Here is a 288,358-nt window from a genome sequence, read left to right as displayed (position 1 = left end):
TATACAAAATTTTGCAATTAAGCAAACCTTTACGACCAAAATTGAGCTAACTTCTCTCTTAAGACTCACTATCTGAAACTTGAATGATATCAATCTCCGACTTTGACGAACTAGCCTGGTGAGTGCTTGCCGCCAGGTCGCGTGGATTAATACTTTCAACCCCCTCATATACCCTTGGTAGCATGCTCAGTTGTGCTTCAATTGACATTAGGTGCTCTTCCAAATTGGTCACCAAACGTAGTAGTTGGTCCATTTTAGAATGTAAGTTCTCCCTGCGTCGCAAATGGCTGCTACCTGCACCAGACATGGCTCTTGTCCTTCCTCATTGCACTCATATTTTCAAATCTCAGATAGTCAAGCGAATAATTACATTTACTCTAATGGTATTAGTTTATCCTTTAATTAACTCTTGTCACCTCTGCATTAACGTCCACCTTTAACCCATCACATCGCAGATATCTTCCCCATGTCTTATCAGTACGGAGGGGTCTAGTTGAGCGATCATCGTCGCCGTTTAGCCCTAACTCCATAGCCTAATGGATAAGGCAATGGGACCACGTCCTTGGCTTGCCACGAGGGAAATCTATCCCCAAATGGAGCCAATGTTGGGGAAAATCCCCCCCCTCCTAAAAATTTTACAAGTAATATGATTTGATAACCTTTATAAATTTAGGTAATGATCTCCTTAACGATCGAGCAGGATAGAGGAGCGGATATGTTGTTGGTCGTAGATTGACAGTCCATCGTCACACTCGCATTTTCAAATTGCATGGTGAATAACGTATTTTAAATTCCTAACGTATTTAAACCCCTTGCACTTTTCCGACCTAATCACCCTTGGAACTAATTTGACTAAGCTCTAAAGACGAGGTCACATTGAAAGCTCGCATGCAATAAGTGCCTTCCTTTTTCCAAATGTATCTAGACCGACAGATACCCTGCAAACTAACGGTTGTCAAGCCTTATTGAAAATAAAGTTTTCCACCCACTAGCACACCTCTGTAGACCCGATGACACGATCGTCATTGATTATGATTAAATCAACGGTTGGTGCATTTCTACTCGCATATTAGTTAACACTTTTATTTCACGCGATGAGCGGGTCTCACCCGCCGTGGTTGGTGGCCCGACCTATGGAAATATTCTACATGTCCGCTACATTAATGCACATCTTAAGCCAGTATTAAGTCTAAACATCACCATATTTTCCCATTCCTCTCATTGTTTTCGCTCTTTGGGTGTTATCTGCTCGAATTCGACCATGGTTTTGTCGAAACTGTAAGGCTACCACACCCACTCTAAATTCAAATTTATTCACCTGTAAATGGTTATTTCTCCTCCCCTCTTTGACTACAATAGTAATATTGTTCAATTGAGCTGTTATGGCCAAGATGGTGGGGAAAGAACCCCTAGTGAAGGAGTTGGCGATAGTGCAAGACACCAAGGTGTGTCTCACCGATATTCTTACCTCAAAGAGGACCCTCTCCTCACCAACAGCTACTTCAGCTAACGAGAAATACTTGCTAAAGACTGGAGTCCTGCATGCAGTACTCCTGTTAGTTCATTTAAACCCAGTGGGGGTGATTTTAGGGGCGAATGTTCACCCTTTGGCGAAATTAAGGGGTTTTAAATTTTTAGTGGGCGATTATTTTGTATCATAGTACACTTTTACAAATCACCTCAAATAGCCCACCTTCTTTTAAGGGAGAGGGTAAAAAAGGTAAATTTAGCCCTTGAAATTAGGAGTTACAACCTTCCATTCGCCCATTTTCAAGAATAGGTTTTATTTAAGTGAATCCATTCGCCCATTTTCAAGAATAGGTTCTATTTAAGTGAATCCTATGGGCCAAAGGCCCAAATACCATATTTATAAAAGAGGTATGGTAAATTAATAAAAATATAAATAAATGAGAAGTATGGTAAATAAAAAAAAAAAAAAAAATTATATTTACTCTATAAGTCACCTTATATACATGCAAGGGTGTAAACAAATAAAAATATAAGTAAAGTGGAGGTATGGTAAATAAATAAAATGTTTTTTTATACTTACTCAAAAGGTATGGTAAATAAATAAAAATATAAATAAACTAGACGCATGGTAAATAAATAAAACCTCTTTTTATATTTAGTCCATAACCCTCGTTCTATTTATGAAGGCTCAAGAAAGAGGTTTTATTTAAGTGAATCCTATGGGCCAAATACCATATTTGTAAAAGAGGTATGGTAAGGTATGGTAAACAAATAAAACAATTTTTTATATTTACTCCATAAGTCACCTTATATTTACGAACACTCAAAAAATGCATTATATTTAGGTGAAACCTATGGGCAAAATACTATGGGACAAATACCATGGACTAGATTGTTATTAATACCATGCAAAAAGACATTATTAACCCTAATATTAGTATTAATAAAAATAAAAATGGCACATGGTATTGACCCATGGTATTCACCAAAATGGCACATGGTATTGACCCATGGTATTCACCTGGAATGTAGCCTATTTAAATGGGGGAATTAAACCAGCATAGATCCATCTTTACCCTGGATCTACTAACCCCCGAAAAGTATCAAATATCGTTAATTTTGATTTCAAAAGATATTTTAAAGAAATGCAATGATTTTATTTGTGTATTCAATAAACACAAGATTTTATAATTGAGTAAAATATTCGCCATGCCTGGTGAGAGATTCGCCAAAAAATTATATATACATATCATATTATTGATAAAATCGCCTTCCATTTTTCCTATATACCATGGAGATTCGCCCATTTATTATACATGTAAATTTAGGGGGGCTTCTTAAAATTTTCCCTGCAACCCAGATTCTATATTATTATTAGCCGAAATTTGGGAACTAGAACAATAGGCGATATAATTTAAGCATATTCATTCTATGTTTTTAAAGGTCGATGAAAATATGATTGTGAAAATGCTTAGCATCCAAACTCGGGGAATAGACATATCGAACAGGCGTTTAAAAAATCAATTCATTACGTGGGCTAAGGAGGAGAAGCTCGAATTCCTCAGAACCCTTTTTGAAAACCCTTACCCCGAGCTAAAACTGGATTTCCCCATCCAAACTACTTTACTTAAACCCTTTTACCAAACTTTAACATCTCTCTTCTCTGTCCTTTTCGGTCTTGTGGATGATTCTAAGGTGGATGAATCTCTCTTCCTAGCAATTCGTATCATCACACTTAAGCCTGACCAGCAAACCATTAATTTTCCTAAGTATCTAGCTCTCAACCTCATTGTGGATTTATCTACCATCCTTCCATTCCGCTCTTGTCGGCATTTCTCCTATCTTGTCCATTTGATTTTATATAATTATCTTACATTCTTCCTTGCTTGTAGACTTCTATTAAATACCACAGATGACGAAGGCAACGGAAATGAAGTTTTCCATTGGTCTGATGTCATATACCCCCAGCGTGTACCTTTGGCTTATTCTCAATACATTGATTATTTCGTTTATCCTTTAAGGGTTAAAATTACTGAATCCAAAGTGAGTCGAATCTTAGATGAGCAGGTTAAAGTGTTAAGACTAACCGAAAAAGAGAGTATTGGCAGTTGGTTCTTATTCTCGAATTATACTGTGATAAGGTTGTATGCATTTGATAATCAACCAAATCGACTTCCCTATGTAACGTATTTATTATTTTCTTATGAGGTATTAAGACAAAAAAATTGTGTTAAATGAGTTTCATTTCATGTCTAAAAAGAAAGGTGCATTGTTCAGTTACCCCTATGTTATATCTCATGTAGTTACTAGAAATAAAAAAGCAATTGATACCTTGGAAAAAGAAATGTCCTCTGATGGTTTTACGCAGGATGACTGTTGGCGATATGACCCGCTCGGCATTATTTTCCAGCTTAAGAAACAAGTGATACTATTAGCTTATGTGCATGAAAGCAGACCTGAATTGGAGAAGGTGGCCAATTTTCCCATACTATCGGAAGAAGACTCGCAATCACTACCATCCGCTATGATGATTGACACATTTATACCAACTAATTTCGGCCATTCATTGGTTCAGGAACTAGCACCAGAAGAAGAAACTTCGGTTTCATGTGCTACTTTCCCCCTGAGCAAGAAAATGGTCGATGAATTAACTCATTTCAAGCTTGTTCGGCGTGTAAGACCAAAAGAGGTCGATGTGGAAACAGACGATTTTGATCGGCAGATTGAGCAAGTAGACACCGAAATTAGACAAATCTTGAGGGAGATACAACCGAAATATTATGGAGCTCAAGCCTTGGATATCCAACATGCAATTACCAAGTTGAAGAAAGGAACAACGTCTGGCAAGGAACTGACTACTGTTCACGAACAGTCCCCATCAATGGACACCTCAACGCTTCAGGAGATAATACCTATGAGTGGGCCCCACTGCATATCAATGATTGACTTCGAGATGAACACCTTGAATCTTACGGTGTTACAACCTGAGATAGGAGACAACCAACAAGTGGTTGGATCTAGAACATATTCTCTGGCCATTAACTTGGGCAAAGTGTCGGACATGGATGTGATTAATCTACACAAACAAGCGGGTGAGATAGTGGCTCACAGACTCCTTGACTCTACACCAGGGAACAGGAAGATGCAAGCTATGTTGGAAGAGGTTTTTGAATAGTTGAATACAACCCATGTGGCCCTGCGTACCAAAGCAAATTGAATCAAGGAACTGGAAGTGATTGTCATTCAACAATCTGGGCATCCTAAAGACATTGCCCCCTTGAAAAAATTACTTGAAGAAAAGGATAAATAAATACGAACTCTGTAGGGATTCTTGATGATCCCGTACCACTATCCCCATGTCCTAATACAAGCATTCAAAACAAAAGAAGTAGTCGATCATTTCCATCAAGAAATGGAAACTTCCATACAGCTTAAGGAAAAAGAACGTAAAAAGGTTGTCGAACAGTTACAGGCGATCAGAGCAGAATTAAAGGAGAAAGAGGAATGTCACTTGAAGCTCCTTGAGGAATATAAATCCGCAATCAATAAAGCTTTGGACTCTACCCAGAGGATCCTAAATTATTACACATCAACTTCACTCAGCTAGAACAGGAGTTACAAATAGCCAAAGAGGAAATCGCCAGAGCTGAGAACAGGACAGAGGTAGTCGTAGGGTGGAAAAACCAGGATATCGAGCAAATCTTGGCTACCCTTAGAGACAGAATCAATGAGATAAAGAATCTCAAGTTGCTCATGTTACAGTCACCAAGAAGAAAGCATTAATAGAAGCAAAGGAAGAAATATGGAGATAGGTATGGCAGGAAATAACTGCAATCGATGCATATGTGAAATCCTTGCCCAATGTGAAAAGGGACTTATACATAATGCCATCCTAGAAGAAAGGTCTATAGCTGAGGTGCTAGAGAAAAGAATGGAGGATCTTGATGGTATTATTGATTTGGCCAACACCTTGGAAGAAGAATCCTTCTCAAAATTCAAACTGCCACCCAGGGACGATTGTATCATCTCTTTATATATGATGAAAGAGAAACAAGTCACCATGCAAGCCATGCGAGATAAATTTAATAATGTGATTAAGAAGATAAACAATTTCAGGAGAGAATGGAATTATTTGGGAAGATTTGGAGTGCCCTCGTTCTAGAATGAAGAGAATTGGGTTATCTCCTGGCAAAAGTTCTCTGATAAATTAAAGACACCAGAAAAATATCTAGGTTGTTAGCCATGTTACGAGAGGAGTCAGTTTCCTCTACTGTTGTTGTCAATGCACTCTGTAGGGATTTTACTACTCTAGTCGGGGTGAGCAGAATCAAGCAGAGCCTCCCTGCCACTAAATACCAAATCAGATATTGACTGGTGGTGGGGATTACGAAATTCAAGAGTGTGCCTTGGATGTCAGTTGCTAATTGGGACAAATTGGTTAAAGTGAGAAATCGTCTCAAACACAATGTGACAGTGCAGCATCTTGCCTCATCATCTTAGGTAGCCAAGTCAGTCCCACCTATGAAATCAATTACTAATCAATCAAAAGATTGGAACAAGATACCTCTCATTACTACCCTTGCACCGACTAGAAAAATGCATGAAGCACACGCACTATCTTCTTCGGGGCCTACCAAAAATTCCAAGTCATCCAAGCCGCGAAGGCGGCATCATATCTAAATTATTTCGTTATCGTGTCCTATTTTATTTTAATTATTGTATTTCTATGTTTATGGTTGAAAACAGTTATCATGACATTCACTATTTAAGAACCCTGTTTCCCATTGTGGGGTTGTTGACAGTGTGAAAGAGACTTGACAGATATTGAAAATTGCTTGTACATGATACACAGCTTTCATTATTAATTCTGAAGATTGTTCCTAGCGATTTTTATTTTTAGTCAATGTTTCATGTGTTAATCTGAGTTGCAATTATTGCCAATTAAATATGGGGCTTGACACCGTTTATGCCTTACTTCTTTAGCTTTGTGTGTTACGGTACAAATAGTATCAACACAATTGCTAAATGAATTGTTCTCGGTTATTCGTGATTGAATGTTAGTCTTTCATCATATAATTCATGTTTCACAATGATTGCAACTTTGGATGTTTTGTTGTTATGTTGATACCTTTCCATCTTTCTTATAGTGTATGATTCCCTCTAAAATATCTTCGTTCCATTCTTGTTTAAGTATCAGTCCCGATATATAATATTAACTGCTATTTATCATAGAATAGAACGAGCATGCATGTACCTGCTACACATGCTTCAGTATAACAGGAGTGCAGCCTTGTATTAAAACCATGATTTTTATTTTTCTCCAACTTTATAGTTACACTCTTTTAATCCCATCTTTTTATTATCGTCATATTTCATTATCATTATCTTTCTCATTGGGAATCTTCCTTCAGAATTATATATCGTTAAATGATTTCTTTTCACCTATGAATGCCACTATCACCTACTACAACTTAAACACTCATATCTGATCCTATACTTGTTTGCATATTGAAAAATCAACAAATATATTACAGGGTTACCCCCTGTTGTGTGTTGAGGATCAAAAGTTACACCCAGAGCAGGAGGACCTTATAGTCCTCAATGAATGTGTGCTCAATTGTTTTTATGTGGGAACAATCTGTGCACCAACAAGTAGGAATGACCCCTCAAGAAATTAAAATTGCACAACAAAAGTACAACAATCGATATAGTAGAAAATTTAATTCAACATATATACAAGAGATAATAAATGGAACATATCTCTATTAGTCGTTAATCACTATGTTAGGTCACAAACCTACTGTAGCAAGAGCGAGGACACTAGTAACTTATTTTTGAAGGACAAAAGGATTGGCTAGTAGCCCAAAGAAGGCCACAATTATTGACAGTGGAGAGAAGGTAAAAATGGGAAACCACAAGGTCTGCAATATCCATCTATTCCTCTGAATTTCTGAAGCAACTCTCACATCTTTGGTATGTACTTTATAGTCATTGTTAATCAGCATTTTTATTAAGAATTTTGTGGGAGGATTGTTCTAATTTTGCAAGGAATTCAAGACCTATTTATTAGCATCTACCATGGCTCTAGAAATTATCCAAATCCTCTGTCTGTGATCTGAAATTTTAAGCATAAGTGTTACTTTAAAACCCTAGATAGAGTATCAAAACTGTCTCCACACATGTGCACATATTATATCCTAGATTGAAATCATTGAAAGGATACTTTGAGCATAAGATCTTCGTCAAAGGTACTAAAGTTCTGAATCATAGTCTTATTATCAAGCAAAATTCATACCTCACATATGTGCAAGATATAAAGGAAATTTTGAGCATCAAGATTCTCTCTATACCTATGCTTGACTAATGAGCCACATAAAAAGAGCTCTCTATCGAAATTTTGTGTATAGTCATATTTCAAGGTATATAGTCTCCTTGAAGGAAGGAGTCAAGATCTCCTATTGGCTTGGTCACAAGCATAATACCCTATTCATCAGTTTTGTACATTCAAAATTCAAGAAGAGACCTATATCAAATCTAGGACTTCAAGAAAGTGTATTCACCTAGCATCAGTCTCCATTGTTCATAATAGTATTCGCTAACCTGTGGAAGTGATATAAATTTTTGTGGTATGAGATCCTACGATTTGCGCATCTTATAGTGATAACTTGTCGAAATATTTTTCCATTGATGGAAATAGGGTGATGGAAACAAAGTGTTCATTATAGTCAATAGGTGGCATAGAAGTCAAAGAAGGTCTCAGGGAGAAGACTTGAGGAGCAGCATGGAAGTAGAAAGGTGCAGAGGATTTGTATCCAATTTTGGAGTAGCAGATCATCTAAGGATCATATGGAAACCACTTAGATGGATATAACTTTGAAATAGCTTTCTAGTGGTATGCGGAAGTATGAAAATTGCCTCTTGGATCGTGAGATAGAGCCAGTCAAAGTTCTATGACCCCAAGGCGTTCATAGCAGAGTTAAAGGTGGTTGGATGAGTATTTGGAATGTAGCCAAAGTTGGTTTAAGGGTCAAACCCAATGGGAATTCTGGCAGAGCCTCTACGTGAAGCTCTTGGTAGATGTGGTAGAGACGTTCGCAATAGAAAGCATTTTCATTGGAGTAGTTGGCAATGCGTTGGTCGCAAGTGGAACCCACTCGATGGTGGTACCCGACAGGAGCACCATGTGTTGGCATTATGATGCATGTGTTGTACTTGATGGCAAACAACTCATAGAAGATCAACTCACTTATATATATCTAGATGAATCTACGGAAGAGATATCAGATGACAAGTCCAAAGGGGGAGATTGTTGGCATTATGAGACAAGTGTTGTCCTTGATGGCAAATCACACAAATGATAAATTATAGTGCAGCAAATTTATTTGATAAATTATAGTGCAACAAATTTTCCTTCATGTAGAGAAAAGTTCACGCACTTTTATGCAGAGAAAAGTTTATTCCATGTAGAGAAAAGTTCACGCACTTTTATGCAGAGAAAAGTTTATTCCATGTAGACAAAATTTCACGCACTTTTATGCAGAGAAAAGTTTATTCCATGTAGAGAAAAGTTCACGCACTTTTATGCAGAGAAAAGTTTATTTCATGTAGAGAAAAGTTCACGCACTTTTATGTAGAGAAGAGTTTATTTCATGTAGAGAAATGTTCACGCACTTTTATGCAGAGAAAAGTTTATTTCATGTAGAGAAAAGTTTACGCACTTTCATGCAAGAGAAAAGTTCACACACTTTCATGGTTGGTTCATGGTATTAGTCCGACAGTTTTTGATCCTATGGTTTTGGCCCGTGGTATTGCATCCAAAAGTGTTGATCTCACGCACTTTCATGGTTGGTTCATGGTATTAGTCCGACAGTTTTTTATCCTATGGTTTTGGTCCGTGGTATTGCATCCAAAAGTGTTGATCTCACGCACTTTCATGGTTGGTTCATGGTATTAGTCCAACAGTTTTTTGATCCTATGGTTTTGGACCGTGGTATTGAGAAAGGACTAAGGCTATAAAAGAGGAAGGAGATCATTTGGCAAAGCATCATCTGAATTATTGAATATCTGATAAAGTGCTAGATCTGGAATACTGTGATTGGGTTATGGTGCAGATTTGGATCTGAGCTAAAGGGGGATCTCACTGGTTGATGGAGAACAAGATCTAAGGATAGATCGGGATCAAATGGTTTGAAATGAACTATCTCTATATATTTGATTGTGCTTATTCTAGATCTATATACTGACGCTTGTAATGATCTGAACTGGGTATAACTTAAGTTTGAAATCGTTGCAAGTCATGTTTGAATATTTATAGATCTGTACGCGGGTTGGCTTTGGTGTAAGCGCGTATGTATGCAGGTTTGGTTCATTGTAGTAGTGTATACAATTTGAGCTATGATATTTGAAGTCACAGGTGGTTCTGGTTGTTGATGGGTTCTGATGACAGTTTAAAGGTGTCAGTATTCTGCATATCCTGTTTGGTTGATTGTGTTTAGCTTCAGTATTGATGGATGAGAACTAATATTGGATCAAGATCATAATGACTCATATTTATGTGATCTGATGGACTAGATCTGGGTGCTAACACATATATTATCCTTGTATATGTATTGATCTGGTGTTTGGGTGATTCAAAAGATTGATTGATTATGTGCTTCAATGATATTAATGGGTCTAGTATGAAAATTGGATGAAACGTGGCCTTTCAGATTATGTGTTGTGCTTCAGGAGTATCTAGTCTGAAAATGTATGAAACGTGGTACCTGGAGGAGAGAAGATTGTAGGCCGGCGCCTACGTACTAGTATCTTAGCTAGTACAAGAGCTAAGGGGGTGGTAGCTCCCTTCCAGTAGCAGTTGAAAACTTTGGAGCATTGTAGCAGGTAGCAGCCTACGTACTAGTAAATGGATAGGCTAGTACAAGAACTATGGGGGTTGTAGCTCCCTTCCAGGAGAGACTGGGGAACGAGAGAGGGTTGTAGCTCTCTGCAGGTATAAGCCTGCGTACTGGTATAAGACTGCACCAGTACATAAATATTGTAAAAGGATTTTCTTATTAAGAAGAAGATTGAGATGACTTGCAGCAGGTGGTTTTCTCCCACATTGGGTTTCCACCTTATATCATGGTGTTCATGTGTGTGGCTTATGTGTGATGATCTGTTCTATTTTACTGCACCTGTTTACTGTTAATATGGTTGATAATGTTCTAATGCACTCATTAAGGATCAACTAACTGAATCATAAGAAGTTGTGGAAGTAGCATATATGAATCTGAATATGGAAATGAAAAAGTTTTATTGATGTGATAATACTGATTCACCCCCCCCCTCTCAGTATTATTTCCAACACCATGGAGGTTTCAAATGTGGCACAAGTGAAAAGCGTCGGGATGCATTGAGTCGATGGATCCCACCTAGCAGTGGTATCCTAGATGTTTAAAAAGTTGCAGTGCAATAGAGACTTGGCTCAGCAAAAGAGCACAAGAAAGCGTCAGGCCATGTGGCAGCCTTAAGCACCGTAGACATAGCTCTTGGTGATCATGGGGATTCATTTTACCACACTACTGATCACATAGATCAATGGTGGAGAATCACTTCGAGACCTCTCCTCTAAAAACCACAAACAACATAGGAGTGGTGTCGATATCGATTTCTTAGACCCGGTGGTTTTCTAATTTAAGAAAGAAAAAGGTTGCAAAATAGGGCTCAAAGAACCTTTCTTTCTCCTCCCTGACAGGGATACGTGGCAACAAGGGATTGGCCCAGATGGCAGCAAATGGTTATGTCAACATGTCTAATCAGTGATGGACACGCAATAGGTATATTTGGCATTTTTGGGAACCCTAATGGCCCATTTCTGCGTCACATGTGTGACCAATCACAAGTCGACATGTGGCGTGGGTGATGTCATCTTGCTAGACATATCTCGGAAGGTTCACTATGTTGCATAGAGCAAGTTTTCTAGATAGAAAGCATCGGACATGTCGGCGATAACAGTACACAATGGCAACTAATCGAAGAAGCATCAGGTAGTCCCCACGGGACACGTCAACCTGGGGGTATGACCTTGGCGGGTGACTAAAGGGGAACATAAATGAAAGTGTCATGATGTTGGGGGCTACGGGCTAAGCATTTGCACTGGGTCCTATGCCACAGGAAGTTTTGAGGCTCTTAGATCATCTAAGTGTCAGCTCCTTGATCACTTTAGGTAGAAGCGTGACCAACGACACAAAGCCATTTATATAAGGAATTGGCCTGCGTAGCGCTCAAAATGGCTTAGCGCCTAAAGTATTAAGACGTGGTTGTGGAGGCCAGTTCTATGGAAGAAAAAACAAGTAAGGGAGATGAGACCAAAGGGGCTTAAAGGAAAAAAGGCGGAACTATCAATTTGGTAGAAGATTTAGCAGATTAAGCCAAAGTTAAATGTAGATAACAATAGCGAAGCTCTGTTAAAACTTGTTAAAAAGGAAAAATTGATAAAATATGCAGAAAAGCTTAGTTTAACTTGCAGAGAATAGTTGTTGAGTGTTGGCATTATGACTAATGTGTTGTACTTGATGGAAACCTACTTAATAAAGATGTACTTAATGACAACATTAATGAATTGTGGGATTAATGCAAATTGGTACATATGCTACAAATGCTATGAACAGAGAATTGGCAATTCAGAGACAGATGTTAAAGGTGAAGTTTGAGAAAGTATACACAGATCCTATGAAGAAGGGTCGCATACATATGTAGGTCCTGTAAAGTGAAATTTGTGTACAGAATCTGACCCATGATAATATGGATACGAGGGGTCTTTACCATGGTATTAGCCCATAGTAATTGGAGCGACAACGGTTATTTGATCCCATCAAAGAATTCTAACGACATTGCCAAGGGAATTACCTAATTAATTGGTTGAGGCTAAAATTATATAAGGACATGGAGTTTAAGGTGTTAGTTGTGCAAGAAAATGAACTATCTATGTGTGATTGTCTTTGGAATAGGTGTGCGCTAGTGAGCAAGGAGATGGTTCATATATTATAGATCTAAAAGTGTTGTGAAGACTAATGAAAGTACTTGCTTGATCTATTTATGCTTATAATGTTAATGGTTTGATCTAAATATAATGAAGCATGTCGAGATATGGGTTTCACAGATATTGTGAATCGCAACAAAAGTTTGATTTAGTAACTTAAGATTTGTACGTTGTCTTGCTCCTAGTTTGTCATGTACATACGTGAATCTAATTCAGTAAAGTAGTGTATGATTTCTACAATATTGTACTCAATATGTTGAAATATATACACAAGTGTTATGCATGGTAGACCCGTACATACATTGATTTTCTTTATGAAAGTCGCATATATATACTAGGGTTTGGAGTGTTGGTTGATGATGATAGTTAATGTATCCTGTTCTATTTGTTGTTGTTTGTCAATGATGTCTTAGTCTGTATCTAATAGTGTTGAATGGGTTGATTGGATTGTGGCTTATTAAATTGATCAATGATGATGTTCTGTTATGATTGGGATTTTCAGTGAGACAACATTGATGTATTTGTTGTGATTTAGTTTTTTAGTGATTCGGTGACTAACGCAGTAATTCATTTTGACAGTGTTTTCAGTAGTCAGTGATTTGAAATTTGTATGCAAGATTTATGAAGAATAAGCGTGTATATACGATGGCTCTATTAAGAACAGTCATGTACGTATTCTGAGGTTTATATGTTCTGGTTGGGTTCTACATTCAATGGTTTATGCTTCATAAATTCATTGATTTACAGTACTTCAATGACTTAGATTCAGTTTTTCAGTTTGTCATGTTTAGGTTTATTATTGGTATGCGTCCAGTTTGAAAATGTGATGAAAGGTGGCCTACAGATTTTTTGATGATTGTTTGATAGGTGGATCTAGTTTGAAACATTATGAAAAGTGATCCACGAGGAGCTGAGGGTTGCAACCTTCAGAAAGGGGGTAGTAGCTCCCTTCCAATAGGAGTTGGTAAACAAATTTAGGGGGTTGTGGCTCCCTTCTAGTTGGTGCTAGAGAACGAGTGGAGGTTGTAGCCTCCCGAAGGTGGGTTCTTGCATACTGGTAAGAGTTTGCATCAGTACAAAAACGTAATGAATGAATTCTTTATTTAATAAGAAAGAAGACAAAGACATTGATAACAGTGGTTTTCTCCCATATTAGATTTCCACCTAAAATCTTGGTGTTCTAGGTGTGTTTCTTATATGTTGTGATTTTTGTTGTTCTTTACTGCATATTTGAAAGTTACTTATTTACTGATGCAATGGTTAAAGACAATTATCTAATGGAACACATGAAAAAATCGTAAATTGGATATACGTTGTTTTCCTTCTCTGAAGTTGCGTACATATCTAGGTTTCTTTAAGAACAGTGGCATACATAATTCTGTATATAAAATTGAAATTTAAAGTGAATTAAAATATTGATTCACCCACCCCTCTAGTATTTTTCCCAACAATTGGTATCAAAGCAGGTCCCTCAGAAGAAGCTTGATCGCTTAAACGGAGATCTATCAATATGTGCAGCCAAGAGGGAGTATCTTCTATCATGTCAACTTCGTATTTTGGAAAATCATAATGAAAGCATATTTACATGCAGTAGGAGCATATGTATGGGAAGTTGTTGAAGGTGGATATCAATGCCCGACCTCCATTCCCACAGATGATGCAGGGAAGAAAAAGTGTGAGATCAATGCAAAGGATGTAAATGTTATTTTGGGAAGTTTGGTTGAATCTGAGTTTGTGAAAGTCATGCAGCTGAACACCACAAAGGCAATATGGGACAAGCTTGTCCAAAGCTATGGAGGTGATACAAAAGTAAAAAGTGTTAAACTTCAAACGTTTAGAATTCAGTATGAGACTCTTAGAATGCATGATTATGAAAGTATTGTAAGATTTTTCCTTAGAGTAGATGAAGTTGTTAATTCTTGAAAAATCTTGGTGACGAAATAAAGGATGTTATCGTTGTTGAAAATATTTTGAGATCACTAACTCCAAAGTTCAATTCTAAAGTTTTTGCCATTGAATAACTGTAGGATTTAAAGAATATCACTATTAAATAGCTCCATGCGATCTTAACAACTCATGAGATGCGAAAAGGGGGTCCATTAGATATCAAAGACGCAACATTTAAGGCCACAAACAAAGGAAAAGAAAAAGAAGAGCCTAACGAAACATGTTATGTGTCAGACGAAGAAGAAGCGAATTTTGTGAAGAAACTCCAAGTAGGAACTGGCAAGTTCAAAGGTAAACTTCCTTTTAAATGTTTTTCCTCTAGAAGAGTAGTTCATTATGCTGCTAAATGTCCTTATAAATAAAATCATGAGAAAGGGGAGAATGTTCCAAAGAGGAATTTTAAAAGAAATTTGATAGCAAGAAAAGTTTATATACTCATGAAGATAGTGAATATTCTTCCAATAATGAGGATGATGAATCAGATCAGGATTATCCTTTACTTATGACATTTGAAGAACAATGTGTAGATGAATTTGATGATGTATTTATGGACACTCTAGAATAAAGTGATAGACACAGGTTTATAAACAAGAATCAAGAAAAGGAAATCAATATGTATAAGGTAAACATTTGTATTGAAGAAATAACTTAGCTAAAAATTTGTCTATAAGAAACTAAATTAGTTGAAGAATCTTTGAAGCAAAAAGTTCTAGAAAAAGAAAGGCGCCGTGAAAACTTAAAACTTGAAATTGTGGGTCTAAGATAGGAAGTTGATAAAATAAAGGCCCTAAATATTCTATTTTCTAAAGGATCTCAGACTTTAGAAGAAATTATTAGAGTGCAAGGCTCTCCTCTAATCAAGACAGGTCTTGGATAAAATCCAAATGGTGAAACATCAAAACCTACGAAATCTTCTGAATCAAGTATAGGAAGCTACGTCAATGCAGTAAAAGGAAGTAACCATCAAAATTATAGATCTCAACAGAAGAATGAAGGGTCAAATATTTCCCATGAAAAACAACCTTATCATGAATAAAAGGAAAGTTATTCAATAAGGTATTATACTCCAGGTATTCTTACTTCAATGGTCAATGCTTCACTTGTCACAACTTTGGTCACAAAGCAGTGCATTGTGTTGCTTATAAAACATTTATGTCTAGAGAAGCAAGAAAACAACATAATGCAATTAGGACAAAGAAATATTCTTGTAATGTTTTCCCACCTCTTTAGAATGAAATTGAATGTTCTACTAGCAATAAATTTGGTCATGAAGAAACTAAATGCAGAAGCAAGATGAATTCATCTTATCAAAATGAGCATACAACAAAACCACCCAAGGTATGGAAAAACAAAATTACTACCTCTGAAAATTGTGGTCTAGCATTGTAAGCGAGAGATCAAGAGAATCTATGGTACATTGACAACGGATGTTAAAAGCATGTGAAAGGTGACAGAGATAAGTTTGTTTGTTTTATTGAAATTAAGAAAGAAAAGAATGTGACTTTTGGTAATAACTCACCTGCTGCTATCAAAGGGAAAGGATCTTTAATTTTAAAGAAAAAGTTCAAGGCTGGAAATGTATTATTTGTTGATGGGTTAAGACATAACTTGATAAATGTTAGTCAAATGTGTGATCAAGGGCATGAAGTTATTTTTAGATCAAAGAATTTCATGGTAAGAAGTATGGATATAGGAAACATCATAATAAAGGGAACGAGAACTTGAGGCAATGTCTATGTCTTAGAAGGTGGCAAAGAACATTGTTTTTTGAACAATATGAAGAAAGTTGGATTTGGCACAAAATTTTTGGGCACTTCAACTTCTCTCAATTATACAAATCAAGCAGGATGGGAGAAATTCGTGACTTTCCCAACATCTCTCCACGTGAAAATAACATTTGCAAATCATGTCCATTTGGTAAGCAATCCAGAGTTCAATTTAAATATAAATAAGGTACTTCAAGTAAACCCCTTGAACTTGTTCAAACTGATTTATGTGGTCCTATGAGGAAGAAGTCTCCTCGTGGTGAAAAACGCTTTATATTATTCATTGATGACTTTACAATGATGTGTTAGATTGGTTTACTAAAGTACAAAGATGAGGAATTTGACAAGTTTAAAGTATTAAAGACTCTATTAGAAAATGAATTGGATCTAAAAATCAAATGCTTAGATATGATAGAGGAGGAGATTTTATATCAGAAGAGTTTTTCAATTTTTGTGAACAGCATGGCATCAGAAGACAGTTGTCCATAGTTAAAACTCATTAACAGAATGGAGTGATAGGAATAATGAACATGATAGATCAACAAATGGCATGTGCCATGCTTTATGAGTCAAGAACACCTCACACCTTCTCGGGAGAAGTAATACATACAGCCATAGATATACTTAACAAAGCTCATGTTCAAGTAAATAGTGATAAAACTCCTTATTAACTTTGGTTTGGTAAGCTTGCAACTGTCAAACACTTTGGAATTTTTGGAAGCAAATGTTTCATAAAGAAAAATGATGATAAGATTGGAAATTTTGAATCTAGAGTTGATGAAGGAATCCTCCTTGGATACTATTCTAGAAGCAAATGATATAAATGTTATAATAAAAGGCTTCAAAAGATTGTTTAATGCATAGATCTTGTGATTAATGAAGCATCCACAGGTACCAAAAGGGAAGCACAAGGAAATGATGAACCTCTCCCTACTACAATCCAGGAAGTTGTAGGAGAAGAAAGAGAAGCATCAGAAGAAGGAAATGGAAATACAGATATGTCAGACAAGACACCATCGAGGTATGTTCAGAAAGATCATCCTGAATCTCAAATTCTATGTAATAAGGAATCAGGAATACAAACTAGAATAACTTTTGTTGGGACTTCTAGTCACTTAGCCTTACTATCCATAATCAAACCTCAAAATGTGAATCAAGCAAGAAAATATGAATGTTGGGTTAAGGCAATGCATGAAGAACTTGATCAAATAGAAAAGAATCATACGTGAGAACTAGTACCAAGGCCTCATGATAAAAATATAATTGGAACGAAGTGGGTGTTCAAGAACAAGCTAAATGAAAATGGAGAAGTAATTTCAAACAAAGAAATACTTGTATGCAAAGGATATGCTCAACAATAAGGGATAGACTTTGAAGAAACATTTTCTCATGTAGCAAAACTCGAAGCCATCAAAATGTTTCTTGCATTTTCCAGCTTTCATGACTTTAAGGTATATCAAATGGATGTTCAATCTACATTTTTAAATGGGGATATAGAAGAAAAAGTTTATATTGAATGACCTAAAGGATTCATTCTTGGAAATGATAAAAATATTGTTTGCAAACTTAAGAAGGCATTTTATGGGTTAAAACAAGCTTCTCGTGCATGGTACTATCATCTTGACAGGTATATTCAGCAACAAGACTTCAAAAAGGGATCTAAGGATAGCAATTTATATATCAAATTTGATTAGGACAAACTTTTGATAGTAGTGGTTTATGTAGATGACATCATATTTGGGAGCAATGTAGAATCTATGAGTCAAGGATTTTCTTCAGTTATATAGCAAGAATTTGAAATCTCTCCCCACTTGGTGAACTAACATACTTTCTTAGTATTCAAGTTCAGCAAACTAAAGATGGTATCTTTCTTTCTCAAACCAAGTGTCTGAAATAGATTATGAAGAAATATGGAATGGAAGACTGCAAGCTTGTATGCACACCAGTGGTAACAAGATGCAATCTTAGTCAAAATGAGTATTCTCCTTCAGTTAATCAACTAGAATACAAATATATGATTAGTAGCTTGATCTATATTCCAAGTACTAGACCAACCATTATGCATGCAGTTGGCATAGTTAGACGATTTCAAAAAAATACTAAGGAAACTCATCTCCAAGCAGTCAAAAGGATATTCAACTATCTACAAGGCACTCAAAATTTTAGTCTATGGTATCCCAAAAACACAGACTTTACGCTTCATGCTTACACAGATCCAAACTGGGCAGGTAATGTTGATGAGCGCAAAAGTACTAGTGGAGGATCATTCTATTTGGCACCTCTCTTAGTTTCTTAGTTTAGTAAGAAACAAAGTTCTATCACTTTATCTACTGCTGAAGAAGAATATGTTGTTGTTGCATCTTGTTGTACTCAACTTCTATGGATGACCCAAACATTGCAATACATTCAAGTTCTTGTCCTCATCCTGTGCTTATTCTCTGTGACAACACTAGTGCCATAAGTATCTCTAAGAATCTTGTCATGCACTCAAAAACCAAGCACTTTCCAATCAAATACCATTTTCTAAGAGAGTAGGTGCTTGAACAAAAGGTCAAGCTAGAATATGTTCCTTCAAAGGAAAAAGTAGCATACTTATTTACCAAGCCACTTCCACATGATTCCTTTGAATATCTTAGATAAAAATTAGGAATGATTCCTGCCTCTTCACTCTGCTAATTGTTCTAATAGACCTATCATGTTTAGGGGGAGTTGTGGCTAAAAACTCCTATAGTTTACTTTCTGTACGCGGATGGTATGAAAGACATTAGCATATATATGTGGTTTTTGAGTTATGCAGTCACGTATACCTCTTTGTAATAGAAAAGGAGTGGCACGTATTCAGGGGGGAGATTCCTATATGCTTTCATCGTTTCATTATTAGTATTATGGATCTGACATTGGTTTGCTGCAGTTTATTGGTGATGTTCTTATGTTGCTTAGGAATGATGATTGGTTCATGACATTATTGCAAAATGTTATTGTTGTTATGGAATGATTCTTCAATGCATTTGATGGTTGATCTGATGGATATACAGTGATCATAATTGATGGTGAAAAGTTGGCACAGGTCCAAGGGGAGCATCTGTTATGCTTCTAATAGCTCATTGTTGGAATTATGGTTTCTTGAGCATTTATTGTTGCATGATGGTTTTTGATGAGTACCTATCATTGCTAATGTATGGTTGTTATTGTTGTTACTGCTGAAGATACACATGTTGTTGTCATTTTGTCATTAGTTATCAATGATGCACAGATTCCATATGATGAAGTTATGGATGATGTATATACGTTGCTTGAATTTCACTTGGTCAAGTTTTCAATGATTCCTATATGGTGCATACTAGTTCCTGATGACCATCATGGTCTTGCTACCTCACTATTGAGGTCCTTGGTTTTGGTTATAAATGTCTCTTGATGTCAAGGTCATGAAAGGACCCATGTTGTAAATCACTGTAAAACTCAATCTTGTATGGGATATTGGGATCAAGTCATGTTATGTATGTAATCCCATTATTTTGGGACATTAAGGAAAATATTGGATCAAATATGTAAACCCAATATGTTGGGTAATCATAGAGTCAATGGTGATAGGAAAGGTCATATTTGATTGAGTCATAAAGTCTTGTGCTCTATTGAATATCTACAAAATATTCAGCATATGCTCAGGGGGATCATGGTTAGTATGCAGATTCCATGATTCCTATTCAACAGATCATACCTACAACGATCAACACTACAAGGGAAGTACTTCATTCAACCTGGTTCAGCCCTTTTCCCTTTATGTCAAAGGGGGAGAGAAGCTTGGTGTTTGGAAAGAGGTGTTTGGAGAGAAGTCTTGATGTTTGCAGGTATTTACAAGTGGTGAAAAAACACCAAATTGGTTTCCATCAAGTCCAAAGGGGGATATTGTTGGCATTATGACTAATGTGTTGTTCTTGATGGAAACCTACTTAAAAAAAGTTTTACTTAGTGACAACATTGATGAGCTGTGGAATTAATGCTGATTAGTACATATGTTACAAATGTTATGAATAGAGAATTGACAATTCAAAGATAGATGGATATTAAAGGTGAAGTTTGAGAAAGCCTATGTGGATCCTATGAAGAAGGGTCGCGTACATACGCAAGTCCTATAAGTGAAAGTCGTGTACAAAATCTGAACCATGGTAATCTTGATACCAGGCGTATTTACCATGGTATTGGCCCATAGTAATTTGAGCAGCAATGGTTATTTGATCCAGTCAATTACCAAGGGATTTACCTAAAGTATTGGGCAAGTTTAAAACTATATAAGGAGATGGAGATCAAGGTGTTATTTGTACAAGAAAATGATCTATCTATGTGTGATTTGATTTGGAACAGGACCCAGGTGTGCACCAAGTAGCAAGGAGATGGTTCAAATGATGAGTCATGTTTAAGACTCGAAACGTAGATATAAAAATGATTATTGTGGATATTTCTCTGAATCCTCACCCAGTGAAACCATACCACATAAAGTGTAATTTGTTTCCTCTCTAATTTTTCCAATAACCCATATGCACAAAAACTGGGTCACATGGAGCGCATAAGACTCGGGGTTGGGGCCAACTGTCTGCCCCCGTCAGCTTTGGCTCCTTTTTCGTTGAAGGGTGGTCACATGTTGTCACAGTGGCTAGGGGTCGGGGCCAATTTCCCGCCCCCGCCAGCTAGGCCTCCACCTATGGTTGCGTGGCATTGATGAGACTAGGGGTTGAGGCTTATCCGCAGGTGCCCTCTGCTTAGACCTCCTCCGCATGGGAATATGGAGGTCAATGGAACCATGGGTCAGGGCTTACAACACCTCCCTCTCCACCAAGCATCATAGGTTGTGGGCATATGGTTGTAATGTGACCTGGGGGTCAAGGGTCCCTCCTCCCAATGCCAAAATTATATGATTTAAATATAACCTAGTCGCGTTGTATATTAAGAACCAATGTGATGGCCCAATGGTAAAGCATGGAGTTATGTTGTGGCAGGTCAACGGGTCAAACCCCTCTGAGGCCTTCGGGCTTATCTACAAAAAATTTGACCAATCATAGAGGGCCATGTGGCACCCTTCGATAAGGCCACGTGGCAGCCTATAATTGGTCCATATCACAACTGCACAAACCAATCTAAACACGCCAAATTCACCTTGTACGATGATGATACATGTTATCACAGGATTGGTCCGTCTGACACTATACCATGCACAGTTAGTTGATGACATCAGTTGTATGGACTGCCCAATCAACCCTGCTGTTGAATTTTTGGTAATTGGTCAAAAACTTCAGAACGTCATAAATTCTTCATACAATGTTGGATTGAGATGATCCAAGCGTCGTTGGAATCAGGATGACGAACACTAAGACTTTATGCTAGTTTGAAGAGATTTTGATCATTTTCAATTTTTAGCCTAGTTGTTTTATCTCCGGATCATACCTCCCCACTAGGAACTTTTAGACCTCCAAAATTTTATCTTATATCAGTAAATAAGTAAGGAAAAATCTCATTAACTTTCCCGACCTCAATCCTTTATGTTCTGTTTGACTTTGTGCCTTAGAGCTCCAATCGAGGTACTCCACCTTGCCTCTGCATGAAGTTCTTATCTTCGTGTCAAGAATTAAGCCACAATTCTCCTAAACATACAGTAACAAAAACTTCGATGGATGGAATTTAAACATTCTCTCCAAAACCACCTTTATTTGCCTTAAATAAACTTCACCTTGAAGTCCTTCTTTATTGAACCCAAACTTAATTTTCCACCTGGAAATCATAAGAAACTCAATGCTTTTCATGCACTAATTTATACTTTGCTTTGTTTTCCTTAAGTTTTACTTGTACTCTTAGATGCACTGGATGTATTTGTTCAATGACATGCTTAGATTTGTCCACATAATCATGGACATCTTCTACACAATCTTTATCAAAGATTAAATTCACAAACAAGCTTCATTTTGAAACACTTGTATAAGTGAGTGCTTGACACAACTGTAGACATACTGGATGAAATACAAATTCTCATCCCAAAATTCCCCAAACAATTGGACGTAAACTGTACAAAATAGTCTACCCATCCTTTTCTTATCCCAGGATTATGGGTTCTCTTTCTGCACCTGCTTTGCTTCAAGGTTGCTTTAGGAACTACATCAGTTTCCATGTTTCCACCTGTCGCTCTCCTGACAAAGGATCGCATGATCTCTTTGTCCTTCTTGAGATGAATTTCCAGATGGAGTTTCCAACACGTTTCAATATGGTGCCCATTCATGCTACAATGGGTACAAAAATGTTTTTGCTTGCCCATAAACAAGGAAGTATTCATAACAAGGAGAAATTCCTCATGCTTTGTCCCAAGGATTTGATCCATTCTTCTGACCATCGCATTACGTTGCTCATAATCAGCCACACAATGGTCAGCTGCATCACAAAATGTGCAAGGAAACGTTTCCCAAAAATAATCAAAATCACCAACATTTTTAAAATCCCCATGACACTTATACATGTCCTTTGGGTTGTGACTTTGATGATGAGTGGACTTTGCATGTCCCTTGTAATATTCATATCTCTCTAGAGACAATTTTCCATCATCACTACCATCATGGTTTGACATATCATCACTTGATGATTTCTTTGCCTCAAGAATTTCAAAGAACTTTCCAATTTCTCCATGACCATAATCGAATCCTTCATATCATGGTATTTTTTTCGCCTCGATAGGATTAGTGATACCTGGGCCATTAATTCCAAGGCCTCTTCCATCATAACCCATTCAAGTTAAAATATTGATACCAATACCTTTGGTATGCTTTTCAAAGGCTGCAAAATATGTGTTATCAACATTAGCTAAAGGAGTAGAACTATAAATGCTAATTACCTCCTTTGACTTGTCACCCATATTTTATGTTTTAGATGTTTATGACAAAGTGGATGATGAATCAAGCCAACCACTTTTACCAACTAGAACATAAGGAGAATCTTTTAGATGCTTACAAAACTCCTAAGCATCATTCTCAACATAGGGCCCATATCCTGTGTACAGACCATGTCCACAAATTGGCTTCATCTTGGAGGTGTTCTTTGCTACTTCTAGGATGGAACTCTCACCATTTTGTGCCTCCACTACGCGGTTACAACTGTAGGTGAATTTTCCTTTTCTCCTCCTCTGCAATTTCAAGCAATCTCCTCAGCTCAACATTCTCCATTCGAAGAGACAAATTAATCTCCTCCAACTCTTGGAGTCTTTCATGCTTCAATTTCTTGCCCATACTTGCAACTTGGTCAGAACCTGTTCTGTTACCACCTAATCTAGAAATGGAGGGAACACTCCTTCTATAAAAAACTAACCATCCTCTGGCACTTTCCAAGTTAACAAAATGGGTCTTTAAAGGTAAACAAGTTTCACAACCTCTTCAAAATGTGAGTTAAGTTTTCCACATGAACTTTAAAGAGAAACAAATTCACATGCATCTCAAAATGATAAACATGAAGAGAAGAAACCAGCATTTGATGATGGAGTTCACCCCTCCTGGGCTACATCTTTGGGCCTGCTCCAATAGCTAGACTGATATATTGATTTCAACAGTAAATGAGTACATACAACTTGTTGACAGTAGAGTGGCTTATTTCTCCTACAAAGAATTATCACTCATAAAAATGACTCCTACAGCAAGTCATGAAAATTTCAAAATAAAAAGGACTCTCACACAATTTGCCTTTGTACTCCATCAGAAACCAAAAGCATAAACGTGCAAATCCTCCACAATGAATAGTTTAAAAGGGATTATATCCTTACTACATTGAGAAAATACTTAAAAGAGATTCTCTTCAGAAGTAACAGATATTGTAGAGGAAATTGGAAGGCTGGAAAACCTCTAACTAGGCTCTCTCCATGCTCAAATATGCCTCCAAACTGCTTCAAAACTGACTCTAAAATTCCATCATAAAGTTCTCAAATTAGAAAATGGAGGCTTCCATTGAGTCCAAGACACATAAAAACCCCCATCTAGGCTCTTCTTAAGCTCAAAAAGGTTAAATTGAGCAAGTTACGCTTCTCCAAGCCAAGCTCTACTATTTGTCCTACAAATTGGCAAAACCTGCTAACTGCACGACAAATTTTCCCTTTTCTTAGTATTCCAAGCAACAACTTTTCTCAAGACAGACAAGATTCCCATCGCAAAAACTGCAATTTTTGCCTCTTTAATTTTTCCAGTAACCCCTATGCGCAAAAATTGGGTCAGGTGGAGTGCATAACGCCAAGGGTTGGGGCCAATTGTCTGCCCCCGCTGGCTTTGGCTCCTTTTTTGTCGGAGGGTGGTCACATGTTGTTGATGTGGTCGGGGGTCAGGGCTAACTTCCCACCCCAGCTGGCTAGGCCTCCACCTGTGGTCGCTTGGCATTGATGAGACTAGGGGTGGGGGCTTATCCACTTCTACCCTCTACCTAGACCTCCTCTACATGGGCATATGGTGATCAATGGAACCACGGGTCAGAGCTTACAACCCCACTCTCTCTGCCAAGTGTCATAGGTTGTGGGCATACGGTTGTAATGTGACCTGGGGGTTAGGGCTAGCCACCCGGCCCCTCCTCCCAACGCCAAAATTATAAGAATTTAAATATAACCCAGTCATGTTGTATATTAAGAACCAACGTGATGTCCCTGTGGTAAAGTGCATAGTTTGGTTGTGACATGTCGAGGGGTCAAACCCTACCAAGGCCTATGGGCCTATTTACAAACAAAAATGACCAACCATAGAGGGCCACGTGGCGCCCTTTGATAGGGCCACGTGGTGACCTCTGATTGGGCCACATCACAACTACACGAACCAATCTAAACACGCCAAATGCATCTTGTATGACGATGCCACATGTCAGTGTGGGATTGGTCCATCTGACATCGTACCAGGCACAATTAGCTGATGACATTAGTTGTACGAACTTCCCAGTCAACCCTGCTATTGACTTTTTAGTTGTTGGTAAAAAACTCCAGAATGTCATAACTTCATACGACGTCGGATTTAAGAAATTCAAGCATTGTTAGAATCAAAACAATGAACATGATAACTTGACACTAGTTTCGAGAGATTTTGGGCACTTTCATTTTTCAACCTATTTTTTTCTCTAGATCAATAAAAAAAAAAATCATTTGAGCTAAATGGTATGCTACATTAGCACATCTAAATGTGCTTTCAATGGGATCATACAGTATGCTTCTAGGTATGGATTGGTTCTATCTTCATAAGGCCAAGGTATTTTTTTGCAAGAAGGCTATTGAGTGCTTAGATGATGATGGAGAGAGGAGAATCTTGCAGAGAAAGAAGAAGCCTACATTAGTGAGAATGGTTACAGTTATGCAAGAAAATCGCAGTTGCGGGAAAGGGTGTGTATTATTTGCAATGCATGTTTCCAATGACAAAGGTAAGGATGTTGAGGATGCAGAAGCCTTGAAGAGGCATCCGGTTTTGCAACAGTTTCAGGATGTATTTCTAAAAAATATTTCAGAGTTATTGCCTCATAGAGAAGTGGATTTCTCTACTAAGTTGGTACCATGTGCAACACCAGCATCAAAGGCACCTTACAGGATGAACACTCTAGAGCTGGTGGAATTGAAGTTCTAGTTGAAGGAAATGCTTGAAAAGGGATATATAAGGCCAAGTGTATCGCCTTGGGGTGCACCAATATTATTTGTAAAGACGAATGATGGTACTCTCAAGTTATGCATTGATTATAGGAAGCTAAACAATGTGACCATCAATAACATGTATCCATTGCAAAGGATCGATGACTTGTTTGATCAGATGAAGGGAGAAGCAATGTTCTCAAATATTGGCTTGAGATCAAGATATCATCAAGTACGCATCAAAGAAGATGACATCTACAAGGATGCATTTTTTACCGGGTATGGGCATTATGAGTTTGTTGTGGTTCCTTTTGGTTTTACTACTTCTCCAACTACTTTTATGTGCTTGATGAATAGTGTGTTGTGTCCTTATTTGGACAAGTTTGTGATAGTGTTCATTGATGATATATTGATATATTCTAAGAATGAGGAAGAGCATGCAGAACACCTAGCAGCAGTGTTAAGACTGCTGAGGGAGAATTAGTTGTATGCCAAGCTTAGTAAATGCAGTTTATTTCAGATAGAACTTCATTACTTGGGACATGTTTGTAACAACCCCGGGTTAAAAGTTCATGTAATAAAGTTAATAAAGGAAAAATAATACCAAGGTCATGGGACACTTATTCCAAGATGAATGTTGGGAAAAATATCATAGTCGGCATCATTTGTTGTGTTTATGGCTAAGGGAAAATTGGCAAAGGCTTTGAAACGGAAAAGAGGCATTAATTGGCAATTTTTATGAAAATAAAGGAAATTAGGAGAAAAGGGAGGTGAAAGGTCACAAGTTACATGTGAGGAAGAAATTGAAGGAAAATAATGGAAAAAATAAGAAAATAGAGGTGTCAATAATATAAAAACATCATACCATCAGTTGGTAGGATTTTGTCAACTCAGTTTTTGAGTTAGCCTCAGATAAGAGAAGAGCACCAAGAGGACAAGGAAAGCAAGCAAGCAAGCAAAGGAAAGACAAGGAAGGACAAGGAAAGAAAGGATCAAGCAAGGAAAGGATGGATCAGGCAACTTCAACAGGGATACTTGTAGGTAACAGATTACATGTATGGTCTTAGTTGGTTTTGGCATGCATGTTTGTATTTTGGTTTCTTTGTTGTCAGAAGCTTGGGTTTTGTTGGGTTTTGATAGTGTTTCAGCCTTGCCTTGTCATTTTCGAATAGCGTGATGGAATTCTTTCTCTGTTGGACTATGGATCGCCATAAGGTTTTGGATCCAAGTGAGGTGGTCTCAGGAAAATCCTAAAGATTGGGAGTGGAGATGGTTTTCTTCGAGGAGCCCTCAACAAGTGGGTGGAGACAGGAAAATTCCTCAAGTGATGGTGAAGGAATTATGAGGCATCCAAGCTCGGTTTGGTTTTGTGATCTCAGGACCGGTTTAGGTGAGATCACAGTATGGTGAGGGTGGAGGTTTTTTAACCTCTAGATTCCCTTGGTTGGTTATGAATGGTTTTATCCCATAAGATCCCACGTTCATACTTGGAATATGGCACGGGGTTGATTGGATGAAAGAAATATTTGGTTCAACCCAATATATGGTCGGGTGGTACATGGAAGTCCCTGACTTGGTTGGATTTTGCATATGGTTAATAAGAGCTAAGTTCCTCTTGTTTTGATGAGTAAATGTACTTGTTATTATGTGGCTTAAATGGTTGTTCTATCATTGTTATTTATATGGTTATATGTTGGTTATAAGCATGGTTAATTGATAGATCTAAGTATGGCTCTTATCACATTTCACTCAATGAATGTCTGGTTAATGAATGTATGACCTAACTAGTGTTATGATAGCTATTGTGAGAAGGCATAAACCCTTCTTGTTAAATCTCAGATAAGTTTTCAGATCCTTATGTTCAGATATGCATTAATGACATGTAGGTTACATGTTCATCATGTGTTTGAAGGAATGTCAGTCCCAGTTGGGAGGGTTTAGGTCAAGTCTTGGTTCAAGTTTTGGTTTATAAGCTTTGTTTCTATGTCATTTATCATTTTTGGAAGTTTCATTGAGTTCTGGGAGAAGGCCTGAGTCCTGGCCCTAAAAAAGTAGCTCAAAATTTGGGGTTGTCAGCATAGAGATAACTGGAAAAGTTCATAGTCACATGGAGGGAGGCTTATCAGTGCGACTGGAGGGCTACAATCACTTGCATACCTTGGAAAGGGAACGTTGAGACTCTAGGTCGGTGTAAAAGAGAGTTATCTCAAGGGTTGGACACCTAGAGGGGTTGGGTTGCTCCTGGAGGTCCTGTAGCACCTAAGGGAAGTCAGTAAAGTCTTAAGTCTTATCATAATTACCCTAAGCTCATATTTACCCTAGGCAAATTGATGAAAGTGGGTAAATGTGGGAGGAGGTTGTTACAGGGTGGTATCAGAGCAGGTTATGCTCTCTTTGGGTAAATCTTGATGGTGTCATGGTTATGGTTGTCATGCATGGGGTAATGATGTACAATTGGTATGGTCGTGCATGATGTTATTATATTGACATTATTATAATTAAACATGTATCATGATAATGTGGACTGATCTTGCAAATGAGATAAGCCTCCCCCTAATATCACTAAGGTATGGTTTTGATTTTGGTATCTATTTGGTTTATCTGACATGGCCTACTTGCAGGAAGAAGAAAATAAAAGATGATGAGCAAAATGGTAGACTACAGTTCCCGTGACTCTCCATACAGATTAGTTGGGCAGCAAGGAGGAGATCATTCTCCTAGTATAGAGGATACATTGAGGATTTTGAGGGCAAAGATCAAAAGTTACAAAGCGGACAATGACAGGTAGGTTGAGTTTCAATAAAGACTTGCAAGGGCTCAGGAGAAGCAGGTAGAGGGCAATGCAGTGATTCTTCAAAGCTTGTCAGAGTTGCAAAGACAGGGAAATTTGCGGATCATTCTAGAGCAGGAAGATAAATCTAATGGATCCTATGGTAGCAAGTCTTGGTCCAGATAAAGGTTGGATAAAGGGGATACATTTAGAGGGGGAAGATCACTTGATACACCTGACAGGAGGACTGGTATGTATGGTCATCATTATAGTTCCTCATATGAGATACATCATCACAGTCATCACCGTCATCATCCTTATAGGAGCGGTGAGCACTTCCCTGAGGAGTTCAAGAAGTCAAGCCACCTGAAGAAGTCAGAAGATGCAAAGACATGGTTGCTTTGGATGAAGATATTCTCCAGATTGCATAGCTATTCAGAGAACATAAAATCCAAGATAGCCACCTTCAGTCTCAAAGGGAAAGCAGATATTTGGTGGGAAGATGTGAATAATTTCAAGGGTATTCAAGGGAAGAGCTAATTTGGGATGAGTTTGAGGGACTCTTCAAGAAGAAGTACTTTTCTGAGAGGTACTATGATGACAGAGCTAAGGAATTTTATGAGTTGTAGATGGGTTCTATGAGAGATGATGAGTACACTAGCAAGTTCCTGGAGCTGTTGAGGTATGTGCCTGACCTCAAGGATGAGAAGGCTAAGATTTAGAGATTCATCCATGGGTTTCCAATAGCATATAGAGACCAGATTGAGCTTGATGAGCCCAGATCATTGGAGGAAGTCATCAGGAAGCTAAAGCATTGTTATGAGTAGTCAAAGTGCAAAGTTGAGCCTAAGCGTGACTGGAAGGGTAATGGGAAAATTAAAGGGAAGTGGCCACCGAAGCGGGGAAAACCTCAGGATTAAGGTGAGAAAGGAAATGTTGTTCCTTACAAGAAGTTCAATGCAGCTGAGAAGGGACATGGTTCACAGCCTGGAGAGCAGTAGAACACAGGTGATGGTAAGGGATCGTTGCAATGTTGATATGTGGCAAAGATCATCGCAAGAACGATTGTCCATTGTGCCAAGGTGGTATTTCTCGGATCTATGGTGCTCAGGAGGCACAAACAGTTGGGGATGTTGACCATAGCGCTCCTCGGATTTATGCAGTGGTGGAAAACAAGCAGGAAAATCACCAGGCATCCATTATTGAGATGGAAGGTAAGATCTATGGTCGAGTTGTTTCTATTTTGATTGATCCTAGATATAATTATAGTTATGTTAATCCTGGCCTGGTGGATAAGTGTGGCTTGAGAAAAGAAGTGCATGCAGAGTCTTCGTTGGTGCAATTGGCTATAGGTGTTCAGAAGAGAGTTCATCACTGGGTAAGAGCTTATGCATTCAAGCTTAATGGTGTGCCTATAGTAGCACATCTAAATGTACTCCCACTAGGATTATATAGTATTCTTTTGGGTATGGATTGGTTGTACCTTCACAGGACCAAAGTAGATTGTTATGACAAGGCTATTGAGTGCCTAGATGATAATGGGGAAAATAGAATTCTGCAAGGAAAGAAGAAGCCTACATCAGTGAAGATTTTCACCGCTATGTAGGCTAAGTGCAGTTACAGGAAAGGATGTGTGATGTTTGCAGTCCATATCTCTAGTGATAAGGGTATGGATGCTGAGGATGCATAAATATTCAAGAGGTACCATGTATTACAACAATTTCAGGATGTGTTTCCAAAGGAGATTCTAGAGTTGCCTCCCCACAAGGAAGAGGACTTTTCTATTGAGTTGGTACCAAGGGCAGCACCAGCATCAAAGGCAAATTACAGGTTGAGCACTCTAGAGTTAGTAGAGTTAAAGTTGCAGTGAAGGAAATTCTTGATAAGGGATACATTAGGCCAAATGTATCACCTTGGGATGCACCAGTATTGTTCGTGAAGAAGAAGGATGGTACTCTCAGGTTGTGCATTGATTATAGGCAGTTGAACAATGTGACAACTAAGAACAGGTACCCATTATTGAGGATTGATGACTTGTTTGATCACTTGAAGGGAGAAACAATGTTCTCGAAGATTGATCTAAGATCAGATCAAAGAAGAGGGCATCTACAAGACTGTATTCAGGACCAGTTATGGGCATTATGAGTTTGTTGTAGTTCCATTTGGTTTGAGTAATAATCCAGCTACATTTATGTGCTTGATTAATAGTGTGTTGCATCCTTATCTAGACAAGTGTGTTATTGTATTCATTGATGACATCTTAATATATTATAAGAATGAGGAAGAGCATGTCAGGCATCTAGCAGCAATGTTGAGATTGCTAAGAGAGAATCAGTTGTATGCCAAGCTTAGCAAGTGCAGATTATTTCAAACAGAGCTGCATTACTTGGGACATGTTGTTTCCAAGGAAGGCATAGCAGTAGATCCAAAAAAGATAAGAGTTATCATGGAATGAGCAACTCCTATAAATGTGGATGAGGTAAGATCATTCATGGGGTTAGTAGGTTATTATAGGAGGTTCATCAAGAACTTCTCTCGGATTTCCTATCCCATTACATATTTGCAAAGAAAAGGGAATAAATTTGAATGGACAGAGGAAAGTGCGGCCAGTTTTAAGCAATTGAAGAATTTGTTGACAAATGCTTTAGTTATTAAGATTGTAAATCCATATAAAGAGTTAGTGATGTGTACAAATGTCTACAAGCGAAGACTTGGTGGGGTCTTGATGCAAGAGGGATAGGTGGAATTCTATGAGTTCAGGAAACTGAATGAGCATGAAAAGAACTATGTGATTTACGATCCTGAGTTGGAAGCTACTATCCATGCATTGAAGATGTGGAGACATTATCTTCTTGGTAGGAGGTTCGTATTAATGAGCGACCATAATGGATTGAGGTACCTATTTGACCAACCGAATATGAATGCCAGGCAAGCTAGATGGTTGGCCACCCTCAATGAGTTTGACTTTGAGATCAGTTACATCAAGGGTAAGGAGAACATGGTTGTAGATGCTCTCAGTAGGAGAGTGCAGATGAACCGTGTTGCAATAGTGAGCTCATATTGGATAGATTTACATGATCAAATACTACAGGCCGGAAAATAGCATGACAGGTACAAGGATCTTAGGAACATGTTATAGTGGTAGGGTACGGGTAATCAGGATGTGGACTATCATCTCACGGCATATGGTTTGGTAGATTCAGGGACAAGATTTATGTGTCGGATGACAGTGGGCTCAAGAAGCTTATCTTGAGGGAGTTTCATGTCAAGCCTTATTCAGGACACCCAGTATACCAAAAGACGTTGACAGAAGTGAAGTATACTATTAGACGAATCTGAAGAAGGAAGTGGCAGAGTTCATGGCTAGATGTTTGGGCTCTCAGTAGGTGAAAGAAGAGTGTAAGCATCCAGGTGGGTTGCTTCATCCAATTCTAATTCCAGAATGGAAATGGGAGGTCATTTCCATGGACTTCATCACAGGTCTTCCGAGGACATTGAGGCAACATGATTTTATCATGGTTGTGGTCAAAAGTTTGAGAAAGGTAGCTCAATTCATTCAGTGAAGAACACGTATTCATCTAGTTAGGTGGCACAAGTTTTCATCAAGCTGATGGTGAGAACGCATGGTGTTCCAAAGAAGATTGTGTCAAATAGGGATGTTAAGTTCACTTCCAAGTTTTGGAAGGAGTTGTTTGTAGGTTTGGGGACAAAGTTGGCCTTCAGTACAACTTATGATATGCAAAAATATGGAAAGATAAAGAGGGTCAATAAGATTCTGGAGAATATGTTGAGGATGTGTGTGATGCATCAGAAAAGCAAATGGGAGGAGTACCTTCCATTGGTTGAGTTTTCTTACAAAAACAGTTTTCAGGAGTCACTAAGGATGAGTCTGTTTGAGGCACTATATGGGTGGAGTTGTAATGCTTCCATCAGTTGGAGTGATCCAGTGAAAACGATATTGATAGGATCAGACATGTTGTCAGACATAGAACATGAAATGTAAGTTATAAAGAAGAATCTAAATGAAGCGTAGGACTGAAAAAAGAGTTATGCAAACGAGCACAAGGTAGTTAACAAGTTTCAAGTTGGGGAGCATGTGTATTTACGCATCAAGCCCAAGAAGAGCTCCTTAAGGATTGGATCATTGGCCAAGTTGGCACCACGGTATTGCGGGCCTTTCGATATCCTTGAGAGGATTAGACCAGTGACTTACAGACTTGCACTGCCTCCGACAGTGAAAGTCCATGATTTTTTCCATGTTCATTGCTTAAAAAATATGTAAAGGATGTTGATAATGTTATTGATTAGTTTGTATTGTAGGTGGAACCAGAAGTAGAATTCCAACCGGAACCTCAGTGCATATTGCAGCGGAAACAACTCATGCTCCGGAATAGAGCAAATTAAAGAGCACTAAAAACACTTTGGGCCAATGAAGCTACATGGGAGATGGATAATTAGATACGGGCTATGTATCCTTCATTTTTTGTCAATTGAGGCAAAGCAATTTTGGTATATGTATGTATTCATATATGGTTGTTATTTAAGTATCGCAATGAGTTATCTTATAAAGCTCCAATAAGCGGTATGGTTGTCATGTTTGTCATGATGGTTTTGCTTTTGAGCAGGTTGTTCATTGTAAATGTTGCAACAAGCTAAGTTATAAATCTCCATGGGAAGTATGTTATGCTTTTCAGAAGTTTTGCTAGTTGTAGCTGTCATAGAACACCGAGGACAGTGTTCCCCTAAGGGGGAGGGGTCTGTAACAGCCCCGAGTTAAAAGCTCATGTAATAAAGTTAGTAAAGTCAAAATAATACCAAGTTCATGGGGCACTTATTCCAAGTTGAATATTGGGAAAAATATCCATGTGGGCATCACTTGTTGTTGATCCAGATTTAAACAGGAACGCAATAAAATACAGAGATAACCATAAAGACAGATATGCAGCGGAAATAATACCTCAATTCATTACTGTAAAATACTGAAATATGCTTACAAACAGGAATGGAAATAAACCAGCTAGGGCGATGGTAGCTTATCTCTGAGAAGAGATGTGGTGGCTACATGCCTCTGAACTGTCTTACAATGAGGCTCGAAGGCCTATTTATTGTTGAGAAACAATGGAAAACCCTTCACATTCGAAAACCTAACCCTAGAAGATGAAATGCCAAATTGTGGGCCCCGTTTTTGGGTAAGTTGGTACATCAACTTCCCGGGGTCGCGAATTGGTCGTACTATCTCCGTTTGACGTGCATGATAGCCCATTGGAAAGATCTCTCCGAGGACTATGACGAAAAAGACGATTTTTATTAGAAAAATCGCTGGCGGTGGATTTCCCAAAAAACGTCGTTTAGGGCCTAAAAAGTTTAGGACCCAAAAAACTGCTAAAAATAGTAAATTGTGCTATAATTAAGGAAACTGAACAAAAACTGTAAGAAGCACTAGAGGGGATCCAAGTGGAATTAGCGGGTGGCCACCAATATCCACCTGGATCATTCCTCCCCCCTTAGGAAGCAATGGTCCCCATTGCGTTGAGTTCCTCCATGAGATGAGGGAACTTCTGCTGCACTTGGTCCCTAGTAAGCCACTTGCCCTGGTGAAGGAGTTGTCCTGCTTTGACAACTCGATACAGTTGGATATTCTGCTGGCGAGTGTGCTTGATCTATGTGTCCATGATCCGATCAGTTGCAGCTTGTTCCATGCAAGCTGGATTTAACTCTGTGGGTGTGAGTTGTTCTGCAATGTCGGACGTGTCTAGTAATGGTGGAAAGTATGGCCGAAGGCGATCGACATTGAACACCGGGTGCAGGCCAAGGAATGGGGGAATGCTGAGCTCAAATGCATTGTCTCCCACAGCATTGGTAATGGTGTAAGGGCCATATCGGAGTGGTCTGAGTTTCCGATAGGCTCCGGTAAGGCGTTCCTTTTGCAAATGCAACCAGACTTTGTCGCCCACTTGAAACTTGTGTAGCACCCGATGTTGATCATGTCGCTGCTTGTACTTGGAATTTGATTTCTCCAGAATGTCATGTACCTGCTGGCGAATATGTTGGATGTGCTCAATGAAGTTGTTTGCCTTATCTGTTTCAGACCAAACATGAGCAAAATCTGCGTGAGTAGCTGCAAATGGCATGGCCACATCGATGGGACATAGTGGCTGGAATCCCAATCCCACCTGAAAAGGGCTGTGGCCAGTCGAGCTGTGGAGAGCTCGGTTGTAGCTGTGCTGAACATAGGGGAGGCTCTCGTCCCATGTGCGTGGATGCTTTGAGTTGTACATGCGTAGAATGTGTACGATCATCCTGTTGACGACCTCAGTCTGGCCATCAGTTTGAGGATGGAAGGCTGTGGACTTAGTGAGTTTGGTGTCCAGCATCGACCAAAGGCTAGACCAAAATGTACTGAGGAACCTGCTGTCCCGATCCGAAATGATAGACTGTGGGATCCCAAAGTGTACCCATACTCATTCAAAGAAGAGTTTAGCAGTGGCTTCTGTTGTGATATTCTTCTTGCAGGCCGCCATAATGGCCATCTTCGAGAACCTGTCGACGACCACAAAAACACAGTCATTTCCATGCCTAGTGGAAGGGAGGCCTGACATGTAATCCATGGAGATGGATTCCCAAGGTCGACTAGGGGTAGGCAGCGGGGTATAGAGGCCTTGCTTCTTGATGGTCGGTTTGGCAATGGCGCAAGCAGTGCATGATCTGATGTACTTCCCGACATCCTGTCGAAGATTTGGCCAATAGAAATATTTCTGCAGTACTGCCACCATTTTTTCAACCCCAAAATGCCCAACGGCTCGACTGTAGTGTGCTTCCCAGATCATCTTGGCACGCTCGCTTGAAGGAACACAAAGGTGACCCAGGTGGCATAACAGGTCGTCCTGGAGGTGAAAATCTGGAACATGTTGACCCTCCAAGAGTGTCTGGTATTTGTGGCCGAATTCCGAGTCGCTTTTGTAGAGCAGTGGCCAATCAGAAGTCTCGTGCCCACAAGAGTTGAGCACGGTGGTTAATGCCATGATCAGTGGTCGACTGAGGCAATCTGCGACATTATTGGTGCTGCTCTTCTTATACTTGATATTCAAATGGAACTGTTGCAGGTATGTGGACCACTTCTGATGGCGATCATTCTGCAATTTCCCTTGGGTCTGTATGAACTGCAAGGGGCGGTGGTCTGTGTGGATGACTGTTTCCTTCCCCAAGATGTAATGCTTCCATTGTCGACAAGCCTGCACAATGGAATACATCTCTTTGTCATAAGTGGGATACTTCTGAATTGTGTCTGAAAGTGTCTCACTGTGATATGCCACTGGATGCCCGTGTTGAGTAAGGACTGCCCCAATAGCATAGTCAGAGGCATCTGTCTCGACCTCAAATGGTTGTTGCAAGTCTGGTAATGAAAGAACTGGTGCTGTGCAGAGTCGATCTTTCAACTCTGTGAATGCCTTCTGTTGAGATTTGGACCAAAAAAAATTTGCTTTCGCTCCTCCCTTGGTGACCTGACTCAAGGGCCAAGTGATATGAGAAAATCCCAACACGAACCTGCGGTAGAAGTTGGCAAGGCCTAGAAAGCTGCGAAGCTCTGTCAGAGTGGTTGGAGATGGCCAATCCTGAATGACTTGGATCTTGGCTGGATCCACATGCACCCCCCGTTCATCAATAATGTATCCCAGATACTGAACCTGGGTCATGCCAAAAGTGCATTTCTCCAAATTGGCACATAACTTGTGTTGTCGCAGTGTTTGGAGAACCTGTCGGATGTGGTGGAGGTGCTCTTCCCAAGTCTTGCTAAAGATCAAGATGTCATCCAAGTATACCACTACAAATGAGTTGGTGAATGGCCGCAATATGTCGTCCATTAGCCTCATGAAGGTTGCAGGAGCATTCGTCAATCTGAAAGGCATAACCAACCATTCGAAAAGGCCCTCCTTGGCTTTGAAGGCAGTCTTCCACACATCGGAGGGTTCGATTGGCACCTGGTGATATCCTGACTTCAAATCAATCTTGATGAAATATTTTGCCCCCTTTAGTTGGTCTAGGAGGTCATCAATCCGTGGGATTGGGTACCTATTACGGACAGTGATTTTGTTCAGCGCCCGATAGTCAATACAGAGTCTCCAAGTCCCATCCTTCTTTTGTACCAGCACGATCGGGCTCCCACAGGGCGATGAACTCGGACGGATGTGACCTTTTTGCAGCAGCTCCTGAATCTGCCTCTTGATTTCATCGTTCTCCAGAACAGAGCGCCGATAGATTGGTCCATTGGGCAGCGGTGAACCTGGGGTTAGATCAATGGAGTGCTTGACCTAACAGTGAAGAGGAACCCCTGCGGGGGAGGTGAAGATGTCCTCAAACTCCTCCACGACCTTTTCCATCTGTAGTTGTCATGCGGAGGGGCCCTGTCTGGAGGTCATGGCCACCGTCTTCTTCTTTTCTTAAGGGCGTATCATCAGGAAAACAAACTTCCCGGTTTTGGAAATGAGCTTACTGCATTGTTTTGCAGTAACCAAAGAGATGGCGGTAGGCGGTGCTACCTCTGGGATCTTGTACAACTTATTTCCCAAAGTAACAATAACAGCACGGGGCCTTGACTCATACATAGCATGTCGCTTCCACAAGTATGGTTGTCCTAATAACACATCACAAACTTCAAGGGGTGCAATGTCACACAATACCTCATCCGTGAAGGGCTTGATGTTGTATGGAAGGCGACACTGTTGGCTCACGCGAAGATCCCGTCCTTGGTGCAGCCACCCAATGGTGTATGGTTGTGGATGTGCTGTGGTCGATAAGCCCAGCCGTTTCACAACCTCTGCCGAAATGAGGTTCTTTTGGCTCCCGCTGTCGACAATGAACTGTAGCGGGGAGCCCTTTACCCACATCTGGGAGTGGAAGAGACGCTCCTCCTCCTCTGGATCCTCAGGTTCCTCCTTCTGGATCTTCGTGGTGGAAACAGTGGCGTTGGGCTCCGCATCGATAATCTGCTTCCCTTTGTCATTCCCCTTATCGAGTTCTGACTCAGAGTCAGAACACGCATCTGATTCTGAAACCTTTAGCTCGGCCACCAGTGACTGCTTGGCCCGACACTCACTTGTGTTGTGAGTGGAGCTCTTATGGAACTCACACCACTTTCCGGTGTCCTTTTTCGGCTTCGCGGCGCTGTTATTTGCTTGCAGCTTTGGCGGGTTGTCTTGGGCCGCCCCGCCTTGGCTTTGTCCTTTGTTCTGCAGTTTGGGGGCACCTTTCCCTTGTTTCAGATTCGCAAACCCAAAGTCTCGCTTCTTCTGTTTAAACTTTTGCTCGACCTTGACGGCATATCGGTATGCCATGCCGAGCGAGGAGATGTTCAGGAATTCTATTTCTTCTTGGATGTACTTGTGCAGGCAGCCACGGTATTTTAGTACCAAATGCTGCTCTGTATCCTTGATACCCAACTTTGTGCGAAGGGTATGGAAAATATTGGTAAACTCTGGTACGTCTTGGTCCCTTCCCTGCCGTAGCGTGGTCCACTTTATGTATTGATCCTCATAGCTTCCGACAGGGTAGTACTGCTCCTTGATGGCATCTCGGAATGAATCCCAAGTCGGTGTGACTGAAAATAGTGAGCCTGTACTTTCATCTTTCTCCTCGCAGTAGGTTTCCCACCAATCCTTGACGTGGGGGGCTGCTTTGAGAAGAGCGAAAATAATCTTTTCCCGACTGGAAAAATCATGAACAGAAAAATAACCCTCTAGCACATTTAACCATTTATCGATGGCATCTGCGTCTATCTGACCCTCGAATATGGGGATTTCAAAATTAACTTGTACCTTAAATGGTGTGGTGTTTCCAGAGTTGCTGTTGGAAACCGATGCGTCGCCCCTGGGTAGCCGCTGAAGGATTTGGGCAAAGTTGTCCATCATCGCGTTCCTTTGTCGCTCGAGGGCTTCTTCGAGCAAGATTTTGATAGGATCTCCTGCCCCCTCGTCTTTTTTTTCATCCGCCATGGGAGGCCGTCGAGATTTGCGAGGCTGGTCTTGCAAAGGTTCGACTAGTTCAAGCCCTAACTCCTTATATCCTGACCTCATTGGGGATATGCAAAGAAAAACAGAGAAGAAAAGCAGACCGCTCTGATACCACTGATCTGGATTTAAACAGGAACGCAATAAAATACAGAGATAACCATAAAGACAGATATGCAGCGGAAATAATACCTCAATTCATTACTGTAAAATACTGAAATATGCTTACAAACAGGAATGCAAATAAACCAGTTAGGGCGATGGTAGCTTATCTCTGAGAAGAGATGTGGTGGCTACATGCCTCTGAACTGTCTTACAATGAGGCTCGAAGGCCTATTTATTGTTGAGAAACAATGGAAAACCCTTCACATTCGAAAACCTAACCCTAGAAGATGAAACGCCAAATTGTGGGCCCCGTTTTTGGGTAAGTTGGTACATCAACTTCCCGGGGTCGCGAATTGGTCGTACTATCTCCGTTTGACGTGCATGATAGCCCGTTGGAAAGATCTCTCCGAGGACTACGACGGAAAAGACGATTTTTATTAGAAAAATCGTTGGCGGTGGATTTCCCAAAAAACGTCGTTTAGGGCCTCAAAACGACTCCGGAAGTTTAGGACTCGAAAAACTGCTAAAAATAGTAAATTGTGCTATAATTAAGGAAACTGAAAAAAAACTGTAAGAAGCACTAGAGGGGATCCAAGTGGAATTAGCGGGTGGCCACCAATATCTGCATGGATCAGTTGTGTTTATGTCTAAGGGGAAATTGGCAAAGGCAATGGAAAAGGCTTTGAAAAGGAAAAGAGGCATTAATTGGCATTTTTTAATGGAAATAAAGGAAATTAGGAGAAAAGGGAGGTGAAAGGTCATTGGTTGCATGTGAGGAGTAAATTGAAGGAAAATAATGGAAAAATGAAGAAAATAGAGGCATCAATAATAAAAAGACATCAGAGCATTAGTTCGTAGCCTTTTGTCAGTTCATTTTTGGAGTTAGTCTTAGATAGGAGAATAGCACCAAGAGGAGAAGAAAAGCGAGAAAGCAAACCAAAGACAAGGAAGGACAAGGAAAGCAAGATCAAGCAAGGAAAGGTTGGATCAGATAGCTTCAGTAGGAATACTTGCAGGTAACAGATAGTGTGTATGTTTTCCTAGCTGGTTTTGGCATGCATGGCATATTCATGTGTGTATTTTGGTTTATTTGTCGTCAATGACATGAGCTTTTTCAGGTTTTGACAGTGTTTCAGCCTTGCCTTGCCATTTCCAGATAGTCGTGGTGTGATGGGATTCTTTCTCGGTTGAGCTATGGATTGTCGGAAGGTTTTGGAGCCACTTGAGGTAGTCTCAGGAAAATCCCAAGGGTTGGGGGCGGAGATTGTTTTCTATGGGAATCCCTCAATAGGTGGTTGGAGATAAGAAAATTCCTCAAGGGATGGTGAAGGAATTATGAGGCATCCAAACTCGGTTTGGTTTTTGTTATCTCGGGATCGGTTTAGATGAGATCATGGTATGGTGAGGGTGGAGGTGGTTTGACCCTATGGATTCCCTTGGTTGGTTATGGATGGTTTTATCCCATGATATCCCACATTCATGTTTGGAATATGGCACAGGGGTGATTGGCTGAAAGAAAGATTTGGTTCAGCCCAATCTACGGTTGGGTGGTATGTGGAAGTCCCTGACTTGGTTAGCTTTCACTTATGGTTAGTAAGAGCTAAGCTCCTCTTGTTTTGATAAGTAAATATACTTGTTATTATGTGGCTTAAATGGTTGTTCTATCATTTTTATTTATCTAGTTATATGTCAGTTATAAGCATGGTTAATTGACATATCTAAGTATGGCTCTTATCACATTTCACTCAATGAATGTATGGTTAATGAATGTATGACCTAACTGGCATTATGACATCTATTGTGAGACGACATAAACCCATCTTGTTAAATATCAAATAAGTTTTTAAATACTTTTGTTTAGATATGCATTCATGACATGTAGGTTGCATGTTCGCCATGTGTTTGACGGAATGTCAGTCCCGGTTGGGAGGGGTCAGGTCAAGTCTTGGTTAAAGTTTTGGTTTATAAGCTTTGTTTCTATGTCATTTATATTTTTTGGAAGTTTCATTGAGTTCTGGGTAGAGGCTGGAGTCATGGCCCTAAAAAAGTGGCTCATAAATCAAGGTATCTAGCATAGAATTGACTTGAAAAGTCCATAGTCACATGAAGGCAGGCTTATCAGTGCAACTAGAAGGCTACAGTTGCTTGCATGCCTTGGAAAGGGAGTGGTTGAGGCTCTAGGTCAGTGAAAAAGAGAGTTATCTCAGGGGTTGGACACCTGGAGGGGTTGGGTTGCTCCTGGAGGTCCTATAGCACCTAAGGGAAGTCAATAAGTTATTAATTTGTCGACTCCATTTCCTTAAGGTCATATAGGAGGTTGAGTCTTATCATAGTGACCCTCGGCTCATGTTTACCCTAGGAAAACTGTTGAAAGTGGTTAAATGTGGGAGGAAGTGGTTCATTAGGGGAATTTTGAGGTCTAAAATGGGCCTCCTAAGGAAATTATAAAATAATAGTGGAAATAATAAAATAAGATTAGATTACGTCATCAAATTTTAGAGGGAAAAAAGAAAAAACTACTTTTTCAACTTATCTCCCTGTGGGCTTACTCAAATTTTTAGCGGGAATACTCATTGGATGTAGAATTTGGTTCCTCATCCAAGCACTACCCATGTTGCATACTCTTGATGGACCCTGCTACATGAAAAATGAGAAAAACATGAAAATCATTATTGCAATCACGGTTTTTCATGCATTTCTCATTTTTCGTGTAGTAGGGTCCATCAAAAGTATGAAACATGGGTACTCCTTGGATGAGGAATTAAATTTTGCATCCAACGAGTACTCCCGCTCGAAATTTGAGTAAAACCTTAGGGAGATAAGTTGAAAAAATAGTTTTATTATTTTACTATTTTTTAATCTTTTTACTTTTTTACCCCAAAAATGGTGAATCATCCCCCATGGTTGACATAATCATCTTCAATCCTATTGGTTCTTATAAAGTTTATTTTGGTTGTACAGTTTTCTTAGGAGGCCCATTTTAGACCTCAAAAGTTCCCTAATGACAATATTGTCTCCAAGGAAGGCATAGTAGTGGACCCAGAAAAGATCAGAGCTATCATGGAATGGGAAGGTCGTAGGAATGTGGATGAGGAGAGATCATTCATGGGATTAGCAGGTTACTATAAAAGGTTCATCGGGAACTTTTCACGGATTGTCTGTTCTATTACATCATTGTAGAGGAAAGGAAAGAAATTTGAATGGACAGAGGAATGTGCAACTAGTTTTAAGCAGTTAAAACAATTGTTTACAAATGCTACAGTTCTAAAGATTACAGATCCTGATAAAGAGTTTGTGGTGTGTACCAATGCTTGTAAGAGAGGACTTGGTGGAGTTTTGATGTAGTAGGGACAAGTGGTTTTCTATGAGTCAAGGAAATTGAATGAGCACGAGTAGAATTATGTGAATCATGATATTGAATTGCCATTGATCCTTCATTCATTGAAGATGTGGAGGCACTATCTTCTTGGCAGGAGATTTAGTCTGATGAGTGATCATAGTGGGTTGAGATACTTGTTTAACCAACCTAATCTGAATGTCAGGCAACCTAGATGGTTGGTTATGCTTGGTGATTTTGACTTCAATATTAGGTACATTAAGGGAAAGGAGAACAGGCTTGTGGATGCTCTTAGCAGAAGAGTGCATGTAAATCACATAGTATCTATGAGTTCATATGGGACATAGTTACAAGATTGGATCTTATAGGCAGGATAGTAGGATGAAAAGTACCAACGGCTTAAGCACAAGTTATAGCAGCAGGGTACAGGTGATCAGGAGGTGGATTATCATCTCACGAAAGATGGTATCATAATATTTAGGGACAAGATATATGTGTCGGAAAACAGTGAACTCAAGAAGCTTATCTTGAGGGAATTACATGTTAAGCCATATTCAGGTCATCTGAAATATCAAAAGACTCTAACAAATGTGAAGAAGTTATACTATTAGCCAAATTTGAAGAAAGGGGTAGCTGAGTTCATCGCAAGGTGTTTGGATTGTCAATAGGTAAAGGTAGACTGAAAACATCTAGGTGGTTTATTGCAGCTGATTTTGATTCCAGAGTGGAAATGGGAGGTCATTTCCATGGACTTCATTACAGGTTTGCTGAGGAAATCTAGACAACATGATTCCATTATGGTTGTGGTTGACGGGTTTACCAAAGTATCTCACTTCATTATTGTTAAGTCTACGAATTCAGCTAGTGACATAGCTCAAGTCTTCATCAAGGAGATTGTGAGGTTACATGGTATTCCTAGGAAGGTTATGTTAGGTAGAGATGCCAAGTTCACTTCCATGTTTTGGAAATAATAGTTTGCAGTTTTGGGGACAGAGTTGGCTTTTAGTACATCCTATCATCCGCAAGCAGATGGACAAATAGAGAGGGTCAACATGATACTTGAGTATATGTTGAGGTTGTATGCCATGCATCAGTAAAGGAGGTGGGAGGAGTATCTTCCACTGGTAGAGTTTGCTTACAAAAAGAGGTATCATGAGTCATTGAGGATGAGTTTATTTGAGGCACTTTATGGGTGGAGTTGTAATACTCCCATCAGTTGGAGTGATCCAGTGAAGAGGGTATTGATTGGACTAAATAGGAAGAATAGGAAGAATAGTTATGTAGATCAACACAAGGTATTTAAGGAGTTTCAAGTTGGGGAACATGTGTACTTATGCATCAAGCCCAAGAAGAGCTCCTTGAGGATTGGGTCATGTGCAAAGTTGGCACCTCGGTATTGTGGGCCTTTCGAGATCATTGAGAGGGTTGGACCATTGGCATACCGACTTGCACTGCCTTTGATAATGAAAGTGCATGATGTTTTTCATGTGTCATTTCTTAAGAAGTATGTGAAATATGTTGATCATGTGATTAAATGGTTTGTATTTTAGGTGGAGCGAGAAGGAGAATTCCATCCAGAACCTCAGTGCATATTGTAGTGGAAACAACTCATGCTCTAGAACCGAGCAATAGGAAGAATAGTTATGTAGACCAACACAGGGTATTTAAGGAGTTTCAAGTTGGGGAACATGTGTACTTCTGCATCAAGCCCAAGAAGAGCTCCTTGAGGATTGGGTCATGTGCAAAGTTGGCACCTCGGTATTGTGGGCCTTTCGAGATCATTGAGAGGGTTGGACCATTGACATACCGACTTGCACTGCCTCTGATAATGAAAGTGCATGATGTTTTTCATGTGTCATTTCTTAAGAAGTATGTGAAATATTTTGATCATGTGATTAAATGGTTTGTATTTTAGGTGGAGCAAGAAGGAGAATTCCATCCAGAACCTCAGTGCATATTGCAGTGGAAACAACTCATGCTCTAGAACTGAGCAATCAACCAAGTTAAAGTGCAGTGGAAGCAATTTGGGCATGCTGAAGATACATGGGATATGGTTGATCAGATGCAGGATATGTATCCTTCATTGTTTTTCGGTTGAGACAAAGGAGTTATAGTATATGCATATATGTATATAGATGTAAATACTGCAATGGGTTGTGTTATAAAGCTCCAATAAGCGGTATGATTGTCATGTTTTTCATATCGGTTTTGCTTTTTAGCAAGTTGTTCATCATAAATATTGCATCAAGCTAAGCTATAAAGCTCCATGGGCAGTCTGTTTTGGTTTTTAGTTGTCTTTTTGGTTATAGGTGTCATAGAACACCAAGGATGGTGTTCCCCCAAGGGGAGGGGTTTGTAATAGCCCTGGGTTAAAATTTCATGTAATAAGGTTAATAAAGGCAAAATAAGACCACGGTCATGGGACACAAATTCCAAGTTGAATGTTTGGAAAAGAATCTTAATGGGCATTGCTCGTTGTTTATTATGGCTAAAGGAAATTGAAAAAGGCATTAAAAAGGCAAAGAGGCATTAATTGGCATTTATTTATGAAAATAAAGGAAAATAAGAGAAAAGGAAGGTGAAGGGTCACATATTTGCATGAGGAAATTGAAGGAAAAATAGAGAAAATTGAAGAAAATATAAGCCTCAATGATAAAAAGGCTTCTGAGGAACATTTCACAACTTTTGTTGGTTTAGCTTTTTATCAGTTCAGTTTTGGAGATCTCTCTATTCTCTCATACTATTGCACGCTTAGAGCATTCTTGGAGCACTTTAGCATTGGAGAAAGCTAAGCAAGGAAAGACAAGGAAGTTAAAGGAAGGACAAGGGAAGCAAAAGACAAGCAAGGAAGGTTGGATCAAGCAGCTTCAACAGGAGGATTTGCAGGTAACAAGTTGCATGTGTGATTTCCTATTTAGTTAGTGAATGCATGGTACATGCATTTGTGTATTTGGTTATTTTGTTGTCATTGGCATGGATTTTGTCAGGTATGACAATGGTTTCATCCTTGCCTTTGAATTTCTTGGATAGCCATGGTGTGATGGGATTATTTTCTCGATTGAGCTTTGGATTTCCATAAGGTTTTGGAACTGAGTGAGGTGGTCTCAAGAAAATTCCCAAGGGTTAGGGGTGAAGGCAATTTAATCTCCTGGACGCCCTCAGTGGGTGGGTGGAGACAGCCAAATTTTGAGGCATCCAAGCTTGTTTGGGCTTAGTAAGCCCTTGACCGGTTTTGGTGGGATTGTGGTAGCCTGAGGGTGGAGGTGGTTTAATCTTCAGGAAGCCTTGGTTGTTTATTTGCTTGTTTTGACATTGTGATCTCTTGACTAGTTTTGACAAGATCAAGATAGCCTGAGTGTGGAGGTGGTTTAATCTCCAGGAAGCCCTGGTTGTTTGTGTGCTTTTTTGGCTTTGTGATCTCTTGATCGGTTTTAGCAAGATCGCGGTGGCCTGAGGGTGGAGGTGTTTTAATTCTGGGAAGCCATGGTTGTTTAAGTATTGAGATCTCACATTCATTATTAGAATATGGCATGGGGGTGATTGACTAAAAGAAAGATTTGGTTCAACTTAGGGGTGATTTTAGGGGCGAATGTTCGCCCTTTGGCGAAATTAAGGGGTTTTAAATTTTTAGTGGGCGATTATTTTGTATCATAGTACACTTTTACAAATCACCTCAAATAGCCCACCTTCTTTTAAGGGAGAGGGTAAAAAAGGTAAATTTAGCCCTTGAAATTAGGAGTTACAACCTTCCATTCGCCCATTTTCAAGAATAGGTTTTATTTAAGTGAATCCATTCGCCCATTTTCAAGAATAGGTTCTATTTAAGTGAATCCTATGGGCCAAAGGCCCAAATACCATATTTATAAAAGAGGTATGGTAAATTAATAAAAATATAAATAAATGAGAAGTATGGTAAATAAAAAATAAAAAAAAAAAAAAAAATTATATTTACTCTATAAGTCACCTTATATACATGCAAGGGTGTAAACAAATAAAAATATAAGTAAAGTGGAGGTATGGTAAATAAATAAAATGTTTTTTTATACTTACTCAAAAGGTATGGTAAATAAATAAAAATATAAATAAACTAGACGCATGGTAAATAAATAAAACCTCTTTTTATATTTAGTCCATAACCCTCGTTCTATTTATGAAGGCTCAAGAAAGAGGTTTTATTTAAGTGAATCCTATGGGCCAAATACCATATTTGTAAAATAGGTATGGTAAGGTATGGTAAACAAATAAAACAATTTTTTATATTTACTCCATAGGACCATAAGTCACCTTATATTTACGAACACTCAAAAAATGCATTATATTTAGGTGAAACCTATGGGCAAAATACTATGGGACAAATACCATGGACTAGATTGTTATTAATACCATGCAAAAAGACATTATTAACCCTAATATTAGTATTAATAAAAATAAAAATGGCACATGGTATTGACCCATGGTATTCACCAAAATGGCACATGGTATTGACCCATGGTATTCACCTGGAATGTAGCCTATTTAAATGGGGGAATTAAACCAGCATAGATCCATCTTTACTATGGATCTACTAACCCCCGAAAGGTATCAAATATCGTTAATTTTGATTTCAAAAGATATTTTAAAGAAATGCAATGATTTTATTTGTGTATTCAATAAACACAAGATTTTATAATTGAGTAAAATATTCGCCATGCCTGGTGAGAGATTCGCCAAAAAATTATATATACATATCATATTATTGATAAAATCGCCCTCCATTTTTCCTATATACCATGGAGATTCGCCCATTTATTATACATGTAAATTTAGGGGGGCTTCTTAAAATTTTCCCTGGAGCCTATGGCCAGGTGGTACATGGAAGTCCTTGACTTGGTTGGCTTTTGCATCAGTTAATAAGAGTTATTTTCCTAGGGTAATCTATGAGCACTTGTACTTGTTATTATGGTGGTTTGATGGTTGTTTTGTCATGGTTAATATTCTAGTTATTTATTGGTTATAAGACTAGATCTGTTATGTGCTCTAGCTATGGCTTGTTCATGAATTGATAAGTATTTGATGATTGATGAATGCATGGGCTAACAAGTGTTATTGCAATGATTATGAGATGGAATTAGACCTTCTTGATTATTCTTAGGTAATTTTCAGACTCATATGTTCAGATATGCATTCACGATGTGTAGAATACATGTTTACCATGTGTTTGACGAAATGAATGTCATGGTTAGGCCTGGATAGTTCAATTTCTTATTCAAGTTACTTATGAATGGATTTTTCCTGATGTTATTAATCATTCTGGTAAGTCTCATTGAGTTATCTGTAGTGGTTTGGAGGCTAGCCTGAAATGGTGGATCAAAATTTGGGACCGCACACTTTGAATTGGAAATTTTGGGCTATAACCGCACACGTATAGGCTTGTGCATTTGATTGTGGGACCAAGTCACTGAAAAATCAATTCATCTCAAGGTTTGGGCACCTGGAGGTGTTGTTTAGCTCTTGGGTGTCTTGTAGCTCATGAGGAAGGTCAGCAAAGTTTCAGTTTGTCAACTCCACTTCCTTAACTGGACTTAGGAGGTTAGGTCATGTCATAGTAGCGCTTCACTTCACATTTCCTGAGAGGGCTTGTAAAAGCAGGTAAATTTGGGATGGTGTGTTATAGATTGTTATTAGAGCATGGTTCAAATACTTGGACTGGATGGGCTAGATGCATGTCGTTATGCATGCATTGTCATGGTTTTGGTTATCATGCATGAGGTCATTGTATGTAATCAGTGTTATCATGCATGATGTTGGTATATTTATATGATTATATGTATATATGTATCGTGATAATTTAGACTAATGTTGTAGATGAGATAGCCTCCCTGAAATTCACTAATGTATGTTGATTATGTTTATATTTGGTTATCTGACATTGTATGTTTGCAAGAGATAGAAGATCAGAGATGACTAGAAGAATGGTGGATTACAGTTCACAAAGACTCTCCTTATATATCAAGTGAGAAACTAAGAGATGAGTACTCTCCTAACATAATAGATATCTTGAGAAGTATAAAGGCAGAAATCAGAAGTTGCAAGGCAAATAATGACAGGATCATTCGGTCACGAGAAAGACTTGCCGAGGCTCAGGAAAAGCAAGCACAAGTTAATGTAGTTAACCTTCGAAGCTTATCAGATTTGCAGAGATAGGGATAGCCACATATCAGTTATGAGCAGGAGGAAAGGACTAATAGGGGATATGGTAGCAAGTCTCATGGAGGGCACAGGTTTGACAGGGATGACACAGTTAGAGATGGTAGGTTATTTGATACACCTGATAAGGAAGGCGGTGGCTAAGGGTTTTATTCTTGTTTTGGTTCAGACAGGTATCATGGTCACCATCACTATCATCCTTATAGGAGGAGTGAGAGGGGATTTTTCTTAATGAGTTTAAGAAATCCAAGCCACCTACATTCGATAGAGAGTTTAAGAAACTGGAGGATGCAAAGGCATGGTTTCTTAGACTGAAGAAATTCTTTGAGCTACATGAATATACAGAGAACATGAAGGCCATAATAGCTACTTTCAGTCTCGAAGGGAAAGTAAACATTTGGTGGGAAGATGTGAAGTGTGTCAGAGACATCAAGAAACTCTTCCAAAAGAAGTACTTGTCTAAGAGGTAATATCACGGAAAGGCCAAGGAGGTTTATGAGCTTAAGATGGGATTTATGATAGATGAGGAGTACATGACTAAGTTCCTGGAGTTGTTGAGGCATGTGCCTTATCCTAAGGATGGAAATACACAAGTTCAAAATTTCAAAGATTTTGTTGTCGCTCCTATAGACAACCCACCGAGTTGAGGTGAAGGGTCAGTGCCTAGGACATCTTAGAGTCTCTTGTAGATAATTCGTTATTTCTCAAGAGTTAAAAATATAAAAGGATTTGTATTTGGTTCAATAATCATACTCAGATACCAAAAACATTATACACGGTGACAACATATTGTTCCAAAGAAGTAAAGTTCAGCCATGGTGGCCTACACACAAAGAATGAAGCTACTTTAGATGTTGTAGCATATGTGAGGGAAGATATAAAGGAGGAAAGTTGGTGTAGAGGGCTAGAAATATAATCTTGTGCACTAAACTTCATGAAAATAATGTGTAGAGAAGGGAATTGAAGTTAGAGACTGTGGAGTGCATTTTAAGGCTTTCAATCTTACATTTGCATGTACCATCTAACATTACATGACGTAGATAAATATGACATACGAGATTGAGTTCCAACAGCTACAATTACATGATTTCTAAGAGGAAAGAAACACATATGGAAATGATACACATAGATAAGAACACATACTTCACATATTAATGCTCAGAATCACCAAAAACTTATTCATTAGTCTTTCATAACAACATACATGTCCCTAAATAGATTATTTCTAGCACATGAATTAAATAAGATAAGTAATAGTATAACTGAATATTTATCTAATAATTCAACTTAATTAATATAAGGAAAATAATTTCTTTAAATTGTGGTTTATTATTAAAATAATTAAACAAGTTTAATGATTAAATAAAAAATTTAACAATTAAATAAACAATTAAATTAAAATATTAAAGATTTATTCTTACTATATAACACTTAAATTAATTTATTTTAAATATATATACATATGTATTAAAATAAATATACCTTTTATGTAAATTTACTTTTAATTTAATAATAACCTCAACTTAATTTATAATATGGTTTTGCCCCCTTTTCCCTGTGTCCGGTCCAACTAGCTGTTTCCTAGTCTAATATAGCCGTTAGTTAGTCAATTTAGCCATTGCCTGGTCAAAAATTATAGCCGTTGGAAGTTCTGCTCTGACTATTTAACATGCAATCTGGATCTGATTCTTCAACTTGTCCTGATGATGAACCACACTGGTTGGTTTGAAACGTGTCGACAAACATACTATCATGTGATTTAAGTCGAAGAATTCTCTTAATCTAAAAATACATGTCATTAAGCCTCAAAACTTGCAAACTTGTAGAATATTGCAACCTCTAGAATAGAAAATCGAACACCTACAAATGAGTTCCTCTACCCTCTTATAGGGAGATTCCTAACAAAAAATAGATACAAAAATACCTCCCAGTGTGATAGTTGGCTAAATTAATCAGTTGTTCCAGCATGTTGAATGCGTAATTGCTCTAATAATTACATAACAACTTGATTCTTTCTTGAAAACAAAATATATACAAACTTGTTGAAATGGTAGAGACATGATATGATTTTGGATCAAGAAGGATCTTCAATGTTGGCTCGCTTAATCCTTAGAGGTGGTCCTGGGCTCTACCACCTAGATTCGTGGTGGGTTGATTAGTTGGTCACACCTTTGCCATAAAACTTGGTCTACTATGGGAGTGTGAACAAGGGTACATGTAGGTCATCCTTGGTTTGTGAGCTTTGTGTAGTTCGGCTTGTCAATGAAAAAGGTCTTCACTAGCGATGGTAGCTAGAAGTCCCTTTGCAAATAGTTTACTAGGTCCTTCCCTCGAGAGTGACATTTTTCTGATGTGATGATTCCACCTTTCTCTTGACCTTAACTAATAATTGTTCATACTACTCCTAGGGTAGTATTTTTCCTTGGAAATCCCAACAACTGGGTAAGCTTGCTCTGGTCCTATGGTCAAAATTAGAATTGAAGGTTATAATTATCCTTGTCATCTCACTCACGCATCCTTCAGCCTTATCCCTCGCTTCTTTCTTTTGAATCACTTTGGCAATTTCCATGATTACCCTAGTCTTGTCAATGATGTTTATCACCCTTAATTCATCAACTGATTTTTCATTAAGGAGTTTGATAAATCTCTCAGCAATGCTAGCCTTCTTAGCATTCTCCTCTTTGGCTAATGGGACAGAGAACTCGATGGTTTTTATTGTAGCCTTTTGCTCTACAACCAATTTCCAAAGTTTCTTCATTTATGAGATGATGTCCTCCCATATTATGTGTCTAGCTTCAACAGGGGCCATATTGTTTTTCAATTTGTTCTTTAGTGCTTTTATGTCATCCTACACTGCATGATACTTGTTGTTGATTTGATCTACACTTACCTGGGTGGATTGGAGCTATTTCTCCTTATCTTCCAGCGTGTGTTTAGTGGTGTCCAAGTTGATTGAACCCTTTTTAGCTCACTCTTTGATAGTTGCAGTTTTGTGAGAGCCCTAGTTAACTGCTCAGTGGGATTTTATGGGTTGTCTGACACAACCACGGAACATATATGGGATTATGTCTATTGTTTCACCTCTGTCACCTACATTTTGAGGGCTACTGCCTCATCATTCCTCTCAATTAGCTCCCTTGCTAGAATTTTCTTCTCGTTTTCAACCTGAGTCAACTCCTTGGTCTACACATGCTCCACAACAGGCATTTTAAGTTGTTGCCTTAGTTATTTTATTTCTAATTGTGAGCCCTTAATAATGGCCTCCATAATGGCCTTATTATTGGGATCCACCACTAATTTTATGATCAATTCTTTGTAGCCTTGATTTTGGAGATGGAGGGCTCTTGAGTTTGGTTGTTCTTGTTTTACCTTAGTGGTTGCTTTCTCTAGCAGTTTCTCGACTTTACTGATGGTAAAGGCTCCCTTGCTTAACTCGCTATATATCATCTCCCCTACCTACCTGTGTAAATTAATTTTGTCCTGCAAAGGGACATTGGTCATGTCTAGAGACAAATTCATTGTTTTGAACTATTGTCCAAAGGGGAGGGACTACATTGAGTGATGATATAGGGAGAGCTTCATTTGGCTTCTTTCCAGGTCGATAGTGGCCAAGAGCCTGGTATGATATAGGACTGAGTGTGATGTCAGCTATGATGAGATGTCGTCCCTAAATTTCTTGTTTCTTTCCTCTGTTAGCTTCCCTTCCTCCCATTTAGGGCCTATTGTTGATTCACTTCCAACCGAACCCAGGATTGCCACCTCAATTGAACTGGAGGTATTAACGTGTTGGGGGTCCTCTAATTATACTTGGAAGTTGGGGTGATCCAGCCTCTTTTTAGTAAATCTTACCTCAATTTCCTCTATAGTTTGCTCCTGGACCTTCACTTTCTTAGTTGAGGATGCATCCTCCATCTCAATGTCCCCTGCCTCATCAATTCTCCTTTTCTGAGACTTATCTTTTTTGCTTGGTGTCTCAATATCCATCTCTTTGTTAGCAGGCCACGAATCAAGATAAGCCTTCCATTCTAATTCCGTCTATTTTCATGTTCATAAGTAGAAGCATTGATGTCTTTCCTCCTACTAGAAATAACACCATGAGGATCATACTGCCATACTTCTCCTAACTCCATGTTCAACTCCTTTAACATGAGTTCCACTTGCTGGAAAGCCTGTCTAGAGTTTACAACAAAGGGGCCCATCATCATGGGAAGCTTAAACATGAAGCCCTTTTTGGATGGGAGAAAATGGATATGGTTTGTGTTTAAGCTTTGCCTGATGAATTCCAATTCAAAAATTCTCATGGGCATAAATATCGGCAACTGGTAGGGGGGGGAATTTAGACCCATATATTCGAATTTCGGTGTAATGTTCAAACAAATACCAGTCTCCCACCCTGGTGTCCTTGTTGAGTTGAAGAATCCTCCTCTATTGGGGTAATATTCTAGGAGGGGAGACTTTGATGGTAATTTTGTAAGCAGTAGCCATGAAAGTAGAGATAAAATGGCTAAACCCCTCATTATCAGGCTTCTTATTCAAAGAGTTGTCCGAGTCCACCACATATTTCCTTTGCTTACGGGAGTCTACGACGTTGAGGCCTAGGTACTCAAATTATTCCATATGAGTATAGAGAAACAGGTAAATAAATATAGAATAATAATTGAAGGTGGAAGCAAGATGGAATTTTTTGCACTAGAACTTGATGGCTTCAACTGGGAAAGAATGCATGTCAAGGAAAATATATGATTTCATCATTTTATGTAAAATCCCTAAGGCTTCTTTGCAGACATTTGTTGTCTCGTCATCCTTGGTTGGCTACTGCACCAGGTTCATTTCCCCAAGGATGTCCCATAAAAATCCTCAATTGATTCATTAAGATTCATTCTTAATTGATTAATTCGTTTAAGAACATCCCGGTAATCATACCTATCAAATGCTTTATGAAGCTCCTTCGTAAGTTTGTCGAATGAATGGATCGAAGCAGTTGGTAATGTATGATACCATATCTTAACATGACCTTCAAATGTGAGGGTGGGCAATCTAGCCATAACATCCTTGCAATGTATTCCATTAGAAAAGTAAAAACAGATAAATTGAAACAGTTGTTCACGAAGATTTAATTTACCCTCACCATCAACTTAAATTGGGACAGGTCATGGACAACTTCTGTAGGGTTGGTAAGATTAAGCTCTTTAGAAAAACATACTAGGATTATGATTTGAGGAAGACCCATTTTGGATAGGAGATTCAAAGCAGACTGAATGGGCACAACATGTCATTTGTCCCTCCTTCTAGCGCCACTGTCGACGATGCTGGAAATTCGTCAACCAAGGGCTCTCCCCAATGTGAAGTGTCAATTATACCTCACACCATTTGGAGTAGGAGCCCCATCTGGAATATCAGTCTGGTTTCCATATATCTTAAAGACATGCCTTGGCTGTAACTGTCATCAAGAGAGAGGAGTGCATGGTGCCTTCGAAAAGCAAGGGAGGTGTGCCTAGTGAGTTTTTGATCGCATGTGTGTCAAAGTTATTTCACTGCGGAGGGGAGGAAAAGTGAGACTCTAAGAAATAGGTAGTAGTAGCACCCTATTAGAGACACACATGAACAATAAGGGTTCATGCAACATCAAGCAAAATAGTTTACAGAGATGTGACAGATATTGAAACCAATATAACAAGGAAGATATATATGATATCCAACATAATATTCCACGAGGATGCGACATCAATAATAGCAATTACATCATATTCTCACTATGATAAGTAGCAAAATAGCCAAAATAGTTCAACTACTTTAGCACAGATGAAAGCAAACATGAATTACAAACATTCACAAAATAGTCTTACAAATATCCATAATCCATGCATGAACAACGTGTTGGCCCATAGGGATTTTGATATTAAGTACAAGTTCCAAGACACATGTATACAATGAACATCACTAGCTCCAATAGTGGAGCATTTGAGCCACTCCTTGCTCCTCAAAAGAACTAATATGTCTCTCTAATGCCTTGCGGGAGGAGGCAAGGTGAAAATTCCTTTGCTCATACAATGAGGGAATATATATAACCAAGGGGTGATGCTTCCCCTTCCTTGTGACTCTTTGACTACCCTCATCACTGTTTGACTTCTTATGACTTTCCAACTTACATGACTCTTTATGTTCTACACCTGTCCTTTGGAATTACACTTTAAAATACATTTTGAATACCATTTACATGATCCACAATGACAATGTGGCATATAACAACTCGTGACATCACATGACATGACACTATTGACATGGACTGCTTGTTGATGTGGTAGTGTCAAGCCACTGCTACTATTGTGTGTTAAGTGTTTGCTTGAAGATGCTCTTCTTTTCACCTATGTATGACTTGGTGATAAGGAATCTTTGATGATCTTGAGTCTTGATTTACGATCACAAATTGATGTCCCTTTTTCTTTTCTTGATTGATCAACTTGTGTGGTTAGCTACAAGTGTCTCCTTTAGCATGGTTCCCTCCTTCATCTCCTTCTTCATCAGCTTGCGATGGCCTGATAGAGTACCTACATCTGCAATTCACTCATGAGGAGACGACATCAGTCTGAAAACCCCCTAGTCTAAGATAGTACATTTTGATCCATTAACTAAGTCGGAACCAGGTGAGTGTTTAGGAGAGAGGGCTCAGTGACTGTGCAATGCACAGTTCTAGTAGTGAGGGGTGAGGCTTGAGCTCTGAGACTGCAAAGTGTGTAGTTCAGGCAAGACTAAGGGAAACAACTGTGAAGTTCTGAGAACCAGTGGGACATTCTAAGGGGATGAGCACTAGGAGGACATACTGCGCAGTTTTGGGAGACAAAGGAAGCAGGGTAGAGCCTCAGAGGACGAGCTTGAGGCTTGTGATTACATAGTACAATGTGAATGTCGGGTTGGGAGGAATGATTACGCAATTCTAGAGGTTAAGGCAAAAGCTTGAGCACATAAATTGCGCAGTGCAGCAGTCTTGAGAGGTAGGAACTACGCATTGTGCAGTATCAAGGGGTAAGGTCTTAGCCAGAAGACTGGAATTGAGCAATACGCAGTTTAGGGAGGCCAGGTGAAGCCAAGTTGCTTAATAGAGAAGCCTTCTCATAAATGGTTAAGTGTAAGACCGGTTAGACTGATGTGAACAGTGATAAGACTTCGATTGTGATATCAGACTTAGAATACTTGATGACACAAAAACATAGATCACCCAGAACAAATGAACATTACATTTCCCTTCGTGTGACCACTTTACGACCAGTTATGACAAGTGCGACACTTAAGGTAGACTTTGGGATGACCATGACGACACTTGTGCGGCAGTGCTCAAAACTTTGTGAATGAGTGTGACAGTTGTTTACATAGTTAGAACAACTCATATACACAAAGATAGACCCTTGAAACCATCAGAACATGCTTTTACACATTGTGCAACAACTAATCATGTTGAAAGATGATAGTTAACCCATCTTGCAAAGGGGAGAAAAATACTTCAAGAAAGCTCATGAAATAAGCTTCGGTGTTTGTGAAGACAGTATACAAGAACAAGGAAGGCTCTGAAATTGAGTGTAAGCCAAAATTTTGGAGTGTGTTGTAACAGATACAATAGTTTGATGTTGTTTTTGTTGTTAGCACGAGGTACAAAGCCCCTACCTTTGCGGAGTTGAGAGGGCCTACTCTTCAAAATCAAAAGTTTGATTGCACTGCTAGATTGGAGGAGTTTAGGGCATCATGGGAACACACTGGATGCACAGTCATGTCAGATGCTTCGACTGACAAGAAGGGTAGGACCCTTCTTAACTTCTTTGTCAGTTGTGCCAAGGGAACAATGTTTATGAAAATTGTTGATGCATTTTCACAAACTAAATATGTGCATTTATTATGCGAGTTTTTGGACACCTTCATTCAAGAAGTAGGTCCACAAAATGTTGTCCAAGTCATAACGAACAACATTGAAAATTATGTTGTTGCTAGCAGGTTTCTTATGGAGAGGTATTCTAACTTATTTTGGACACCTTGTGTTGCCAATTGTATTGACTTGGTGTTGGAGGATATAAGTAAGATTCCTTTTGTGAGGGATATTGACGAATCATTGAGAAGCATAAATTTTTTTATATATAATCATGCATTTGTGCTTAGCTTGATGAGAAGTTTCATTAATAATAAAGAGTTGGTGTGTCCTTCCATTACATGATTTGCCACTAGTTTCATATCTCTTTAGTCTCTATTGAATTATATGTGGGATGTGAAGAGCATGTTTCTTTCACAATATTGGTGTACTTTATCTATTAGCCACAAACCAAAGAGAGATGGCATATGCAGACTAGTTTCATACGATCAGATATTTTGGGAAGGAGTGGAGGAGGTGTGTGCCATTTCAGAGCCTTTGGTAAGCGTTCTTCAGTCGGTTGATCGAGACAAGTTCACAATGGGCTACTTGTATGAGGCCATGGATAATGCCAAATAAGCCATTCATGCCTTTTATAAAGGTAAGGGGGACGAGGAGTTTGAGAAACAACAATTGGTATGGAGAGTGATTGATGAGTGATGGAAAAATACCCTCCATCGCCCCATTCATGTTGCAGGTATCTACCTCAACCTTGCATTTTCTTACTCCCGTGGTTTAAGATTTGATGCCGAGGTGATGAATGGATTCCTAACTTGTGTTGAGAGGATGGTGGCATTTGAGTAAGAATGTGAAGAAAATTCTAAAGAAATTGAGATATATAGGATGAAAGGTGGCACATTTGGTTTTACCATGGCTATTAAGAATAGGATGACCAAAATACCAGGGAAGCTTTAGTTTGTTTCAACTTTCAAATTTCATAATTCATTGCCTCTTCATAATTTGCTTCAAGTTTAGAATTTCAATTTTTTAACTTTTTTTTTATGTTTTCCATTTTTCTCTTAACTTGTAGATGCTTGGTGGACAAGCTATGGTGGATAAGTACCCCATCTCCAAAAGCTTTCCATTCGAGTGCTCAGCCAAATATGCAATACCTCTGGGTGTGAACACAATTGGAGTGTAATTGACAAAATATACAACAAAAAGTGCAACAAGTAAAAAAAATCGAATTAAATTTTTTAATTCATTATAAATTATAAATTATTATTTTTAATATTTAAATTTTCTAAGTGCTAATTTGAAATCTATGACCCTAAGACAGGTTGGAGTCCCAACGCCTCAATGACATGGTCTACATCTACTACAATATTCAATTGTGGGTGAGACAACTCAGAAAACCCATGACATGGAAGCCCTGTCATTGGACAATATTAACACCACTACTGCATGGAGGGTTGAGATTGAGAGGCTTGTCATGGAATCTATCCCGGATTGGTTAAAGGTGGATCTATAGGCACTAGAGGTAGAGGAGGTAGCAGTTGCAGGGGGAGAGAGAGCCAGAGGTAGAGGAGGAGGAGGAACATGGTCAAGATGTAGTGTAGGAGGAGGTGACGCTATCTAGGATGGGCAGCATCAGAAGATAGAGGCCACCTATTTTTTTTTTGTTTCTAGAGGATGACAAAGTCCATTTATAGCCCCATGAGCAGGGCCTTCTTACTCTAGAGGAAAAGGCAAAGCCATTCCCTATTCCCATTAAAGGCGCAGAGCATCTCAGTGATTGATTACTTTATGACATGTAGATGACTCGTGATGATGAATCATGATATACATTTATTATATTTTTTGTTGATATTTTTACTCTTGAGAGTTGAGACTAAGTCAGGACTCAGGATTCAGGACATGATTCACTATTTTGATATGTGATGTAGCACTAGACTTCTTATACATATTATATATTAGTGTTATTTTCATATTTACATGGAAATGCATTTATTTGATGTTGTGGATACTTTAGATGCTATTTTTTTTGTTAAATGAAATTTTTGTATCTTTTTAATTTTGCCGATTTTTTTCAAAAACCTCCTGACTTTAACGACTTTTTCAATTTCTGGACCCTTGTCAATTTATTCCCAAGGTCGAATTTTTCCACATTGATCACCATGTTGTTCAGTGTCCCAATAAGAAGAATAAGAAGCAGGGAGTTGCAACTTCAGTAGAGGTGGACAATTTCACTTCCAGATTCACACTGATTTTGCCTTATCAGCAGAAGTGGATGAGTTTGCCTTGGTGGTGAGTTTAGCCACTCATGATACATATTCTTGTGCATGGTTCATTGATAGTGGAGCATCCTGCCATATGACTGGTGAGGGAGCACTTCAAAAGTCTCTCAAAGGATGGCATGGACTTGGAGGTTGTGCTTGGAGATAACTCCTAGGTCAGAGCAACAGGAGTGGGGACAATATCATTTCAAAGGGATAGCAAACATCTTTCTTTTCTCTAGCTTTTTGAAGTCAAATATTCTCTTGTTTCTAGCTATCCATATTTGCCAACAAAGGAATTATGGAATAATGAGCCAAAAATGATTGATCGTATTTATCTTTTTAAGAGGGAAGGCTTGACTAGTATTCCAATAGGAAAAGAAATATGCCAAATTCAAATCAAAATTTGGATGGACTAGTAGTGGTTGGAGCAGGGACCTCCAACTTGTTTGAGAGAAGGGAAAAGAAAGAAACAAATGTTGGATTGTCTCTTTTGGGTTCATGTAGAGGGGACATCTAGATGGGCCTTGTATATTATGTTTCTTTAGATTTTTTGTTGACAGGATCTTCCCTTGAGAAGATTCCAAATAAATAGTTTGATCTTGGGCAAAATTTCAGCGTTCCATACTATTTTCTTATGTGGCCAAATGGGTTGTTGGGTTTGCTCTTATTAGAGTGAATTGTAGCCACTTTTGAATGTATAATATTTCCCTTGTATATTCCATTTTAATCCATTTTTCTGAGTTAGTTGGATTGGGGCAACACCTTTTAAATGTTCAGTAAGTAAGTTCCATTGATGGAAATTCTAGCTAGAAGAAGTGGAGGTTTCCAGGCCCTCCAAGTTGATCATTTTTCTCCTAGGATGAAATTTGTGACAACTTTGTTATACCTCTTTCTGCACAACAATTCCTTGGTTGTTGAAGGTCAAGGATGGAGGAAAAAGTTGGTTTTCCTAGAATGTTGTCATCCCAATCCCATTTACATTCCTTAGTAATCTAGAGGTGTGATATTTATAAGAGAGAGGGCCTTTTTGCACATTTTTCAAATTGAAGAGAAAGTTCTGAGAGGTATCTAATTCTTGAGAAGATTATGTCGAGAGGTGTTCAAATATTTTCCTTTTGTGACATTTTTCCACCATGCTAATCCCTCAGTGATTAATCTCTAGAGGATTTTCACTCCTAGGGCTATATTCATATGTTCAAGTTGCTTGATGTCAAGCCCCCCTCTTTCATAGGGAGTTATGACTTTTTTCTAGTTGAGGGTGAAATTTCTTTACATTTGTCTTACCTACTTGCCACAACAACAATCTTAATAGAAGTTTGATATGATTTTGGATGTTGATTAGGGCTTGAAGGATCACATATTGATAAATGGGAAGAGTAGATAAATATGGAATTTATTAGGATGATGCAACCTGCCAAAATTTAACCACTGTGTCCCCCAATATTGAAGCTTTTTCTTTATCTTATCTATTATTTCTGCCCATACCTCAACCTTCATTCTTTGCTCAAATATTGGTATTCCTAAATACTTGAAGTGAGTCCATTCATATTTTTTAGGAATTTCAAAGATTTGAGAAATTCGCCTAAGAATAATTTTTTTTGGGGGTGGGGGGGTTCCATCCATATATATTACTCTTGAGTTTCTTGAGTAAGCTTCTTAATGCTTCAAGAAATAGGTCTAGGTCGATCTTGATTCTTTTAGCCACTGCTGGTGAATATCCTCCTATTAATATTGTGTCCTCATTGAATTGAGAGTGGTTTAGGATTTTGACTCCTCCGTTGTAGTGGATCTTGAAGATCAACCTTCTTTGTGTATCTTAGTCAAGATTTTTGTTGAGGGATTTTTCCATAAGGACATATGGGAAGGGTGAAAGGGGTCACCCTTTCCTTATTCCGCTTGTGCTTTGGAATAAGTGGCTTTGTCTTCCATTTACTAAGGTTGTTATCCATGGCCTGCTAATACAAGCTCTGGTTAGATCAACAAATTCTTTAGCAAAGCTAAATCTTTTTAAACCAACAAAGAGGAATGAATGCCTTACCATATTAAAGGCCTTGGCCATGTCAAGCTTGAGGATGAATTCTTTCTTTTCTCTAGAAATACATGAGTTAATTGCTTCTTGGACTAAGAGGATATTGTCCACTATCAGTATTTTCTACATGAAACCACCTTGGTTTTCGAAGATCAAATGGGGGAGGAGGATCTTGAGTCAATTTGCAAGGATTTTGGATTAAATTTTCTAAGCATAATTACATAATGAAATAGGTCAAAATTGATTGAAGGAGGAGGGTCTTGTTTCTTTTGGAATTAATTCAAGAAAATTTGAATTGGTGTTACCTACAACTTTGAATTTATGTTGTGCCCAATGGATCATTTTAAGGCTATATTTTTTTATGAGTTCCTAATAAGATTAGTAAAATACAATGGTGAATCCATGTGGACCTACCATTTTTTAGGGTGCAAACTCCATATTTCTCATTAAATTTCTTCTTCGTCCACTAACTTGGTTAAACAAACATTGGATTCATTTGTTACTTCTTTTGGGATCATTCTCATAATTTTCTCATAATTGGCTAGTTCGGGATTTGTTGTCATAATTCTGTTGAAGTACATATATGCTTCATGTTTTACAACTTCTAGCCATTTCGATGAGCACATTCCCTTCTCCGTAAATTGAGTCAACACTATTTTTATTTCTTCGAGCCTCCGTTTGATTGTGAAAAAAGGTAGTGTTCTTATTATTTGCTTGGATCCATATACTTCTAGATTTGATTATCTAGTCCTCTTCTTCTTTATGTTAATTTGATATGTCTTCCAGTATAGCTCCTTCTCTTTTGATTGGAGCTTTGTTATATCCTCCTTGTTTTCAAGACATTTTTGCACTTCTATCAACTCCCTATGTCACTCTTTTCCTATTTTGGTTCTCTATAGCTCGTTTTTTCCCAGCTCTTGAGAGCGGATTTAACAATATTTGATTTTATCTTCGAAGCAAAGCTCGGTGAACCATCTATTCTTGTGTTCTAATCATGTTAAATCAATTACTTTGCTTCTTTGTGTGTGGACTATAGGAGGTTGTAATGGAAGGGAAGAGCATCGAGATTTGTTCTCTCATCCAAATTTAAACTGATGGGATTATTATTAGATACTATTGTAGAGAGTATCTTGGAAGATACAATGTCAATTCCTGTAATGAGGTCCATATGGACAATTAATTCATCCAAAAAAAAATTCATGTTTCTTCATGCCATTTGTCTATTGCTCCACGTGAATTTGTTGTTCTTTCATTTGACATTTGTAAAGTTGTGATCAACCATAATATTTTCTAGCTTGTCTCTCCTCAGATTTGGGAGGTAGAGACCACCTCTTTTTTCTTCAATGCGCATGACAAGGTTGAAGTCACTACCTAATATAATAGAATGGCCACCATCTGCTTCTATATTAGTTATTAGAGAGTTATGACATTCCTCTTTGTCCCTATAGTGCACAGGGGCATGAATGTTGTAGATTGTGTAATTTTTCCAATTACTTTTCTATTAAAATTGTCTTGATCCAGTGCTAATATTTGTGGATATTTTGGATGTCCATAATTGCGTGATTTCGCACAGTGCATATTCCTCCTAATGCACCTTGCACATTGATTCAATTTTCTTGATTATGGATGTAATTTATTCCTCACTTGCTTTGGTCTCTTAGATTAATAGGACAGTGGGATTTTCTGATCTTATTAGATCTTTTATTGCATTTATTTTTGTAACATTCATAAGGCCTCTATAATTCCAAAAGACCATATTCATTATTTACCTTATGAAGGGGTGGCAGAGGCCCTAACTCTCCCTTCCTGGTTCTAAGATTCTTTCGATGCATACCCTTTCCCTAATAATGGGTACATTGTTTTTTGGATGCCCATTGCCATATATTTTTGTGTAGCTTCATCACAAACCTCTTTATTTTAATTGTTTCCAATTTTCCTTTGAAGTGCTTCTAGTGGTACCGTAGCTTCTTTTTCTTTTGTTCTAGTTAGGATTCCATCAAAGGAGGGGGTTGAGGGATTCGAGGAAGCAGAGGGTAGACCGGAGAGGAGGAAGATGGGATCATTGTGAGTCAGATCTTGAGGAATTACTGGATTACCTTAGGGGAGAGTGGGAAGAGGTCTAATTTGTTCAAGATCTACGATTTGATGCTTAATACAAGGTTGGATTAAGGAAGGTGGAACTTCTAATACCTCCACAAGACCAGTGGAGATTTGAATGTCACTTGGGGAAGAAGGGAGATTGGCTAAAATCCCAAAGGTATTAGAGGATTTGGGCATAAAGACCCTAGATTGAGGCAATGGGTTGGCGTTTGAAGAAGAAGGAACATAGGATGCATGGTGAGGGTGTGAAGGCTCAAGTTGTTTAGAATATTTGTCGGGTTTTTATTTTTGCACCTGATTTTTTCCCATTGTTCATCTCAGGCCTCTTAAGATTGAGATGTGTAATGTTTTAGACATCTATTGGCGAAGTGACCATATTCATGACATACCCTGCATTTGAAGAGTAGTTGTTTGTAGTCTAGTTGTTGAATATGCATCGAGTTATCAACATTGAGCTTCACTGCTTTAGGAATTCCTTTGGTTAGATCGACTTCTACGCATATCCTTATGCATGTTCTCCTTTGTTTCACTTCGATCTGTGTATTTTCCAATTGCATTCCCAATGGTTCTTACTTATTCGTCCCCCCTAGCCATGGAGAGGGAGGTGAGGGAGGCAAACCCAAAATGGCACAACATTAGGGATTTCAAGTTCAGGATTAAAATATGGGGTCCATTTATTCAAGTAGAGCCCTCGAATCCATGAAATATGGTCCATTCCTAAATATTAAGTCTTTGTCTTCCTTGGATTTTAAATAGAAGATGAAGTATCCTCTTCCGCAAAAGCGCGCTGAGATTTTTTCTTTGAGTTTTGAAGACCGGTTTCACTCTATCCATTTTTGCACAGATTTTGGAGTGGGCCAGAGACTAGTGAATTTCCCAACTATTCTTTGCTTGGTAAGGGAGAGATATGCCTTGTGAGGAAGAGTCAAGGGTATATCAATCTCAAGTATGGAGTTCAATCATTTAACAAATCTGGAAATAGAGAGGTGATAATAAGGTGGGCCGAGAGATGACATATGGGATAGGAATGTGATTGCAACTAGATCAAGTGGAGGATGAGGGAGTCACCCCCCCTAGGTAGAGGATTCCAGAGGGGTCATGGGAACCAATTGAAGTAGCAGACTAGGAGCATAGCGACCTTAGAGCCCAATCACGCATAACATAAAGTTTTTTTATTGTTGTAATAAAAATACATATAAAATAAAGATATAAAAATATTAATTTAAATATTTAAATATTATATATATATATATATATATATTTCTCATTTAAAATTTTAAACAATTGTATTAATTATAAATTTGAAATTATTCATACCCTAAGGAGGGTGCTCATGCGGTGGGGCATCCACCACTAATTGAAATGATTGTGAAGCAATTAATGAAAATGGGCAAAGTTGCATGGTTAAAGCAAACTTATGACTACGACATAACCCGCATTGTGTGTGGGAGAGGTTGAAGGTGATGGTTGTAGATGCATGGGAGTCGTGAGAAGGACAAATACTTGAGGAGCCAATGAGCGGTAATCATGAATGAATTTGGATAAACAATAACGTATGATGAAATTGAGTTAGGTGAAGGTTGATAAGGAAAGGTGACCTACAATTTATATAGTTGCATGGGGTTTTCCATTTGTGCAGATCCAGTGGGAAATTGTTGTCCTTTGTAGACTTTCCATTCCTAGGAAAGGAAAGTTTAGGAATCAAGGGAACTAATGTCAGTTGGCGGATGGAGCTAGCATTACATGTAGGGTTGGTAGTTTTTCTCAGCTAGTAACTAGTCATCCTAGAACATGCCACTTTAAGTGCACTACAACCGCAAAGAGGGAGTCATAAGTTCACAATTTTCTTCCTTTCCATCTTGAACTTCTCCTTAGTCATAGATATGGTGATATCAATGTTTTCTAGGAATTATGGTTTCATAGAATTTTAGTTATATTTTCCCTCTCTAAGCTTACTATTCTTGGTGGGGATTCATTACATGGGATTCTGAGTTGGTTTTTAAGCATTAGTGTAGCCTTCGTTTCCACGTGGTCTCCCTTTTTGGACTCTTATCTTCCTAGTTTCTCTTCTCGTGTTTACCTTTGTTTTCCATGGTCCCTTTGTGTGGTTTCCCTACTGTTCGACCCTGACTCCCAACCATATCTGTGTCATTTTGTTTTCAACTTTCCACTCTTATGTCTCTTGTACCAAAGTGGTTTTTTATAATTGGTCTAGCCTCATGGCTAGGAGTTGTCTTTCAGCCTCCCATTGTGGAGGGAGAAGAGGTCAACTAATCTCCTCCCTGGTCTCCAACTCCCCTCCTCCTATTGCTAGTCGAAGTTGTGCACATGCCACTATGGATAAATATACAACCATTGTCCTTTAAGTAGTACGAATAGTCTTTTCTGACAAGGATAACGAACAACAACCACCTCTCCAAGTGGATTCTCCTCTTGAGGTTTGATAAAGCAACTAGTTATCTGAAAAGAAACACAACTCAGGGAGTCATTAGGTTTATGTTTATCAAATTATATTTTCTGTCAGTTCATAGTTTTAATTTTAGTTTGAAAGGAAATATGGTTATCCATAATACTTTTAATAGGAAAATTTCAAACTTATACTACTAGTCTATTTTCCCAAGTGGAAAACCAATCAACGATTTTTTTTGCTATGTATATTTGATTAGTCATAATATAAAAAAAGTTCTTAAACTATTTAATATATAAGTTTATACTAATAATAAAATTTAAACTCACTATAATAATATATTAGTAGTGTCAATTATAAATTTAATTCCTTAGTTATTTGTCACTTACTAAAACAAAAATAAAGAAAAAGAATGCTCTTACAACTACTCAAACTATATATATATTGTTCCTGGAACACGCAAGAAATACATTAGAGTGACTACTACAATGAAAATTTCTTCCATGAATCTAAAAAGAAAGGAGCTAAAACTCGTACTTCGCTTAAAAAAAGAAGGGGGCAAAGATCCAATGCTAGCCCTTGCACTTTTTGTTTCTTGAGAACATGAGTAGATTCTTACAAATTGGTTGCATAGGATGATGCAAGAATAAAACATTTCTAAGATTTTAGAGAAATCAACTCACTGCTAGACCCGCCAACATGTCAGGGGATCTCCCTGGTAAGAAGTCCCAACTAGACCTCAGATCGTTTGGTGTAGGAGTCCCAACAGTGGGTCATACAGTATCGCCTTGATAGCGGTTGTGCACAGAGATAAGTAAGATGTCCTTGTTGGTGGCAAGGGTGTGACATGTGTAACAAGCAAAGGAAGGTGAATGAACGGTTCTAACGCACGGAAAGTGAGGTGAGTGCGCCCCTTGGAAACCTGTGGAAGCATGTGGCTTTGAAGGGAACACACGAGCGAAGATGCATCACAAATTGGAAAGAAAGTAAGCTAACAATCCAAAGTGATGGTTAAACTAACAACACATCTCAGTAAGATTCATACATACTTATACAGAAAGCATCCATACATGCATGCATAAGCAAACAGATACATATATCATTAGAGTAACCAAGATAGCCAAAATACAATAACAACATATGCATGAAACGTGTTGGCTCTATTATATTAAGAAGTGAAAGTTGCAATCATACAGTACAACCATGACCAACAACTAGTCCTGATAGCGGAACGTTACAGTCACTGTCGCCTGCTCCTCCAAAGATATGTACTAGCTCTGCACTATGGAGAAGCCAAGGCTCGTTACAATACTCTCCAAGCTTTCTCTAAGATAATCCTATCGGAAGCTTGGCTGACCAAAAAGCCTGTACAATGAGTTATGAGGCTCTATAAATAGAAAAGGGTGGGGTGACCCTTGACATTCCCCTTTGTGACTCTTCACCTACCCTTGTGAGTCTTCACCTACTACATGACTGTTACAGTCAACTATTGATACTTGGACTTTCTCTTTACAAGACGTTACATACAATCTACACATATACCCATGTGAGACAAAATAAGCTTGAGCAAACCATGCAAGATATCACTAACACTCGAACAATTGTGGTAAGACTAACTCTTTGACATCCTTGCGATGATAGACGGTGGTGAACTGATGCCAAGCTTGGTTGTCTGTGATGGTGTCCATGCACTCAATGGTGACATCCTGCTGAAAGCGAACTCTTACCTCTGTTTCATCCAGGTACACTGATAGGCTCCTTTGTCCAACTCGTCTAATAACATGTGCATCATCGTCTTGAGTGCAACTGGACTAGCAACATACTAATGCATAGTGTCTGTGATGATCTCCAAGTGTGTGTTGGTGACCATGTGCATCAACTTGTCGAAATGCATGTTCAGCTCCAGTCGAAGCTGCTTCTTGTATTCGCTTTGATGAGTGTGCCAAATGGGTGGGATCGCATGCGTGCGCATAATGACATCCATGCTCTTGAATACCCTTGCATGCGATTAACATAATTGCTCACCATGTTTGCTCCATGATAGATGTTGGATGGGCCCATAACCTGTATGGGCGTAGTTTCATCAGTCTGTGCATGTTATGCCTCATGTTGTACCTGTTCCTGCTGCAACTCCTTCTCTCGTCTGTGCAACTCATGTTCTCCCTTGAGTTGCTGCTTCAGCACCTTCAACTCCTTCTCTTCTTCTCTCTCTACCTTTGCACGATCCTCATGTCATGTTGTCACCTCATAGCCTCAATCTCCAAAGCTACTTTCATCACAAGTGGATCTGCTTGAACTTGCAACTTTGCTCCGCCTCTGTGTTGTCAACAACCTTCCTCTTGCCTTTGTCGCATGTAGGTCTGCTACCTTCTGTTGCTACTGATGGTGTTGCTCGTTGTGATTTCATTGACATTTCATCTTGATATTATTGTCTATGACCAACTTGATGTCTTCATAAATAGGCAAGTTCATAGACACTTGATCGACTACATCCCTAGTTGCGCTCTCAACGGTGTCTTTGACTCTGCTCTCCTGGAAGCCATTGTACCTATGTTGCTCAGATGCAAACGAACACCTGTGATACCTAGAGACATAACAACACTCATGGAAATAAATCTGTCAATTGAAAACCAAAACAAACTGAAGGACTGACATGCAACATACATGTTTGATTGATTGTGAAGATTGCGCAATTTTCACGAGGAGGCTGGGAGGCTGACTACCAAAACTGCACAAGGCACAGTCCGGGCTGTCGAGAGGCTGAATGACTACTGGAAATATGCAATGCATAGTCTAGCCTAGCCTCTTGAGGACTGAAACTGTGCAATGCGCAATTTCAGTCAGTAGCGACATGCAAACCAGCAAACTGCATTGCACAGTTTCTGGGGCTAGTAAGGCATTTTCTCCCAGAATTGCACAATGAAAGCCTAGAGGTCAATGCTGGGCCAGACTTGCGCAATTTCTAGAGGGACGGCAGAGCTCACTTCCAAAAATTCGCAATGCTAGTTGGGCAAGGCAAGGTCTGGGCCAAGACAACCCAAACCCCCGACGGGCGACTGAAAACATGAGAAGTATGAATGCATGGTGAAATTGAGTGTAAACAAGAGAGAATGATCATGCATGCAAACAGTAAGTGAAGGATTCAAAAAACTGGAAAGAATGCATGTGTGTGAAGAATGTCACCGCAACAGTGACCGTCGGTGCAAAAACAGTGTCATGCATGCGATAGCAGTGAGATGCAAACGAAAACTGAAATGATGCTTCTACAATCTAACATACATCAAAATGACAGCAAACACTCATTGGAATCAAGCAGACAACACCTACACAAGGAGAAACACAAAAAGTGACATAAACGCAATGCAAGACATGAGAAGTAGACTTACCCTGAAATAGCTAAGCTAAAAGTGTCGAAGACTCTTGGATGCAATTGGGATGTTAGAGTTGCAAGGTCGATGTGAGGAATGAGCTCTGCAACATCTGGTTCATAAGTTTTGATAAGATTGAGGTTATGACGTGCATGCCACAAATCTAGGACAAAGCGACACTTTGTGAGAGGTTTCTAAAATGAGCTTTGCATGCAACCTCCAGCTGCTAAGAATAGATCCCTAGATCTAGGGATGCCTTTTGCATGCTGCCTTTTGCTATTTCGGGAAGAACAACCCATGTTTGACTAAGAGAGGGATTTGCGCAATTTCTGAGAGGAACTAGGTTCACTGTCCCAGAGTGATTGCGCAATTTTTTGGAGGAGCAGGTGACTATTGCCTAGAATTCCACAATTTCTGGGCTGAGTTGCAGTGTTGGGCCAGATTGCGTAATTTTCCCAAGGAAGACTATCTGATTGTATTGCGCAATTTTTGAGCCCAGCAGTCTGGCCAACAGATTTGCGCAATTTCTGGGCTAGGCTACAATGTTGGGCCAAATTACGCAGTTTTTCCAAGGAAGCTTGTATGACTGTTCTGCGCAATTTTTGAGCTCAGCAGTCTGTCCAGCAGATTTGCACAATTTCTGGGGGGGAAGACTAGTTCCCCTCTAGAATTGCGCAATTTTCTTAGGGAGATGCTCAGCCAGCAACTAGTCCAAGTCTAGAATGGCAGCCTGTGAGGGGAGTGAAGAAAACTGACATGTACAGGCTAGAAAGCTACTATGAAATCAATGAAGCCTATGTACTTGACAGTGCAAGACATGCTACTGAGGATGGTTGGTAGGGAGGCTCCAAAGCAAATCTAAGGCAAAATTTTATAGGGTGGTTGTAGCCGCTACAATAGGAGGCAAGAGAGTTTTTGCCATCAAATTTTGGGGCTTTATTGTTTCGATTATTCCTACTTCTAGTTAAAGGAGGGGAAGAACGCATATTATTTTTTAGCACATCTGAATAAGAGGGAGAAGAAGAGGGGTTATGTTTCCTCCTCATCCTCCATTCCAACTTCTTCTTCTTTCTTTTCTATAATAGGGTTTTGTCAGTTTCCTTGGATGAAGGCTTTTCCTCAATAGATGAATTAATATTCATTGGAGACACTTGATGTAGGAATGATTGGTCATATTGGGCCTCATCACCCATAACTTCTGCGACTCGAGACTTCAAAACTTCATATCTACTACTGACGAAAGGATGTTGATGAGATTTAGGCTTGCTAGTATGTTGTCTCTTAGTCAATTGCTTCGTGTGTTTCCTTGTGATCCAGGGGATCCGGAAAATGCTCAAAAATCAAATTCTCCCGAAACCAACGCCAAGTCATAAATCTCATAGCATTGATTCCAACAATGCTTAAATCGCGTCAATCTGACACCATATGAGAAAGTTATGGTGTTCTAAAGTTTTAGTCAAACAGTAAAAATAGTAAACTTGTAGGGTTGACTATGCAGGGTACAGATGTTGACATGGTAGTTCGTATACTGATGTGGTCGTCGATGGTTGGTGGTATGGATGGAAAGACAAGCCAATCACACAAGGGCATGTGGCGCTGACATCAGAAATAGGTTATTGAGGTGATCTAATCATAGGCTACCACATGGTCCAATCATAGGGTGCCACGTTGCCCTATGAAAGGCCACCAAGTGGTCTCGATTTGCACGCCAAAAATTTTTGGCGAACCAGCCTCCATAAGATTCGAACCACTGACCTCCTGTCCATGAAACCAATGCCCAACCAACCGGGCTACATTATGGCTTGTTAAACAGCAAGAGGATGTTTTAATTTACTGTCATATTAATTAAAGGTTGGCATTAAAACGTCGAACCAACAAGCTAGCCTGATTGGTTTGACGCTTGGTTATATGGCATATACGTGACTAACGGCAGGTGCTACAGGTGGAGGTGGCCTAAATAGTAACATGCTTAGTTGTATGAGACTCCACATGATCAGAGCCAACGGAACAGGCGCGGAGTTATGGTTGAACACCAACGCAGATAGGTGTTACACCAAGGGTTATATGGTAGCGACATGACCGAAGTCGTGGCTGATGGTTGTTGTTAACTGCCAACGGTTGACCACCAAATATGACTGGTGCACACACTACTCAGTACATTTAACGATTCGAACCTGTGACCAATGCCATAACAACGGTCACACCCATCCATTCAGGTTAAGAGCCCCTATCATTGAATATTTTGCAGAACAAGGCCTTTTTGTAGAGTTGTTTGACAGTCCTATGTTGTAAGGGGGGTAATTTGCTCATTTTTAAGCCTTTTTGAGCTTCATGAGAGCCTATATGGGGGTTTTTTAGCGTTCTGAACAACATGGACGAGTTAATTTTTTAGTTTGAAGCTTGTAAATTGATGTATTAAGAACTTGATAATTTTAATAAAGTTGTCACCAATGGAAGTTCGACCCAGAGACGTGGCCCAAGATGGGTGAACTCCATTATCAAGTTATGTCTTATATGTGTTGTGTTATCATCCTCTTTGCTTTGTAATTTTCTGTCATTTTACTTACATTTATGTATTTTCACAATTACGATTTGTTGCACAAAGAGACATAAACTAGCTTGCAAATTGTTCAGTAATACCTGCACTTTTGTTTTTTGGATCAAATTTGGTATCACAACATGGTTGTGTGAAGGTTTGATAGGATTTGCAAGGTTTCATATGCTCATAAGATCTAAGCTCCGTAAAGGAGACACCAGTACAAAATGGCTAATTAGTTACTAAAAAACAACTAAAATTTGCATATAAATGACAATTTTTAAGTCGGTGACCAATAGTGGTTAATTTACAGTATCCTATAACGCGACAAATTTTTAGTCGTATTTAGCTTAATCATTAATTGGTTCTCTCAATTTATCATCTAGTAGTATATTTATTCATTAATTTGGTCATTAATTAATGACAATTAATGACCAAATAAATAGGACCAAAATGTTAGTTGCATTATAAGATACTATAAATTAGCTACTAATAGTCATATATATGCAAATTTTAATCATCGTTTGGAACCATTTAATGACCAAAGAAATATGACTATATTTTGGTAGTATTATAAGATATTGTAAATTAGTTACTAATAATCATATATATATGCAAAATTTAGTTGTCATTTATAATCACAAATTTATCATTTACAGTAGTCATTTATCTCTTTTTGATAGTTTCATATTCATTATATAAACAATTAATTTAGTAGTTTATATTCATTTCATTTACTTTCATTAATAATCATTATAAGCGACTAATTTAGTCATTTTATATTCATTTTATTTGTGCTCATCATTAATCAATATAAACTACTAATTTAATAGTTTTAGATTGATTTTATGTGTTCATTATTAATCAACATAAATTAACTAGTATGAATTTGCAATTAAATTTTAAAAAAAATGTCATACAATATGCATGTTCATCTTATATGAAAACGCAAAGTTACATATGTTAATTATAAAACTAAATAATATCAAGTACAACTATAAATAATTTCAACCAAATAATTATATTATTTGAAATGTCAAGTATTACAATAGGAGTTTCCAACTCAATATTGGTTGGACTACAATTCACAAATGAAATATTGTTTCATCACTTCAAAGCATTATAATTGTGTTGCCAAGGCATTGCATGAGAATTCACCAACTCTAAAGACTTGACCATTAGTTTGTATGTGTGTGTCTCATGCGGGATATTGGATTTGGGATATTACTAGACTGGTTATCTTTTCTCTCTGTCTTTGCATTTGCGCTCCAGTGTTATTGTTCTTCTCTTTCTTTAATTCCTACTTCTTACCATCAATACTGAGTTCCTCCGCTGAAAATGAAATAAGATACAATGTAGAGTATAAGAAATGAAAGACAATGAACACTGGAATATAAACTAAAATAGACTATAAAGGATTTATACGATATATATGACAACATTATTAATGCCAATGCCATTTTTCCCTATAAAAGCAAGAAACTCAAACGTCACCATAGAAAAAATACCTTGGAAACTTAGTATTCAACCGTTAGGAAAAGCTTAGGAACACTCATGCCAACTAAGTTACATGTTGAAAATTTCAAGTTGTAGATAACTTGTGAAAAGAAATGAAAAGAAAAAGACAACATATAATAAATAATATATGACAGTTGGCTAGAAAATTGCATCATAAAAGAAAAAATTGCTCCTATGGTCATCCATATATGTTGGTGGGTAACATGCCCCAATATTCCATGATCCTTAGGGTCTAGAGGAACCAATATAGAACCATCGCATTCCTCTCTCATCCACCTTCTCCAACAGAAAACAGTGTAGGAGTTTAAACCATCTATATAATTATTATTATTTTCAAATAAGTTAAGCCTCGATGTTCAATCACCTTATAATACTCATTAGTTTTCTCTTTGTTCTTAGGGACCACCAATAACTATCTCTCCTCGTGGCATTGATGAATTTGACGTCAAATACCCACCTCCTTCCCAATTAATTAGCTACAAATGTAAACAAGATTATGCAACACAAAATCAACCTAGAATAATATATGGTTCTATAATAATTGAAATTGTCATAAGAGAGTTAATTATAAGACAACTATGAGCTTCAGAAGGCAAAAGAAACAAGAAAAACAGGCAGAGAAAGTTAGAACAACCTGAAAAACTGCATAGTGGATTTTAAAGGCATTACATGACCAAAAATTACCAACATGTCCATACCTCAGGAAAGGAACATTAAAAATAATAAGGATATTAGTAATTATAGTCTTTGCCAGAAAATATTTGAAAATTATTAAGGAGATGATCATATTTAGATATAATAGATTCCTAAATCTTATAAACTTCCAAATCCATGTTGATAAAATTCAACATGCAATTTTTAAATTAAAAGATATGCAAAATTTTGAGAACACTTACATACAAAATGGATATCTACTAATTATGGTTTTCACTAAAACCTAACCTAGAAGTAGCATGACAAATAATAGTGGATCATATCACATGCCACTACCCTTAAGGGGGGATCTAGCCTCGATAAACCAGAAAGGGAAAGTGGAGTAGTTATAATAGGGAAAAGCAAGTCCATTTTGGTAATCCATTAAATAGAGATAGAAAAACATTTACAATAAGCATGGCCTATTAAATTCATTTTCTTTAATATTTTAATAAGGAGCTTAGAACCCCGGATGCGGGTGATTAGAAGTGCATTCACGGTGATGGGACTGGAGTGGGCGAAGCCGAGACGCCACCTGCCAGCCATGAACAGAGGACTGAAAGCCATGTGGGGGGAGGATCATCCGCAGGTGGGTGTCATTATGGGTAAGGGAATGTCTGAGGCCAGCATTAATACGCTGTCCCTCCTCGCATGCGATGACTGTTATCAGCCTTCGGCTCCCATGAATGCCATAGTTATGGTGGGAGGGTCTCGAGGTAGAGGAAACTGTTTATTAGCCAGCTTCCGCCATGGCTATACGCTGATGTTTCTTATGCTGTTTTGGATGGTTTCGGGTGTTGCTGGTGCAAAGGCTTCGTGGTGGTTGGGCTCTAGCTCTTATTCACAGTCCTCTATTGTGCTTGTGGGCTCCCAACCGCAAGCTTGTGTGCTCGATTCGCGTGGTACCTCTCCCATTGTTCGTGTTGTTTACATTCTCGCTGCTGTCATGCCTAGGCCCCGCCAGAGGATGCTCAGCCGCAAAGGCTCAGCGCGGGGCGCTCCTTCACGCCCGTCCTCCGGGGACGCCGCCTCGAGTCAGGAACCTCGATCTCGCAGTGGAAGTGGGGGCATTCTGAGGCCCAGACAATTCCTCGAACCCAGCTCTCCAGGCTCTTCGACTTCGCCCTCCTTCGGTTCTGCTATCTTCACCTTCAATTGCTCCCTTAATCGCCCTCGGATCACTGCACACGTTTTTGTCCTCTTTCTAGAGGAAGCCCAAGAAGAGGGCGACCCCAGTGCTCCAATGCCAATTACAGAGGATGGCCCTGAAGAGGGCGAACCCAGTGCCCTGATGCCAACTGCAGATTTGTAGTGCGAGATGGATCCGCCGGCCAGCATTGTCAATGTCAATCCAATGGCGCCTGTTCCTCCAGTCACGCGAGAAAATGAAGCGGCCCAAGCTCAGGACCTGGCTGAAGGGGGTTGGTGCAGGATCGTGGAGGAGATACCAGATGTTTAATCAAGCTTTGCAACTTCTTAATAGGTTTTGCGGCCCAGTTGAAAGGGTTTTTTTTGCTCAATGTGTCAAACTCTGTTTCTGCTACTGTGTCGAGGTCAATCTCTAGTTTCTGTTGTGTTCTCTCGCTGTTTGTGTTCTTCTGGATCCCCTGCGTGGGAAATCTCGTCCAATTTCTCAGTTTTGGACAATGTCTGTCTCAAACGGCCTTCCTCTCAGGCTAGTTGGTTCACCATGCTCAACTTGTTGTAATTTTACTCTTTTACTGTGAATAATAGTATAGACTTATTTAGAAAAAAAAAATAAGGAGCTTAGAAAAAACTCTATGATTATTATTTCTAAGTAAAGCATCACACCGTGGAGACTTGTTTTAATATTCTAAATTTTCAGAGCCATACCTTAGGAACCCAAACATATAGTTCCCAATTTAGTGGAGATCTTCAGTAGTTGCATTCTCAACTCCATATTTTGATATTCAAATATAAAAATTGGGATCTTGTCACATTGAAACAAAGATTTTGTAACTCTATTTCTAGTTTTCATGTTTTGGGGTTTAATAAATAAATTAGTATCGCAACCTTATATCAAGTCATACGTTCCAATTAAATAATTAATTTAGCTCCTTAACACTGAAGTAATTATTCATTGAAGGCTGAAGAAAATCTCAACAATTTAATCCTTCTTGATAACCATGGGAAGCAGCAAAGTGCTCCAAAGTGCAACTTTGGCAATAATAAAATCAACAACAAGTAGTAAGGACCTTCCTTGGTAATCATTCAATAGTGATTCACAAGGGCTTTCCCTTGTATCTACTTGTAATAGTCTATCTTGTTGAATGAAATTCCTTACTGTTGAACTTCCTCTATAGTGTAATGTTTACACAAAACCTGTAATCTTTGTGCTTATCCAAAAAAAAATACTAAGGCATGTATTATAGTTCACAGTGGTAGATCTAAAGAGATGATAAATTCAGTAGTAGACAAGAACACAGGAAGGAATAGATTCTCCGAAACAAGATGTTGGTCTAGGAAGTGGCCACAAATACTGAACTAGACTGTGATGGCCCCCTACATGTAAAGAGACAATCAACATTGATCATGGTATCTGAAGAAACTAGAAAGTGTCTGCGACTCTTGAAATAGACAATGAAATAACTCTTGGATCTCATACTAGAGGTAGATAAAATGAAATGCTCCGCAATATAAACTGCCTAAAGATGGCCCAATTAGCAACCCACTCAGAAATGGCTCAAGGGGAATGTGGAAAGCATGCATCTAGTGATGGTAGATGTACGAAGGTTGGACAATAAGTCCACCCCTCAAGTCAATGAAATTCTCTCAATAAAGGGGCATCTTTTGCATAACCCAATAAAAACTTCTATTACGTATGGTACTCCCATCGTATAACTAACATACAAGACAAGGACTGGCACCTATAAGTTGATTTTATAATTTTCTACAAATCTGCAAAAAAAATAAACTAAACGTTAAATCTCCCACAACAAGTAGTAAGGACCTTCCTTGGTAATCACTCAATAGTGACTCACAAGAGCTTTCCCTTGTATCTACTTGTAATAGTCTATCTTGTTGAATGAAATTTCTTACTTTTGAACTTCCTCTATAGTGTAATGTTTACACAAAACCTATAATCTTTGTGCTTATCCAAAAAAAAATACTAAGGCATGTATTATAGTTCACAGTGGTAGATCTAAAGAGATGAGAAATTCAGTAGTAGACAAGAACACGGGAAGGAATAGATTCTCCGAAACAGGATTTTGGTCTAGGGAGTGGCCACAAATATTGAACTAGACTGTGATGGTCCCCTACATGTAAAGAGACAATCAACATTGGTCATGGTATCTAAAGAAACTAGAAAGTGTCTGCGACTCTTGAAATAGACAATGAAATAACTCTTGGATCTCATACTAGAGGCGGATAAAATGAAATGCTTCGTAGTATCAACTGCCTAAAGATGGCCCAATTAGCAACCCACTCAGAAATGGATGAAGGGGAATGTGGAAAGCATGCATCTAGTGATGGTAGATGTACGAAGGTTAGACAATAAGTCCACCCCTCAACTTAATGAAATTCTCTCAATAAAGGGGCATCTTTTGCATAACCCAATAAAAATTTCTATTACGTATGGTACTCCCATCATATAACTAACATACAAGACAAGGACTCACACCTATAAGTTGATTTTATAATTTTATGCAGATCTGCAAAAAAAAATAAACTAAACGTTAAATCTCCCACAACAAGTAGTAAGGACCTTCCTTGGTAATCACTCAATAGTGATTCACAAGGGCTTTCCCTTGTATCTACTTGTAATAGTCTATCTTGTTGAATGAAATTCCTTACTGTTGAACTTCCTCTACAGTGTAATGTTTACACAAAACCTGTAATCTTTGTGCTTATCCAAAAAAAATATTAAGGCATGTATTATAGTTCGCAGTGGTAGATCTAAAGAGATGAGAAATTCAGTAGTAGACAAGAACACGGGAAGGAATAGATTCTCCGAAACAGGATTTTGGTCTAGGGAGTGGCCACAAATATTGAACTAGACTGTGATGGTCCCCTACATGTAAAGAGACAAACAACATTGGTCATGGTATCTAAAGAAACTAGAAAGTGTCTGCGACTCTTGAAATAGACAATGAAATAACTCTTGGATCTCATACTAGAGGCGGATAAAATGAAATGCTTTGCAGTATCAACTGCCTAAAGATGGCCCAATTAGCAACCCACTCAGAAATGGCTTAAGGGGAATGTGGAAAGCATGCACCTAGTGATGGTAGATGTACGAAGGTTGGACAATAAGTCCACCCCTCAACTCAATGAAATTCTCTCAATAAAGGGGCATCTTTTGCATAACCCAATAAAAATTTCTATTACGTATGGTACTCCCATCATATAACTAACATACAAGACAAGGACTGGCACCTATAAGTTGATTTTATAATTTTCTGCAAATATGCAAACAAACAAACAAAAAAAAACGTTAAATCTCCCACAAAGGTAGGGAATCCCAAAACCAAAAAATATATGTTCATTGTAATTTCTGGGACTTGTGCAACAACATATCACTATCTGCCTACTTATTGTTATATTTGTGATTTTTTATGCACTTAGCTTTAAGAGGAATTAGGTATTGCCTTAAGATGTAAATCACAAATTAGATAGTACCATTCACTATATCTTTTATTTTTAGAAGTCTTGTTAAAAATATAATTTCAAATGCTTTGAACTGAAAGAAGTTTTTGTAACGATGTTTTGTTTATCTAGATTTTACTGCATCAAATATTTATTCATGGCAATTAGATATATCTACTTTCAAGATTTGCTTCTTAGACTTCCGAAATCTAAAAAATTATTTTCTTAGTCAAAATCAATTTGACAATTAATAATACTCCAACTTCCAACTTCCAATATGTTCTAACGAGAGGTTCAAAGCAAGGGAATTAGCAAAATGAATAAATTCAACAATTTCAGTACTAACCATTATTAGTATTAGTACTAAGTGTTTTCATAATTAGGAAATGTATCAATATCTCCCTCCTTCCCCAACAAAAAATGTGATGTTATGTATTTAATTAGTGTTCACATGATGTGGAGAAGAAAATGATTACCCGATATAAATTAAAGATCAACTAGTTACAATTATTCTTTTTATCCTAGTTACAATAACTTCTCCTATCAATTATTTTTGCATAAGAGGGAGGTACTAAACAGCAAGGCTGCATATTACACTTGTTATATACTTGGTTGAGTTTGTTCAGTGCACGTAACTTCACAAAGTAACTAAGAAATAAGGACCAAAATCATTAAAATGAACAATGAAATTAGGATATTCATGGGCAAACCTTGGATACATAAAGTTGGCATTGTTGGCACCACATAGATACTCTTGTAGCATCTTAGGATGACACTCTAAAATCTGTCCAAGATCTAAAAAACAGGAAAAGCAAAGTGATAGTCATCATAAAGTTTTAGATTTTTCCCAAGTAAATCAAGAGAATAAGACAATTAAGCCAGAGTGGCATTTTAATTATAAGCAACAATAGCATTTTAAAATGTATATTTACCTCTCGATATATAAGCTCTCTCACATCATCCTTTGTTAATATTCTCCTTTGAAACTCAAACTCGAACTTTGGAGTAGGCTATGTTGAAGGTTCACGCTCAAATTTTGTCAAACCATTGAAATATGGATCAACTAATGCCTAAAAATATGCGCAACAATAATAACTAAGTTGCAAACCACTTCCCTAAGCTAGCATTATAATTGAAGATCAAACAACAAGTCCCCTGATAGAAGTAACATTCAATATTTTGTCTTCAAACTTTATATTTTCTTACCTCCTCTACTGTTGGTCGGTCTTTTGGATCAAACGCATACACTCAAGCATATGAAGGGCAAGTGGATCTACATTTGGGAACTTCTATAAGAAGGGTGTTGGATGCCTTTTCCGCACATTACGTAAGTATATTCTGGCCTTCTCATTGTAAGTTTGAAATTTTCATAAAGAAAAAATATTCAAGAAGAGTTATAAAGGAAAATAAAAAGCAAAATTTAGACATCTATATTGTTTACATCTATTATTTCTTCACAACTTGCCGGAATTAAAACATGTATCACATGGGCTTTCCTGGGATGTAACAGCTACCACGAGAAGAATATTATTTTTGAATCCATTATCACTAAAATGTCATTAACGAGTCACACTAACAAGTCAAACGTGCATGACAAATGTGTAATGCCTCGTAACAATAATAATAAATAAGTAAAATAAAATAATATTAATATACAAGTGAATAAATAATAAATAATAAAGAAAATATAATAATAGTACATAAATAATAAATAATGAAGGAAATATAATCATAGTAAATAAATAATAAATAATGAAGAGAATGTAATAATAATAAATAATAAACTAGAGTTCTATATATATATATAACTATGAAAATAAGTAAAGTTAACAAAAAGTTTAAAAAACGAAATAAAATAAGAAAGAGTTAAATTAAGAGAAATATTGTATTAAGTAAAACTTAAAATAAAGAAATAAAAGCTAGCATATTGACACATGCAATGTGTGGATGCAGGTCATTTTCCATTTTTGGAATTGTTTGTTCGATTTAATGGACGATGAGGGGGATAAGATGATTCATTTCTTCCATTGGAAGAAAAGTGTTGTGAGACAAAGGATTCCCTAGCAGTAATATATTGATTGGGGAGTCGAGGGTGGCCAATTGTAGAAAAATTATGTGCAATTGAGCCTATGGGTGGAGATTCATCCCCAAAACTTTTTTGTGGTTAGCATGATTCAAATAGTGTTCAACTCCAAAATCAAAAGTAAGGAATATCGTCGCTATAGGTAAGTCATCTCCACTCATGTTTTCTGGAAATTCTATGCTAATTAGTTGAACAGTTGGTGTGTTGATTATTAATCTCATAATTGATATAATTAGTTCTGTATTTTAATTATGGATTGTTCAGAATGTCTCAGTAGCTCTTTAGATAAATCCACTAATATTCTTCATTATTGCAAATGTGATTAGCAAGAAGAAAGGGTCAACCCTAAAAAGTGTTTATGGTGACTAAGTTCCAAGCAAATGAGTGGTTATATCCAGTTGATGTACAATGCTCTTCCCAGAAACAATGGCTTTCCTATAAACATTTCAACAAATATGCATCCTATGCTCCAAATATCAATGGCAGGAGTGTACTGCAACATAAATATAACACCAAGAACTTAAGTGATAGGCATAGAATTATTTCCATAATTATAAGAGGGAAAAACAGATTAATGTCATTCTAAATGATAAGAAATGATCAAAGCAATAAATTATAACGAATATAGATCCATGCATTAAAAAAAATGTTTATGCTAAAATATGTGGAATTGATATACAATAACATCTCTAAGAAAACATTTTTAGAAAACATTAAAGTTAGGACAATTAAGAAATATATTTGCTTTTTTTCGTCAGCGAATTCTAAGAATCACACAAACAACATTTTATCTTCATTCTGGACTTTATTCACTCGTAGAGAATAAGATGTTGTGGCGATTCCAAGTCTGAATCTGAAAATTTAAAACAATAGTTTGAAACACCATTTTTTGCAATGAAACAAGGCCATAACAAGCAAAAAACATTGGCTGGGATATTACTATCTTACTGGCTGAAACATCTAGATGGACAATAGAAAAATTCCATGAATACTCATAAAACTGCCACCAGTGATATATCTTAGTGATGATTGTAACACATAATGTTGATGGTGATTAGGTATTATTTCGACTCATTCCCAAATTATAGTTTGTCTCGGCAATGACTCTTATATCACTGCCAGGTCGTGATCTCTATTGACTAGTGTGGTGTGCCATGACATAATTTTCATGAAATACGACTTCTTTACACAAGAAAATGTCATTGTACTCTTCTCAGCGAATATCCTCTTAGAAAGCATACCCAAGCGTATCTAAGAAAACTTGCTAAATGTTAAATGATGTCAAAGTAGGAAAGGTTAGAACTTGTCAAGGGTGCAATCAATGTTTTAAAATGTGGATATCTATGTATTTTTTTCTTATATGTATTGCAATTTGCACTCAGTACCATTTTGATATATCCACCCTTACATGGCATATACTTAGACCGACTTTGCATATTTTGTCTCTAATGGTTTGGAATGTAATTTTTCATTATAATCACCTTCAAATATGAAAAATTATAAAATTTCATGTCATAAACATCTTCAAAGCTAACCCTTTTTGTGATAATATACATAAACAAATTAGTAGAATGCAATAAAATCAACATGATATAAAACAAGGAAGGATATTGGAATTATCCTTGGGCCCGAACTGTCTCAATTTTTATGAATCAAATTATTTTACCTCTCAGTATATGGGCTTGCATTTTTGTTAGTTTTATGGACTTTTATGATTGATAGGTTTTAAACCTTAAAGACTCAATTTACTTTTATATGCTTTCATCCCTGTTAGTTTTTGAATCTGCAAAACTAGGATTTTCTTAGAGTTCTCATAAAATGTTAAAGATGGAAAAGTCTTATTTTTTTGGCTTGCATTATGAGTGGTATGCCTGATTCTTAGTGGCCTCTGCCTCAACTAAATTGTACTACTTACTTGTATATATTAATAAAGTAGAAGCTAAAAACAAAATGACATTTTAAGTTCATAAGGAAATGTCCCAACATGATAGTTGTAACAACTAACAACCAACAACATGTATTCTCTTTTTTGCTTTAAAGTTTAAACAATGTACAAACAAAATTATGTTAATCTTATATAGAGTTATCATTAGAAAAATTTCCCTTTAAGCATGGGGTAAAGCACTAAAAAACAAAAAACAAATGACAAGTATGAAAAATGCAACTCAACTATAAATCAAATATTCACCTTAGTAAAGAAGGAACCACAAAGCTCAGGGGCTCAATACCACCTGGTTGCCAAATAATCCTGCAACAAGGTCCACTCAATATCAACATTTCGTGAAAAGGGGGGAAAAAGGAAAGAAAAGTAAACAATTTTATTTTAAGTATCGCCCCATAGTCAGAGCTCACTACTTTCAGAACCTAAATGCCCTCTCTAACGTTGACTAAAGTATATGCATCATTTAGCATGTTTAGTGACTAGAGGATCTCATCTTATACTAGAGGATAGTCAACAAGATGATAAACACTAATATGTTTGGCCCAAAAGCCATGCAAAGCACTCCACACACCTACGAATTGGTTGCTCTCACACGAAATCTAATACCATCAATGCTCTCCTCGGTGATAGAATTGAGATGCTAATGAGAGATCATATCATAAAGGAGATCAAATATTATAGACGAAACACCCCAACAAATAATATCAGCTAGACTGAGAGAAAGACTCTACACATGAAGAGAAAATGAATCCCTCTCTTCACCATTCTAGGTATCTATTCACATGCAATCCAGGGTGAGAGAAATTATCGTCTAGAAAATTGCAGATGCAGCATCATTGAAGGAGACACAAGTAAGCGCAAAGTCACATATTTTCAATTTAAAGTCAACATTTGCCAAAATATTTTTTGGCTTCAAGTCATGATGAAATACATTTGCTATAAGAAAACCATAAAAACATTTCATCAAGTAAAGCAATGAGACTTCCAATAGAAAAAATCCCAAATAAAATTGTTTTACTAGGACTGGAAGCATATCTTTCAGGGGAGATTTTCAAACCTATATGAATGTACTTTAGGGCTCTAAGAATTTGATACAGAAAGAACTAATAGTGTTCAGGTGTGAGATCATCATTTGCTTTAATAAATTGGTGAAGCTCGGACTCCATAGACTCAAATACAACATAGAGATTGTTGGCCGGATAAATCGTTCTTGCAGACAAGACCGATCTCCCTAGTATCAACAGATATCTAGCAACAAGCAGGGCAAGCAAATCTACCTTTCTCTAAATATATTGCGATTCATTAATAAAAACTAAGAGGTGTTTTAGACCCTACCTTAAGTCCAACGCTAGTTTGTGGCAGCCATGCTTCAACCATCCGAAAGAGTTTCCTTTTGAGAACCTGCAATCATAAACAAGCACACATCAAATAACACCTGTATAGCCAATATAATAAATCATATTCATCATGGTGATCAAGGAATCCATGAAATAAACCATAAAACACAGCTTATTGAGAAAAAAAACTTGATTGTATTAACTTTGAAAATAGAAGAACTTTACAATCTTTGGTGCCTTGATGTTGTACAAGCTCCTCCCAGGGTCCGAAACAAGAACCTCCTCTACTTTGACAAGCCTCACACTCTTCCAAATGAGATCAACAAGGTATGTAATCTTTCCTCACAAAAGCTCAATTATGAAGACTAAGTTCCAGCAGCATTTCACCTTTCAACCTCCTCAGTAACCAGCCCAATGCTTCATTTTATAGTGCAAAGGAAGGAGGTTACAGGTCCACCTATGAAGGGATAGAGTCCTTCTTCAAAGGGATAAGCTCCTCACATCAAGGGGTTAGCTCCTTAAGGTATGGGATGCATGAACCTTAAAGGAGCAAACTTGCCACCTCAATATTCCTTCTAGAAGCTTCCAGAAATGACTCAAAGTGAGTTTTTAAGAATGTGCTTGCGCCTTTTTTACTTTTACAGGGGTCCGCACCCATTACACAGAGACAAAGCGGTCAGGTACGCAGGGGACATGACCAGTAGGTGCGGGACCGCAGGTAATGCTAAGAGAAAGTGCAGAACCAGAGTTTTAGAGACTTTTAAGGTCTTTCTCTTATTTTCAAGGCTTGACATGAAGAACTGAGGTTTAAGACTTACAAAGGAGGAAAAGTATGAGTGGTGATAGACTCACACCAATTGTAGAATGTCATGGTGACAATATTTTGTGCAACAGATTGCCCCCTAAAGTGCGAAGTCTGTAATAGATGAGGATAGCATTTGTCATCTAAGAAGAGTGAAGTACTTTATCATTTCAAGGATCATCCTGTGCACAACCTGGTCGGAACCTGTAAAAATATTTAATACAAAATATATATATGTGAACACATCATCGCTGAGGTAGGCATTCCCATACTCAGATCAAAACTGACTAGAAAACTAACTAAACTGCTCTGAAACAGGAATGGCTTTGTAATACATCACAAGTATAGACATATGTAGACACAGTATGGGCGCAGCCATCTGTTTATGAATAGTCCACTGTATAATGAGTAACAAAATTCCTCGTAGCCTGGACGGTGGAAACTAGATCCAGGGTCTTGATTTCTACTTCCCGAACTAGTACGATTTTATCCCTGTGAATGAATGTGTCGAAGTCAAACATGGTAGAAACCATTTGATTACCAGTCAATGATGTGAACTGTTAACAAGTGTGAGAGAAACCACCAGTAATGTCAATGGCTCTCAAAGTACTCAGTACAATCCATGAAATGTGAATAGATGAGCTGATGTCGAACATGTCATAGAATCCTTTGATCGAAGGTCAATGATGCAACCTGTCGTCGAAGGCAAGAAACCTGCCATTGAGGCATGCAAATTCCAAGTTACTAACGATTTCTAGATAATGAGCTGAAGTCGATAGAAAGCGATCCGTCGTAGGCAAGCCCACAACACGAAATCATAGATCAAGTTTGAAGAAATATATTTGGCAAGGAATAACTCAGGGATGGTCAGGATGGATGACAGATATTTTGCAGATAAATGGTTTATTTGAACTGGCCTCTTTAACACATAACGACACTATAGATCGTTTGGTGACAATTGACCCAAAGCTAATACCCAGAAACTGGCTGAAGACTTTCAATATGGTTTGATTAACTGTTAGGCAAAGGATTTCCCAAACCAGGTGAACAAAAAGTGTCGTGTTCAAGAGTGGTTAAATGCTTTTCTAAAACACAAAGTATAACAAACAGGTTCATTTTTCTCTCTTTTCCCCCACCATTTCTGGCAAGTACCTCTTTATTTTTGACAAGCTTGAGGAGGATAACATTTGCTTGGTTATAAGCTCATCCTTCGGATGAGTCCAACTTAGTTTAAAATTCGAACCCTAAGAAGGAGTGGTTCGTTCCTGTTTAAAATTGAACAGGTCCTTTACTGTTAAATTTTAACGAGTCCAGTATAGGAGAAACTCGGTGTTTTTCAATTTTAGGGAGTCAGAAGAAAAACTTAAGAAAACTCCATGGTTGTCCTTTTTCGTAAATTTGTGTCCCCCAAGCCCGAAAAAGTATAAAATAATACTTGAGAGAACCGCTTGACCATTACGATCAAGGAGTACTTTTCATAATTAGTGTCCCTGATCTGAAAAAGTAAAAAAGCGATCAAAGACACGTCGTTTTATAACCAATATCGAACTTGAAACGACAAAAATCTGGCAATCTTTTCATGTTTATGCGGTCAGAAAAGAGCTATAAGTGGACCGTCCTTTTAATTCCATTTTAATGAGTTTAAAAAGAAAAAACTCGGCAATCTTTTCATATTTTACGAGTCAGAACAGAACTTAAAGAGGACTCCAATGTTTTTTGTTGAAGATTATCAATTTTCCTTGAAAAATCCAATATTCTGCACAAAAACTCAAACATTACTCATACCTGTTTAAAATAAATAAAAATGCGTCAAAAAGTTACCTTTTTTAAAGTGAAAAATAAACAAATTAAAAATTCATTTATTCAAAAAAGCTTATAAAAAGGGCTTTTGTAAATTCATTTTTACCGTTTGACATCAGAGTGAGAAGAGAGAGCTTTTGGGTAAGAAACTTCCTGTGAAGATTGCGGAAAATCCGTCCGTTGGAATCGAAAACCGTCAGCACCAGGTAATCCACACCATCCTAATCTTGCATTTCAGCCGTTTGCATTTCGTTTTTAGGCTTCCATTTTGATTTTTGAGGGAAAAATTAGTTTAGAAATCCGCTCATGGGGGTCCGCAGGCGCAACATGCGGACCCCGACTTTTTCTACAGAGGAAAGAGTCAAGGTTCCGCACCTGTTGCTTAGGAAGAGTGCAGACCTACGCACTGTCCCTAACTAGCTGGTGTGGACCCCACGAAATATGTTTTAAAACTTCAAATTTCTCCATTTCCGCCCAAAAATTTTGGAACTAAATTTTTCTAATACGTCTTTTTTTTTGCAATGTAGGACATACAAAATGCTTAGTTGGAGGGAACGCGAGCACGAAGATGTGGACCTTGTTGCAATAAATCATCAACCCTCATTAGATGCATTGAGAGCATGCAGACTATTTAAATTCTGGGCCATACCTGGCATGAGGGCCCAAGTAGACTTTTTGCAATGGCTGGTAGACAGGTGGAACATACAGGATCAGTGTTTCATTATTGGTAGCCACAGGCTCAAAATCGAGCTAGAGGAAATTTATTTCTTGATTGGTTTGCCCAAGAGAGGTGAACGATTATCTCTTTTCGGGACTAGGCGGGTGGCCAGTCTGTCGATAGTCTCCGATTAGAGTTTTTTAATGACCAAACAAAGGACAAAGGGATCGATATCAAAACTATCTCCCATCCTAAACTTAAAGTGATTGCATTTACTGTCACCAGACTCTGCGGAAGCGCAGCACTGCATGTAGCTATCGGATCCCAAATGCGAATGGCAATAGACTGTTATCGAGGTACCATCTTCAACTGGTGCGAAGCTGTGTTGGCGAATGTAAAAGGCCAACTAACTAGAGCAAAGAACGGACAACTAAAAAACTTTGGATATGGTTTCCTAGTTGTGAGCTTTGGTCTAGAGAGGGTCCCGATGTTGGTCCCACAACAGCTCTCCGTTGAGGTTGGACTTCCCCGAGAGCCTAAGTTAATGCGTTGGGTTACAGTTATGGCCCGTCATCCTGAGGAGGGTTCAAAGGTTGTTCGATTTCCACCTGAGTATTTTCGTTGGTTGGAGAACCAACTTTTCGTGATTCAGGATTTTCCATATGCTGGGATGGATTATCGTGGTGACCCAGACATGACTCTTCCACCAGGAGAGCAGTGGGATGATTCAAGTAAAATCATTCTCAACATTTTCTAAGTTTTAACCTTTTTTTTTTTGTTTTTAAATCGTCCAAAACTAATAATAAAAGTTTCAAATGCAGATGTGGGTCCACGGAAACCAGCCGCTCTCTGGCCCTATGAGAGGAGACACCCAGCTGCGGCAATATCGGCCCCACGGAACTAATCTATAGAGACCCTAACCGAATTGGAAAACCATCTAGAGCGTTTGACAGCAAATATTCCAGAGACTAGCATAGATGATATTCCACTTAGGTTATAGCGCTATGTGATTGGGGTCCCAGGACCTTTCAGGAGGTTCCTTTGTAGGGTGGCCCGAGCAGTGGTTTCTTATCGTGATCATCACCAGTGATAGGATGATCACCTTTGTAGACTCATACGACATTTTTGCTTTTTGTACTATCATTTTTGCTGATCATAAGGTGTTTTTCAACCTATGATCGAAGACGATGTATATTTGACACACTTCTATGCTATGCTATATCACTATTACTGGCTATCTTGTATAACATGTTATGGAATGTTTTTAAATTTACTGTTTGATTATTGCAAATGTCTATTTAACATTCGAGAAGCAATTGCATCTGCTAATGTATTTAAATATCTTGGAATATGCTAATATTCAATGTAGTCAAATTCACGTTCCAAGAGATGAACTCTCAAAAATAATCTTAATAACACTGGATTTCTAATGGCATAAACTCTATTAAGCTACAATACAACGAGTTCAGAATCTAACCTAACAATCAAACTCCGAATCCCAAATGAAATGGATTCAGATAATAACTCAATTACAGCACTATACTCTGCAATGTTGTTCGTTGTTTGACCGAGGCTTACCCCATGCATAGATACCAACTCATCAGAGGGTGAATAGATAACCCAAGCTGTGGAAGAAATGTTCCGTGTATTACGACAAGCACCATCAACGAAACCAATGTATGTTTGAAGAGACGTCGACATCTACAATATCAAGAGTAAAATCAAGATAAGCAGGAATAATGATAAAAACACTCTCTAAACTAGGCACACTTTTCTAATCTAAAACACACAAGCTAGAAAGAAACTAATCTAACAAAAATCTCCGCACACAGATTTAAGCATAATATCTCTTCAGATAAAGACCATTTCTAGGTTTACACAAAGAGACACCGTCAAAATCTACCAATTCATAGGCCCCTTTTCCCAGCTTTCGCTTAACAACATAAGGACCATGCCACATAGGTACAAATTTTCCAGCCCCTAGCTTATCATTTGCTTGATCGTATAGTAAGACTAGGTCTCCTTCCAGAAAATTACAAGGTGTAACATTTTGATCGTACTAAGCTTTTATTTGTTTGGCATGAGTTTCAATTGCTAATGTAGCGTCACGTCGATTCTCATCTAGCTGAGCTAAGTACAACAAACGTTTCTCTTCTTCGAGGGTGGCTGGGAGTAATTCTATGGCTATTTGCAATGACGGAATTTCGCATTCAATGGGTAACACTGCTTCCAAACCGTAAACCAGTTGAAAATGAGTGAAACCAGTTGATGTTTTTACTGAGGTTCCATATGCCCAAAGTGCTGAAAATAACATGTTATGCCAATTCGACCTATGAATACCAATGATTTGTCAGATCATAGTGACTAGAACTTTGTTCATAGCTTCAACCAGACCATTAGCCTATGGGTAATATGGAGTAGAACTATCGTGACGCAGGCCAAGTTGATCTGTTAGTTCAGTCATCATGATGTTTCGAAAAATGACTCCCATGATCAGTAATAATCGCTTGAGGAACACCGAATCTAGCAATTATATGATTGAAAATGAAAATTGCAACAGTTTTGCCGTCTGCTGAAAATGTAGGCATCGCCTCGACCCATGTAGTAAAATAATCTACCGCAAGGATGATATACGCATGCCCCCCGGTCGAGTGAGGGTTACATGTAATAAATTCGATACCCCACTTTGCAAAAGGACCGACGACAATTATAGGGTGGAGAGGAGCAGGTGGAGCACGCATCTTACGATCAAATATTTGACAATTGTGGCATTTCCGGACTGCACAGATACAATTTTTAAATAAAGACGGCCAGAAATAACCAGTGCGCAGTAACTTTTGGGCTGTGGCATACCCAGACATATGACCGCCACATGTTCCAGAGTGACAGTCATTTAGAACCTTTTCAGCTTCTTCACGAGTTAAACAACGTCGAAAACAGAATCCGCCCCATGACGATAGAGTGTATCTCCAATAATATTGTATTGTTGGGATTGGAAACGTATTTTCCGTCGCTGAGATCGTGAAATTTCAGGCCGAAAAGATTGGGTTTGGAGATAAACAATGATATCTCCATACCATGGATCAAGAGTACTGATAAGAAACAAGGATTCGTCCACAATGGGCTCTTCCACCACAATTTTAGTATCAGCATGCGGGAAATCACACATCAGTTCCGCAAATACCAAAGATTTCTTTGCCTTGGATTTTTCAAATTCCAAGTCAAATTCCTGCAGGATAACTATCCATTTGGAATACTTGCCCCCTAGCAATTGTTTGGTCAAAATATAGATCATAGGGTTACAGTCAGAAATTACGGTAGTTTTGCATAGTAAGATGTAATGACGAAATCTTTGGACAGCTTGAACAGCTGCCAAGGCCAATTTCTCCACATGCAAATATTTAAGCTCAGTTGGATTCAGAGTTTGACTAAGATAGTAAATCACATGTTCACTGTTGAATTCATCTTCCTGAACTAAAACCATCCCAATGGTGGAATGAGAAGCGGCAAGGTATAAGAAGTAATCTTGGTTGTAGTTGGGAGGATGCAATAACGGTGCATGGGTCAACGCGTGTTTAAGTGCATCAAAAGATTTGTCAGCTATCTCATCCCAAAAGAATGGAGTATTCTGTTTCAACAACCTGGTAAAACCCTTTGTTATCTCAGCGTAGTTAGGAATGAAACGACGTAAAAAGTTTGCTTTCCCTTGCAAACTTTGGAGTTGGCGAAGAGTCGAAGGAGGAGGCAATTTGACAATAGCTTCAACCTTCGAGGGATCGACACGAATGCTGGCTTTTGAAACAGCAAATCCCAGTAAATGATCGGTTTCTATACATAAAACACATTTGTGTGGATTTAGCCTAATTCGATAATGCCTACATCTCATAAAGATTGCTCGTAAATGAGTGAGATGATTGGCTCTACATAATGAATGGGCAGGTAAATCATCGAGATATGGCTGCACAATGTGCTTGATGTCATGAAATGCATAAGACATAGCTCTTTGAAAAGTTGTTCCGGCATTCTTTAATCCAAAAGGCAATTTGCAATAAGCAAACGTCCCCCTTGGACAAATGAAAGCCGTTTTTGGTTGATCAGCAGAGAGTATGTTGATTTGATTGTAACCGGAAAAACCATCCATAAAGGAGAATATTTCACTGCCAGCACAATCATCAATGATTTGATCGATATAGGGGGTTGGGTAATTGTCTTTAGGACAAGCTCGATTAATATCCCTATAATCAATACATATTCTTATCGTTCCTTGCTTTTTGTTAACAGGAACAATATTCGATACCCAATCTGTTAAGGGAATTGGATAAATGAAACCTGCTCGAAGTAATTTCTCAACTTCAGCTTTAATAGCAGCAGCTTTTCGCGGATGTATCTGACGCAAACGTTGCCGGACAGGTTTAGCATCCGGGTAAGTTTTAATTTCATGGACAATAATTGATGGATCGATTCCTGGCATCTCTTCATATGACCAGGCAAACACGTCGTGGAATTCTTGAAATAGGGCTTTATAAGTTTGGAGTTCATCGTTCGTACAGGAAGCACCTATATGAATGTTTTCAATTATCCCTAGTTTAACTGAAATGTCAATAGGAACCATTCGAGAGATATTTCCCAAATTTAACTCAGAATCAGGATGTTGCAATGGATTCTGTGGTTCTTTGACATAATCAGTAGTAAAAATAGATGAAAAATCATTTTCAAAATGATCAATCTCAGGTAAAAATGAAGCTCGATGATGAAGATCTTCCCATGGTAAATCATCAACAGACAAAAGTTCACGAATCTGCTCATCATTATGAACAGGCTCAGGAAATGTTGTTGAATCTGAGGCTGATATTGAAAGTGATTCTCCATGGACCACATTTATTAGATCGATTTCGGTTGAACAAGGGTCAAAAAACGACTGTACAGCCTGATATGCAATTTCATAGGGACTCAAAGGCATCGCATCACCGAATGAATCCACCTCAGATTCGGAAGGTACGATCCAAGGATCATCAAAAACAACAGTGTTTGATGAAATCATATGAATAGTTGCAGTAGAAGGCGATACGTTCGGAGGAGGAAAGGAAAAAGTTCCTAGTAAACTAGAATCTTTAATTAATCCTACCCCAACATCCTTGTAAGGGATAGTTGTTTTACCGACATGTTGAATACTTTCAGAAGAGGCTGGGTCGGATGAAAAATAAGTTAGCTGGTCTATTGTAATGATCTTTCCATTATGAGGAAACTTGATAAGCTGAAAGACCGATGAAACAACAACAGTCGTAGCATAAAACCAACTGCGACCCAAGAGAAGGTTGTATTCTAGAGGGGCATCAACCACTTCCACATCTAGATTAACAGTTTTGCCTTCAACCCCTATAGGTAAATCATGTAAAATGCCAAAATGATGGAACCCACGGCCATCAAAAGCCTTTAGAATCGTCGGGGATTGATTGAGTGTAGGAGAACCAAGCGATCTCCAACACTGGATCAACATAATACACGTAGAAGCTCCCTCATCAATTACAGTCCTAAAGCAAGGTCTGTTTTTTACTAACACTGGAATCTGGAAAGCCATTTGGTGAGGTAGGCAAGGTGCACTATTCCCTAAATCGAAGATTATAAGGTTCGAATCCTGAATATCAACAGCTCCTATAGCCGACAAAAGTAATTTACGCTGTGCTGGACATGATTGCAGCACTTCCAAAGCCGACATTGCTGAAGGGGAAATAGCTAAGTCTTCAACAATGTTATAATTCTGAGCAGCTCTAGCATGTGGATTGAAAGCTGATTTCCGAAGTATACCTTTAGCAGGCGGTTTGATTACTAAGTCTGGGTTAGGTTTCTCGATCTGTAGCGGATCAGAACTAGAAGGAGTTGAAGTTGATGGGTTTGAATTAGAAGATTCTGCTTCCTTACCACCAACAGGACTTTTACTACCATAATCTTGCGATCGCGTCGCAATCCTGACATGAGACATCATCATTATGGGTTCTTCTGAGGCATTTGAGGAAGAACCAATCATCTTACTATCTTGACTAGGAAAAGGATCCTTCAAGACAGCAGGCGTTTGAGAACCTTTGACGATTTTCGCAACCTCAGCTCGATGTGGGCAATCTCTTGTAAAATGCTCCTCGTCACAAATGAGACAAGGATAGCGAGGTTTACGTTTCTCGTCAGTAGATTCAGTTTTATCTGATTTCTCTTTTGAGTTTTGTTTATTTTTCTTCTTCCCTTTATTTTTACCACTGGATTTTGATTTGGCCGCAGATGATTCTACGACATGAATATCGGCAGGAATTTCAGCGGAAGAGTCTCCTGTCGGGGAATCTAGTAAAGTTATAATAGGAGAAGAATTCTTTGAAGATTTCTTCTTGCTTTTGGTACTAACTGAACCAATCATACCATCAGCGGCATGAGACCCTGAAGGAGCTGCAGTTATTTGATTTTGTTTTGGAAGGTCGGAGATTTTTTCGTGTAAAGTACCCGACTGCGTATAAACGAGGTCAAGGTACTGAGCTTGAGAAATTACTTGCTCTTCAGTAACAACTCCTGTCTTAGCTACATCCTCAGTGATTTTAGGTAATAATGATTTAACGAACCATTCTGCTAAAATTTGATCCAGAATAAAAACTTTAACTAAACGTCATCTACGTCGCCATTCATGAATATGATTTGAAATATATGTGGATGTTGACTGTTTTAATGAAGTTAATAATTCCATGCCATTGTCATATCTGACGGGCAACTGAAAATGAGTTAAGAAAGAAGTGGCTAACTGCCTAAGATTATAAAAAGAAGCTCGCGGTAACTCAATGTACCACTTGGCCGTAAGACCAATCAGAGTGCGTTGAAAAAGATGTAAGCGAATTGAATCATCGATAATGGAATTAGATGCACACCAGAGGTGATAAGTCATCACATGGTTTGATGGATCCTCTCCTGATTTACCTTCAAACTCCGGGATATCATTGGGAAACTTATTCGGCATTGGCGGCCAAAACGGAAGATAATTAATTGGATCGTTCGTAAGGCGCAACAAATCAGGCAAGTCCAAAGTTGCAATGAACGGTAACTGACGGTTAGGGTCACGAAAACCTTGGGCCATAAGACCAACCCCAGGAGGAGGATATCTAGGATAACTTGGAATTGGAATCACATTTGGAATATTATATCCTCCTGGAAAACCAGGATTAACCGGACCAAACTGGGGTTGTTGAGGTTGCTGATAAGTATATCCAGGGTACGGTTGATACTGGTAAACTGGGCTTTGCACAGCAGGACTGCATTGGTACTGTCCCTGGTACGGTTGATAAGTGAATTGAGGTTGACTTGTGACAACTGTACTTGGACCAGGTTGTCCTATAGGCATCTGAACCGAAGTCTAAATTGTAGGTCCGGCTGAGGTAAAGAGGCTTGAGGAGTTGATGCAGGAACAGTAGAAACCGGAACCGCCGATACTCTAGAAGTAGGTGGGGTATATTGAACAGAAGCTGCAGTAGTTGCAGCAGTCGTTTAAGGCGGAGTTCGAGGCGAACTAGGCCTAGACTGATGAGCTACACCACGTGCAGAAGTTTGAATAATAGGCTAGACGGGTTGCTGGGTTGAACCATAAACCAAAGGTTGTCCAGATTGAGATGACAACTGCACATTAGGTTGCAAGATCTGTTGAGATTGAGATGGATCCCACACCATGTTCATTCCAGGGTATGGATCCATAAAAGGTTGAGCATATTGAGGACCATAACCGGGTTGAGCATAGGGCTGATAATTAAATGGTATATTTCCAGCTCCTTGTACAAATGATTGACCAAAAGGTGGTTGGAAACCTTGAGTTGGGTACTGACCTTAAGGTTGATAACCTTGAGGCACGTACTGAAACTGGGGTTGACCTTGAGGTATATATTGATACTGGGGTTGACCTTGAGGTATGTACTGCGTCTGGGGTTGACTTTGAGGTATGTACTGTCCCGAAGGTATGTACTGTCCTTGAGGTTGCCCCCCAGGCGGTAATTGAATACCTTGAGGTTGCCCCCCAGGTGGTAACTAACTACCTTGAGGTTGCCTTCTAGGCGGTAATTGAGTACCTTGAGGTTGCCCCCCAGGCGGTAACTGACTACCTTGAGGTTGCGGATTTGGAATAGTACCAGACCTCATAAGAATTTCTTCTACGCTCAATAGTTGAGTTCCGTTATTACCAGTTGATATCCCATGTTCAATGGGTTGAGGAGATGCTCCTGAAAGAGTACCAGTGAGTGACTGATACCCCGAAGGAACAGAAGGACCGCCATATAAAAATGTTTCCGGTGATTGGGAAAACATGGATGATTGTCTCGACATATTCAATGGAGGATAATAACCTCTAGGTGTTGGATGAAAATGAATTCGAGGTGGTGAAAAACTAAGACCTGGATTTTCTAAAAAGTTGGTCAATGAGACGTACCAAGCGTCACTCCTAAATGGACTGTAGAAAATTGATTCATGCTCCCTAAGTTCTAAAGTTGGTTGATTTTCAGGGAGAGTTATATCTTCTTCCAGACTAACAAGTTCTTCAATAGAAATGAGTCCAGAAGAAAGATTTTGGGTAATGATCCTTCCTACCCTGGGTGAACCAGGACCACTAGAAGTTGGAGAAGCAAATCCTGAAGATGGAGTAGCAGCAGGTTCAGTTTCAGGCTCAAAAATTTCAGGTTCTTCAGCTAATTCACTAGTAGAATAAAAACTACCAGTAACTTCGGAAAATGAAATTGGTTTAGAAATATACTCTGTTGCTTGAACTTGATAATTAGGATGAACAATTAAAGAAGACTCTCTGGCTTCCGGTGACCCAACTCTACTGTCACTAGGTGATACAAGAGCTTGTAGCCCTTCAAGCTGGCTTGGTGTATACTCGGGAGGTTGCCCCCGAAGTCTACGGGATTGTCTCGGTAATTCAGCCACGATTAAATATTTAATTACTTCACATGCAAACAAAGAAAATCTCAATAAAACCACCTAAAGTCTCTAAAGAACCAAACAATTGAATCACACGCCTAAAAAATCTAAGAGTTCAAACCACACACAAACAGTAACTTTCCGTACCAAAAACACTAGTTGGTGATGAAATCCAACGTCGCAGAATTCAATACAGAAAGGGTGGTTGGAACAGTTACCCCAACAACCTGCTTAATGAAACAGACTGGCACAAGTTTCTTCACAAAACCATCTCGAGTGAAGAGAACCCCCCAGAGATTCCAAGTGAGTCTAGTCGACGTCTGCTCCAGGTACAGTGAGACCTGTCCTTCACCGTCACCTTAGGAAAGAATCTTAAGATTATGGTCACTAAGGATACCAACAGTAACAAATACAACTGGGGGAACAGTCTACGATCCGATCTACGCGCAAGGGCAGAGTAACAAAGCTCAATCCCCTTGAAGGCTCCTCAACATGATCAATCCGAGGTTTACCAACAAGTGACCCCAGGCTCCTCGACAATGGTTAATCCGAGGTTTACCATTTTTAATACGCACAAATCTTCTATCTTTTCCAATGAGACAGACTTGATTGTCTCAAAGGTTTGGACATGATCTCGTGATTGACTCCTTTAAGAGGAGCTTCCCAGATTATATCAATTACAATTGGATTTATTTCCTACCGCAAGATATAGCTATTTATTTGTTTTAACTATCTTGGAGAGTTAATTACTCCCTACTCCAACATACTAGCCTAAGCTATATTGGTGATAAGAACCCTAGAAATAAAAATATTGCTAGATCAATTTTAATTTAAGTGTTATTTTTATGGATTGTTTCTTAAGTCAATAGGAATGGAGATGAAACTTTGATGGTGTGAAGACTCGACTCCAAAAACACTAAAAAATGCACCTAGGATGATAAACAATTCTTTTTCTTCAATGAATTTCTAGCTAAAAGAAAGAGTTGAGAATGCAATTCTTTGAAAAACAAATCTTTCTTTCAACATGTAAATGAAAAGAAAATATTTTTTGTCTTTTTCAATAAACTCAAAACGAGACTACTAATTATGCTCACGAAAAATCCCTTTCTTTTTCAACACTCAAAAACTACAGAAAACAATTTCTTTCAAAAGAGATTCTACAATTTCTAGAAAACACTCAAAACTATAAAACTAATCTTGAGATCTAAACTTCTAAAAATCTAATTGAAATAAAAGCTTTAAATCTTTTTGAGGACGTTTTACTTAGTTATTCAGTAAACTAAGGATTAATTCGTTCAGAATAACAAATCAATCAAAAAACACCCAGCTATGTTTTCTTTTATAAAAATGAAATTCAAAACTTACAAGCAAGTTCGTTCAAAGCTTTGCAAAGAGAAAACGAAATCTATTTCTCACCAAGGGCAGATTTCACAAATCAGTCAGACTCATCAAGAAGACCAAAAAGACTAGGGTAATCTAAGGTTTCTTAGGCTTCTAATCTCTGAGTCACTACAAAGACCAAGCGAAAATCAATCCAGGCACGCAAAACTTCTAGAAAATCACCTAAAACCAAAATGCCAATGGAACTCACTCACAAGAGATTCTTGACAGAACACATGCAGATCTAGGTAGACACTAAAAGTCGTAAATAAAAACTAAACTTAACTGGACGAAAACAATTTAGGTTTTTCAAAAAATTTAACAGGGTCTGCAGGCTTCCAGTAGAACCAGATGCGGTACCGCTCTGTGTACTAAAGGAAAGATGCGGAGAGGTCTGCACTGTCTATAAAAAGAAAGTGCGATTCCCTGTAAACTTCGGACAAAAATAAAAAATAAAAATAAAAAATAAAAAAATACAGATCCTAAAAACTACCCAATCCCACACACATTAAGCAAAAACCAGAAACAGGGATAAGTTTTTCAAGTTAAAGAAAAAAGGAAAAGCAAAAACCAAATTCAGTTCCCCAGTGGAGTCGCCAATTTGTTGGCCGGATAAATCCTTCTTGCATACAAGACCGATCTCCTTAGTATCAACAGATATCTAGCAACAAGCAGGAAAAGCAAATCTACCTTTCTCTAAATATATTGCAATTCATTAATAAAAACTAAGAGGTGTTTTAGACCCTACCTTAAGTCCAACGCTAGTTTGTGGCAGCCACGCTTCAACCATCCGAAAGAGTTTCCTTTTGAGAACCTGCAATCACAAACAAGCACACATCAAATAACCCCTGCATAGCCAATATAATAAATCATATTCATCATGGTGATCAAGGAATCCATGAAATAAACCATAAAACACAACTTATTGAGAAAAATAAACTTGATTGTATTAACTTTGAAAATAGAAGAACTTTACAACCTTTGGTGCCTTGATGTTGTACAAGCTCCTCCCAGGGTCCGAAACAGGAATCTCCTCTACTTTTTCAAGCTTCACACTCTTCCAAATGAGATCAACAAGGTATGTAATCTTTCCTCACAAAAGCTCAATTATGAAGACTAAGTTCCAACAGCATTTCACCTCAAAAATCTTCAGCTTTCAACCTCCTCAGTAACCAACCCAATGCTTCATTTTATAGTGCAAAGGAAGGAGGTTACAGGTCCACCTATGAAGGGATAGAGTCCTTCTTCAAAGGGATAAGCTCCTCACATCAAGGGGTTAGCTCCTTAAGGTATGGGATGCATGAACCTTAAAGGAGCGAACTTGCCACCTCAAGATTCCTTCTAGAAGCTTCCAGAAATGACTTAAAGTGAGTTTTTAAGAATGTACTTGCACCTTTTTGACTTTTACAGGGGTCTGCACCCATTACACAGAGACAGAGCGGTCAGGTACGCAGGGGACATGACTAGTAGGTGCGGGACCACAGGTAATGCTAAGAGAAAGTGCGGAACCAGAGTTTTAGAGACTTTTAAGGGCTTTCTCTTATTTTCAAGGCTTGACATGAAGAACTGAGGTTTAAGACTTGCAAAGGAGGAAAAGTATGAGTGGTGAAAGACTCACACCGATTGCAGAATGTCATGGTGACAATATTTTGTGAAACAGAGATAGACTCATATATATATTTGAATTCCCATCAAGATAGAGGAAGCATAATGTGCTTAATTTCAACAATTTCTGGATGGTGAATCAGTCTAAGGAGCTTGATTTCTCTCAAAATATGTGTGGCATCAGACACATGTTCAAATACATCATTAATCTTCTTAATTGCCACTTTCTCACCAATATGAGTATCAATCGGAGAACTTACTACACCATAGCTTCCCTTGATAACAACCTCTTGTATATGGTATTGGTTTTCCTCACCATATTCGGTGAAGAACTTTGTCTCTAGAGAGATTTGGAATATCAAAACAACACCATTAGCATAGGCACATTTGCACAAAGTTTCAAACCAAAATATTTTCTCAACAAAAAACCTAGTTGAATTCCAACGTGATAAGGTCATTATTAGTAGATGACATTTTATTCAATCTTACAAACAAAATTATATCTATACTTAAGGGGTAATTCACACTCTTTCCTTCTAAGAATTTACATGTTTAATCTCCAAGGCCCGACATTGTGTATCACACAAGAGCATATATCCTGAATGTTTGGAAAACTAAATGGGTTACAAAATTTTAGGTCAAAAAAGTTATAAAGGGAATGAAAATAGGCATGCCTAATTGAATGTGAAATTTGAATCTTAAGTCATGCTACAAAAATAAATAGCCATATGGTGATAAAACACCCCCCTCCAATTGAGATAAGTCACGAGTGTATTAATGTCCAACAAATGAACAAACGAAGGTCATTGTGACTGTTCAATACATATGTTGCAAAACAAAGTGGGAGTGCCAAAAAAAATGTCACTCCTATAAAGGCAAGAAACAAAGTTGATCTCTAATATATGGATGCAACTAACATAATGAAATGCTCTAGAACCAAATACATGAGAGCCTCAAAGCTCGAAGACCAAGTTCCTATTATCAAATTGGGGAGGGGGGGTCTTCCTCTGAAGTTGAATGTGAAGGCCTTCTGACATCTAAGGCAATAAATTTGATATATAAATATAGTTAGAGAAGTTTAATATGCCTTAGATAATGTCTCTAGCTCTAGAAGAGGTGACCTACTATTAATATTATAGCCCTAGAAGGATTCTTGTTTGTTATATGTTCATGCCTTGTAGCATGACATATGTCACCTAGAATTGGAGAGATTTACATGTAGGGCTATGCTCTTTTATTTAGGTTGCTTATAGAGGATTGGATCCACTTTGTATTGTTGGTCTCCCTTAAATTTCATAGAAAAAGAGGAAGGAGAGAGTATTTTTGTCAAATCAATCATCACACACTTTTATTATGGATATAAGGAGTGTAGAACACTTCTTTCTCTCTCTCCCTCTCTCTCTTGTACTTTTATTCATGTATAGTTTTTATCGTCTTCGGTGCTAGGTTATTGGAGGAAGTTCAAAAGAAACTCTAGGGTTAGGGTTGTATTGAAAGGAGACAAAGAAGATATTTTTTTTGATAAACCTTATAGAGGCAAGAGAAGTATCTTAAGTAGTATCTCTTGTGAGAGATAAGACTAGGGTTTTGTGTCATTCAAACACCCTAGTGCTACTTCACGTGCTTATTGTAGAGGGGAGAGAAGGAGACTCTTTGTACACTTATGTGATGCAAGTGTAGGTTCTAGAGAGGATCTTTGGTAGAGCAACTAACTTTGTTTATGAATGATTCCTAACTAGGAGGATTTGCTGGAACGGGTTTTTCTATGTTTTCCCTAGTTGGGGATTGAAGAGCATGAGTTGTTCCAGCTTGTGATAAGTTATTTGTTGGAAAATTAGATAAGGCAACATTTAAATTTATCTTTTCCATTCATGACAATTATTTATGATTTATCTTTTTCTTCTTTTTATTATGCTTATGTTCTTATCATCCAATAAAAGCCAAAACATGAAGATCACAACCCTGCAAATGAACAGAAGATATAGGCTCCAAGCCAAGGCAAAACCCCTCTAAGGGGAAAACCCATAAATAACTTTTCTTCTTATAGAATCAACTTTAATGAAAACTTCTGATACCAAACCCTAAATGCAGGCTACCACCAAGAACCAAGTCAACCAGCCAATATCCAAAGATAGCAAAGAAATATCCCTTTATAAATGAAGGTTCCTCTAGACTATCATTCATGCCAAGACAATCTGCAACTCTTTCTACAATTTAGACCTAAGGTAACGCTGGAAACCCTACGGTACTCTCATGTGTGAGCAAGAGATGGAAAGATTTAAGACCTTCGCTTAATTATGGAGCCTCTTCCTTCTTTGCTAGCCTTCCTTTTCTCCTATGACCCTCACATTCCTTCTTCCTTTGTAGATAGAACCAAGAATGTGCTTGCTTTGTTGTCTCACAAATGAGGTCAAAACATTTCTTTATATAGCCTTTATTAGGGCTCAAATATCCCTCACAAGGCCAACTTCATGTAGGTTGGACGACTTGGTTCTTAGGAGCCTTCTAGACCTTTCCATTTAAAAAAAAAAAAAAAAAATCTTTTAATGATACAAATGCCCGAAAGGGTCTTTTACAATAATAATGACTCTTTGACTCATGATAAACCTAGGAGACCTAATGACAAATAACTTGTGTATGAAACCCATGCTGCAAAAATATTTTTTCCTTTTTTATCATTTTCTTTCTCCAAATAATATTTACATCATTACATGAGTCAAATGACAATTATGAAGACCAAAACTAGTTACATTCTTCAACACTCCCTCTAAACTAGGGAGGTATTCATAATTGTTCAACCGGTACAAGGACAATACTCTTTTTGAAAAGTTATTATAAGAAGATTCGGATTGATAAGTCAACTATAAGCATCAACATTATGATCAACCATCATTGTACTTGAGGCCTAACTAGACAAGCTCTACTTTATTCAAGAGTCTTATGCTGGAAGGCTTTACGTGTGATACCACACTACCTCTAGAAGGCACATTCCCCATCTAGATGTCCACGAAGGATGTCCTTTTAGGACTATTCTTACCTTGGATTCTTGGCCTTGAATCCTTAAAGAATATAGACCCTCTTCACCCGCTCTTATCTTGGATACCTGTGACATCCTCAAATAGTGTCGATTCCTTTACTTTCTTGGATGTTCTATCCTTAAGGAAACCATAGATTCTTATTCAATCCTCTACCATTCTCTCTCCAAGGCCTTCACTTGGACTTACGATTATTAGTCCTAATCAAATGCTTTACACATGAAGCAGAGAATGCATATGTGATGTTCAACACCGCTCCCTCTCAACCATAGAGGATATCACTATTCTCCTTTTTAACTTAAGAATAGGTCATGGCTCCTATTCAAGGAGACTTCTTTACTCCCTCTTAAATTTAGAGGAGATTCATGACTTCCTTTCTAATTGGGAAGTCATATACACAAGCTTTCTAGCTTGTCTTGATAAGAGTATCAACTGCCAAATAATTCATAGTTGCGTGGCTCCTTGTTTTCTTTGCATCTCATCATATCAAGCCTACTTTCTTTCAAGGTATCATGGAGCCATCTTATTCATTATTGTGACAAGTTTCAGGTCATTAATTCTACACATCACTTTCACCTTGATTATATTGAGCCTTCCCAAGTTTCCATCTGATCATATTTTCCTCAAGAAAGTGATCTCCCTTGACCTTCAGGTTATATTCTTGCACTGCTACCTTTCAATCCCAAGATGAGTGTATCTTGACTTCACAGTTTCCAGGTACCAGATATTAAGCATTCCTCAATAGTCCTTTGTCTTCCTGCAACTTTCCTCCAGGTGACACAACAATATGTTAACCATATAACCGACAATAAAATATCAGAGTTACCTTATCATGAAAACTTTCTCATCATCAACATCCTTATGGTCCATCTCCACTTGAATCTTCCTTCATGCATCAAAGTGCCCAAGGATCGAACTTGATTACCAAGTTACCATTTACTTCCGGAGATTGTATTTGATGTTGATCATTAGTAAATATATTCTAGTGAGAAAGTCTTGGCATTCTATCCATTCTAGAGTAAGTCAAATTCACCTACTTATGCATCAATGAAAAATTCACTATGCATATGACCAACCTTTCTTCAGGGATTATATGAATCCTTACCCAAAGTTTGCATTTGAACATGCACTCCAAATCTTTCACACATTCATCTAGCTATTTGTATTTCACAATGAAAATGCAATTTTACCAGCTGGATTCCTTCATCCTTTTAATGTATTTATTACATACAATATGGAATATGTACTAATCCTATCATAATGCTTCTTCCAAGAGCCTCCCAAGATGATGACTCTTACATGACCATGATTATCCACCTTAGCAAAATGACTTCCTCTAACATTATGTTAGATAATGTATGGATGAACTGATCTAGACTTATACAGGAATGCAACAGAATACAGATACAAACATAAACACCGAGATGCAGTAGAAATAAAACTTATTTTCATTAATATCAAAGAACTGAAATATGCTTACATATAGAATGGAAATAAACTAGCTTGGGCGATGGTAGCTTATCTCTGAGAAGATATGTGGCAACTACATGCCTCTGAATTGTGTTACAAGGAGGCTCGGTGGCCTTTTTATCATTGAGAAACAATGAGAAATGCTAAACGTCCAAAAACCTAACCCTAGGAGATGAAGCGCCAAAGCTTGTGGGCCTCGTTAGGGTAAGTTGGAATGTCAACTTCCTGAGATCGTAACTTTGGAATACGATCTTCGTCTGGCTATCATAATATGTTGTTTTAAAGATCTTGAAGAGGGGGTCGAAAACAAATAGATGAATTAGTTTAGCACTTTTCTGGTCTCTCCATTTTCCCTAAAACATCTTTTAGTCCCTCAAAACAACTTTGAATGTTTAGGACCCGAAAACTACCAAAAATAGTAAGTTGTGCTATAATTAAGGAAACTAAAAAGAAACAATGGTGGGGGTCCAAGAGGAATAGGCGGGTGGCCACTAGTATCCACTTGGGTCAGTCCCCCCCCTTAGAAAGAAATGGTCCCCATTGCGTTGAGTGCCTCCATGAGATGGGGAAACTTCTACTGAACTTGGTCCCTGGTGAGCCACTTGCCTTAGTGCAGAAGTTGGCCAGCTTTGACAACTTGATATAATTAGATCTTTTGTTGGTAAGTGTTCTTGATTTGTGTGTCCATGATCCGATCAGTTGTGTCTTGTTCCATGCAGTTTTGGTTTAGATTTGTTCGTGTGAGATGTTCTGCAATGTCTGATGTGACCAATAATGGTGGAACATATGGTCAAAGGCGGTCCACATTGAACACTAGGTGCAGGCCAAGGAATGGGGAAATGTTGAGCTCAAAAGCATTGTCTCCCACAGCCTTAGTGATGGTGTAAGGCCCATATTGGAGAGGGTGTAGCTTGCGTTGGACCCTAGTGAGACACTCCTTCTGCAAATGTAATCAAACTTTGTTGCCCACCTGGAACCTATGTGGCGCCCAATGTTGATCATGACGCTGCTTATACTTAACATTAGCTCTATCCAATATGTCATGCACCTTCTGGTGAATGTTCTGAATGTGCTCAATGAAGTTGTTAGCCTTGTCAGCTTCAGCCTAAACATGAGCCGATTTTATCTAAGTAGTTTCAAATGGTATGGCCACATCAATGGGACATAGTGGTTGAAATCCCAGTCCCACCTGAAAGGGGTTATGGCCAATTGAGATATGGAGAGCTCTGTTGTAACTATGTTGGACATAAGGTAGGCTTTCATCCCATGTGCGTGGATGCTTCAAGTTGTACATGCACAAAATGTGAATGATCATCTTGTTGACGACCTTTGTTTGGCCATTAGTTTGGAAGTGGAAGGTCGTGGACTTAGTCAGCTTGGTATCCAGCATCAACCAAAGGCTTCACCAAAATGTACTTAGGAACATGTTGTCCTAATCTGAGATAATAGACTATGGGATCCAAAAGTGTACCCACACTCGTTCTAATAAGAGATTAGTAGTGGCTTATGCTATGATACTTTTTTTGCAGGCCACCAAAATAGCCATCTTAGAGAATTTGTCGATGACCACGAAAACGCAGTTGTTGTCATGCTTAGTAGAAGGAAGGCACGACATGTAACCCATGGAGATGGATACCCAAGGTCAACTAGGAGTAGGCATAGGAGTATATAGGCCTTGATTCTTGATGGTTGGTTTGCCAATGGCATAGGAAGTGCAGGATCTAATGTACTTCCCAACATCCTATTGAAGGTTAAGCCAATAAAAATGCTTCTACAACATTGCCATTGTTTTCTCTACTCTGAAATGTCTTGTGACTTGACTGCAGTGCGCCTCCCAAATCATCTTGGCATGCTCGCTTGAAGAAACAAAAAAGTGTCCCAGGTGGCATAATAGTGCACCCTGGAGGTGAAAATCAGGAACTTGCTTGCCTTCTAAGAGCATCTAGTATGTGTTGTTGAATTCTAGATTGCCCTTGTAAAGATTCGGCCACCTCGAAGTATCATGTCCATAAGATTTGAGCACAATAGTTAGCACCATTACCGGCGGCCGACTGAGGTAGTCTACAACATTATTAGTGCTTCCCTTCTTATACTTAATGATATTTAAATGGAACTGTTGCAGGTATGTGGACCATTTCTGATGGAAATAGTTCTGCAACTTTCCTTGTGTCTATATGAACTACAGGGGTCAGTGGTCTATGTGGATGACCGTTTCCTTCCCCATAATGTAATTCTTCCATTGTCAGTAGGCCTACATAATGGAATACATATCTTTGTCATAGGTCGAATACTTTCAGACTGTGTTTAAAAGTGTCTCACTATGATATCCCACTAGATGGACCTGCTAAATAAGAACTCCACCAATAGCATAGTTAGAGGCATTTGTCTCAATCTCAAATAGTTGTTGTAGGTCTGGTAAAGTGAGCATTGGTGCAAAGTAGAGACAATGCTTCAACTCATAAAACGCCTTTTGTTTGGATTCAAACCAAAAAAGAATTGCTTTCGATCCACCCTAGGTGACTTGTCTCAAAGGCCAAGTGATATGAGAGAAACCCAACATGAACCTGCAATAGAAATTGGCAAGACCTAGAAAGTTGTGAAGCTATGTTAGAGTGGTTAGGGTTGGGCCAATCTCGAATAACTTGTATCTCAATCTCAAATAACTTGTATCTTGGTTGGGTCTACATGCAAACCCCGCTCATCATTGATGTACCCCATATATTGAACCTCATTCATGCCAAAAGTGCATTTCTCCACATTGGCACACAATTTGTGTTGTCGCGGGGTTTGGAGGACCTGTCGAATATGGTGGAGGTGTTCTTCCCAACTTTGGATGAAGATCAGGATGTTGTCTAAATACACTACTATAAATGAGTTGGTGAAGGGCCACAAGATGTTGTCCATCAGCCTCATGAAGGTTGTGAGGGAATTTGTCAACTCGAAAGGCATGACCAACCATTTGAAAAGGACCTCCTTGGATTTGAAGGCAGTCTTCCACACATGAGAGGGTTCGATTGGTACCTAGTGATAACTGGAATTCAAGTCAATCTTACTGAAATATTTGGCCCCCTTGAGCTGGTCCAGAAGGTCATCAATCTATGGGATTGGATACCTATTCCATATAGTGATCTTATTCAGTGCCCAAATAGTCAAGACAGAGTCTTCGGGTCCCATCCTTCTTCTGTAACAACATGATCGGGCCCCCACAAGGTGATGAACTCGATCTAATGTTACATTTCTACAATAGATCCTATATTTGCCTCTTGATTTCATAGTTCTCCATAATAGAGCATTGATATATCGACCCGTTAGGTAGCGACACACCCAGGGTCAGATTGATGGAGTGCTTGACCTGATAGTGTAGGGGTACCCTTGTGGATGAGGTGAAGATATCCCTATACTCCTCCACGACCTTGTCCATTTGTTGTTTTCATACAGAGGATCCTTGTCTGGAGGCCACAGATGTGGCCAAAACCTTCTTCTTACCCTAAGGGTGAATCATAAGGAAGAAAAAAACCTCGGTCTAAGAAATGATCTTACTGAATTGCTTCGCAGAGATCAAAGAGATGGTGGCAGGCAATGCTACCTCTGATATCTTATATAACTTATTGCCCAAAGAAATAATAACAATGTGAGGCCTAGACTCATGCACAACATGATGCTTCCAAAGGTATGGTTGGCCTAATAATACATCACAAACTTCAAGAGGAGCAACATCACACAGTACATCATATGTGAAGGGGTTGATGTTGTAGGGAAGGCAACATTGTTGGCTAAAGCAGAGATATCATCCTTGGTGAATCCATCCGATGGTGTACGATTGTGGGTGTGGTGTGGTTGGTAGGCCCAACCGCTTCATGACCTTTGCTAAAATGAGTTTCTTATGGCTTTTGTTGTCGACAATGAACTAGAACGAAGAACCCTTCACCCATATCTGTGAATGGAAGAGTCGCTCCACCTCTTATGGATCTTCGGGCCCAATCTTCTAGAGTTTGGTGGTGGTGACGGTGGCACTAGGATCCTTATCAATAATCAGCTTCCCCTTTTTGTTCCCCTTGTCAGGTTCTAACTCAAAGTCAGAACATGCATATGATTCAAAAGCTTTCAACTCAGCCACTAGTGACTTCTTGGCTCCACACTCACTTGTGTTGTGAGTAGGGATCTTATGGAACTCACACCATTTCCCTGTGTCCTTCTTTGTCTTCGTGGTGTTGTTTTTTTCTTGCAACTTTGGTGGGTTGCCCTAGGTCACCCTGCCTTGGCTTTGTCCTTTGTTCTGCAATTTGGGGGCACCCTTTCCTTGCTTTAGATTCACAAATCTAAAGTATCGCTTCTTTTGTTTAAATTTACACTTGATATTGACAGCGTATCGATAGGAAGCGCCAAGCAATGAGATGTCCAGGAATTCCATCTCGTCCTGGATGTATTTGTGTAGGCAGGCACGGTACTTGAGTACCAAATTTTGCTTAGAATCCTTGATACCCAACTTCGTGCGAAGGGTATGAAAAATATTTGGGAACTCCGACATGTCTTGGTCCCTTCCCTACCTCAACATGGTCCACTTTATGTATTTATCTTCGTAGCTCCCGACAAGGTAATATTGTTCCTCGATGGTGTCTCATAAAGAATTCTAAGTGGGTGCAACTGAAAATAGTGAGGATTCCCTCTCGTCCTTCTGTTCACAGTAGGTTTCCCACCAATCCTTGACATGGGGGGTGGCTTTGAGGAGTGCAAAAGTAATATTTTCCCTATTGGAAAAGTCATGAACCAAAAAATGTCCTTCCAATAGATTTAACCAACTATCTATGACATTTGCATATATCTGTCCTTCAAATATGAAAATTTCAAAGTTGACTTGTACCATAAAGGGAGTGGTGCCTCCAGAGTGGTTGCTCGATGAAGATGCGTCGCCTGTGGGTAGTCGTCGAAGGATATGGGAAAATTTATCCATCATCGTGTTCCTCTGTCACTCGAGGGCTTCCTTGAGCAATATTTTGAAAGAATATCTTTCTCCCTTCTCTTTCTTTTCTTCTGTCATGGGAGTTCATTGGGGTTTGTGAGGTTGGTCTTGCAAAGGTTCAACCAGTTCGAGCCCTAACTCCTTATACCCTAACCTCATTGGGGACATGCAAAGAAAAACAGAGAAAGAGCAGACTACTCTAATACCATTTATCTAGACTTATACAGGAATGAAACAAAATACAGATACAAACATAAACACTAAGATGCAGTAGAAATAAAATTTCCTTTCTTTAATATCAAAGAATTGAAATATGCTTACATATAGAATGGAAATAAACTAACTCAAGCGGTGGTAGCTTATCTCTGAGAAGAGATGTGGCGGCTACATGCCTCTCAATTGTGTTACAATGAGGATCAGTGGCCTTTTTATCATCGAAAAATAATGAAAAACCATAAACATCCAAAAACATAACCCTAGGAGATGAAGTGCCAAAAGTTTGTGGGCCCCGTTGGGGTAAGTTGAAACATCAACTTCATGGGGTCATAACTTTGGCATACGATCTCCATTTGGATATCATAATACCTCATTTCGAAGAGCTCAAAGAGGAGGCCGAAAAAAATAGGCAAGCCATTATGGAATTTTTCTGATTCCCTGTTTTCCCTAAAAACGTCTTTTAGTACCTCAAAATGGCTTAGGACCTGAAAAACTGCCAAAAGTAGTAGGTTTTGCTACAATTAAGGAAACTAAATAGAAACAACAGTGGGGGTTAGAGTTGAATATGTGGGTGGCCACCAATATCCACCTCGATCATGAACGCTTATGCAAAATGGTTCCCAAGCCTTTCGTTCTCGAAGGAATATATGATTTTAAGCAATTTAAGAAAGTACACTTAAATATGCTACTATCACATGCTTCTATCTATGATGCCATACTAAAACAAGATTCCATAATGATACATGCTTACTCCTTTGACGACCTTGTTAGCATTAGTTTCTTCAGGATCCTTATAGTTCCCTCCTTCCATCATGCTTATCGTTACCAAGCATAAGGACTACTTTGCTTATCCATACTTCCCATTTTTCTTATTTTGTTATGTACTTGCAACATTCACTGACAAGTACGACCAAGAAAAATACAAGTACAAGAGTATGATAATGAACTAAGATTTCATGGTTTTCATACACGGTATTCTCCTAGGATTCTTAGACACAAACCCTAAATTCCTTTGATATTTCTCATAAAAACATCGACCCTAGGGTTTTGATGTCATATCTTAGATTTCAATTCCACCCTCTCTCAAGATTACCATATACCTTAGATTATCTATTGCAAGCCCTAGATAACGAAATCCAGGGCTTTTATAAAGGAACAAACCAATTAGGGTTAGGGTTTTTCACTAGGGTTTTCAATTCAAGTTTCCTCTGGGGTTTACAATCCCTAGATACCAAAAGACTCCAACAAGATGAGGTCTATGAACCCTAGATGCAACAAAAACCTAATGCATACTTTATATAGACCCTTAAGAAAAAACAATGTAAATGAGTATTTACTACCTTGAGATCACACATACCTTCTTACAGCCTTACCTCATCCTTTCTTGTAAAGGATTTTGTCTTCAGTTTATTTGAAGGAGACTGCTTCCCAAGGATTCAATCTCACTGTTTTTAAGAGAGGTATTCAAAGATGTGAAGACGAGATGCTTTTCTCAAGGTGACTTAACTCCTGCTCCTCTTGACTTTTGATAGGGACATGCTACTACAGATTCTTAAATTGGATGTCTACCACAGTTCCTTGCTTTAAATGAACTATTGAATGACATGCCCTTGTTGATGGTATCAAGCTCACATTATCATAGTGCAACGTCGGCCCTCTAGTAAGGGCTTATTACAATCCATGTCAGCCCTTATTCTAGGCTCCAAATATGCCTCTCCTATAGTTGTGACCTTCCTTCCATAACCTCCTATTTCCATACGTTGATACCTGGGCTAATATCCAGTCTAGAAGTAGGCTTTTCAAAATCCTTCTTTTCTATTTAACAAAGTTAGGCTCTTATTTAATTTATTCCAACAAATTTTGGCGCATAACATAAACAGAGTGACCATTTGTACCATGCAAATATAGTCCCAAAATCATCAAAAATTTGTCCTTCAAGTCTCGACCTCTAAATAGGTCATGTTATAACTATTGTTGCAACTCTTCGAACTCAGCCTAATTCCTTCTCAAGTGACTGTGGCAAGGCTTCCTTAACAAGGTTCTTCTCTCTATATTTTCTTATTAGGCTATTGTAGGCTTTAAGAGGACACTTTCATTACTTGTTTTAGGACTATTTGGACCTTTTTAATAACCATTACAGAAGTTTGACCTTTGGCTTTTATTCTAAGTTTGTAGTAGCCCTTGACGTGATCTCATAGACCCTCTTTTCTTTGTGTTATATGACTCAACCTTGCCTTTGAGGAAGATTTACCCCAAACCATGCTTATTTATATTCTTTAAGCCTGTGGCTAGCCTATGCTCCTTACTCGGCCCTGTAATAGAGACAAAATAAACCCAAAATCAGTCTTCTTTAAGCCCTCGACCAAGTTTCCTTGAGCTCGACTACTTCAAGTGCATAATCAATCCCTTCTTTTAGGCTTTAGGGAGCAACACACTTTTTTTCTAGTGATCCTTCCAACTGCCAATTTTTCTGACCTTAGCTCTAATACCATGTTGGAAAATTAGATAAGGTATCATTTAAATTGATCTTTTCCATTCATGACAATTATTTGTGATTTATCTTCTTCTTCTGTTTATTATGCTTATGTTCTTATCATCAAATAAATGCCAAAATAGGAAGATCACAACCATACACAATGAACACAAGATATAGGCTCCAAGACAGGGTAAGACCCCTTCAAGGGGAAAACCCATAAATAACTTATCTTCTTAAAGAAACAACTTCAAAGGAGACTTCTAAGACCAAAACCTAGACCCAGGTAACTCATGCCAAGATAGCCTACAACTCTTTTTGCAATTCAGACCTAAGGTAACCTTAGAAACCCTAGGGTACTCGTATGTGTGAGCAAGAGATGGCAAGATTTCAAACCTTCGCTTAATTCTGGAGCCTCTTCCTTCTTCACTAACCTTCCTTTTCTCCTATGACCCCCACATTCCTTATTCCTTTGTAGATCGAACCAAGAATATTATTGCTTTATTGTCTCACAAATGAGGTCAAATCCTTTCTTTATATAGCTTTTCTTAGGGCTCAAATATCCCTCACAAGGCCAACTTCATGTAGGTTGGCTGACTTGGTTCTGAGGATCCTTCTAAACCTTTCCATATACAAATTATTTTTTCTTTTAATGATAGAAATGCCCAAAAAGGTCTTTTACAATAATAATGACTCTTTGACTCGTGATAAACCTAGAAGACCTAATGACAAATAACTTGAGCATGAAACCCATACTCCAAAAATAGTTTTTCCTTTTTATCATTTTCTTTCCTCAAATAATATTTACGTCATTACATTAGTCAAATGATAATGATGAAGACTGAAACTAGTTACATTCTTCAACACTGTTGGAATGACAATTATTAAGACCAAAATTAGTTACATTCTTCAACTTTGTTGGTGTGTATTCAATCTTCTCTTTGAATGCAATCGACAATCCACTAGTGAATCTCTTAATCTTGGCCTTCTCCTCCTTGAGGTAAGGCACATACCTCAATAACTCCAAGAATTTGCTAGTGTACTCCTCATCGGTCATAGATCCCATCTTCAGCTTATAGAATTCCTTTCATAGTATCTCTCCAGTAGATACTTCTTCCTGAATAATCTCTTGAACTCACTCCAAGTCAACTCCTCTTCATAAATACCTCTTACATTCTTTACATCTTCCCACAAAATGTTTTCTTTACCTTTAAGATTGGATGTAGTTATTATGGCCTTAATGTTCTCTGAGTAATCATGCAACCTAAAGAACTTGTTCATCCCAAGCAACCCTGATTTTGCATCCTGTGACTTCTTTATTTCTCCATCAAATGTAGGTGCCTTTGTTTTCATGAAATCATCCGAAAAATATCCCCTGTCACTCCTCCTATAAGGATGATATTGATGATGACTATGATACCAGTCTCAAACAAAACTAGAGTAAAGCCCATGTCCATTGCCTCGTCTATCAGGTGTATCCAAGAATATGCCATATTTGACCATTTCATCTCCATCCAACCTAAGCCCACCATGTGACCTGCTACCATATGCCCCATCAGTCCTATCCTCTTGTCCATGACTGATTCTAAGGTGGTCCCTATATCTGCAAGTCTAACCAGATCTGAAGGATAACTGCATTGTCCTCTGCTTGTATCTCCTGTGCCATAGCAAGTCTCTCTTGTGATTGAATGATTCAATCATTATCTTATTTGAAACTCCTTATTTCTTCCTTCAAACTTCTCAAAGTGTCTATTATGTCAGGGGAATATCCCTTACCATGTTGTTCATCTTATCTATAGGGAGAATCTCGTGAGTTGTAGTCTACCATCTTGCTAGTCATCTTTGATCTTCTCTTCTTGCAAGGTATATCATGTCAGATAAACCAAATCATAAACAAACCAACGTACCTCAATTTAGTTCAGGGGAGGATATCTCATCTGCAAGACCAACTAGATTAACACAATACATATATAAACATAATCATATCAATATTTAATCATCATTTCAACCATTATCCAGTCATCAATGCATGACCATACAAACCAAATACCATGACCTCATGCATGAAAACTATCACCATGTCAATGTATTCATAACAACATATAAGCACTGACATGCATGACCAATGTACATCTGACATGCACTCATGACGACCACATCCAACAACAACACCATCAACTTTTCACATGACGACACCACTACAACTATGCCCAACGTCATGCACATGCAACAAGCACATAGACCATAATCATAAGGAACACATATGTAATCGATATGTATGCACAACCAACACACATCACTCATCCAGTCCAAGGGGTGAACCGTGCTCCAATACCACTCCGTAACACCCTCCTCCCACATTTACCCAAGTTCACCGGTTCGTTGGGGTAAACATGTGGTGAGAGGCTACTATGATGTGATTCAACTCCCCATGTACAATTAAGGAAGTGGAACCGACAAAACAAAACCATCATGATCCTCCACACATGCTACAAAAACTTCAGGAGCCAACCAATCCTTCCAGGTGACCAACCCCTAAGACAACTTGACATTTCACTAATCTAGACCCTTAGTCACTCCCATGACAAGCCATGCATGCGACCGAGGCCTTCTAGTTGCTACCACAACAAGGCATGCCAACCATTGTGGAATTTTTCATCCAATTTTGAGCCAACAATATTATTAATGCAAACTTTTGATCAATGACGACCCTTACTAGCCATGACAGGCATTTTGTCAAACATATCACAATATGTAATCTACAAGTCATAACAACAGATTTGAGCATAGGGGTCTCATACTTATATGAGATTCATAAGGAAGCATTAATGCCTTATCACAATAGTTGCATTATCATCTATTAGGTCATATATTCATTGTTCATTCTTTTGATAATCAAAACATGATGAGAGCCATACATTAAATTTGTCATAAAACATACTCATAACCAACATATAACCAACATAAATAACAAGGATATAAAAACCATAATAATCATATATGAACACTCACATTTACACATTAAATACCAAGGATAAGGAACTCTTATTAAGGAATGCATAAGTCAACCAGGTTTGGGACTTCCACGAACCACCCTACCATAGATTGGTTGAACCAAATCTTTCTTTCAATAAATCACTCCTATGCCATATTCCAAGCATGAATGTGGGATCTCTTGGAACCATCAAATAAAATCGAACCAAGGCTTCTAGAGGCCAAGCCACCTCAACCCTCAACCAGTGATTCCACCTCAAGGTCAAACATCACTAACCATCACCAAATTGGTCTCTACCCAAGCTATCCAGGGCTCTATAGCATTTGTTCCAATAGGGCTTCCAATACTAGCAACTCAACCCATAGCCATAAGGAACATTAGAACCAACTAGAAAACAAAAGGAAAGAAACCCACAACACCATGGTTATCTAAGAAATGGAAAGGTTGGGTAAATCCACCATCAATCTAGGCAATCCTCCATGCAAATGATACACCATAACCAAGAAACCACTTGCATGTGCCATGCATGAAAAAACTAGCAAGGAAACCATACATGCAACTCGATACCTGCAAGCAAAACTCGTTGTATTTGTTGATATCGATGTCCTCTTGCGCTTTTCTACTCTTCCTTTGCCTTCTGCGCCAAATCCCAAGTATGCCACACTCCTCAAAGAGTGCTCCAAGAAAACTCTAAATGCCCAAGAGTATGAGAGAGAGAGAGAGTAGAAAATGAGAGCTCCAAAACTGAACTGACAACAAGATACAAACTAATCCTCATAAGCCTTTTTATTAATGAGGCCTCTATTTTCTTCATTTTCCATTATTTTTCCTTCGTTTTCCTCCTCACATGCAACTTATGACCTTTCACCTTCCTTTTCTCCTATTTTCCATTATTTTCATAAATGAAATACCAATTAATGCCACTTTGCCTTTACAAAGCCTTTGTCATTGCCTTTATCAATTTCCATAGCCATTAATTAATCACAAGTGACCCCCATCACTATGTTTTTGCTCAACATTCAAATTGGAATACGTTTCCCATGACCATGGTTATTATTTTGCCTTTATTAACTTTATTACATGGATTTTGACTAGGGTTGTTACAAAGAATTGATTTAGTTGTTAAAATATTGTGTAGTTCTAGATTTGATTTTTAGTTTATGTTATCTTCTTTATTAAGTATATTCCAATACTTATTGTTCAAAAACTCAAGCAATAGAACTTTCAATTCAAATTTTGCAGAAAAAAAAGAACTCTATGGAGTGCAAAAGATGGCTCTTATTCCCATAGAAATCAGGAGTAAGATGACTGCAAAAAAAGAGTTGTTCATTGTTGATTATTTCTTCTTGGTGCACTCTATAGTCAAGTAACCACTTGTTTTTCTTACATAATATAATTGATCTCAACATGCTTTATTAAGCATGTTGAGTTCTTACACTCAATCGATGTACAAGGTAAAACATCAATGATTGAGAAAGCATACACGATTCTAATAATGTAAATGAAAGCCATGGATATTATTATGTATTTACTCATGATATGATAGCCATGGGTATGCTTATGGACTGGGTTTCGGACCCAGGCACAGCGACTACCAGAGCCACGCAATATGTTTGAACTCAGAGTGAAATGTGGCGTATGAAGACCATGATGGCCAAAGCGCTCAGCATGCAGGAAAAAGAAATCAACAAAGCACATCGGGCCATTTCGCTCGTGTCGACCACGAATGCAGCTAAGTTTGATGCTATGGAATTCAACATCAGTGCATTAACCCAGGAAGTCAGAATCCTGTCGCATAAGCTGGGAGTCCTCATCAATCTCCTCAAGCTTTCCATCTGACATGGAACAAATGTTGTTGTGGACGTCCCGGCGAAGGAAACTGACATCAGCATGGTGAAGCGCCCCACTCCTAAAAGGATTCTGCAGCCCGTTATCGAGACTGCAACGGCCGGCCCAAGTGCAACCAGCAAAGACTATGTGATTTTGAAGTTGTAATCGTTTTTTGTTTTCTTGGTTTTCTCATTTTGTCTATCTTTGTCGTAGTTTTGAGGCCCTCCATGCCCTCTTTTGTTTTTGTCTTCTGTCAAGCAACCCTGGATGGTTAGCTCTTCTCGTTTTGTGTCCCTTGTTAGGCAGCCCTGTGTGGTTAGTCTCGAGGTCTAAAGATGCAGGGACAGGTGCTGACAATCATTTTGGGCAACTAGATGGAATTGCTTTCTCTGTCTGTGTATACAGACTTTTAGTATCCTATGTAATTTTATGATTTAATATACAATTGCTGATTTACACAAAAAAAGATAGCCATGGGTATGCTTATGGTTTTACTCATTCTTGCATCTGTAATATGTATAAGGGTTTAAGGTAACGCATATTTTATTTTGTGGATTTGAGTTTCGAATAGGAACGACAAGATAATAACAATTGAATAAAATTCTAAATCCACAACAAAATGACTTGTTGAAATGAAGGAAGTAGATAACAACAATTTCATCTCTTAAAGTAGATATTGCTTGTGCCAATAATCCATTGATATAGCTTGCAATTAGTTTAGCCCCACCTAAGCCACCTGCCACGATGGAAGCTAGGTTTATCCCAATTTTACTAAGTTATTTAGAAAATAAATATAAACCAATAAAAGAACCTAAATTTGTAAAGATTAATAAATAAGTAATATGATGAGATGTAGACTAATTCTATAAGTCTACAAGAGATGAAGAGGAATGACTGAAAATAAGGATGAAGATTTACTAAGAGATTCATGGAAGGATTTGAGGAAATAATGGAGAGATCATAGGAGATAATTATGAAGATATTGTGGAGATAGTTGAAGAGATTGTTATGGTCAACTATAGTTATATAAGGGACCTTTTGTACAATAGTTGCAACACTCAGAGATTGAGGAATTAATAGAAGTTTACCCTTACGAGGGAATTGTGCAATAAGGTATTGGTGCCCCTTGCTTTGCTTGAGTTTGCAAATAGTTTGATGAATGTTTTTTTATTGTCGTTGCACCACTCTTGATATTCATCATATAGTCAGTTTATGTAAAATAAAATAGTTTTGTTTAACAAGATGTTTTATATAATCTCGTTATAGGATAAGAATGATAAGAATATTGTTTGTAAAACTATTATCATTGTTTGCAAAACCATAAAAAACTGAAGATAAGACATAGAAATGGCTAGGAAACCATGAAAAAAATACCTTATGCTCAACCCTGACCTTTATAAGAATGTGTCAAAACAAGAAATAAATAAATGACAAATTCTCTAATGGCTTTGCAAATAATATTTTGGTGGCATATTTGGATTATATATACTAAAGACCGACCTTGTCCAGAGATAATTGAGCTCAACATGCCAACTTGCTTCACTTGTTGCAATCATACTTTCTTCATGCTAACAAAATGTTACAGTTCTCAAATTTTAACCCACGCATTGTAGAGCAATTTTTGTGAGAAACAATAAAAATATCAACATGCTTGAATGTTCATTTTGTAACAATGAAAGCATGCATTATAAGGCATCACCACATACAACCCCAATTGCAAACAAAACAGTGATGGCACCAAATGTAGTATTATATGCAAATCTTATAAATAATGGAAACAAAACTAGTTGTAAATTTATAACTAGCAGTCGTAGAGTACATGTTTTAATTTTTTTTCTTTCTATAGTCATATACCTCTTACGAGATAAAAACAATGATAACCTATTACTCATCTATTGGGTGTATGAACAACAGATAAACATGTAAAATGCATTATTTCATATGTTCTAGATTTTATTCATCTTCCATTCTTTGGATTCCTTAAATTCATACCATGGTTACAATTTTGACGATGTGTAAATGATAGAAAATATTTTTCTAGGTAGGTCAAGAAGCAAAGAAATAAAACTCCAAATGTTGATCTAATATGGAGGGGGGTTCTTAAATACAAAGGGAATACAAGATTCTTGAAGTAAAGGATTCTAAGCTCGAGAAGAGTTGTTGGTGGCAACTCGTTGGTTGGGAGGAATGTGCATTTCCCTTTATCATTCCCAATGAAATTTTTGTTGATCGAATAAGTGTTATCGTTTCATAATGAGATTGTTATAAATTGTTGTTCTAAATTTTGAATAGGGTTGTTCGCCTTATGTAGTATATAAGGAATAGTTATAGATAAAACAAAAAAGTATGCTTCCAAATGAATTTTGTAAGATAAATATTTATTACTACTATTGCATGTATCATACATGCAGAAGTATATTTGGATGATCCCAGTGGGGACACGGTTAATTAAATTTCGAAATTACAAAGATATAGTATTTTGAACATGGCTAAATGGAGCCTAGATCACTCGAACATATCAAATTAAACCCCGATATAGTATGGCTTGTGCCCTCCTCATATTTGTTGTAAGTTCTAGTTAGACACTTGATTGATTCCCCTCTTAAAGATTGTGTTTGCTGTGTAGAGAGAGACAAATGGTTTTTAAGGTTATCACTATAGAGACCCTGGTATGATAATACCTTAATTTACCCTTCCAACTAGATAAGGAATAACCTTTTATAAGGAAGGAAGGATAGTCAGCTGGTGTAGTGTGAATAACCTGTGGTGAGGTCGAAATAAGTAGAAGTTAAAACGAAAATCTTAGGGGGCGGGTTTGGTAAGGAAACATTAAATTTAAATAAGAGTTTCAATATATGGTCTCTTTACTATTTATAACAGAGTTAAATGGTGTGAAGTAACAAAATGTTAACAATGCCAATCTTCAGCCCAAGGCATATATTAATTGGGAAAATGGGATAAGGGGACTCGAAATTTCCCCCGTATACAACCTCCCAACCAAAAAAAAAAAGAATAAATTCCAAATATTATTCATTAATCGTCCAACAAAAAGAATTCAAACCTGATAGTATACGATATTAGTACATAACTATATTAGGTAAGGAAAATTCCAGGTGAGTAAGGGTCTAAGATAGTACTCTGAACTCGCACATAAAAATTAATATATCGACAAACTGGAATAAGTTACAGGTCAAAACCTATTAGTTACATTTACTAGAAAATTATGGTATTGACTTCAACTAACAAATACTCCAAGAATAAGAAGACTCCTATGTAATCCAACAGTTTTAGAAGTATGTGGAATCTAGTTAGCAAATTACCCTCATGGCAATAACTTGTTGAATTCTGCAAGGATGAAATTTGTTGACAAATCAATTTCTTTCATTAATAATTACATTATCAATATGAAGTAAGAACTATTAGAAACAAATTGCTCATAACATATCCAAGAGGAGTCCAAGTATATAAATAACTAAGCAGGTACAAAGTAAGCAAGTATTTTTATGTAAATTCCTATTGAAAAATCCATACACTGGATAAAGGAATAAATGGTCCAAAAGAAACATTGATAGAGTAATATTAAACTAAATTGATTGTTATATAGTCAAAAGCGATTGTAGGTACACACTTATTCACCCCAAGGGTGGACATAATGGAACTCGAAGTTACAAGTGGGTAGTTCCCATGATTAACCATGAACGAAATAAAACGCATCTCAAGTAAAAGAAACAAAGGATGTTCATCGGGTTGCCCCCTGAACCTGGAATTAATTACGACATGCCTAACCTAAAAGAGAGGATAAGGTCTGCAACAAAGTGAGAGATTGAACTAGAACCCTAAAAAGGGAAATTGTAGTAGATGTATGCAGATTTATGCAATAAGGGCCAAAGAATCCCTGCGAGAAGCTTGTCAAACAACCAAAAATTGAATGCTAAACTGCAATAAATTACTAGAAATAGTATAACACAGTTTTTATAATCACATGTGAACGACCTAGAAGGAATAAGATACCATGTTTCACTTGTAACATTGTTAAAATCAACTGATTAGACTTGGGAACAGAGGTATCTTCGAAATGAAACAAGAAGGATTCACATTAACAAAGAACCCAAAACAGTAAAAGAGCATTCCACATTTTTCCTGGCCCATGAGTTTTTAACGCCATATGTGCAACGAGACCAAGACTGAAGACATGCCATAGGAAATTATTGGTAGAATCGACCAGAGAGTCCTCTAGATAGAAATAAAGAAGAGTTAAATTTGAATACGTAGTTGAATATGTAGTTGAATACTAGAAAAGGCAGGGGAGTTTTGTTGAATTTACGAGTATGGAGGACAAACTCTCACTTGGTTGTAATCTCTCCACCAAACTTATCGTCCTGCTAGAAATTAGAAGAGTTAGCTGCGAGGAAAAAAAATAGGATTTATGACAACAAATTTGCAAAAATAGGGTCACGTGATTAACCTCATCCTTCCAAACTCTATAAACAATTTGAAAAGAGGGTGAAAATGAATGAAGACGAATATAAAATTGATTATGAAAATTAATGCCTAGTTGAGTATCCTAGCGCAAGGATCTCAACCTGCCATAAAGAAACTGGAGAAATTAAAAATCATAAGGAAACTCCACACAGCAAAATAAAAATGAAAATTGAGAGATTCAAAATAAATGGAATCAGAATTTACTTGGGCGCATTCAAGAGCCATTAACTAGTAGGAAGGAAAGGAGAGAAGCTAAGGGCGCAAGCCAACATTCACTCGGTGGAGAGAAAAGCACCGACTACCAATGAGAATAAAAAGGAAAAATAAAAATTAACACCAGTGTAGTTTCCCTGACTAAGCAAACACCTAATCTTGGACCGAATTAAGAGAAAACCTTTTAAGAGGGGGATTGCTGAATAATAGCAAAATAAACCCCAACTATTGAATACTATCATGCTAGTAAAGCCCGCAACAATTGTTATTCATTGTAAACATAAATCTTGGATGCACTCACATATTTTTTCTTGCCAAAATTCTCAAGCAACTACTTGTTTCTTCTGCTTCTCAACTAATGGACCATGAACAAAAACTTGAACTGGGGAAGGATTGCATAAAGATCCATGAGAGGTTTTTTTGGCTAGCACCAATATTAGTGACTAGGTCAATAATAAATGTTTGCTATGATTTTCTATGAGGTTTTTGGGATATAGGTGTGCTATTAGTGACTAGCAAATGAAATAGGCCCGCTATTAGTGATTAACTTCAATTTTTTTATTTGAAGGCTTTATATGACTCATATGTGTCCTTTTTATGGACACGTAATATCTTTGACATTATGGTAATCCATTAGTGACTAGGTCAAGCAAGAAATGTTTGTTATGATTTTCTATGTGGTTTTTGGGATATAGGTGCGTTATTAGTGACTAGCAAATGAAATAGGCCCACTATTACTGATTTGCTTCAAAAAATTATTTGAAATATTTATACGACTGATATGTGTCCTTTTTGTGGACATATAAGATCTTTGACATTATGGTAATCCACTATAAAATTTTGAGTGATGTGTCATCAATATAGTATTTTTTTTTCAACGACAAAATTTTGACGGGGTACTAGCAATCTCTCCAGATATATGCAACAACCCACAAGCCACATATATCGGGAACTCATAATTCAGCCTAGGATCGAGACGTCTAGAGACCACCGAAACTGGAGTCGGGATCCCAGACTCCAACATGATGCCTATCCTTCTAGCCTTACTATGACAGGCTCTGTCTTCGGGGACTTGAACCCGAGTGGATGGGATGAAAAATCTAAAAAAAAAATTAGGTGTTTTAAAGTTAAGGGCTTAGGGGATAGGGTTAAGGGTTTAAGGTTTTAAGGGTTGTGGTTAAGGATTTAAGAGTGTATAGGTTAGGTTTTACAGCTAAGTGGTCAAGGGGTAATTATTTAGGTGTTAAGGAGTTTAGAGGTTAGTTCATTTAAGGCTAGGGGGTTTAGGGCTTGGGGGATAAGTGCTTTAGTGGCGAGGAGTTAAGGGCTTAGGGTCTATGGGGATTGGGGTATTTAGGATTTAAGGGATTAAGGATTAGGGGATTAGGTGCACTAAATAACATAAACACCTGGTGTATACAGAAAGTTTGTTAAAGTGACACAATTAAAGTGAGTAGCATAAACGATTGATTCATATTATTGTAGTACTTGTTAGGTAGTCATATTTTTGTTCCTATACTAAAATAGTCATTGACATTAGTCATTTTTAGTTGTATTATTTATTAGTTAGTCATATATTTTAACCTGGGACTAAATTAGTCATTTATGTTAGTCGTTTTTAGTTGAGTCACTTAAGATTTCTCATTTTTGGTAGTATTTCACCTGGAAAAGTTGCAATGACTAACTTTCTTAGTCACCTAGTCACTAATTTCTCAGTTTTTACTAGTGAGAAGGACCAATTGAAGAATTCAATCCGAAAATTGGCTCGAGAAGACCACCTTCTTAACTACCTTCTCTATGAGCCATGACACATGAAGAAGGAGAAAAGATTCTTTCTGAGGCGAACAGATAATTTTGAAAAGCTTTTTATGATATGACTGAGATGGTGAATGTGTTGTATGATGAGCATACGACATAGATACAAGGATAAATTTCTCATCAACTGAAGGCTAAAAAGTGTGGCGGGAATGATCCACTTGAAGATGGATATGGTGGTGGAAGTAAGGCTCCTCCTCCTCCACTTCCTTCGCCTCCTTAACCATCTTACCCTTCAACTCTTGTTATTCCTTCAGCGTCACCAAAAGGACATGCTATGTCTCCTTTACTTAAACTTGATGTAAAGTTTGAATTGTTGATGTATGATGGATAAGTGAATCCTGGAAAGTTAGATGATTAGGTTTGTCAAATTGAAGTTTATTGCAAGATACAAACATTAATGGTGATGCCACTAAAATCAAGCGTGGTTCTCTTCATCTAGGAGGTGCAACTCTCGTATGGTGTGAGGCCAAAACTCAAGAAGATCTTAAGAGAAAGTGGTAAGATTATCTCTTCTTAGAATAATTTTATTACAGCATTAAGAAAACAATTTTATCCATTGACATACAAGCAACAAGCATTTATGAGAAGGAAAAACCTTAGAGAAGCTAAAGGACAAAGTGTCCAAAGCTATACTCAAGAATTTCATAAGCAAGCTTTAATTTTGGGTATCCCTCTGGATATAGAAGAGACACTTTTGAAATATATTGGTGGTTTATATGGTTATCTTAGACATACTATTCTTCTGTTTAATCCAACTAAGTTAGATGAAGTATGTGTGCAAGCTACACATCTAGAAAATTGAGGTAAGAATGTAAGTGTGCGGAAAGATTTTTCAAAGAAACCATCTAAGCTATTTGTTGATAAGTCAAAGGGGAAAGGAAAATGAAAACAGAAAAAGACATCTATTGTTAAGAAGGAGGAAAGGAAAATGACTTGCAAGCATTGTTCAAAAGAAGGTCGTGATGAAGACCATTGTTGGAAATTACATCTCGAATTGAGCCCAAAGAAGTTCAACAATAAGGGGAAACAAAAGACTGTTGCTACAAGGAAACAAGATATGGGATTTAATTCAGGTGATGAAACCAAGATCACAACCATGGGAATGAAAGGTATATCTACTACATCTGGAAAATCAAGGTAAGAATGTAAATGTGCGACAAGATTTCTCAAAGAAACCATCTAAGCCATTTGTTGATAAATCGAAGGGGAAAGGAAAATGAAAACAGAAAAGGACATCTACTGTTAAGAAGGAGGAAAGGAAAATGACTTGCAAGCATTGTTCAAAAGAAAGTCATGATGAAGACCATTGTTGGAAATTACATCCCGAATTAAGCCCAAAGAAGTTCAACAATAAGGGGAAACAAAAGATTGTTGCTACAAGGCAACAAGATTTGGGATTTGATTCAGGTGATGAAACCAAGATCACAACCATGGGAATGTAAGGTATATCTACTACCGCAAGTACTAGTTCTTCTAAAAAATCTTCTAATTCTCGAAATGATAAAGAAAGGAAATAGATTTTCCATATTAGAGTGGTTATAAAGCATATTAATGTTGATACACTCTTTAATAGTGGATCTCGGGTCAATCTTATTTCTAAATATATTGTCAAGAAACATAATTTGAAACAACACCTCATGCAAATCCATACCCTTTGGGATGGGTATGTGAAAATGCTAAATAGAAAGTAACAAGAAAATGTAAACTTAAATTTGCAATTACTTCTAATTTTATTAATGAGGTTGAGCTTGATGTTGTACCACTTGACATATGTGGGATTTTCTTAGGGAGTCCATATTTATATGATCAAAAGGATATATTCTATCATCATGAGAACAAGTATCAACTTTTCAATGGTGAGACAAGATATATTGTAAGAGCACGTTGCAAGAAAATGAATTTATCTCTTGTCAGCACAAGTCAAATTAAGGAGATGGTAAATATCATGAGAATAAGTATCGTGTTTTCAAAGGTGATACAAAATATATTGTAAGAGCACATCACAAGAAAATGAATTTATCTCTTGTCAGCGCAAGTCAAACGAAGAGGATGATAAATGTTAGTAAGGACTTTGTATTGTTGAGGATTAAAGCTAAAGATACTTCTGAATCTAAAGCTTTCTCTGGATGTGATTCTAAACTTGAGTATGATTTGCTCGATGTTGTTAATACTTATGGCAAGATGTTTTAGGAACCTGAAGGGTTACCTCCAAAAAGAGGAATCCAACATGAGATTTTGTTGCAACAGGATGCTCCACTTATGAATATTGGAATGTACAAAATGTCAATCTTGGAGAATGCAAAGATCAAAAGACAAATCCAAGAGTTGCTTGACAAATGGGTCATCATATCTAGTACATCTACTTGTGGGTCTCCTATTGTCTTGGTTCCAAAGAAGGATGGTACATGGTGCATGCGTGTGGATTTTCGAGCTTTGAACAAGATCATGGTAAAGAATAGTTATCCTCTTCCTCATATTAATGATTTGCTAGATCAGTTAAAGGATTTTATTTATTTTACTAAGTCAGACTTCAGAAGTGGTTATCACCAGATGAGGATTGTTCAAGGTGATATTTGGAAGATTGCTTTTAAGACAAAACAAGGTTTGTTTGAATAGTTAGTAATGCCTTTTGGGCTTTGTAATGCACCTGCTACTTTCATGAGGGTGATGAATGATGTATTGCGTCCATTTCTTGATGATTTTTTCATAGTCTACTTAGATGATATTTTGATTTTCAGTAAGATTCGAGAAGAGCATGTAAATCATGTAAAACAAGTGCTATATGTTTTGAAAAAAAGAAAATTTGTATTTGAAAATGTCCAAATGTGAATTTGGCAAAACATCTTTGGTGTACTTAGGTCATATTATAGGGGTTGGTGAATTGATAATAGATCCCTCCAAAGTAGAAGTTATTGTAAAGTGGCCTAAGCCTAATAATGTAACAAAAGTTAGAAGTTTTTTTGGAGCATCCTAATACTAGAGAAAGTTTATTGCTAACTTCTCATCTATTGCATGGCCATTACATGCTTTAACAAGTGTGAATCAAGTCTTTTAGTGGAGAGGCAAACAATAAAAAGCCTTCGATGCATTAAAAGAGAGAATCAATACAACACTGGTTCTAACACTTCCAAATCTCAAACAACCATTTGAAATTCACGCTGATGCAAGTGAATATGTTATGGGAGCAGTGTTGATGCAACATGGTAAGCCAATATGTTATCATTATGAGACTTTTTCTAATGCAACAATTAACTATCCGACCTATGATAAGGAGTTGTATGCTCTAGTTCAAAGTGTGAAGGAACGGAAACACTATTTGATGGGTAAAGAAACAATTATTCATACTGACTGTCAACCTTTGCAATATCTTCAATCGCAAACTAAGTTATAGCAAGCAAAGCATTTTAGGTGGATGAGATTTTTACAACAATTTTATTTGGTCATTAGGCATAAGAAAGGGATTTATAATAAAGTTGCACATATGTTATTCATACTTAGAGTCAATGCACCTGTCATTCTTAAGCATAATTCAGTCATGCATGAAATTTATATTGAACAATATGGTCAAGATGAATACTTTAAAGATGTATATGCAACTTTATGTCAAGGAAATCATGTTGAAGAGTTGGATTATGATGTTCATAACAAGCTATTATATAATCTTGGCAAGTTGTGTGTTCCACAGGGTGAAAGAGTTAATGTCATAAAAGAAGCACGCACTTCTCTTATTGTTGGTCATTTTGGTATAGGCAAAACAATTGCTCAACTGCAGAGGTATCATTATTGGCATCGTAAGGATGAAACTGTGTCAAGATATGTAAGAGGATGTTTTATGTGCGCTACTAGTAAGACAGGTATCATGAGATTGGGTTTGTATACTCCACTTCCTATTCCTTTTCATCCTTGGGAAAGGATTTCTATGGATTTTGTAGGAGGATTACCTATGTCTAGAAAAGGACATGATTATTTATATGTTGTGGTGGATCGATTAAGCAAATTGTGTGTTTTGATGCTTTGTAAGAAATAGGCAACATATGAACAACCTACACAAATGTTCTTTTAGAATGTATGGGTTCGCTTTGGGTTACCCACTTCTATTATATCTTATCTAGATTCTTGATTTATCGGGAAGTTTTGGTAAAGTTTGTGGGAACTCATGGACACAAAATTGAAAAAGAGCACAACATTTCATCCACAAACCGACAACCAGACATAGGTAGTGAACAAGACATTAGTGCATCTACTATGTGGATATTGTGGTAAGCATCATAAACTTTGGGTTGAACATTTGCATTATATCTAGCATGGCTACACTCGTACCGAGCACTCATCAACTTAGACATCTCCATTTGAAGCATGTTTTGGATATTTGCCAAAGTCTCCTTTGAACTTTATATTTGGTAAGGATATTGCATTGGATGGACATAGTGATGTGGATAAAGCCAAGTGATTCATTGAACAAATCTAATTGGTGCATCAAACAATATAGGGACAGTTGGAAAAGGGTCAGGCCAAGTACAAAGCTAGGCATGATAAGAAACGAGTTGATTGTGATTTTCAAGTGGTAGATCAAGTATGGTCTTATATCAACAAGGAATGCTGCAAGGTGAAGGTAAAAAGTTAAAACCAATCAGGTATGGTCCTTTAAAGATTGTGGAAAAGACTGGTAATAATGCTTTCTAATTAGATTTTCCACCTTACAGGCAAAATTATTCTGTTGTGAATGTGGAAAACTTGAGGTTGTATGAGCCTCCTATGATTGTTGATCAAGAAGAGAATGTTCAGATTCCATCTATAGAATATTTTTCTCCCAAATACTTAGATGAATTGCAAGAAGATACCATTCTTGATAGGAAAATAAGAACTTCACGCAGAGGCAACGTGGAGTATCTTCATGTGGGGCTCAAAGGTAACAATCCAAGTAAAGCACAATGGATAGATATCGGGAAAGTGAGGGATTTGTACCCTCACTTACTTGCTGAGCAAAAACAAATTTTTGGTGGTCCAAAAGCTTTCTATGGGGAAGAGTGATCCAGGGGATCTAGAAAATGCTTAAAAACTAAAGTGCTCAAATTATCCTGGAACCAATGCTAAGTCGTAGATATCGTCGCGATGATTCCAATAATGCTTGAATCGTGTAAATCTGACATCGTATGAGCAAGTTATGGCGTTTTGAAGTTTTGGCCAAACAATAAAAAAGTCAACTTGCAGGGTTGACATTGTAGGGTACAAACGCGGGTGTGGCAATCTGTATGCTAACATGGTAGTCGGTGGTTTGTGGTACAGATGGGTAAACAGGTCAATCATAGAAGGGCACATGACACTGACGTCGGCAATACTATATTGAGGTGGCCCAATCAGAGGGCACCATGTGGCCCTACGATAGGTTGCTAAGTGGCCTCGATTTCCGTGCCAAAATTTGCTGGTCGAACCAGCCTTCACAGGATTCGAACCACTGACCTCCGTTTATGAAACCAACGTCCAACCAACCAGGCTACGTTATGGCTTATTAAACAACGGGCGAATGTTTTAATTTATTATCATAATAATTGAAGGTTGGCATTAAAATGCCCAACTAGTCTAACACATGGTTATATGGCATATACGTGACCAACGACAAGTGCTACAGGTGAAGGCGACATAAATAGTAACGCGCTTGGTTGTATGGGACTCCACGTGACTAGAGCCATCAGAACAAGCGCGAATAAGTATTATGCTGAGGGTTATATGGTGGTTGCATGATTGGAGGCAGGGCACCAACGGTAGATCACAAAATATGATTAGTGCGCGAACCGCTCAAGAGTTGTATATTTTTATTTATTTAATATAAACAATAAACAACACAATCACCAATGCATTTAGCTATTCAAACCCATGACCAACGCCATAACAACTCCTACACCCAACCAATCGAGCTACAAGACCACATTGTTGAATATTTTGCATAACAAAGCCTTTTTATAGAGTTGTTTGATAGTCCTTTGTTGTAGGGGGGGTATTTTGCTCATTTTTAAGCCTTTTTGAACTTCGGGAGAGCCTAAATGGAGGTTTTTGAGCATTTTGAACAACATGGAAGTGTTAGTTTTTCAGTCCGAAGTTGGTAAATTAATGTATTAAGCACTTGAGCATTTTAATAAAACGGCCATCACTGGAAGTTGGACCCAAAGACGTAGCCCAAGATGGGTGAACTTTGTTATCAAGTTGTGTCTTGCCTATGTTATGTTTTCATCCTCTTTGTTTTGTAATTTTCTCCAATTTTACTTTCGTTTATGTATTTTTGCAATTATGATGTGTTGCACAAAGTGACATAAACTAACTTGCAAATTCTTTAGTAATACCTTCACTTTTGTTTTTTAGATCAAATTTGGTATCAGAGCATGGTTGTATGAAGGTTTGACAAAATTTGCATGAATCTAAAAGAAAGGAGATAAAACCCATAGTTCTCCTAAAAAAATAAGGGGGACAAAGATCCAATCCTAAACCTTCTAAAGCTCACACCTATTATTTCTTGAGAACATGAGTATATTCTTACAAATTGTTGGCAAAGGATGATGCGAGAACAAAACATTTCTAAGATTTGAGAGAAATCAACCCATCACTAGACCCATGGAAGGCAAGAGAGTTCTTAACACCAGATTTTGGGGCTTTCTTGTTTTGATTTTTCCTACTTCTCGTTAAAGGAGGGCAAGAATGCATATTATTTTTTAGCACATCTAAACAGAAAGGAGAAGAAGAGGGGGGTTTAATTTCCTCCTTGTCCTCTGTTCCAACTTCTTCTCATTTATTTTATATAAGAGGGATTTTGTTAGTATCCTTGGATGAAGACTTTTCCCCAACAAATGAATTAATACTCTTTGGAGACACTTGATTTAGGAATGATTGATCAAATTAGGTCTCATCACCCATAACTTATGCCACTCAAGACTTCAAAACTTCATATCTACTACTGAAGAAAGGATGTTGATGAGATTTAGGATTGCTAGCATGTTGCCTCTTAGTCAATTGCTTCTTGTGTTTCCTTCTAACTAGTTTGAATGTTCCTTGCTCATCATTACTATGAGAAGATGACAAAGGATTAAAATAAAGTTGAGGAGTTGGAGACTTAGGACAACTTTTTACAAAGTGTCCATACTCATGACAATAATTACATTTAAAGGAACTTGTTCATAAACTAGGGTCTGAAGATGGGAGCGACTATCCAAGTTAAGCTAAATAACCTCAGGAAGGCCCTTTGAAAAATCCATTTCAACATAAATTATGGTACAAGAGAAGTTATTCTCCTTATCCATGTCACCAGAAATAAATCAGACCAGTTTATATCTTATAGCCTTGAAAATGCCTTCACCCTAGAAAAAAAGGGGAATATATGACAATCTTATCCACATTGGTGTAGAAGAAATTTCCATCACGGGGTTGAAATCTAGAGACTAGTGGGTGAGAAACATTCCTCTAGTGCCTATGAAAAAAGGTCTTGATTTGTAGATTTGATGTCTATCCTCCTTGTTTTAAAAAGGAAAAGAATAATAATTGCTTTCGTGATAGAAAATACCAACAAGCTCATGATTTATCCAATTAACAGAGACCCATTCTAAAACATAATTATATCTAGGCAAAGGGCCAATGAATCTACCAATCAACCCTCTTTCTTTCAATATAGTCACATTCTTCTTCACAGAGGAGAAAATTCCCAAATCACGAGAGGGAATTGATTTCGCCTTTTGAACAAATCTATTTCTAAGACCCATTGAACAAGCAATGATCTCAACCACTCAATAACTAGAGAAACACCACTATATCATAGTCTAGCAACAAGAAATACCCTAATGAGCTGGGAACACATGGAACATGAAAAGAATTGCCAAGTTGATAGAAAACTGAGCTAGCTTAAAATCAAGACAAACCCTAATTCAGTGGCAAAAGACTCCAAAGCTACTATGAAGACTGAAAAATATGCATTTAGCCACAAATGAAACTCCAATGTACAACCAAAATGATCAACATAAAGGGGAGGAACAACAACTGCTAGAAAACCCTAGCTTCTCACTCTTAGGTCTTCAATTCAATTACTTCCCTAAGATAGTTGACAAACTTATTTATAAAAGGAAAAAAATTCTTAAATTTTATGTGAATCTGATTAAGTTCTCTTTATTAAGTGGTTCACTTTAATTTTCTTCATATATATATATATATGAATCTTGCTTCTAATACATTTGTGAGTTTCTAAGTTTATTCTGAGTTTATTAGTTTGTGAGCATATGTGATATCAATATTTTTGTGTTTATAAATTGCATTTGTGAATCAATTTGCATACTTTGGTAAATTGGTATCAAAGCCTAGTTCTTTGTTGATTCGAGATAGAAGGGGAAGAGTACCTGTTGTAGGCGAAAGTTGAAGGTGTCTGACGCGACAAGTCTTATTTTTTCCATGATGAGGCGTTTGGGCGTTAGGGCGTGACCTAGGATTACAATTCTACAAATTTCAGGTGCATTAAGTCTTTTACTTTAAGCAGTATGGATGCTAGGCAAAGTTTCAGTTTATCTACTGAGTCCCGCAAAACAGCACATGATAAGAGGTGGTCATGATTAACTAAGTATATTAACAAAGAAAATAAAGATGATTTGTATAATACTTGTGTTATTGGTCAAGAATTTGAACCACAACCAAACTGGACTCTACCTGATATAGATATTGAAAAAACCTATAAGATGCCTATGTTCCAGTTTAGAGCAACTAATTTGTTCAGATTCTCTTTGGTCAACATTCCTATATCCCTATCACAACAAGTATATCAAGTATCATTGGTTAACAAGGAATATATAGAATGGGGACTTGCTAAGGGGTGTAAATATATTCACATCAGACTAATCCAGTTCAAAACCAAACCTCTAGTTAGGCCAGGGTTAAACACCTAATGTCTAGCTTGTGTCCTTGATACCAGAGCTAATGAATTTAGTGATACCTTATTAGGAGGATTCCAAAGCCCTCTTAATAATGGTCCCGCATGGTCTTCTGTTGTACCCAGATACCAAGTTTCACTATCAGATCCATATATAAAAGATTTTCTTCAAGCTTTTATTGAGTCCATGGATTTAATTTTGCGCCACAGACTCAAGTAGCCTAGTTACACACTACTATTTGTATCCAATTTGTTTCATCTTCCATGCCAGTCATTAACTAAAAATTACACCAAAGAGCACTAAAAGAAGGGGTAATTGTTGGTCCCAACAATGCTACACCTTTACAAGTTGGGTTTTGTGAATTAACTCTCCTAGAAGAATGGTCTAGTGAGTACCAACCCTGATCCTAGAAGTATCCAGAATTGGCCAACTCATCTAGATAGTTGAGAGTTATTCCCGAAAGTGATGGAGGCACTAGTCTAAGATTTCAGTTAGCAAATCAGTCAAATCCATTAATCAGAAGTCAGTTTGCTCACTTTCCACAGTCTGTCAATCTACCACCAAGATTGTCAATATCCGAGAGCAGTCAAAGACATCATCATGATAGTAGAAATTTTTCGGCTTGTATATATTGTCAAAGAAAAGAAAACTTAAAAAAGAAATACCAGTTTATTCCTTCAACATCTGCCTCTGCACATCAAGGCCAACATTCAGATTGTCCTGAATGTATCATGTTCCTTGTCAAAGTTCACAATATGATTTCCCTGCTTAGAGAAAATACATGTAATAAAGTAGAACTGTCTGAAAGAAGTTTAGAACCGAGTAATACTACTCCTAAAGTCAGAAATGGTACTATTAAAAGTGATTTATAGTTCTTACATTATAGATCATCTACAAATCCAGAGTCTGTTGAGCACATAAAAATGCAAAATTACAGTAATTATATGTCAGTATGTGTAGCTCAGAACATTGATGATCTGGAAAGAGACATTATTGATGTCAAAGAGCATGTAAAAAACATCCATCGTAGCATAGACACTATTTATGCACACCAGAATGTTTATGAGGACCAATTACGAACCATTAATAACCAAATAGGGGTAATCAGTAAAGTTGTATCTAGCTTTGAAACTGCTTTAACCAGAGCTAGATATTCAAAAATTGAATAAGAAGGTCCTAAATTTACTCTGCAAAAGGCATCCCAATCCCCTACTAGCCTTTCCCTTAAGGCTTTTCAGAAAGACGGAGATGAGTTACTGAAAATAGCAAATGGAGCGGATTTGGCCAGAGAAAAGTTAAATCTATTAAAAAGAATAATTTCATATTTCTCTGCAAATGAAATAAAAGTGACTAGCCTAACAAGAGAATATGTAGAATCTTCAACCACTAAATAAAAGAGAACATAATATTTTAGTTTTCCCAATAAAGCTGCCAGAACTTCTAGTTCAGATATAGGCTCTTAGCCAAATAAAAGCCCATTTAACATATGGACTCGAAACTTGGCTTCCACAGAAGCTAGAGAAGATGCACATTTGCAGTCAAATTTTGTAAGTCAAAGTAATACTTTCTTTATAAACTTTGATTGTATGAACAAATATCAAATCTTGATACTTCTGTAAAAAATCAATGCATGGGGCTCTCAAAGAAAAGCAGATACTAAGGCTTCTATGACTATACTGATCACATGGGCATTAACTAGTAATGCAAGGCTATGGTGGGAAACCCTTAAGAGAGAAGAACAAACAACTATATTATATAATGAAGACCCCCTTCAAGCCATGTTGTTAGCATTATCTCATGAATTCTTGGGTTTCATATCTTCTGATGATGAACACTATGCCCAAATGTTTATGAGCCAAAGGCTTTGCAACTTAGACTTGTTATCTGATTATTACTGCACAATGCAAAGCTTGTATTACAAGATTCTAGATCACCATAATGTTGCATATCTCAGGGATTATATTGCCTCTATGCCAGGAAAGATACCAGAATTAGTCCAACAGTCTTTGGCTTCTCAGCATATTTCCATTGACACTTTATCATTAGCTGCATTACATCAACACATTCTCACCATTTTGAAAAATGAATGTGCATCCTACAAAACACGTAAGAATGTTAAGAAACAACTATATTTTAGTCCCAATATATGTGATTTCTTCAACGAGACCTATCATTTTGGGTGCTATAAGAACTCCTCCATAAAGGGTTCTTAGAAAAACGAAAGTGGTAAGTGCCACTGCAAGGTCAGTGCTCCTACCACCGAAAAGAAAAAACAAAGAGAAAGTTATCAGTCTAGAACCCCTGTAGAAAAAAGGTCAATATTTGTGTTTAAAAGACGACCTAAACTAGCAAAGAAAACTAAATGCTTCCTCTGTGGACAAATTGGTCGTTGGGATAAAAAATGACCAAATAAAGGAAGGAAAATCCAGAAAAAAGATTGTTGAGATGTTTAAATCCACTTATAATCCAGCAGAATGGGACTTCTTTTCACAATCTGATTCAGAATTTGAATGCTTTTTTTGTAAATAATGATGATACTAATGACAGTATTGACATAGAAGAAAATTTTCAAAAAAAATCTATTTCAGAATCCAACAATGATAGTGATCATACATATTTGTCAGATTGCTTTATGTTTTCTTTCAACAATATTCAACAATAGTTAGAGACTCCAGAGACAGAAAGCTTCCCTCAATCCCAGCTTGATCATTCCAAGATGACGTATCCAAGAGAAAATTGATTAGTTGCAAGCATGCATCTATCCACCTTTACAAGAGAAGGTAGAGGAAGAAGAATTTGGTAATGATTATTAGCATCCTGCAACAGAAGCATCTAATAAAGACAATACTGCATAAATATTATTCGAGAAAATAAAAGGTACAAAGGAAGAGCTCAGAAAAGGTCGAGAAAAGATGATGCAGTTAGCAAAAAGAATCCAAGCTAAAATTCAAATTCTTGATGAATTGAATTCTCAGTTTGTTACCCTATCTTTCACCAATACTCATACTCCATTAGTTTCTGGCAATCAACAGAATGATGATATAACTCATGATATTAGTGGGATTGATGATCACATGGTGATCACTATTCAAATAAAAGTACCAGGATTTAAAGAATACACTCTAGATGATCAAATTGATATTGGTGCCATGAGTGGTTGTCACAGGTTCAAAGCCATCCCAACCTACTATTGGAAGCCAACTCAAGTCCAGTTTTGAGTTGTTAACAAACAACTAATGAAAATCCCATATGTTGCACCAGACTTTCCTTTGTTATTGGGATCTCAAGAAGTGTATGTCACTTTATATAATTATGACATTGGTGCTGACATGCTGCTTGGCCAATATTTCATGAAAAAACATATGCCAATTACCATTGAAAGAAATTTGATAATTTTTAGTATACAGGGAGAAAAGGTAAAAGTTCCTCTAAAGAACAAGTTTACTATTGGGGTAAAAACTAATGAAATAAACACTCTAGAGGAAGCAGTTACAGATCTTTCAAAGATCCTGAAAATTGTTAAGCATGCAAAACTTCACAGCTCTACAATTTTGTCTAATATTGTAAATAATTTGAAAACAATTTGTACAACAGACCACCCTAATGCATTATGGTTCAGGGGAAAATATTTTGTTTCACTTTTGTTTCAAAAAGAAGGATCATTTAAAGTACAAAAGGCTTCAGCAAATCACATGAGCCCAACCAAGCATGAATTTTGCAAAGTAGAAATCAAGGATCTACTGGACAGGAAATTAATAGAACCTTGTTAGAGCCCATGGGCATGTCTGGCCTTCTATGTCAACAAGCATTCAGAGCAAAAGCGTGGAAAAAGGAGATTAGTCATTAACTACAAAGCCCTAAATGAATCTCTCATTCCTACTAGGTACCCTCTGCCTAATAAAGAAAAGTTGTTATTAAAAATTGCCAAAGCCAATGTTTTTTGTAAATTTGATCTTAAGAGTGTATTCTGGAAAACTAGAATTAATCCTGAAGACAGATATAAAACAACATTTGGGGTACCAAGTGGCCAATTCCAATGGACGGTTATGCCCTTTGGTTTGAAAAATGCTCCATCGGAATTTTAGAAAATAATGGAAGACCTTTTCAAAGATTATTCTTTTATCATTGTATATATTGATGACTTGTAATTTTTGAAGAAGTATTTCCATATTATATGAATCTTTCTTCTAATACATCTGTGAGTTTTTGAGTTTATTCTGAGTTTATTTGTTTGTGACCATATGTGATATCGATATTTTCGTTGTAAGTTAGACATCTTTGTATTATATAAAATGTACAGAGATTGCATGTTTTGATGGATTTGGCTAGCCAGATACAAGATTGCGCTGGAAGAAAAAGAGGTTGGTTATCACAAAATTGTGGCAGGTAGGACCACTTACCCTTGTGAAGAAAACCAAATGGCCACCCGAATAATTTATATCATCAAAAAAATAACAGAAGGGCAAAAGCCTCAAAATGACTTGAGTCACAATGGAAGCCTAATGTAACAACCCTCGTGAAAATTCCATGTAATAAAAGTTAATAAAGGCAAAATAATAACCACAGTTGATGGGACACTTATTCCAAGTCGAATGTTGGGAAAAACATAGTGATGGGGATCACTTGTGATTATTTAATGGCTAAGGAAATTGGCAAAGGCAATGGCTAAGGCTTTGGAAAGGCAAAATGGCATTTTGTCACATTTGTTTATACAAATAGTGAAAATTAGGAGAAAAAGAAGGTGAAAGGTCACATATTGCATGTGAGGAGGAAAATGAAGAAAATAGAGGCCTCATTAATAAAAAGGCTTATGAGGATCAGTTCACAAACTTTTGTTAGTTCAGTTTTGGAGCTCTTTCTCTATTCTCTCTCTCTCATACTCTTGTACACTTGAGTTTTTTGGAGCACTCTTGGAGGAGTGTGGCATGCTTGTAGTTTTGGAGCAAGAAAGCAAAGGAAGAGTAGGAAAGTGCAAGAGGACATTGGGATCAACATCTACAGTGGGTTTTGCTTGCAGGTACCAAGTTGCATGTATGTTTTCCTCACTAATTTTGGCATGCATGTGTTTTATTGGTCATGATATGTCATTGGCATGGAGGATTGCCTGGATTAATAATGGATTTGCCAAGCCTTGTTATTTCATGGATAACCATGGTGTTGTGGGTTCCTTTCTTTGTTTTTCTGGTTTGTTCTCATGTCTCCTTTAACTTGGATTGAGTTACTAGTTCCTGGAAGTCCTGGTTGGACAAACTCTCTGGAAGCCCTGTAATAGCTTGGGTTGAGTTACTAGTCTTGGAAGCCTTGGTTGGAAAAATGCTATAGAAGCCCTTAGTGGGTTGAGTTACTAGTCCCGGAAGCCCTGGTTGGACAAGCGCTCTGGAAGCCTGGTGATAGTTGTGGGTTGAGTTACTAGTTCTGGAAGCCTTGGTTGGAACAAATGCTCTGGAGCCCTGAAAGGCTTGGGTAGAGACTGATCTGATGATGGTTTTGTGATGTTTGACCATGAGGTGGAATCATTGTTTGATGGGTTGAGGTGGTTTGGCCTCTCAAAGCCTTAAATGGTTTTGATTGATGTATTTTATAAGCTCCCACATTCATGCTTGGAATATGGCATAAGGGTGACTTGCTAAAGAGAGATTTGGCTCAACCATGTCTATGGTCGGGTGGTTCATGGAAGTCCCACAAATGGTTGGCCTTTGCATCATTAATATGAGGTTATTTCTCCTTTTTATTCATGATTATTATACTGGTTTATATACAGATTATATGACTATTGTTTCCTTGGTAATTCTATGGTTATTATGTTGGTTATGAGCATGTATTATGACAGTGCCTATGTATGGCTCTCATCTGTTTTTACTTGTATATGAATGAACAATGTATCTATGGCCTAATGGATGAAATTGCAGCTAATGTGTTGAGGAATCAATGCTTCTTAGCGATTCTCAAATGAGTACGAGACCCCTATGCTCAGATCTATTGTTTAAACCTGTAGATTACATAATTTTGACATGTTTGACGAAATGCCTGTCATGGCTAGTAGGGGTCCAATTAAGTCCTTGTTTAAGTAATTGTATGTGTATCATTATTCTGTTGTTATCTTGCAATTCTGAAAGTGTCATTGAGTTATGGGAAATGATCTGGGCTCTAGGCTTGAAAAAGTGGCTCAAATCCCGGAGACGAAGGCATAACACTGGGTAGAAAAGTCCCTGGACGCATGCATACCCATGTTGCGGGAGCGTCTGGAGCCTCCTGTATGCATGGTTGTCCATATCAAGGGAGCATCCAGGGGTTTAATGGTTTAAAAACTTAGTGGGACCCAGGGGCTGGTTACCTAAGTGGTTATGATGGTTCCTGGGAGCCTTGTCGCTGATGTGGAAGGTTTGTATGGTGTGTTTCTATCGGTTCCACTTCCTTAAGGTGACTTAAGAGGTCAAATCATGTCATAGTAACTTCTCATCACATGTTTAACTCGGTTTGTCGATTACTTGGGTAGATGTGGGAGGAGGGTGTTACAGAGTGGTATCAGAGCGGGTTGCTCTCTCTTTGGGTCATATATGATACCACATAGTGGTATCAGAGCTTGGTTCACCCCTCAGACTGGATGGGATGTGTGTTGGTCATACATTCATGTCGTTTTCATATGTGTTTCTTATGTTGTAAGAATGCATGCTTGTTGCATTTGTATGGTATGGGCTATGGTTGTAGTGAGGTCGCTATGGGAAGTTGATGGTGTTGTTGTGGAGTGTGTCGGCATGAGGGTATGGTTGATTATGCATTGTTTATGCATGTTAGTATTCACATGTGGTCAAGTGTATAGTGATGTGGTGGTTTTTCTCATTCATGAGGTCATTGTATGTGTAGTTCATATGGTCATGCATCGATGACTGGACTCTAGCTAGAATGATGGGTATATGCTTATATGCTTATGTGTTATATTTCTATATGTTGTCATGATTATGTTATACATGTGGTCAAGTGTATAGTGATGTGGTGGTTTTTCTCATTCATGAGGTCATTGTATGTGTAGTTCATATGGTCATGCATTGATGACTGGACTCTAGCTAGAATGATGGGTATATGCTTATATGCTTATGTGTTATATTTCTATATGTTGTCATGATTATGTTATACATGTAGTACGTTGATTGATTGATCTTGCAGACGAGGTATCCTCCTCGAATTATGCTAAGGTACATTGGTTTATTGTGATTTGGTTAGCTGACATAATATACCTTGCAGGAAGAATATCACAAATGACTAGCAAGATGGTAGACCACAGTTTCCGATACTCTCCTTATGGATCAGATGAGCAACGTGGTGTTGGGCAGTCTTCTGATTTGGCAGACACACTGAGAAGCTCAAAGGAAGAAATATGGAGTTGTAAGGCAAACAATGACATAACCGTATAGGCACAAGAGAAACAAGCACATGTAAATGCAATGACACTTCAGAGTTTGTCAGAATTGCAGCAACATGGACCACTTCAGATCAGCCATGAGTAGGAGGACAAAACTAACGGGGCATATGGAAGCAGGTATCATGGTGAGTACATGTGGGACATAGAGGACACGATCAAAGTTGACAGGTCCTTGGACACTCCAGATAGGAGAGGTGATAGACACATGTACTATTCTAGTTTCGGATCTGACAGGAATTATGATTGACATCGTTATCATCCTTACAGGAGGTTTGACAGGGGATATTTGTCAGACAAGTTTAAGAAAGCAAAGCCACCTACATTTGATGGAGAGATGAAGAAACCACATGATGCAGAGGCATGGTTGCTTGGCATGAATAAGTTCTTCAGATTGCATGGTTACTCAAAGAACATGAAAGCCAGAATAACTACATTCAATCTCAATGGTAAAGTAGATATTTGGTGGGAAGATGTGAAGAATGTTAGAGGTATTCACGAGGAGGACTTGACTTGGAGTGAGCTCAAGAGAATATTCAAGAAGAAGTACCTAACATAGAGATACTTTGACGACAGGGCAAAAGAATTCTATAAGCTAAAGATGAGATCGATGACAAATGAGGAGTACACTGGCAGGTTCTTGGAGCTACTGAGGTATGTGCCTTATCTCAAGGAGGAGAAGGCCAAGATTCAGAGATTTATTATTGGATTATCGATTACATTCAAAGACAAGATTGAGTTCAATGAGCATAGGTCATTAGAGGAAGCCATCAGAAAGCTAAAGGATTGTTATGAGCAATCGAAGTGCAGATTTGAGACTAAGCCAAACTGGAAAGGTAATGCAAGGAAAAAAGGAAAATGGGACAAGAAGCAAGCAAGACCTTAATATGCAGGTAATAAAGAGAATGCAACACCATCTAAGAAGTTCAATGCATCTGACAAAGGACAGGGACTTCGATCTGAGGAGTAGAACAAGGATGAAGGTTGGAAGCCTTTACAGTGTTGGACTTGTGGCAAAGATCATCGCAAGAAAGATTGTCCATAGTATTAGGGTGGTAGACTGCAGATCTATAGTGTTCAGGAAGCACAGACAGTGGGAGACGTTGGGCAAAATATTCCTAGGATCTATGTAATGTTGGATAACAGACAGGCATACCATCAAGCATCTATCATTGAGATGGATGGTAAGTTTTCTAATCAAGTTGTTTCTATAATGATTGACCCTGGATCTAATTATAGTTATGTTAATCCTGACCTGGTGGATAAGTGTGGTTTGAATAAAGAAGTGCATGCAAAGTCTTGGTTAGTGCAGTTGCCTATAGTTACTAAGAAGATACTTCATCACTGAGTAAGAGCTTGTACATTTGATTTGAATGGTATGCCTACCTCAACACATTTGAATGTATTACTGTTGGGATCATACAGTGGGCATGAATTGGTTGTACCTTCATAGAACCAAGGTGGATTGTTATGACAAATCTTGAGTGCTTGGATGACAATGGAGAACAAAGAGTCTTGCGGGGTAAGCAGAAAGCAACATCAATTAGAATGGTGACAACTATGCAGGCCAAGCGTTGTTGTAGGAAAGGGTGTGTGTTATTTGCAGTCAACATTTATGGTGACAAAGGTAAGGAAGTTGAGGATACAAATATTTTGAGCAAGTACCCAATTCTACAACAGTTTCGGGATGTATTTCCTGAGATATTTTAGAGTTACCACCTCACAGGGAAGTAGACTTTTCTATTGTGTTGGTGCCAGGGGCAACTCTGACATCAAAGGAACCTTACATGATGAGTATACCTGAGTTGGTAGAGTTGAAGTTGCAGTTGAAGGAAATGCTTGAGAAGGGGTACATTAGTCCAAGTGTATCACCATGGGGCACACCAGTATTGTTTGTGAAGAAGAATGATGGTAGTCTCAGGCTATGCATTGACTACAAGCAGTTAAATGAAGTGACCATCAAGAACAAGTATCCATTATCGAGGATTGATGACTTATTTGATCAAATGAAGGGAGCAATAATGTTCTTGAACATTGACCTGAGATCTAGATATCATCAGGTACGCATTAAAGAAGAGAACATCTACAATACAATTTTCCATACCAGGTATGGGCATTATGAGTTTGTTGTAGTTCCATTTGGTTTAACTAATTCTCCAACTAACTTTATATGCTTGATGAATAGTGTGTTGCATCCATATTTGGATAAGTTTGTTATTGTATACATTGATGATATATTGGTATATTCAAAAAATGAAGAAGAGCATGCCGAACACTTAACAATAGTATTGAGATTGTTGAGAGAGCATCAGTTGTATGCTAAGTTCAACAAGTGCAATTTCTTTCAGATCGAAGTCCACTACTTGGGACATGTGGTTTCCATGAAAGGCATAACAATGGACTCAGAAAAGGTAAGAGCTATCATGGAGTGGGCAACTCCTAGGAATGTAGATGAGGTGAGATCTTTCATGGGGTTAACATGTTATTACAGGAGGTTCATCAAGAACTTCTCGCATATTACTTATCCTATCATGTCATTGCAAAGGAAAGGAAAGAGGTTTGAATGGACAGAGGAGTGTTCAACCAGTTTTGAGCAGCTCAAGCAGTTGTTGACACATGCACAAGTCACTTTAGTTAACTCCTCCAAGTTGTCAGTTGACATGGAATTTCGATTTTCCTCAATTTGATTGAAGCAAAAAATCAAAATTGAGACTTTCTTATTGCATTTTCAACAATGGCTCACATTGCAACCTAGGAACGACAAATGTGAAAGTCTAGGTCCCAAACATGTCTCTCCAACACCATAATAACATCTTCTTGGTATATGAGGTGGTGACCCAACAAATTGCAGAGAGACAATGCGTTATCACTGGTGATGTCCATCTATTGGGCCTCCAAGTTTGTAATTAGGATGTGATATCGAAGAGGGATGCTATCATCAAATTGTTTAGTGCCTTGGTTGTGCCAAGTAGGGAGAGGCAACTTGCCTCTGCCTCTGCTTCCCCGATGAGGTCTGCCACACTCGCTCACCATAACGATTGCGAACAGATGCTATAACCAATGTTTCTACCTTCTATTACCCATGCTTCTGGCATTCTTAACATTCTTTATAGGCAAACGATTACTGCCATCAAGTGGATGTGTGTACAAGAACTTGAAGGGCCATAAATGCTAAGTCGAGAAGAGTTTGCCACCATCGCGATCATTTAGATTGTGAACAAACAAGGGGACAAGCTCAGGGCTCTGTGGTTCCCTCAAAACGAAAGCTTTGAACACATTAATTATGAGGGCAATTAATACGTCTCTCTACCATCTAGTTTAATAAATACAATTTTACCTAATATATAAAAATCTTAAAAATGAATTAATCCTTCCTTAAATAATAATATAATGATATTTTTTAATAATATTTATTTTAAGTGATATATGGGCTTAAAAACTACATTACAAAATAATAATAAATAAAATAACTAGGAAAGAATTAAAACCGACATTGTGTATTTAATAATAATATAATGATATTTTTTAATAAATATTTATTTTAAGTGATATATGAGCTTAAAAACTACATTACAAAATAATAAATAAAATAACTAGGAAAGAATTAGAACCGATATGTGTATTTAACCGTTATATCGTATTCATCCCCATCCTCGCTCATTTAATGAAAACTCGGTTGGTATCCTAATTCCTATGTCGGTTTTAATGAAATCTTGGTCGGTGGCTGGTTGTACAGAGCTTCTAGCCTTCGCCACCTTAATCTAGAGAGTCTGTCATTGATGGCCGCCTGCGCAAAGGCTTTAGGGAATGCAAAGGCAGGTTTTGAATTAGGGAATGCAAAGGCAGGTTTTGAGTTTACACAGAGGATTCTTGTGAGCAGCCCGGTCCAAAGATTTCCCCGAGCGATGCAGAGTAAAGCAAATTATACGGGCAAAGATCAGGAAAAAAATGCAAAGTCCGTAGGTAAAAGCGATTTCACCTACATCGAGTATAGAGGCAACAAGCATTTTGAGCTCTTGAAGACCGCCACTGTAGGTTTATCGGTTGTTGAGGTCAGATGATTTTTGTTTTATATTTTCTCAGTGATTGCATTTGATTTGCTGTAAACTGCAACTGGTCTAGGGTTTTCAGGGTTTTGATTTGGGGTTCCTCAGAGAGAAAGTTGTATTGGTATGGCGGGTTCCAAGGGGCAGATTAGGGTCCTCGCTAAAATCCGATCCTGCATGACGGATCTAACCCTAACCCTAACCTCGGGTCTTTATGTACGCCTATTTATCCGAAGCCCTAATTTTCGGCCATGATGGTTGTGGTGGTTGTTGTCAATAGCCGTCAACCGCAATTTTAGGCCATGATAGTTGTCAATATCCCCAAACCGTAATTTAGGCCATGATGTATATCAAATTTCGTTCATTTTAATCAAGATTGAATGTGAAACTCATTGGCCCTAACCATATCGGAAGTTAATAAAATTGCCGTAGAGGGGATTTGAATTTTTATTATCTTCTGTCAATGCCCTGGACATTTTTGAAGGCCCGCTTTTGCTTTTAAATACGCTGAGGATAACTGCAAAGCTATAACATATTTATTTACTTATTTAGCTGGGTTCTTTTATTTTGTTCAAATGAATTCTTTTTGTAATTGATTATCCTGTTTGGCTTTGGTTGAAAATTGAAAATTTAGGTGTATAGAACCACAAATATTTTTATATTTGAGAGAGTGCCCTTGTTTTCAAGGGGTTCGTAAAACGTCATTGTTGATGTAACTTGGAAATTGTTAATCAGTAATAAAGGAAATTGAAAATGATAATGTTCTTGAATTTATCCCTCTGATAATCATGCACAGCATTGACTCCATAATATTTTGTTTGGGTGGCTGCAACATGTGGAATATATCTACGACTGTTGCATTATTTACACTTCATTTATTTAGCATTCAAATATCAAGCATGCTAAATAAATAATCATATGCCATATGCTATTTTTTGCGCCCCCAATCCATAAACAAAATAATCATCGGGCTGATAGTGGTCAATTCAAGCACTTTCAATGCTTAGACCTTGCAGGTATAGATGTTGCCACTTTTGTGCTGCCAGCAGAGCTAACCATATGCCATTTTTTGCCCTAATTAGGCAATTTCCATCAAAGAAGAGGCTCAATTTTGAGTTATGAAGGTCAGACAAGGTGGAAATCATCCAAATTAGCTCCAACATTGTCTTAGACCAAGCCCTAGTTGAACTCGACCCTTGCCCTAGCTCTAGTAGCTTGCCTTTATGGATTGAAAATATGAAAAAGAAAGGTAAAAGATGAGTTTTTGAAGTTTTGATCATCAAGAGGGATGCTAGTGCCCTTTCCCTACTTGGGTGATGATGGAGTCTTAGGAACATTAACCATGGAAATATCAAACCTTTGAATGGAGAAAGGGTGAAAACCTTGGTTTTCAATTCCTAGCCCTAGCTATCATTTTATGAGGGAGAAATTCACTAGAAAAATGTTAATCTTCCAAACATTAGCCCAAATTTATATTCTCACTGCAATTAATTTTCTCGATAGAGCTTAACCATATGCCATTTTTTGCACCCCCAATTCATAAACAAAATAATCATTAGGTTGCTAGTGGTCAATTCAAGCACTTTCAGTGCTTAGACCTTGCGGGTATAGATGTTGCCACTTTCGTGTTGCTAGCAGAGCTAACTACTGCATCTGTGACTGGTTGGAAGTCTAAGTGACCTTGACGACTTACAGATGTTGTGCATGTCCTGGGTGAATTTGGCATAATAGATACCCATCTGTTGTGACACTTAAGCCAAAAGGAGGACCACTTTCTTATCAAGGGGTCATTTATCAATCAAAGAAAAAAAAGGAAAGTAATCAAAATGTATCATGAGAAAGGCATGGTTGTTTTAGTCTATGTCACAAGGTTCGTTGAACTTTAACCTTGAGGTTCGAATTTTGGCGAACCTTAATTTTTTGTTATCCTATAATTCATTTTAAATTTATATATAAAATAAACCAACCTAATGGCGAACCTCATGAAAAATTTGAACTTAAACTGAATCTAATCATTGTCGAACCTAAACTTGAATATGAACCATGTGACATTGGTTTTAGTTGCACCAAAATTCCTTCAAATGCATTTCTTTCCCAAAGCAGAGATGAAATCAGTCCTGAGTTGGTTGAAACATGTTTCCATTTAACCTACATTTGTTTTGGCTTAGAGACATTTCTCAAAGAAGAACGATAGTAAGAGCAGAAATATTTGAAAACAACAACCAAAGAATCCCAATCCCAATCCTTTAAGAGTATGGGTGATTGATGGTATTTGGGAACATGTGTGCAACATTATGTATTTACATTAAAGAAAATATTCATGATATCAAACACCAAAATGGAAACTCAGCTTTCCAACCCCGAGGTTCCAAGCTGCTAAATGAGTTGTGCATTTATGGATTATTTGCACTTGTAGTGATTCATCTAAAAGAAAATATATAACCCAATTTCACAAAAATGTAAGCTTAAATCTGTTCTAAAATCCAAGGAAACAAATCAACAAAAGGACTTGCAACAAAGGCACTGGTCGATCCTTTTTAGTTGGTTCACATTAATTCTCAATGCTTGACATTGACGCGAACAAAATCTCTCACATCTCCAAGACACATCTTGAGAGTCAATATAGAAAATGTATTTTTGGTGGATACAATTTACTGCGGCAATTTCAAAACTAGAGGGGGGTAGAGTATGTATGCCTTCGTAGGATTAATAGTTAAATCATTGCGCAGAGGTGGTGTAGAAATTTACAGGGTAAGTTCCTCAGACAGAACACCAAAGGACACCGCTCACAACCAGATCGCAGATCAATACACCAGTATTTTTGACGTGGTTAAAACCCTCAAAGAGGGAAACAGTCCACGGCCTGAGCCAATGTGGCCACTTCAGGAAATTTATTAATAAAAGAATGAAAATTTACATAAGCTTCTCTCATAGACGGATTACCCTACAAATGACCCTCCATGCGCTTTAAATAGAAATCATGGACCAATCGGGTGTCAAGCCAGGGATCAAGTGTCGGTAATACCGAGGAGAGAATGAACCGTCGGATCACTACATATCGTGACCATCGGATTGTAAGTTACAAAATGTACAAGGTAAAGAAACACACTTTACCTAACTCTATACCTAACTCTATACTAGACCAAGTTGTACTTAACTATTTCCTATGTGTCGGAATATCCGAACATCCCCCCTTAAGAACAACTTGGGATAGGATTGAAGGATTTACAAATATGACACAATAGGAGAAGGAAGGAGGCACTAGAGCCTATCCCCCCTTAGTGACAACTTCCTGAACTCCAACCATAAATCGAAGTTTATTGAACTTCGTCTCTGTGAGAGCCTTTGTGAAGATGTCTGCAACTTGATCATCTGTTGAACAATATTTCACTTCAAGAACATGGTCGTGAATGAGCTTTCTGATGAAGTGCATGTGCAGTTCAATGTGTTTGCTGCGCTGATGTTGGATTGGATCTTTGGATAGTTGAATGGCACTTTGATTATCACACCAAAGTGTAGTCAGATGCTGCTGCTGAAAGCCAAACTCTGACAGGATCTGACGAAGCCACAAGGCTTCCTTACTAGCTTCGACGACACCACGATACTCTGCTTCTGCTGATGAAAGAGAAATGGCACCTTGTTTCTTGCAAGCCCATGTAATAGGTCCTGAACCAAGAGTGAACACATAACCGGCAGTAGACTTCCGATCATCAGGGTCACCAGCCCAATCGGAATCAGTGAAACCAACCAATAGAGGAGATGCTTCGGCACTGTAATGAATCCCAAACTGAACTGTACCTCGAACATAACGAAGTATTCTTTTAGCTGCTTTCCAATGACTTTCACGTGGGTTTTGCATAAACCGAGCAACAAGGCCAACGACAAAGGAAAGGTCAGGTCGAGTATGGGTTAGATACAGAAGTTTTCCTACAAGTTGACGGTATAAGGTAGCATCAACTTCAGGAGAAGTACAAGTGACTGAAAGTTTGACTCCAGACTGGAAGGGAGACGGGGCTGGCTTACAGTCTTCCATGTGAAATGGCGTAGAATATCACAGGCATACTTGGACTGGGAAAGGGAAATACCTTCCTTGGATTGCAAGACTTGAAGACCGAGAAAATAATGTAAGTGTCCTAAGTCTGTCATTTCAAATTTCTTTTTAAGGCTAGACTTCACATGGTTTATAAGGTTGGGATCACTACTGGTAAGGATAAGATCATCAACATAAAGAACAAGAATAATAAGAGACTTGCCCACTTTCTTGGTGTAGACAGTATTGTCAGAATGACACCTAGAAAAGCCAGATTCTAAAAGAAAGCTATCCATTTTGGCATACCAAGCTCGAGGAGCTTGCTTGAGACCATAAAGGGATTTCTTAAGCCGACATACAAGGCTGGAGTTTGTTTTTATGAAGCCAATGGGTTGTTCCATGTAGATTTCTTCATGCAAGTCCCCATGCAAGAAGGCAGATTTAACATCCATCTGATGGACTTCCCATTTGAACGAGGCAGCAAGGGAAAGAACAAGGCGGATAGAGTTCATTTTGGAAACAGGGGAGAAGGTTTCAGTGTAGTCAATGCCTTCAACCTGTGAAAAACCTTTAGCAACAAGACGAGCTTTATGTTTATCAACTTTCCCATCTGGTCCATACTTGGTTCTGTAAACTCATTTTCATCTAACAAGTTTTCGTCCCTTTGGTAGAGGAACAAGATCCCATGTATCATTTGCCAATAATGAATGATATTCTTCATTCATAGTTGCTTCCCAATCTGGATGGCCTGAAGCTTCTGCAAAAGTGTCAGGATCATAATTTACTGGAGCTTGAGCCAGTAAAGAAGAGGCTCTGTCAAACTGAGAACGTGTGCGTTGCTGATCTGTAGGATCACCGGCAAGATCACCTGCTGCATCTCGAGTAGCACGAACCCATTTTGGAAGCTGAGGAGCTGAAGGAGGATCCTGAGATGGTGGGGGAGGATTTTCATCCTCACTTTCACCATCTGAAGAAGAATTGTTTTCAAAAGTAGAAGAGATAGGGAGAGGTGGCATATCCGCCGGACTAGGCTCGCAGGCCGATATATTTTCATCAAATTTTACATCTCTTCTAATGATAACATTTTTGGACTTAAATGGAATAAGTCTATAGCCTTTGACATCTTCAGAATATCCAACAAAAGTACATTTTTCACTCTTAGGTTCTAAAGCTTTATGCTTTTCATCTGGAATATGGGCCCACGCTTCACTTCCAAAAACACAAAAGTGACTTACATCTGGTTTGATTGAGCTCCATGCTTCTTCTGGAGTGATATTTTTTAAAGCCTTAGTAGGAGTGCGATTTATTATGTAATTTGCACAGTTAATTGCTTTTGCCCAAAAAATTAAGACCAAGTCCTTTAGATTGTAGCATACAATTAGCCATTTCCTTTAAGGTGCGATTCTTCCTTTCAGCTACACCATTTTGTTGTGGAGTATATGGAACAATATGTTGCATTTGAATTCCATTCTCAGTGCAAAAGTTGATGAATGTGTTTTTAACATATTCTCCGCCATTATCAGATCTTAGCTTAAGAATTTGATGTCCAGATTGTTTTTCAACAAAGGCCTTGAAGGCCAAAAATGTGTTAAATACTTCACTCTTGAGTTTTAAGAAGTATACCCAAGTGCGTCTGGAGAAATCATCAATGAAAGTTAAGAAATACTTGCAGCCAGAGAATGACACAACTGGAAGTGGACCACATAAATCACTATGCACAAGCTGTAGAGGGGCTGAGGCGTGCCAAGAGGCACGTTTTTCAAAACTGTCCCGATGATGTTTTCCGAGTACACATCCGGAACAAACACCATCTCTACAAGATACCATAGGAAGACCTGTCACCATATTTTCTTTACATAGGTGCTGAAGGGAGCGATAGTTTAAGTGACCAAATCGCTCATGCCAAAGTTTGCTCACTTCATCATTATGAGCAACAAATACTGAGGGAAGATTTGATGACCCAAAGTTGTGAAACTTATACAACCTTGTAGAATCATCAGCAATGCCAGTAGCTAAAATCTTTTTAGGATCTCTTAGGTCCTTGATTACAACATCATGAGGTGAAAATTCAACGATTTTACCTTCACCTGAATGAGTTATCTGATATACAGAGAGAAGGTTGCAGGATAAGGTTGGAACACATAATACATCATTAAACTGACCATTGTCTAGATGAACAGTTCCAGTCCCTACAACACTAAGAGATCTATCATCACCAACATATATATTTTTGGTGTTATAGTCATTTAAAGAAGAAAATATGGCTTTGTTTTTGGCCATGTGATAAGAAGCTCCAGAATCAATGAGCCACTCATGAGAATGAGAAGAAGAAGATACATTTAGTGCATAGCCAGACCGAGATGCTTGACAACCACATGCAGAAAGTGCCATTCCTGAAGATGAAGTTGAAGTTGAAGATTGCTCCAAATGGATGTTATGTTTCTTCATCGCTGCTTCCAAGGCTTCCATCTTCTTAAAGCATTTGGATTGTGAGTGGCCATCTCGATTACAAAAGTTGCAATGTCTATCAGTCTTCTTCCATTTGTTTTTATTTGTCTTATCATTTTGTTGAAATGATTTTTCATTTTGAGGCTGAGATTGCTTAGGACCCTTGTTTGGTTTAGGACCATTCTTTTAGGATATGACTTCTTAGGATTCTTTGAATTTGGTTGCTGCTGGGCGGCTAACGCTTTCTTGGAAGAGTTTCCAAGTTTAAGAAGACCAAGGTGTAGAGACCTTTACTTCTAAGTAAATCCTCTATGTAGGACAACCATTGGAAGTAGTTGGTGTTGTCAAGGGTAACTTGGTATTAACTTTCCATTTCAACGGAAACTGAAGCTAAAGATGCTAATGGATAGATCTCGAAAAATTAGGCTGGTTTAAAAAAAACGGCTCTGAAAACGGCTTCCGGATGAAGAAGTTATGGCTTTTTGAAAAAAGTTGATGAAGTCGTCGACGAAGTGCGGGAATGTGCGGAAATGAAAAAAATCCGCCCCCAAAAAATGGAGACTTGAACCCAAGACCTCTACTCTCTTAGAATAGCTTTGAGCCAATTGGGCTATACAAAAAATTTGAGAGAGAGAGAGGGGGGGGGGTTGATGCTTTGGGTTGCGTGCTTGCTTTGAGAAGGCTCTTTTTCCCTACAAAACAAAAAACACAAAACCCAACACGGACATACAAAAAAAAACGAACCTTGCGGCTCGAAGTTAGCTTTAGCCGAAAAACTAAATATTTTCAAAAATGAACCTTGCGGCTCAAAGTTAGCTTTAGCCGGAAACTAAATATTTTCCTCAATGTTTCTGATTTTCCGAGATCACACTAAGGCGCAGGGAAAAGAGCATACGCATGAGAAAAATCCTTCCTTTCTGTTTCTGATTTGCCCAGATCGCACAGAGTCGCAGGGCAAAGAGCATACACAGAAATGAAAGGTATAGATCCGGTAATAAAAAAGGCTAAATAAACCGAAACCGAAATAAACAGAGAGAAAATAACTGTAAACTGCAAATAAACACTGTATACCTCCAGATCTTAAAAATGATGCAGCTAGGGCTACCGGAAACCTTTTCGCGTGAAACGAAAGGGGTTCCTCACTGGAATAGATGCTCCCAACACAACAGAGCAGTCCTCTCGGCTCGAAAGCAGTCAGAAATAGTAGATCTAGGAAACGGCAGTCGGATGCAGTTCTACCGACTTCAATTTTGGATCACCAACGGACGCGGCCCTCAAATAGCTCTGATACCATGTAGGAATTTACAGGGTAAGTTCCTCAGACAGAACACCAAAGGACACCGCTCACAACCAGATCGCAGATCAATACACCAGTATTTTTGACGTGGTTAAAACCCTCAAAGAGGGAAATAGTCCACGGCTTGAGGCAACGCGGCCACTTCAGGCAATTTATTAATAAAAGAATGAAAATTTACATAAGCTTCTCTCATAGACGGATTACCCTACAAATGACCCTCCATGCGCTTTAAATAGAAATCATGGACCAATCGGGTGTCAAGCCACGGATCAAGTGTCGGTAATACCGAGGAGAGAATGAACCGTCGGATCACTACATATCGTGATCGTCAGATTGTAAGTTACAAAATGTACAAGGTAAAGAAACACACTTTACCTAACTCTATACTAGACCAAGTTGTACTTAACTATTTCCTATGTGTCGGAATATCCTAACAGGCGGGTCCCTTGTCCCACAAACAAGGGTTTCTCATACACCAATTTGGTGTCTGGGTTGGCTGTGACCCTTAAAAATGGATAATAATAATAATTTCATCATGGATCCTGTCTTTATTGCTTAATTCCTCTCATTAGAAGCATGCATTCTCATTTCCCAAACTCGATTGTAGTTGCACAAGTATTTATTTGCCTCAAGGTTGGTATTAAATATAAAATAAAACAATAGTGGCAGTGGATAGTATTTCAATTTTTAATGCCCCAATTTTCTAGTCAATCCAAGAGAAAAAGACTGAAGTGTTCTTGATTAGTTTCAACATGAAAACATGATGACCAGACCAGTAAACTAGAAATTAACTCATCATAACTGAAGTTTATCTCATGAACTTGCACTCATGCTAGGGAGACAAAATTTTTGTCTTCATTGGTTATGTCACAAGCTAGAAGACCTTCCATTGCTACATTTTCAACAAGGTTCTGGTCCAATTCACATTTTTGGGCTTTGTTGGTTCAATGAATGGAGATGAGGGTAAATATGGTCTTTTATTCCCTCATGAATGATTCTCCTTGCCTCAATGTCATACTTGTTATGTTGGATCAACTGTTGGGCATCTTGAGGTGGCACTATTTGCTGCTTCACAAACTCGAGCACCCCATTATCTTCTAACAACAATGATATTTGCTCCTTCCATGTGTAGAAGCTCGAGGCTCCCTCTAAACTGTGATTCGACCTTAGTCTTTGGAATGCCGTACATTATCCAAAGAATTGCTTTGCTCTTCAAACTCTAGCACAAGCCTTCTGCTTGATCTACACTATCCACTAAATGGTCAATCTGGCGCTAGTCTTTAAACTGAGCTTTTGCTCTGATACCATGTTACTTTCACCAAGATATAGAGTTTCTTAACAACTTGTAAGTAACAAAATAATCATCAGAGAAAAAAACACAATCACACAAATTGACATGCTTGTTTACTCTGGAAACCTAACAGGGAAACCCTGCTTCCTTGGTTGTGGTATTTTTATCGATTGTTCTTGAGCAATTGGATCCATTACAAATCACTCTGTCTCTGAGAGAACATTCCACTTCTTCTCACAAATCTCAGCTAATACAATTGATCTCGGCTCTCTAGCATGCAATTGTTCCTTTCCTGCCTCCTTGACTTGCCTTGCAAACCCTGCTCTCTCTTACTTGATGTTTGTGCACTAGAAGCCTCCTAAAGCCTTGTGCACTAGAAGCCTCCTAAAGCCTTGTGCACTAGGTCCCTATTTCCCAACGCACATGAGGCCTCGTAATCCTAGCGCAAATTTGCCCCTATTTCCTTATGTAGTTTTGGCTCCTATCTTGTAGCTCAATTCCTCCTATTCTCTTGCGCACTTGTGACTTATTAGTCCTTAGGACACAAGCTCTGCGCAAAATCTCCTAAATACGTGCGCACTTACGATCTCTTATTCCTTAGGACACAATCAAGGATAATCTCACAAACCTTGTGAACAAAATCTACGATTTCTCATGCCTTCATCCTCCTCTTTATAGACCCAATTCGAGCATGTAAGGGGCCTAGCTCAATTTAAAAACTCGAGTCTTGATTGACGAGTTAACTGAGTCTAATTGATTCTCTCTCCAATCAACAATTGGAGTATTAACTTGTTTTCCCTTCATTCAAGATTGGAGACTAACTCGCTCTAACTGAGCTTGTAATTGCCACCTCGTTCTATAGTCAAATTGATGAAGACGCCACTTAATTGAAGCTCCAATCTATGCATGCCATCTTGATGATTATTCTAGTAAACTGGAAATCAACTAATTGTAACTGAAGTCTAACTCATGAGCTCATACTCATACTAAGAGAAAGATAAATTAAAGTCTTTACTAGCTAAGTCACAAGTCAAAAGACCTTTACTTACTACATTTTCAACACTAGCTAGCTTATCCCGAACCTGAATGAACCTGGGAAGGTATGTAATGGTGGGCTCTCCTTTGCTCAACTGGACATGTCTTAGCTTGTCCTTCAATGTGAGCTTCCTGACATCACTAGTACCCTGACACAAATCCAAGATGAGTTTCCACATCTCGTATGCTGTCTTCTTCCCATGGAGATGAGGTATAGTATGGGCTTTGGCCCCGATCAAGAATGATTCGCCTGGCCTTGGTGTCATTCTTGTTATGCTAGATCAACTCTTGGGGATCTACAGGTGGAACTATTTGATTCACCACAAATTCTAGCACCTCGTTATCTTCCAACACCACTGAGATCCACTCTCTCCATCAACAGAAGTTAAAGGTTCTCTCTAAACAATGATTTGTCCTTAGTCCTTGGAAGGACATGCTGCTTATCCAAAAACTACTTTTCAAAATTCTAGCACAAGTATGCTGATTGATTTGTGCCCTTCACCGACTTAACAATTCTGGTGCTAGTTTTTATGCAGAACTCTACTCTGATACCATTTTAATTTTCATGAAACCCTGTAACTACTTAGATGAATTACTGAAAATTGAAACCAAATTTACTTTCACCAAGATACAAAGTCTCTTAACAATTTATAAGCAGCGGAAATACACTAGAGATAAAAAACATGCACAATAAATTGACATGCTTGTTTTACCTAGGAAACCAAAAAAGAAAACTTGCTTTCTTTGTTGTGGTATTTTATTGATTGTTCTTGAGCAAATCGATCTATTACTATTCATGCTACAACTACAACCAACATTCTATCTCTGAGAAAGTTCTAGGCTTCTCCTCATTAATCTTAGCTTCTACAATTGATCTCGACCTGCCTTGATCATTGCTTGATCTCAACCCTGCACACAATTGTTGCCTTATTGAATAGCCTTGATCTGCTTTGCAAATCTTGATCTCCTTAGCTCCGCAATCCTTACGCACTAGGATCCTAAATCCTTGTGCACAAGCTCTTATTTCCTAGCGCACTTGTGCTCCTCATTCCTTGCGCAATTGAGCCCTATTTCCTTGTGCACAATCTCCTATTTCCTAACGCGCAATTGCTTGTCAATTATGTGCACTCCACACACAAAGAATGATCTATGAATTTGTGCATTTGTCCTTCTATTTATAGATAGAATTCAAACTGTGCAAGGATGCCTAGTTTGATTAGCAGTTCACTCGAGTTTCCTTCAATGTGATTGCTAGTTAACTGAGAACTCAACTCATTCTCTCTCTAATCAACACTGAAGTCTTAACTCATTCTCTTTCTAATGAACACTGAAGTCTTAAATCGTTCTAACTAAACTCGTCACTTCCACCTCGTCTTGTAGTCTAACTGAAGAAGACTCCACTTAACTGAAGCTCCAACACTACACATGAAAACATGACCATTCTAAGAAATTGAAAATCAATTCATTATAATTGAAGTCTATCTCATGAACTCACTCTCATGCTAGATAAAGACAAATTTGTGGTCTTCATTGGGTAAGGCACAAGCCAAAATACCTTCCATTGCTACATTTTGACATTCCCTCTTAGTGAGGAAGGGATTCTATAGAATGCCCAACTTTTCTTTGAAATATACGAAACTACCTTTTTTCGTTGCTTTGGCCAAGATATCTACTGTTTGCTCTTCTAGTAGCAACGTACTTGGCCTTTGTTGAACTGAGTGCAACTGATCTCTACTTCCTGTTGAACCAGGAAATAATTGCTGACCTAATGCTGAAGAAACAACGTGAAGTACTCTTTTGATCTGTTCAACTCCTTGCCTGATCTGCATCAGTGAATCCCTAAAGCCTCACTACATCAACCTGTTTGTACCATAATCCACAATTTGCCATACCTTTGAGATATCTCAAAACATGCTTCATATTAAGCTAGTGAACTCTCGTAGGATCCATCATGAACTGGTTCATTGCAAAACATATGTTAGGCCATGTGTTGACTAAGTACATGAACGACCTGATGAGTTGCCTGTACAATGTAGCATTCACTTGGTCTGCTTTGCTAGCGTCCCATGTTCCTCCATTTTGTGACTATATGTGTGGTCATGGGCATGCAATCTTGCATATGAAACCTCTTTAGGATCTTTATAGTGTACTTTCACTGCCCCAAGAAGATTTCCCAATCAACCTGCCATATTTTTAGCCGGAGGAAATAGTTCATAAGCCCTATACCCTTCATTGCAAACTCCCTTGCAAGGTTTGCCTTGCAATCTTGAATCAAGATGTTTGCTCTAGTCAAAATAATATCGTAATCATAGAGCACTAGAATCAGTGAAAGCTCTCCAATCATGATGCAGTACAGGTTGGCATCTGCCTCACTCTTGGTGAAGCCCTATCCCTGAAGGTAGATATCACTACAAGTGTACCATGCTCTCAGAGCTTGCTTGTGCTCGTAAGGAGCTCTTCAACAAATATGCATAGTGCCTTTTCTGAAGGTCTCAAACCCCTCTGTTTGCTCCATATAAATATCCTCCTCAACCACCTTGTCAAGGAATGCTATCTTCACGTCCATCTGGTGGATCTTCCACCCCATTTGAGTTGCAAGTGCTGAAATCATCTTGATGGATGAATAACGTGCCACTGGAGCGAATGTCTCCTCATAGTTGATGTCCTCAACCTATATGAGAAGCCCTCAGCCATAAACTTGGCCCTGTACTTCTCTACACTCCCATCTGCTCCATGCTTTTCTTGCCTTTTCTTGCTTTTCTACCTAGTGTGAGCCTACTACTGACTTGCCTTTTGGTAGTGGCACAATATCCCAGACATCATTCTTTATGATGGAGGAATATTCCTCCACCATGGCATCTCGCCAAACTTGTTGAGAGGCTGCTTCCTCATAACAAGAAGGCTTTGTGTCTAACAAATTTGTCATTATTGCCATATATACGATGTACTTCTGTGGTTGTTTTCTCTGCCTGAACACAGAGCTAGGAGTCTTAATTCGCTCCTCGGCCTCTTGAATTAACCTCTCGACCCACTTGGTTCTCTTCCTCCCTGTGGTGGGAGTCACTGACTGAGTGTTTGCCTCCACTCATCTTGGTATCTCCTTATCATGTTATGACTCTTGGTAATTTTGTTGGGCGACTCGCTTGCCACTTAGTTGAGACTCAACGTGTAACACTGGCTGAGGCTCCTACTTGGGAGTGACTAGCTCCGCCTCAGGTACTCCAACTTGCTCTCGCTCCAAGGATTCCCTCAAAGCTCTATCCTCCTCAAAACTCACGTCTCTCCTGATAACTATCTTCTTGAGCGATGATATATATGCCCTGCATGCCTGAGATGTCTCACTGTAACCCATGAAAAAATCTCTTTTAAGCTTGTGGGTTCCAGCTTCTTCTTGGTCTCTTTGGATACATGGAACTAAAATTTTGTCGGAAAGATGCGCAAGTGAGAAACATCAGGCTTCTTGCCTGTGAAAGCCTCCTCAAGTATAACTCGTTCAAGCACTCTGTGTGGACCCCCTGTTTTGTAGAAATATTGCAGTATTGCATGCCTTTGCCCACTAGAACATGGGTATCGCCTGATTATGCAACATATCCTTGGCTGCTTCAACTATGATGCGGTTCTTCCTTAGCTACCCCATTTTTCGAGGTTTATGGGGTGCTGTAAGCTCTCTCCTAATGCCCTCGCACGCACGTCCTTTAAGGCATTGGAGACATATTCCCCACCACTGTCACTTAATGCTTTGATCTTCTTCCCGGTTTGGTTTTCTACCCAGGCCTTAAACTCCACGAACTTTCAAAAGACCTCCTCCTTCTTCATAAAGAAGATCTGTGTTTTTTGAGAATAGTCATCTATGAAATTGACAATACTTATTGCTCATGAGTGGTGGAGAAGATAAGGGCTCATATACATCTAAATGTACCAACTCCAAAATCCCTTTGGCTTTGCAATATCGACTCTGAAAAGATGACTTGGCATACTTGCAAGGTGTGCACCCTTTGCACACATCATGCTGGTTGAATGTGCACTGTGGTAGTCCTGTGGCCATCTGCCGAAGGATCTTCAATGCCCCATGATGCAAATGTCCTTACGTTTGTGCCAAAGCTCTCCCACGTCTCTGCTTTGCGCACTTCCTGCCTTGCTACTGAAGGCTGCGCATGAATAAACCTGCAACCTGTAAAGATTTTTCATCCTCACACTAATTTGCTTCATAGATCCATAAGCTAAATGGTTGAGGTAAGCCTTACCTTTGCTAAAATCGACATCACAACCCTTTTCCTCTAGGGTAGCAATAGAAACAAGGTTCTTTTTAAGGCCTGGAACATAGAGGACATCCTTGAGATGGAGAGAGCTACCAGATTCCATCTCAAAACTGATAGTACCTACTTCCCTAGTCATGTACTTGCGATCATCTACTAGCTCAATGTGAAACTGCATGTCCTCCTCTTTTAATTGGCTGAAATATTCCTTGTTCCTGGTCATGTGGAAGGTGCTGAAATTCTAGTGATGCAAAGATTAGAATAGTTTTTCATAGTTTGATAACTACTTCTACTGATATATACAATTTCTTCTTGATCCTTTCATCAACAAGTAGATATACATGAAAAACTTCAACCAATGACTTTTCAACAAGAGTAGTAAATAGAAATCATAGTAGATAATGAACAATAGACAAGAGACACCAAGATTAGGTTCACATCCAGGGGAAAACCCAATTAGGGGAAAACCCAAAATTCTTTTCTTATGAGGGAGAGATTTTGTCCATCAATAGTACATCAAAAATGTTTCAACAATTCCAAAATGATTAACAATAAGGTATTTATCCAAGTTTGTTCATATAATGAGAGAGATGTCACTTTTGTTCAACAAGAAAGGTCTGAATAACGCTGATTTGTAGCCTTGAAGCTACTGTCAAAGAAGGCTGAAGACATTACTCTAATTACAAAAGAATAGCCCAAAGTTTATACCCAAACAACTCAGTCAACTTCAGAAATAAGTCAGAACATAGAGTGGGTCTCCCTGCAATTTTTTGGCCACAAGAGCAGCCATAAAACAGAGATAAAAATTGATCCCAAGTCACTGTGTCAATGAAGCCTTGAAGGAGGTCAAATTACAGTGAAAAAATCCCTTGAAAGACTTCTTCACACATGTGAGTAAGCTTGTAATAAAAGTTTGAATTCTCTTGTAATTGTAGACTGAATCGTTGAGCTTGATGATGGACGAAATGATGCTAATGACCACTTATTAATAAGTGTGCTAATTAGCCCTAGTAGCGTCGACTTGATGACCTCTTATGGAGCCGACTTGTAGGTGATTTCTTCTCCATGTTTTTGATGAAAAATGGCGATCATAGCTACCTTATATTTCAACACTCCTTAGCTAGGGAGGTAGTTTTTCATTCTCTCTCATGATCCATCTTCCCGACCAGTCCATAGGACCCTCGGCCCACAGCCTAAGGAAGAGAACATAATCCAAGTTTCTCTTTCTCGACCTCATCATAAGGAAAGATACATAGCATCCATCTGAAAGCATCTCCTTGTCAACAAGGTCTCTCGACACACAACCTACAAGAAGAGTCATCAATAGATCTCCTGAACAACAATGTCTCTTGGAACATAGCTAATGGGAGGAATCATCAATACATCTCTTGGACAACAATGTCTCTCGACACATAGCTTGCAGGAGGAATCATCGATACATATCCTAGACAACAATGTCTCTTGACACACAACCTACGGGAGGAATCCATCCCCCAGACCTCAATGTCTCTCGGCACATAGCCTATGGGAGATTTTTTTTATCCATGATGCTATGTAATTAGTGCTTCCTCTCACTCGAAGAGGGGTTCTTAACCAAACTTCATTTGGGACAACGACTTCGTCAATACATCAGTAATCTACTCATCAATAGGAACATATTCGAGCCTCACAACTCCTCTTTGAGCAATATTCTGGATGTAGTGATACTTAATTTCAATATGCTTTGATTTGTCATGGAACACCGGGTTCTTAGGGAACCTCACACAAATTTGATTATCACAATAGATAATAGTCGGCTCTAACATTTGATCAAACAAGTTAGAGAACAATTTTTGAAACCATATACCCTCATAGTAGGCAACATTAGCAATGTATTCAACTTCGGCTATACTTAATGCAATAAAGGTTTGTTTCCTGCTAGACTATGAAACCATGGTGGAGCCCAGGCTAAAGCAATAACCAAAGGTGCTCTTTCTATCATTAGAGCTACCGACCCAATTTGCATCAGTGAAACCATATAGTTGCCATTAACCATTAGAAGCATACATCAAACCATACTTAATGGTACCTCGTTAGTACCTCAATATGTGTTTTGCTACAACCCAGTGTACACAATGAGGATCCACTAGGAATTGACTGCATGTATTAAATGCATAACAAATATCTGTCTTGGTATTCACAAGATAGTTCAACAATCCAATCAATCTCCGATATATAGTAGGATCAAACAACTTTGAGTCACTGTCCCAAGTTTTCTTCAAGTTTGTCACCATAGGAGTGTCCATCGACTTGTAGTCCATCATGCCAAATTTTTGAAGAAACGAAACAATGTACTTTCGTTGGCCCCCAAAGATCCCCTCAAGTTTTTGCCAAATTTCCAATCCCAAATAGTAATGCATGAGGCCAATGCCTTTCATTTCAAATTCAGAAACCAACTCCCTCTTGCATTGAACAATCAATACTCCGGCACTTGTTAGAAACAAATCATCTACATGTAATAATAATACTAGCGGTTCACCATCAACAACTTTGAAATATAGATTCAGATCAACATCACACTTCTTGAAGCCCAAACTCAATAGATAACCATCAATATGGCAATACCATGCATGAGGGCTGCTTCAACCCATGCAATGCCTTCTTCAATTTGCAAATATGAGTTTCTCTATTGTGGACCTCAAAACGTTGAGGTTGTTTAATGTAGACCTCTTCTTTAATGACCCCATTCAGAAAAGCTGTTTTGACATCCATTTGATGCAACTTCCAACTTGCAATAGATGCAAGAGCAATAACAGATCTAATAGATGCATACCTGGCAATAGTAGCAAATGCGTCTTCATAATCCTCTCCCTCTTTCTAGAAGAATCCACGAGACACAAATCTAGCCCTATATTTCTCCACACTTACTTTAGCAACATGTTTTATCTTGCAGATCCATTTTGAAGATACTATGTATTTCCCTCCAGGTCTAGGCATGATCTCCCAAACATCGTTCTTCAATATAGATTGATATTCTTCAGTCATCACATCTTTCCATATTTTCTCTTCAACAACGTCTTGATAGGAGGATGGCTAAGATTTAATGATCTTGCACATCAAGGCTGTATAACCATGGTACTTTTTTGGCTTCTTGCTTTCCCTCAAAGTCCCATGAGTAGTAACATGACCTTCAACTTCCTTCAAAGTTATTTAACCAGGCAAGTCTCTTTCTTGTCTCAGCAATAGGTACTTTCGTAGATTCAATAGGTTCACAATCAATGTCTTTTGCATAGGAGTATTCATTTCATAGGTACAGACTCTTGGGGCTTTGGTTCCACATTCTTTGAGTAGTTTGTACTTCATCAGATTCCAAGTGTGAACCCTTGGATTTCTAGAATGCAACATCCTCATCAAATATAACATCCCTGCAGGTCTCAATATATCGTTACCCTGGAATATAGACCCTAAAGGTCTTTGAATTCTCACTATATCCAACAAAAGTCCCCTTTCTTCTAGATGGTTCCAACTTTGTCCTTTCTCTTTGGGTGCATGAACACAAATTGGACAACAGATTCTTTAATGTTCAACATTTGGTCTCTCACCTGTAAAGACTTCTTCAGGAGTGTTATAGTCCTGTTTTGAACGTAGAGTAGATAGCAATCCTTGCAGCTTCACTTCGAAGAAACATTGGCAATTCTTGATCATGTGGCATAGCTTTGACAACTTCCATTATAGTTCTATTCTTTCTTTAAGCAGTTCCATTTTGTTTGGGGTAGTAGGGAACTATTAACTCCCTCTTAATTCCAGCATCCCTGTAGAAGTCAATTAATTCATTTGATACATACTCCCCACCATTGTTGGACCTTAGAGTCTTGATCCTTCTTCTTGTAGCATTTTCAACCTATGCTTTGAATTCATGAAACTTTTCAAACACTTGATCCTTGGTGTTGAAAACAATAGCGAGAAAGTGACTCCTTGATTTGTGCCTTAATTCAAGGAGTTAAATTCGAGTTCCTTCTTGTGCGTGCTCAAGTTCCTATAAATCAAGAGATTCCTTATAAATTAGGACGAGTTCCTAAAATTTATGAATGTCCCTAAAACATAGGATGAGTTAGGTTGCAATTAACTGATGTGTTGAAATTGAAAGTCCATTTTTTTATTTTCTAGTGTGAGTTGATTGAGGAAAAACACAAGTGATTGATTTTCAAGTGGTTGATTGGAAATAGGACGAGTTGCATGAACAATTAACTCATGTTGACTCAATCAATCACAAAAGCAAACTCTTTAATTAGAAACTTACTAACTTTAACCATTCAAATTACCTTTAAAAGTAGGAATGAAGGCACAAGTTTAATCATTGTTTTGATGAACAAGAGTCAGTCAGACCAAGCAATAGGAAGCATGAGTTTGTGCATGGAGCTTGTGAGGAGAAAATTTCGTGGATTTTCTACATGGTATCAAAGCAGTGAACAAAATCGATCACCACACAAGACCTCAAGTACAATGTTCATGGAAGGAGTCATGGGCTATTAGGAGGCAGATTCGAATGGGAGCCCTAGTTCAGCGGATAAAAGGAGCCATATGGTTGATAAGAGGGCAATTCCTGAAGTCCCTAAGAGTAGTGATGATGGAGTAGCCATATCAGTGGTAGTGGGCAGACTGTGTGAAGTCCCAAAGTGTTGCGTTCTTGAAGGACTAAGGAGTAGCAAGTGGGCAGTTGATGAAGACCCTATGTGTTGACTCATTGATGGACTATGATTAGTTGGAGGGTAGATAGTTTGAGTAGCATATGTTCAGTCTTCTTGGAGTAGCCAAGAGAGATTAATAGTGGCATATTTGACAGCTGGAGATGAAAGTGTTTTGAAGTAATAGAAGTTGCAATGATCAACAAAAAGAGGATGCAAAGTACTTGCCACATGTGTTGAAGGAACATCCTACCACATGATCGAGAACAAGAATAATTTCAACGACTTGAAGGAGCAGGACATGTAGTTTCAGATTGAGCCAGGAGATGATGGTTAGTATGCAGCAGCCAGCTAGAGGAGTTGGTACTGTCAGTTTTTTGAGGGAGTCAAGTAATCCTCTTCATCTCAAAGATGTACCCTATGTTCTAGGATTGAGGCAGAATCTTGTTTCAGTAGCTACCCTTGAGGACAAGGGATATGATATCATCTTTAGCAGAGGTAAGGCGTACCTCCAACACTTAATTCTGGATGTAAGAAACAATTAGGTGTGAGGGTGAAGAATCTCTACAAATTGTAGGTAGAGATAGGTGTAGGGTTGAGCAGCAAAGTAGGGAGTGCTCAGAGTAGAGGTGGTGGTTGAGCGAGAGCAGGATAAAGTTCTCAAGATAGAGACTCAACCAATATCTCAATTTTAGTGTAAGATAGTTGGCAGTTGGGCTGACCAGCAGGATGATGACGGTGACCATAGTTCAGAGACTTTTAGTATAGGGAGAGTTTGAGCTAAGTGGGCAGAGGATTTGGTTAATGGAGGTCAAAAAAGAGTTGAGTCTCCTACCATCAAGAAGCATACATAAAGGTACATTGGATACAAGGCACTGATGACTAAAGAGGTGGATTTGCAGAGCATGGTGGGAAAGAGCAAGTCTTCAAAGCAAGTTTCGCAGAAGAAAGCAGAGAAGTCTTCTAGTTTAGAGGGAGCAACTGTAACAACGAAGAACATGGTAGTGTTGGAGACAAATCCAGGTGGACAAGGTTCTTCCAGGAACACCTTCATCGCTAAGAGGGAGTGTTGAAAATAGTAGTGAGAAAGTGATTCCTTGATTGGTGCTTTAATTCAAGGAGTCAAATTCAAGTTCCTTCTTGTGCATGCTCAAGTTCCTAAAAATTAGGAGATTCCCTATAAATTAGGATGAGTTCCTAAAATTTTGGAATATCCCTAAAAATTAGGATGCGTTAGGTTGCAATTAACTGATGTGTTGAAATTGAAAGTCGAGTTTTTGATTTTCTAGTGTGAGCTAATTGAGGAAAAACACAAGTGACTGATTTTCAAGTGGTGCCATGTTGAAATTCTAGTGATGCAAAGACTAGAATAGTTTTTCACAATTTGGTAACTACACCTATTGATATATACAATTACTTCTTTATCCTTTCTTCAACAAGTAGATATACATGGAAAACTTCAACCAATGACTCTTCAACAAGAAGGTCTAAATAAGAAGGTTGATTTGTAGCCTTGAAGCTACTGTCAAAGAAGGCTGAAGACACCACTGTAATTACCAATGAATAGCCTAGAGTATATACCCAAACAGTGCTTGGTCAACTTCAGAAATAAGTCGGAACATAGAACGAGTCTCCCTGCAATTTTTCAGCCACAAGAGCATAAAAAAAAATAGAGATAAAAACTGAACCCAAGTCACTGTGTCAACGAACCCTTAAAGGAGGTCAAACTATAGTAAAAAGAATCCCTTGAAAAACTTCTTCGCACATGTGAGTAATCTTGTAATAGAAGTTCAAATTCTCTTGTAATTGCAAATTGAATCATTGAGCTTGATGATGGACAAAAAATGATGCCAACGATCACTTATTAATAGGCGTCAAATGAGGGCTAATTAGCCCTAGTAGGGCCAACATGATGACCTTATATGGAGCCAACTTGTAGAGGTGATTGAGCCGTCTTGTAGGTGATTTCTTCTCCATGATGAAAAATCCCGACCATAACTACCTTATATTTCAATAGAAGGATGCTTGTTAAAATTGGCAACTAGGGCCAAACTTCATGTGGGTCATATTATTCATGACTGATAATATTTTTATTAGATTCCTCTCGTTGAGAGGTGTAGGATTGATCTAAAGATCATCCGATTCTGATAAGTATTCATGGAGTTATGAATTTATTTTGATTATGGAATTATTATCAAGCCGACCTACAACTTATGTAGGCTCAAGAAGCCCAAACGTCATGTCTATTCAACCTCTACATTTTAGTATAAATAGAAGAGAAGGAGAGATCCTAAGATGATGCCGATGATGCCGGTGAAGCCAATGATGTCGTTGAAGCCGATGATGCCGGTGAAGCCGATGATGCTAATGCCGGTGAAGCCGATGATGTCGGTGACGTCGATGATGTCGGTGAAGCCGATGATGCCGGTGAAGCCAATGAGGCCGGTGATGCTGCTGATGTCGATGATACTGATGCTGCTGATGCCGATGCCGCTAATCTAGGTTTTGCTGCTGCTGATGTAAATCAGATTTATGTACTATTTCTCTCTGTTGAATTATTGAAGATAAAAGAAGATTTGATCAAAGGGTTTCCCCATATTGGGGTTTGTCTCTGGCTAGCCGCCACATCTTGTGTCTCGTCTTGGCTTGTTTTCTGTTGATCATTTAATATTCTATTTGCACTTTACTTATGCACATGTGATTGCTAATCTATGAATAATAATAAGAAAGAAAAGTAAATTGCTCTTCTATACCATAATTTAACAATGCTCCATAATCAATATACCTTATGCTGCTACCTACTGAGCTTGCCATGCAAGCTATCAGTAGAGAGCGAATCTACCTCAGCTGATGTAGCCACATGGTCCTTATTGGACCCCCTTTCGATTAGGACACGTAGTAGCATATTGCTCGAACTGATGGCAATGGAAGTATTTGATCTTGCTCATATCTTTCTTCTTCTAATCGCCCTTCTGATTGGACTCAACCTTTCCTTGACCCTTCTTGCCCTTGGCTTTGCTACCTTTGCCTTCCAAGGCAAAGTTCTCATCCTCTATCTTTGCTGATCTTCCAACTCTCGTTCCTCTCTAAGTTTCTTCTTAGACGTAGTCTGACCACAACCTTTCATAGTTGGGAAGATTCTCTTTACCATTGACTGCATCCTGGAAATTCTACCAAGACTTATGAAGTCTGAGTAGTGCAAGACACAAAAGGCCATTGTCTGCCACAATCTCGCCCACTCTAGCTATTAAATTTTCATGAAGCTCTCCAACTACTTAGATGAATGATTGAAAACAAGGCAACTAAATATTGAAACCAAATTTACGTTCACCAAGATACAAAGTTTCTTAACAAGAAGTAGCAGAATAAAACACTAGAGATAAAAGCACAATCACACAAATTGACACACTTGTTTACTCAGGAAACTCAATAGGGAAAACTTTCTTCCTTGGTTGTGGTATTTTATTGATTGTTCTTGAGCAATTAGATCTATTACAAAGCAATTTGTCTTTGAGAGAGCATTTTGTTTCTCATAATTCTCAACTGATACAATTGATCTTAGCTTGCCTTGCTCACTGCTCATTCTCGACTCTATAGCACGCAACTGTTCCTTTGCCGCCTCCTTGACTTGCTCTGCTAACCCTACTCGCTTCTCCTTGATCTTTGTGCACTAGAATCCTCCTAAGTCCTTGTGCACTAGGTCCCTATTTCTTATTGCACATGAGGCCCCTAAATCCTAGTGCAAAGTTGCTCCTATTTCCTTGCGCAGATTTGGCTCCTATCTTGTAGTGCAATTCCTCCTTTTATATTGTGCATTTGTGACTTCCTACCTTTTAGGACACAAGCTCTGCGCGCAATCTCCTAAGTACTTACGCAATTGTGATCTCCTATTCCTTAGGACACAAGCTCTCTATGCTCTCCACAATCAAGGATAATCTCACAAACCTTGTGAACAAAACCTATGATTGCCAGTGCCTTTGTCCTCCTCTTTATAGACCTAATTCGAGTATGCAAGGGGCCTAGCTCAATTTAGAAACTCAAGTTTTGATTGACGAGTTAGTTGAGAGTTTAACCGATTCCCTCTCCAATCCACACTTGGAGTATTAACTCGTTTTTCCTTAAATCAAGATTGAAGACTGACTCACTCTCTTTGAACTTGTAACTGCCACCTTGTTCTGTAGTCAAACTGATGAAGACTCCACTTAATTGAAGCTCCAACTCTATGCATGCCATATTGATGATTATTCCAGAAAACTGGACATCAACTCATTGTAATTGAAGTCTAACTCATGAACTCGCACTCATACTGAGAGAAAGACAAATCAAGGTCTTCACTGTTTACGACATAAGCCAAAATACCTTTACTCACTACATTTTCAACACTCCCCCTTAGCGAGTAAGGTACTTTTGGAAGAACATCCTCCACTTGGATTTGTCTCCAACACCACCAAGCTATCCGCCACTACAGCTACTGCCTCTGAACTAAAAGACTTTCTTGCTTTTTGTTGCAGAATTTGATCCGAAGCCCTGTTCCTTCCAACCATATTTCTAGGATTTTGATACTGAGCATCTAACATTGTCACATTAGATTAGTTGAGGCTCCTAGCAATAGCTGAAGAATTTGTCTGCCTTGCCAGTTGCTTTCTCTCAGCAACTGACATTGTTCTTGCATCCAACGCACTGGTCTTGTACTTCCCCACACTTGCATTAACTCCATGCTTCACCTTGTACATCCTATCTGAGCGTGCTATGGATTTTCCCTTTGGGTGTGGCACAATCTCCAAGACATCTTTCTTCACGATGGAGGAAGCTTCCTCCCCCATGGCATGCTGCCAATCCTACTGAGAGGTTGGCTTATCAAAACAAGAAGGCTTTGAGTCTATCAACTTAGTAATCAGTGCCATATACCTGGTGTACCTTTGTGGCTGCTTACCTTGTTTAAATGTGGTAATGGGAGGTCCAACTCTCTCGTGATCCTCCCTAAGCAACTTGTCTGCCCACCTAGCTTGAACTCTCCCTGTACTGGGAGTCACTGGCTAAGTGGCGGCCTCCACTTGCCCTTGTTTCTTCTCCTCCTCATCCTGTTGGTCAGCCCACTTGCCAATTAGCCAAGGCTGAAATTGTGATATTAGTTAAGGTTTCTTCTTGGGAGTTCTCTCTTGCTCTTACTCTAAGGACTAGCTTAGAGCTTTGCTCTCCTCAATCCTCATGTCTCTACTCATGCACATTGCTTGCCTTGCTGCTCAAGGTTGTGCTTGTCTCAAGATGTAACAGGTGCAAATACTTTATCCTCACACCTATTTGCTTCTTACAGCTAGAAGCTAAATGGTTGAGGTAAGTGTTACCTTTGCTGAAGATGAGATCATAACCCTTGTCCTCAAGGGTAGCTATTGAAACAAGGTTCCGCTTCAGTCTTGGAACATAGAGGACATCTATGAGATGGAGAGAGCTACCTGACTCCCTCTCAAAATTGATAGTACCAACATTCCTAGTTGTGTACTTGACATTGTCTCCTAGCTCAATATGAAACTACATGTCCTTCTCCTTCAGGTGGTTGAAATACTCCTTGTTGCCAGTTATGTGGAAGTATGATCTTGAATCAATATACCATACATTGTTCTCTGCTGGGCTTGCAATGCAAGCTATCAATGAGAAATCTTTCTCAAACTAAGAAGAAAATGCATCTACCGTAGCTGATGCCAGCCACTTGATCCTTACTGGACTCTTTCTTTCGATTAGGAAATTTTGTGGCATAGTGCCTAAACTCATGGCAATGGAAGCACTTGATCTTACACAATTTAACCACAACCTTTCCTTGATGGGAATATGCTCTTTGCTGCTGACTACACCTTGAAAATTTCTCCAAGGACTTATGAAGTACCATAACTGCAAGACTTAGAAAGTCACTGTCTGCTATAGTCACACCCACTCCACCTAGCTCATCTTGAACTTGAGTGAACTTGGAAAGATATGTGATGATTTACTCTCCTTTTCTCATCGGGATACATATCTTCTCCTTGAGAGCAAGCTTTTTGGCATCACTGGAACCCTGATACAGATCTAAGATGGCCTTAAACATCTCATATTTTGTCATGTCACCATTTTTATTTTCTTCTACCGTACAGTCAAGATGGGTTTCCAGGGTATGTGATGGCCAGGCCCCAGGAGCAACATTACATCATCAGGGGTCTCGGGGGAGTTTTGAGGAGTTTTTATGGGATCCAATGGCATTTGCTTGGCATATTCCATCCCTTGCACAACTTGCCTTTCGTTCTGTTGCATTCCGACAAATTTAAAAAAAATATCATTATTATGGGGCTAACTTAATTAATTATGCTTGAGGTGGCGGTCCAGGAAGATTATTTGATGGAACACCTCAGTGTAATAACTCGTTGGAATTGAAACGAGAAGACCTATAGGATGGGATGCTAAGAAGTGACTTCCAATGGTTAGAGAGAGTATGGTGGGCGATTTACCATTTTCCTTAATTACTAGTGAACTGAGAAACAATCTCGAGAGTTAAGTCCGGGAGGGAGTACACTATGAAGGGACAAGTTACAAACCTTGTTAGTCATTTAATTAAGGAAAAATAATTAATTGGAGGAAAAGGCCCAAAAGTGACTTAAATAAAATTGAAGAGTCACTTAAGATAGAGTCAATGGAGGAGCTTTTAGAATAATAATAAAACTTGTTAGTCATTTAATTAAGGAAAAATAATTAATTGGAGGAAAAGGCCCAAAAGTGACTTAAATAAAATTGAAGAGTCACTTAAGATAGAGTCAATGGAGGAGCTTTTAGAATAATAATAAAATAAGATGCTTCTAGAGGCTTGGAGATCTATCCATCAGATCTATAAAAGAGGAGGAGGAGGAGGTCATTTGAAGACATCTTGATTTGAGCATTTGTCTTTGGTGTGGGGTGGAGAATCCAATTCTCTACCTTAGTAGCCCTAGGGCGAAATCCCTAGGGTGATTTAGTGAGAGTGGGCAAGAACCCATTTCTTCCCCTGGTGGATCCATTCAGGATTCACAGATTGTACTCTTCAGTTGTAGTGATCTATTATTGAATGTTAGTTTTGCTGCGCTAATTTCAATTTCAGATTTATAAACAAAGGCTTGTCCATTGCTTCTTGTGCATAGGTTTCCTTAGGTTGTTTGTGAATGTAAGCAGGTAAATTTGATCAAGTTTAATGTGACATTCATGAGTAAAATAGCATAAAAGACAAATGTTGAACAATAGCAATAAAAAGTACAACAAACCATCAATTGAACACTTAACACAATGTTTTGATGAAGCAGTTCACCCCTCCCGGGCTACATCTCCTTGGTCTAGCTTCCATGACTTGGGCCTCTGTATTTGCTCAATAAGGCAAAAATGTTGTTTACAAAGCTCTACTGCTCTTGATACTTGTTCGAATGTGTTCAAAATGTCGAAATGAGCTAGGAACACCTTTTCCTGAGCTCCATTTGGTCGAAAAGTGCTCTAGTTATGACTCAAATTGTTTTTCCCTAGAAAAGCTCCTCTAAAATTGGAGGAACTCCAGTTAAGTTCGCTAAACTTGGAGAAAAGGTCGAAATTAGTGGTACTGCCAAAACTGCTGCCGGATTAAACTGGGGTTTAATTAAAGTTAACTGTGTATTAACTACAGACTAATCCATAGTTAGTGCTAATTGCGCAGTTAGTCTAACCGTAACCCGACAGATTGGGGGAAGCGGACACATGGTGTGGCTTCTGGCATGGTTTCTGCAAACGGTTTCAAAACCCGTGAATGAGGGTCTCTCTGGTATCGTCAATGATCTACGGCAATGATGCTCGGGGGTCTGATATCCTGTCAGCTGATTGGTAATGACCGGTTGTGAATGATTGGGAATGAGAGCCTGACGGTTTTCCACGAAGGTGTCACATGACCTTGCATTGAATGTTAGTTGTAGTTTGTTGGAGCCACCGTTTGTATTCATCGTTTGGTGTTACCGTTTGGTGTGGGTTGGTGTGTTCACATGGGGAGGGCTGGCCCTCCTAACTGCCAACTCCATACGTTTTAAACTTTAAATATATGTGGAAAGCTACATAGGTTAAGAAACAACGGTAGCGGAGTTGGTTATGTGTTGTGGATTGTGTAGAGGAGGTTGCGGGGTGGAACCCCGACGACTCCATAAATTTTTTACCACTGCCCATAACTGGTCCTTAGGGGAGGGGCACGTGGCGGTGTACGAGCTTGCCACTTGTCCCCTCATTGGTCCTCTTCTAAACCAATCACAATATGCCACGTCACCTCCATTAACAACCAATAAAATTTTGACACTTGGCGAGCTTGGACTGAATGTTGAGCATAGTTGACCTTGCACAGTCACCTGCCACGTCAGCAATATGGACTGCTCACTGTGCAGTGACTGTGCATTTTTAAATTTTTTTTTCCCTATTTGGCAAAGCGGACAGAACCCAATAACTTCCTCATATGAACTCGGTTTTCAGTGAAACGAGTTACGTTAGGATCGATTTGCTGAGATGGACGCGGTCGTTCAGGTTTCGAGCCATTATGAGAACTTTGATTTTTGAGCTAAATACTGAGCACCTGATCATGCAATTATTGTAGGAGGCCGACATTAGTTTGTAGTAGGATATTTGGAGCTCTTCTAGGTTATTGTCTTAGCTTTTGAGTTAGTGTGTAACTTTGCTCTTGCATTATGATAAATAACGCTGAGATTTCCTGTATGTGTTTATTGCCTATTATGAGATTGCAGTTAATATATTTACAGTTTGTCGTCAATTTTTGGATTGATTTGTGCAATTTGTTTATGAAATTTGCAACATTAATTACTGAAGCAATTTTCTGCGAATTTATAATTTGGAATATTACAGTGGTATCAGAGCATGATTTTGGTCAGTTGTGGGTTAAAATTAAAGCTGTCTTAGTGCCGTATTGTTCTTGAAGAATAAGGGAGCCAAGAGAATAATTGTTGCAGGCATGTCAAAAAAAAGTTACCTGGTCAAATATAGCCATTATAGGTGCCTGGTCAAATATAGCCGTTATAGGTTCTGCTCTGACTATTTAACATGCAGCCTGGATCTCATTCTTCAACTTGTCCTGACGATGAACCACACTGGTTGGTTCGAAACGTGTCGACAAATGATCTATCATGTGATTTACGCCAAAAAACTTTTTCTTATGAAAAAAAGAAGTTGCCGGAACAGATTTATTGTAGTGATGAAATTATTCTTCTAGGTTGAAATTATTTTGCTAGGCTAAACTCATCTTGCTGGACCGAAATTATTGTTTTGGGTCGAATTTATCTTTCTAGATTGAGATTATTTTGTTGGGCCAAAATTATTTTATTGTGCCGAATTTCTCTTATGGGCCGAAATTATTCTATTGGGTTGAGTTTATCTTGTTGTGCCAAATTTCTCTTGTCAGTATGAAATTCTCTTGTTGGGTCGAAATATTTTTCAATAGTTGAATCTATTGTGGGTTTGCAAGATTAAAGAGTTGGAGCATCGTGGTACAAATTTATCTTATTTGGAGCAGTGCGTAGAGTTGGGTAGATAGGGAATTTGCACTTATTGGGGCTTTCCAAGTCAGCGGGAATTTGGCCAAGATTTTTTTGGGTTTTGTGAGAGGAGACTGTGGTTAAAATTTCAAAATTTTCTGGGCAATATTCAGGATGTAAATCAACATTTCTTCAACAGTTCGTTTTATTGGTAAAGTAATTCACACCACTCGATGGGCTTGATCTTGGCTTTGAGTTAAGCCAAACCATTTCTGGGTTTTTATGGTTATGGTGTGAGGACCTCCGAGTTAAATTTTTAGAATTTTTTGAGCATATTTGATGGAAAAAACTCCAATTCTTCTTCAGTAGCAACAATAATATTTTTTGGGTAGCATGTGCTACCTGTTTGGGTTATTTACAACACTTTGGTCTACTTCATTTCACCTTGTTTTGCATGCATGCAATGTGGTATCATATTTATTTATGTTACAAGTGTTTCCACTTTATCTGCAAAGTGTTTGACAAAAGTATTACTTGCTAACTATTTGATGAAATATCTTAAAGAAAGTTTTTAATATTTGTTGAATTAGTGAGAAAGTATGGTGAGTCTACATTAGGTGTTCATATTATATTTGGACCTCTATGTAATTGTGAGTGTGACTTGTGAGGGATGAGTATGTCTCTATGTGAGAGGTCTATGTATTGAGTCAGCTTGTTACTATTGTGTACTTCTTGATGTACTTGTCATTATTTAGCTAAAACATGGATCAAACCTTCATAAATTTCCTTAATAAACTAGCAGCATCGGTTATTGTGTACTTCTTGATGTACTTGTCATTATTTAGCTAAAACATGGATCAAACCTTCATAAATTTCCTTAATAAACTAGCAGCATCAATCAACCGATCCTTTTCCAAGGGGATGCTTTCTATGCTATTGCAAAATCAACCACAAAAAGAACATGAGTTGGGATACAAAATCTATGTATTTGGGACAAATTTGAGATTCTTGGGGTTTACAGTAAAAACCCTTCTCAAACTAGAAGAACTTGCTTCACTCCTTTCCAAGGTGGATCGGTCAGATGGGAAGAGCTTGATTTGGGCTCTGAAATCAACCATGCTTGCCTCAGTACAACACAAGTATCTGGAGCACCCTTGCATAGGAGTCAAACTTCCAGTTGCCTCGTCTCAGAAGTATCATGATGTTGACTGCACCTATAACCCCTTACAGTGATGACATTATGAGGAGAGTCTTCAGACTGATAGTGGAGACATTTCAAGATTTGGATAACAGTGAGTTCCCTACCTTTGGGAAGACGCTAGGGATTCTAGAAGTCATGGCGTTGGTTAGATCTTATGACCTCATGTTTGAGCTGGAGAGTGACGATTTGATGCTACAGATGTTTCAATGCTTCTTCAACTTTAGGAAACATCATACGGATGGAGTCATAACACACATGTAGTCCATTTTGTCTTCATGCGTGGGAGGACGTGATGCCATTTGTAGGGAGTTACAATCTAAATTGTTGACCATTTGGAGGGAGGAACAATTGGTTTCACTTGTTGCTTATGAAGTAGTTGACAGGGTGGTTGAGCAAAACATTGGGCTGGGAAGTTTGATAAGATGCAAGGTTTTCATCATCATATTCTTCTACAACAAGAAGAAGTTGTTGCAATCGTTTGGTGGCCTCCAAGAATTTTTATACTCTTCAGGTGACCGAGAAAGGTTACCCTAGATTTGTTTGTTTTTGACTCCAAAAGAGGGTACAAAACACTGAATCCCAAGCAAAAATATAATCCACCATAATGGTTTTTGGTCAGAATGTAGGGGGTTCTTATCATATCTATTGATGAATTTGACATGATACTCAGTTTCACCTTTTGTCTTCTTAATGTGAGAAAACTCCAAACTTTATCCCACATGAATTGTATGTATTGAACATCCATGATCCATCATGATCTTTCTGCAATGGAGTTGCCAGTGGATGTTGTTAGGTGGTGATCCATCCTTGTGTTATGGAATAGTTTTTCAGGTTCACTAAAGCCCAAAACAATGCCTTATGTATGATCAAATCATGAGAATTTCCTCTTGTTAGCCAATATGATCTGATCCTACATCAGATGGAGTCGCTAGATGAGTAAAAATAAAAGATAGCAATTAAAAAAAATCACCAATGTCATTAGAATGACTAAAGATTGACATTGGTTCTTCATGAGAATTTCCTCTTGTTAGCCAATATGATTTGATTCTCCATTAGATGGAGTCGTTAGATGAGTAAAAATAAAATATAGCAATTAAAAAAAGATCACCAATGTCATAAGAATGATTGAAGATTGACGTTGGTTCCTTGCAACAATGCCAAATTGTTAGCACACAAATTTGCACCACATTAAAATGCCGACTCCAATATTTGTAGCACAAAAGTGAAGTGATAGCTAATAGGCAAATCATCCCAAAGGTCGCTAGTTGATTGGATTTCCATTTGGATTGGTTCTCCCCAATCTTGGGGGGTGTCCCTTGCTTGTCATGCATTGAAAATCATCTAAAAATTTGCAAAGTAGCATAAGAAATCAACACATAATATGGATCCATGGCATGCAATCAAACAACTAAGTAAAAATGTTGGTTAATTAGAAATAAATGTGACAAGTTTAATTAGTAAACAATAAAATATGAAAGAAAGGAAAAAGAAAAAGCACTCTAAATGACTAATAAAATGAAAGTATAGGAAATATTATCTATATCACCGCATAACAGTGTTGCACATATTGCGATATTATCAAAATTATCGTGATATTATCGCTGAAAGAGCCTTTGTCGATACTATCATCGGAAAAAATCACGATAATTTGCCTAGTTTAATTTATCGCGATAATTTCAGAATTATTGCGAGACGAGGGAAATTATCAACCTATTATAAAAAAAACACGAATATAAGTTGCGGTTTGAGTTTTCAATGGTCATTTTCTTTTTCCTTTTGCTAAGATTGAGTTCTGAGGGTTGTGTGAGTCTTGTGACCATTTTTCATCAAGCAAACAAGGGAAAATCCATAGTTTTCTTTGCTATCAAAAGAGCATTTTTGGAGTGGAGATTTACTCCCATATCCATTTATGTAAAAAAATTGCCTTCCTTTTCTTTCTTTTCCAAGATTAGTATATGCTATAAATTTAGAGTTTACCTTTTCTTACCCTCTTTTTAATTTCCACATTTGTTTTGTGTGGTTGGTCCAAAACTTGAAAATTTATTTAGAGCTCTAGAAAATGGGAAAACCATTGGACCAAATGTGGGAGTATGGTGAGCCATGTGAGGATGACAATAGAACAAAGATGAGATGTAAGCTCTATGGAATGGAAATGTTTGGCGGAATCACTCACTTGAAATACCACCTTGCCAAAATCCCAGTGCATGATGTGGAAATTTTCCCTATGGCAACCCCAAAAGTTGTCCTTATTCAAAGAACTCAATTCTTGATACTATCAAAAAGAGAGATTGGAGGGAAGAATTAAGGAATTTCACGGGAACCACAAGCATCTCAAGGGCTAGGGAAACCTAATCCTCGGCCACACCTTCTCAGTGTAGTATTATTATCAGATTATTGTTATAGTATCTAGAATAAAGATGCTTAATGATGATCATCTCATGAGATACATTTATTTTTGTTTTAGTGTGATTTTGTATTAAGTTTTAACTATTATCTTGTCAGAACTTATGACTGAGGAGTCAAGACAAAATGACAAATATTGTATTTCAGACTTCAATATCTACATCTTATACATCTTATACATTTTATATTGTAGTTTTATTTTCATATTTGTGTGACAATGTGTTTGTTTGATGTTGATGTTTGCTTTAAAAGAATAAAAATTTGAAAAAATGTTAAAATTAATGACAAATATCTTATTTCAGTATCTACTATCAATGATTGATGTTGATGTTTGCTTTAAAAGAATAAAAATTCGAAAAAATGTTATGTTTCAGGACAAATATCATATTTCAGTATCTACTTGACATCTCATACATTTTATATTGTAGTTTTATTTTTATATTTGTGCGACTGTGTTTGTTTGATGCTGATGTTGCTTTAAAGGAATTACCTTTTGAAAAATAAAATTATATTTTGTAAATTTTTCAAGTTTCCTAATAATTTATGATATTTTCCCCGATATTGTCGATAATTTAAATTTTGGACTCCCAACGATAAATTGTCGATAATGATAAATGTAACATTGCCGGATAGAACATGAAATATTGTGTCCATGAGCCAAAAAGCTAGAAGAAAAGCATGGTCAAACTTTGTTCGTCAAAATATTGTTTACTCATCGAGGCAAGGTATAAGATAGAAAACGATTAAAATGCCCTACATGAAATATAAATAGAGAGAGGAAGAAAGAAATGATGGAAATAAGCTCAACTAACTACTCTCAAGAAAACTCTGCTAAACAATGGCCATTTAAACTCACTTTATGGAACTCTTCCTCATAAAGGAGATTTATATCTCGTGCAATATGCCTTGGTAACTTGTTGAAGTGGGTGGAAGTGGAGAAGTTTGCATGTGCCTAACCCATGCACCTTGTTAGAAGTGACAAGGAGTGGAGTGAACTCAAACAAGCGCAGGCTCGACTCTCCCATGCGCCTTTAGTGAAGTGGAGTGAAGAGAGGTGACCTCATTCATTTTCTTGTACGAAGTTGAATTATGAGAGAGAGAGAGAGAGAGGGAGGGAGGTCCATATGTTCTAGTTCAGCTCCCCATGTGCTTTGAGTGGAATGAGCCATGCACTTTTTCCACTTTATTAAGGATAACTCAACAAGGTAGCCTTATGCACGCTCATGCGCAGTGAATTGAACTGAAGTGAAGTGAACTAAACTAGAGTGAGGTTGAGTCAAGTCCAATCCTTAAGAGGAGGCCGAATGGAGATCCTGTTTCTCATTGTTGAAGGGCCTTTCAACATTTTGTTGCAAGGATTCAAATCCTTAGGAACCCATCATCGACTTAGCGTGTACAGGTCTAGAAAACTTCAAAATGAAATTTTCTTGAGAACCCTTGGAGACGCCTTGCAAAAGTTTTCAAGGCCTACTACACCACCAGTATATTTCGAAACACACCCTCATATTTCATGCGTTCCACATATGTTTTGATCGTCTTCACTCCCACTTTGGCCTCTACTAGAAAGAAGACAAATATTTGTTGAGAAGGATTTTTACGCTTGGCTTTATTAATAACAAGATCTTCCTCCTTTGGGTCTTTTCCAAACTTATCGAGGAACTACTCTTGGTCAGGTTGATCTCGAAATCACTAATGAGATAATCTCTGTCATCGAGCATATGAAGAATGGTTCGTTGCATTCTAAAGAGCTTGTTTGTCTGCTCAACCAAAACCATGGTGAGTTGCTATGCCTCTCTCTTTAAATCCTTCACGAGTTACTTTCAAAGCGTAGGAGTTCTCTGTCTTGAAACCATAAACCCTTTCGCCTATGCTATCTTATATATGTTACTAGAAATGGAGAACCTCTTGCACTCAAAATATAACATAGACTTGTAAAAATTTGCAAAACAGATAAATCTAACTTTCAACCATGAATGGGTTACATCCATAACAAAAGCTACAACCTCTTACATCTCACTAGCAATTCGACAATCTCTCAAACAATTGACTTTGAGCATGGTTGGTCCTTGCTCTGACATCAATGACAACATCTCAACTATCTCTCCCTTTGTCATTGATGGCAATACTCCTACCATTTCTCCCCCTTTTGTTCATGTCTTCCCCTTTGGCATCAATGGCAAATGGGGTGCTTCACCTAACAATGTCTTTCCCATTGACCACATATTTACAACACTTTTTGACTTGTGCTCCCCTTGGGCATATGATTTGTTTTTTTTCTTGGGTTGTCATGCTAGGGTCATCCACATTATCAACATCACTTTCTTGAAATCCTTTTTATCTCCCTATAGCTTTAGGCAACAAAAGTCAAATAAAGCCCACATTTGTTTTAAGTTGTTTTGAATAGGTGTGCTACTGATAATAATAGGCACTAGGAATCTCTCGAAGGTTTGTGCCACATTTAGTATTGGGATTTTTGATGATGTGCCTTTCATCCAAGATCATGTAACAATACCTTCACTTGTATATCCATCTCCTCCATGATAATCCCCTCTAATTACTTTCCAATTACTTTGAACAACATCATCTTCTTCCTTAGCAATGAGTATTTCTCTAATTATAGATTCCATTCCTTCTGCTATGTCATTACTGCCCTTTTTGTCAATAGTCCAGGATGGTCACATAACTTTTTCAATATGGTTAGAGAAGCTAGAGATGAACCATCAATTAACAAATGAGCCATGTCACTCTTAAGAAATGCCGAGTACAATTGGTGTTTTCATGTTATCGATTTAAGCTATATAATTATATCATTCTTTTTGTAGTTTCTGATGAGCAGAATCCCTAGATCGTGAGAAGAATTCACTTTTGAGATGACACAAAAAGTACGATTGAATTCACGCTTTCAATTCTTGTGCAACTTTGAAACCAATCCATATTTGTTCAAAGATGTTTGCTATTTTTTCAGAGTAGGTTGAAAATCCTCAATAGCCTTGATCCCAAATGAGTTCGTAGCAATCAATGTTGTAATCAAAATACCCATTGAATTAGTAAGCAGGGGGTAACATATGGCAATGAAATCATGATTATTTCCAAATGATAGGATGGATGTCACGACAAGAGTAGCACGGGAAGCTTCTATTGAAGAATCTGGGGCAGTTAGCATTAATAAGATTCTTCTAGGCATGATAACTATTTGTGAGGTGTTTTTCAATTTTTCTTCTTATTCTAATCTTCACCTATTATTATTAGAGTATGTCTTCGTTAGTTCATCAAATAGCTACCAAAACAAAGAGACAAGAACACAAGATGTTGGCATCCTGCCAGGGCCAAAACCTCTCCCTCTTGGAGAGGGAAACTCGCATAAAATTCTTCTTATAGAGATTCCAATTGACGAATACCAAGACCATGACCCTTGATCTACTAGACCACTCCAAGACTAAGACGCGAATTCTCTTTTTCATTACTGCTGAGTTTATCTTCATCACTGCTACTTCACCGAGGTCATCATTATTGTATTACAGTTGATCCATAGCTGCACCTCCACTTAGATGATTGCTGCAGTTTTACTTAGATCATCACCATGTCAACTAGGTCTCTGTACAGACCTTGTCTTCATCGAGATCTTGATAGTGTTTACATGATTACTTCTATGCTGCACTTGTGGGATCATCAAGGTTCTTATCATTACAATGACATTGTGACTGTGAGTATGCCGAGAGTGTATTATCCTCGCCATAACAGGTATGCCGAGATTGTGTTATGCTGCTTATGGGATCATTGTCATCCTTAACCATACAGAGCTAGTAAGGCTGTTTTCCTTGCACCGAGAGCATCATCATATATATGCTGAGACTGTAATTTGTCTCACTGTAATTGTCCACGAAGATTGTATAGGTACCCGAGAATGAACCTTGTTGTACTCAACCAAAGTTCTATACCATTGTATACATAAGAAATTATTGTCCCACTTGTCCGAGATTCTGTACTTACTATGCCATTCGAGATCTTGTAATAGACTTCCGAAAATCTTAGACAAGTCCGAATTTCTTCCCTGCCTTTTGCGGATACCCGAGCTGGGTATATATAGTGGTTTGCCCTCCATATTTAGCCAACCTGAGCCAGTGAAGAGTTGTGTCTTCAATGCAAGCCGACATGACATCCTTTAATTCGATTTTGTAGGCCAACATAACTACTTTCTTCATCATTTTGCTTGCTGCCTTCATCAAGAGGATTGTGCTTGTCTTGGAGGGTTGATCTAGACACTAGGTTGACTCATATACATTACATATATGCTCAAGAAGAGCTCTTTACACATGTCTTTGACTCTTTGACTTTCCTAGACCTATAGAATGAGCAAGAAACTCATTCTTATAATTTACAAAAATAATATTTCTTTTTCTTGACAAGTACAAAGATCAAAATTACATTTGTAAATACCGAACCTAGTTACACTTTCTTCAACAACTTCAACATAGGATCCAAACAAACTTGAGCCCATGCCAGCTATGTCTCCATATTAAGATAATCATTTTTTTGATAGGAATGACATCCATTTTGGCATTCTTTCATCATGGCAATGTTATATGGTAGTGATGAGCTTCCTTAATTTAGACTTTGGATCTTGAACATGCAAAGCTAACTCACGGTTTTTTGTCTTTGGCTCTACTTGTTTTCTTTTCCAAATTTTGGTGGAATTTTTAGATAATGTTTGTTCTTTGATTTCTATAGGAACCCACTTCATGCCACTTCTACAGTCCCATGCTATATGACCAAAATTGTGACATTGATAACATTCTATATTGAGCTTGAAAAATGGAGTAGTTGAGTTGTAATTTCTACTATCATAACCATTAGGAACTCTATCTTGTATCACTGCAAACTCACTTCTAGGATTTTAATGATAACCTTTATAATCTTTGCAATATTGCGCTCTACAATTTCTTGCCTTGTGACGGAAATTAGTGCATGAATAACAATAACCAAAAAATATCCTTAGGTACTTGGATGAGTATCGTTCTCTTGACGAGTTCTTGAAGTTGTTCTGCCTTGGAGGAGGCTTAGATTTTTGCAAATCCTTACTATTGCTTGCCTTGAGAGCATTTGCATAACTTCTTGGTGGAGTGGTTCTTTCAAATTCATCTTCATATCTTTTCCCACTTTCATTGTGATTGAAGCTTTGAAGGATATAACTTTCAAGTTTTTCCTTGATTTTGCTTTTAGGTGGCTTGGGGCTTTCATCATCTTTGCATGAAGTCTCACCTATATAGCCAAGACTTGATTTGTCAAATGGTGACATAGTTTGTCAACTTCGTTCTCAACATGATAATTTCTTCTTCAAGCCTCTCTCAATCTTCTACTTTCTTCGTCAGCTGGATCTTCATCACTTCTTTTGTTCTCTTTGTTTCTTCTGGCCGAATTTTCAAGGAGATGACTTCTTCTTTGTGTCTCCTTTCTTACTGATTGAATTGTGCTTCAAGCTTGTTCAAATCCTCAGATCTTTACTTAAGATGGTTTGTCATTTTTTTTTGTTATTCTTTTCTGCTTCCTCTAATTGGAGTCTTAGGAGGATAACTTCTTGCTTTGTATTATCAAGGTCATGATTCTTTTCTTCGACATCTTGCAGCTGCTCCTAAAGCTATTTATTATCTTTTCTCTATCTATTTATTTCTTCAAGAGTAGCCACAAGCTCTACTTTAGCCTTTGCTTTGGAGTCTTCATCATCTTCACAGTCTCTTATGCTTTTGGTGTTTTCATCTATCTCCTTTGATTCCTAACCATTTTTTTTTGTTCTTGTTCCACATACTTTGGTTTTGGCTCAACAGACATGAAGAAAAATTCTCCATAAAGCTTTTATAGTTTTTCCTAGAGGTTTTTGGTCGAAGAACATTTTCTGACCTTGATTTTTATAGAATTTGATAGGCCATTCAAGATGGCTTTTAATTCTTTCGTGTTGTTTTCCCTTGACTCGTTTGCAACTACATTTGTTGATGAAGTTTTTGAGGCTGTGTACTTTATAAGCATTGAATCCCAGGCATCATATCTTAGAGCCATCAAATAGAACTACATTCTTTTGCTCCATGACACATAGTTTGTTCCATCGAACAAGGTAGCTTTGCTAACCTGATTGACTTTTGATTTCATGATTGAGGAGGAGATATCTTCAAAGGGTTTGGAGGTTTTCCTTCTTGACTTTGCCATTTGTGTTTCTAGGATCTACCTTCCAGCTATTAAGCTATGCTTGAAGGAATAGACTCTGATACCAATTGTTGAAAATACTTTTTTTTGGGGGGGACGGGGAATCATTATTTCTTTCAATTGTTTATTATCCAGCGAAGGTTTTCCTTATTTAGAAGCATAATTTATACTAGAATTGACGCTATGTGATTCATTTCACTAGTTTCAATCCCACTTCTTTACCCTTGTGAGCATCACCCGATGCAATGAGTGCTAAGTGGACTATTAAAAAATCATGAGAAATTAGTCAGTTATGACTACCTCTCATGGAAATGGTCATAGATGAATGACTTACTTAACGCAGTTGAATCCCATAAAATGGTATCTAATATAAGGCACCGTGAAAACCCCTCAATACTTTATTATTGAAAACAATAGTGAGGATTCCAATCCTCTTTTTACAAAATCAGGCTCCAACCATTTCAAATAATTTTTTTTTTTTTTAAGGCAACAACCTTGTATAAGTACACTAATCCTTTCAAGCAAATCCAGGCTCCAACTTGGTTTATATGGGGACAAAAATCCTCTCAGCTAATTCAAGCACCAACCTGATCAATACGAGGATACCAATCCTCTTAGGCTTCAACCTTTCCTAAAGCACTTCAAATACAACTCAATCACTAGTTAAACAAATAAATCAATGTACTGCTTCACAGTTTCTTCTAGAATTGCTTCAAGATGGTTTCAATGATTGATCCAAAATCTCTTCAATGGCTGCTCCAAAAGGTCTTCAATAACTACTCAAAAGATTCTTCAAGATTTGCTTTATGTCTGCTCCAAAGTCTACTTCAAAGTTGTCTTCAAGTCTGTTCCAAAAATATATCCAAGGGCTACTCTTAAAAACTGTTTCTATCCTAACTTCTCCTGGCCCATTAACTTTCACAATTCAATGACACATGCACATTCAACAACTTCAACACCAACATGCTCCATAATCTCATGGTTACAAATAAGGTGCCCCCAGTAGCAACATTCACATATACTTAGCCATAAATCTCAATTCTTCTTGTATGCTCACATTAATGATTAACACTCGGTGCAGATCACAATCGATTCAAGGGATGACGATCAATCTTCAAATTTCTCATCAGCGTTATCAGAATACACATAGATAACACTGTGACCTTTGTACTAGAACAAACAAAAAACCAAAAAAATCATTCACAATCTTTAGATCACATATTACTTTATCAACCTTGAATACTGCACCTATTAATTTTATTTAACAATGGTATGTTCTATGCTTTAGCACAATTACTTCAATGTCCTTTAACAACCCAATGACAATTTCCAATTTAGTTTCAAATAGCAATCATATTAACCATTAATCACATTGTTCAGTGTCCTTTAGCAACCCAATGACAATTTCCAATTTAGTTTCAAATAGCAATCATATTAACCATTAATCACATTAACAATAACTGTAGATAGAACATGAAATAACAAAATGCAGAAGACAAGCCAAGACAAGAGGACACCAGATTTGGTGGATGCTAGGGAAAAACACCAAGAAGGGGAAAACCCTTTGATCGATTATTCTTATAATTATATCAAATGTTTAGCAAAGAGAGAGAGTACAAAAAGTTAAAATTGATTTGCCAAATCAAAGTCAAAACAGTCCTGTCAAATTTGCAGTCAACTACAGGCAAATTCAACGCTAACCAGAAAGTCAAAGATGGTCAACACAACAGTAAAACATCCCCTTTGAAGCTCGATCAAACGCAGTCATACTCAACCTCCTTAGTTGGTCAAAGTCAACCCAAAACAATCATCCAAACAATAGTCAAACTCAATCAACTTGAAGTCAACCCTGTGGTCAATGCAGGTCAAAGTGCCCAGAAATTCTCAGTTCCTATGCCAAACAGTACGACTTGCTAAAAACGAAAATTTCCCACAAAAATCATAGTCAAAGGATGAGTCAAAGTGCCTAGTCAACGTTGGTCAAACCTTGCAACAACTTTGAGATTTCAGCGCTGTAATCTGCCCAGAAATTCGTTGTCCTTTCCAGCCACATGTGTGAGATGAAGAGTTGACCAATAGTTATACGAACCAATCAGATGAGGAGAGAGAAGAATATGTGAGTGAGTGAGATGCCAAATGAGGTTTGAGGTCACTTATATTTATACAAGTCATTGAGGGTGAAGTGACATGTCCATTGGGCTTCATGAGTCTACATGATGATGTGGCTAACCTTGACAATTTACACGTGTGGTCATAAATACAAAAGCACATTTCTGCTTGTCCAAATTTGATGATCTTTAGGTCGATTTTGGTCCTCTTGAAAAGAGGATTTGAATTCAATCATCATCTCCATCAAATGCGCTGTCCAAAATGGAATTTGGCCCTAGTTGCTAATTTTAACAATCCCTCTCAACTAGGGAGAATTCCACCTGCCAATCCATCCATCATCATCGATCATCATGCCATCTTGACGTCATGTATCGTCTTTTTATCTTGTCTCTACTTTGTTGAACACTGATATAGATAACGAAGAAGAATTGATTTCCACTGACAAAAGTCAGTCCAGAGGTAGAATCTCAATCAGACTTGATCCCAGATCAAGTTGTTGAACATCATGCATCCTAGACATAAGGAGTACGACAATACACGATGCATCTATCTGTAGTGCTATAGTCCCTATCCACTTTTCCCAACTCATTGCCCAGATGAGAGGTACTTCCCATGGGTCCCTGATTGCATGGATAGGATGTATGCTGGGGCATCCACAAGAGAAGGTGAACCACTCATCGTGGTCATATGCCATAGGAGAAGGTGAACCACTCGTCCTATGCATATATCATCAATCGTAGGGGAAGGTGAACCACTCACCCTACACACATGTTAATCATCACGGGTTATCACAGGGGAAGGTGAACCACTCACCCTATGGTCGCTCATAGCTCCAAGAAGTACCCCAAGCTCCCAGGAGCTCCCAGAGCTCAATGTCCAACTCAAGTGAGACCCTCATGAGAGGGTCCTTCCACGACTCCAAGTCTCTCTCGGAAGGCTAAGAATTTCACCTTCCCCAAGGACTTCATGAGGATGTCTGCAACTTGCTAATCAATATTGATGTGTTGGAGCTTTATTGCTCCTCGTTGTACCATATCTCGGATAAAGTGGTACATAATATCAATGTGCTTGGAGTGGTCGTGGAACATAGGATTCTCTGAAATGCGAATCCCACTTTAGTTGTCACGATAGATCACGATGGTATCCAGCACATACTCAAATAGCTCACTAAAGAGCTTCCTCAACCAAACAACTTCACAACAAGCCATACTAGCTACAATGTATTCGACTTCGGCAATGCTTGGAGCAACTGATTTCTGCTTCCTCTTCATCCAAGAAATCGAAGTAGACCCCAATGAGAAGCAACATCTAGACGTGGTCTTTCAATCGACGACATTGCCAACCCCGTCAACATCAATATATCCATGCAGCCTCAAATTCCCGGCATTGTATCTTAGTGCATAGTTGATTGTGCCATAGAGATATCTCAAGAGGTTCTTAGCAGCGATCCAATGTATGTGATGATGCTCAACCATAAATTGACTCAAAGTATTCACAGCGAAGCATATGTCTGGATGAGAGTTTACCAAAAACATCAGGGGCCCCACAATTTGTTGATACTTGGAAGGGTTTGCCAATTCGGTCCCAGTAACACTTCCACATAGCTTCTTGAAGTTGAGTTCCATCGGAGTAGACACAAACTTGCAATCCACCATCCCTTGAGAAAGGAAAATCTTGCCTTGCTTTTGCCAGACCTCCAGGCCTAGGAAGTAGTGCGTTAGTCCTAGAGAGGGTCAACTCCCTCTTGCATTGATAAATGAGAGGGTCTGCACTAGTTGGAAAGAGATCGCCAACATAAAGGACCAAAATGAGAGGCATGTCCTTTTTAACCTTGAATTATAGGTTTGGATCAACATAACTCCTCGTAAATCCCAACTTCATAAGATAACTGTCAGTCCTCTCGTACCAAGCCCTAGGGGCTTGCTTCAACCTATAGAGGGATTTCTTTAACCTCCATACATGTGTCCTTCGATCTTGAACTTCAAAACCCAGAGGTTGTTCCAAGTAGACTTCTTCCTTAAGCGAGCCATGTAAGAAAGCAGTGTTAACATCCATTTGATATGGGCTCCATCCTTGAGTGGTAGCAAGAGCAATAATAGATTGGATAGTGGTATATCGGGCAACCGGTGCAAGTATCTTGTCATAGTCCACTCCTTCCTTTTGAGAGAAGCCTCGAGCAACGAACCTGGCCTTATATTTTTTAGCACTCCCATCAACTCATTGTTTAATTTTTGTATAGCCATTTTGAGGTGACTATGGTCTTGTCCTTAGGTCTAGGTACCACGCCCCAGACATCATTCTTCATGATTGATTCATATTCCTTGTTCATTGCATCCTTCCATACTTGGTGCTTTAGGGATTCTTCGAACGTGCATGGTTAAGATTGAACAATAGTACTCATAGCAACCAAATATCCTTTGTACTTGTTTTGCTTTTTACTTTCGATGCCCCTCTTGGAGCAGTTTGTCTTTCAGCATCTTCGGAAGTATCTTTGAGCCACAAAGGTCTTTTCCTTGAGGTAGAGGGATCACTAGGAGGCAGATCATTGGGATCCATCGGGCCTTCAACATCAGGCATAGGTTCATTTGTCAGAGGTTCATCTTGTTTTTTCGCAGCATCATTATCATCCTTCCTTGGGACAGGGAAATCTTTGGCTTTAACAGGGGCAATATCTTCATCAAAGGTAACATCACGACTTACTTCCACATCTCTTTGACCAGGCACATAGATTCTATATGCCTTCGAATTTTCATTGTAGTTGACGAATATTCTTTTCTTTGAATCCGTTGTTGAATCCTTGACCTTGTCTCCTTGGACCAATGTTTTTTTTCCTCTTTGCATGAGCGGAGAAAGCAATAGGTTCATTTCCATTTGAAGGCTTATCTCTCACCATCATCCTCTTCTTCTCTTGAGTGCATCGAGCCAATAATTCATCGAAACCAGGTATCCTGTCATTGTTGAGAATGGCGGTGTTAAACACATCCCATGATCTTGGAAGACCTCCAAGTGCTATGAGAGTGAGCTCCCTGTCAGCAATAACTTCTCCTATAGAGAGTAGGTTATTCTTGATTTATGTTATTCTCATGAAGTAGGATTGGATAGACTCCCCTTTATCCATCTTGATGTCCTTCAACTTGTTCTTGAGAAAGAGGATTTGATTTGCATTGTTCACTTTGAATTTTGAACATCCCAACCAGCTTATCATACATTCATTATGTTCCCAAATCAAAAATATAGGCAACCAAATGCTCTTGAATGGAGTTTATGACAATTCTCTTAGCTTTAACGTCACCTTTCTTATACTTCGTCTTCGCAGCAGTAGGTGCATTTGAAGGGGGCTCCACCACTTTTCCTTGCACATAATCCATTGCATCACGCTGTTCCAAAGTCAAGTCCAAAGTCATCTTCCATACATGATACTTAGATTTGTCTTTGAGCTTATCCTTAGTTTTGAAGTAAGATATAGAAGCCATTGAGACTTGTCCATTAGTCTTCTCTCTTTTTCTTGGGCTTTGTCTTCACCTGAGCTTTGATACCATGTTAATTTTAGTTAACAGTCGTATGTTCTATGCTTAGCACAATTACTTCAATGTCCTTTAGCAACCCAATGACAATTTCCATTTTAGTTTCCAATAGCAACCATATTAACCGTTAATGACATTGACAGTAATTGTAGATAGAACATGAAATAACAAAATGCTGAAGACGAGCCAAGACAAGAGGACACCAGATTTGGTGGATGCCAGAGAAAAACCCCAAGATGGGGAAAACCAAATCAAATGTTCAATAGAGAGAGAGTACAAAAAGTCAAAATTGAGTTGCCAAATCAAAGTCAAAATAGTCCTATCAAATCTTTAGTCAACTGTAGTCAAATTCAGCTTTAACCAAAAAGTCACAGATGGTCAATGCAACAGTAAAACATCCCCTTTGAAGCTTGGTCAAAGGCAGTCAAACTCGACCTCCTAAGCTGGTCAAAGCCAGCCAAAAACAGTCATCCAAACAATAGTCAAACTCGGTCAACCTAAATTCAACCTTGCGGTCAAACAAGCCTATGGTCAATGCAGGTCAGAGTGCCCAGAAATCCCTGGTTTTTGTGCCAAATAGTATGGCCTGCTAAAAACAATTTTTTCCCACAAAATCCATAGTCAAAGGATGAGTCAAAGTGCTTGGTCAACGCTGGTCAAACCCTGCAACAACTCTGAAATTTCGGCCTTGTAATCTACCCAGAAATTCGTACTCCTTTCCAACCACACGTGTAAGATGAAGAGTTGTCCAATAGCTATAAGAACTAATTAGATGAGGAGAGAGAAGAATGTGTGAGTGAGTGAGATGCCAAATGAGGTTTGAGGTGCATTGGGCTTTATGAGCCTACATGATGATGTGTGGGCCGACCTTGACAATTTGCACATGTGTGGGCATAAATTCAAAAACACATTTCTGCGTGTCCAATTTTGATGATCTTTAGGTTGATTTTGGTCCTCTCGAAAAGAGGAATTCAATGGAATCATCTTCTCCATCAAATGAGCTGTCCAATGTGGAATTTGGCCCTAGTTGCCAATTTTAACAATACCATTTGACAATTGTCCCTTTACTCTTCTTCAATGGCAAGGCCTTCTTTTTCAAGTTAAGAGATATATCTTTTTTTTAGTCCATGAGTTAATTCCTCTCCAATCTTGTTAATTAATTATCTTACTTATACTAGCCAAGAGGGCTCCTTTTGGTTGACTTGTGCATTTCATTTGGGGACGACCTGTAAATGCAAGTTGAATCTGCTCCATTTCCGTATTGTATTCGTCGTTCTTCTTTGTTTGGTCGAGGGAAGTCTCCTTAAGAGGAGGTAGAATGGAGATTCAATTTCTCATTGTCGGAGGGCCTTCAAACATTCTTTTGCTACAAGGATTCAAATCCTTGGGAACCCATCATCGACATAGGTTGTACTGGTCTAGAAAACTTCCAAATGAAATTTTCTTGAGAACTCCTACAGAGTTTGCCTTGCAATATGTGTCAAGTCCTGTTGCACCACCAATATAACTCGAAATACACCCTCAGATTCCATGCGTTTCACATATGTTTTGATGGTCTTCACTCCCTCTTTGGCCTCCACCAGAAAGAAGACAGATTTTTGTTCAGAAGGATTGTTGCACTTGGCTTTGTTGATAACAAGATCCTCTTTCTTTGGGTCTTTTCCGAACTTATCTAGGAATCACTCTTTGGTCGTGTTGATCTTGAAGTCACCCACGCGATATTCTCTATCATTGAGCATTTGAAGAAGGGTTCGTTGGATTCTAAAGAGCTTGTTGTTTGCTCATCCAACGCCATGGTGAGCTGCTCTGCCCTTTTGCTTAATTCCTTCGTGAGTTACTTTTAAAGCATAGGAATTGCCTGTCTTGAAACGATAAACCCTTTTGTGATTACTAGAAATGGAGAACCTATTGCACTCAAAATATAATGTAGACTTACAAAAATTTGCAAAACAAATAAATCTAATGTTCAACCTTTGGATGGGGAGATCGGTGATAAATCTGAAATCAACCAAGAATGGGTTACATCTAGAACAAAAGCTAAAGCCTCTTACATCTCACTAGCAATCTGTCTTTCAATCATCTGATTGCGACCATGGCTGGCCCTTTGCTTTGACATCAATGACAACATATCACGATTGCCGTTACACTAAAACCAACAGTTATTAGTAAACGGACGCATTGCTAGAGTTAATGGATCCTCAAGAGGCAGTAAGCACATCTCATGAAACACATGGGGAGTGCTGGATTATCCAATGCCCAACAATCTCCCCCCAATGCGAGCCGAGGGTGTTTTGAACTCGAGAGCTTTGGCTCTGATACCACTAGCTGGAAATCACGATTGTCATTAGACCAAAACCTGCAGGTGTTCGTTAACGATCACATCACTAGAGATAAGGATCCATGAGAGGTGGTTAGTCCATGTCATGAAACACATAGGGAGCATTGGTTTAACCAATGTCCAACAATCTCCCCCTAGTGCGAGCCGGGTGTGTAACGAACTAGTGAACTATGCTCCGATACCACTTGTTGGAATCATGATTGCCGTTACATCAAAACCTGTAGGCGTTAGTAAATGGATGCATTTCCAGAGTTAACGGATTCTCGAGAGGCAGTGAAGCACATGTTGTGAAACATATGGGGAGCGCTGGATTATCCAATGCCCAGCAGATCCTTGCCAAATCTAGTGCGCCTAAAAATGAACATTGCTAAAAATCGAAAATGTTTGCATGTTAATGAAGTTAGGCTCATTGAGTTTGATTTTTTGCAAGGAATTTGGATATGTGCTTAGAATCTCCATGTGAGCCTCAGAACCTCAACTACTAAAAATGGCAATGTCTCACTTGTTGTGCAGAAATAGGTCCATCAAAATCATGAGCTCGCACTTTTGACATGAAAGCCTTTGAACTCTGGCTGCAAAAAATAGTAGTGCCTTCCAGAACTGATGAAAGTGGCTGTGAAATGTCTTTGACTATGAATTGGGCTGAAATCATTGAAAAATCCTTCATCTGATCTATATGAAAGCTGGCTCAGACCTGTGTTGATGCAGCATCTCTGAAAGCCAACCGAATGAGTGTTGTCTCTTAACCCTCTAGTTTGCAAGGAGCAAATGTGAGGGTTAACAAGGCCCAAAGGATTTTTGTGTTGATCTCCAAGTGCACCTTGGTATTCATGATATTAGCATCAATATTATGAAACTTAATGAGCCATCAAACTTGGACAAAGAGGTGCATGTGTCTCACTAGGGAAGTTACCATTCCAGAGTTCTATTGATCAGTTTGAGAAGATATGTTTTTCGATACATGAACTAGAACCATAGGAAGCAAGTACAACAATTTATTTGGCTAGTAAAAAAACAACTCCACCATATCAAGCTAAATGGATTTCTCATTTTGCGTTTGAGCAAAGATTTACTGATCTTTAACAAAACTTACTAAGTAAGAAGGAAATGAGTAAATAGTACCTCAATAGGCATGGTTTACATCCCTTGCAATAGGCTACATGAACTCGGAAAGGGGATGTGCCCCTTGTCCCTGGTGTGTGGCTCGGGAGATGCCCATCCTTCACCTGGGCAAAGGACATGCATTTCCTAAGCTCTCCAGGGATGTGTCCAGTGACCCCAATCCAATTCAAGGGATGTTCCTATTTTATAGGCTATTTAATTCCCTTAAAATTGTGGTATATGATTGGTTTTCTGGCTTCTCTGTAGATTGTCACATTCCCAGTGCCCATTCTTGGAAGAAAAGAATGTTGTTGTCTTCACAACAACCGCTAACATCCTGCTGTATTTTGTTGGATGGACTTGAAAAAGATTGCATTATTTCTCTTACCTCTGGTTAAAATAGTTTATTGTGGACTATAGCCCTTGATACGTGTGTCCTCAATTATAGAATACAACAAAAATGAAAAATCTAAGTCAATAAAAGGTCAATGGTTTATTTGCTCAATCCTTTACTCTTTGGGACATACATAACTTGAAAATAAAGCCTTCATTGGGCACCTATCCAATAGGAAACCAACAAATGCATACATATCTAATATTTTTAAATTAATTTTTTATTTAATTTATCAATGGGGGAAATTTGTAAGTAGAACATACAATCATTGCTGCCTCCAAGATCACATAGTGCTGCTGCCTAGAAAAAAAACCCCCTGGCCTGTTATGATAGCACACAAACCATACTGAGGAAGGTTACCTGTGATTCCAACCAATGTTGTGAAAATCGCGATCGGGATTAAATTGGCGCGGGGAACGAATCGGAAAAAATTGGAAAAATCTGGAAAAAATCGTTTGGTACAAAAATATTCATTTTTTTTTTCAAATTTTTAATATCTAAACCATCTACAACATAAAATAAATACATTGACACATAAATATGATAAAAAAACTAATATATAAGATGTTTAATATCATTTCTAGCGCTAAAATCACACATAACATTGAATCATGTCCTGAATAGTAAGTCCTGTCTCCTGAGTCCCAACTCAGCTTCAAAATATCAACAAAAAATATGATAATGTATCTCATCATGTCATAATGTCATATACAATAAAATAAAAGTCTAATCCTATTGATTTCCTCTGCCCCTCTTGCGAGAAAATGCCACAGCTTTCCCTTTCCCTCTAGATGTAGATGCTGGTGCCCGTGCTGGTGGAAATGGCAGTGGAGTCTGATGTGCTCTAGAAGCTGAAGAACTAGAAGTAGGAGCTATAGGAGGTAGACCACGTCCTCTACTGGTGGCAGTGGTAGCCCGGGTAGGCGGTGTCACCTCCTCCTCCTGTTCCTCCTCCTCCTCCACTTGCTCCTCCTCCTGCTCCTCCTCCACCCCCCCTCCACTACTTCCTGCACTAACCAATCATCAGTAGAATCCATGAGAGGCCTCTTGGCCTTAACCCTTCATGCAACAGTGGTTTCAATCCCATCCAATGAGATGGCATCCACATCAGGTGTCCTCTCAAGTTGCCTCACCCACAATCGAAGATTGTAGTAGACGTAGACCATGTCATTAAGTCGCTGGGACTCCAACCTGTACAAAGATCATGAAATAGTAATTAATAATTATAAAAAAAAATATTGTTTAATGAATTCAAAAATTTATTTGGAAATTTGCAATATTTTAAATGTTTAAGTGTTAACCTGTTGCACTTCTTGTTGTGTATTTTTCAAATACACTCCAGTTGCGCTCACATCCTGAGGAGCTGCATGTTTGGCTGAGGATGCGAATGGCAAGCTTTTGCAGAAGGGGTACCTTACCACCATACATTTTCCACCATGCATCTACAACAAAATTACAAATAAAATTTTAAATAAACATAAGAAAAAAATGTAATTTGAAGAGACAATGAAATTTGAAACAAAGTTACAAACTAAAAAATACCTGGCATTTTAATCGTCCTATCAGTGACATCCATCTCAAAGCCAAATGTGCCACCTGCCATCTTATATGTCTCAATTTGTTTAGAGATCTCTATATGTTGTTCTGGAGATCGCACCATCTTCTGGACACAGGATAAGAATCCATCCATGATCTCAGCATCAAAATCAAACCCACATGCATAAGAAAATGCAGGGTTCAGGAAAAGCCCTAGCAGCATGAATGGGACGATGGAGTGTGTTGTTCCATCGCTCATCAATCACTCCCCATAGAAGTTGTTTCTGAAACCCATCATCTCCCTTATCATCATAGTAGGCCCGAATGGATTCTTTGGCCCTATCCATGGCTTCATACAAATAGCCCATTGCAGGCTTCTCACCATCAACCAACCGAAGAACCTTTACCAAAGGTTCAGTAACGGTGCACACCTCCTGCACTCCCGCCCAGAAGTCTTCCTGGTATGAAACTAGTCTGCATACAACCTCTCCTTCTGGTTTGCGGCTCATTGACAAAGCACGCCACTCCTCTGAAAGAAACATTCTCTTCACATCCCACATAGAATTCAAGAGGGATTGAAGAGATATGAAACTCGTGGCAAACCGTGTAATGGCGGGGCGCACCAACTCTTTGTTGTTGGTGAATCTTCTCATCAAGCTAAGCACAGATGTATGATTATATATAAATTTTGTAATGCTTTTTGATGAGTCAACAATATCTTTGACAAAGGGAATTTTCCCTATGTCCTCTAACATCAAATCAATACAATGGGCAGCACAAGGTGTCCAAAATAAAGTAGGATGCCTCTCCATAAGCATTCTACCAGCAGCAACATAATTTGCAGCATTGTCCGTTATGACTTGGACAACATGTTGTTCACCCACCTCCAAAATAAACACATTCAGCAAATCACATAAAGTTCTTGCATCTTTGATTTGTGCAGATGCATCAATAGATTTGATAAACATAGTCCCCTTGGGACAACTAACCAAGAAGTTTATAAGGGTTCTCCCCTTTTGGTCAGTCCAACCATCTGACATAACAGTGTATCCTGTTTGTGCCCATGATGCCCTAAAATCTTCCAATCTTTGGGTGCAGTCACGCTTTTCATTTTGAAGAATCCGGCCTCTGAAATCATGATAAGAAGTGATTTTGTACCCTGGGCCAACACTGGCAATAGCATCAACAGTAGGTTGGAAAAATGGATTATTCCTTACAACGTTGAAAGGAATATCACTCCAGAGGAGAAATTTTGCCATCAACCTGTCAGCTTGTTCTTTATCAGTTCTTTTTAGCATTGAACCGATAGATAGATGTGAACTAGGTGTGGTTCGAGGAACAAAAAATGATGATGCAGCTACTGGATTAACTGATGCTGCAGTAGAACGAGTGCCACTTGGCCCACTTCCTTCAACTGACCTTTTTAGTTGCCTTTTGAGTTCTTCTTTGGCCTCTCTAGTCTGCTTTAATTCTTCCAATGCTCTCATGGCTTTTTGGATAAGTTCAGCATTTGTATTTATACAGGGCCCCACATCATGTCCAGGGATTTGTGCAAGGTGAAACTTCAACCTGTACACCCCCCCGTACGTCTACTTTCCACACAACTTGCAACTCAAGTTTTGTCTATCATTCGGAGCACGAGGTACAACATATTCCCAGAAAGGATCCAATTTCCTTGGCATGTTTGTTTTTGAACTTTGAAGTTGCAAACTTGAAGTCTTGAATGGTGTTTTGGTGCAGTTGTGAACCTATGGGAAAATAACTTAATAAGGGTTAGGATTACAATTTAGCATTTACAAAATTACAAGTTACAAATTTGCAAACTACAATTTAGTATTTAAATATTTAATTTTTACATTGATGATTGAATGAAAATTCAAGTTACCCATAACCCAACCTAAAACAACCATTCCAAAGTTCAAAGTTTCAAACACAAATTACCCAACCATTCCAAACCCAAGTTACCCAACCAAATGGCAAAAACAATGAAAAATTAAAAAACATAAACAATGTTTAAAAAAAATGAAAACAAAAAAAAAATGGTTCCCATAGTCATACCGAGTTACCCAACCCAAACTAATGAAGAAATACAAAAAATTCTTTAAAAACAATGAAAACAAAAGAAAAATGGTGCCCATACCAAGTTTCCCAACCAAAAACAATGAAAAACATACAAAAACAATGTTTTTAAACAATGAAAACTAAAAAAAATTAATCCTCATACCGTTTCTATGCAGAAATCGGTGGTCTCCTCTTGATTTTCTCCTCTAAGCACTTAGATTCGGCTGAAAACCCTCTTCAGCTTGTCTCCAACAGCTCCTCCTCCCTCCGCGCGTGCCACTGTCCAAATGAGCAAATGAAAAACCAAAAAAAAGTTTATATCGTGCTGTCCCGACCCCCGCGATTTTTCGAATTTTTCGGAAAAAATCGCAAAAAAATTCGAAAAAATCGGCAAAAAATAAAAATCGCGATTTTCACAACACTGGTTCCAACCGAGGCTGGTGGCATTAGCACCATGAATCCCAACCACTTAGGCTACTTCTGATTGGCTGTATGAGATCTGAGTTAAAATATGTCAATTCTTTATTTTCTTAACCCTAAACCTTGTTTGGAACATGTATAATTTGAAAATAAAGCCCAACAATCATTTTTTCCACCATGGAGATGAAAAATGCAGCAACATTGTTTGTCATTTGGTGAGTGGTGAAAACCACTTTCAAATTGGAGCTTGGGGCGCTTATTTGGAGTTGCAAGAACTGCTTTTTAAGTTTTTTCTGTTCTGGCTCCTTCTTGCCATTGACAGTATGCAGTGGACACCATTTTCTTTCTGTTTCCATCCCTTTTTTGCCGTGTAGGCGTCATCGTCTTGCTGTGGATGGTGATTGTATGCAGTGGGTATCTACGTTTTGGTATGTGGGCACCTTTGCTGCCATGGGCTTCAATTTTTAGTTTTGGGCAGTTTTCTGTTGTAGGTACCATATTCTCGCAACCTACAATGATTTTATGTAACACACACCATTGTCTTGTTGTTGGCATTCATTTCAAGCTTCATTATATATAATCTAACCGAAGAAATAAGCTTACATAATTTCACCCACTTCCCCAGATTCCTAGATGGAGGTTGGTATTAACCAGCAGCTCGAATGAGCAGATGGTAACCTCAGAGGACTTGAATGGGAATGGATCCTGTGATCTCATATCAGACTGCAACTTTGGCAGATGTCAAACCAACCAAGCTAACATTTGCGCGCGCACACAAAAACAGCTGCTCTTGGCATGCTCTATTTTTCAGGGTTTGTACTCGGTAGTTCCTGTACTAAAGATGCCCTCCATACCTGAGATTCATTGCAAGTTTGATATGTTTGCGTGTGTGTTTTGATGCACCCATGAGCTTGGTCAACTGAGATTCATTGCACCCTTAAGTGTAAAATATTGATGTATATACCCACACTTGGCATAGCCTATTTTGGAGGATTGTACCAGGTACCCCATCTCTAGAAATGTCTAGTACCCGGGTACTAGAAATGTTCCCATAGCAGAGGCTCCATGCAACTTTGATGTGTATGTGTGTGTTTTGATGCACCCATGAACCTGGGGTACTAGAAATTTCTAGTACCCTGGGTACTGGAATGTCCCCATACAAGAGACTCCATGCAACTTTGATGTGCGTGTTTGTGTTTTGATGCACCCGTGAACCTGGGCAACTCATGTAATGCATAAGTACCAAGTGTAAAATATTGATGTGTTTTAGTTGTAGCACATGCAGACATGTGCATGAAAGTTACCAGACTTGGAGTCAGGAAGAACTCGGTGAGGCAGAAGAGAAGAGTTTAATTTGGATCTGGAAAAACTCAGCAAAAGCTCGGGAGAAACTTAACAAGGACACAAATAGTAAGGAACACAATACACAACTATAAAGAGGTACACAAGCACAAAATACTGGATTGGGAAAAACTCAGGAATGCAATTGGGGAGGATAGTTTGACTCGTGAGTCTAACTATTTTCCAGCCCAATCCAAGTTGAACTCACGAGTTGGTGAGTTTGACTCGTGATTCCTGTGAAAATGATGTGCACACTAAGAGAGCAAGTCAAGTCATGTATTTGTACGATCAACTCTTAGAACAATTAAACAGTTTCTGAAGGATTGAATTCAGGTGAAAAAAAGTTTGTGGAAGTTCACCGTCTCTCCTTCAAATGCAGAGCTATAAATGATGTGTATAAATCCCAAGAACAGCAATCTGTTCAGGAGTTCTGGTCTTTGACAAGGTCATATTAAATCTTGATTCATGTGAAGCCTATTGGGCATAACATTCTAAAATTTTTGAATTGGAAAACTGAAAGTTAATAGTAATTGCTAATGGTATTTTGGAGTTGAATTGAAAAAAGTGTGGTATTTAATGACCTAAAACAACTGGTTGTTATGGTTGCTTAGAGATATTGCTCAACGTGCTATGTTAAGTTGTAATGTGGCTTGCCCATGTCAATTCATTTATTTGGTATGGTGATCTATCAGAACAATAAGCAGTTCCTGAAAAATTTGAACTCGGGATAAAAATGTCTGTGGAAGTGGATAAGCACTTTCTCCTTCAAATTCAGCGCTATAAGCGACTTGTATATATTGCAAGAATGGCAAGCCGTCCAAGCAGAACTCTTGTTCAATTTCTAAGGATTTGGTGTTTATCAGTCCTTTAAAAATTAAGTCTAACATTTGATCAATGGTAATGCTCTCCAATCTAAGTAGAATTTCTTCCAAAATTTTCTGTAATTTGATGTTTTATTTTCCCATGATGTGCACCATGGTTGTATCCCCAAGATTTAGAATAGTCAATGATGGTGTTTTATTAAGGCACTCCTTGTATTAAGGTCATGGGTTTGAAACCCCGTGGGTACAAATAAGCCAGCCATTCAAGGGTTGGCTGGTCCAGGCTGGGTGCAATCCCCAGGGGATTTTGATGGCTTAGATAACCTTGGGTCGTGGTTTCCCAGTCAAAGGCTAGTCACAGAGAAATTAGCAAACCAAAAAATATCATGGTTATAATCTCTCTCTCTCTCTCTCTTGATATATATATATATGTGTGTGTGTGTGTGTGTAGATATCTTTGTATAAATATATAATAGTATATCGAACATACACACTGCCATAAAGAAAAAGGCATCCATACTCGTGCACTTCTACTTCTGTTGAACTGCAGTTAAATATATTGACCATATGGTTATATATTAACCATGTTGACTTTAACTATAGCTGAAAGGTGATCGTGATTGATTGAAACTTATTGCTGTTAAAAGTTGTATACAATCTTTGATAGAAAAAGATCATGATGAACTGCAATTAAATTTCACAGACAAATTAAATCTAACACATTATTTTGGCATCCAGGTTGATAAATCGACTATCTTATGCCACAGTAATTACTTTCCAAACTTAGCAAGATCTGTGTCTGATGTCTGAACATTGTATGGGAATTCTCATGCTGACAAGGGTTGGCCTTCTTTTCCTCAGGTTTTTGAATGTTTCTCATGAGGAACATGCATGCACTTTTGGGCATGACCATATGGTTATATATTAACCATGTTGACTTTAACTATAGCTGAAAGGTGATCGTGATTGATTGAAACTTATTGCTGTTAAAAGTTGTATACAATCTTTGATAGAAAAAGATCATGATGAACTGCAATTAAATTTCACAGACAAATTAAATCTAACACATTATTTTGGCATCCAGGTTGATAAATCGACTATCTTATGCCATAGTAATTACTTTCCAGACTTAGCAAGATCTGTGTCTGATGTCTGAACACTGTAGAATGCGTTTGTAAGAATTTTACCTAGAAAATATATTACAGGAAGAATATGACCTTTGTTATCTTAATGGGAATTCTCATGCTGACAAGGGTTGGCCTTCTTTTCCTCAGGTTTTTAAATGTTTCTCATGAGGAACATGCATGCACTTTTGGGCATGAATTTCTGCCTTTCTCTCTTCTTGAACTTGCAAATCTTCTTTGATGGCATCAACCTCACCTAATCCCTGTCAAAATTGTTAGAGGCCAGCTGAAAAAGAGTGGAACATAACTCTCTTTACGTTCCTGAAAAAATACTGCATGAACGTTATAACAAAATGCATAAGAACTTTAACGTGACTACATCAATATACATACCTTAGGGAGGTTCATAACAGGGAACTATTTAGAGTTCAACTGTTTGCCTCTTGAATAAATGATCTTAATCTTGATCATAGGAATTTAGATAAATGTTTCATATAAATGATGTGAACTAATAACTGGGTTTTGGAAGATGGACGACCCTAGGGCAATGCTATTTCTTCTTAAAGAATGTGCAGCTCATATCAGACCTTGATTGAAGCAAGGCTTTGTAAGCTTTAACTTAAATTTTGTTCATAATAATAATAGTAATAGTTAAGTTATTAACTCGGTTTAAATGAATAAGTGGGATCTTAAAGACACTTTGACAACTAAGGGTTTATTCGTGTGGCTTCCTAAATGTATAATTCAACTTATTCTGGCAAGTCGTGACATGGTTTGTGCAACATCAAACTTAGTCTGTATGGTACACCTCTTAGAACAACAAAAAGATCCTGAAAGATAGAATTCAGGTGAAAAGAAATTTAGGGATCTGCACGAGAACAAGTCTTTTCTCATTGAAAACCAGATCTATGAGTAGAATGAATCCAAATACAATGCATCCAAGCAGAATTATTGACCAATTTCTGGGGATTGGCTACTTATTTGAGTCCTCCTTGTTTGAAAATGCAGTCTAAAATTATAGAATATTCTGCAACATAAGCAGAACAGTTTCAACTATTTTTGGTAATTTGGTGGTTTCCTTTCTTGAGTATTATGTGTTGGTATAGGCACATATTCCTATATGTATGCCTGTGTGCATGTTAAAATATATAAAGAGAAAAGATATATACACCTTGTTACAAAGAATTTTGAAAATGGTATGGGTATATGTACTTGTATATATCCCTGCTCTTGATCACTGTTAATTTCGGTTAAAAATTTACCATACATTACTGTGGTTAGAAATAGACTACAAGTGAACATAGTTAAGTTCCATTCTTATCTATTTCAAATTCAAACTATGATTGTGGAGTGCCAGCAGATAATTCATAGGTGTGAGAAAGGATTGAATGAATGGAAGCAAGCAGTAAATGCTAAATCTGCAGTAAAGAGAAAGAAAAGCAACCCCAGCTAGAGAGAAAAATAACCCAAGAGCAGCATGAGATAAAGCAAAATAACCCAATCACAAGAGAGGGCAGCATTGTAGTTCTACCTCAGACATTTAATAGGCTTGGAAACACTCCTAACGCTATATCAAGCCACGTTCATAAGGAGACTTGGAGACTGCATCTTGTTTGAAGTCTCGAATAAGAAAGTACTAGGGTTTGTGTCATGCATGACTTAATGAAGAAACCCTTAGCAGTTGATGTCGAGTATGAGGATGACTGTCCACCTTAGGAGAAGATGAAAGAATCCAAGTTTGATGAGATTGCAGATGAACTTTGTTTATTTTTGCAAGGAAGCAAGGATCAAGAGGGAGTTGACAATTCCATACAACTCTTAGTAGTTTAACCAAAAGGTACATCGTGAAGGCTGCCAAGGCAATAATTCTAGCAACATGAGGGATAACAAAGCAAAGTTTGTAACAAGAGGGTTCTCCTTGTAAGAGGGAACAATTACAACAGGACTTACAACTTCAACAAAATGACTTGCTTGCGTGATAGAGGGAGCAATAGTGGCAAGAGGATTTGCTTCCATGTTAGAGGGAGTTTGGCTTCAGAGATTGAAGTTAAGGATTCTGGCTAGGTCATAAAGGACTTTGACTAGAAAAATGAATGGTCCATGATAATGGCAGGGGTAGAGATTGAAATGAAGGATTTTGGCTAGGTCATAAAGGACTTTGACCAGAAAGATGAATGGTAAGGGCATTTATAGAAACATTCACCTTTGCTGCCAGGAGGACTTGGCTAGGTCGATCAGAATTGAATGTGCTAGGGAAATTATAAGATTGGACATATCTTCTCCTTAGAAGACAAAAGGATTTGGTTACGTTGACTAAAGGAGATAGATGCAATTCACCTTTAGATCTAGAAGGACTTGGCTATGTCATAAGGGACTTCGACTAGAAAAGTGAATGGTCCAAAGGCAAATTTTGTTCGAAGAAGCTAGAAAAGTTTGGATGCCTAGGCCAGGTCATGACCAAAGGAGATTAATACATTGCCTAAGGAGCCATAAAGGATTTTGGCCAACCTTGGATAGATGAGAAGTTATATTGGCCACTCCAAGATGGAGTTATTTTATAGACACACATCAACTTGACAAGCTCATGAACTTTTCTTAAGGATAACTTTTAGTAAGGGAAATTTGTTGCAGAGAATACCTCCCTAGTAGTGTTAGGAAGTATTCCTGTATGCTAAAAGGCCTCCCAAGTCAACTAAAGAAAATTGTACAAAATGAAAATGAAAATTATTATTTGGGCTTCATGTAGGTCCCAAAATTCAAGTCGGCCTCATAAGTGAAGGGGTGTGACTTTTGGTCAAAAGTTAGTCCATCTAACTAATATAAATACGACATGACCTCCTCCACCTTGAACAATTTAGACACAACATTTCTTTTATTCTGTTGCTCACACATGCAAATTCAAGGAGGATGAATTGGATTGTTTGATCAATTATAGAAGCTATTGTTTGACCTCAGTTTGATTGAATTTGATCTGCTTCACTTCGATTGAGAATTAGGCTATTGTTTGATCGAGATTTTGACTAAGATTGATTGCTGAAAGGATACTATTTTGACCGCAGGAAATTCATACTTTGGCCGTAGGAAATTCAGAATTTGATTGCAGTTGATCACAAACCCTTTGATCGCAGGTCCAAGCTTGATCTCAAGCTAAATTTCAGATTGTTGACTAGCATTGACTCTTGGTATATTTGGAGGCTTACTAGCTTGGACCAGCTAGTATTTGACCAAGTTTGACTGGTATGTTTTGTTGAAGAATCTAGGTCATGTAGTTAAGATAGGATTCTTCTAGGAATGATAACAATTTGTGAAGCACTTTTACTTATTCTTGTTAGATTGATCTTTTTCTTATTATTAGTGTATGTTATTTTACTTCATCAAACTGATATCAAAATACAAAAGACAAGAATGCAAGATGTTGGCTCTCTGCTAGGGCAAAACCTTCTCTCTTAGAGAGGAAAACCCCCCTTCAAATTTCTTTTATTGAAGCTTCTATTGATAAATGCGAAACCCTAGACCCTTGACAAGAATATCCTCCAAGCACAAGTCAAGTCTTTGTCCTTCTTCTGACACTTTGCCCTTCTTCCTCCAACACTTCATCCTTATTCTGACAATTGATAGCAGTCATTGTTATGCTTCTTAAAAGATATCCTCTTCGATCCTTGGTAGATTCTTTCACATATGAAGAGTACTTTATCCCTCCTTCAACCGAGCTCTTTCTTGAGATATAGTTGTAGGTATGATATGACAACAATGTATAAGTGTTTCTTCGCACGTGTGAGGGGATTCCTTCAAAAATCTTATGTGTAAGTCCTCTTTCCTTCTTGGCTTGAGTGAGAGGCCTTCTAGGCCTACTTTTCTAGCCCAAACAATGAGATAAGTATGACTATGGTGGAGGGCTTCTATGACAGCAGAGAGACCCTCTTTTGCTTCGCACGTGTGACTGCAGTTGACCTTAGAACAGTCCTTAAGGTTCGATGTTCTTCCTTCCTTCTTCGCTGCACTAGAGGCTCCTTTCTTCGTCCCTTTCTCACCCTTCACTTGTCCCTTTACTTCACTGATTTCAGAGGTAGATTGTGTTGTCATTGAAGGAGTGGACAACCTATTATTTCTAGAGGTCTGTCCCTGCTTTAGGCCGACTTGAGGCCGACTTGTCATATATAATTCAGATAGCCTCTTTTAGTGATGTCATTGCATGGAGGAGACTTGTGAGTTTGCTTGGAGGTATTCTTTTGACTCTAATACAAGTATATACATGGTTTGACATGCCCTTAAGGGTCGTCTTCATTTCTTTTGACTCTTTGACTTTTCTATAGCAATTTAACATGTGCTAGACCTATTCAATGAGCAAGAAAATCATTGATTTAAATAACAAAAATAATATTTCCTTTCTTTTATAAATACAAATATCAAAATTACGTTTATGAAGACCGAACCTACTTACATTTTCTTCAACACTCCCTCTTAACTAGGGAGGTATTCATAAATCATTACAAGGTGTTTAGCTATTTTTCAGCCTTGAAGAATTCACATAAGAGAAATTGGATTGGCAATCCATCTGTTATAGCATCATAGTAACCAACATTGTTTTATAGCAAGGCCTTTACTAACAACTCTACCTCTCATAAGATCATAGCACAATGTTGGCGAGACCTATGATTTACAGACACCTTTATCATTGTCTCTCAAGGTACATAACCCACTCGGGTGTTCACTAAGTATGACCTTGTAGGACTATTCTTGTCTTGGGTTCCCAACCCTCAAAGAATATCGGTCCTCTTGCCTACTCTTATCTTGGATGCCCTACACATCCTCAAAGAGCATTAGATGCCAGATGATTACCCAATCGTCCATTCTTTCTTCCAAAGTGAAGACACGCATGTTGTGTCTATCTCTTCCTTGTAATTGGGGAAGGTATGCCCAATTTTCCTCTGACAAGGAACTTGCTCAAGCTCCTTTGTAATTAGGAACTTGTTGGAACTCCCTCTTAGCTAGGGGATTTTTCCATTCATCAACAACTTCTTCTCCATGGGTCCTTCAACTATTGGATCTCCTCCTTCCTTTTGATATCATGAAGTTTTGTTGAGCTTCTTTTTTTGTAGGGCATCGACCATCGATAAAATTCCTTCCTAGTTTGTCATTTCATTTCTTCCTTTGTGGAAAGTTGTCTTCTTGAGATATGTCAAGATCTTTCGTCATCTGGCTACTCCTTTGTCATTTGACTATATTTTAGAATGTGTATCATATGGATGCTTAATCATGCCTGTCTTTTCTAATACTTCGATTTAGTAGCCCTTCTTGAATTCATCATGATATTACAAAGTGCTTCTCTTCTTGATATGTAGTCTTCCTTGATGAATAGTAGATGGTAGACCTTCTTGTCCTCGATGTATTTGAGACTTCTTGGCTTGATGCTTCAACCTTGTAGATGTTCTTGAGATGTCCTTCCTTGATGTGTCACCTTAGCTCCGATACCATGTCAAAGAATCTAGGGCATTGTAGTTAAGATAGGAGTCTTCTAGCAATGTTAACAATTTGTGAAGCTCTTTTACTTTTTCTTGTTAGCTTTATCTTCTTCTTATTATTAGTTTATGTTCTTTTACTTCATCAAACTGCTATCAAAATACAAAAGACAAGAACACAAGATGTTGGTTCTCTGTGAGGTTAAAACCTCTCTCTCGTAGAGAGGAAAACCCTTCTTCAAATTTCTCTTATTGAAGCTTCTATTGATAAATGCCAAACCCCGGACCCTTGAGAACAATATCCTCCAAGCACAAGTCAAGTTATTCGTCCTTCCTCCGACACTTCGTCCTCTTTCCTCCGACACTTCGTCCTTCTTCCGACAATTGATAGTAGTCCTTGTAATGCTTCTTAAGAGATTCCTATTTGATTCGTGGTAGATTCCTTCACATATGAAGAGTACTTTATCCCTCCTTCAACTGAGCTCATTCTTGAGATATAGTTGTAGGTCTAATATGACAACAATGTATCACTGTTTCTTCGCATGTGTGAGGGGATTCCTTCAAAAATCTTATGTGTAAGTCCTCTTTCCTTCTTTTTGAGTGAGCTTCTTCTTCGCTTGAGTGAGAGGCCTTATAGGCCTACTTTTCTAGCCCAAACAATGAGATAAGTATGACTGTGGTGGAGGGCTGTTATGACAACAGAGAGACCCTCTTTTCCTTCGCACGTGTGACTGCAGTTGACCTTAGAACAATCCTCTAAGGCTCAATGTTCTTCCTTCCTTCTTCGCTACACTAGGGGATCATTTCTTCGTCCCTTTCTCACCCTTAACTTGTCCCTTTACTTCGTTGATTTCAGAGGTAGATTGCATTGTCATTGGAGGAGTGGACAACCTCTTATATATAGAGGTATGTCCCTTCTTTAGGCCGATTTGTAGAGATGAAGCCGATTTGTGATATGTAATTTAGATAGCTTCTTTTAGCGATGTCGTTGCATGGAAGAGACTTGTGACTTTCCTTGGAGGTATTCTTTTGACTCTAATACAAGTATATACATGGTGTAACATGCCCTTAAGGGTCTTCATCATTTCTTTTGACTCTGACTTTCCTATAGCACTTTAACATGTGCTATACCTATTCAATGAGCAAGAAACTCATTGATATAACTAACAAAAATAATATTTCTTTTCTTTGATAAATATAAATATCAAAATTACATTTATGAAGGCCGAACCTAGTTACACTTTCTTCAACATGATTTACTTGGATTTTGGTAGAGATTCCTAGAATATTTTGAGTTGTAAATATTACTGAAGAATAAATTTCTCCTAAGAAGAAAATTTTGTTGGGTTTTTTCGAAGGTTGGGTTTTCAAAGGGTAAATTTGTTGTCTCTTTGTTGCTTGGGTGTCTTTTTATGATTTGTTAGAAACATTGAGAGTGGGGGATTCAATATTTCGTGATAATTCAACTTTTACCCAATTTTCACTCTTCTTTACAATGTTAATTGAAGTATTGATTAACTAGTAGTGCATTATGACCATAAATCTAATCATAAGTGGATAACACATGTAAATCATGAGCAATATATAATCATAAATGCATTTTAACCATAAGAGCACAACACATCAACAAGTCAACATACACATCATCACTTAGTGACATTGAATATTAGGTTGAAACCCGACTGGGAAAAACCACCACTGCTGTTGTCCTTGTCTTCTTATTAATATTTAGAAAATCTTCTTTTACATCTTACATTGGCCACAATCAATGTGTAGGCCACCACCTCCAATTGTTTCTGTAGCTACCAGTGGAAGGAAGCCACCACTCCTTGATTGAATACTTTGGCCACCAATGGAAGGACGCTACCACTCCCTCTCACTAAAGGTTCCAACCCTCAGACTTTTGTGAACCTTATTTTAGAGTATTTCACACTGGGTCCACCTGCAACAAATTCAAATCTTGTAGGACGTGTTTCACTAATTTTCAGACTAGAACCACACAAACATTCTCGCCCGATACATCAATACATTTGCAATACATCTCTGTCACAAATTCAACCAATAATGTACATAACAATCTCTCTCTCTCACAAGCTCAATCACAACACAAAACCAAACCCTCTCAACATCATACATTACACAACATAACTCTACAACAACATATCAACAACTCTCTTTACAACACCACCAAATAAACTAGAACAATAACATGCATATAAATGCTCTCGCTTAGCCACGACACTTTAAAAGACTCGGCCATAGAGATATGAATCAATACAAAACACAAGATTGAGCTCACAAATTCAACCAACAAAATCTCTGTCTCTCACACTGAACTCTGCACCACTCAAGTTACACAAAATCAACTAATATAAACCCTTACCTGTGATTAACTGGTGCAAGCTACTTTTGACTCCAATCGCTCTACATTTTTGTCGTTTGATATTCAAAACATACTATAGGAAGGTATCCTCTATTCTAGCTCTGATCCATCCCGCTTCTCTCGAGCTATCCATTGATTTCTATTTCTATGGCACAAAGTATGTAAGCTCTATTTTTTAACTTGTTGCCAACACCATAATCTGATCTCGTTCTGTCTATCTCTCGGGCTATGCACATCAACAATTACTCATCTCATCATTACACTGTATCCCACAATGCACACACAACACCATTGTATCATCATGTTTGGAAATTGATCTCTCCCATAACCCCAAACTACAGGACATATTGCCCCATACACATTGATCAAATCAAAACTTGGTATATGGAATCCTTGACTCAATAAAATTTACTCCATATGCAGAAGATATAAGCTTCTTGTTGCTTTGTCATTTGCACTAGTAAAATGAAATACACTTGACACAATACTAGATTAACATGTAGGCACATTCAACTATGGTGCCCAACACCACAACGATTCACCCAATCACACCTATAAGACAATGCACGCTAGATGAGACAAACTTGCTATATAATTAGATTGCCACCAATTTGTCGAGTACTTGGGCTAGAACAATTCAAAGAAACTTGAAGAAAATGGGTGTTGGTGCAGTTGGCAGAATGTCCGAACTCCAAAAATGCGCACCCCTACTGCTTGATCACACACTATACTTATAGTCTTTGGAGGATTGATTAGATCATGTCGGTTCATGGTTATCATGGGCAAGAGCCAATGGTAATATTTGATGGTATTTCAAGATAACCTCAGAATGCATTTAAATAACCAAATTCAAACTGGATGGTATAATAGAAAAATATAAAAATATCTAGCCATTGTGGCCCATACTTCAATAAATGGACCAAAGCAATGTGCAAGTTCTTGGACCATTTTCATATATTATCATTACACAATGTGCAACCCCTTGGAGCATTTCCATTTATTATCAATGTATTTATACTTTCTTGGACCGGTTCAAGTAACAATTATGTTTATATTTTCAACAACAAACCCTGGCTTTAATAATAATTGTGTTTATACCATGAAGGATTGAGTCAAGACATCGAATCAATGGAGAGGTTAACAATGAGCTAACAAATATTAAACTTATTCCATACAACGATTTAAAATGATCAAATCAACAATATTTTGCCAGCCACATCATTACATGAGACAACCCTGCAACGTTGCGACAACAACAATGCGCCCTTAGCCATAAGCAACAATCATCATCATCATCAAGAGTTGACATCAATGCCGACTTGTCACTATGCCAACATGATCCTATTTTATCATTGCATTATTGTTGAGATTGTTTTTGTATAATTGCTTAATGATACATGTGATTTAAGCTACCCTGATAAAACAATCATTGGAAAGTAATTATCAGAATCGAAGATTGGTTTCAACTCTAGGAAACCTTTGAAGAATAGATGATCCAAAACCCTAGTTTCATATTCATAATTGAGTGATGCTATTGGCGAAAAATCCTCTTATTAGTTAGTGAAGTGAGCCCTTGAAACAACAGATTAAAACTTTGGGAAATCATTAAAGGGGATTATTCGAAAACCCTGGTATTCAACCCTTAGGTAATGCTTCTAGCCAAAATTCTTTGGATCACAGAATGAATAGAGTAAATGAGATAATATGAAACCATGATTCTATGGTCACAAAATATTAGTGATGCCACTAGCCGAAATACTGTTTGATTGCTTGCTAGAAAATCTGTAGTGAAAGGTGATTTGAAACCTTGATTCCATAGTCACAAAATCAATGGTGCCACTAGTGAAATAGAGCTATTGAAATTTTGTTGTAAAAAGATGCTTTGAAACCCTAGTTCCACAGTGACAAAATCAATGATGCTATCATACAAATAGCCTGAGATCAATTGTATAATTAAGGGAGCTTCACATCTACGTTGACACTGGTGGAGATTCATGAGAGAGGATCGAATGGAACCAACTAGAAAAACCTAGTTGTTTGATAAAGAGAATGAAAAAAATACTAGGCCACTCAAAGGCACAAACCTAGAGAGAAATTAATCAAAGTGCAACGTACTAGAGAGAAATAATCCAATCACAAGAGCACACCACTCTAGGTAACTATAAGCCAAATCACTTTTGTAAATAATGAATGAATGAATGATAACAAGATACATGAAATTACAAATGGGAGTTGTGTATACACACAACTCAAGAGTGGGGCATTTTTCCTAAGAAGGGTTATGGGTCAACTTCGACTATGTCAACATTAACCAAACCTAGCAATGCAATAAGTGAATGTTGACTATGTTGTCCTTAGCCAATCCTAGAAACATAGACAATAATGATTACAAAATGATGTTTGTGTTGGTTGAAAATGAAGCCTACTCCATTCTCAAGATGTAAATTGAGCAATATATTGTGGCAATTATTTTCCATGGGTTTGTATGACTATATACGTGTGTTTGAGTATTATTTTCCATGGGTTTGTATGACTATATATGTGTTTGAGTATAATCTTACTGTTGTTTTTCCAGGGCACAACTAGAACAATATTTTTTTTCAATAGGTAACTACTTTTAATGATTAGTTTCGACAATATTTGTCCATTATTTATAGCATCATCAAACAATTACATAAAAGAAAATTACAACTACCAAACATGAAGTGAGCAGTAAAATCCACAGAGACAATAAACAAAAGATACAAAAATTAGGCTTGAGGCTAGGGGAAAACCCAAAGGGGGAAATCCCAAAACTGCTTTCCTTATGAGAGAGAATTCAATGTCCACCAAAATATCCAAAAACAAAATGATAATCATGATAATTGACCTAAACAATATCAAGAAACTAGCATCTGACATGGGTGCCTTCTAGGGGCCTAACCGACTTGACTTTTAGTGGAGCCGTCTTGTCATCTTTTAGGAGGCATAAATATAATTTTAAATTTCCAATTTTGTCATAATGGAAATATCGACCATGACTACCATATTTTTCAACACTCCTTAGTCAAGGAGGTACTTTTCATTCTCTCTCTCAAGATCAATCTCTCCGACTAATCTATAGGTCTCCTGGCCCACAACCTAAGCGAGAGATCATCAGTGTTAACACAAGGAAAGTTGATAGCTTCAAACCAAACAACATTGTTCACGAGGCCATAACACATTCCAATCTCTCACAGAGATGATCAATATCCTCTCAGGAGAGATGAAAATAGTATGCCATCAATCTCCTTTCAGGGATAGATGAAAACAATATACCATCAATCTCCTTTCATGAGAGATGAAAATAGTACAGCATCAATCTTCTTTTAGGGAGAGATGAAGACAATACACCATAATTATCCTCTTAGGAGAGATGAAAATAATATACCATCAATCTCCTCTTAGGGGAGATGAAAATAGTACACCTTCAATCTCCTCTCAGGGAGAGATGAAATTTGTACCTCATAACTGTAAGCCTCAGAACCAAATTTCTCGACCACATAGGTCTTATAGTAACCTAATGATGCTATCAAACCAATGCTCCCTCTCAAAGGATCCTTAGCCACTCAAGGCTTCTTACATAATCATCAACCAACTCAAACGCAAAAAGTAGCCATGGTGGATTTTAGCACTTGTTTCAGTAACATCATCCAACTTTAACTAGAGCATTGTATGTAAGAAAACATCAACAACCTATTAGTGCTCTTTCTTAGCTTAACGAGCCAAATCAACACATTAGCAACGAAGTCTTGCAACTTCTTAAACGAGTATCCAAAGGAATACACGATATTTATCTTTTAAGATCAATACAAGTCCCTCTTGGTATTCAGTGCTTTTGGAATCCAACCTGCAAATCAACCTCAACATCAAGATGTTAGATCTTTCTTGAGTTCTTTTATTTTATCAATCCACAGGCACATGACATTCATTTCTAACCCTTATTGATTTGAAAGGGTTCCAAACCCTAATGACCTTTTAGGATTAGACAAGGGCTAGTTTGAATTTGATATCAACATCCTTGCATCCTAGGGATTCACAAAACCTAGGGATTTTCATGAGCAAACACTTACTAGGGTTTTGCAGATCCAAGTTATTCCAAGAAAGTAATCATTAAAAATCACAATATGATCTTTTAGGTATACAACATTTCGGTAGGGCATTCACACCAATATGTCTTGCTATTCAGGTCTAGGGAACTCTATACAAGTAGATGTATACATGTCTCTTTTCATATCGTAGATCCATCATTATATGTCACAGTGTTTTCACATGATTAATGTCAGTGGTCAATTCTATCTGGCAGAGGTAGAGCTTATCTTTTGACATTGCTTTAGCAATTCATTTCTCCATTCAAAATTTGTGCTTATAATCCAATATTCATATCTTTCCATGACTTCTCTTTCAAGAGCTTCTTCTACAATTGCAACATTTATGGCAAGAGATCTTTCCATTCGATCAATTATGGTGGGAGATTTGTAATCAACACCTTTGATTAGGATTACAATGATGAGACAAATATAAGGGACTCACTCCTCAATATCCTAGATAGAGCTAGGAACACAGTTCATATCATCATCATAAGCATAAAGTCAACTTCCTTTTATCTTTCATACTTATATATATGGCAAAAATTACGAGAATTACAAAGAGAGTTCATCTCTTTTGTCATGTCTTGAACATAGATCTCTATCGGGGAAATAGATCAATCTAGGAGTGAAAAAGACTTGGTTACTATCATGATTCTAGGCTTATACATCACACAATACCTTTTCAAACTTAGCACTTGTAAGAGGTGTACTATATTACAACACTATCAAAAGAGCAAGATCACTGGCATTATTATCATGGTTACTGTCATATAAAGGTATTTGCCATCCTAATTCACTGTCTTACCCAAAGGTTATGGTTACTTGAGGTCACATACGAGCCACAATAAAATACCATAGGTGATTTACGCGAGCCACAAAGAAATCACAAAATGCGAGCTATACCACAGATCTATAGGACATTAGACCGAGCCATAAATCACAAGTATAGTCCACAGATATATAATGCTCACTATAGAGACGAACCACGCATTTGGATAGAGTATGAGCCACTGTGAACCATAGAGATAGAATTATGAAGCCACATAAACAATGTAAAACAATGCCACTATGTAAGGAGAGCCACAATGTGAACCTCAGAGTGAGCCACACAAGTTAATATGAGTCCCATGGTAGGAGATCCGAGCCTGTGTGATGTATCTATGTTATAGAAAGTGAACCATATTGTAATATGGATGCCATAATGTGAGCCACACTGTAGTGCAAATCAATGAGCCACATATATGTTCGAATTACAGAGGCGCAAAGACATCCAAATTTTTGGAGCCACAAATCCTCAAACATAAATGTGAGCCTCAGAAAAGCAAGTTATTGAGTCAAGTGTGCGCTGTCATAGATGCGAGCTAACCCGAGTGTGAATGCGAGCCACTGGAGGTCACAAAGATTGAACCACAACAAGAAAAGCGAGCCATTATTTGTGGGCCATCACAAAGAAATTTGAACCACTGTAATAACTTGCATCATACCTTAGAAATCATCATAAAAGATTATTGGATTCTCTTCACTGCTCAATGAACTTGTGCTCTGATACCATGTTTTTCTGTTTTTCTAGGGCACAACTAGAACAATATTTTCTTCAACAAGTAACTACTTCTAATGATTATTTTTGACAATATTTATACATTATTCATAACATCATCAAGTAGTTACACAAAAGAAAATTACAACTATCAAACATTAAATGAGCAGTAAAATCCACAAAGAGATAATAAACAAGAGACAAAATTAGGCCTGAGGCTAGGGAAAAACCCACAAGGGGGAAAACCCAAAAATGCTTTCCTTGAGAGAGAATCCAATGTCCATCAAATATCTAGAAACATAATGATAATCAAGAAACAAGCCTCCACATTTTTTACAAATTTGATCCCCCTCTTTTCTCTTCCAGCTTGCAGAAAACAGATATATTGATCCAAAATGAATTTTCACAAATGAGGAGCAATTGGCGCATGCGCGCGCACACACACACAGTGATTAGAAGGGGTCGAATGGGTGCATCTAAGAGGCCCAACTGACTTGACTTTTAATGGAGTCAACTTGTCATCTTTTAGGATGCATAAAAATAATTTTAAATTTCCATTTTCGTCATAATGAAAATATCGACCATGGCTACCATATTTTTCAACACTTACTATGTACACTAAGATGATTTGAACAAAATCCGTCACTTGAGGATACTACTAGAAAACATATATCAAATAAGTATATTACAAGGAAAGATGGTTTGACTTACAATAACAGTGAATTGGATAATTGATTTATGGAAGTGAAGCAAATCAACAAATGAGATTTGAAAGGTGGACAAGAGGAAGGGTGTTGTTTTCTTTTAAAGCGAATGCAAACCTCAAAGCATAATTGAGGTCAAACTAACCGAGCTCTCTAGGCATCTAAATTTTATGAAATAGATCTTACAATAGTAGAATAGTTGGATCTCAAGGACATTTGACTATTGTGCTTTGTTATTGTGGGCCTTGTTCCCTCAAAATCTAGTAGGTCTTGTTAGATGCCTCACAAGACAAAAGTAGGGCGAAAACACAAGAAGGTGGATGCCATTGCCACCTTAGCATTCCACCTCTTTCTCATTAGTGAAATTTCACCACATGGGAGACTTCCCAGACTCTGCCACGTAAATGGTATTCTAGGTCAAAGGATCTAATGTGACATTGTTGTTGGAAATAGTGAGAGGGGGGTGAATCAATATTTCTCTTCAAATAGTTATTTTGATAACGATATAGAGCATTAATTGTTATTAGTATCAAATAAACATAAAGCAATCATCAACACCATTCAGCAATGCACAACAATAAAGGCAATACGCCAGAGATTTTTTGGTGGAAAACCTATTGGGAAAAAAAGCACCGAACGCTTCTTAATATTTGTCTTGAAGATCCAACTTTCAAGAGTTTCAACTCCAACTGAAGGAGTCTCCAACCACCTTGGTTTATAGGCCCCAACCACCTTGGTTTATAGGCCCCAACCTGAGGGATGCTCCAACACTTTGTGTACAAGCTTTCATTGGAAGGACATTCCAACGCCCTACTCGTCTCCAACTTGTCCTAGCACACCTTGCCGCCTTGAAGTGTTCTCAGGCTCTAACTTGAAAGGGACTCCACCATGGCGGACCACGTTTCACAGTTTTAAGACTGAATCCACATGTCTACAATACAAGATCATCAACAACAATGCCAATTCTTCTTTGCCCAAATGATCAAACCTTAGGTCAAAATATAAAGGCAATATGCCAGAGATTTTTTGGTGGAAACCCTATTGGGAGAAAAATCACCAAACGTTTCTTAATATTTGTCTTGAAGATGCAACTTTCAAGAGTTTCAACTCCAACTAAAGGAGGCACCAACCACCTTGGTTTATAGGCCCCAACTTGAAGGATGCTCCAACACTTTGTGTACAAAGGACATTCCAACGCCCTACCTGGCTCCAACTTGTCCCAGCACACCCTGCCGCCTTGAAGTGTTCTCGGGCTCTAACTTGAAAGGGACTCCACCATGGCAGACCACGTTTCACAGTGTGAAGACTGAATCCACATGTCTACGATACAAGATCGTCAACAACAATGCCAATTCTTCTTTGCCCAAATGATCAAACCCTAGGTCAACATATGCATGCTTCGTGACATTTTTTCTGCTGAAATATGAACGAACATTAAATCCAAGCTTACTTGTTGTCAATCATCAAACCATGTCATAAACCCTAGCTCATCAGTGCAACATAACACTGGCCAAAACAATGCGAAAATACAAAGGCAACACTACCACCATATTCCAACGTTCTGTCAATCAACGAAAGCTCTCTGAAGCTCAGGAAATTAACATTTTAGTACCTCAATAGTCAACTAGACAAGCTAGCAATATCAATTCGGTTCTCTGCAACTTGAACAATACAACATGAAATGAAACCTTTATCAACATCGATACAAGACACTCGTGTCATCAAGGCCTTAATGGCAACAATAGCTCTGTTCAGTTTTCTGCCAAACTGCTATCGTCATTGGTAACTTTGCCCATCAATATCATAGGCATTAGTTACAAGGATATACAAAACAACAATGATATGTTATGCTCATGTGAGTTCTGCTGTCAATTGAATCATTGGTATCTATGGATAATGAGGTTGATTAGTGACTATTGCACAGACCCTTGTAAGCATGTATCTCACCGATATGTACAAATTGTTTAATGCCATAGTTAATGTCTTCAGAAATTGGTGTTAACAAGATGCTGATGTATATTGTGGATGCACAATCCTTTCCCTGAATAGTCTTGAAGATGTGTGCTGCAAGACACCACGGCATCAGAGAATACTTTTGCAACACATATTGTTGCCTTCAAAGTTTTCCTTTATGACACCCAAGGATTGAATACAATATAACAATTTAGATTAGGTACGTAACTTAGTCCGTGGCGCAGTAGAATGTCGCAGAAATCGTGTCCAAGGAATTAGCCCGTGGCGCAGTAGAATGTCGCAGATATCGTGTCCAAGGTACTGCCACGTGGTGCAGTAGAATGGCGCAAAAGGAACTGCCACGTGGTGCAGTAGAATGGCGCAAATGTCGTGTTCAGAGAACTGCCAAGTGGTGCAGTAAGAATGGTCCAGATGTCGTGTCAATGCACTGCCAAGTGCCAGAGTACAATGGCCTAGATGTCGTGGTTAGGTGCCTGCAAGTGGTGCAGACCTGGCTGCCAAGTGGCTCAGATCCAATCGCCCAGATCTGGTTAGTGAAGACCAGCTAGGTGGCACAGATCCAATCGCCCAGATCTGGTTAGTGAAGACCAGCTAGGTGGCACAGATCGAATGGTCCAGTCTGCACAGAAACCCCTCGGATATCGCTGTAATGTTATTAACTCATTGCTTGTGAAGGTGGAATGCGACCTGCGTATCTGATAAATAACTTCACGGTCGATAACTTATCGTCTGATAACCAATATCTATAACCTATCGTCTGATAACCTATATATGATAACGTATCAACTATACCCTATCGTCTGATAACCTATATCTGATAACTTTTCAACTGAGGACTTATCGTTTGATAACCTATATCTGATAGGTTATCAACTGATAACTTATTCACTGATAACCTATCTATGATAACTTATCAACTGGTAACCTATCGTCTGAGAACCTATATCTGATAACTTATCAACTGATAACCTATCGTCTGATAACCTATATCTGATAACTTATCAACTGATAATCTATCGTCTGATAACCTATATCTGATAACTTATCATCTGATAACCTATATCTGATATCTTATCATCTGATAACCTATCGTCTGATAACCTATATCTGATATCTTATCATCTGATAACTTATCGTCTGATAACCACTTGATAATTTATCGTATGATAACTTCTCGTCTGATAACCTATCTCTGATAACTTCTCGTCTGATAACCTATCGTCTGATAATTTATCATCTGATAACTTCTTGTCTCAGAACCTATCCTCTGATAATTTGTCGTCTGATAAGGTATCATCTGATAACTTATTGTCTGATAACCTATCGTCTGATAACATAATCTCGGCCGTCAGATCTGGTAAATCTGGGCCGTCAGATCTCGCCCGATCTGGGCCGTTGGATCTCGCCCAATCCGAGCCGTTAGATCTTGCAGATCTGGACCGTCGGATGTGATATATCTCAGCCGTTGGATCTGGTAAATCTGGGCCGTCAAATCTCGTCCGAGCTGGGCCGTCAGATCTTGCCCAATGCGAGCCGTTACGGTCAAATCTCACCCAATCTGAGCCGTAGGATCTGATATATCTCAGCCGTTGGATTTAGTAAACCTGGGCCGTCGGATCTGGTATATCTCAGCCGCTGGATCTAGTAAATCTGGGCCGTTGGATCTGGCCCGATCGGGGCCGTTGGATTTCGACCAATCCTAGCCGTTAGATCTTGCAGATCTGGACGGTCAGATCTCGCCCAATCTGAGCCGTTAGATCTTGCAGATCTGAACGGTCAGATCTTGCTCAATCTGAGCCGTCGGATCTCGCCAAATATGGGCCGTTAGATATGACAGATCTGGGCCGTCGGATCTCGCCAAATATGGGCCGTTAGAGATGACAGATCTGGGCCATCGGATCTAGCCCAATCCGAGTCGTTGGATCTAGCCCAATCCTGGCCGTTAGATATGGCAGATCTGGACCGTCAGATCTAAGGAAATATGGGCCGTCAGATCTCAGTCAATCTGAACCATCGAAAATTCGACAATCTAGGCCGTCAGATCTCGGAAGATCAGAGCCGTCGGATTAGGCAAATCTGGGCCGTCAGGTTCGGCAGATCTGGGCCGTCGGCTCTCGCTGAATCTTGACCGTCGGCTCTCGCTGAATCTTGACCGTCAGATGTCGCTAAATCTTGACCGTCAGATTGGCTATGGCTCCACAGGAGGCGCCACATCGGTGGAGAAAGCACCATGTGGGAAAATTTGATAGTGCAGCGTTTCAAATTCGTAGCAGCTCGTCGGCGCATTTCAGATCGATTCCGGTGGCTGCAGGTCAGCGCAACCAGAACAAATATCAGATGCGGCATAATGTTTTGACTGAGAAACCAATGAATTTATGGGCTACTAACTGAATTTATGGGGAGGAGCTGCGCCGGCCAGTGCTGGGAGGGGTCTCAAACACTTTCCATACCCTCAGTGGGGCAGAACGGGCCACCCACCTACAAAAATAGACGATATTAGTTTAGTTTTGTTGCGCATCTATTTTTTGAGTGACTCACAGCACCATTATTTATATATGGTTACAATGGGCGGTGCTAAGATTATCGGTGGCCGGTGGGATATTGCATTTCCAGCGCCAGCGTTCTTGCAATTCACAGTTGCGTTGTTACCACTTCGAAATTGGTGCGCTTTTTGATCTTGCCATCCTCTTTTGCCTTTGCCATCCTCTGAGATTCATGATATACTCTGTAACAGAAAGCTAAAAAGAAGCCGCTGAGGTGGGACCAGACGTGCTTCCTGGGCGGTTTCCATCCTTACTCGGCGTACAGCTGCTCTAGACTAGACTCAATCGGGCAGTAAGATAGAAGCAGCAGTGACTTTGTACTTGAGTTTTTCAAATCCTATTTTATGATTTAATGAAACTTGTTTTAATGTTAAGATTAATTATATAAATTATATGTTGCTTAATCCAAAGTTTTTATATTTGGTTCTTATTTTTATTTTAATAACAAAATTAATTTTGAGAAAAACCCTATTTTATGATTCAATGAAACTTGTTTTAATGTTAAGATTAATTATATAAATTATATGTTGCTTAATCCAAAGTTTCTATATTTAGTTTTTATTTTTATTTTAATAACAAAATTAGTTTTGATTAATAAGCAAGCATGGTTATTGAAAAAATTTTGACATTAAAAATGTTAACAATGTGTTTTTTTTTGTTTTTCTCTTTTAAATTAAAACTAAGATTTTAATATTAAGATTAATTATATAAATTATATGTTAGCTTCAGTTCACTTTTATTTATTTATTTTAATACAAAGATTAATTATATAAATTATGGGTCGCTTCAATCCATATATATTATTTTTTAATACCAAAATTAATTTTGATTAATAAATAATCATTGTTATTGTAAAAATTTTGATTTTGAGATTAAAAATGTTAATAGTGTTATAAAAATTTTAAAATTAAAAGTAAAAGTGGAATATTGTGTTTATCCATTTATGATTAAGTCAGTGACAATTCCTATCATATTTTATGAAACTTGTTTCTTCACATCAATTTATTATAATTATATAAATCAATTTATTATAATTATATAAATTATTTTGTTTCAATTCACTTTATAAGATTTTAGGAAACTTGTTTCTTACCATATCAATCTTATTATAATTATATAAATTAGGTTTGTTTCTATTCACTTTAAGATTAATTATATAAATTATTGTTTGCTTCAATCTATTTATTTATTTATTTTTTAATATTAAAATAAAGTCGTGGTTATTATATAAATTATTGTTTGCTTCAATCTATTTATTTATTTATTTTTTAATATTAAAATAAAGTCGTGGTTATTATATAAATTATTGTTTGCTTCAATCTATTTATTTATTTATTTTTTAATATTAAAAATTAAAATAAAGTCGTGGTTATTTTAAAATTTTTAAGATTAAAAATGTTAATATTGTTATAAAATTAAAAATGAATAGTCGTAAATTTTTAAGATTAAAAATGTTAATATTGTTATAAAATTAAAAGTGAATAGTTGTAAATTTTTAAGATTAAAATTGTTAATATTGTTATAAAATTAAAAGTGAATAGTTGTAGGAGCTTTTGAGATATCTATTTATCATTAATTGAATTATAATTTGTATTTTTAATAAAATTTCGAAGACAATGGAATAATGATATATAAAAAATATCTTCCAAAGACTATTGGGATTAAGGGGAAATATAGAATTAACATTTTCATGTATTATTAGTATGTTTCAATTAGAGGTTTGAAACTATTAAGATTAAAAATGTTAATATTGCTATAAAATTAAAATCCTCTAAAAACTATTAAGATTAAAAATGTTAATATTGCTATAAAATTAAAAGTGAATAGTTGTAGGAGCTTTTGAGATATTTATTTATCATTAATTGAATTACAATTTGTATTTTTAATAAATTTTTGAAGACAATGGAATAATGATATATAAAAAATATTTTCCAAGGGCTATCGGGATTAGGGGGAAATATAGAATTATATATCATGACATTTTCATGGATTATTAGTATGTTTCAATTAAAGGTTTGAAACTACAAATTTAAACTAGTTTAAGTGCTCGAGAGCAATGCTTACTAGTACTTTCTCAAAAATGGAGTTCCATCCAAAATGGAAAAAAATAGTAAAAAAATAGTAATGTTTGTAGTAAGTTGTTTTGAATGTAGGATATATTGTCACTGCATTTTTCATATTATTGTGTTTAATTAATTTGTTTAGACATAATATTTGAAAAAACATGATTAAAAAATATTAATTTAATGGATAGATAAATATATGAAATGGTAATAGTAAGATAATGTCTCTATTTTGTTTTTTTACCATTTTCTTACATAGCGAATAGTTAATTATTGTTGAAAGTAATATTTATTTTATGCTCTTTGTTTTTATTATACAACTAGAGTTTAGAAAAATAATTATAAAAATTTATGAGTTTAGAGTTTATGGCATTTGCAATTTGTTTCCTAGAGTCAATTATAAAAATAAATGAAATGGAGTAGAAAAATTAGTATTTTAAGCTCATCAAAGTATTAGAAATAATATTCATTTTACGATTTTTGTTTTTATTATTATAATTAAGATAAAGTTTAGAGAAACAATGAGATCACTCATAATGAAGTTATAATGTATGGATTTTAGTTTTAATTTGATGACATATTGCCCATGCTATTCACATGCTCATATAGATGTTTAACGATTTATCACGTCATATGGCGACAACCTTGAAGGGGATCAACTAACCATGCAAAGCTAATTAGTTTCAAACTGTTATTGTTGTTTGCTATTGAAAATGATGTTACAAGATCTATTGAAAAGGATGTTAGAAGATTAGATGGAGACTCTTTGATTGTTATTAAATGGTTTAATGAGATACACTCGTAGATTGTTCCCTGTTCTTGAGGAAATTCTGAGGTTGAAGTTTTCTTTTGATAAGATTTCATGTGCTCATATCTACAGGGAAATAAACTCTATTGTATATGCTCTTTCCAAGGTTGGTGTTGAATGGGGACTTGGAAGATCCAAGAGCAATATGCGGAGACACACAAAATACTAGCGGAGACATACACAGGGGACATACAAATGACTTATTAGATTTCTTGGTATTATTAGTTTTTTGGTTACATCCTTAGTTAAATTTTGATGTTCCAAATAGCTAGAGTTTGATGATGTATTAATTATGAGATGATATGTATATATTTTGTGGACCATTTGATATGAGAACTCTATTGTATATGCTCTTTCCAAGGTTGGTGTTGAATGGGGACTTGGAAGATCCAAGAGCAATATGCGGAGACACACAAAATACTAGCGGACACATACACAAGGGACATACAAATGACTTATTAGATTTCTTGGTATTATTAGTTTTTTGGTTACATCCTTAGTTAAAATTTGATGTTCCAAATAGCTAGAGTTTGATGATGTATTAATTATGAGATGATATGTATTTATTTTGTGGACCATTTGATATGAGACATAATACAGGCTTTACAACCCAATTTTTGTTTTGTGAATGGGTGACTATTTTGCATATAAAAACAATTTTTTGGCATGCACAAAGTGCATATGTAAAAATTTAATTTTCACCTCAATGAAAATTATGATTTTTCCTCTAAAAAAATATAATCTTATAATATTAACTTTAATTTTCCTTTGATGAAATGAAATGCCTATTTTTGAAATGTCCATTTTTATAATGCTACTTTGATTTAAGTTTAATAATATAATGTGCGAGTGTTCACTTGATAGCTAAATTCAAATAACATTCTAATCCGTTGCAAGATACAATATTATTATGAACTATGCAACTCAAATCAATTGTAAAGATCTAATATAAAATTGCTGCAATTTAGGGTCTAAGGTTCACTTGATCATTCATCTTAGTCTCTCCCCTTAACAACATGAGGATTAAAGTGAAATTGTTGATATTAAGCCAACCCACACATATATTTGCATTGACAAGGCACCATCCACAAACACAAAACCAATACATTTCATAAATATTTATAATATTTTAGATTTGGAGGATTAAAAATTAATCTCCCCCTTAACAACTTGAGGATTAAAGTGAAATTGTTGATATTAAACCAATCCACAAATATATTTGTATTGACAAGGCACCATCCGTAAACACAAAACCATTATAATAATGCTCATCATGTTACTAGCAAGATTTGAATTTGGATAGAGAAAATTACAAACTTCAATTAAACCAATTAACATATAAAAATGATTAAACTTTCAAAATTTATACGAAGCCATTATAATAATGCTCATCATGTTACTAGCAAAGATTTGGATTTGGATAGAAAAAGTTACAAACCCCAATTAACCCAATTAACATATGAAAATTATATAACTTTCAAACTTTATTCTGTTAGTATGGTATTGTTTAAGATGGCTTTTCTCATCTATTTGTATTTTTTAGATAATTTAAATTTTCAAATTTTATTCTATTGGTGAAAGTGTGGTGTTGTTTGAGATAATTTAAATTTTCAAATTTTATTCTATTGGTGTGGGTGTGGCGTTGTTTAAGATAATTTAGATTTTCAATTTTCATTTTAGTAGTGTGGGTGTGGTGTTGTTTAAGAGACTTTTATTAGATAATTTTATTACTTAAAATATAAAAAAAGACAAAAATACTTTATATATTATTAAAGTTCAAGAAATTTCATTCTATTGGTAAGAAAAAGACATACAATTCATAAATAACTTTGACTAGTGTGGGTGTGCTGTTTAAGAGACTTTAATTCTATTACTTAAAAATAAAAAGAGACATAAATACTTTAATTCAAGAAAGAAGACACGATACAATTAATAAATAATTTTGATTAATGTGGGTGTGGTGTTGTTTAAGAGACTTTTATCAGATAATTTTATTACTTAAAATATAAAAAGAGATATAAATACTTTATATATTATTAAAGTTCAAGAAATTTCATTCTATTAGTAAGAAAAAAGACATGATACAATTCATAAATAACTTTAAACTTCTAAACTTTCTGATTTCTTCTATTATTTGAATATTTCGTATGAAAATAGAATTATAAATTGAATTTTTTTGGATACTTTAATTCAAGAAAGAAAGAAGACACGATACAATTCATAAATAATTTTGATTAATGTGGGTGTGGTGTTGTTTAAGAGACTTTTATCAGATAATTTTATTACTTAAAATATAAAAAGAGACAAATACTTTATATATTATTAAAGTTCAAGAAATTTCATTCTATTGGTAAGAAAAAAAGACGTGATACAATTCATAAATAACTTTAAACTTTCTGATTTCTTCTCTTATTTCTTCTATTATTTGAATATTTCTTATGAAAATAGAATTATAAATAGAATTTTTTTGGATAGGAATAGGCACTTTGAGAGGTTGTGAAAGTTTCTTTTAATTCGACAAACAATTTGTAAAAACTCTCTTTATTGCACAATTGAAAAATGTATTTTCATAACAAGAAAGTGAACATTGACGATTTTATCACCTTGTTATGCATAGAACAAGTTTGCAATCCCTTCCTTACATTGAAATAACTATTTTAAATGAAGTTTTCCAATTTCTATAAGCATCTATCTTGTCTATCTTCACAGAAATTTTGGTAGATAAAAATTACTTACAACAATAGCAAAATCAACTCTCAACATTCTAAAAACTTTCATGGATATTTTGTTTGCATGAAAAAAGAATCCCCTCTATGAGCATTGTGAATAAAATCCCAATGAAATGAAAATCAATGTCAGTTAAATATGAGTTGAAAAAATTGATTCATGATTATGAAATTTAGCTTTGATTTTCCATATATTTATGAGTTGAAAGCATTGATTCATGACTATGAAATTTAGCTTTGCTTTTCCATATATTCAAAAACAATTCATGAGCAATAAAAAATCTTGCTAAATCCTATCAATACGTAATCTCATTTAAGATTATGTGTCTAAATCTCTTAAAACATCCACCAACTAAAGAGTTATTGAACACAAGGACATTATTTCCATTTGGAATGTCAAGAAACAAAGTTATGTATGCTATAAAGCAAGACTTCACAAGTGAAGAAAAAGAAACATTGTAGTAAATCAAAATCTCCAACTGTAAACATGTAGATAATATCAAAATTCCTAGTTCATTATTACCATTATAGATATCAAAATTCCTAATTCATTATTTCCATTTGGAGTGTGTCACGCAATACGCAATAAAAGCAAGGCTTAACAAGTGGAGAAGAGGAAACAATGTCCCATAAAATGCCAATGTTATTGAAGCAACTAAAATTCATGCATTTGTTAAATGCTAAGCATGCAAACCTTGTGAATAAGACAAAATCTCACAACTACACAACTACCAGTGGCATTGGCATAAATGAAGCCTCCTATTAATATTAGGAAACACATTACAACTTGCAACTTGCAACTTGCAAATGAAGATCTGTAAGATCTTTCCCATTAAAGAGTCCATCAAAAACAAAAAAACAAAGAACAAAGGTTACAGCAATGAAAAAGAAAAACATGAACATTATCCCATGTTATAAAACAATAGAGTCATCAAACAATGTGTTAATATGATTAAATCAATAGAGTATCAAACAAGAGAGTTCGCTGAGTCAATGTCAGAACCAACATGTTTAAACAATAGTCATCATACAAGAAAAAATGTTCGTAGTCAATAGCAGAAACTCATGCATAATTAATGTTTCATCAATTGCATTACTTCAATCAAAGTTTCAAAAGGCATTCAACCCAAAAATGCTGATTTGGTTAATAAATATAATATTCTCGCGGCAGCGCATCAGCTACACTTGAAGATCGAGAACCACCAGCGGCCCATACGGCGGGTCTGATTGTTCACCAAAATGAAACCTCGTGAGCCTGGTTGGCTAATCAGCGTTGCATAGGTGATGAAAATGTATCGCTATAAGCCTAGTTGTAGGATCATATAGTATCACGAAAACCTATAGCTGCCCAACCTATTGACTTCTTTCGATTGCTGGGCTGATCGTATGTCTCCTGAAGATCGAGAACCACCACCAGCCCATACGGCTGGTCTGATTGTTCACCAAAATGAAACCTCGTGAGCCTGGTTGGCTAATCAGGTTTGCATAGGTGATGAAAATGTATCGCTATAATCCTAGTTGTAGGATCATATAATGTCATGAAAACCTATAGCTGCCCAACCTATTGACTTCTTTCGATTGCTGGGCTGATCGTATGTCTCCTGTACCTCGTGCTGTTTTTATCGGTAGCGGGTTGGTGGGCTGACGGGAGTGGTTTCTTTTTGCAGATATAGTGATCTGAAAGGAAATAGACAATGACAAAGCTTCCGCATAAACCAGGTTGGTCCGAATGGACATGAACATTATGAAAAAAACTAAGCTTCCGCATAAACCAGGTTGGTTCGGATGGACATGAACATTATGAAAAAACTAACCTTTCGCATAAACCAGGTTGGTCCCAATGCAGATGAACATTATGAAAAAAACTCATGTGGTTCAAAAAAGGTTTAAAAATAGACACTGAGACTTTAAATTTTTAATACTGCACCTAGATACTCATTTAGTGTCATTTAGAATGAAATGAATGAATGTGTTTTTATAATTTCAAATTCATTCATTACAAGGATTACAAGGACCTTTTTTACGTGTTGACACCATTTGTTTATATATGTGACACAGGACCAGGGCAGCGGCACAAGTAATTGAAACAAGTTCAATTTTTTAACAGCATATACCCTCAAATGAATAACTCAGTTAGTATTTGGGGCCCTAAAATGCCAACAAGACCTGAAGGAGTCCCAGTACAAGCAGCACAATGACCAGGATCATTCCAATCAACATCATCATTCCCAGCAGAATCTTCGGGGGCCAGACTAAGCAGTAGCAGCATCAATTAAACAGCATAATTCCCATCATTCCCAGGATAATTCGAATAAAAGCATCAGTCGAACCGTCATAATTCCAATCATTTCCAGAATAAATTGAACTAGCAGAACCGGAAGTAGTCCCCACCCGGCATCATGATTTCCAGGAGAATTCCTAGCATCAGTTGAGCACGGTTATTTAAGGAGGAGAAGTAGGTCCAGCATTCCCAGCACAAGCACTACAAGTAGGCCCAGCAGCAGCAGTCGTAGCATAAGTTGGAGCGGCAAGATCATTATAATCAGCATAATTGTGTAGCCAGCGTAATTCCCAGCATTCCAAGCATAACTCCCATCATAAGTCGAGCACGATCATGGTTCGAAAAAAGCATTCCCATCATCATTCGAAAAGGGTCATGATTGGGACGGGATTTCTCCCATCAGCATCATTCGAAGAACTAACAGCATTCCCAAGATCATTCCAATCAGCATAATTCCCGACATCATTATAATCATTTCCAGCATCAGTTGAAATGGTCATTCGTACACGGGATTCTCTCCTCCCATCAGTCGAACCGGCATAATCATCATTTGAACGGTCATCATTCCGAGCATCTCCATTCGAAGAACATTTGGACATTCCCAGGAGCACAAGTAGTCCCAGGACAAGCAGCATCACGATCAGCACAAGGATTCGAAGCACAAGCAAACAAGCACTACAAGTAGTCCCGGCAGCAGCATTGGAACCGTCATTATTCCAAGCATTCCTAGTAGCATTCGAACTGGAATCATCATTATTGGCATCATTCGAAATGGTCATTTGTACACGGGTATTCTCAGCATTACCCGGAAAATTCCAATAAGCATAATTCGAACCGACATCATTTGAATCTGGATATCATTTGACATACCCCCTCAGTAGAAAGAATAAGGGTAGAGATAGAGAATGAGGTAATAGAATGGCCCAGCATTATTCCCAGCAGCACAGCCAGCAGCACTAGCACAAGGAGGCCCATCAGCACCAGTCGAACCGGCCTCATTCCTGGCATCATAATTCCCGGCAGCACCAGTCGAATCAGCATCATCCCCAGCATAATCAGTCAAACGGGCTATTTGGACATGGTTATTTGGGCACGGGATTCCCATGAGCGGTCAGAAATGGTTATTTAAGGGGCTTCCCAGCAGCAGTAGTCCCAGCGGCAATAAAACCAGGATCATGAAAATCTGGAGCGTATCAACTTCTTCCAAGGGGTAGTATGAGTAGGTCCAGCATTCCCAGCAGTACAAAGATTATTTCCAGCAGCAGTTTCCGGATCCGTTCCAGGATCATTTCAAGCATAATCCTGATTCCCAGAATTTCCAGGAGCACAAGGAGGCCCAGCAGCATTAGTTGAACCAGAATTCCCTGGCATCATTGATTCCAATCATCAGTTGAAACGGGATTCCCATGAGCAATTGAACCAGCGGCATAACTACAACCAGCATTCCAAGCAGAAGCATTTCGATCATTCCCTGCAATTGAACCGGAAGTAGGCCCAGCATCAAAACCAGGAGCACTACAATCAGCAGCATCACGACCAGCATCCCTAGGATCATTTCCAGCATCAGTCAAAAACGGGATTCTCTCAGCATCAGTTGAACAGGTTCATTCCCGAGAGCATTCTCAGCGGTTGAAAGGGTCATTTGTAAATGGTCATTACCACCAGCATAATTTGAATATGGAGCGGATCGACTTCCTCCAAGGAAGGGTTAGTAGGAGTAGTAGAAGGAATAAGGGGGAAGGTAGGTCCAGCATAATTACCATACTGGCATTCCCAAGCGGCCGGCATTCCCAGCAGCACAACCAGCACCTAGATACTCACTCAGTATCATTACAGTTGCTTCACCTCCATCTACAGTGCTGAACAATATCTTGATGAAAATTAAAATCTTGATAGAATGCCTCAACAAATGGAACACAACTGAGATGTGTGCTGAACAAAATCTGATGAAAATTACAGTCTTGATACAATGCCTCAACAACCGGAACACAAGTGAGGCATTTCACTGACAGGACGTTACCATTATTCACGGTATTCTTGTAAATAAAGAGTCCGCAAACACAAAGTAGTACAGTGTAATGCAAATTGTTCTTGTGTTTCCATTGAACTACCTTTAGGGGAGCTCCGAACCTTGTATACTACTTCATGTTGGATTTGATCGACAGTTCCATTATATGGGGGTGGTCCAACACCCCATTTCCCTTCTTACTTCCTTTCTTCAGAGTTCCCTTCTTACTCCCTTTCTTCAGAGTTCCCTTCTTACTCTGAAGGCTCAATAACATGAACTCCTCCATCTCTTATTCTAAGAGAAAATTGATTCGGTTCGGATGAATGTGATGCAATGACGCAACGACTAAAGGATAGGCATTACTACTGCATAAATAACCAAACAATAAATTAAATCAAAATATGCCTTGTCAAAAGGAAAGTCTGAAAAATAGATGTATCAATCATGACAGAATGAAGGAACTCATTTACCTGTTCATTCCCGATGGTAAATGAATAATATGCAGAGGGTGCAATGTGACAGTGAAGCCTCAAGTTTTTATAATCAAACACTCCAACTGCACCATCACAGAAACTCACATAAACTAGGACGTTGTCGCATGAGTATATAGCACTTTGAAATAGGAACAGATAGGGAATCATGAGGAGACCACTGCAATGCAACCATGAACAAGGTCATCCAATCAGATACAGAATGTAAGTGACATTATATAACTGTCTATGTTTGAATTCAACACTGCTTACAAGTAATTACATAGCGCAAGCGCTCTAGCTTAGAAGCATCATATATAGCAAGCTGGCTCTCATGCACAACCAACAAATGAATTTGATCTTATGAAACTGTACTCTTGTATCCCCCACTCCCCACTGGTGGTGATGATCTTCCTGGCTGTACTGGTACAACTTTTGACTTACGCTTGTCCCACCATCTATGCCCCAGAGACATAACTGCCAAAAAACGTGGTTGTGAGAACATGAACATTTCTACTCGGTAAATTTATGTAAACTTTAAAGTGAACATCATGGAGGCAGACTACATATAATAATAAAAGAAACCATATACCTGAGCATTAGCTCCAAAAGATACCAACACCTTCAAAACATGTGAAAAAGTCAGGCCTGTGATTTTCTTTTGGTGGCCTTTGAGCTTTGTTTTTACCTATAAAAATTGCAGCAGTTCAGAGCATGCCACTTCGGTCATTTTTGATAAAACGGCACAATGAAGAAAAAAATTAAGAATTTTAAATTCAAAGATATATTCACAGGCAACACCTCATCATCTCAAACATTGTATATTTGAATTGATGAATCCTCCATGCCAATTGCAATGATGTTATTGTGCTGAGATACCAACACATTCAAAACATGTGAAAAAGTCAGGCCTGTGATTTTCTTTTGGTGGCCTTTGAGCTTTGTTTTTACCTATAAAAATTGCAGCAAGTTCAGATATGCCACTTAGGTCATTTTTGATAAAACGACACAATAAAGAAAAAAGATAAGAATTGTAAATTCAAAGATATATTCACAGGCGGCACCTCATCGACTAGAACATTGTATATTTGAATTGATGAATCCTCCATGCCAATTGCAATGATGTTATTGTGCTGAGGGTGGACAGCCAGAAATGTGGCTAAGTTGTCATGACCTGCAATGAATCACTAATTAGTATCCCATGAAACCAGTGATTTAGATAAATTGGGAGCGTTTGAATTCTTAGCCAATAGCGAGAAACATTACACAAGAACCTAGAGTGATCCTGAAGTGAACCCCGGTACGTTCATAATTTGAAAGTTAAAGGTGAGACATTAGATAATAAACCCTAAGAAGACCAATGTATCAAAACTGGAATTATATATATCATCGGAAATATTGAAATGAAACTGCTCTTTAGGTAAAAGGTTCTCTTACCTTAAATGTCATCATACTGAATAAGGAGACCTTGCCACCGGAAGTAGACATCAGATAGGAATCATTCTCAGTAAGCTATACAAGCAACGACTTCTTTTGGATTCATAACAATCCCACTAGCTGGCTGCCTGTGGTGGAATACTCGCTGTAGACCGTGGAACAAAATATTAACTCTTAGTTACTCGTCAATCATTACTAAAAACACAGCTGCAAATTATATATCCAAAATTATAACAAACAAATAAATAAATAAAGCAAGCTAAAATAAAAAGGAAACAAACAACTACTAAAGAACCCCACCTTTCCGGATGGATTCTCGTCATTCCGCAGCCATTTCCATAGCTTATGGAGAGCATTGGATGTCAGTGCTAAAAGTTTAAAACAACAACACCAGAATTGGTGTATAATATATATTACTTTTACCACCTGCAAGAAATAGCACATTGCATAATTTGTAGCACATAAAATTGTAATATCAGCCTTTAATGTTTTATTTATTTATAATAGGACGATTGCATACCTTGCTCGCATGCATTGTGTACACTGACCCGAATCAGTGATCTCAGTCAATTTACAGTTCTTGCTCTTGTCTGTGACCTCATCTAGAAGCCTTGGTTTGACATCTGGGTCCGACTGCTGTCTATAGTATATACCACTCTGCACACATGTTTTCTCGAGTGTCAGATAATTGATAGAATGCATTGATAATATCATCCTATTCCTATTAAAGATATGCCAACATAATGGTTAATAGAGCATTTGAAAGGGGAAAAGAACAAAATCTTACGCTATATGGAAAGTTGAAAGCAACAATATCTGAACTCTGGAGTGAATGTTTAGAAAATGAAAAGATATATGTAACCAACTAAACTGAATATGGCTAGACAAATACGCTAGATTCTAAAGAAACAATTCTTTGAGAAAGCTCTTACAAAATAGGTCATTTGACAATGCAGGTTCCCAACGCTAGATTCTGAACGTTCTATAGCATTGCTAAGGGAACCAGGAGCAGTGACTGCAGGAGGCATGACATTCACAATTGAAGTCTGCACAGTAAAAATGATTTAGTTAGAGTTTAGACTTTGCCATTAATTAGCAGTTCGCGTACATAGTAAATGTGCATGGAAGAAGCAATCTACCTTTGTTTCCATCATCTCTGGTGGGACCCTCGTTCCCTCAAAGGGTCTACTCCCCAGCGTGCAAATTAAGCGAAATCCATCTGCATTGGCTAAGATCTTTATGCCATTTTCATTCATTGCGTCTGCCAATGGGGAACCATCTTCACTGAAATGAAGGCGAGGACTAGCCTGGACCTTTTTGAAAATAAAACAAAGAGTATGCATTGAGATGTGATCAAGAGACCTTAAAATAATGTGTTAGATTTTTTTTATTTTTTTTTCCCTGAAAATCAGTATCTCTCAATCTCTGAAAATAAACCATCCTCATCTTCAAAAATATAACCTCTTACCGAACTACCCTCAACATTAATTGTTGAGGATATTGGTGTTATCCATGTCTCAAAACTTTATTTGAAATTCATCATCAAGAATCTATTCCTGGTTGTATCAAATTGCACAACACCTAAGGAACGCTTCCTAAAACTAGAATATGTCTGCTTGATTGTTACCTCACTTTCATTCCACTCAACCAGGGATGAATCACCAACTTTACTTGTCCCACAGGAGAAAAGCCTAATAAAAAATACAATGATTATATACTTCAGAAAAAAAGCCTAATAAAAAATGCAAATGATTATATACTTCATAAATAGTCTTGACAGAGCAAATATAGAAAATTGTATAAAGTAAAACTCGGATCCACATGAAGAGACTACAAACTAAACACCATTCTAATTTAAAATTTTACCTAGTTCCATCAGCATTATAAGTCATTGTAGTGCACCAGAGACCTGGAGCATTATAGTCCACCCTAGATCCCTCAAGATCATACGACCAGGCTTTGATCTTTCCATCAATAGCTGTAGAAAATATAAATTGCATACAAACAAAGAATCATAATTCATCTATATTTAGTGCAATAAAGTATTTGTCATATGGAAAAATTCACAGGAAGCCAAACATCAAACAAAAATAGAATATGCAATGTAACTTCAAAACAACTAGAATTTAATATTACTCAACTGCAATGCACATGACTTTTTTTTTCTAGGTCTCAAGGAACAAAGTACTCATATTTTCTTACTGGTGAGGACAAACAGAACATAGCTGCTTCATGACCTTCAAATGTGCACTGCTTTCGACCAGTTACCTTGATGGTCTTATCATCCCCTCATGTAATTGTAATTATGAAGAGCTGGTAGGTAGGGTGTGAACAAGCAATATCATTCACACCGCCAACATGTATGTCAATTTGTTCAAATTATATCAATGTTAATAAATATACTTTTAATACAAACTTAATTTTACAGACGTACAAGAATGTACAAGTTGGCCATGCAAGCAAACCTCTAGATGTTGTCTCAAATTGCCTGCCACAGAATAAGAATATATATGTGAACTATATGCTTGGAAAACACAACTTCTATAACACAAATGTAGGCATGTCAATATCTGAATAGAGGCAGTAGCACACCATTTTATTGGTGTGCAACCAAACACCAACCAAAAAAACAGCGACTAGAGCCATTTGTAGATGGCATTATTACAAATCAGTCACATTGTTGTAATTCATTGATACAACTGGATTTTTCACATTAGCAGTTTAAGAAAACATAGCAAAATATGTATTAAGAGTTTATTACAAATCAATCACATTGTTGTATAAAGAAGGAAATGATATCAAAAATTCTTATTAATTAATATAAAGTATAGATTAAGTTACCAAGGATTGCTCGATTTGGGCTAAAATACAACAATTCATTGATACAACTGGATTTTTCACAAGAGCATAACAAAATATGTATTGAGAGTTTACCTAAACCCAGTGCTAATGATCAACTCCAGTAAAGACTATAAAATCTTTTCATGATCAATTCATTTCTAATTTTAATTGGAGGACTAATTTAGGAAAAAATCATCTACCTGCATGGAAATCGAACATGCAAAAATTTCCCAAAAAAGGTCCTGCAGGCTAATTTTTGTTGAGATGCCACTCCCCAAATTGTAATTTTGCCATCATTTGTTCCAACTGATTGATAAAGCCAACAATCCAAATTTCAACATTTATTCCAACTGATCGATAAAGCTAGCAATCCAAATTTGAAACACTAGTCAGTGCGAACATATTTATAAAGATAAAAGGTACATCTTCCGAATTAACTTAAGGAATTTATTTAAATGATTTGAACCACTAGTTAGTGTGAACATATTTATAAAGATAAAAGGTACATATTCCAAAATAAGGAATTTATTTAAATAAATAATTGTATTGAATGGAATTTGAAATCACCTAGCATAATTGTTTGCTGCCAGAGGATGGGAACCCATGCTCATGACATTTGAATTCTGCTGCCAGAGGATGGAAACCCATGCTCATAACATTTGAACCCTAATTGAGAGTTCTAGCCTCGTTCGGAAATGAAGAGGGCAATATGTAACAATGCCAACTAATAACAATGCTATGCCTAAAAACATTAAACATTCCCTCAAAGATGCAAGGCCTTGTTAATTTTCTTTGATCATATAATATTTACTCAAGTGGCCCAAGGTTTTAATGTTAAGGTCAATTAACAAATTACATTGTATTATTAGGAGATGAAAAAGTATCAATTAATTTTCTTTGATCATATAATATTTATTCAAATGGCCCAACACTGCTTACAAGTAATTACATAGCGCAAGCGCTCTAGCTTAGAAGCATCATATATAGCAAGCTGGCTCTCATGCACAACCAACAAATGAATTTGATCTTATGAAACTGTACTCTTGTATCCCCCACTCCCCACTGGTGGTGATGATCTTCCTGGCTGTACTGGTACAACTTTTGACTTACGCTTGTCCCACCATCTATGCCCCAGAGACATAACTGCCAAAAAACGTGGTTGTGAGAACATGAACATTTCTACTCGGTAAATTTATGTAAACTTTAAAGTGAACATCATGGAGGCAGACTACATATAATAATAAAAGAAACCATATACCTGAGCATTAGCTCCAAAAGATACCAACACCTTCAAAACATGTGAAAAAGTCAGGCCTGTGATTTTCTTTTGGTGGCCTTTGAGCTTTGTTTTTACCTATAAAAATTGCAGCAGTTCAGAGCATGCCACTTCGGTCATTTTTGATAAAACGGCACAATGAAGAAAAAAATTAAGAATTTTAAATTCAAAGATATATTCACAGGCAACACCTCATCATCTCAAACATTGTATATTTGAATTGATGAATCCTCCATGCCAATTGCAATGATGTTATTGTGCTGAGATACCAACACATTCAAAACATGTGAAAAAGTCAGGCCTGTGATTTTCTTTTGGTGGCCTTTGAGCTTTGTTTTTACCTATAAAAATTGCAGCAAGTTCAGATATGCCACTTAGGTCATTTTTGATAAAACGACACAATAAAGAAAAAAGATAAGAATTGTAAATTCAAAGATATATTCACAGGCGGCACCTCATCGACTAGAACATTGTATATTTGAATTGATGAATCCTCCATGCCAATTGCAATGATGTTATTGTGCTGAGGGTGGACAGCCAGAAATGTGGCTAAGTTGTCATGACCTGCAATGAATCACTAATTAGTATCCCATGAAACCAGTGATTTAGATAAATTGGGAGCGTTTGAATTCTTAGCCAATAGCGAGAAACATTACACAAGAACCTAGAGTGATCCTGAAGTGAACCCCGGTACGTTCATAATTTGAAAGTTAAAGGTGAGACATTAGATAATAAACCCTAAGAAGACCAATGTATCAAAACTGGAATTATATATATCATCGGAAATATTGAAATGAAACTGCTCTTTAGGTAAAAGGTTCTCTTACCTTAAATGTCATCATACTGAATAAGGAGACCTTGCCACCGGAAGTAGACATCAGATAGGAATCATTCTCAGTAAGCTATACAAGCAACGACTTCTTTTGGATTCATAACAATCCCACTAGCTGGCTGCCTGTGGTGGAATACTCGCTGTAGACCGTGGAACAAAATATTAACTCTTAGTTACTCGTCAATCATTACTAAAAACACAGCTGCAAATTATATATCCAAAATTATAACAAACAAATAAATAAATAAAGCAAGCTAAAATAAAAAGGAAACAAACAACTACTAAAGAACCCCACCTTTCCGGATGGATTCTCGTCATTCCGCAGCCATTTCCATAGCTTATGGAGAGCATTGGATGTCAGTGCTAAAAGTTTAAAACAACAACACCAGAATTGGTGTATAATATATATTACTTTTACCACCTGCAAGAAATAGCACATTGCATAATTTGTAGCACATAAAATTGTAATATCAGCCTTTAATGTTTTATTTATTTATAATAGGACGATTGCATACCTTGCTCGCATGCATTGTGTACACTGACCCGAATCAGTGATCTCAGTCAATTTACAGTTCTTGCTCTTGTCTGTGACCTCATCTAGAAGCCTTGGTTTGACATCTGGGTCCGACTGCTGTCTATAGTATATACCACTCTGCACACATGTTTTCTCGAGTGTCAGATAATTGATAGAATGCATTGATAATATCATCCTATTCCTATTAAAGATATGCCAACATAATGGTTAATAGAGCATTTGAAAGGGGAAAAGAACAAAATCTTACGCTATATGGAAAGTTGAAAGCAACAATATCTGAACTCTGGAGTGAATGTTTAGAAAATGAAAAGATATATGTAACCAACTAAACTGAATATGGCTAGACAAATACGCTAGATTCTAAAGAAACAATTCTTTGAGAAAGCTCTTACAAAATAGGTCATTTGACAATGCAGGTTCCCAACGCTAGATTCTGAACGTTCTATAGCATTGCTAAGGGAACCAGGAGCAGTGACTGCAGGAGGCATGACATTCACAATTGAAGTCTGCACAGTAAAAATGATTTAGTTAGAGTTTAGACTTTGCCATTAATTAGCAGTTCGCGTACATAGTAAATGTGCATGGAAGAAGCAATCTACCTTTGTTTCCATCATCTCTGGTGGGACCCTCGTTCCCTCAAAGGGTCTACTCCCCAGCGTGCAAATTAAGCGAAATCCATCTGCATTGGCTAAGATCTTTATGCCATTTTCATTCATTGCGTCTGCCAATGGGGAACCATCTTCACTGAAATGAAGGCGAGGACTAGCCTGGACCTTTTTGAAAATAAAACAAAGAGTATGCATTGAGATGTGATCAAGAGACCTTAAAATAATGTGTTAGATTTTTTTTATTTTTTTTTCCCTGAAAATCAGTATCTCTCAATCTCTGAAAATAAACCATCCTCATCTTCAAAAATATAACCTCTTACCGAACTACCCTCAACATTAATTGTTGAGGATATTGGTGTTATCCATGTCTCAAAACTTTATTTGAAATTCATCATCAAGAATCTATTCCTGGTTGTATCAAATTGCACAACACCTAAGGAACGCTTCCTAAAACTAGAATATGTCTGCTTGATTGTTACCTCACTTTCATTCCACTCAACCAGGGATGAATCACCAACTTTACTTGTCCCACAGGAGAAAAGCCTAATAAAAAATACAATGATTATATACTTCAGAAAAAAAGCCTAATAAAAAATGCAAATGATTATATACTTCATAAATAGTCTTGACAGAGCAAATATAGAAAATTGTATAAAGTAAAACTCGGATCCACATGAAGAGACTACAAACTAAACACCATTCTAATTTAAAATTTTACCTAGTTCCATCAGCATTATAAGTCATTGTAGTGCACCAGAGACCTGGAGCATTATAGTCCACCCTAGATCCCTCAAGATCATACGACCAGGCTTTGATCTTTCCATCAATAGCTGTAGAAAATATAAATTGCATACAAACAAAGAATCATAATTCATCTATATTTAGTGCAATAAAGTATTTGTCATATGGAAAAATTCACAGGAAGCCAAACATCAAACAAAAATAGAATATGCAATGTAACTTCAAAACAACTAGAATTTAATATTACTCAACTGCAATGCACATGACTTTTTTTTTCTAGGTCTCAAGGAACAAAGTACTCATATTTTCTTACTGGTGAGGACAAACAGAACATAGCTGCTTCATGACCTTCAAATGTGCACTGCTTTCGACCAGTTACCTTGATGGTCTTATCATCCCCTCATGTAATTGTAATTATGAAGAGCTGGTAGGTAGGGTGTGAACAAGCAATATCATTCACACCGCCAACATGTATGTCAATTTGTTCAAATTATATCAATGTTAATAAATATACTTTTAATACAAACTTAATTTTACAGACGTACAAGAATGTACAAGTTGGCCATGCAAGCAAACCTCTAGATGTTGTCTCAAATTGCCTGCCACAGAATAAGAATATATATGTGAACTATATGCTTGGAAAACACAACTTCTATAACACAAATGTAGGCATGTCAATATCTGAATAGAGGCAGTAGCACACCATTTTATTGGTGTGCAACCAAACACCAACCAAAAAAACAGCGACTAGAGCCATTTGTAGATGGCATTATTACAAATCAGTCACATTGTTGTAATTCATTGATACAACTGGATTTTTCACATTAGCAGTTTAAGAAAACATAGCAAAATATGTATTAAGAGTTTATTACAAATCAATCACATTGTTGTATAAAGAAGGAAATGATATCAAAAATTCTTATTAATTAATATAAAGTATAGATTAAGTTACCAAGGATTGCTCGATTTGGGCTAAAATACAACAATTCATTGATACAACTGGATTTTTCACAAGAGCATAACAAAATATGTATTGAGAGTTTACCTAAACCCAGTGCTAATGATCAACTCCAGTAAAGACTATAAAATCTTTTCATGATCAATTCATTTCTAATTTTAATTGGAGGACTAATTTAGGAAAAAATCATCTACCTGCATGGAAATCGAACATGCAAAAATTTCCCAAAAAAGGTCCTGCAGGCTAATTTTTGTTGAGATGCCACTCCCCAAATTGTAATTTTGCCATCATTTGTTCCAACTGATTGATAAAGCCAACAATCCAAATTTCAACATTTATTCCAACTGATCGATAAAGCTAGCAATCCAAATTTGAAACACTAGTCAGTGCGAACATATTTATAAAGATAAAAGGTACATCTTCCGAATTAACTTAAGGAATTTATTTAAATGATTTGAACCACTAGTTAGTGTGAACATATTTATAAAGATAAAAGGTACATATTCCAAAATAAGGAATTTATTTAAATAAATAATTGTATTGAATGGAATTTGAAATCACCTAGCATAATTGTTTGCTGCCAGAGGATGGGAACCCATGCTCATGACATTTGAATTCTGCTGCCAGAGGATGGAAACCCATGCTCATAACATTTGAACCCTAATTGAGAGTTCTAGCCTCGTTCGGAAATGAAGAGGGCAATATGTAACAATGCCAACTAATAACAATGCTATGCCTAAAAACATTAAACATTCCCTCAAAGATGCAAGGCCTTGTTAATTTTCTTTGATCATATAATATTTACTCAAGTGGCCCAAGGTTTTAATGTTAAGGTCAATTAACAAATTACATTGTATTATTAGGAGATGAAAAAGTATCAATTAATTTTCTTTGATCATATAATATTTATTCAAATGGCCCAACACTGCTTACAAGTAATTACATAGCGCAAGCGCTCTAGCTTAGAAGCATCATATATAGCAAGCTGGCTCTCATGCACAACCAACAAATGAATTTGATCTTATGAAACTGTACTCTTGTATCCCCCACTCCCCACTGGTGGTGATGATCTTCCTGGCTGTACTGGTACAACTTTTGACTTACGCTTGTCCCACCATCTATGCCCCAGAGACATAACTGCCAAAAAACGTGGTTGTGAGAACATGAACATTTCTACTCGGTAAATTTATGTAAACTTTAAAGTGAACATCATGGAGGCAGACTACATATAATAATAAAAGAAACCATATACCTGAGCATTAGCTCCAAAAGATACCAACACCTTCAAAACATGTGAAAAAGTCAGGCCTGTGATTTTCTTTTGGTGGCCTTTGAGCTTTGTTTTTACCTATAAAAATTGCAGCAGTTCAGAGCATGCCACTTCGGTCATTTTTGATAAAACGGCACAATGAAGAAAAAAATTAAGAATTTTAAATTCAAAGATATATTCACAGGCAACACCTCATCATCTCAAACATTGTATATTTGAATTGATGAATCCTCCATGCCAATTGCAATGATGTTATTGTGCTGAGATACCAACACATTCAAAACATGTGAAAAAGTCAGGCCTGTGATTTTCTTTTGGTGGCCTTTGAGCTTTGTTTTTACCTATAAAAATTGCAGCAAGTTCAGATATGCCACTTAGGTCATTTTTGATAAAACGACACAATAAAGAAAAAAGATAAGAATTGTAAATTCAAAGATATATTCACAGGCGGCACCTCATCGACTAGAACATTGTATATTTGAATTGATGAATCCTCCATGCCAATTGCAATGATGTTATTGTGCTGAGGGTGGACAGCCAGAAATGTGGCTAAGTTGTCATGACCTGCAATGAATCACTAATTAGTATCCCATGAAACCAGTGATTTAGATAAATTGGGAGCGTTTGAATTCTTAGCCAATAGCGAGAAACATTACACAAGAACCTAGAGTGATCCTGAAGTGAACCCCGGTACGTTCATAATTTGAAAGTTAAAGGTGAGACATTAGATAATAAACCCTAAGAAGACCAATGTATCAAAACTGGAATTATATATATCATCGGAAATATTGAAATGAAACTGCTCTTTAGGTAAAAGGTTCTCTTACCTTAAATGTCATCATACTGAATAAGGAGACCTTGCCACCGGAAGTAGACATCAGATAGGAATCATTCTCAGTAAGCTATACAAGCAACGACTTCTTTTGGATTCATAACAATCCCACTAGCTGGCTGCCTGTGGTGGAATACTCGCTGTAGACCGTGGAACAAAATATTAACTCTTAGTTACTCGTCAATCATTACTAAAAACACAGCTGCAAATTATATATCCAAAATTATAACAAACAAATAAATAAATAAAGCAAGCTAAAATAAAAAGGAAACAAACAACTACTAAAGAACCCCACCTTTCCGGATGGATTCTCGTCATTCCGCAGCCATTTCCATAGCTTATGGAGAGCATTGGATGTCAGTGCTAAAAGTTTAAAACAACAACACCAGAATTGGTGTATAATATATATTACTTTTACCACCTGCAAGAAATAGCACATTGCATAATTTGTAGCACATAAAATTGTAATATCAGCCTTTAATGTTTTATTTATTTATAATAGGACGATTGCATACCTTGCTCGCATGCATTGTGTACACTGACCCGAATCAGTGATCTCAGTCAATTTACAGTTCTTGCTCTTGTCTGTGACCTCATCTAGAAGCCTTGGTTTGACATCTGGGTCCGACTGCTGTCTATAGTATATACCACTCTGCACACATGTTTTCTCGAGTGTCAGATAATTGATAGAATGCATTGATAATATCATCCTATTCCTATTAAAGATATGCCAACATAATGGTTAATAGAGCATTTGAAAGGGGAAAAGAACAAAATCTTACGCTATATGGAAAGTTGAAAGCAACAATATCTGAACTCTGGAGTGAATGTTTAGAAAATGAAAAGATATATGTAACCAACTAAACTGAATATGGCTAGACAAATACGCTAGATTCTAAAGAAACAATTCTTTGAGAAAGCTCTTACAAAATAGGTCATTTGACAATGCAGGTTCCCAACGCTAGATTCTGAACGTTCTATAGCATTGCTAAGGGAACCAGGAGCAGTGACTGCAGGAGGCATGACATTCACAATTGAAGTCTGCACAGTAAAAATGATTTAGTTAGAGTTTAGACTTTGCCATTAATTAGCAGTTCGCGTACATAGTAAATGTGCATGGAAGAAGCAATCTACCTTTGTTTCCATCATCTCTGGTGGGACCCTCGTTCCCTCAAAGGGTCTACTCCCCAGCGTGCAAATTAAGCGAAATCCATCTGCATTGGCTAAGATCTTTATGCCATTTTCATTCATTGCGTCTGCCAATGGGGAACCATCTTCACTGAAATGAAGGCGAGGACTAGCCTGGACCTTTTTGAAAATAAAACAAAGAGTATGCATTGAGATGTGATCAAGAGACCTTAAAATAATGTGTTAGATTTTTTTTATTTTTTTTTCCCTGAAAATCAGTATCTCTCAATCTCTGAAAATAAACCATCCTCATCTTCAAAAATATAACCTCTTACCGAACTACCCTCAACATTAATTGTTGAGGATATTGGTGTTATCCATGTCTCAAAACTTTATTTGAAATTCATCATCAAGAATCTATTCCTGGTTGTATCAAATTGCACAACACCTAAGGAACGCTTCCTAAAACTAGAATATGTCTGCTTGATTGTTACCTCACTTTCATTCCACTCAACCAGGGATGAATCACCAACTTTACTTGTCCCACAGGAGAAAAGCCTAATAAAAAATACAATGATTATATACTTCAGAAAAAAAGCCTAATAAAAAATGCAAATGATTATATACTTCATAAATAGTCTTGACAGAGCAAATATAGAAAATTGTATAAAGTAAAACTCGGATCCACATGAAGAGACTACAAACTAAACACCATTCTAATTTAAAATTTTACCTAGTTCCATCAGCATTATAAGTCATTGTAGTGCACCAGAGACCTGGAGCATTATAGTCCACCCTAGATCCCTCAAGATCATACGACCAGGCTTTGATCTTTCCATCAATAGCTGTAGAAAATATAAATTGCATACAAACAAAGAATCATAATTCATCTATATTTAGTGCAATAAAGTATTTGTCATATGGAAAAATTCACAGGAAGCCAAACATCAAACAAAAATAGAATATGCAATGTAACTTCAAAACAACTAGAATTTAATATTACTCAACTGCAATGCACATGACTTTTTTTTTCTAGGTCTCAAGGAACAAAGTACTCATATTTTCTTACTGGTGAGGACAAACAGAACATAGCTGCTTCATGACCTTCAAATGTGCACTGCTTTCGACCAGTTACCTTGATGGTCTTATCATCCCCTCATGTAATTGTAATTATGAAGAGCTGGTAGGTAGGGTGTGAACAAGCAATATCATTCACACCGCCAACATGTATGTCAATTTGTTCAAATTATATCAATGTTAATAAATATACTTTTAATACAAACTTAATTTTACAGACGTACAAGAATGTACAAGTTGGCCATGCAAGCAAACCTCTAGATGTTGTCTCAAATTGCCTGCCACAGAATAAGAATATATATGTGAACTATATGCTTGGAAAACACAACTTCTATAACACAAATGTAGGCATGTCAATATCTGAATAGAGGCAGTAGCACACCATTTTATTGGTGTGCAACCAAACACCAACCAAAAAAACAGCGACTAGAGCCATTTGTAGATGGCATTATTACAAATCAGTCACATTGTTGTAATTCATTGATACAACTGGATTTTTCACATTAGCAGTTTAAGAAAACATAGCAAAATATGTATTAAGAGTTTATTACAAATCAATCACATTGTTGTATAAAGAAGGAAATGATATCAAAAATTCTTATTAATTAATATAAAGTATAGATTAAGTTACCAAGGATTGCTCGATTTGGGCTAAAATACAACAATTCATTGATACAACTGGATTTTTCACAAGAGCATAACAAAATATGTATTGAGAGTTTACCTAAACCCAGTGCTAATGATCAACTCCAGTAAAGACTATAAAATCTTTTCATGATCAATTCATTTCTAATTTTAATTGGAGGACTAATTTAGGAAAAAATCATCTACCTGCATGGAAATCGAACATGCAAAAATTTCCCAAAAAAGGTCCTGCAGGCTAATTTTTGTTGAGATGCCACTCCCCAAATTGTAATTTTGCCATCATTTGTTCCAACTGATTGATAAAGCCAACAATCCAAATTTCAACATTTATTCCAACTGATCGATAAAGCTAGCAATCCAAATTTGAAACACTAGTCAGTGCGAACATATTTATAAAGATAAAAGGTACATCTTCCGAATTAACTTAAGGAATTTATTTAAATGATTTGAACCACTAGTTAGTGTGAACATATTTATAAAGATAAAAGGTACATATTCCAAAATAAGGAATTTATTTAAATAAATAATTGTATTGAATGGAATTTGAAATCACCTAGCATAATTGTTTGCTGCCAGAGGATGGGAACCCATGCTCATGACATTTGAATTCTGCTGCCAGAGGATGGAAACCCATGCTCATAACATTTGAACCCTAATTGAGAGTTCTAGCCTCGTTCGGAAATGAAGAGGGCAATATGTAACAATGCCAACTAATAACAATGCTATGCCTAAAAACATTAAACATTCCCTCAAAGATGCAAGGCCTTGTTAATTTTCTTTGATCATATAATATTTACTCAAGTGGCCCAAGGTTTTAATGTTAAGGTCAATTAACAAATTACATTGTATTATTAGGAGATGAAAAAGTATCAATTAATTTTCTTTGATCATATAATATTTATTCAAATGGCCCAAGGTTATAATGGTCAATTAGCAAATTACGCTAGATGCTCAAACTTAATTGCTTAGGGCCTCTGAGCACTCATAACAAGACATGGGCAATAAATTGACTAGCTTGGATGATCATGATAACAAGACACGACAATAAATTGACTAGTTTGGATGATCATGGCCACCGTGAAGGATGATGGCCTTCATCCAAGATGTTTTCCATGTATCACATACAATGAAATATCTTCAAGCACCTTTAACTTTGATATGCAGACATTGACCTCCAATCTCTTCCATTTTGCTAACAGACATAAGCGATTGAAACACCCAACAATGTATAAAGTCGCACAGTTGTTTGGCTACAACATCATGTTTATGTCTACACAAAACAAAATTAAAGGGGTTGTGGTGATAGAAATATGTTTTGGATTTACATCAAAGACGATCTCAAAGAGTTCTTTGGGAGAAAAGTATCATTGAAGCTTCTCAGCATATCTCAAGATCGATTCCAGCAATGGAAGTGCAAAATTAAGTGAAATGTGCTTCTACATGACTAGATCTCTACTGATGAAGGAGTAATCACTCTCAGACCACATGTGCTTGGGTTTGTGTGAGTTTTCACCACAAAAGGGTTTGCCCACAAAAGTCTCTATTGATGAAGGAGTCATCACTATCAGACCACCTATGCCTGGGTTTGTGTAAGTTTGCACCATAAAAGGGTTTTGCCTTTTGTGGGCAAAGAAACCAAGCATTGGGATTTTGCACCCAAGGTTTGGGCATGAAATCAAGAAAAGGAATTATTATTTATTCATTGTTGCAAGTGGAGATGCCTTAGGGGAGCAAGGGTGACCTAAGGCTACGATGAAGGGTCTTGATCAAATGAAGAAATTAATTTTCGTTAAGTTAATTGGGGTTTGTCTTAGGATCTTGTACCCAAGGTTAGAGCCTAGAGGAGCAAGGGTGACCTAAGGCTACGAGGAAGGGTCTTGATCAAATGAAGACATTAACCTTCCTTAAGTTAGTTGGGGTTTGTCTAGAAACTTCAAGTCGGCCCAGGCTTGGAAAGACACCATTTGAGGGCAAAGTCTACCTTCATGAGAAAAATATAAGGAGGGAAGTTGTGAAACTCATTTTATTATCCAAGAAGTGGAATTGTTCTCAAGTGAGGACGTATCCAAGGAGGCCACATAACTCAAGAAGCCGAGCTACATAAAGAGCAAGAAGAAGGGTTTCATGTTTGTCTTTTTGTCTCATGCTTTGGTTCATGTTCAAGGAGGGTGTTGGTTGAGTTTGGTGAGGGTTTCAATGGGCAAGGGTTTATCTAGAAACTTCAAGTCGGCCCAGGCTTGGAAAGACACCCTTCGAGGGCAAAGTCTACCGTCATGAGAAAAATATAAGGAGGGAAGTTGTGAAACTCATTTTATCCAACAAGTGGAATTGTTCTCAAGTGAGGACATATCCAAGGAGGCCACATAACTCAAGAAGTCGAGCTACATAAAGAGCAAGGGTTTCATGTTTTGTCTTTTTGTCTCATGCTTTGGTTTAGGTTCAAGAAGGATGTTAGTTGAGTTTGGTGAGGGTTTCAATGGGCAACTCTATGCATCCAAGTAGTGGAGGAGACTTGTGGAAAAGGGACGAAAGTTCTAGGCTAATCACAGTGGTACTTTTGTGATCTAGTCGCAGACTCTCGTACCTTATTAGAGGGTCAAAACACCTAAAATAAGGTTGTTTTGGTATGCCATGAGGATTGGAGGAAAGTTGGAGTAACATTGCATGCCTTAAAGGACCAATGAAACAAGTACAACATTGGAAGAGGGGTACCGCAGGCTTAAGGTAACCCTAGATTTCGGGCCGCTGAGATATGTAGCAAGGCCTAGGATATCAATCAAGAAAATGACCATAACTGTGGTTGCTTGGAGGCTAAGTGGTAGCGTCCTCAAGGAGATAGATTGCTAAGGTTGGAGGGTTGTCCATGAGGTTTTGGACAACAATTTTGATATGCACTAGTTAGGGCTTTATCTTATGCAGAGAGCCATCCTATGGTCTGTCCAAATCTCAGTGAAATAATAGCCCAAATCTTTGATGAATGAAAAGAGTTAAGACCCTAGAAAGGGAGGTTGATGACTCTTTGTTGTGGGTAGAAGTTTGAGACAAAAGGAGAACGAGAAGGGTGATGTAGTAAAGGAAAAGCTAAGGCCTGTTCAAAGGTTTGAAAAACAATTGTAATTAGACCTAAGAATAGGGATATAGAATGCATCTTATCACTATTGGTGGGTTGTTTGGAATAGCCCCATATTTGGACAATTTAAGGAGACAAATTGCAAAAGAAGGGCAATATTGGAAGCCCTAGATTAGTCATGGTGTTGACTGTGCATGGGTAATTTTGGAATCCTTTTAGAATGCATCTTATCACTGTTGGTGGCTTGTTTGCAATAGCCCTAGATCTGGAAAATTTAAGTACACAAATTGCAGAAGAAAGTTCAATCTCCGAAGCCCTAGATTAGTCATGGTGTTCACTGTGTATACGTAATTTTGGAAGCCGTGAGGGTTGAGCTTTGAAGGATGAAAGGGCAACTGGAGCATCCAGGAGGTTGACAAGTGTGTAGTCTAGAAGACCTCAAGTACGATGTTCATGAAAGGAATCAATGTTACGAGGCACAGTAATAGAGCCCTAGCTCAGCTTATGAAAGGAGCCATATGGTTCACAAGACGGCATATCCAAAAGACCCAAGGAGAAGACTTCTTAATGGAGTTAGAAGGTTGCTAGTGGGAAAATCCGTGAGCCAAAGTTCAGTGACACAAAAGCAGTTGTGATCATTGATAGTGGCAGTTGAAGATGCAAGTTCAATGATCAGTAGATTGGGAGGCAAGGGGACCCGCTATATGTGTTCAAGGTACGTGGACTGAAAGGGCTATAGTGCGTGTTGTCAACAAGCAGGTCAAGTGTAATTTGTTTAGGGTAGATTGGTGGTCATAGCAGATGACACCAAGCCCTAGTTGTGTCCTTATATCAAGGTTGTATGTAAGGGCCATGATCCCTAGTATGGAAGCCCTAAGACTGTTGTATTATAGTTTGTAACATAACAAGTAGAGGGTTTTAAAAGTTAAAAATTGTCATGTGCACTAGTTGATTCACTGACATATGTTATTTCGTTGTGCAAAGTAGATGTGTTGTCGCATTTGAGTGTGTTTGTGTTCACGATTTTAGACTCAAACTAGATTTTCGAGTGTCATGGAAAAATCAACAAGCTTACGCTTGAATTAACCACACACAAACGTGCCCTTCATTGGCTAATATTATAAAAGCAACAATCATGAAAAATAAGCACTAAAGATGTGAACCTAAGTATAAATTTTCTATTACATATCAAAGTTTTAGGAAAAACTCTTGAATCTCACAAACTTGAGTAAGATCATACTATCTTGAAACCATTACAAAAGGAGAAATCATTGTGCAAAAAGCAAATATTTCAGTGAATTATAGGACAACAATATTTTGTAGGATAAAAGTATGGCTCACCCATTCTTTGTGCCATGTTTGAAGAATTTCTAGTGTATCTTCACTACTTGACCTTTGTAGATTATACAATTGTAGTCGTTCACTACATAAAGAAGATCATTATAGCTGATTATGAGAGCATAGATAAAACATAATAAATTGAATAACAAACAAGTGGAGACACATATTAGCAAAAGATACATTCAAGTGAAATGCATTGCATATAGGTATGTTATCTCACCTTCATTTATGAATAATAACCTCCATTTTCTCTGTCTGCTTCCTTAATTTCTTTCTTTGTCTCCTTCCTTCATTTCCTTTTCCACACCCAACAAATGAAACCAAGACCAAACTACAAAAAAAGTGAAAAAAAGAAGAAAACAAAGGAAAACGAGTACAACAGATCCAACAAATGAAACCAAGACCAAACTACAAAAAATGAGAAAAAAAACAAAGGAAAATAATTACAACTCAAAGCATGGCCATGCTCAAACTCTGAAAACAAAACATTAAGACAAGAATAAAGAAAAATTGCAAATATCCCCTTTGCAGATCATCTCTCCTACAATGTGCTCTTCTCTGCTCAAAGGAAAAAAAGTGGGTTGAACAAGGTTAAAATATACACACAATTAGTAATGGTAAACATATTTCCGAACCAGTAATTATTCATAATAGAAAACACACCTCCCTTAGAGTTTGTTTTATAACTATGGGCACTCTTTTTTATATTCCACTTGTTCATGCTCATCAAAAAAAGCCATCTACAACAGATACAAAAGAAGATATTATAATCGTTATATAATTTAAACTAAAGAGTCGAACACAATAATTAATCGTAGTTAGAAACATACCTTTCTTTAAGACTATTATATAAAAGGGGAGAGTCCATTTTGCATTTCATGTATTCATGCTCAATGGAACAAGCCATTTGCACTAGATATACAATAAAATATTAGATTTCTAAAAAAATTTAAACTAGAGAGTTTGAAGGTATGAATTTGTCATGCAACTTAGTTCGATTCCAATTATATTCTGTGCTATATCTCAAAAAAATATAAATTCTATAAACTAGATGTACTTTTGCTACGGGTAATGCAAACAATGTTTTCATAAGATGTAAACTTTCAGAAAAGGAATCTAGGTATATCTAAATATATTGAACACCCAAATTCCCAGGGTCCACAAGACAGTGGTGTTGTATGTTAGCACGATGGTTGAATGGTTGAAGGGTTAGTATGCTTGTCTACTCAACCTTACCCACCTCCTCTACAAGGCTCGTTGTGTGGGGGTGTGCATGTGATGTGGAGCAAGAAAACATACACTACACCATCCTAGACACTGCAACTATAGCCACTCACTGCACAAAGTAATAAATATATGAGATCACAAATAAACCATGAGAGAAAATGAATAAAAAATATACAGAGCAATAAATTAATCATACGCATACCTGTTCGCCCTTGGCTAATGTTATAGCAACAACAACCATGAGCAATAAGCCCTGAAATTGTGAACCTCAATATAACATTTCCCTTTATTCTGTATCAAAGTTATTGGAAAATCTCAAACCACACACTCATTAACAAGATCATACTACCTTGAAGCCATGACAAAAGGATAAATCGATTCATAAAAAACAAATATTTCACTCTATTAAACGACAATATTCTTAAGTAGGAAAAAAATATGGCTCACCAATCGTCGAATTTGCGTTGGTAGAATGTCCAGGCTATCTTCACCTTGACCTTCATAGACTATAAAATTGCAATTGCTCACTACACAAAGCGAGATCGATATAATTGAGTGCGAGACCACATATAAAACATATAATAAATTGAAAAGCAAACAAATGCATTCATAGATGAGTGAAAGATAATTGTGAGTGAAATGCATTGCATATAGTTAAGGTGATTCACCTTCATTTATGAATGATAACCTCCATCTTATATCTTTGACTTTCTCTCCTCGTTGCCTTCCTTTCCTATTGCACATCCAATAAACAAAACCACGACCAACTACAAGAAATGAGATAAAAATGTAAAACAAAGCTAAACAAGTACAACAAAAAGCATGACCATGCTAAAACTCAACAAAAACAAAACATGTAGCCAATGACAAACTAAAAATTGCAAACTTCCCCTTTGCACATTATCTCTACTGCAATGTCATCTCCTCAGCTGAAAGAAAAAAAAAGTGGGGTGAATAACATTCAAATCCAAACATAGATAGTAATGGTAAGCATAATTCAAAACCAATAATTATTCATAATAGCAAACACACCTCCTCTAGAGTTTGTTATATAACTATAAACACTCCATTTCGTATTCCACTTGTGCTCAACACAATAAGGAATCTACAACAAATACATAATAAGATATTAAATCAATATACAATTTTAACTAGAGAACTGAATACAATAATTAATCATAATATGAAACATACTTGTCATTGAGTTTTGTTATATAAAGGGGGACAATCCATTTTGTATTTCATGTATCCATAATTTTGATGGATTGTAGTAAATATAACTTACTACACACTAACAAATGCACTTTAATTGTTTCAGTCAGTATTTACACTAGAACACACTGAATTCAACAAATGCCTTTAATTATTTTAGTCATATTTTAGACCATAACACATTGAATTGCCATGTTGGGAGCCCTTTCTCAAGAGAGAGCTTTTGAAATAGAAAATCGAGCAAACTTACTCTAAGAACTTGTGACAAGGGTTAGCTAAGATAGCCTTGAAGTTATCTACATATAAAATTGTTTAGAGTAATTCAATATAGTCATGTCATAGTAATTTGAATGACTAATCTTCTGCGTACTCGTGTGAAAGCCAAAACACATTGAATTCAACAAATGCCTTTAATTATTTTAGTCATAATTTAGTCCATAACACATTGAATTGCCATGGTGGGAGCCCTTTCTCAAGAGAGAGCTTTTGAAATAGAAAATCGAGCAAACTTGTGACAAGGGTTAGCTAAGATAGCCTTGAAGTTATCTACATATAAAATTGTTTAGAGTAATTCAATATAGTCATGTCATAGTAATTTGAATGACTAATCTTCTGCGTACTTGTGTGAAAGCCAAAACACATTGAATTCAACAAATACCTTTAATTATTTTAGTCATAATTTAGTCCATAACACATTGAATTGCCATGGTGGAAGCCATTTCTCAAGAGAGAGCTTTCGAAATAGAAAATCAAGCAGACTTACTCTAAGAACTTGTGACAAGGGTTAGCTAAGATAGCCTTGAAGCTATGTACATATCAAATTGTTTAGAGTAATTCAATATAGTCATGTCATAGTAATTTGAATCATAGTTTTAAAACTCCGATTCTGACTTCGACTCGGCCGAGGATCGACTCCGACTCCGACTCCGAAACGGTAATGAGTCGGCCGGCTCGATTTCAATGACTCGGTCGTTGTAAAAAATCCATTAAATATTTATTTTTTTTATTAAAAAACATAATTTTAAAGATTTTCATTCATGTTTCCAAACACACAGCATTAAAATATAGATGGAAGACAACATATGATCAAAGTAGGCTCATGAACCAATCCATTAGATCAAAATGGTACCCAATGGCAATACATAGTCAACTGTCATACATGATCAAAGACTCAAAACAAAAAACACATAACCAAGGAGGCTAGAAATGGCCTCTACAACAAAAGTAAACTGTGACCAGACTCCAGTACTAGTACTACAGCTACTGGCTAGTAGCTACTGCCAGAGGAGCCAAGATCATATCGATCAATCTCTGGATCATCATCAGAGTCAGACAGGGGGCCCCATGGCTCCTCATCATCATCATCTCCAGTTATAACTGTAGAAGTGGTACCACTAGCAGGCTATGCAACTGCAGCAGATGCAAGCTGAGATAGAGAAGATATGCGGCTGCGCTTCTGTCGTGGCTGAGTAGAGGAAGCACCTACAACTGGAGTCCTTGCTGGCTATGAGACTGAGGCTAATGGATTGGGATCTGCATTCAACTGAACAACATGTTCAAGTTCAATTGATGTCTCGATATCTAAATCTAAATCAAGATCCTCATCAGGATCAAACTCTTGTGGACGACTCTCCACTACCCAATCTGATGTTGGATCAATGTCTTCCAACACAATGGGATTTGAATCAGGTCTTTTGTTCAGCAAATGGTTTCGTCTGAGCCGGAGGTTGTATTGGACATAAACTAGATCATTTAACCGTTTTTGATCCAAACGGTTTCTCTTCTTTGTGTTACTTGGGAGCAGGAGCGAAAACGGGAGCGGGAGTGACATTTTCAGAAGCTCCTGGTTTGGGAGCGAATCCCAGAGGAGTTCGACAACCAATGTCACTAACATCAAGGTACATTGAGGGATTGGTGCTCTTGATTAAATACGAGTTCCATACCCTAATACATGACAAAATTCAATGGAAACATTGCAATCCTCCAATCCTGAAATCCTGAAAAACTGATAAGTCTGCTGGACTTTGAATGAAATCTAAAATTCTACTTTCTCCATATGAAATCCAATGAGGCCGAAACCACTCTCAAACATCCTGAGTCATTTCATGGTAATGTTAAAAATTGAAGTAAAAGGATGAAAATGAAGATTAAGAAGAATGTCACTTTTACTTTAAGAATTTAACATTACCATGAAATTTGAATAGCATATCAATAGTAGAGAGCATTTGAGTGTGTTAAATAGGGTTTGGGAGGGGGAAATGGACCCCAAATAACATTTAGCTAATTCATAAAACACCTTGAAGTCCAAACCAATCAACAAACCCCTTAAAATTTCATTAAAATAATGTTAAATCGCTGTTTTAGTGGGTTACGGGCCGCTGTTTGTGACTCCGCCGAGTCAGTACAGGAAACGGCCGAGTTGGCCGAGTCAGCCATGACTCGGCCAACCGAGCCGTTTTTTGTACCGAGTCATTCCGGAGGGCAATGGAACGGACCAACTCGGCCGTTTCCGTTTCGAAACGACCATTTTTTAAAACTATGATTTGAATGAATAATCTTCTGTGTACTCGTGTGAAAGCCAACATTTTGGCTATTTGTTTTAGAGATTCATAGTGAGGAGACGATTTGTTATTACAGAGCATGCCAAACCCAATTCTATGACTATCGCTAATGATTATGGTTTGCAGATGGTTTTTGATACCTTCTAGGTGATTTCAAGGCTTCCTCAATTGCTCAATACTTCCAGGTGATTTCAGGGCTTCCTCAATTGCTCGATACTTCTAGGTGATCTCAGGGATTTTCAATTTCCTGTCATATGTCAAGAGGAAAGGGTTACTAGTTTTGAGCTAGAACTTTTAGTAAAAACATCTATTGTTTCAACTTCTTATGTAGATAGCGGATTTGTGTACATAAGGTCAAGCTATGGAGCTTTATAACTTATTAAATTGCATAAGTAGCTAGTCGTTTCAAGCTCACATATAGAAGTTTTGGAAAGATATGTAAATATCGATCTTTTAACGAACTTTTGTATTTTAGATGGAAGTCAAGCATAAGGTCAAGGTTGTATGTAAGGGCCATGATCCCTAGTACGAGAGCCCTAAGATTGTTGTATTACAGTGTGCAACATAGAAAGTAGAGGGTTATAAAAGTTAAAAATTGTCATGTGCACTAGTTGATTCACTGACGTATGTTATTTCGTTGTGAAAAGTAGAAGTGTTGTCGCATTTGAGTGTGTTTGTGTTCGTGATTTTAGACTCAAACCAGATTCTTGAGTGTCGTGGAAAAATCAAACAAGATTACGCTTGAATTAAGCGCACACAAACCTACCCTCCATTGGCTAATATTATAAAAGCAACAATCATGAAAAATAAGCACTAAATATGTGAACCTGAGTATGAATTTTCCATTACATATCAAAGTTTTAGGAAAAACTCCTGAATCTCACACACTTGAGTAAGATCATACTATCTTGAAACCATTACAAAAGGAGAAATCATGGTGCAAAAAATCAAATATTATGTGTATTATAGGACAACAATATTTTGTAGGATAAAAGTATGGCTCACCCATTCTTTGTGGCATGTTTGAAGAATTTCTATTGTATCTTCACCACTTGACCTTTGTAGATTATACAATTGTAGTCGTTCACTGCATAAAACAGATAATTATAGCAGATTATGAGAGCATAGATAAAACATAATAAATTGAATATCAAACAAGTGGAGCCACAAATTAGCAAAAGATACATTTAAGTGAAATGCACTGCATATAGGTAATGTTAACTCACCTTCATTTATGAATAATAACCTCCATTTTCTCTATCTGCTTCCTTCATTTCTTTCTTTGTCTCCTTCCTTCATTTCCCTTTCCACACCCAACAAACGAAAACAAGACCAAACTACAAAAAATGTGAAAAAAAAGAAAACAAAGGAAAACGAGTACAACACACCCAACAAATGAAACCAAGACCAAACTACAAAAAATGAGCAAAAAAAAACAAAGGAAAATAAGTACAACTCAAAGCATGGCCATGCTCAAACTCCGAAAACAAAACATTTAGACAAGAACAAAGAAAAATTGCAAATATCCCCTTTGCACATCATCTCTCCTACAATGTGCTCTTCTCTGCTCAAAGAAAAAAAAGTGGGTTGAACAAGGTTAAAATATACACACAATTAGTAATGGTAAGCATATTTGAAAACCAATAATTATTCATAATAGAAAACGCACCTCCCGTAGGGTTTGTTGGGCACTCTCTTTTGTATTCCACTTGTTCTTGCTTATCAAAACAAGCCATATACAACAGATAAAAAAGAAAATATTAGAATCGCTATATAATTTAAACTAAAGAGTCGAACGCAATAATTAATCATAATAAGAAACACACCTTTCTTTAAGACTGTTATATAAAAGGGGAGAGTCGATTTTGTATTTCAAGTATTCATGTTCAATGGAACAAGCCATTTGCATTAGATATACAATAAAATATTAGATTTCTAATAGAATTTAAACTAGAGAGTTTGAAGGTATGAACATGTCATGCAACTTAGTTTAATTCCAGTTATATTTTGTGTTATATCTCAAAAAAATATAAATTCTATAAACTAGATGTACTTCTGCTACGAGTAACACAAACAATGTTTTCATAAGATGTAAATTTTTCGGAAAAGGAATCTAAGCATAGCTAAACATATTGAACACCCAAAATGCCATGGTCCACAGGACAACAGTGTTTGTATGTTAGCATGAAGTATGAATGGATGAAGGGTCAGTATGTTTGTCTGCTCGACCTTACCCACCTCCTCTACAAGGCAAGTTGTGTGGGGGTGTCCATGTGATGTGGAGCAAGAAAACATACTCTACACCATCATAGACACTGCAATTATAGTCACTCAATGCACAAACTAATATAATATATGACATCACAAATAAACCACAAGAGAAAATGAATAACAAATATACAAAGCGACAAATTAATCATACACACAGCTGTTCGCCCTTGGCTAATGTTATAACAGCAACAACCATGAGCAATAAGCCCTGAAATCGTGAACCTCAATATAACATTTCCCTTTATTCTGCATCAAATTTATTGGAAAATTTCAAACCACACACTCATTAACAATATCATACTACCTTGAATCCATGACAAAATGATAAATCAATTCACAAAAAAACAAATATTTCAGTCGATTAAAGGACAATATTCTTCTGTAGGAAAAAAATATGGCTCACCAATTGTCCAATTTAAGTTAGTAGAATGTCTGGGGTATCTTCACCTTGACCTTCATAGACTATAAAATTGTGGTTGCTTACTACACAAAGCGAGATCGATATATTTGAGTTTGAGACCTCATATAAAACATATAATAAATTGAAAAGCAAACAAATGCATTCATAGATGAGCGAAAGATAATTGTGAGTAAAATGCATTGCATTGCATATAGTTAAGGAGATTCACCTTCATTTATGAATGATAACCTCCATCTTATATCTTTGACTTTCTCTCCTTGCTGCCTTCCTTTCCTATTGCACATCCAATAAACAAAACCACGACCACCTACAAGAAATGAGAAAAAAATGTAAAACAAAGCTAAACGAGTGCAACAAAAAGCATGACCATGCTAAAACTCAACAAAAACAAAACATGTATCCAATAACAAAATAAAAATTGCAAACTTTGCCTTTGCACATTATCTCTACTGCAGTGTCCTCTCCTCAACTGAAAGGAAAAAAAGGTGGAGTGAATAACATTCAAATCCAAACATAGATAGTAATGGTAAGTATAATTCAAAACCAATAATTATTCATAATATCAAACGCACCTCCTCTGGAGTTTGCTATATAACGATAAACACTCCATTTTGTATTCCACTTATTCGTGCTCCACAAAACAAGGCATCTACAACAAATACATAATAAGATATTAAAATCAATATACAATTTAAACTGGAGATTAAAGCCAACATTTTCGCTGTTTGTTTTAGAGATTCATAGTGAGGAGACGATTTCTTATTGCAGAGCATGCCAAACACAATTCTATGACTATCGCTAATGCTTATGGTTTGGAGATTGTTTTTGATACCTTCTAGGTGATTTCAAGGCTTCCTCAATTGCTCGATACTTCTAGGTGATTTCAAGGCTTCCTCAATGGCTCGATACTTCTAGGTGATCTCAGGGATTTTCAATTCCTTGTCATATGTCAAGAGGAAAGGTTTACTAGTTTCAAGCTAGAACTTCTAGGAAAAACATCTATTGTTTCAGCAAATTCTAATTTAGATAGCGGATTTGTGAACATAAGGTTGAGCTACGGTGCTTTATAACTTATTCAATTGCACCAGTAGCTAGTCGTTTCAAGCTCACATATATAAGTTTTGGAAAGATATGTAAATATCGATCTTATAACGAACTATTGTATTTTAGATGAAAGTCAAGCATAAGGTCAAGTTGTTCCCTATTTCGAAGCATTTAAAGAGGGATTTCTCTTACAGTCCACAATCATGAGCAGGCATCAACAAAGCTACTAGAAAAAAGGAGATTTGGTCATATTTTATAGTACCCACTAGATTTTCTATAATTGTAGTCGCAATGTTTTTCAGGTTCTTTTGGTCACAAAAGGGGTAATATTATCTATATGTAAATTGGAGAAACACTTTGTCATTGAGTTTGATATAAATCCCATCGGTGATGATCCTATGTGGGTTAGATGGGCATATATATAACTTTATATTTAATATGAGCAGAGGGAAATTATCTGATAAAAAGAAATTCCATTGGGTATGAAAGCTATCAATCTTCGCAATTTTCGGTCTAGGAATTCAACGCATAGTTTTGTAGTGCCACATAGGAGTGACATGCCGACAACTATATACAATAGCTTTGCCAATCATGGTAGCATACGGTTTGTTGCGTTTCATAAAAACAAAAGGGCCATGGAGCAATGCGTAGGTTCTATGGTGATTTAAACGATATTTGGAGCCTACAAAAGGATTAGGCCACCCATGCATCTGAGGAGAATCATTGTAGAAAACATTGGTCTCCTTATGTTTGTGGGCAATATAGCTCTCCTACACCTTGCTAGCCTTGCTAGTTACCAAATCAGACAAAATGAATCTCATAAAATAGGACTTTGGCACATGGTTTTGGTCAACGAGTTGCCATACAAGAAAACTGTTATCTTCTTCACAAGTTTTTCAACACGCTAATGTTGCTTATACAAACTATGGGTTGGTGATTATTTTTTGTTGGAAATCGTTTTTAGCTTAAAGAACTCCAATACAAAGGTGGCCTTCTCATACCTATCGTGACTTCTTTCTCTGTTCGTTCCACGACTATAAAATCCTTCCTTTTTATATTTGTATGCAGACATTGATCTCCAATCTTTTCCATTTTGCTAGTAGGCATAAGCGATTGCGACTTGAAGCCATAAGAATGTTCCTTGCTCTTTCTAGCTTTCAGAAGTTCAAAGTATATCAAATGGATGTGAAATTTGCCTTTCTTAATGGAGACCTAGAAGAAGAAGTATATATTGAGCAACCATACGAATTCATCCTTGAAAATGATCCAAAACTTGTATGCAGACTCAAAAAGGCTCTCTATGGTCTAAAACAAGCTCCAAGGGCCTAGTATTATTGTCTTGACAAATACCTTCATTAACAAGGTCTTTCAAAAGGATCTGCTGATAACAATCTATATATAAAAATTGACAATGATAAATTGCTAATACTTGTTGTGTATGTTGATGATATCATTTTTGGGACATTTCAAATTCTTTTTGCATTACCAAAGCAAAGTTTTGACTCATGGCTTCTTCATTACTCCTGTATACATATCTTCTAAAGATCTTATAGTTGTAAGTCCAATTGCAAGCGCTTGGGAGAGTCATTTCCTATCGAGAGATGACTACTTATGTACTAAATGCCTTACCACCTTACTAAAGCAATTTTGTGATTAGTGAAGGGATATTACTCCTTTTGATGAACAATGGTCTCAACACATCTTGGAAGAAACAAGGATAAAGGCAAAGGATGATACCGAATCATATGGGAAATCTAAAGTTTATTGCAAAATCCTAGAAAGGGAACTTTGGAAAGTCCAAAGGAAGGTAAAAAATCTCCAAGATTCAATGCTTTGGATGCAGTGATTATGGACACTTCAAGAGGGATTGTCCAAACAAGATGAAGAACAAAAGAAAGAAAAGAAGTGAAGCTCACATAACTGAAGAAAAGAGAGAACCTAAGAAGAAGCCAAAAGGAAAAGATCCCAAGGATCTTTACTATTGAAGGAAGCTGCATCCTACCAAGTTCTTTATGCAATTTGTCTTTCTTTTATTAAGTAGAAAGTAGAATAGCATGCATTGTTGCATTCTCTAGAAGAGTCTTGACTTTTGTAAAAGTATGGCATCATAGATAGAAGCATATGATAGTAGAGGAATTAGAGTCTACTTAATCAAATTGCTTTGAAAAGTCATCTAGCTGTCAAAGAATGAGAAGAATGGGATCATATTGCATGTTATAGTTCATCCAATCATTTTCTAACATAATGTTAGAGGCAGTCATTTTGCAAAGAGGGATCATCAAGATCCTATAAGAACCATCATTTTGAAAGGTTCTTGGAAGAAGCATTAGGACATGACTGGTACATATTTCATCTAGTATGGAAACAATACTTTTGAAGGATGAAGGAATGTAGATGGCTGTTATCTTCTTCACATGCTTTTCCCGATGCTAATGTCGCTTATACAAACTCTGGGTTGGTGACTATTTTTTGTTGGAAATTGTTATTAGCTTAAAGAACTCTGATACAAAGGTGGTCTTCTCATACCTATCATGACTTCTTTCTTTGTTCGTTCCACAACTATAAAAATCATTCCGTTATATATTTGTATGGTTTACGTCTACACAACACAAAATTAAAGGGGTTGCGGTGATATAGAAAAACGTTTTGGATTTAAATCAAAGACAATCTCAAAGAGTTCTTTGGAAGAAAAGTATCATTGAAGCTTCTCAGCATATCTCAAGATCGATTACAGCAATGGAAGTGCAAAGTTAAGTGAAATGTGCTTCTACAGGATTGGATCTCTACTGATGAAGGAGTAATCACTCTCAGACCACCTGTGCTTGGGTTTGTGTGAGTTTGCGCCACAATAGGTTTTACCCACAAAAGTCTCTATTGATGAAGGAGTCATCACTGTCATACCACCTATGCTTGGGTTTGTGTGAGTTTGCACCACAAAAGGGTTTTGCCCTTCTATGGACAAAGAACCCAAGTATTGGAATTTTGCACCCAAGGTGTGGGTGTGAAATCAAGAAAAGGAATTATTGTTTATTCATTGTTGCAAGTGAAGATGCCTTAGAGGAGCAAGGGTGACCTAAGGCTACGATGAAGGGTCTTGATCAAATGAAGAAATTAATTTTCGTTAAGTTAATTGGGTTTTGTCTTAGGTTCTTGTACCCAAGGTGTGGGTGTGAAATCAAGAAAAGGAATTATTATTTATTCATTGTTGCAAGTGCAAAACCCATAGAGGAGCAAGCGTGACCTCAGGCTACGATGAAGGGTCTTGATCAAATGAAGACATTAATTTTTCTTAAGTTAGTTGGGGTTTGTCAAGAAACTTCAAGTCGGCCTAGGCTTGGAAAGACACCCTTTGAGGACAAAGTCTACCCTCATGAGAAAAATATAAGTAGGGAAGTTGTGAAACTCATTTTATTATCCAACAAGTGGAATTGTTGTCAAGTGAGGATGTATCCAAGGAGGCCACATAACTCAAGAAGTTGAGCTACATAAAGAGCAAGAAGAAGTGTTTCATGTTGGTCATTTTGTCTCATGCTTTGGTTCAGGTTCAAGGAGGATGTTGGTTGAGTTTGGTGAGGGTTTCAATGGGAAACTCTGTGCATCAAAGTAGTGGAAGAGACTTGTGGAAAAGGGACAAAAGTTCTACGCTAATTGCAGTGGTTCTTTTGTGATCTAGCCGCAGACTCTAGTACCTTATTAGAGGGCCAAAGCACCTAAAATAAGGTTGTTTTTGTATGCTGTGAGGATTGGAAGAAAGTTGGAGTAATGCTGCATGCCTTAAAGAACCAATGAAGCAAGTACACCGCTGGAAGAGGGGTACTGCAGGTCTGAGGTAACCCTAGATTTGGGGACGCAGAGATATGTAGCAAGGCCTAGGATATCAATCAAGAAAATGACCATAACTGTAGTTGCTTGGAGGCTAAGTGGTAGCGTCCTCAAGGAGATATATTGCTAGGGTTGGAGGGTTGTCCATGAGGTTTTGGACAACAATTTTGATATGCACTAGTTAGGGCTTCATCTTATGCAGAGAGCCATCCTATGGTCTATACAAATCTCAGTGAAAGAATAGCCCAGATCTTTGATGAATGAAGAGAGTTGAGACCCTAGAAAGGGAGGTTGATGACTCTTTGTTCTGGGTAGAAGTTTGAGACAAAGGGAGAACGAGAAGGGTGATGTAGTAAAGGAAAAGTTAAGGCATGTTCTAAGGTTTGAACAACAATTGTAATTAGACCTAAGAACAGGGATATAGAGTGCATCTTATCACTATTGGTGGGTTGTTTGGAGTAGCCCTAGATTTGGACAATTTAAGGAAACAAATTGCAAAAGAAAGCGCAGGCCTGGAAGCCCTAGATTAGTCATGGTGTTGACCGTGTATGGCTAATTTTGGAATCCCTTTAGAATGCATCTTATCATTGTTGGTGGCTTGTTTGCAATAACCCTAGATCTGGACGATTTAAGTACACAAATTGCACAAGAAAGTTCAGCCTCCGAAGCCCCATATTAGTCATGGCGTTGACTGTGTATGTGTAATTTTGGAAGCCCTGAGGGTTGAGCTTTGAAGGATGAAAGGGCAACTGGAGCATCCAGGAAGTTGACAAGTGGATAGTATAGAAGACCTCAAGTACAATGTTCATTAAGAGAATCAATGGGTTGTTACGAGGCAGAGTAATGGAGCCCTAGCTTAGCTTATGAAAGTAGCCATATGGTTGACAAGAGGGCATATCCAAAAGTCCCAAGGAGTAGACTTCTTAATGGCGTTAGAACGCTGCCAGTGGGCAAATCCGTGAGCCAAAGTTCAGTTACACAAAAGCGGTTGTGATCATTGATAGTGGCAATTCAAGATGCAAGTTCAGTGATCAGTAGATTGGGAGACAAGGGGACCCGCCAGATGTGTTCAAGGTACGTGGACTGAAAGGGCTATAGTGCATGTTGTCAACAAGTCAAGTGTAATTTGTTTAGGGTAGATTGGTGGTCATAGCAGATGACACCAAGCCCTAGTTGTGTCCTTATATCAAGGTTGTATGTAAGGGCCATGATCCCTAGTATGGGAGCCCTAAGACTGTTGTATCACAGTTTGTAACATAACAAGTAGAGGGTTTTAAAAGTTAAAAATTGTCATGTGCACTAGTTGATTCACTGACGTATGTTATTTCGTTGTGAATAGTAGAAGTGTCGTCGCATTTGAGTGTGTTTGTGTTCGAGATTTTAGACTCAAACCAGATTCTTGAGTGTCGTGGAAAAATCAACCAGCGTACGCTTGAATTAAGCGCACACAAACCTGCCCTCCGTTGGATAATATTATAAAAGCAACAATCATGAAAAATAAGCACTAAAGACGTGAACCTAAGTATAAATTTTCTATTACATATCAAAGTTTTAGGAAAAACTCTTGAATCTCACACACTTGAGTAAAATCATACTATAGTATGAAACCATTACAAAAGAAGAAATAATGGTGCAAAAATCAAATATTCAAGTGTATTCTAGGACAACAATATTTTATAGAATAAAAGTATGGCTCATCGATTCTTTGTGGCAAGTTTGAAGAATTTCTATTGTATCTTCAACACTTGACCTTTGTATATTATACAATTGTAGTCGTTCAATACATAAAACAGATCATTATCGCTGATTATGAGAGCATAGATAAAACATAATAAATTGAATAGCAAACAAGAGGAGCAACAAATTAGGAAAAGATACATTTAAGTGAAATGCATGCATATAGGTATGTTAACTCACCTTCATTTACGAATAATAACCTCCATTTTCTCTATCTGCTTCCTTCATTTCTTTCTTTGTCTGCTTCCTTCATTTCCTTTTCCAAACCCAACAAACGAAACCAAGACCAAAGTACAAAAAATGTGAAAAAAAAGAAAACAAAGGAAAACGAGTACAACACACCCCACAAATGAAACCAAGACCAAACTACAAAAAATGAGCAAAAAAAAAAAAACAAAGGAAAACAAGTACAACTCAAATCATGGCCATGCTCAAACTCCGAAAACAAAACATTAAGACAAGAACAAAGAAAAATTACAAATATCCCCTTTGCACATCATCTCTCCTACAATGTGCTCTCCTCTGCTCAAAGGAAAAAAAGTGGGTTGAACAAGGTTAAAATATACACACAATTAGTAATGGTAAGCATATTTCAAAACCAATAATTATTCACAATAGAAAACGCACCTCCCATAGAGTTTGTTGGGCACTCTCTTTTGTATTCCACTTGTTCCTGCTCATCAAAACAAGCCATCTACAACAGATAAAAAAGAAGATATTAGAGTTGTTATATAATTTAAACTAAAGAGTCGAACGCAATAATTAATCATAATAAGAAACACACCTTTCTTTAAGACTGTTATATAAAAGGGGAGAGTCCATTTTGTATTTCATGTATTCATGTTCAATGGAACAAGCCATTTGCACTAGATATACAATAAAATATAAGATTTCTAACAGAATTTAAACTAGAGAGTTTGAAGGTATGAACATGTCATGCAACTTAGTTCGATTCCAGTTATATTCTGTGTTATATCTCAAAAAAATATAAATTCTATAAACTAGATGTACTTCTGCTCCGAGTAACGCAAACAAATCTTTCATAAGATGTAAATCTTTCGGAAAAGGAATCTAAGCATACCTAAACATATTGAACACCGAAAATCCCAGGGTCCATAGGACAGCAGTGTTGTATGTTAGCACAATGTTTGAATGGTTGAAGGGTCAGTATGCTTGTCTGCTCGACCTTACCCACTTCCTCTACAAGGCACGTTTTTTGGGGGTGCCCATGTGACATGGAGCAAGAAAACATACATTGCACCATCCTAGACACTGCAACTATAGTCACAAACTAATATAATATACGAGATCACAAATAAACCACGAGAGAAAATGACTAACAAATATAGAAAGCGATAAATTAATCATAAACACACCTGTTCGCCCTTGGCTAATGTTATAGCAGCAACAACAATGAGCAATAAGCCCTGAAATTGTGAACCTCAATATAACGTTTCCCTTTATTCTGCATCAAAGTTATTGGAAAATTTCAAACCACACACTCATTAACAAGATCATACTACCCTGAATCCATGACAAAACGATAAATCGATTCGCAAAAAAACAAATATTTTAGTCGATTAAAGGACAATATTCTTCTGTAGGAAAAAGATATGGCTCACCTACCGTCCAATTTAAGTTAGTATAATGTCTAGGGTATCTTCACCTTGACCTTCATAGACAATAAAATTGTGGTTTCTCACTACACAAAGTGAGATCGATATATTTGAGTGTGAGACCACATATAAAACATATAATATATTGAAAATCAAACAAATGCATTCACAGATGAGCGAAAGATAATTGTGAGTAAAATGCATTGCATTGCATATAGTTAAGGTGATTCACCTTCATTTATGAATGATAACCTCCATCTTATATCTTTGAATTTCTCTCCTTGCTGCCTTCCTTTCCTATTGCACATGCAATAAACAAAACCACGAGCAACTACAAGAAATGAGAGAAAAATGTAAAAGAAATCTAAATGAGTACAACAAAAAGCATGACCATGCTAAAAATCAACAAAAACAAAACATGTAGCCAATAACAAACTAAAAATTGCAAACTTCCCCTTTGCACTTTATCTCTACTACAGTGTCCTCTCCTCAGCTGAAAGGGAAAAAAATTGGGGTGAATAACATTCAAATCCAAACATAGATAGTAATGGTAAGCATAATTCAAAACCAATAGTTATTCATAATAGCAAACGCACCTCCTCCGAAGTTTGCTATATAACGATAAACACTCCATTTTGTATTCCACTTATTCGTGCTCAACCAAACAAGGCATCTACAACAAATACATAATAAGATATTAGAATCAATATACAATTAAAACTGGAGAACTGAATACAATAATTTATCAAAATATGAAACATACTTGTCTTTGAGTTTTGTTATACAAAGGGGGGCAACCCATTTTGTATTTCATGTATCCATAATTTTGATGGATTGAACTAAATATAACTTATTACACACTAACAAATGCGCTTTAATTTCTTCAGTCAAAATTTACACTAGAACACATCAAATTCATGTAATTATTTTAGTAAGAATTTAGAACATAACGCATTGAATTGCCATGGTGGGAGCCCTTTCTCAAGAGAGGGCTTTTGAAATAGAAAATCGAGCAAACTTACTCTAAGAACTTGTGACAAGGGTTAGCTAAGATAGCCTTGAAGCTATCTACATATCAAATTGTTTAGAGTAATACAATACAATGATGTCATAGTAATTTGAATGAATAATCTTCTGCATACTCGTGCGAAAGCCAACATTTTGGCTGTTTGTTTCAGAGATTCATAGTGAGGAGACGATTTGTTATTGCAGAGCATGCCAAACACAATTCTATGACTATCGCTAATGCTTATGGTTTGGAGATGGTTTTTGATGCCTTCTAGGTGATTTCAGGGCTTCCTCTATTGCTCGACACTTCTAGGTGATTTCAAGGATTCCTCAATTGCTCGATACTTCTTCGTGATCTCAAGGATTTTCAATTGCCTGTCATATGTCAAGAGGAAAGGGTTACTAGTTTTGAGCTAGAACTTCTAGGAAAAAAAACTATTGTTTCAGGCTTCAGCAACTTCTTATTTAGATAGCAGATTTGTGTACGTAAGGTCGAGCTATGGAGCTCTACTACTTATTCAATTGCATCAGTAGCTAGTCGTTTCAAGCTCACAAATATAAGTTTTGGAAAGATTTGTAAATATCGATCTTATAACGAACTTTTGTATTTTCAATGAAAGTCAAGCATAAGGTCAAGTTGTTCCCTATTTCGAAGCATTTAAAGAGGGTTTTCTCTAACAGTCCACAATCATGAGCACACATCAACAAAGCTACTAGGAATAAAGGAGATTTGGTCATATTTTATAGTACCCACAGGATTTTCTATAATTGTAGTCACAATGTTTTTCAGGTTCTTTTGGTCACAAAAGGGGTAATATTGTCTATATGTAAATTGCAAAAACATTTGGTCATTGAGTTTGATATAAATCCCATCGGTGATGATCCTATGTGGGTTAGATGGGCACATATTTAACTTTATATTTAACATGAGCAGAGGGAAATTATCTGATAACAAAGAAATTTTGCTAGGTATGAAGGCTATCAATCTTCGCAATTTTCGGTCTAGGAATTCAATGCATATTTTTGTAGTGCCACATAGGAGTGACAGGCTCACAGCTGCATACAATAGCTTTGCCAATCATGGTAGCTTATGGTTTGTTGCGTTTGACAAAAACAAAAGGGCCATGGAGCAATGTGCAGGTTCGGTGGTGATTTAAACGATATTTGGAGCCTACAAAAGGATTAGGCCACCCATGCATGTGAGGAGAATCATTGTAGAAAACACTGGTCTCCTTATGTTTGTGGGCAATATAGCTCTCCTACACCTTGCTAGTTACCAAATCAAACAAAATGAATCTCATAACGTAGGACTTTGGCGCATAGTTTTGGTCAACGAGTTGCCATACAAGAGAACTGTTATCTTCTTCACAAGTTTTTCCGGACGCTACTGTCGCTTATACAAACTATGAGTTGGTGATTATTTTTAGTTGGAAATTGTTTTTAGCTTAAAGAACTCCAATACAAAGGTGGCCTTCTCATACCTATCGTGACTTCTTTCTCTGTTCGTTCCACGACTATAAAAATACTTCCTTTTTATATTTGTATGCAATCATTGATCTCCAATCTCTTCCATTCTGCTAGGAGGCATAAGTGATTGAATTAACAAATCAAACAAAATGAATCTCATAAAATAGGACTTTGACGCATAGATTTGGTCAATGAGTTTCCATTCAGGAAAACCGTTATCTTCTTCACATGCTTTTCCCGACGCTAATGTCGCTTATATAAACTCTGGGTTGGTGACTATTTTTTGTTGGAAATTGTTTTTAGCTTAAGGAACTCTGATACATAGGTGGTCTTCTCATACCTATCGTGACTTCTTTCTCTGTTCGTTCCACGACTATAGAAATCATTTCGTTTTATATTTGTATGCAGACATTGAGATCCAATCTCTTCCATTCTGCTAGTAGGCATAAGCGATTGAAACACCCAACAATGTATAAAGTCGCACAGTTGTTTGCCTACAACATCATGTTTACGTCTACACAACACAAAATTAAAGGGGTTGCGATGATATAGAAAAATGTTTTGGATTTACATCAAACACGATCTCAAAGAGTTTTTTGGAAGAAAATTATCATTGAAGCTTCTCAGCATATCTCAAGATCGATTCCAGCAATGGAAGTGGAAAGTTAAGTGAAATGTGCTTCTACAGGACTAGATCTCTACTGATGAAGGAGTAATCACTCTGAGACCACCTGTGCTTGGGTTTGTGTGAGTTTGCGTCGAAATAGGTTTTACCCACAAAAGTCTCTATTGATGAAGGAGTCATCACTATCAGACCACCTATGCTTGGGTTTGTGTGAGTTTGCACCACGAAAGGGTTTTGCCCTTCTATGGACAAAGAACCCAAGCATTCAGATTTTGCACCCAAGGTGTGGGTGTGAAATCAAGAAAAGGAATTGTTGTTTATTCATTGTTGCAAGTGGGAACGTCCTCAAGGAGATAGATAGCTAAGGTTGGAGGGTAGTCCATGAGGTTTTGGACGACAATTTTGATATGCACTAGTTAGGGCTTCATCTTATGCAGAGAGCCATCCTATGGTCTATCCAAATCTCAGTGAAAGAATAGCCCAGATCTTTTATGAATGAAGAGAGTTGAGACCCTAGAAAGGGAGGTTGATGACTCTTTGTTCTGGGTAGAAGTTTGAGACAAAGGGAGAACGAGAAGGGTGATGTAGTAAAGGAAAAGTTAAGGCCTGTTCTAAGGTTTGAACAACAATTGTAATTAGACCTAAGAACAGGGATATAGAGTGCATCTTATCACTATTGGTGGGTTGTTTGGAGTAGCCCTAGATTTGGACAATTTAAGGAAACAACTTGCAAAAGAAAGCGCAAGCTTGGAAGCCCTAGATTAGTCATGGTGTTGACCGTGTATGGCTAATTTTGGAATCCCTTTAGAATGCATCTTATCATTGTTGGTGGCTTGTTTGCAATAACCCTAGATCTGGACGACTTAAGTACACAAATTGCACAAGAAAGTTCAGCCTCGGAAGCCCCATATTAGTCATGGCATTGACTGTGTATGTGTAATTTTGAAAGCCCTGAGGGTTGAGCTTTGAAGGATGAAAGGGCAACTGGAGCATCCAGGAAGTTGACAAGTGGGTAGTCTAGAAGACCTCAAGTACAATGTTCATTAAGAGAATCAATGGGTTGTTACGAGGCAGAGTAATGGAGCCCTAGCTTAGCTTATGAAAGTAGCCATATGGTTGACAAGAGGGCATATCCAAAAGTCCCAAGGAGTAGACTTCTTAATGGTGCTAGAATGCTGCCAGTGGGCAAATCCGTGAGCCAAAGTTCAGTTACACAAAAACGGGTTGTGATCATTGATAGTGGCAATTCAAGATGCAAGTTCAGTGATCAGTAGATTGGGAGACAAGGGGACCCGCCAGATGTGTTCAAGGTACGTGGACTGAAAGGGCTATAGTGCATGTCGTCAACAAGTAAGTCAAGTGTAATTTGTTTAGGGTAGATTGGTGGTCATAGCAGATGACACCAAGCCCTAGTTGTGTCCTTATATCAAGGTTGTATGTAAGGGCCATGATCCCTAGTATGGGAGCCCTAAGACTGTTGTATTACAGTTTGTAACATAACAAGTAGAGGGTTTTAAAAGTTAAAAATTGTCATGTGCACTAGTTGATTCACTGACGTATGTTATTTCATTGTGAATAGTAGAAGTGTTGTCGCATTTGAGTGTGTTTGTGTTCGAGATTTTAGACTCAAACCAGATTCTTGAGTGTCGTGGAAAAATCAACCAGCTTACGCTTGAATTAAGCGCACACAAACCTGCCCTCCATTGGCTAATATTATAAAAGCAACAATCATGAAAAATAAGCACTAAAGACGTGAACCTAATTATAAATTTTATATTACATATCAAAGTTTTAGGAAAAACTCTTGAATCTCACACACTTGAGTAAAATCATACTATAGTATGAAACCATTACAAAAGAAGATATCATGGTGCAAAAATCAAATATTCAGGTGTATTATAGGACAACAATATTTTGTAGAATAAAAGTATGGCTCATCGATTCTTTGTGGCAAGTTTGAAGAATTTCTATTGTATCTTCAACACTTGACCTTTGTATATTATACAATTATAGTCGTTCACTACATAAAACAGATCATTATCGCTGATTATGAGAGCATAGATAAAACATAATAAATTGAATAGCAAACAAGAGGAGCAACAAATTAGCAAAAGATACATTTAAGTTAAATGCATGCATATAGGTATGTTAACTCACCTTCATTTACGAATAATAACCTCCATTTTCTCTATCTGCTTCCTTCATTTCTTTCTTTGTTTGCTTCCTTCATTTCCTTTTCCACACCCAACAAATGAAACCAAGACAAAGTACAAATAATGTGAAAAAAAAGAAAACAAAGGAAAACGAGTACAACACACCCCACAAATGAAACCAAGACCAAACTACAAAAAATGAGCAAAAAAAAAACAAAGGAAAATAAGTACAACTCAAAGCATGGCCATGCTCAAACTCCGAAAACAAAACATTAAGACAAGAACAAAGAAAAATTGCAAATATCCCCTTTGCACATCATCTCTCCTACAATGTGCTCTCCTCTGCTCAAAGGAAAAAAAGTGGGTTGAACAAGGTTAAAATATACACACAATTAGTAATGGTAAGCATATTTCAAAGCCAATAATTATTCACAATAGAAAACGCACCTCCCATAGAGTTTGTTGGGCACTCTCTTTTGTATTCCACTTGTTCCTGCTCATCAAAACAAGCCATCTACAACAGATAAAAAAGAAGATATTAGAGTTGTTATATAATTTAAACTAAAGAGTCGAACGCAATAATTAATCATAATAAGAAACACACCTTTCTTTAAGACTGTTATATAAAAGGGGAGAGTCCATTTTGTATTTCATGTATTCATGTTCAATGGAACAAGCCATTTGCACTAGATATACAATAAAATATAAGATTTCTAATAGAATTTAAACTAGAGAGTTTGAAGGTATGAACATGTCATGCAACTTAGTTCGATTCCAGTTATATTCTGTGTTATATCTCAAAAAAATATAAATTCTATAAACTAGATGTACTTCTGCTCCGAGTAGCGCAAACAAATCTTTCATAAGATGTAAATTTTTTCGGAAAAGGAATCTAAGCATACCTAAACATATTGAACACCGAAAATCCCAGGGTCCACAGGACCGCATTGTTGTATGTTAGCACGATGTTTGAATGGTTGAAGGGTCAGTATGCTTGTCTGCTCGACCTTACCCACCTCCTCTAGAAGGCACGTTTTGTGGGGGTGCCCATGTGACGTCGAGCAAGAAAACATACATTGCACCATCCTAGACACTGCAACTATAGTCACAAACTAATATAATATACGAGATCACAAATAAACCACGAGAGAAAATGACTAACAAATATAGAAAGCGATAAATTAATCATACACACACCTGTTCGCCCTTGGCTAATGTTATAGCAGCAACAACCATGAGCAATAAGCCCTGAAATTGTGAACCTCAATATAACATTTCCCTTTATTCTGCATCAAAGTTATTGGAAAATTTCAAACCAAACACTCATTAACAAGATCATACTACCCTAAATCCATGACAAAACGATAAATCGATTCGCAAAAAAAAATATTTCAGTCGATTAAAGGACAATATTCTTCTGTAGGAAAAAAATATGGCTCACCAATCGTCCAATTTAAGTTAGTATAATGTCTAGGGTATCTTCACCTTGACCTTCATAGACTATAAAATTGTGGTTGCTCACTACACAAAGTGAGATCGATATATTTGAGTGTGAGACCACATATAAAACATATAATAAATTGAAAATCAAACAAATGCATTCACAGATGAGCGAAAGATAATTGTGAGTAAAATGCATTGCATTGCATATAGTTAAGGTGATTCACCTTCATTTATGAATGATAACCTCCATCTTATATCTTTGAATTTCTCTCCTTGCTGCCTTCGTTTCCTATTGCACATGCAATAAACAAAACCACAACCAACTACAAGAAATGAGAGAAAAATGTAAAAGAAATCTAAACGAGTACAACAAAAAGCATGACCATGCTAAAAATCAACAAGAACAAAACATGTAGCCAATAACAAACTAAAAATTGCAAACTTCCCCTTTGCACATTATCTCTACTACAGTGTCCTCTCCTCAGCTGAAAGGGAAAAAAAGTGGGGTGAATAACATTCAAATCCAAACATAGATAGTAATGGTAAGCATAATTCAAAACCAATAGTTATTCATAATAGCAAACGCACCTCCTCCGGAGTTTGCTATATAATGATAAACACTCCATTTTGTATTCCACTTATTCGTGCTCAACCAAACAAGGCATCTACAACAAATACATAATAAGATATTAGAATCAATATACAATTTAAAGTGGAGAACTGAATACAATAATTAATCAAAATATGAAACATACTTGTCTTTGAGTTTTGATATACAAAGGGGGGCAATCCATTTTGTATTTCATGTATCCATAATTTTGATGGATTGAACTAAATATAACTTACTACACACTAACAAATGCGCTTTAATTGCTTCAGTCAAAATTTACACTAGAACACATCAAATTCATTTAATTATTTTAGTAAGAATTTAGACCATAACACATTGAATTACCATGGTGGGAGCCCTTTCTCAAGAGAGGGCTTTTGAAATAGAAAATCAAGCAAACTTACTCTAAGAACTTGTGACAAGGGTTAGCTAAGATAGCCTTGAAGCTATCTACATATCAAATTGTTTAGAGTAATTCAATACAGTCATGTCATAGTAATTTGAATGAATAAGCTTTTGCATACTCGTGAAAGCCAACTTTTTGGCTGTTTGTTTCAGAGATTGATAGTGAGGAGACGATTTGTTATTGCGGAGCATGCCAAACATAATTCTATGACTATCGCTAATGCTTATGGTTTGGAGATGGTTTTGATGCCTTCTAGGTGATTTCAGGGCTTCCTCAATTGCTCGACACTTCTAGGTGATTTCAAGGCTTCCTCAATTGCTCAATACTTCTTCACGATCTCAAGGATTTTCAATTGCCTGTCATATGTCAAGAGGAAAGGGTTACTAGTTTTGAGCTAGAACTTCTAGGAAAAACATCTATTGTTTCAGCAACTTCTTATTTAAATAGCAAATTTGTGTACATAAGGTCGAGCTATGGAGCTTTATAACTTATTCAATTGCATCAGTAGCTAGTCGTTTCAAGCTCACAAATATAAGTTTTGGAAAGATTTGTAAATATCGATCTTATAACGAACTTTTGTATTTTCAATGAAAGTCAAGCATAAGGTCAAGTTGTTCCCTATTTCGAAGCATTTAAAGAGGGTTTTCTCTAATAGTCCACAGTCATGAGCACACATCAACAAAGCTACTAGGAATAAAGGAGATTTGGTCATATTTTATAGTACCCACAGGATTTAATTGTAGTCACAATGTTTTTCAGGTTCTTTTGGTCACAAAAGGGGTAATATTGTCTATATGTAAATTGCAGAAACATTTGGTCATTGAGTTTGATATAAATCCCATCAGTGATGATCCTATGTGGGTTAGATGGGCATATATTTAACTTTATATTGAACATGAGCAGAGGGAAATTATCTGATAACAAATAAATTTCGCTAGGTATGAAGGCTATTGTTATGAAATCAGCTCAAGAAAAGATAGAAAAGATAGATCAACGCCTTAGAATTCAGCCTCTTCGAGGGGGTAACCTCCTTTACATTAAATAAATAAACAATTCTTGGATGATTCAAATGACAAAACCTCCTTTCTATATATAGGAGTCTAAGGAGTCATAATATAATCCAGCCGACCTAACAATAATAATATAAAGCAACAAAAATAACAATAGAGGGATTCTATGGGGCACAGTAATAATAATATGGGGGCAATAGGGGCACAACAATATTAATAAGGGGTATAACTACAATAGTAATGGGGTAATCACTAGTATTATAGGGACCCAACATGCCCCTCTCCTTCAAAAAAGTGTTGTCCTCAACGCTTGAGTAGTTCTGGATACTTCTGCATAAAATTCTCATCCTCCCATGTGGAATCTTCAGCGGATAAGTTCTTCCACTTGATAAGATACTCTGAAATTGATCGATTTCGTAGGTGTTGAGTTCTTATTTCTGTGACTGCTTCCGGTTCCAATATAATTTTTCCTTCCTCGTCAAGTTCTGGCAATATTGTTTGAACTAGGAGCTTGTCGCCTATAACCTTCTTTAAACATGAAACATGGAAAACTGGGTGCAATCGAGAAGCTGCAGGAAGCTCCAATTTGTATGCCATAGTACCAATCTTTTGCAACACCTTGTACGGACCATAATACTTTGGTGATAATTTATTATCCTTCTTAGCTTGCTTGAGGGACATTTGCTTATATGGTTGTAGCCGTAGGAATACCCAATCACCTACATCAAAACTTCTTTCACTGCGATGTTGATCTGCCTGTTGTTTCATTCTATTCTGTGCCAACATGACGTTATCCTTTAAGGATGGATGGTGGTTGATACCCATAAAGTGCCATAAATGGGGTCATTTTTGTTGCTGTATGGAAGGAAGTGTTATACCACCATTCAACCAGAGGCAACCATTTGACCCATTGTGTCTATTTATCAGATACAAAGCAACGAAGATATCCTTCCAAACATTTGTTTACTATCTCAGTTTGCCCATCAGATTGAGGATGATAAGATGAGCTATGAGCTAACTGAGTACCAAGACAAGAAAATAATTGTCCAAAAATTTCCAGTGAAAATGGGATCTCTGTCACTTACAATAATCTTTGGGTTTCCATGTAGCTTTTGAATTGTTTCCATAAATGCAGTAGAAACTGTACTGGCTTTAAATGGATGTGATAATGCACAAAAGTGTGCATACTTGGTAAGTCTGTCAACTACCACCATGATGACACTCTTTCCCTCAGACTTGGGTAAACCTGTGATAAAATCCATTGAAACCTCCTCCCAACGTTGGCTTGGAATGGATAAAAGTTGTAATAGACCCGGTGTCTTAATTGTTTCAACTTTATTTTGTTGGCAAACCAAACATTCCGCCACAAACTTTTAAATATCTGATTTAAGGCCATCCCAAAAAAATTCCTTCTTAACCCTGTGGTAAGTTTTTAAAAATCCTGAGTGCCCTCCTAAGGGAGAAGTGTGCAATTCCATAAGAATATTTTGTTTTAGCTGAGAATTCTTATAGAGGTATAAGCGATCTTTGTACCATAACGAATCATTTTGCCATTTAAATGTACCAGACGTACTGGAATCTTGTTGTAACTTTCGAATAAGTGCCCACACTTCTTCGTCATTCTTCCATTCCTCCCTTGCTTCGTTTATCCAATCTGGTTGGATAATAGAAATGGCGCACAACAATGCTTCCACATCCTCATCATTTCTTGAGAGTGCATCTGCCACCACATTTTGCTTCCCTTTTTTGTAGACGATTTCAAAGTCATAACCCAACATCTTTGTGACCCACTTTTGTTGCTCTTCAGAGGATAATCTTTGTTTTAAAAAGTATTTAAGGCTATCATGATCCGTTTTTACCTTGAAGTGTCTTCCCATTAGGTAGGGTCGCCATTTCTTAAGTGCATGGAGTATTGCCAACATTTCCTTCTCATAAATAGCTTTGCTTAAAAACTTTCCCTTGATTGGACGACTTTCAAAAGCAATGGGTCTTTCATCTTGCATTAAAACAGCACCAATTCCATTTCCTGAAGCATCACATTCCACAATAAAGGTTTTTGTGAAGTTCGGTGTAGCTAAGACCGGTGCTTGGCACATTGCCTCTTTAAGATGTTCAAAGGCCTTTGTTGCTTCCGGAGTCCATGAAAATGCATCTTTCTTCAATAATGTTGTTAGAGGTGCTGCTATTCTCCCATAATTCTTAACAAACTTGCGATAATACCCTGTCAACTCGAGAAATCCTCGCAAATGCTTTATGGATGTGGGGATTTTCCATTCCTTAATGGCTTTAATTTTGCTAGGGTCTACCTTAACTCCTTCATGAGATACAATATGACCCAGATATTCCACCTCCTGGACTCCAAAGAAACATTTGGATCTTTTTGCATATAATTGTTTTTCCTCCAATAGTTGTAGCACCCTGTCAACATGTTCAACATGATCCTTCCAAGACTTGTTGTAGATTAGTATATCATCAAAAAATACTAACACAAATTTTCTAAGGAATGGTTTGAAAATTGAATTCATCAAACCTTGAAATGTTGAAGGTGCATTGGTAAGGCCAAAAGGCATGACCAAAAATTCATAATGACCCTCATGAGTCTAAATGCTGTTTTCGGAATGTCTTCAGTCTTCATTCTGATTTGATGATATCCTGAACGAAGATCCAACTAGGTGAAGTAAATTGATCCATGCAATTCATCTAGTAATTCATCAATGACAGGAATGGGGAACTTATCTTTAATAGTGAGCTTGTTGAGCTCCCTATAATCCGGACACATGCGCCATGATCCATCCTTCTTGTGCACCAATACTACTGGAGCAGAGAAAGAACTTTGACTCGGTTGAATTATACCAGCATCTAGCATTTCTGCAACCATACGTTCAATTTCACTCTTTTGGACATAGGGATATCTGTACGGCCTGATGTTTGGAGGAACACTTCCTGGAATCAGATGAATAGCATGATCATGATCACGCATAGGTGGGAGACCTTTGGGAGTCTCAAATACCTTGGAATGATTGTCCAGGACTTTTTGGAGATCTGGAGAAATAGATGATTCCGATGTGGAAACATCTAGCGAACATAATTGTGCAATTACACCTCTTTGTTCCTTTTTTAGAAGCTTTGTCATACCATTAGAGTTGATTATATTTCCTGGTTTCCCTGCAATACCCCTTAATTCAACTTCCTTTCCTTCCATAGAAAATTTGATGAAAAGTCCTTGAAAATTAAAAGCTATTATACCCAAGGATTGTAGCCATTGGACTCCTAGTACAACATCAGCACCTCCCATTGGAATGGAAAGCATTGGGCTAGTCAATACATATTCTCCCATGGATAGCTTGATATTATGGCACTTTCCAGAGCAATTTATTGTTCCTCCATTTGCAATCATCACTTGACACTATGGTGCTGGATATAGGAAGCAATTCAATTCTTTTGCTACCTTACAATGAATAAAATTGTGGGTGCTTCCTAAATCACAACTGTAACAAAGCCCTTTTGCTTTTTTTTCTTCCAATTGTTGTAGCCCTTTGTGTTCTCTTTCCAATACCACAAGTCTGACCCAAATTCGATTCTCCAAGGAAGAGTTATGCGAAATCTCCCACAGTGACTTGATTATAGACTAGTTCAGTAGAGCGAACTTGTACGACATGCCACGAGTAACTGTTTCAACCTTTGGATCTGAAAAATGCATACAAGAAACTACAATCCGTCCTCTTTTTGTACCTTCTTACGAAATTTCAATCCGATCCCCAGAGAGAAAGTTATGACGATTTTCCCCAGGTCACCTGTTTGGAATGTAATTCAGAAGTCTGCAAACAGACCAACTTCCTCAGCTCATATCTCCGCAAATATAGCGCGAAAAGCTCTGAAATTCGGATCCGAGGTTCAACGAGATTTCTTCTCAAATGGGTTTTTTTTGCAACTTCTGAAACGTCGCAGAAAAAAAAGTTATAGCGAAAATGCCACGATGCCTGTTTGGAGCAGCGAAACCCTAGAATCCAAAGCTCTGATACCAAATGTTATGAAACCAGCTCAAGAAAAGATAGAAAAGATAGATCAACGCCTTAGAATTCAGCCTCTTCGAGGGGGCAACCTCCTTTACATTACATAAATGAACAATTCTTGGATGATTCAAATGACAAAACCTCCTTTCTATATATAGGAGTCTAAGGAGTCACAATATAATCCAGCCGACCTAACAATAATAATATAAAGCCACAAAAATAATAATAGAGGGATTTTATGGGGCACAGTAATAACAATACGGGGGCAATAGGGGCACAACAATATTAATAAGGGGTATAAATACAATAGTAATACGGTAATCACTAGTATTATAGGGACCCAACAACTGTCAATCTTCGCAATTTTCGGTCTAGGAATTCAATGCATATTTTTGTAGTGCCACATAGGAGTGACAGGCTCACAGCTGCATACAATAGCTTTGCCAATCATGGCAGCTTATGGTTTGTTGCGTTTGACAAAAACAAAAGGGCCATGGAGCAATGTGCAGGTTCGGTGGTGATTTAAACGATATTTGGAGCCTACAAAAGGATTAGGCCACCCATGCATGTGAGGAGAATCATTGTAGAAAACACTGGTCTCCTTATGTTTGTGGGCAATATAGCTCTCCTACACCTTGCTAGTTACCAAATCAGACAAAATGAATCTCATAAAATAGGACTTTGGCGAATAGTTTTGGTCAACGAGTTTCCATACAAGAGAACTGTTATTTTCTTCACAACTTTTTCCGGACGCTCATGTCGCTTATACAAACTATGAGTTGGTGATTATTTTTAGTTGAAATTGTTTTTAGCTTAAAGAACACCAATACAAAGGTGGCCTTCTCATACCCATCGTGACTTCTTTCTCTGTTCGTTCCACGACTATAAAAATACTTCCTTTTTATATTTGTATGCAAACATTGATCTCCAATCTCTTCCATTCTGCTAGTAGGCATAAGCGATTGAATTTACAAATCAAACAAAATGAATCTCATAAAATAGGACTTTGACACATAGATTTGCTCAATGAGTTTCCATTTAGGAAAACCGTTATCTTCTTCACATGCTTTTCCCGACGCTAATGTCGCTTATACAAACTCTGGGTTGGTGACTATTTTTTGTTGGAAATTGTTTTTAGCTTAAGGAACTCTGATACAAAGGTGGTCTTCTCATACCTATCGTGACTTCTTTCTCTGTTCGTTCCACGACTATAGAAATCATTTCGTTTTATATTTGTATGCAGACATTGAGATCCAATCTCTTCCATTCTGCTAGTAGGCATAAGCGATTGAAACACCCAACAATGTATAAAGTCGCACAGTTGTTTGCCTACAACATCATGTTTACGTCTACACAACACAAAATTAAAGGGGTTGCGATGATATAGAAAAAAGTTTTGGATTTACATCAAACACGATCTCAAAGAGTTTTTTGGAAGAAAATTATCATTGAAGCTTCTCAGCATATCTCAAGATCGATTCCAGCAATGGAAGTGCAAAGTTAAGTGAAAAGTGCTTCTACAGGACTAGATCTCTACTGATGAAGGAGTAATCGCTCTCAGACCACCTGTGCTTGGGTTTGTGTGAGTTTGCGTCGAAATAGGTTTTACCCACAAAAGTCTCTATTAATGGAGTCATCACTACCAGACCACCTATGCTTGGGTTTGTGTGAGTTTGCACCACGAAAGGGTTTTCCCCTTCTATGGACAAAGAACCCAAGCATTGAGATTTTGCACCCAAGGTGTGGGTGTGAAATCAAGAAAAGAAATTAATGTTTATTCATTGTTGCAAGTGGTAACGTCCTCAAGGAGATAGATTGCTAAGGTTGGAGGGTTGTCCATGAGGTTTTGGAAAACAATTTTGATATGCACTAGTTAGGGCTTCATCTTATGCAGAGAGCCATCCTATGGTCTATCCAAATCTCAGTGAAAGAATAGCCTAGATCTTTCATGAATGAAGAGAGTTGAGACGCTAGAAAGGGAGGTTGATGACTCTTTGTTCTGGGTAGAAGTTTGAGACAAAAGGAGAACGAGAAGGGTGATGTAGTAAAGGAAAAGTTAAGGCCCGTTCTAAGGTTTGAACAACAATTGTAATTAGACCTAAGAACAGGGATATAGAGTGCATCTTATCACTATTGGTGGGTTGTTTGGAGTAGCCCTAGATTTGGACAATTTAAGGAAACAAATTGCAAAAGAAAGCGCAGGCTTGGAAGCCCTAGATTAGTCATGGTGTTGACCGTGTATGGCTAATTTTGGAATCCCTTTAGAATGCATCTTATCATTGTTGGTGGCTTGTTTGCAATAACCCTAGATCTGGACAATTTAAGTACACAAATTGCACAAGAAAGTTCAGCCTCGGAAGCGCCAGATTAGTCATGGCGTTGACTGTGTATGTGTAATTTTGGAAGCCCTGGGGGTTGAGCTTTGAAGGATGAAAGGGAAACTGGAGCATCCAGGAAGTTGACAAGTGGGTAGTCTAGAAGACCTCAAGTACAATGTTCATTAAGAGAATTAATGGGTTGTTACGAGGCAGAGTAATGGAGCCCTAGCTTAGCTTATGAAAGGAGCCATATGGTTGACAAGAGGGCATATCAGAAAGTCACAAGGAGTAGACTTCTTAATGGCGCTAGAACGTTGCCAGTGGGCAAATCCGTGAGCCAAAGTTCAGTTACACAAAAGCGGTTGTGATCATTGATAGTGGCAATTCAAGATGCAAGTTCAGTGATCAGTAGATTGGGAGACAAGGGGACCCGCCAGACGTGTTCAAGGTACGTGGACTGAAAGGGCTATAGTGCATGTTGTCAACAAGTAAGTCAAGTGTAATTTGTTTAGGGTAGATTGGTGGTCATAGCAGATGACACCAAGCCCTAGTTGTGTCCTTATATCAAGGTTGTATGTAAGGGCATTGATCCCTAGTATGGGAGCCCTAAGACTGTTGTATTACAATTTGTAACATAACAAGTAGAGGGTTTTAAAAGTTAAAAATTGTCATGTGCACTAGTTGATTCACTGACATATGTTAGTTCGTTGTGAATAGTAGAAGTGTTGTTGCATTTGAGTGTGTTTGTGTTCGAGATTTTAGACTCAAACCAGATTCTTGAGTGTCGTGGAAAAATCAACCAGCGTACACTTGAATTAAGCGCACGCAAACCTGCCCTCCGTTGGCTAATATTATAAAAGCAACAATCATGAAAAATAAGCACTAAAGACGTGAACCTAAGTATAAATTTTCTATTACATATCAAAATTTTAGGAAAAACTCTTGAATCTCACACACTTGAGTAAAATCATACTATAGTATGAAACCATTACAAAAGAAGAAATCATGGTGCAAAAATCAAATATTCAAGTGTATTATAGGACAACAATATTTTTGTAGAATAAACGTATGGCTCATCGATTCTTTCTGGCAAGTTTGAAGAATTTCTATTGTATCTCCAACGCTTGACCTTTGTATATTATACAATTATAGTCGTTCACTACATAAAACAGATCATTATCGCTGATTATGAGAGCATAGATAAAACATAATAAATTGAATAGCAAACAAGAGGAGCAACAAATTAGCAAAAGATACATTTAAGTGAAATGCATGCATATAGGTATGTTAACTCACCTTCATTTACGAATAATAACCTCCATTTTCCCTATCTGCTTCCTTCATTTCTTTCTTTCTCTGCTTCCTTCATTTCCTTTTCCACACCCAACAAACGAAACCAAGACCAAACTACAAAAAATGTGAAAAAAAAGAAAACAAAGGAAAACGAGTACAACACACCCCACAAATGAAACCAAGACCAAACTACAAAAAATGAGCCAAAAAAAAACAAAGGAAAACAAGTACAACTCAAAGCAATGCCATGCTCAAACTCCGAAAACAAAACATTAAGACAAGAACAAAAAAAAATTGCAAATATCCCCTTTGCACATCATCTCTCCTACAATGTGCTCTCCTCTGCTCAAAGGAAAAAAAAGTGGGTTGAACAAGGTTAAAATATACACACAATTAGTAATGGTAAGCATATTTCAAAACCAATAATTATTCACAATAGAAAACGCACCTCCCATAGAGTTTGTTGGGCACTCTCTTTTGTATTCCACTTGTTCCTGCTCATCAAAACAAGCCATCTACAACAGATAAAAAAGAAGATATTAGAGTTGTTATATAATTTAAACTAAAGAGTCGAACGCAATAATTAATCATAAGAAGAAACACACATTTCTTTAAGACTGTTATATAAAAGGGGAGAGTCCATTTTGTATTTCATGTATTCATGTTCAATGGAACAAGCCATTTGCACTAGATATACAATAAAATATAAGATTTCTAATAGAATTTAAACTAGAGAGTTTGAAGGTATGAACATGTCATGCAACTTAGTTCGATTCCAGTTATATTCTGTGTTATATCTCAAAAAAATATAAATTCTATAAACTAGATGTACTTCTGCTCCGAGTAACGCAAACAAATCTTTCATAAGATGTAAATTTTTCGGAAAAGGAATCTAAGCATACCTAAACATATTGAACACCGAAAATCCCAGGGTCCACAGGACAACAGTGTTGTATGTTAGCACGATGTTTGATTGGTTGAAGGGTCAGTATGCTTGTCTGCTCGACCTTACCCACCTCCTCTACAAGGCACGTTTTGTGGGGGTGCCCATGTGACGTCGAGCAAGAAAACATACATTGCACCATCCTAGACACTGCAACTATAGTCACAAACTAATATAATATACGAGATCACAAATAAACCACGAGAGAAAATGACTAACAAATATAGAAAGCGATAAATTAATCATACACACACTTGTTCGCCCTTGGCTAATGTTATAGCAGCAACAACCATGAGCAATAAGCCCTGAAATTGTGAACCTCAATATAACGTTTCCCTTTATTCTGCATCAAAGCTATTGGAAAATTTCAAACCACACACTCATTAACAAGATCATACTACCCTGAATCCATGACAAAACGATAAATCGATTCGCAAAAAAACAAATATTTCAATCGATTAAAGGACAATATTATTCTGTAGGAAAAAAATATGGCTCACCAATCGTCCAATTTAAGTTAGTATAATGTCTAGGGTATCTTCACCTTGACCTTCATAGACTATAAAATTGTGGTTGCTCACTACACAAAGTGAGATCGATATATTTGAGTGTGAGACCACATATAAAACATATAATAAATTGAAAATCAAACAAATGCATTCACAGATGAGCGAAAGATAATTGTGAGTAAAATGCATTGGATTGCATATAGTTAAGGTGATTCACCTTCATTTATGAATGATAACCTCCATCTTATATCTTTGAATTTCTCTCCTTGCTGCCTTCCTTTCCTATTGCACATGCAATAAACAAAACCACGACCAACTACAAGAAATGAGAGAAAAATGTAAAAGAAAGCTAAAGGAGTACAACAAAAAGCATGACCATGCTAAAAATCAACAAAAACAAAACATGTAGCCAATAACAAACTAAAAATTTCAAACTTCCCTTTGCACATTATCTCTACTACAATGTCCTCTCCTCAGCTGAAAGGGAAAAAAAGTGGGGTGAATAACATTCAAATCCAAACATAGATAGTAATGGTAAGCATAATTCAAAACCTATAGTTATTCATAATAGCAAACGCACCTCCTCCGGAGTTTGCTATATAACGATAAACACTCCATTTTGTATTCCACTTATTCGTGCTCAACCAAAAAAGGCATCTACAACAAATACATAATAAGATATTAGAATCAATATACAATTTAAACTGGAAACTGAATGCAATAATTAATCAAAATACGGAACATACTTGTCTTTGAGTTTTGTTATACAAAGGGGGGCAATCCATTTTGTATTTCATGTATCCATAATTTTGATGGATTGAACTAAATATAACTTACTACACACTAACAAATGCGCTTTAATTGCTTCAGTCAAAATTTACACTAGGACACATCAGATTCATTTAATTATTTTAGTAAGAATTTAGACCATAACGCATTGAATTGCCATGGTGGGAGCCCTTTCTCAAGAGAGGGCTTTTGAAATAGAAAATCAAGCAAACTTACTCAAGAACTTGTGACAAGGGTTAGCTAAGATAGCCTTGAAGCTATCTACATATCAAATTGTTTAGAGTAATTCAATACAGTCATGTCATAGTAATAAGAATGAATAATCTTCTGCATACTCGTGTGAAAGCCAACATTTTGGTTGTTTGTTTCAGAGATTCATAGTGAGGAGACGATTTGTTATTGCAGAGCATGCCAAACACAATTCTATGACTATCGCTAATGCTTATGGTTTGGAGATGGTTTTTGATGCCTTCTAGGTGATTTCAGGGCTTCCTCAATTGCTCAACACTTCTAGGTGATTTCAAGGCTTCCTCAATTACTCGATACTTCTTCGTGATCTCAAGGATTTTCAATTGCCTGTCATATGTCAAGAGGAAAGGGTTACTAATTTCGACCTAGAACTTCCAGGAAAAACATCTATTGTTTCAACAACTTCTTATTTAGATACCAGATTTGTGTACATAAGGTCGAGCTATGGAGCTTTATAACTTATTCAATTGCATCAGTAGCTAGTCGTTTCAAGCTCACAAATATAAGTTTTGGAAAGATTTGTAAATATCGATCTTATAACGAACTTTTGTATTTTCAATGAAAGTCAGGCATAAGGTCAAGTTGTTCCCTATTTCGCAGCATTTAAAGAGGGTTTTCTCTAACAGTCCACAGTCATGAGCACACATCAACAAAGCTACTAGGAATAAAGGAGATTTGGTCATATTTTATAGTACCCACAGGATTTTCTATAATTGTAGTCACAATGTTTTTCAGGCTCTTTTGGTCACAAAAGGGGTAATATTGTCTATATGTAAATTGCAGAAACATTTGGTCATTGAGTTTGATATAAATCCCATCGGTGCTGATCCTATGTGGGTTAGATGGGCATATATTTAACTTTATATTTAACATGAGCAGAGGGAAATTATCTGATAACAAAGAAATTTCGCTAGGTATGAAGGCTATCAATCTTCGCAATTTTCTGTCTAGGAATTCAATGCATATTTTCGTAGTGCCACATAGGAGTGACAGGCTGACAGCTGCATACAATAGCTTTGCCAATCATGGTAGCTTATGGTTTGTTGCGTTTGACAAAAACAAAAGGGCCATGGAGCAATGTGCAGGCTTGGTGGTGATTTAAACGATATTTGGAGCCTACAAAAGGATTACGCCACCCATGCATGTGAGGAGAATCATTGTAGAAAACATTGGTCTCCTTATGTTTGTGGGCAATATAGCTCTGCTACACCTTGCTAGCCTTGCTAGTTACCAAATCAGACAAAATGAATCTCATAAAATAGGACTTTGGCGCATAGTTTTGGTCAACGAGTTGCCATACAAGATAACTGTTATCTTCTTCACAAGTTTTTACGGACCCTAATGTCGCTTATAAAAACTATGAGTTGGTGATTATTTTTAGTTGGAAATTGTTTTTAGCTTAAAGAACTCCAATACAAAGGTGGCCTTCCATTCTGCTAGTAGGCATAAGCGATTGAATTAACAAATCAAACAAAATGAATCTCATAAAATAGGACTTTGACTCATAGATTTGGTCAATCAGTTTCCATTCAGGAAAACCGTTATCTTCTTCACATGTTTTTCCCGACGCTAATGTCGCTTATACAAACTCTAGGTTGGTGACTATCTTTTGTTGGAAATTGGTTTTTAGCTTAAGGAACTCTGATACAAAGGTGGTCTTCTCATACCTATCGTGACTTCTTTCTCTGTTCGTTCCACGAGAATAGAAATCATTTCGTTTTATATTTGTATGCAGACATTGAGATCCAATCTCTTCCATTATGCTAGTAGGCATAAGCGATTGAAACACCCAACAATGTATAAAGTCGCACAGTTGTTTGCCTACAACATCATGTTTACGTCTACACAACACAAAATTAAAGGGGTTGCGATGATATAGAAAAATGTTTTGGATTTACATCAAACACGATCTCAAAGAGTTTTTTGGAAGAAAATTATCATTGAAGCTTCTCAGCATATCTCAAGATCGATTCTAGCAATGGAAGTGCAAAGTTAAGTGAAATGTGCTTCTACAGGACTAGATCTCTACTGATGAAGGAGTAATCACACTCAGACCACCTGTGATTGGGTTTGTGTGAGTTTGCGTCGAAATAGGTTTTACCCACAAAAGTGTCTAATAATGAAGGAGTCATCACTATCAGACCACCTATGCTTGGGTTTGTGTGAGTTTGCACCACGAAAGGGTTTTGCCCTTCTATGGACAAAGAACCCAAGCATTGAGATTCTGCACCCAAGGTGTGGGTGTGAAATCAAGAAAAGGAATTATTGTTTATTCATTGTTGCAAGTGGTAACGTCCTCAAGGAGATAGATTGCTAAGGTTGGAGGGTTGCCCATGAGGTTTTGGACAACAATTTTGATATGCACTAGTTAGGGCTTCATCTTATGCAGAGAGCCATCCTATGGTCTATCCAAATCTCAGTGAAAGAATAGCCCAAATCTTTGATGAATGAAGAGAGTTGAGACCCTAGAAAGGGAGGTTGATGACTCTTTGTTCTGGGTAGAAGTTTGAGACAAAAGGAGAACGAGAAGGGTGATGTAGTAAAGGAAAAGTTAAGGCCTGTTCTAAGGTTTGAACAACGATTGTAATTAGACCTAAGAACAGGGATATAGAGTGCATCTTATCACTATTGGTGGGTTGTTTGGAGTAGCCCTAGATTTGGACAATTTAAAGAAACAAATTGCAAAAGAAAGCGCAGGCTTGGAAGCCCTTGATTAGTCATGGTGTTGACTGTGTATGGCTAATTTTGGAATCCCTTTAGAATGCATCTTATCATTGTTGGTGGCTTGTTTGCAATAACCCTAGATCTGGACAATTTAAGTACACAAATTGCACAAGAAAGTTCAGCGTCGGAAGCCCCAGATTAGTCATGGCGTTGACTGTGTATGTGTAATTTTGGAAGCCCTGGGGGTTGAGCTTTGAAGGATGAAAGGGCAACTGGAGCATCCAGGAAGTTGACAAGTGGGTAGTCTAGAAGACCTCAAGTACAATGTTCATTAAGAGAATCAATGGGTTGTTACGAGGCAGAGTAATGGAGCCCTAGCTTGGCTTACGAAAGGAGCCATATGGTTGACAAGAGGGCATATCCAAAAGTCCCAAGGAGTAGACTTCTTAATGGCGCTAGAACGCTGCCAGTGGGCAAATCCGTAAGCCAAAGTTCAGTTACACAAAAACGGTTGTGATCATTGATAGTGGCAATTCAAGATGCAAGTTCAGTGATTAGTAGATTGGGTGACAAGGGGACCCGCCAGATGCGTTCAAGGTACGTGGACTGAAAGGGCTATAGTGCATGTTATCAACAAGTAAGTCAAGTGTAATTTGTTTAGGGCAGATTCGTGGTCATAGCAGATGACACCAAGCCCTAGTTGTGTCCTTATATCAAGGTTGTATGTAAGGGCCTTGATCCCTAGTATGGGAGCCCTAAGTCTGTTGTATTACAGTTTGTAACATAACAAGTAGAGGGTTTTAAAAGTTAAAAATTGTCATGTGCACTGGTTGATTCACTGACGTATGTTATTTCGTTGTGAATAGTAGAAGTGTTGTCGCATTTGAGTGTGTTTGTGTTCGTGATTTTAGACTCAAACCAGATTCTTTAGTGTCGTGGAAAAATCAACCAGCTTACGCTTGAATTAAGCGCACATAAACCTGCCCTCCGTTGGCTAATATTATAAAAGCAACAATCATGAAAAATAAGCACTAAAGATGTGAACCTAAGTATAAATTTTCTATTACATATCAAAGTTTTAGGAAAAACTCTTGAATCTCACACACTTGAGTAAAATCATAATATAGTATGAAACCATTGCAAAAGAAGAAATCATGGTGCAAAAATCAAATATTCAAGTGTATTATAGGACAACAATATTTTGTAGAATAAAAGTATGGCTCATCGATTCTTTGTGGCAAGTTTGAAGAATTTCTATTGTATCTTCAACACTTGACCTTTGTATATTATACAATTGTAGTCGTTCACTACATAAAACAGATCATTATCGCTGATTATGAGAGCATAGATAAAACATAATAAATTGAATAGCAAACAAGAGGAGAAACAAATTAGCAAAAGATACATTTAAGTGAAATGCATGCATATAGGTATGTTAACTCACCTTCATTTACGAATAATAACCTCCATTTTCTCTATCTGCTTCCTTCATTTCTTTCTTTGTCTGCTTCCTTCATTTCCTTTTCCACACCCAACAAACGAAACCAAGACCAAAGTACAAAAAATATGAAAAAAAAGAAAACAAAGGAAAACGAGTACAACACACCCCACAAATGAAACCAAGACCAAACTACAAAAAATGAGCAAAAAAAAAAACAAAGGAAAATAAGTACAACTCAAAGCATGGCCACGCTCAAACTCCGAAAACAAAACATTAAGACAAGAACAAAGAAAAATTGCAAATATCCCCTTTGCACATCATCTCTCCTACAATGTGCTCTCCTCTGCTCAAAGGAAAAAAAGTGGGTTGAACAAGGTTAAAATATACACACAATTAGTAATGGTAAGCATATTTCAAAACCAATAATTATTCATAATAGAAAACGCACCTCCCATAGAGTTTGTTGGGGACTCTCTTTTGTATTCCACTTGTTCATGCTCATCAAAACAAGCCATCTACAACAGATAAAAAAGAAGATATTAGAGTTGTTATATAATTTAAACTAAAGAGTCAAACGCAATAATTAATCATAATAAGAATCACACCTTTCTTTAAGATTGTTATGTAAAAGGGGAGAGTCCATTTTGTATTTCATGTATTCATGTTCAATGGAACAAGCCATTTGCACTAGATATACAATAAAATATAAGATTTCTAATAGAATTTAAACTAGAGAGTTTGAAGGTATGAACATGTCATGCAACTTAGTTCGATTCCAGTTATATTCTGTGTTATATCTCAAAAAAATATAAATTCTATAAACTAGATGTACTTCTCCTACGAGTAACGCAAACAAATCTTTCATAAGATGTAAATTTTTCGGAAAAGGAATTTAAGCATACCTAAACATATTGAACACCGAAAATCCCAGGGTCCACAGGACAGCAGTGTTGTATGTTAGCACGATGTTTGAATGGTTGAAGGGTCAGTATGCTTGTATGCTCGACCTTACCCACCTCCTCTACAAGGCACGTTTTGTGGGGGCGCCCATGTGACGTGGAGCAAGAAAACATACATTGCACCATCCTAGACACTGCAACTATAGTCACAAACTTATATAATATACGAGATCACAAATAAACCACGAGAGAAAATGACTAACAAATATAGAAAGCGTTAAATTAATCACACACACAATTGTTCACCTTGGCTAATGTTATAGCAGCAACAACCATGAGCAATAAGCCCTGAAATTGTGAACCTCAATATAACGTTTCCCTTTGTTCTGCATCGAAGTTATTGGAAAATTTCAAACCACACACTCATTAACAAGATCATACTACCCTAAATCCATGACAAAACGATAAATCGATTCGCAAAAAAACAAATATTTCAGTCAATTAAAGGACAATATTCTTCTGTAGGAAAAAAATATGGCTCACCAATCATCCAATTTAAGTTAGTATAATGTCTAGGGTATCTTCACCTTGACCTTCATAGACTATAAAATTGTGGTTGCTCACTACACAAAGTGAGATCGATATATTTGAGTGTGAGACCACATATAAAACATATAATAAATTGAAAATCAAACAAATGCATTCACAGATGAGCGAAAGATAATTGTGAGTAATATGCATTGCATTGCATATAGTTAAGGTGATTCACCTTCATTTATGAATGATAACCTCCATTTCATATCTTTGAATTTCTCTCCTTGCTGCCTTCCTTTCCTATTGCACATGCAATAAACAAAACCACGACCAACTACAAGAAATGAGAGAAAAATGTAAAAGAAAGCTAAACGAGTACAACAAAAAGCATGACCATGCTAAAAATCAACAAAAACAAAGCATGTAGCCAATAACAAACTAAAAATTGCAAACTTCCCCTTTGCACATTATCTCTACTACAGTGTCCTCTCCTAAGCTGAAAGGGAAAAAAATTGGGGTGAATAACATTCAAATCCAAACATAGATAGTAATGGTAAGCATAATTCAAAACCAATAGTTATTCGTAATAGCAAACGCACCTCCTCCGGAGTTTGCTATATAACGATAAACACTCCATTTTGTATTCCACTTATTCGTGCTAAACCAAACAAGGCATCTATAACAAATACATAATAAGATATTAGAATCAATATACAATTTAAACTGGAGAACTGAATACAATAATTAATCAAAATATGAAACATACTTGTCTTTGAGTTTTGTTATACAAAGGGGGGCAACCAATTTTGTATTTCATGTATCCATAATTTTGATGGATTGAACTAAATATAACTTACTACACACTAACAAATGCGCTTTAATTGCTTCAGTCAAAATTTACACTAGAACACATCAAATTCATGTAATTATTTTAGTAAGAATTTAGACCATAACACATTGAATTGCCATGGTGGGAGCCCTTTCTCAAGAGAGGGCTTTTGAAATAGAAAATCGAGCAAACTTACTCTAAGAACTTGTGACAAGGGTTAGCTAAGATAGCCTTGAAGCTATCTACATATCAAATTGTTTAGAGTAATTCAATACAGTCATGTCATAGTAATTTGAATGAATAATCTTCTGCATACACGTGTGAAAGCCAACATTTTGGCTGTTTGTTTCAGAGATTCATAGTGAGGAGACGATTTGTTATTGCAGAGCATGCCAAACACAATTCTATGACTATCGCTAATGCTTATGGTTTGGAGATGGCTTTTGATGCCTTCTAGTTGATTTCAGGGCTTCCTCAATTGCTCGACACATTTAGGTGATTTCAAGGATTCCTCAATTGCTCGATACTTCTTCGTGATCTCAAGGATTTTCAATTGCCTGTCATATGACAAGAGGAAAGGGTTACTAGTTTCGAGCTATAACTTCTAGGAAAAACATCTATTGTTTCAGCAACTTCTTATTTAGATAGCAGATTTGTGTACATAAGGTCGAGCTATGGAGCTTTATAACTTATTCAATTGAATCATTAGCTTGTCGTTTCAAGCTCACAAATATAAGTTTTGGAAAGATTTGTAAATATCGATCTTATAACGAACTTTTGTATTTTCAATGAAAGTCAAGCATAAGGTCAAGTTGTTCCCTATTTCGAAGCATTTAAAGAGGGTTTTCTCTAACAGTCCACAGTCATGAGCACACATCAACAAAGCTACTAGGAATAAAGGAGATTTGGTCATATTTTATAGTACCCACAGGATTTTCTATAATTGTAGTCACAATGTTTTTCAGGTTCTTTTGGTCACAAAAGGGGTAATATTGTCTATATGTAAATTGCAGAAACATTTGGTCATTGAGTTTGATATAAATCCCATCGGTGATGATCCTATGTGGGTTAGATGGGCATATATTTAACTTTATATTGAACATGACCAGAGGGAAATTATCTGATAACAAAGAAATTTTGCTAGCTATGAAGGCTATCAATCTTCGCAATTTTCGGCCTAGGAATTCAATGCATATTTTTGTAGTGCCACATAGGAGTTACAGGCTGACAGCTGCATACAATAGCTTTCCCAATCATAGTAGCTTATAGTTTGTTGCGTTTGACAAAAACAAAAGGGCCATGGAGCAATGTGCAGGTTCGGTGGTGATTTAAACGATATTTGGAGCCTACAAAAGGATTAGGCCACCCATGCATGTGAGGAGAATCATTGTAGAAAACACTGGTCTCCTTATGCTTGTGGGCAATATAGCTCTCCTACACCTTGCTAGTTACCAAATCAGAGAAAATGAATCTCATAAAATAGGACTTTAGCGCATAGTTTTGGTCAACGAGTTGCCATACAAGAGAACTATTATCTTCTTCACAAGTTTTTCCGGACGCTAATGTCGCTTATACAAACTATGAGTTGGTGATTATTTTTAGTTGGAAATTGTTTTTAGCTTAAAGAACTCCAATACAAAGGTGGCCTTCTCATACCTATCGTGACTTCTTTCTCTGTTCATTCCATGACTATAAAAATACTTCCTTTTTATATTTGTATGCAAACATTGATCTCCAATCTCTTCCATTCTGCTAGTAGGCATAAGCGATTGAATTAACAAATCAAACAAAATGAATCTCATAAAATAGGACTTTGACGCATAGATTTGGTCAATCAGTTTCCATTCAGGAAAACCGTTATCTTCTTCACATGGTTTTCCCGACGCTAATGTCGCTTATACAAACTCTGGGTTGGTGACTATTTTTTGTTGGAAATTGTTTTTAGCTTAAGGAACTCTGATACAAAGGTAGTCTTCTCATACTTATCGTGACTTCTTTCTCTGTTCGTTCCACGAATATAGAAATCATTTCGTTTTATATTTATATGCAGACATTGAGATCCAATCTCTTCCATCCTGCTAGTAGGCATAAGCGATTGGAACACCCAACAATGTATAAAGTCGCACAGTTGTTTGCCTACGACATCATGTTTACGTCTACACAACACAAAATTAAAGGGTTTGCGATGATATAGAAAAATGTTTTGGATTTACATCAAACACGATCTCAAAGAGTTTTTTGGAAGAAAATTATCATTGAAGCTTCTCAGCATATCTCAAGATCGATTCCAGCAATGGAAGTGCAAAGTTAAGTGAAATGTGCTTCTACAAGACTAGATCTCTACTGATGAAGGAGTAATCACTCTCAGACCACCTGTGCTTGGGTTTGTGTGAGTTTGCGTCGAAATAGGTTTTACCCACAAAAGTCTCTATTGATGAAGGAGTCATCACTATCAGACCACCTATGCTTGTGTTTGTGTGAGTTTGCACCACGAAAGGGTTTTTCCCTTCTATGGACAAAGAACCCAAGCA

At 37.5% G+C, this 288,358-nt stretch overlaps 4 protein-coding genes, 1 long non-coding RNA gene and 1 pseudogene across 21 annotated transcripts; 1 reads left to right on the top strand and 5 right to left on the bottom strand.

Annotated features, from left to right (window-relative positions):
* Positions 1-78,227: 78,227 nt before the first annotated feature.
* On the bottom strand, positions 78,228-98,589 carry LOC149208028 (mitogen-activated protein kinase 9-like; annotated as a pseudogene).
* Positions 98,590-141,556: 42,967 nt separating this feature from the next.
* Positions 141,557-219,266, top strand: LOC149208027 (uncharacterized). Of its 7 annotated transcripts, XR_016252716.1 has the most exons (3): positions 141,564-141,989; positions 218,710-218,852; positions 218,999-219,266. XR_016252716.1 is itself a non-coding variant. In XM_089395913.1 (2 exons), the coding sequence occupies exons 1-2, from the start codon at positions 141,717-141,719 to the stop codon at positions 218,804-218,806; spliced, it is 393 nt and encodes a 130-aa protein (XP_089252039.1). In that variant the 5' UTR covers positions 141,557-141,716; the 3' UTR covers positions 218,807-219,266. The 7 variants fall into 7 exon arrangements, 6 of the variants coding, with proteins under 6 accessions (XP_089252039.1, XP_089252040.1, XP_089252041.1 ...); XM_089395913.1 differs by having other exon boundaries at positions 141,557-141,989; positions 218,687-219,266; XM_089395914.1 differs by lacking the exons at positions 218,710-218,852; positions 218,999-219,266 and adding an exon at positions 196,672-196,843 and having other exon boundaries at positions 141,557-141,989.
* A 4,226-nt stretch (positions 219,267-223,492) lies between these two features.
* On the bottom strand, positions 223,493-230,807 carry LOC149208026 (protein TOPLESS-RELATED PROTEIN 2-like). 5 transcript variants are annotated; one of them, XM_089395911.1, is made up of 16 exons: positions 230,601-230,802; positions 229,994-230,047; positions 229,762-229,872; positions 229,426-229,537; positions 229,187-229,250; positions 228,699-228,872; positions 228,492-228,605; positions 228,080-228,216; positions 227,860-227,985; positions 227,560-227,704; positions 227,187-227,296; positions 226,924-227,073; positions 226,715-226,810; positions 226,396-226,599; positions 226,123-226,303; positions 223,493-226,017 (listed from the first exon to the last, which is right to left on the bottom strand). In XM_089395911.1, the coding sequence occupies exons 4-9, from the start codon at positions 229,449-229,451 to the stop codon at positions 227,979-227,981; spliced, it is 522 nt and encodes a 173-aa protein (XP_089252037.1). In that variant the 5' UTR covers positions 229,452-229,537; positions 229,762-229,872; positions 229,994-230,047; positions 230,601-230,802; the 3' UTR covers positions 223,493-226,017; positions 226,123-226,303; positions 226,396-226,599; positions 226,715-226,810; positions 226,924-227,073; positions 227,187-227,296; positions 227,560-227,704; positions 227,860-227,978. The 5 variants fall into 5 exon arrangements, with proteins under 5 accessions (XP_089252037.1, XP_089252038.1, XP_089252036.1 ...); XM_089395912.1 differs by lacking the exon at positions 230,601-230,802 and having other exon boundaries at positions 229,994-230,525; XM_089395910.1 differs by lacking the exons at positions 229,762-229,872; positions 229,994-230,047 and having other exon boundaries at positions 227,560-227,687; positions 230,601-230,807.
* Positions 230,808-231,865: 1,058 nt separating this feature from the next.
* Positions 231,866-235,751, bottom strand: LOC149208025 (protein TOPLESS-RELATED PROTEIN 2-like). Of its 6 annotated transcripts, XM_089393987.1 has the most exons (12): positions 235,545-235,746; positions 234,938-234,991; positions 234,706-234,816; positions 234,370-234,481; positions 234,131-234,194; positions 233,643-233,816; positions 233,436-233,549; positions 233,024-233,160; positions 232,804-232,929; positions 232,504-232,648; positions 232,131-232,240; positions 231,897-232,017 (listed from the first exon to the last, which is right to left on the bottom strand). In XM_089393987.1, exons 4-9 carry the CDS (start codon positions 234,393-234,395, stop codon positions 232,923-232,925), a joined length of 522 nt encoding a protein of 173 aa, XP_089250113.1. In that variant the 5' UTR covers positions 234,396-234,481; positions 234,706-234,816; positions 234,938-234,991; positions 235,545-235,746; the 3' UTR covers positions 231,897-232,017; positions 232,131-232,240; positions 232,504-232,648; positions 232,804-232,922. The 6 variants fall into 6 exon arrangements, with proteins under 6 accessions (XP_089250111.1, XP_089250112.1, XP_089250113.1 ...); XM_089393988.1 differs by lacking the exon at positions 235,545-235,746 and having other exon boundaries at positions 234,938-235,469; XM_089393985.1 differs by lacking the exons at positions 234,706-234,816; positions 234,938-234,991 and having other exon boundaries at positions 231,866-232,017; positions 235,545-235,750.
* Positions 235,752-236,840: 1,089 nt separating this feature from the next.
* On the bottom strand, positions 236,841-260,301 carry LOC149208024 (protein TOPLESS-RELATED PROTEIN 2-like). Of its 2 annotated transcripts, XM_089395906.1 has the most exons (26): positions 260,090-260,301; positions 259,636-259,702; positions 259,189-259,530; positions 252,978-253,054; positions 252,614-252,874; positions 251,383-252,467; positions 250,940-251,277; positions 250,719-250,800; positions 246,973-247,045; positions 246,609-246,869; positions 246,388-246,467; positions 246,143-246,231; positions 245,954-246,049; positions 245,377-245,453; positions 244,934-245,271; positions 244,714-244,795; positions 240,489-240,594; positions 239,314-239,425; positions 239,075-239,138; positions 238,587-238,760; positions 238,380-238,493; positions 237,968-238,104; positions 237,748-237,873; positions 237,448-237,592; positions 237,075-237,184; positions 236,841-236,961 (listed from the first exon to the last, which is right to left on the bottom strand). In XM_089395906.1, the coding sequence occupies exons 17-23, from the start codon at positions 240,505-240,507 to the stop codon at positions 237,867-237,869; spliced, it is 627 nt and encodes a 208-aa protein (XP_089252032.1). In that variant the 5' UTR covers positions 240,508-240,594; positions 244,714-244,795; positions 244,934-245,271; positions 245,377-245,453; positions 245,954-246,049; positions 246,143-246,231; positions 246,388-246,467; positions 246,609-246,869; positions 246,973-247,045; positions 250,719-250,800; positions 250,940-251,277; positions 251,383-252,467; positions 252,614-252,874; positions 252,978-253,054; positions 259,189-259,530; positions 259,636-259,702; positions 260,090-260,301; the 3' UTR covers positions 236,841-236,961; positions 237,075-237,184; positions 237,448-237,592; positions 237,748-237,866. The 2 variants fall into 2 exon arrangements, with proteins under 2 accessions (XP_089252032.1, XP_089252033.1); XM_089395907.1 differs by lacking the exons at positions 240,489-240,594; positions 244,714-244,795; positions 244,934-245,271; ... (12 more) ...; positions 259,636-259,702; positions 260,090-260,301 and adding an exon at positions 239,650-239,848.
* A 561-nt stretch (positions 260,302-260,862) lies between these two features.
* LOC149208023 (uncharacterized) lies at positions 260,863-284,619 on the bottom strand. The gene is made up of 17 exons (XR_016252060.1): positions 284,468-284,619; positions 284,014-284,080; positions 283,569-283,908; positions 279,003-279,079; positions 278,640-278,899; positions 277,873-278,493; positions 277,419-277,485; positions 276,974-277,312; positions 267,909-267,985; positions 267,545-267,805; positions 267,319-267,398; positions 267,075-267,163; positions 266,780-266,963; positions 266,325-266,391; positions 265,882-266,219; positions 261,221-261,297; positions 260,863-261,117 (listed from the first exon to the last, which is right to left on the bottom strand). It is a non-coding gene; the product is annotated as an uncharacterized LOC149208023 (long non-coding RNA).
* Positions 284,620-288,358: the final 3,739 nt, after the last annotated feature.

This window comes from Pinus tabuliformis, chromosome 1_2 (genome assembly GCF_031772625.1).
Source record: "Pinus tabuliformis cultivar Carrire ecotype Pingquan chromosome 1_2, CPIR1, whole genome shotgun sequence".
NCBI classification, from domain to species: domain Eukaryota; kingdom Viridiplantae; phylum Streptophyta; class Pinopsida; order Pinales; family Pinaceae; genus Pinus; species Pinus tabuliformis.
Note: the sequence above shows the minus strand (reverse complement) of the source record. Positions and strands in the feature narration are given on the sequence as shown.

Coding starts and splice junctions, on each gene's coding strand:
- LOC149208026 (XM_089395910.1), bottom strand. Junction 229,251..229,425: donor TATAATGCTGATGGAACTAG/GTAAAATTTTAA, acceptor ATTTTTTATTAG/GCTTTTCTCCTGTGGGACAA. Junction 228,606..228,698: donor CAGAGATGATGGAAACAAAG/GTAGATTGCTTC, acceptor TTTACTGTGCAG/ACTTCAATTGTGAATGTCAT.
- LOC149208027 (XM_089395913.1), top strand. CDS start 141,717: ATGGCCGCCTGCGCAAAGGCTTTAGGGAATGCAAAGGCAGGTTTTGAA. Junction 141,990..218,686: donor TAGGTTTATCGGTTGTTGAG/GTCAGATGATTT, acceptor TCTTTTGATAAG/ATTTCATGTGCTCATATCTA.
- LOC149208024 (XM_089395906.1), bottom strand. Junction 238,761..239,074: donor TTGAGTGGAATGAAAGTGAG/GTAACAATCAAG, acceptor ATTTTCAAAAAG/GTCCAGGCTAGTCCTCGCCT. Junction 238,105..238,379: donor ATTGTCAAATGACCTATTTT/GTAAGAGCTTTC, acceptor ACATGTGTGCAG/AGTGGTATATACTATAGACA.
- LOC149208025 (XM_089393984.1), bottom strand. Junction 233,550..233,642: donor CAGAGATGATGGAAACAAAG/GTAGATTGCTTC, acceptor TTTACTGTGCAG/ACTTCAATTGTGAATGTCAT. Junction 233,161..233,435: donor ATTGTCAAATGACCTATTTT/GTAAGAGCTTTC, acceptor ACATGTGTGCAG/AGTGGTATATACTATAGACA.